This window comes from Toxorhynchites rutilus, chromosome 1 (genome assembly GCF_029784135.1).
Source record: "Toxorhynchites rutilus septentrionalis strain SRP chromosome 1, ASM2978413v1, whole genome shotgun sequence".
Classification (NCBI taxonomy): domain Eukaryota; kingdom Metazoa; phylum Arthropoda; class Insecta; order Diptera; family Culicidae; genus Toxorhynchites; species Toxorhynchites rutilus.
Window position 1 is genome coordinate 206,067,994 of NC_073744.1, and position 288,358 is coordinate 206,356,351.

Genomic DNA, 288,358 nt, shown 5'->3' on the forward strand with positions numbered 1-288,358 from the left:
AGGAACGTATATATTTGATCTTCATATTATTCAATGGATTTCTGTTTTTAGATAAAAGAAACCAACTGTGAAGTTTTAACCGATCTACGGGATAATATAATTTAATGCATTGCGGTGGTTTCCCGGAGAGCTCGTTTACGCGTCGTGAGGGTTTGCAAAACTTCGCGGAGTTTCTGGCAATAGTTTTTGCCGGTAAGGTTCCCAGTACCGACAATCGATCGTATATGTCACGAGGCGCACATTGATCTCGAGTTTGGTAATAGAAGTTGACGATATTTACGAACTAATCAAAGTGCTGAAGCTGTTCTGTTGGCGGTCGCACAGGATACCGCCGTCTCGCACAACGCCCGTGCCAAGTTCTGCATGGCTTCGAGTTTGCTCAATTTCCTTGGTTTGGATGATATTGGAGAGTTGCTGCCACTGATGAAAAGCCTGAGACGAACCAGCCCAGGAGGCTGAAAGTCTCAAAAATAAAGAAAAAAAAAAAAAAAAAAAAACTGATGAAAAGCTTCGAGGGAATCTTCGGCAGCTATTTCAAAAGAAACATTCGAGCGGTGCCAATGCCGATGCTGTTGCCCTTCACAGCAGCCCAGCCCGGAACGTACATCTGTCGGAGAACGGTTTTCTGTGGGATGTGTTGCAGCTGGTACCCGATTGGGCGACGTCCAGGGCAACGCCAAGATGACCGAGGCGGAAAAGAAGTTCATCAATGTGGCCGCCTTCAAGGTGGGCACCTAAGTGGTGCGGACTCAATCTACTTCATTTTCAAGCAAATTCATGCATGTTTTCAAGCGATTTCTTGCAATAAATTCTCAGACCACCAGAGATGCCAGATTTACAAATATGTTTGTAAATTTACAGACATTTCTGTAAAACATTTCTATTTTTCTATTTTTGTTTTAGACTTTTTGGATATAACAATATTTCACAGGTTTTTGAAAAATAAGAGGCTCTATCCATCACATCAAAGATATTTGACTCACCATATGACATTTTTCCACAGTTTTAATACAGAAAAGTTATTATATTTAGTTTATATCAATACACATGACGTTAGACCAGCGATACTCAACCAGCGGCCCGGCAGTCTTTCTGGTTGTATAAAGTTTGGAACTCATACACATAAGTACTTTTGCCCTGACATCATTGCAGACGAAAGAGAGCATACGGTTATACACAATTAATGAAAAATTGCATTCTATGCAGTTAAGGAAAAATCTTGAACGAAAATTGTCTATAATAATTATTTTCTGTTCTAGATAAGATTGTTTTGCTGAAATGCAAGGAGATTTATTGAAAATAGTTAAGTTAGGGTCAGGACTATGTCTTCTAAGTATTTGAACAACATCGAATAAAAATTTTAATTCTATTTTCAACAATTTACATTCGCTTTCGGGTCTGCTTATGACGAAATATGGGTTACTGTTCGATATTGTTACCACAGACATGGTTCATGGCCGTGTGGTGATCTAAAACTTCTATAGCCTTGCATGGCGGATGGTATACACTGCATTTTCTTATAAATTTCATCAACGACAAGACCGCAAGCCTTGGTGGATGTCCAATATATCAACGAAGAAATAATGAATTTTATAAAAATTAACAACGCGTATGTATGTGTATGTATGTATATGTAGATCGTTGAAACATTTAAACACACTTACAACACATAAGTTATTAAGTGGTCCGAAAAATCAATTTTTTCCACTTTTTCCCAAAAATGACAAACGAAAATTAATAACTTTTGAATCACTGAACCGATTTAGATGATCGACATATAAAATTGAAACTAATGACCTAGCCTTTTATTAAAAAATATTTAACTTGCGAAAAGAATAATTATATTTTAGTATTTATTGATTTTATTTTTTTTTATTAAATCGTTTATTTTTACAGGCTCAGTTACATAGGTTTAAAGGAGCCGAACTCCTTACTGTATTGTTACTAGTATGTATATAAATTTTTCCTTAATTCTAATGTTACACTCGCGGTCGACTCAAGTTTAGAAGGGTGACATATTTTCTTTCGGAAAAGGAGGGGATATGAGGATATATTGACAATGATCACACTCACACTCTCAATCACACTCAATTCTTAAACCTATCTTATATCTAACATGTATTTACATTTCACCTTATTCTATTGTTAGTAAGAAGGGATTTGATTTCTCGCGAAGGAAAATGAAAAGGAAAATATAAGGATATAAGGACAATCACACACGAAGATCGATAACTTTTAGGAAGACATATATTTGGAACATGTAATCAAGGTCTAACCGAGCCAACACATCTCTCACCGGCACCATGGGCTGCCTTCCTCGGGCCCGAAGGGTGTCTTCTAAATTAAATCTGGCGACAAGATACAGCTCGCACGACCAAATAACGTGCTCGATGTCGTGGTAACCTTGGCCACAAACACAAAGATTGTTGTCGGCAAGATTAATACGAAAGAGTAGCGCGTCTAACGAACAGTGATTGGACATGAGTCGGGAGAAGGTGCGAATAAAGTCCCGACTCAAGTCCAGACTTTTGAACCATGGTTTGAGGCTAACCTTAGGGATAATTGAGTGGATCCACCGGCCCAATTCATCTTCGTTCCATTTGCGTTGCCAGTTAACGATGGTATTTTTACGAACTAAAGAATAAAATTCATTGAAGGCGATTTGACGCTGATAAATTTCGCCTTCAATTGCACCTACCTTTGCTAATGAGTCAGCCCTCTCATTACCCGGAATTGAGCAATGTGAAGGGACCCAGACAAAGGTAATGACATAACAGCGTCTGGTTAAAGCACTCAAAATTTCTCGTATTCTCTCAAGGAAGTACGGCGAGTGCTTTTCCGGCCTCACTGAACGGATAGCTTCGACAGAGCTAAGACTATCCGTTACAATGTAATAGTGTTCAACAGGTCGTGAGGCGACGCTGTCCAGCGCCCAGTGTATTGCTGCTAATTCAGCAATATACACTGAGCAAGGATTCTGAAGACTGTGGGAGGTGCTAAAAAATTCGTTGAACACTCCAAATCCTGTGGACTCATTCATAGAGGACCCATCAGTGAAGTACATATTATCACAATTGATACGCCCATACTTTGCATTGAAGATCGTAGGAACGATCCCCGATCGATGATAATCTGGAATTCCATGGATTTTCTCCTTCATGAACAGATCAAAAAATACAGAGGAATTGATGTAGTCAGGAAAACAAACACGGTTGGGAATATACAAAGAAGGATCAACCTGCATGGAGATCAGCTGTTCAAAATTTCCGATCACCAATGGGTTCATAACCTTACACCGGATGAGGAACCGAAGAGAATTGATTTTAGTCGTTTTTTATTTTTTATGACTTTGGCGCTATATTTTTCAATATTTTTTCTTGAAAGCTGAGGATTTTTTACATAACATATCTCGATATCAGAGATGCTATTTTTTCGTTTTTTAGATATGATTTTTCAAAGTTAACCGGTGGTTCAAAAAATCATTTTCCCCATTTTGTAGTGGTACAAAAAGTCATAACTTTTGAACTATTGGACCGATTCATATCATCGGTAGTCCAAAACCATGAAAACATTAAAAAACGACTACAATCAACAATTACGAAAATAGGATCCATATTATCTGCAAGTTCAATATTTCTCAATTAAAACTTATTGGCTTCAATTTGATGTGTCGATCATCTAAATCGGTTAAGTGGTTCGAAAGTTATAAATTTTTGAAAAAGTCATTTTGGGAAAAAGTGGAAAAAATGATTGTTTGGATCACCCTAAAATGGAAATGGGCACCCTAATGAAAAATAAAAAAAATACGAGTCTAATGTTTTGCGATAAAGAACAAAATTACAACCTTTGACGAAGATCTGAGAACCACTATATTGGTTTGACGCAATGTACAAAGTATTAATGAATATGTGAAAATTCAAGTTAAAAGACATTTCTATAGATCTGCAAACTTTTACAGACTTTTCCCCATTTTTAACAGACATTCACATGTTTTTACAGACTTTTTTCAAAAATCATCTGGCATCTCTTCCTTCCACTTTTTATCGAATATTTTCAAATCGCAGGAGTAAACATTTACGTGACTCTGACTTCGTTTGTTTTTATTTCGTTCGGAACAACGTTATGTCAAAGAGAGGGGACATGAAAAATGCGTTTCTCAGTGAAAGGCTTAGATGCTCTTTCAGAGATGCAATGGTTAATTGAACAATTGACGGAAAAATGTAGTTCGTTCATTTTATAATTTTAATTATTTTTGCCCTTGACAACAATACCTCTTTTATAGTGTTGATTATCATAAGAAAAATAACACTCCTGATCGTTGGATCTCTTTTGACATTTCAATTGGATCTTTTTTGACAGCCGTTTTGATTCAGTCCGCACTACCTAGGTGGGCACAATCAAGGCGCCTCTATATATACCAGGTGAAACAATCATATGAATTACACTTTCAGCCATATTGGAATTGCTGTCGGTATTGTTTACATCAGCATCAGAATGCGGCCGGCGGCTCTCTACAAACTACTACGACGCTTATTCGAACGATGCCTACTATGTTCGGCTTTCGCGAATTTATGTGAAAAAGAAGGGATGATTTTGTAGAATTTCATTCTCATCCAGTTCATCCACTACTCTCGCATGTGGAAATGCAAAAATTGCTTATCCTAGCAATAACAAAACAAACAACCCCCGCTCCACAAACCGTAATCCCCTTCTTATTGAAGTGATGATGTTGCTTCACCTGTCATACATTTATACAAGCGCCTTGGGCACAATCACCAGCGGAAGAATCATGACAAGCGTTCGGTTGTTATCCATTAAACGGGGGTTGGTAGGTGTATGTGTAGGTGTATATATGTAAATAGGTGTGCGATAGTTTTGTTTTTTATTACAATAATCATTTCTATTTGAAAGAACATAATTTAATAAAACTTATATAAATGATTTCAAAAATCGTTTCTTTGATATACGGTTAGTACAAAGTCTACAGAAATTGGCAATATATACATTAAATATATATTTCACGGACTCATTCATGCTGTGAATACAGCATGTAGTACCTTGGGAACAATACGGGACATATTCCAGGATTCTAAAAGCTACCGTAGCGACACGAAACTGTCTCCAGTTGCCGAAAACCTTAATGCACATCGCTTTCCGCATTTGTGTATTTTCTTTTTCGATCAACGATGTAATCAAAGAAAATAATCGAAATCTTTAAGCTCGAAAGATGTTCTTTCATATTATTGCATACTCATTTCGTTGCTCTCGGGTCAGTTTCACCTAAAATCGCGTTTCGCGCTGTTCGATCCGCTCGTTCATCCACATGCTGCATTTATGGAACCGTTTCTGTTTTTTTTCTGATCTTCAAATATTATAGGTGCAACGACCAGGACAAGTGCCATTCAGTGGCAGTAGTCATTTTCATCTATATGTTTTTCCTTTGCAAAATGACAGCGAACGCACACATAGTAGTGTCCAACTCGACAAACAGTGTACTATGTGATAACAGTGCTTGTCATTCATTCCAAATAGGTGTATTTCGCCAAATAGTTTTATGCCAAATTTTTAACAAAAACAAATAGGTGTAATTATGATTGTAAAATATTTTTGTCAAACATGAAATTTGTACTAAATTTTGACCAAATTTTTTCTGTCAAAAAGTGTCAAATATTTGACTTTCGGTCAAACAGTGTACGGCCACGTTAACATAAACAAATCCAAACTTTTCGTATTGCCATTCCTCAAACGTCTTTTCTAAATAGTGTAAATTACGAGCCACCTGTTCACTCCACCATCTTGGTTTGGAGCATGTTCACAGATCTATTCCAAAGCGGACAAAGGATAACTTGTGCTGTCAGCGTCGAAAACATTGCAAATATTGTTCTCATTATTCGGATGTAAATTTTTCACTTATTCAAATTTCGATGGAGCTCAAAATGTGAATGAAAGTGAATCAATGATGTCTATTCTGTTGAAGTATAGTGCTATCAAGCAGGCGATGTCACCGAAAAGTGATTTCAATCGTTATCTGGTTGGATTCGTTACGAGTTTAGTTTTGCTTGCGCTATGGTTTAGCGGTGGCTCAGTGTCGGAAGCGGACAGCGATCAGGTGTCGTTGGATCTTGTCGATATTCCACAGATCGTGCTTGATCAGGATGCCGAGTTGGCTAGAGCAAGGAACAAAAATTGCTCCTATTGGGATTGTTTCAATGTGTATCGCTGCGGTCAGAGAGGCACTGGAAATGGCGCCTCCGGTTTATGGGCAGAAGAACAACAGGAGCGAATATCAATTTATGTTTATCCGTTAAAAGAGTATACCGACAGCGATACTGGGAAGCAAGCGTTTCAGTTAACGAAGGAATTTTACAATATTATAAAGACCATAGTCAACAGTCCGTATTATACGGCGAACCCGAACCAGGCTTGCTTGTTTGTCCCAACGCTGGATACGCTCAATCAAAACCGTATTGATGTTAATATGGTGGGAAAGGCTTTAGCATCACTGCCATAGTGAGTTATTCTTATTGTGTTCGTTAAGTCTTTTTTTTATATATTTGTTTTCTATTACAGTTGGGAAAATGGTGAGAACCACATATTGTTCAATTTTATTGCCGGCTCAGGGCCTGACTATAATACTGTGCTCGATGTGAATACTGATCGGGCTATGATTTTGGGATCCGGATTCGACAGCTGGACCTATCGACCGGGATTCGATCTCGCTATGCCGATGTACAGCTCGCTTCTGGAATATATTTTTCCAAAAACTGCCGGAGCTGAACGTAAATTCTTGCTGATATCATCTCAATTAAACATCTTTCAGCGACACTATCGGATAATGCAGGAATTGACATATGATTATGCCAATGATATTCTTCTTCTTCAACGATGTCCAACATCAACGGTTAAGATAGACGAAATCTACGAATTCCAACGAACAGCGGATGAGGCAGGCAGCCCTGAAGAATTGCTTAAAATAATCAAAGATATCCGTTGTAACTTCCCCCAAGGAATCGAATATGAGTACCCAAATGTTTTGACTAGTGGACAATTTTGTTTGGTTGCAAGAGGAGTGCGACTGTCTCAACCTACGCTAATGGACGCATTGGCAGCGGGTTGTATCCCAGTTGTTATGGCCGATAATTTAATTCTTCCGTTCAATGAAGTTTTGGATTGGGATCTGGCCTCAATTAGAATTTACGAAAACAACCTTCACTCGGTAATGACAACGCTGAAAGCGGTTTCTAATGAACGCATTCGGGAGCTTCGAACACATGGGGCTTACTTCTATGATAGATATTTCTCTAGCTTGGAGAAGATTGTACTAACGACTTTGGACCTATTGAATGATCGTGTTTTTCCTCATCTTAGCAAAACGTATCTGCACTGGAATGTAGCGAAAACGAAGCATTCAAGTCAGAACCCATTGTTCCTGCCGCTAATAGCTCCTAAATCACAAGGCTTTACTGCCGTAATTCTAACCTATGACCGGATTGAGAGTCTGTTTATTCTGATACAGAAACTAGCCACAGTTCCGTCGCTTCAAAAGATTCTAGTCATCTGGAACAACCAGAAAAAGTCTCCTCCTCATCCATCACTGTTTCCAAAAATTATCAAGCCTCTGAAGGTGATTCAAACGTCATCCAATAAACTGTCGAATAGGTTTTATCCCTACGAGGAAATTGAAACAGAGGCGATCTTGACGATCGATGACGATATCGTGATGCTTACCGCGGACGAGTTGGACTTTGGTTACGAAGTGTGGCGTGAATTTCCCGATCGCATCGTGGGATTTCCCTCGCGAACTCATGTTTGGGATAACGCTACCAATCGGTGGCGATACGAATCGGAGTGGACCAATCAAATCTCGATGGTGCTCACCGGGGCAGCGTTTCATCACAAATACTGGAGTTATATGTACACCAACGCGATGCCGGGTAATATTAAGGAATGGGTTGATGACCACATGAATTGCGAGGATATCGCTATGAACTTCTTGGTGGCTAATATCACCAATAAACCACCAATTAAGGTGGCACCGAGAAAGAAGTTCAAATGTCCCGAGTGTACCAACAACGAAATGCTTTCGGCTGATTTGAATCACATGATGGAACGATCGGCTTGCATCAATCGCTTTTCAGAAATTTACGGTACGATGCCATTGAGGACTGTGGAATTCCGAGCTGATCCCGTGCTGTTTAAGGATAACTTCCCGGAGAAGTTGAAGCGGTTCAATGATATTGGTAGCTTGTGAAGTGCTACTGTCAGTGTGGACATGAGTGCAATATAAGAAACGTTTAGAGATAAAATATGGCAAATCTAGGTGTCCAGCTTAAAATATAGTTATTATTAGGCAAACTATCACTACGATGGCAACTTTTAGAAGTATTATCAGCAAATGCATTCAGTATTTGATACTTTTAGTGTGTTGTAATAAAACAGCTTTAAAAATTAAACTATGATATGTTTAAACTATTAAAATGATATTCTGGCAATTTCATTATTTCACACTCGTAGAACTTTTGGTTTTTATCGGCAAAAAACTAATTCAAATGCGATTTCACAGCTTCATCATCGTTGAAAGTTTTACCTTCCAAGTAGTTCTTCGAAGATCGAAACAGATAGTAATTTTATATGGTGGATGCAATATCAATTCCCAACCAAATTTCTGGCGAGTGCCCAAAGATGTGTGTGGTCTGGCGTTGTCCTGGTGGAAAACACACCCTTACTAATCCTGGACGTTTCTCGATTTCGATAATCGCTGCATTCAGTTCGTCCAGTTGCCGACAGTAAACTTCCGTATCAATCGTTTGATTGCTAAGGACAGTTTGTAGGGTTCTATACTGAATAGAGTTTACCTTGAATATGAATAACCTTCACTTTTGGATTGAAGGAATTTTTAAGTGTCTAGTATGTGTGTGTGTGTGTGTGTGTTAGGGTCTGTAATGATAACTGAGTCAAATGCCTGTTACGAATTTATGTTTCTAGAGCGTGAGGACATGAAATACGACCAGTGGCTGTCATGTAACTATTACGCTGGAATAATGGTTAATACATGAAACATTTGACTGGCAAAATCAATTTGTTAAAATACTACTTCGAATCATACCAAATCACCGATCAGAAATTCGCTTCGGAGGTCAAGAGCGGTATTTAGGATATGATGCTTATAGACGTCGTTGTTGAAGGTTATATCACAAAAACTTCCTCTCCACTGGCCTGGAGCCATGGGTCGAGGACATCCTTGCCATCTGGTCCAACAAGCAAACAGCAAGTTCTTCGTTAAGTTATGTTTCGCAAAAGGATTTATATGTGTTTAATTTTTACGTCCAATTTTTATGTGATAATTTTATGTGCAATCTGTTCCCAACGAAACCTTGCGGCAATGCCGTCGATAAAGAGGCGAACCAGCCCAGGCTGAAAACCTCTCAAATAAAGAATAAAAAAAAAACTGCAACGCAAAATCCTCGAGAATGACTAGTTTGTTTCCAGGAGAAGGTTACTGAAGCAAAAGATCGCAACCAGATCGAAGTGTGTAAAGTTCAGAAAACAAGAAAAGCTGAGCGGAAGCAGGATTGCTTCATCGATGGGTCCTTCGCCAAACCAAGCGGATTCGAAAATAACGAAATGTCCTGTGTTATTTGTGGGTTTTCTATGGATGTGTCCATCACAAGCTCCAACGTGCCCTTCAAAAGCAAAAATTGCCGTAAGTGCCAAGGTATCGGACATTTTGAAGTTTGCCAGAAGCGTCCTGGTATGCATCAGACTTCAATATCAGCCAAGGGGATGCAAGTTGTGCAGGATATCGGTGAAAGTCGGTGCGGTCGCAAGCATGAGGCAGATGATCAAATGAGCAAAGTTCATTATACAATTATATTACAATTGATTCAGGATCAGACGTAAATCTTATCACGGCAAAAACCTAGAAGAACTGAAACAAAAGCAAGTGCGGGTTACGAAATGTGAAAAGAAGCAAGAAGATTCCAATAGCGTATGGGAGTGCTAAACCCTTGGAAGAAATCATTGGTACGTATGCGGAATTCATTGTTACAATGAACGGTCAGCGGAACCTAGTTGTACTTCTAGGCAACTTAGATCTTGAAGTGTTGGCTTAGAATTCAATCATATTGCTGAAGATAGAAAAGTCGAAATAAGACCCTTTTCGAAAATTTAGAACGTTCAAGTTCACATCAAGATGAATCCAAAAATGGCACCGATTTTAAAGCCGCTACGCAGAATTCCCATTGCTCTTGAAAGTGCAGTTAACGAGAAACTGGATGAATAATTGGCTAGAGATTTAACTGAGGATGAAAAGATCCGCTTTTGCGTGAATTTGAGATTTTTGGAGCGTGGAACGTTTTCAAATTTACCTTATCGGTAGCGAATTGAATCTGATGAATGACTGTAAGGCGGTCTGTTCACGTCATCATCGCTTGCATAGAGAGATGGGTACTACGATTTCAAAGCTTTCAGTACAAAGTTACCTACTGTCAAGGCCCATTTATACGTTGCTAGTAGCTGGCTTCACAATGAGCAGCTACTGACCCGGTGAACTCGCTTGACAAATGGTTGACTCGCCTTGTCCGTTCACACAATGTGAGCTGCTGGCAAGAAACTAGATACTACGGCACAGGTTTTCCAGAGATGCCAGGCGGTTTTTCAAATGTCCATCAAATCGTCAGAAACAGCAATCAGATCCGAATTTGTCAGATGATTGATCCGAAATCGACTTCTTTATTGGCAGTTTTCGTCTTAGATTTTCAGTTGAATTTATCATTACACAATTTTATCGCTAAACACACACTGGCCGTGTTTAAAAATACTTTGTGCTGAATTTCTTTGAACTGAAGGTACTATCCGGAAAAAGCAGAAAGAAAAAAGGATTCGGTCCAGGAATTGGATGCAAAAAAAAGGAGCAACAAATACAATATTGAAGTAACTCTACGATGATGATCCCCGAGAGTACAGAGCAGTGTTGAGAATAACACCTGAAAAAGTGAAAAAACTGTTGGATTTAATTGCTCCACAAATACAACGCAAGATACACTCATGAGGGATGCTATACCTACATAAGTGAAACTAGAAATGTTGTACCTTTCTTCTGGAATATCGTTCAGATTATTGTCGATATTTTTTTAGAATCTCGAAAGCATCCATAGCTAAAATAATTCCGAAAGTATGTAGTGCTACAAATGGCAGTCTAAAAGATTTTTCAAATTTTGAATTATTTCGCCTTGACAGCAGCTTCGTGTACCAATTTGTGAAATGAAAATGATAGTAGATTTGCAGGAGGAATAAATACGCCTCAAAAACTAAAATAATGAATGAAAATCTACTTTTTTAAATGGAATATGTATTCTGTTTTTTAGAACAATACTTTTTTGGAAGTTGTGAGTGAATTTCGAATGAAAATTGTGCCCGATAATGATTTTATATTTAGAATCCCAAGAAAACTATCTCAAAAAGAAAACGTGCCCCACCAGCGTGCAAAACAAAATAAAATGAGTAAAAAAACTTTTTAAGTTAAACGGTTTATTTGTGATTAAACATAATAATGTACTAAAAGCTAGAGAAAATAATTAGGCAAGTTGCAGTTAGTAGTTATCACACCTCTCCTTCATTAGTCTAGGGCATTGATAAGACTAAAATAAAATAGTGGGACATATGATGAAATCACTTATTGTGGATAATGAAAATGAATGGATTTTATAATTTAAAAAGTTTTTGTTTACTCATTTTATTTTCTAGTTTTTAGTACATTATCTGTTTCATTAGAATATTTCTCTACAATAAAGGCATTGTACTGTATTCTATCAGTCAAAAAATTTCATTTGATACCGATATTGAGTAGATTGCAGAAAATACATAGTGTGTTCTCCAAGTCAAGTTCGTTGGTTTGATACACATATCTCAATCAACCTTTTTTTTGAGATGATATGGAATCAGCGATTTTGAGCGGAGGCCAAATTGGATTTTTCAAGATAAGCAGTTTTAAAATGACAGCAGTTCCTATCCGGTCAGTTCCTATTGGTCAAATTTCTATTACTGTGGGACAATCCTACAGACATACATACATACATACGAACAGTTCAAGCTAAATAAAACCGTTTAATAAAGTATATTGCTATTTTGTGATTGCGGCCATCTTGGATTTTAATTTTTCATGATCTACTGTGATCTACTATTCAAGCCCTTTCATTTGATACCCATATTAATGGTGTTTTGACATAATATGTAGTCCGCCATTTGGTAGAATTTTGATGGATTTGCATTTTTCACAAATAACCGTGTTCTGCTAGTCAATCCCTTTCATTTGATACCCATTGTTACGGGGGTTTCGGAGGTTCTATTCAGCACGCGTTTTTATCAATGTATAGCGAGCTCAAAGCTGTATTTATTAAGAGAAACAATAATTAAACAAGAACTTTACATTATTAGGTTTTACCTACATTTGATCTCCTCGTTTTAAATTCAAAGCACGACAGGATGATTCAATTATTTAACAATTTGGGAATTCAACTTTATTTTGGGTTCTATCTCTACTCCTTTTTTGTGATTAGCAAAGAATGTGTGGTACGAGAGAAGTTTTCAGAATGACAGTGATGACAGCTAGCTGTCAATGATTGTCTGGGTGCGTCATGGAGTGGCACCGTCCGGATGCGCAGGTTCAGATCAAGTCATCAGTGGCGTAGTTTGCTTCCCCCCAACACCCATATTAATGAAGTTTTGGGAAACTATGTAGTCCGCCATTTAGTAGTGGCAGCCATCTTGGATTTGCATTTTTCTTAAATAACTGTATTCTGCTAGTCAAGCCCTTTCATTTGATACCCATATTGATGGGGTTTTGGAAAACCCACATTGATGAGGTTTTGAGGAAGAAAGGGATCCGCCATTTTGTAGCGGCCTCTATCTTGGATTTACAAGATAATGAAATACGCAGTTTTGTAATGACTACAGAGATAAAGGTGTGTTCCAAATTTCAGATCAATCGGTCAACAAGAAGGGGGTCAAATTTCTACTAATGTGGGACATGTTACAAACATACAAACAGATTACAGGGCAAGCTAAATAAAACCGTTTAATAACAACGATTCCGCTTAGAAACTATGAGGGTTTTATTTGTTTTTTCAATAATTTTCAAGTCTATAATAATCTTCGCATATTTTCAAATATCTTAAAAATAGAGACATGTAAAGACAATGTAAAGATTTGGCATCCCTGATTCGAGCGCTAAATTCTGTTTTTGACGTTTTGAGGGATGCGAGTGCGAGTAAATTCAAAAAAATTTGAAGTAGCTCGCACGCCGAATCACACATGACACTAACTGGCATGATGTGTTCACACGGTGTGAGTAGCTGTACTGCAGTAACTGACTAGACCGACTCGTATGCTTACTCGCACCGTCTGAACCCGGCTTCATTTTTATAACTGGTTCCAATGAGGTAGTGAAAGATCGCGATATGGTGGAAAAGAAAAAGGGGAAGAATTATGTCGATAACCAGCGACGAGCAAGACCCAGCAGCATCGAAGATACAGTTTCAGCAAAGCGGATGAGAAAGAAGAACAAACTTAGTTCAGAGTTTTCTCCAGAGGAGTTCATCGTTGTTAAGAAGTTACCATTCGCTCAAGTTTATCTGAAAAGTATGCAACAGAAGTGTTACGCATTTGAAAGTTTTAATGAAGCATATAGCTGATCCAAAGGAACGGCGTGAAAAATCAAGTGAGAGTTAAGTGAGGGTTGGGCGGGTTCGCCGACTTGTGTACCACATCGATATTCAGTCGCTCCATCTCCTCTAACGCTCGCTTCGAGTAGTGGGCCGACGCCAGATACGGCTATGAACGACGCAACTTCCGGCAGACACTTCGTACAATAAATTTCCCCATTCACGGCTAGTCCGGAGCTAAAGACGAGCGGCTCGCTGATTGTCTGCCACAGCAGCACTTTCTTGGGGAACTTGGTGTGTGAAATAACTTTACTTCGTAGCTCACTTCGTTCGTGGGGGATGTGCCCTGCCATTCAGAGTGCGATAGGTCCCGTGGTCCATCACCACCGCCACGTCGTGATTCGCCGGAAAAATCGGCTTGACCATCTTATCCAGCCGCTGTTACCATAAGTCCATGTTCGCCGGGTACTGTTTTACTGTTTGGTCCGACCTCCCGGCCAAGCGTACGCAGCGATATAGCTACTTTTCCCTCGATCTTCCTCTGCAGCATCCTTTGGAGCTTCTTGTCGCTCAGGATCATCGGCCGTCCAGAACTGGGCTTTCTTCCAATGCTCTGATTGTTGTTCAGTAGTGCCAAGATGATGTAGATGCCGGAACGAGCGTATCCTGCGTTCACGAAGTGCCGCACGATGTCTATTTCCGACGCTGCGGAGTACCGTTCCTTGAACGCGCACACTTCTGAACAGAGTAGCTTCACTGTTTTCGTCATAATGGTTAGAGTTCGACTGAGAGAGCTGTAATTTTTTTCTGCTGACTCATGGGTTACTATGATTGATGGGTTGTTTCGTCAGTACTTGTGAAGGTAAACCCATGAAAAATCGGCAATTTTTGTTCATTTTTTTAATGCAAACGTTATTGCGTGGAATCCTATGGGTGCCGCCTGCACCCATTAGTCCAATATTACCATCTCTATGTGCTGACGGTTCTTCTTGGCTTCGGTTTCGGCTATCACGGCTAAGTAGTTGTTGATAATACCCATACCCGGCCGGAAGGATGTGGATAGTCCATTTATTTGTTTTCGCTTAGAAAAGTGACCATCTGGAGGCGTCTGTTCGCAATTTTTTCCAGTGTTTTGGACGAACAAGAGTTTAAGGAAATTGGGTGGTAGCCTTTCACGTTTTTTGTTGTTTTGGCCGACCTTAGGTCTCCAACCCTCGGGGAATTCGTGTGTACGCTAAAAAGGCTTTCCGAGCAGGAACAGCCGTATCAGCATATTAAAGCGGATATCGTCACGGTCAGCTGACTCACCCTTGGCGGAACGTAGAGCGACGGAAAGTTCCTCGATGATGATGTTCCAGCTGAGAGGATTATTGGGACGACTCACAGGGATCACAAAGTTGCTGGCCGATGGTAGTATCCGCTCCCTGTCGACGGTTGAAATCAGGCTCATATTCGGAGTTGGAGACCATCCCGCGAAATATTCCCCGAGCCTGTAGATTCCAGAAAATCAGTACAACTGCTTTACTCCATCGTTCGGATTAACCGCCATACTCTGATGTGTTAAGTTTGATACCTGTTCATGGCAGCTTCCTTCATCGGGCCTCCGACTGGTAGTCATATAGGTTGTGCAAGTAGCTCACTGTCAGACGAATTCACAAACAAAAATAATCTTTATTGCGTACATCCTTTTATTTCGTTCTTTTATACTTGAGCGTTGTCCTTCGTCCGTACACACCTATGATTAATGCTCTGAGTCATCTGTATTTTTGTCGAACTGGCCGTGCTTACTGCTGGGTACGGCATAATATCCACACCACAGTCACGATACTACTTGATCTTGCTGTGCCGACGACGAAGGTGCGCGGTGAGGTGATTGGACTGCTTAAAAGCTCGCTCACAGTACTCGCAAACGTATGGTTTCTCGTTGGTGTGTATCCGAATGTGCACCTAAAGGGTGTGTCACATCAAATTGCATCACAGAAAAAACGCTGTAGAAATTTAATTTTTAGGAATTATATCTTCAGCTTTCGCTTATAATCAGATAAGAGTGTATAGATCACGTTGGCCATGCTTCACTGTCAATTTTTTTTGTAAATTTGGAAAAATGTCGTCGAACGAAAAAGAGCGTCGTGAATTAATTCTGCGAACTCATTTCGAGAATCCGGAGTTGTCACATCGGGACATCGGTAAGATGCTGGGAATCGTCCAATCCACGGTCAGCAGAGTACTTAAACGATACTTCGAGAACCTAACCATCGACCGGAAGGTGAAGAACGGCAAAAATGGATGCTCCGTCAGTGAAAAAGATCACAAGCGCGTAGTTAAGCAGTTTAGACGTGATCCGATAAGTTCGGTCCGGGATGTCGCCAATAAGCTGAATTTGTCAAGTTCATTCGTCCAGCGGACCAAGCAGCGGGAGGGCCTGCGTACATACAAGGTTCAGAAGGCTCCTAACCGCGACGAAAGGCAAAACATGGTGGGGAAGTCGCGAGCCCGGAAGCTGTACACCGAAATGCTGACGAAGCCGCATTGCCTGGTTATGGACGACGAAACCTACGTCAAAGCGGACTTTCGTCAGCTGCCGGGCCTGTTGTTCTTCTCCGCAGAGGACAAATTCAGCGTTCCGGAAGAGATTCGCAAGCAGAAACTATCCAAGTTTGCCAAAAAGTACATGGTGTGGCAAGCGATCTGCTCTTGCGGAAAGCGGAGCGCCCCCTTCGTGATGACCGGCACGGTAAACGGGCAGGTTTACCTTAAGGAGTGCCTACAGAAGCGCTTACTACCACTATTGAAGCAGCACGAGGGCCCGACCATCTTCTGGCCGGATCTCGCTTCGTGCCACTATTCAAAGGACGTGTTGGAGTGGTACGAAGCCAACGGGGTCACCTTCGTGCCAAAGGAAATGAACCCGCCCAACGCGCCGGAGCTTCGCCCAATAGAGAAATATTGGGCGATTATGAAGCAGGCCCTCCGGAAGAACCCAAAAGTTGTCAAATCGGAGGAGGACTTCAAGAGAAAATGGATTTCTGTTCAAAAAAAACAACAACCAGACGTTGTACAGAACCTTATGGACGGGGTAAAGAGGAAGGTGCGAGCATACGGGCTTGGGCTCGAAGTATGAATAAAAAGAAAATGCCAAAAATTGTTTAATAGTTTTTGTTTTACTGTCTAAAATTTTCAAAAGGATCGGTCTACTGGGCGAATTTCTACAGCGTTTTTTCCGTGATGCAATTTGATGTGACACACCCTTTATAGCGTTGTAGGTTTCTTAAACGCTTTTGAACAATGTGGACAAGAAAAGGGACGTTCACCTACAAAAGAATGACCCTGCTGAATGGTTCATTGTAGTAAAACAAATCCTACTAACCCGTATGAGTTCGAATGTGCGCTTGGAGCGATGTAGGTCCCCTTAATGCGTTCGGACAATGTGGACAAGAATAGGGACGTTCATCTGCAAAGAAATGGTTCTGATGAATGGTTAATTAGAGTATGACATTTTTCACCAACCCGAATGAGTTTGAATGTGCAATTGGTGCGCTGAACGTCGCTTAAACGCTTTCGGACAATGTGCACAAGAATAAGGCCGTACATCTACAGAGAAAAGGAATTGCCATGTTGAACGGTTCATTGTAATAAAACATGTTCTACCAACCCCAATGGGATCGAACGTGCGTGTAGAGCGTTGAAGAATCCCTAAATGTGCTCGGACAATGTGGACACGAAAAGGGACGTTCACCTGCAAAGAAAATACTCTGTTAAATGGTTGTTTTAATAGATCTTTCTTTAACAAACCCGTATGAAATCTAGTGTGCACTTTGAGATCGTATTTTCGCTTATATGTTTTTCGTTTTCTTTTTTGATTTGGATTCCTTCAATCTATTCGGTCGACTCAAAATCCAATTCCTATTGAGACACTCTCGAAAATGTTTCCATTATCCGGCAGCTCGTGGTCATCAATCATTAACTCTCCTTCTATCTTGATGTCAGTCAGTTCGACGCTAGGCAAAATTTGGAAGCAGCTCTCGGGAATGTTGTGAACCATTATGAATTCTTGGCGGTATTTGTCACATGTTCGATAACTACTTAACTGGGAAGTGAAATTGCTCAACTTCTGCAGGATAGTATTTAGATCCGGACCTTGACGAGAAGGGATTAGCACGTGATGGATTTTCTCATTGCATATATTGGTGCAAAAGTTGCATTGGTCACTGTTGATATGAATTGTGGTTGAACATCAGTGTCATTTAAAATACCATTGATACACAACAATATCAATTTGATTACGGATCGCAAATATTTGATCGATTAAAAACGAACTGCCTAAGATTTATCAAAGCATGCTATGCTATTTAATTGCCATTGATACGATTACGGATCGGTTTACGGATTACGGATCGCAAATATTTGATCGAATAAAAACGAATTTTTAGCTAAGAATTACCGAAGCATGCCAACACTATGGCTTTATCTAAATAAAAGGTTTCGCAAGCTTGTTGAAAATAAACGCAGCGCTGCGCTTGAGTTTAATTTTCATCAGCGCGCGCTCAAAGAACACTCGTATTCTCTCTTAAGGCCCATTTATACGTTGCTAGTAGCTGACTTGTCAATGAGCAGCTACTGACCCGGTGAACTCGCTTGACAATTGATTTATTCGCCTTGTCCGTTCACACAGTGTGAGCTGTTGGCGAGAAACTAGATATGACGGCACGGGTTTACCAGGGATGCCAGGCGATTTTTCAAAAGTCCATCAAATAGTCAGAAACAGCAATCAGGTCCGAATTTGTCAGATGATTGATCCGAAATCTATTTCTCTATTGGCAGTTTTCTTCTTAGGTTTTCAGTTGAATGTATCATTACACAATTTTATAGCGAAACAGAAGCTGATCGTGATTAAAAATACATACTTTGTGCTGAATTTCTTTGAACTGAAGGTACTATCCGAAAAAACAGAAAGAAAAAAGGGATTCGGGCCAGGAATTGGATGCAAAGAAAAGGAACAACAAATACAATATTGAAGGAACTCTGCGATGAGGATCCCCGAGATTACAAAGCAGTGTTGAGAATAACACCTGAACAGGTGGAAAAACTATTGGGTTTAATTGCTCCACAAATACAACGCCAAGATACACTCATGAGGGATGCTGTACCTGCAAGAGTGAAATTAGAAATGACATTGATGTGCCTTTTTTCTGGAATATCGTTCAGATTGTTATTGATATTTTTTTAGAATCTCGAAAGCATCCATAGCTAAGATAATTCCGGAGGTATGTGATGCTATAAATGGCAGTCTGAAAGATTTTTTTAAATTTTATTTATTTCGCCTTGCCAGCAGCTTCGTATACCAATTTGTGAAATGAAAATGATAGTAGATTTGCAGTTGGAATAAATATTCATCAAAAATTAAAATAATGAATGAAAATGTACTTTTTTAAATCGAGTAAGTATTCTGTTTCTTAGAACAATACTTTTTTTTGCAAGTTATGAGTGAATTTTGAATGAAAATTGTGCCTGATAATGATTCTATATTAGAGATTCTCAAGAAAACTATCTCAAAAAGAAAGCGTGCCCCGCCAGCGTGCAAAACGAAATAACAACGATTTCATTTAGAAACTATGAGGGTTTTATTTGTTTTTCCAATAATTCTCAAGTCTTTAAATATCTTCGCATATTTTAAAATATCTTAAAAATAGAGACATTTCTTTATATTTGGCATCCATGATTCGAACGCTAAATTCTGTTTTTGACGTTTTGAGGGATGCGAGTGCAAGTAAATTCAAAAAACTTTGAAGTAGCTCGCACGCCGGATTACACATGACACTAACTGGCATGATGTGTTCACACGGTGTGAGTAGCTCCACTGCAGTAACTGACTAGACCGACTCGTATGCTTACTCGCACCGTCTGAACCCGGCTTTAGGCAAGGCGCAAATTGAGAAGCGTATAGCGCTCGTAAACGAACACGAGACTAGCAACATGACTCATACGTGCCACAAACGTAGCGTGGTGGAGCGCATATTCAGTCGAAGTTTGGTGTAAATAACGTGCCACTCGCATACAACGTCTGATTCACACAGATTTGCGCGATATATTTATTTACTAACACAATCACCCGACCGGTACTACCAGCACGAGAAACTGTGGTTCAGCCACAGCGTCACGTGAGTCGTGTCTCACGAGCGCTCCACACTCTCGCGTCATCTGGCCAATTTGCGCCGTTCTATCTGTTTTCATTAGTCACAAAAACAGGCGCTATATCGCGGCAGGTTACTCGCGCTATACGCGTCTCAATTTGCGCCTGGCCTTAGGGCGAAGCGCACACAATTCACGACAGCACGACAGCACAAAATGTACCCGGTGCTGAACTCAGATACTAAACACTTCTTCTCACGTGTGTGATGCGCGTCTCATTGTACACACACACACACACACACACACACACATATATGTATAACGGTGTACTGAATCTGAAGCTTCCCAAAGGCGTGGAGATCGTGGGCTTCGCGGATGATATCGCTCTCACAGTGGCAGGCGAGACACTCGAAGAGGTGAAGATGCTTGCAATCGAGTCCATCGTCTCAGTAGAGAACTGGATGCAAGCAGTGAAACTGCAGGTTGCTCATAATAAAACTGAAGTATTGTTGGTGAGTAACTGCAAAGCCGTGCAGCGAGCGGAAATTACAGTCGGGGAACACGTGATACCTTCTAAGCGTAGATTGAAATATTTGGGGGTTATGATCGACGACCGGCTGAATTTCAACAACCACGTCGACTACGTCTGCGAGAAAGCAGAGAAGTCCATTAGCGCGATAGCGAGAATATTGCCGAATAACGCAGGACCTTGCAGTAGCAAAAGACGTCTTCTGGCTGCTGTATCCTCGTCCATACTGCGGTATGGAGCACCAGCCTGGTCTGCGGCTCTCGAAACCCAACGGAATCGTAGAAAACTGGACCGTACGTTTCGGCTCATGGCGATGCGAGTGGCGAGCGCGTATAGGACGATCTCGTTGGAGGCAGTCTTCGTTATCGCCGGCATGATCCCGATTGGCATCACTCTGGCGGATGACGGAGAGTGCTACAGACGGAAGGAAATCAGAGGTATCCGGAAAACAGCGAGAGTAGAATCACTCTTGAAGTGGCAGCAGGAATGGGACTCGGCGGAGAAAGGTAGGTGGACGTATGGGCTTATACCGGTACTATCGACCTGGCTGATGAGGAAGCACGGGGAGGTGAATTTTCATCTGACACAGTTCCTGTCTGGACATGGCTGCTTCAGGCAATATTTGCACCGGTTCGGGCACGCAACGTCGCCACTCTGTCCGGAGTGTGAAGACGTGGAGGAAACACCAGAACACGTGGTATTCGAGTATCCCAGGTTCACCGCAAGACGCGAGGGGCTGCCTGCTCTTCATGCCGGGAACATAGTGGAGGAAATGTGTCGCGAGGAGGGCACCTGGAACGCTGTGAACAGTGTAATCGTGCACATCATTAGCTTAATGTCGAATTAGATGTACATTACTGTACAACCAAATTAAAACAAAAGCCGAGACACAAAGCCCAGACAAAAACCAAACGAGCCGTCCGTCTCCGTCAATTATTCTTTTCTACAAATCCTGCTGGTCGTTTTCGTTGAACGTATGCTGACGGGTCGTTACGTTGCCGGTGTATGTGAATGTTTCCATAATAATTACATGGTAAAATAACTGACGTAACGTAACGTGACGGGACGTGAACGTGACGTGGATGTTGTATGTGAATCGCACTTTAAGGTCTCTATTCGCGTTGACGGCGGAATGGTGTCGACATCTGAATACGACATTAATTTGTGTGAGGCCAACTCTTCTCTATCAGATTAGTCGGCCCTAAGAGTGTTTCAAATTACTAAAATCTGCATGAATTTTTTTCTTTGGCGTTATTTACCTACTAGAATCACGTTGTACTGACCCTACCCAGCAAACATTAAATCGTATAATTTTGCACGTGCCAAGTCTTACAAGAAATCCGAATAAATCATATTCGCATATAATATCAATCAAAGTATGTATCGTGTATATTTGAAATCGCATAAAATGTTAAAACTCGATTTTATATACCATTATCAAATTAAGTCGCATATCGGTATAATAAACATCAATTTTATGATGTACATTGTCGTAAAATATATTTAATCCGCATCATATGCATATATTACGCTGATGCAGTTTGTGTGTCGTATGAGCGTATAATTTAAATCGATTCAGTACTGTAGTAAATCGTGTTGCATGCTGAAGAAAATCATGAAACAGTAAATCATATTAGATCCGAATAAAGGACATATTACATCATATTCAAATGTCAATGAAATGCTGATGCACTCGAAAGTTTTAACCGCTGTTGAATTAAATTGCAGATAGCCGCGCGAGATAGCTGGTGGATGATAATCCAGACGACCGGAGTTCGAACCCATATCGGAGCAGTTTTCACCAAACATCAATCTGTGTCATTTTAAACATTCATATTCCACTCCCAACACAAGTCAATCAAACAATTATTATTTCTACAAACATAAATACTCATATATAAAAATGGAGTTTCGTGAGGCTATATTAAACATTTCACGAAAATATTTTGCGCCATTTGTTTTTTTCCTATGTCTGTAATAAATCGTATATGAGTATGGCAAAAGTCGTATTTGGTGATTTGACAATTCATGAATATATTCATATTAGATCGCAATTCAATTTCAATATAATCGCTATTATATCCGGTCAAAGTTGCATATTCATCCAAACAAATTCGGTAAGCATTTGCCATGTATGTATATGGCCTCCACTTTTGCATGCATATGCCAGTTAGGCGCATTATATGCCAACCAAATTTTAGGGCATATGATGTTATATATACGCTTGTTATGCGATTTAATGTGTACTGTAATGTTACAGTACTGAATCGATTTAAATTATACGCTTATACGACACACAAACTGCATCAGCGTAATATATGCATATGATGCGGATTAAATATATTTTACGACAATGTACATCATAAAATTGATGTTTATTATACCGATATGCGACTTAATTTGATAATGGTATATAAAATCGAGTTTTTACATTTTATGCGATTTCAAATATACACGATACATACTTTGATTGATATTATATGCGATTATGATTTATTCGGATTTCTTGTAAGACTTGGCACGTGCAAAATTATACGATTTAATGTTTGCTGGGTCATTTTTCCTATGTCCTATTTCCTATGTTTGTGTAGTTTTGAGTTAGATCCTTTTAAATGTGAATTTGAAATTTTATTTAGATCCTTTTCGAATTGTTTTGATCAGTGAATTCAATCATTATTAACGATCAAAGTGCGTTTCGAAAACGATGTTGAGTATGTATAATTGTCGGCAATAGAAAGCCTGACCACACAAGAGATAGGGTTTTGGGAGAATGTGTTTTTCATATTGTTTGGCTTTCACGCTGATCAGTTATTACGTTACGCTGTTACAGTTTTCTCCTCATTTATCGTCGGCACAGATTTCCAAGTTATCTAGTTCTTTCGATGTCAAAATTTTTTTTCATTATTGCTAAAAATATTGCTTCTGGGAGATAATATCTCACCATCTTCTCTCTTCTGGAATTAACAACCTGGAACAAACAAATTAAATAAGAATTGAGATTTATAGGTTCAAAGCTCACTGGTCACATGTGTTACAGCGATGTGGCGGTTTAGAAACTGATTTTGGAAGGAAAACGATATCAACAAAATCATCAGGATTTGCTTTCTTACATATTTCTAGTGCTTGTAGCCACGGTGATGCTTTGAACAAGAATATGCTTGCTACAACCTTAGCTCCATTTTAGTGGTTGCATTCCAAGCCTTTTTCTTTCACATTTCTGTTTTCTATTCGTTTTTCGGAAAGCTGTTGGTTTGACAGGAAGTGAGGGGATCATCGATGGCTACATGGCAGGATGATGGACCTGCACATCAGAATATTTAATCAGTATCAGTATTAATACTTAGAAAAAAACAAGAATTAAAATTACCACCTGAATTACTGCTTCCTTTGAATGACTTCAGGTCAGCAGCACATTCTTCGACATGATCTCCAACCATAACTTGATTGTGGTAGACCTCAAAGTATTCATGTACTGAAGAATCGTTCAGAAGCACTGCTCATCTCTTAATAACGGAGCATCTTTGCATTAATCTGTCAGTTGACTTGTTTAAAGCAGCTTGATCACTTTGAACATATGTATTCCATGGACTGGATTCCAGTGAGGTATGGTGTACTGGGTTCTCAAGCCGGAATATTGCTCGATAGGACCTAGCGTTCATATCCAGCGATGTCAGATATCTTGGATAATGAGCATGTTGAATATTAGTAACAATTGTAACAAGTATGTGTAATTCAGACGATCTAAGCATACTTTTATTTACTGGAGCTAAATTGTATGGTGCACACGAGGGTACATTGACATTTACTCCAGCAGATACGATCGATACAATATGGGCACCGCGATTAACTGGTGCTTAATCCAGTGGGACGACGTGATAGCTCGCCTCGTAACTCTTGCACGATAAATCAAGCGGCGAATCCTCTATGAATGAAAATAACATATCCAAAGCTGGCAAAATAGTTGGATTCCTATGCTTCTGTTTAGTAGTGGAAGCAGCGATATCCGCGATTGATACATTCGTTCCGATATATATGTTTCGAAAATTTTCAGATGACGGTAAACTGGTGACCACTTCCGCATACTGCGCTATGGTACAAGTTTCGCCAGTTTCGCAAACAAAATCAGAAGCTCTGTGTGAGCTTCTTCAAAGATAACCTCGTTCGCTCCTGGCAACAAAGCATAGTCTTATAATTCGGTTCCATTACTTATAATTCTTTGATGAACGAAATTGCGACCGATACAACACCGGAATGTTCCGCATACCAAAAATATGTTTTCCAGCAACTTTCGGTTTCTTCGGTCCGTTCATCACCATGACATCCTCCAAAATTATAAACTTTCTCCATCGACATGTATTTTTTTTCGAACGCCAACAAATCCAACTGCATGTTCCTCAAAACGATACAATTTTTGTCTGCAACTCCTACTTCCTCAACGCGTTGTCTATGATTTTTTCCTTCAAAATCCGACTTGGAGGAAGCCGGCGATGGCCCATCTTCTGTTTGACAGCAAGCCTTTTTTTGTTGCAATTGGGCTCTGCCTTCCCCCCAGCAAATTCACACAGCTCCGTCATTACATGGGCGGTCTGTTTTTGTAGAGGCAAGCCTTTCTTATAAGTCGCGATACCGTATTGTATTTATCGTGGATGACGCTAGTACGTATGTACCCAAAAAGGGCTATCTGAAAAGGCCTTTTTAAAAAAAAACTTTCCGGTGTTTTTTAATGTATTGTTTGTTAATTATATTGATACAGTAGGTTACATTTAATGCTACATTTTGCTAATTGGACAGACCTGTAATGCGACATGTTTAATTGGACATTTTTGTAAACATCGAGTTCGGGGTAGAGATGGGCGAGCTCTCACAAGCCACTCATTTCAGCCGGTTCGTCAGAACGAGCGTACGATCCACGGTTCTTTATAAATGAACCGCGGTTAAAAAAAGAGCCGTTTTTCAAAAGAGTCTCGGCTCAAAAAAAAAAGCCGCGGTTCAAAACAGAGCCGCTTTTTGGAAGTGTCTCGGCTCATAAAAAAGTCTCGGTTAAAAAAAAGCCGCGGTTCAAAAAAGAGCCGCTTTTTGAAAGAGTCTCGGCTCAAAAAAAGCCACTTTTTGAAAGAGTCTCGGCTCAAAAAAGCCGCTTTTTGAAAGAGTCTCGGCTCAAAAAGGGCCGTTTTTTGAAAGAGTCTCGGCTCAAAAATGGCCGCTTTTTAAAAGTCTGAGTCTTGAGTCTCGGCTCAAAAAAGACCCGCGGTTCAAAAAAGAGCCGGCTCGTTTCAATGAACGAGCGGCTTCGAGCCGCTCACTGAAATGGCCCCACATTGAAAGTCGCCACCAGACATCGACACAGTACCACCTAGGCCCTTTTGACATGTTACTCTAGATTTAGTGTTTCCATTTGCAAACAGCTGTTCACTTGTTTTTGTTTTTTTTTGCTTGACAGCTGCCGGGTTGATAACAACAGTTTACCAATTCGGAAAGCTGTAGTAAAAGTAATGAAACGATTATTGTGAAAATTTGATTATTTTTTGGAACCGGAAGTAAGAATGATACATCGTGTGGCGGAACAAGCTCTGGTGGTGACCCTTCTCTGTTGCGTCTTGATCGAAAATGCAACCTGCCTACGGAAATACACAAAGGAAGATATGATACGACTACGGTAAGTTTTTATTTTTTGCTTCTGACGTGTTCGATGTTAATGCAATACCATACCATTGAATTACAGCGAGGAAGTCCGCGCTATGTTTCAGCACGCATACGACGGGTATTTGCGGTACGCAAATAAATACGATGAATTAAGACCGTTATCCTGCGATGGCGTTGATACGTGGGGCAGTTACTCGCTAACGTTGATCGATGCGTTGGATACTCTTGCGGTCATGGGGAATTATTCAGAGTTTCGACGGGTGGTTAAATTGCTGGAGAAGAAGTCGTTCGACAGTGACATTAATGTTTCGGTGTTTGAAACGAATATTCGAATAGTGGGAGGGTTGATTAGTTCCCACATGATGAGTCATAAGGCGGGAGTTGAGCTGGAACCAGGATGGCCCTGTGATGGACCGCTGCTCAGATTGGCAGAGGATGTAGCAAAAAGACTCCTGCCGGCCTTTGATACTAGGACGGGTATGCCTTATGGCACTGTTAACTTAAAGTATGGTGTTCCGTATGGGGAAACAAGTGTGACATGTACGGCTGGAATTGGAACGTTCATTGTGGAATTTGGAGCACTGAGTCGGTTGACTGGTGATCCAATCTACGAGGAAGTTGCGTTAAACGCATTGTATGCTCTATACGACCATAGATCATCGATTGGACTGTTTGGAAATCACATTGATGTTCAGACAGGCCGTTGGACAGCGCAAGATGCTGGAATCGGTGCTGGTGTGGATTCTTATTACGAGTATCTCGTGAAGGGTGCTATCATGCTTAACAAACCAGATTTAATGCACATGTTTAATGAGGGAAGAAAATCTATCGATAAATACCTTAAACGGGATGATTGGCACGTTTGGGTTAGTATGAATAAAGGACAGGTTACATTACCAGTTTTCCAGTCTCTGGAAGCCTATTGGCCTGGAGTTTTAAGTCTGTTTGGTGACACGAGCGTAGCTATGAAGACACTGCACAATTATCATACCGTTTGGAAGCAATATGGATTCCTCCCTGAGTTTTACAATATTCCCAACGCAGAAGCTGGTGCAAATCGGGAAAATTATCCGTTGCGACCGGAACTAATAGAATCAGTAATGTATTTGTACCGAGCCACGGGAGATCCGTATCTATTAGAAGTTGGTGAAGACATACTGCGAAGTATTGAATACAGTGCCAAAACTCCATGTGGTTATGCCACTATCAAAAACGTTCGTGACCATCACAAGGAAGATCGAATGGAATCCTTTTTCCTCGCTGAAACAACAAAGTATTTGTATCTGTTGTTCGATCCAGATAATTTTATTCACAACGATGGCCGGGTTGGAACTGTTATTAATACAACCCACGGCGAATGTATCATAGATGCCGGAGGATATATTTTTAACACCGAGGCCCATCCTATAGATCCGTCGATGCTACGTTGCTGTCACGAATTACCCCAACAAGATCTACTCGCGGATTATAGCAAAGAAAAGTTCGCCGGTGATCGTTTGGATCTCACAAAAGAACGAGACGCGCAGACTGAACAAAAGTCAATGGACGGAATAAAAACTGAAAATATCTCTGTTGTGGAGGCTCAGTTGGAAGATTCGATTCCTGTTGCTGTGCTAGAAGAACTTGGAGCGAAACTGGCAGAAGCTCGCCAAGCACTGACAAAGAAACGTCTGGAGGAAGCCTTCAACAAAGCACGTCAATCGCTCAAAAATCAACAGAATGATGCGGCAGAGGAAAAAGATGTCAACCATACACTGGCCAAGGATGACAGTTTGGTAGTCCCAGTGAACAAACCAGCAGAGCATATTACACCAAATCCAACAGTGTCAGCGACAGAAGACCCAGAGAGGATGACAACCATCAAATTGACTCCATCTGCTCGCGATCCTGATGACAAGAGCTCAACGGCACAGTTGAAATCGAATAATGAAAGTCAGGATGAGCGACCAAATGTGTCCAGTCACGAAGATCAGGTAGTTGAATCTCTAGCTCAGGCCGACGACGAAGAAGAAGAGGATGTTAGTTCACCCAAGAAGTTTTTCTCGGAGAACAGTTCGGTTGAAGGTGAAAACATGGCGGTAGCACCCAAACCAAGTGTCGCAACAGAACACCTACAACAGCCTCAGGGCGTTAACAATACAATTGCAGAGTTGGTTCAAAATATGTTCAAGACTAAAGTCTATCAAAAGACTAAGTTTGATCCTCAGGTGTTCCTGAATAAGATAAAGCATAAAGGTCAGTATAGGAATGCCTCGTGGGCCACTAATTATGGGCTACTCACGTGCAGAGCCCAACCGTTTCTCCAAAGGATTACACTGCTAGGAGAATTCTATTGAACGGTTGTATAATAGCAATAGCCTTGATGGTCAAATGCATATTATTTCTTCAATGTGAATTTCATCTTTCCTAATTTATCCGAACTCCAAACTGCGCTACAGGTTATTCCTACTTCGCAAACACGGGGATGGTTCTGACACTTTCACTAGCAACCATTGCGGAACAAATTTTCACCTTCAGTTTTTCGCCGAAGAACGCAGTTCTCACTGCTGAAAAGTATCCTCTTCACATCACATTTAAAAACCAATCACAAGCCGGTAAGTCTTATTAAATATATCTTTTCTGCTTCTGCCCATCAGTGCAGGATGTACACTATGCTTTATTCACTTACATACTGAGGTGAAAAATTTTGCACTTGACTAAACTCTCGGCCTTGAGAAAGGCCATTTGGAAAACTTTGCTACCGTCTGGTAGCTAGCTGAATGACTGACGAATCGTGAAATCGTGAATAACTTGTTCCTACTCAATAAATCAAAGATGGGCGGAGACTAAATTGCAATGTTTTCGCTATCCACATTGTCCGTAGAACGAACGCTGCATTTGGTATTTCTATTTGATAAAAACGTGCATTGTTCTCTGATTTGCCACTATTAGTGAAAGATGTAATTCTACATCAAAATCCGGGCAACATGCGGACCGCGGGCCGCAGGTTGGATATGGCTGAATTAGGTCGAAGGGGAGAAAGCCCAAACAGCCACTTTTTGAATTGATTTGTTTCTGCTGTTTTTTTCTCGGTTCATTGATTGTACACGGTCGTATTCACTCACACAATTCACAATTCATTATTCGTTTATTTATAAGCAATTGAATCTACATGTGAAATTCAATCTGAAATTATGGGCATGAGAAAGCTGTCGGCGCGATGGGTGTCACGGGTGACTACGAACTGCTGCCCCATCCACCGTATTCTCCAGATTTGGCACCGCGCGATTTTTTTTTGTTTCCAAACTTGAAAAAACCACTCGCCCGACAGAAATTTAAGTCGAATGAGGAGGTCATCGCCGCCACGGAGGCCTACTTTGCAGACCTCGAAAACGTATTTTACAGATGGATTAAAGAAGTTGGAGCAACGCTGGGTCAAGTGTGTCGAGCTAAAAGGCGAAAAGGAGTTGAGAAATAAATTGCCACTTTTCTAAATTTTCTGTTTTTTGTTGTAGACTAAGTACTTATCGGACTGCCCTTGTATAACTGGATCAAACGCATAATTTATAGTGAGCTGTTTCGCTTCATGTTTAGATCATTTACAAATTGGTCACTTCTTTTTAGCGATAGTGCTCGGATATGCAAGACTCTGATCCGAAGCAACGTTTATCGGTGGTACAAAATGTTCTCAGAAGGCCGAGAAGATGCGTCCGAAGAGAGTGTCGGACGCCCTAGCACTTCAACTACAGACAAAAAATTGATGATGTGAAGAAAATGGTATTGGTCAATCGTCGAATCACTGTTAGAGAAATTGTTAAGGACCTAGACATATCGATTGTCGTCTCTCGGCATTCGATTCTTATTAATGATTTGGGGTAGAGACGGGTCGCCGAAAAATTCGTCCCAAAATTGCTCGATTTCGACCAAAAACAGCGTTGTTCGTGCGCGACTTTTTGGCCAAAAACAACACACGCTGCGCTACGATTGACGAGATAAAGACGGCATCGAAGGAGGAGCTGAACAAGGTGAAAAAAATGATTTTTTGAAGTGCTTCAAAGATTGGAAAAAAAATGTTGACACAAGTGTACAATATCATGGGGATTTCTTTGAAGGGGACAAAATAGATATTCATGAATAAATATTTTTGTTGAAAACACAAAATTCGCGATACTTTTTGAGCATACCTCGTGTGAATTTATTTCAGCGTCGATTAAGTTTCAGGATGAGTTATTTTTTTTTGTCCGTCACCTCTCCTGTGGTCTTTCGAAGTTCGCGCTTCATCATGGCCCATGGGTTTCGTTCGGAATGAGTTCAGAACAGTTTGGTGGGTCCATGCCCTTCAGCAAAAAATCCACAGAATTAGCCGCATACCGGTTTGCACGGTTTTGGAGTAATGACATGAAGCTAAATCGGGCCAAAACAACGGTCACGCTGTCTCAAAAACGGCAAAAGTCGTTCTTGGCGACACTCAGTTTTGTAGGCAACGTGCTCTTGGTGCCTTTGGTCACGAATAGTTCATTGATCATCCATTTGACACAACGCATATGGTACATCGAAACGAATTTCGACAGCTTCATCCGTCTGAAACGGTCATCCACAGCAAGCCTTACTCGTGAAATATTCCTATCCCAGTAACTGCACAAAATTCGCTTTGATGTAGGTCTCATCATCAATGACGTAGCACCAGTATTTTTCGTTAACAGCTTCGTGTAGAGTTCTCGGGCGTGTGTTTTGGCGACACTCGTTCCGATTTGGAAAGTTCTGCACCTTGTACGTTTTCAATCCGGATCGTTTCTAAGCCCTCTAGACGAAGCTTTATATAAAAATCACGTTTTTTAGCCAATTCCCGCGTTTAAATGTTCGGATTCAGCTGGAAATGAGCAATCACCGCTCTCTCGGTTTTCCATGCGCGTTATTCTCGGTTTTAGTCCTGGTTTGTGGTCCACTGTCATCCGTTCCTGAAACCTTTGGAGAGGACCCTTGACACGGTCGAATGATGTAAATTAATTAGTTTTTCCCAAGGGGCGATGCGACAATCAATGATTTCGCTTGTGGGTGAAGAAAATCCTTTCGCAATCACATGAAAATCACAGTTTGGTGATTTCAGAAACTAACCAACTAACATGGCCAGATTTTTAAAACATGTCATGCACGGGAGGGATCTACATACGCAAGTATCATCAATGCTATTAGCTTGCTCCTGCGCTTCATCCAAACGTATCAAAGATAAATTCTACTAATTGATTCGAGGCCTTTCAGATTGTGCTCATAATTAAAAATTCCTCCAAGCCCAGCCTTTCTCACCAGATATGTTGGGTATTATGTCTCAAAGTAGGAGCGAAATAGGAGGGGAACAATAATCAAAACATCTACGAGAAATGAGTGTCCTTTCCCAACAATATGCACAATATTCTTCCATGTATTCACCCTGGAGATGAGCTAAAGTGGCATTCTCGAAAACCATAGGTATTATCGTATGGTCTCATCTCGGCACACATGAAAAGCCCCATTTACATTCCCAAGTAATTACTTCATTGCCCACATGCCTGCGAAACACCAACCCTACGCCCACCCTTCCATAAGTGGTGTTTGTATCTATTTTCGTCGCTTTAAATGATAAAACCCTTTACAGCGTTTTTACCTTCTGCTGGGCTATTTGACGCGAACCGTTAGGGTCGGAAGAAGAGGTTAAAATGCCAAAGAACGACACCCTTTGCACAATTTTCTTGCACGCCATGTGGTGTTCGGGTTTCTCGCCGAACAAAACAAAAGAGGATATTGTGCGTGAAAGGAAGAAAAAATAAAAAAAACAAAACCCAGATGTGCCCCACTAGGAAAAAAAAATCCTACCGAAATAACCACCCTTTTTCGCGATGTGAAACTCAATTAAAATGCAATATTTTGTTTCGCTTATCTGTGACACGCAATCACAACCGACGACGGCAGCAAGGAAAATAGGAAGAATCTCATCCCCCCATATTTTGGTTTCTCTTGAAGATTCACTGAGCATTTTGCAAAATATTTACACCATAGAAACCGCTGGAAGGAGGGCGCATAGCCTGCTTTTTTTTTGTTCGAAGGAGACTGTTTGCGCGTCGGCTCGACACTGCCAGATTGGTGTTTGCCACTAAATTATGAACTTTACGATAGTTGCAGGTTGTTTTTTGTTCGCATAGGAAGAATTCATCGTTTAGCACGAGGTTTTCAGTGTGGCACTCCAAGCGCGTTCATAACTTCCGGTTTCACGTAAGTCTCGCAGGGGACGGAAACGAATGTGGTGTGGCTTTTTTTTTGGATGTTTGGTTTCCACAACGGGAGGGTTTTATTTTGGTTGAACATTTTACTACTAGAAGCGGGTTTCCTTTCAATAACTTTAAATTTTGAATTCGCTGGGGTGAGCGCATTTATTTGACAGAATATCATGTTTACCGTCATTGGGCAACGGCTACGGTATCATGGTGGGAATTGAGATGTGAACATTTATGCGTTTTCCATCGCACATTTGTTTTGAATCACTTTCCAGGTAGATATTTACTTTATTTTCTCGCAAGCGAGTTGTAGCTGATGTTTGGCGGTATTGTTTCGAAAATATGTTCTGGTTACGTTGAATAGCCTGCAGCACCTGGGTGACCAATCCCCAAATTTGGAACACAAATATGTCAATCTGAATAGAAAACATGATTAAAACTGATGGTGGAACAAAAAAAAAAGAGTATCGTTGCAATCAAAATACCAGACTTAATCTCACATCGAGTTCATCGAACGGTGATAAATTGATTTTTGCTTATCACCCACTGCGAGATGCAAAAACTATGCTATCATAACGGCGAGAAGAAAGCGTTTTTTTTTTCGCATCAGCCTCCTATGCGTAATAATTTCATTAAATGCATGAATGTGCGGCCGACGCGAACGCAGTCAACATTTTGCCATCGCAGAGGGCCACGCTCATGAATGGTTGCCGTTTTGCAGCTGAATACACGCTGCTGCATCCATCATAAAAGTAGAGGGAGTGTTTGTTTTGATGATGATATTTTTTTCACGAGCTGCAAAGTTTATTGACGCAATGGAGAAAAGCACGGGCCATGGATGGACCAAGGGTATGTATGTATGTATGTATTTTATGTATGCACTAGTGCTTAGCTAAGCGGAAAAATAACGCAATATGTACCTTTTTAATATGTATTTCCAGAGATTAGGCTGTTTAATGAACGAATGGCCTTGCGTGCATTTTTGTGGGGTAAGCTGTATGACAGTCTCGAAGTGGAATTCGATGCAACTTTCTGCTTTTGGTCTGCGTGTGTATTAAGGGGAGAAGTGAGAGTTTTGTATTCGCTTTAATGAGAAACTTTTAAGGACCGGTTTTTCGGGTGTTTTTTCCCAAGCTGGGAAACTTATCTTCGTAAAGTTTCGCCTAATTGACGCTTCCCAAATTTTTTGTTCCATCTGAGTGATCAGACAAGTTAATTCGGTCAGTGGGGAAATATTTCGTTCGAATTGTAGCCTTAAAGTGGCACTCGAGACACGGTAAAGTCGTTTCATCCAACCGACCGAGGGGGATTGCATCTTTTTCGCATTCCGTCATCGCATTTCCGTGTTCGTAACCGAATTTCTTTCGAAGAAGCCCAAACCTAAAATGATGAAATGTTTTTTAGAGTTTGCTTTCTCCCTCTCTTTTGATTCTATCCTTACGTATGAGTAAAAGAATCATTTGAAAGATGTTGAAATTAGCGTGTCTTTGAAATTTTAAGTACATTTTCCTTTATTTGAAGGAACAGAAATGTTTTGATGGACTATATTTTTAGTGAAATTCAAAAATTGAAATTGAAAAATTTATTAGGTTGGGAAAATTCCATTGTTTTTGCTCGAGGAAATTGTACGGAAATTTGTTAACAAAATATGATTTCGTGGTTATGAACGACAACTGGAAATTTTCGACCAAATTCTTCGACAGCAATTCCATTCCTCGGTTGATTCGGAGACAGTGGCGTAGTGTACAGGAGGCGAGGGAGTGGTCTGAGGGTGACACCCACGATGATACGTTTTTGAATAAAAATCCATTAGGTTTTTGAATGAACATGAACAATAGTGATTGGTGATATTATTCAGTAAAAAAAAGTATAAGGGTCTGTGCCTAAGGCCACGAACAAAAGTTTAACGTAACGTTAACGTTTTAACGAAATTTGTAGATTGAACTAATCTAATACTCCAAATCGTGGCTCTGAAAAAAGCCGTTTGTTACATGGATTGATATTCTCCAAACGAGTTTTAAGAGTTGAAGTGGTAAAAAAATTTGGGTCCAATGGACAAGTGGATTTGAGGAAGTTAAGCGGAAATGAAGACCACAATTTCGCCATGAAAAAGTACATGCAAAAGAATCTGTCTTGATTTTGACGTAGAACTACGTCTTTCATTAAGGGTGCCAAATCAGAAAACAGGTAACGTTTTTATGAAATAAAGTTAACGTTAATAACTATTTTTGCCGCGAACGGATTTGAGCGATTTACATACTAAACGAATCGGAAATTCCCTAAGATTCGTTTAATATGCTATACATTAGAATCCCCTGGTTTGTAAATGGTTAAATCTCATGAAAACTCTAAGCGTTTCCATTTTACCATACATTTGTTCTGTCCATTTGTGTGCTTTCCCGAACGACGAGCAACTTATCGACGACTAACGAAGGGGAAATCGTAGGATTTGAAGTCTCCGTGAACAAAGGAAAAGTAGAAGAATGAAGGGGAATACTTGCCTAGAGTATAAACAGTGGATCTCGCTGAGGCAAACTTTCATTCGGCATCGGACTGTTGAACAATGCAGTTCACTTTGCTTTCGCTGCGCTTCGATCTAAGATTGGACCCCACCAGTGGTAATCCAACTTGGATATCGTCGTTTGCTTTTTCTGTTCGTTATTTGTTATTCGAATCGTGTGTTTTTCTTCCCGCGTCATAAATTGGACGCTTCGCGTAGTGTGTGATAAGAGGCGAATGAACTACAAAGTTTAAAGCCTCTTAAAAACAAAGAAAGAAAGAAAGTGTGTGATGAGCAAGAAGAGGAAGACAGGCTCGAGCCCTACAAATCCGAACCGAAGTAGGCGATTTCGGCGCGTCGGTCGAAAATGTAAACGCAGTTACCCAAGCAGCAACGGAAATCAAGCTCCCCACGCTGGGGGTGAAGGCGGTCGCTCTTGACAAACTCATCAGCGAATTCGCATCGATGGGTGTTACAGCAGAGTACAAGCTGTGTGGCATAATTCAGTCTTTTTCCAAGAAGTTAACATTGTTTCTTTTCCGTCATCATATGGGCTTCGTTGGTGCCTTTGAGAATGCATCAATGCATTAAACTGACGAATAGTGAAGCTCCGAAAAAATATTTGAGGAATACCAGGCATCTTGAATGTCTTACAGGAATGTTATAAGTTATTTAGGTTCGCGTGCCAGTCGCAAAACTACCTTCAACTAGGATTCCATTTGCGCTAATGAAACATTGCTATTATTTTCGAGGTTGTTGATATTAACAAAAAGAGTTTATTTCGCTTGATTAGTCACCAACAAAGTAAATTTCGTTCTGGAATTTTGTATGTGATTAGGTTTCGCTTGCTAGTAGCAAAACTTCATCAACTAAAGGTTACAGCTGCGCTTCTCTCGAGCATGAGAAAGTAATGCAACTTTTTTTGAGGCCAGTAATATTAACAGAAGCGTTTTTTTTTGGGAATAGCGCAAAATGATGAGAAGTGTTTATATTCCTAGTAGTTTCAAGCCACCAATGTATGGCTCTGTATGCATGCTATGGCAAACGCTTGTTTGGCGCTTATTTTACGTTGTACGAACGATGCCTAGAGGTGCGATTCCTTTGAGGCAATACTAAATAACATATAGCATGATATTTGATACTTGCAAGTGTTGTCTTGTCATTGTTGTTGTTTTCTTGCGGCGCCAAAGGTATATTGATGTAGTTATGAAATGTGGAATAATGGTGCTGGTGTAACATGTATATAATCGACTGTTGCCGAGTCTATGTCAATTGCGAAAAAGGCCACTGGAATAGCATTCGAGGTAAATTTTCAATGCATTGACATGCAATAAGTTGCGACATACGATCAGCTAGTGTATTGTTTTACGAGGGCAAGAATGAAGCATCAATCAATTATCGTCAACTGATTCTACAATGAAAAAACTATTTCAGAGATGATTCTACTAAGCAGTTATTTCGAAAATTTTACAGCATTATAGAATAATATCCGAAGATATGAACAAGCAACTTATATAAAATAACAGCGTAGTTCTACGTCAACAATGCGGTCGTATCTTGGACACAACCTCCTGTAATTTTTTTCTTTTCGTTTCGGATGGGAAAAGGCTGTAGATTTAGGCTGACCAAACGTATCGTTTTTAACGGGACAGTACCTATTTTAGACCAATTTTTATGGTCCCGTCTTTTTCTCAAGCTTTACCGTATCTCGAGTAAAGAGAGAATAATTTATGTCTTCTTGTAGTGCGCGATTTGTTCGAAAACGCGTGCCCCAAACTATGGTTGCTTTTTACTAGAGATTGGTTAGTGATCGTTAGAGATCGGCTTTCATACACTTATCGGTTTTGTTGGAAGAGACAATGTTTCTTTTTGATAATTTTATTAGAATTCTTTAACGTGAAAGGCAAGAAGTATTTTTGACTAGTAAGACGCAAACTATTCTTAAGACTGTAGTTGATTCAGGTGAAACATAGTATGCTATTTTTTAAAACTGTGAAAAAAAATTGATACTGCATTGGAATTCATTGAATAATGAAAGTCTAGGAGAAACGCAATATAATCAATGGAAGTTCATTCCTAAATGTATTAAAGTTCTGTCCTCAATGGTCAGATGTTGAAAGTAGCATTAGTAAAAAAATGCTGTTCAAATAGATGAACATATTCGTGAAGCTAACGGATTATATAGCAATTTCACGCCAAATCAGTTAACCGCTGCCCTAACACTCTTTAATTTTTTTAAAACTTTGTACATATTGTGACAGGTACCAAAACTCACTTTTTTCATTATTTAATTTTATTACCAATTTTATTTACGACTGTTTTTTTTATGAGGGCGTATATAGAATGATTGATCCTTCTTTGCCAAAAGTAATAACTCGAAATCCAGACGTCTGCTCGAAATATGATGTACGACAAAGTTGTTGAAAATAAATGGGCTACTTTGGTAAAATATATGTAGTCATGTTTTGAGCTATCAAAATTTTTGTAATTTCGTATTAGCGTCACTGGAGCCGAAATACAATAGATAGAATTTTTCGAAAGCGGCGGACTTTCGCAAACAAACCTGTGTTCCATCGATTGGCCGGTTAGTTTGAAACATAGGAGACGATCATTTAGTTAGGTCCGACCGAGCGTTAGTGAGCGTCGGACGGCATACGTTTGCCCGGTTAAGTTTTGCTTTGAAATATATCATTTATTGTGTTTCGGCTCCGGTGACGCTAATACGAAAGTACCAAAATTTTTAATATTGAACTCAATTTTTAAGTGAGATTCTATAACGTTGTATTTAAAATGTTATTTTTCCCAAATAGTTCAATGGTTTCTTTATTATTTCCTACGAGAACAAGTGTTGGGGAACAAACTTTCATCCTCAGTTTTCGCCGAAGAACACAGCTTAATTATATCCGGCTTGAAATACGCTGGACTTTGAAGCCACTTCAACCCAGAAACAATGAACAGCATTCTCTGCGTTTTTCATTTTCTATATGGCAATATCTTGTTTCGCTTGGAGCTTCTAAAATTTATTCCAACTTCGAGAAGTTAAAAGTGTTGCCTACCGTAGTTTAAACCCCTACTTCGCCTCCCTTCAGCTTAGCACAAAATACGTTTGAAGCACAAATCGCCTTCGAAAGCACTTGTACCCCTCTCAATGAGATTCCCAATAAAACACATGCGAGAACCGGTTGCCAAAAAGAACAAATTTGAAATACGCTGCTCCTTGACGCTACTTTTAACCCGAAAACAATGCTCGAATTCACCCATCGGACAAAATTGCACTGCTGTTTGCTTCTTCTTCCATTCTTCCTATGTATCGTGTAAAACCTCTCAACATAAGGAAAAAATGTGCTTCCAAGTTTCGTTAAACCTTTGCGGATTAGAGAATCGCAATGTATACATCAAACAAATCTTAGGAATTTTTCGATTCGATTCATGTACCAATAATCAAAATTCATTCATAGCGAAAGTAGTTATTAACGTTAATTCTATTTCATAAGATCGTAACCTGTTTTCTGATGAAAGACATATACATAGACTATATAAAAAATGGAAGAGTGTCACGTCAAAATCTGCTGTTCTATATTGTGTATACCTACCAGTACCGCATCTGTTAAAAAAAAATTTCTGCCATAAACAATATGTGGACCACGAAAATGTCACAACTCAATATTTAAACCATGAAAGTTTTCATAATTATAGACAAAACTTCGATCTGGAATGTGACGAATTTTATGACAAAACTCTCAGAACTCATAATATCCTTCATATCGTCCCTTCATCATCTAAATATTCTTTCGTTGTAGAGAATAAAGCAGGTTCATCAAACTATTCGCAGAACTATTCGCAAACTAGAGGATTATTTCAGGATAAAGTTGTGGACATACTCAATGCCCTGGTATTTTTACTTGCCGCTAAAAGACTGAAGGAGGCTTCGATGTTGATAGCTCAGGACTTGGATAAATCTGGTAGTTTGGTCCTGAGCAGTTTGGATACAGCTTGCACTGCAGAAATGAATCACGTTGGGAAATTAAAACACACAGGAATACCAACTGAATAACGGATGGTATATTTTCGCGATGCTTCGCATACCTATGTTGGATGTGGAATGAATTCGGATTGATTGATATACACTTGGGCGATTGACCGATCTTAAGAAAAAGATCGATCTTTACGGATAGTTTTTCTAAAAAGGGTAGGGATCGATTGACTGATTGAATCTGTACTAAAGAATCGATCTTGGAAAAATCGAATGCTTTTTTCCAATTTATTATTTGTTCTATAGAAGTGTATAACATTTCTATTCAAACATTAAAGGCATTTTCAGAATGAACATCACAAAAAAATAAAATCCTACAAAAATGATATTTTCCGTTATGCAATTATTTAATTAATTGAAAATTATTATTACAAATTCAACAACTGATATTCATCCAGAACTTCATCTGAGATTCAGTCGAAATCTTGGTAGTAGTCCCAGTTAAGAAAAAGAATGTTTCCGCTGGACCTGATGTCACCATAAATATAACTTGTGACCACTTGTTTTGTATTGACCAAATTTACAAAACTGCTTCACCTAAATTTACGACCACTGATTTGACAACCTTGAAAGGAACCCAATGTTTATGAAATTTGTTAGATGTTTTTTGGTGAGATTAAAAAAGATATTGCAAAAAAAAATTCTACAATCAAAAAGATCGGAAAGATCGATTTTCGCGATTTTTCGGAGTACAAAGAATCGATCTGAAAATCGGAAACCGGAGAGAAAAATATCGATCTTCTAAACATCGATCCAAGATCGCCCAATCCTAGTATACACATATCTGTGAGACTACCAAGAAACGCTTCCAAATCTTAAAGTTAGTTTGAAGCTGTTACTAACCGTTTGCGTTTTTGTGGCATCACCTGGAAGAGGCTCTTCAAAGTTGAAATAAACTAAAAATTATCTGCAGCCTTGAGCTCTGACTTGAATTGACTTTAGATCTGACAATGAATTTTCTGTCTGGCTCACAAAGGTCTAATAGATAAGACCGATGCAACGATAGACGACTTTTCTTAAAACCAAACCAGACGGAAAATTCAGTGTTAGTCCCCACCGACTTGTAGCCAATTGAAAATGAATGTACTAATGTCTGTTGTTTTTGTGTTCAGAAAATTTTCTGCGGCTTATGGTGACCATGCTCCAACTGAGCGAATGTGTCAGACGTGGATTGCGCGGTTCAAAAGTGGTAACTTTAACTTGGAAGACAAAGAACGTTCCGGACCGCCAAAAAAGTTTGAAGATGAAGCATTGGAGGTTTTATTCGATCAAGATCCGTCACAAACGCAACAAGAATTTACAGATACACTTGTAGTAGCTCAGCAAACCATATCCGATCGTTCAAAAGTAATGTGAATGATCCGGAAGATAGGACATTGGGAGCCGTATGAATTGAAGCCACGAGACGTTGAGCGCCGTTTTTTCGCGTGCGAACAACTGCTCCAACGGCATAAAAGAAGGGGTTTTTGCATCGAATCTGGCGATGAAAAGTGGGTTCATTACGACAATCCTAAACGTCGGGCAACGTATGGATACCCCGGTCATGCATCAACATCGACGGCCGCGCGGAATAACGGCTAGAAGGTTATGTTGTCTATTTGGTGGGACCAGCTGGATGTGGTGTACTATATGTTACTAAAACCGAAGGAAACCATTACGGGGGACCTCTACCGACGACAATTGATGTGTTTGAGCCGTGCACTGAAGGAAAAAAGAGCCACAATACTAGCAAAGACACGATAAAGTTATTTTGCACCACGATAATGCTCGGCCTCATGTCGCGAAACCGATCAAAACATACTTGGAAACGCAGAAATGGGAGGTCCTATCCCACCCGCCATATTCTCCAGACATTGCATCGTCCGATTACTACCTTTTTCGATCGCTGCAACATGGCCTGGTTGACCAGTATTTCTCCAATTTTGATGAAGTCTAAAATTGGATCGATTCGTGGTTAGCCGACAAACCGGCCGATTATTTTCACAAAGGGATCTGTGAATTGAAAGGAAGAAAGAAAAAAGTTGTGACTAGTGATGGGCAATACTTTGTATATTGAATTTGTAACCTTTTTTGCAGAATTAAGCATTAATTTTTGAAAAAAAAACGAAGAAACTTACCGGTATTTTTATTTAAAGAAAACGAAACAAAGACTGGATACCAACGTTTGATTGGAGGGGCGATACCAAAACCAACCGTCCCGGGTGTCAACCGGTCACGCTACGCCACTGATTGGAAGAGTGTCCAAGAAAAAATTTAAATCAAGAAAACAAGACGAAATTCCCCAAAAATATTCTTGATAGGCAAGCAATTTGCAGTTGTGCGATACTCTCGCAATTTCTAGAACCATGAATCATAAAATTTATGAGGACAGACTACTGCATTTTCTTAACTGTCAAATCTGGTCGGACTTGACAAGCTACCACTGTATCACCAAATAGTGATACAGTGGTTCCGAAGGAGAGGAATCCGGCCAAAACGCCGGAACTAAGACCAGGAGAGGAATACTAGTCAATTGTGACGCACATATTAAAGTAAAAGGGCGGAACTGCAGTTGAACTGAGGGATTTGAATTGGGAATAGAATTTTACAGCCAATTAATTGGAAACAGGGATAGTTCAAAAGATGATAGACCATGAAAATCGCTGCCAATTTAGAAACGGTACGTTTTTTTTCTTTGTCCAGTAAGGCGCTTTCAGTGCTTGGTTCTGGGATCATTAACAGCAGTTTGTTAACAGTCTTTCCGTAGAAACCCTGTACAAAAAATTGAAAAATTGCCCCGTGATGGAAGAAAGGAAAAGGATTACCTCTGTACAAAAGTTATCTCGACACCCAAAACTCACGTACAAGGATCAAAAAGAAATTTAATATGACTAAAACCACCGTCTGTGCTAGAACGGTTCAGCAAACGTTTAATTTAAAATATATATCAAATGGATGGAAATCTTTCGCTTTTTGTTTCCTTTCAATCGCCAAAGTTTGAATCGCTTTTCATTTTGAATAATTTGAACAAAACATATTTCAAATCAATTACACTGATTCGAATGATATTTTCGCAATCTTTTGGCAACCCGGTTAAGTTGGAGAGCAAACAAGTGATCGCCACTTTTTGACGAGAGAAGCTCAAAACTTTTCACCGCTCTCTCCCCACGAGCAACAAGTTTGCAATGAGAGCTATCGGTGTGTTTGTTTTGTTTCAGTACGATCGTTTACCTCATCGGGTTTGGTTCAGTTTAGTGTTAAGCTGTGGAACGATCGCGCGCAGTTTCGGGGTACTGTAGCGAAAGCATGCTTCGCTGTGTGCTGCTTAAACGTTGTGCGGATGGATGATGAGTTGTGTTGCATAGCGGATAGCTGAAAGTGGAGCCTTGAAGTAAGGCTCGCAGCATTACTACACAGAAGGGAGACAACGAGCCGTGACATTCCTCTTTGCGAGGAGCTCACTATACACGGATACCTGTGTGCAATAACAATCTCTACGGTCGTCATCATCTTCAGCAGCAATGACACAACAATAACTGCTGGAAAGAGTTGTAGTATGTGAATAATAGGTTAATTTTGTGTTATAGTCTTATGATCTTTCCGTGATAGATTTTATAGAGCTAGTGCGAATACTTTGTTCCAAGTGCAACTTTCTTGTGGTCCATTATTGGTGCCTGTCGTGAAAAACAAGCTCAGAAAAGCTTCGGAACAATCGCTGCTTTAAGTTGTATGCCTTTACCACCATTTGCCTCAAGATGGTAATTAGTTTTTGGCGATGCCCCAAGGCTTCAAGTGAAATGTAGAAACAAGCTGCCGATGTGAGTGAATCCATCGAGAGTTGTCGTGTGTGCTTTGCTTGTGAACAACTACAGAAGGAGAAAAAAGAAAACAAGTGAAAACGTTGATCTTTCAAGTTTGTGTTGTTTTTATTGGCATGCAATGTCCGAAAAGGAGTGAGTGAATTTGCGCTCGGCTGAGGTTTGATGGTTATGAGGAAAGACATACAGCGTATTGGGGAAGGCCTTTTGAAGCTACGACAACTCTGACGACGACGACGACCTAGGCGACGGAGAGATCGAGTTGAACGACGCGAATAGGCGCAGAGCTTTTTTTGGTAGTGAAAATTGTTGTCGTCAGCGACTGGAGTTTCGAACGTTGACGTTTGGAGATACGACGAACGGAACGATCATCGAACCCGAATCCAACGGTTAGCGCACGGTGTTGTGAATAATTAAATGATAAAAGGTTTGCATCGTTTATTTCCTTTACCTATTGGTTTATTTATTTTTTCCGTGGGACATTGATATAGCGAACATTATTTGTAGGAATATAATCCTTTAGAAACGAACAAAAAACTTCCGTTCATTTTTATGAACGAAAATACAAACACACCTGAGTTCAATTCTTCTCTTATTTTGATCATGAATTGCATTTCAGGTTTTAATCTTTTGATTCCGATCAGTTTTTTGACAACACTTTGACTCTTTTTGTTTTTGACATGATATGATTGGTGGAGTTTGGAAGAAGTAGACAAAACGGGTTCCACAAATGAGGAATCGCATAAAAACAGGTTTACCTGTATATCTGTATATATTGAATATCTACTGATTATCTATGACGATACTTGACAATTAGCTTCTTACATTTCTTTTTTTTTTGCTTTCTCTTCGACCAAGTTCGAACAACAGGGATTCCTCCTTCTTCCAACGTTGTCTGCCCGTCCCTTTTCTGTAATTCAACGGCATCTGGAATCAATTAGATCAAAGGAAAGCCTCAAATTTGTAGGACCAATTCACCCTACAGAAACGTGTGCATGTCACCCCACACAACATGCGAAAATTAAAATGCAATTAATTTCATTCATTGTTATCAAGCATACAGTTTCGCTGCATCAATTTGTAGGCGAACAGAACTTTACTGCACAATACACTAAAAAAACATATGTAAAAATGGACTTTGGACAAATCCCGGGTCAAGAATATTACCTTCTTAAACGTAAGGGGGATTCTCCGGGAAAGTTCAAATTTGTCTTCGCAGATAAATTCGCTAGCAAGTTGATGATTTGGGAAGGCATCTGTAGTTGTGGATTAAATTGTAGAAGTGTAGCAAATTGGTCAAAATACCACCTGACATGGAAAAGTGAGAAAAGATGGGAAATATAGTTGACAATGTCACTGTGCAGGAAATGATGGGATGTATTTGGCGAAAAGTTCGGAGGTTCATCAGATAGGCGAAAAAATAAACGCCAAGGCGACTTTCTGTCCGAAGTGATCGTTAGACGATGCCGACCTCACAAGGTTATAATCGTCGATTCCTCGGAATGGACACCGCCGTTCGTGGCAGTACGCAAACCAAATGGAAATGTTCGCATCTTTGCGGATTAAACAACGAGACTCAACTAAAGCTTGATCAAAATAATCAAAATAATTTGACTCTGTTAGTCAACCTCAGCGGCCATTTTATTCCACGATCTCTTCATGTTTGCAGCGTCTCGAGTAACTTTGGCACTCTTCTTCATTATCTTGCCTTGCAAACATGGTGTTCGCATCGAATCCGGTAGAAACAAGAAGGAGAGGAGCTCAGTGAGCGAGGTGGTTACCAGGTGGAGCAGGACTTGGCAAGAATCGGTGCTGCCGGGAGTCGGAAAACTGCAGCCATGGATCGGGTATATTGGCGAAAAATTGTGAAGAAGATCTAATTTCTCAATGGGACGTAGAATCATTATAAATAAAATAAATAAAAGCTGTCCAAAATCCATCTTCACGTACGTTTCGTCGTCTATCAGTATGTATCCTCACTACTTCGTCAAAACCTTGTTGTACAATTTCGAGCGCGTTTTTTGGTCACCAGGGGTGACATTGCGCATTTCGAAACGAGTGATTTTTGTTCGTTTCGACCATTTTGACATGCCTTTGACCAGCTTTGTTTACGAACTCAAAAATTTTACATTTCTCTACGAGACAAATTTTGCTCTAAATCTAGTACACCGAGAATATGAATTTGAAAAATATGCATAATACTAAAACCATTTCGATTTGAGTTCGAATTTTCTCGAAACGAGTTACTCGTTTCGAAATGCGCAATGCCACCCCAGATTTTGCTTCAGCGAACTGTTAGTTTGTTTGAAGGCACGGAAAGTACGGTAACCTTCTCGTATACTACTTCTTCTTTTTTTTTTGTTCACGGAAACTTTTAAATCTCGCATACGGATTCTCCGGTTGGTACTTTGGTTAGAGTTGTGTTTTTGGCGATGTCGTAATCCGAGAGTCCCGGGTTTGCCTTAAGGCAATTGTCAAATTTTACAATCAATTGTAAAAACCTCAGCTTCCGATCGTAAGTTACACTATGACGCGTCCTCTGATCCAACCGAACAACAGTTGTACGTTCACGAAAACATTTCAGCACATAATCAGCGATTTCGCGATTTTAGTACCTGGCCACACAGGATTTTTAACGTGGTTGTCCAAAATTTCTTTTCTCGGCTTCCATCCTGCAGAACTTTTCAAAACAAAATGGATCAAAATTTTTATCGACGAAAGATACAAATTTTCCAAACAATCTGCTGTCAAAAGTTTTCAGATACGCCTACTACGACTGCTACTGTAAAATGAACAGCGATTTCGGATTCTAACGGATTCATATTTGGGTAAACACTTTTAATTCACGAATATCACGATTCGTGACAAATTCGAATAGGATCAGTACTAGGTGTCTAACTGACTATATTCAATTATAATAATTCGAATCGAGTTAATGGCCATGAGCAATATTTGAATATTTTTGCAGCAGTTCTACCATATAATAAACTTTGAATGGGCTCTCGGTGTTTTTTCATGAAAATAAGTTATTTTAGGTCGTTGGGAAAAATGTCACTGAAAGTATTGTGTTTTTGATAGCATTTAAGTTTCACCTCGGTAAAACGCCTTTACGACTTTGCTGTTTACAGTGTGCTTCCTCTAAAGTTGTCCTTTGGGATAATTTCAGTTAGTAGCTGTCCGCTCGATTACATATTCTCGATTAGTGTACTGAATAAAATTATATATTGTTGGAGGTGTCGTGTAATGGTGATGATGCCATGTATAACTGCATTTGAGTGGCTGTCCATGCTGCTCTTGAGCGCTCCCGGGTCTGTGCAGTTTGATGCTGCTGCTGCTATGAGCTTAGTTGTTTTGTTTGCTGGGCGGCATTCATATGAGAGTTTGTGGTATATATGTTTTTGTGGTTTTGAGACTCGCAGGCTCTGTTGTGCTTTTGCGAGAGGGATCGGGGTGGGCATGGATGTTATGAAATAGTCCCATACCTAAATAAAGTAACATTCGACAATTGTCGGTCGTTGGAACGGACGCTAAGCTTCAGGCAGTAGCAGCAACCTGCTATGGGTGGCGCAACGTTCGTATGTGTGTGCGGCAAACAACCCTGGTTTGACTCATTGACTACTGCCGGAACACATATTGTTTTGCTGTATTATTCCGTTGGTTTTAATTCAGTTCAGTTCATTTATTGGAGTGTATGTACGATTGTAATTACAAGTCTCCAGACACAGCAGTGGTTGATTATCGATTAAGTGGAAACGATTTGCCCACATTTGGCCTAATAATGTTATTTTCCTTAGATTTCCATCGAAACGGTGGAACCGTTTATTGCCCCATAAATTAAGGTACATAAACTGTTAGATAGAGATGGCCAGTCAAACCGTACTTTACTATTGCCACAAATTAGTATGGCTATGATAATTGCACCATTAAACATGATTCCGAAAGTTTTTCTTTCGTTTCGCAGCTGGATTGTTTTGCCTCGAAAAATGCTTTCAGTTTAAACTATTGTGTATTTGTGAAATGCCCGCTTTGTTCGAAATTTGGGCCCTCTGTCGTCGATGAATCGCCTAAACGCCTAAATGAGCCATCGGTCGTGGGTTAAGGTGTATTGATGTCACGAACGAAAAGATGAAAACACTTAAAAGGTGAATCGCAAATAAGCGAGATGACGAAAAAAGAAACTCAGATAATAGCAGAGTGAACAAAACTCGAAGGTCTGGATCCATCCGGTTGGGGCGCAGGGAAGAAAAGGTATAAGAACGTAGACGAAGAAGACAGGAGGATGTGGTTCAATAATGGATGCGAGACCAAAGCGCTGCAACAGGAAGACGCAAATTCATGCAACAAATTTTTCCATCTCCGTCTCCACTTAGCTCCAAGACCGAGGAATTTATTGATACAGTTCTTCCCACGTCGTTGTTCATCACTGGGAACTGGTTGGAAGCAGCTGAAAAGTGTAAGTTCATTTTCCCATCTTATTCCCCCTCCCCCCCTTTGGCCGGTTCACACGAACATCGTCTATTCTTTGATTTTGTTCTTTCAGTGGGCTTTCGATTAGCTTCTAGAAACCCGTTCTCTGACGTCAAGCTAATCAGTTCCAGTCTTTGATTTAGTATTCCATTTCTTTCTGTTCGTTGTAATTATTCATTCTTTTTTATTCGCGTGTCGTTTATGCTGCGGTTGGCTTTCTTAAAAAAAAGCGTTAGGTCACCTCGGTAAGATTTTTTAGTGTACTTCAACAAACCAGGAGAAAGGACTGGGTTTGACCCCTTCAAATTAACGATGCGATTCTTTTGACCTGTTTCAAAGGAATCGCACATCGTGCCATCAGAACCAATTGGTGGGGGAATCCCCTGGAAGCAGTAATGATTTTTTCAAAAAGTGACGCACGGCATGTGGCTCAGGTTTTGTTTTCTGAGATAGAACGAGTTTTCGATCGTCAAGTTGGCTTATTTTAGGCTGTTTTCATCACAACCCATAGACGAAAAATTATTCATAACGGAAAAGGCAACTGTTCTCCTTCTGTTGGAACGAATGACGTTGTAGCTTTTACCATTCAAAAATGTACTTCGAGTGGAACAAGAACGTTCCCAGAAATGCGTTTCATTTTCCGTAGTTCAATGTAATATGTATACATTAGTAGGTATTTTATTTTTTGTAAGCCCATTTCACATTGTTTCAATATTTCTTCTTATTACAGGCCATTGCCCGATTTTTTTTCGTACACGGTCCATCATCTTTTGCACGAGCCCTATTGGTTAGCTGGCGAATTTCATTTTCGTTTGAAATCCTTCAGTTCAATTGCAGTTCCACCGTTTTTTATTCAGTGTGTGTTTCACAATTGACAATTATTACTCAATGAGCTTCAGCTACGGAATATTGGGCTGATATTGGTGAAATTAATCAAACGAACTAATGAAAAACAAACCGAAAATGTTGAAGGCGTTTTTTAATTAAATTTCCTACAAGAATCATTAGTTGAATTCGCTTGTTGAACTGTTATTAAAAAAAAGCCATATAAATTGAATCTAATTGTTGTTGGAAAAAGTAAAGGTGGCCTGAACCGATCTCCAAAAGGTAGTTCTTAACCGACCTCCAGTTTTTACTTTCGTAAATATTTAACACGTTCACTCTAGCACTTGCCATAAATGGCTCGTACAAGCCTGTCTCATTGGACGGCGCTCACTACCGAGGAAGCGCTTTTGACTTTGCTATCAGAAACTTTTGACTAACTCTATGTATTTGCATGTGTGTGTACATACGCACGTATCTGTACGTGGGCGTTTGCGGGTTGACGATGACTTTGAAGTTGACCTTTTTGTATGAAATGGTCAATAATCATCGTCAGTTGTTCTTATCAAATCGCTTATTAAATTGTATATTTTTTTCCTTTTTCTGCACAACATTTCGTTTCAATTTTTACAACGTTGAGCTCCGGATTTTTTCTGTTACGCTTTCCATGAGGTTATGCACCGAAGAACCAATTTTTAGATCAAGCTTAGGATTGTTGCATATTATCGATTAATTTAATTCATTTCAGCTTCGTTTCAAAACATACAGATGAACTTTGTTCTATGGTTTGTCAAAAACAGTTGAACGTAAATTGCAGAATATACAATATAATCTTGTCTCGACTTCCGGTGGATCAACAACAGGTAGATTGAATTTATATAGCTTATTTTGAATAACGGTTCAATAAGCGAATTCAACTATTAAATATTCTCCAATTAATACAAACCATTTTTTTAAATCCTTCCTTATTTTGTAACTGTCCCTAGGGACCGACACGAGGGTCAATGTGTTAAGTATGGTAAAGAAATATATGCGTTTTGATTTGTGGCAAGTCAAAACGATATTAATAGATGCAAAACATATTAATTAACTCAGCTGATACTGCACGATTTGAATTATTGATCAGATAATTACAGCTACTATGTATTGAAACAAGTGAGGAAAATCAATTTTACAAAAAACACCACGAAAGACAGCTTTTCATCTTAACCAGACAACCAATGTCGTGGTTCAGTTTTCTCGGAAACGGCTGAACCGAATTGGACGCCACAAATTTCATTTGAAACTCCATTCGTTTCATTAAATTCATTTTCAAACCCTTTAAAGTTTTATCGGAATCGGTCCACGGGTTTCTGAGATATTCCGGATACATGTTCAGGGGTCATAAATTCCAGAACCCAAAACAATACAAAACCCGCCCTTTGGAGTATCAAACTACATGATTTTTCAAATTTTTGTTTGTATTCAAGCCTATAAGACCCATTTTAAGGGTTTTTGGCAATACTAAAATAACCCGGACGGTCTTCGGATGACCCGCAGCTTAAATTTTCAATCGAGATATGAGGTAGGTACGTTTAGATGGATTAAATCAGATTAGGTATCCTCAAACTCATGCATTATCATTTACACTGCCACAGTTAAAGAAATCAGTGAATTTCTTTACTTTTTCGTGTATATTACGCTATATATAATGAAAAAAAAAATAGATTGATCAATGTCACGCCAGTTTGTTGTGAAAACAGCAATTTTTAATCGCTGTTTCCACAACCGATTGGCGTTCATCCATCAAAGTATGGGAGAATCTGTTTCCAAATATTTTCTACAACATGCCACCGTTGAGTGGAGCATGAGGTAGCATCAGAGAAAAGAGTTCTACACATTTTCCGTCTTTGTAGCGTGTGTCGAGCGGGCCAACGCAGTTGAGAACCCGATTGTAACAACTATGGACAGCATCTTCTATTCCAATCCAAAATGCAATTGAAAACATCCGTGTTGAATAAGATAATGCCGTCCGAAATTATCCGATGTAAAGCAAATACAGTTTACGCGAGGATGTTCGAGTTTTGTTATAAAATGCGTTTCGATGGAGATTTTAGACATTACCCTTCGATCAACTCTCAGCTTCAATTCATCCGAAAAAGACATTGAGCAAGTGAGGTAAGTGAACATCGTCAAAATGCTTTGTCTTTGATGTTGATATTTCAAAATTTGTTGTCCCTTCTCGTTCATTCTATGCCATCAGAACGGATTAAAAATCATATCGCATCAGATTCCAAATTACGTCACATTATAAGGAAAGTGGCGCTTGTGCCACATCACAGTGGAAATGGCGCTTACGCCATTCCGTTTTCAGGCTTTTACGAGGTCATTTTTCCACATTTCTATAAAACTTCGCAGTCGTTTGAAAGGATTTGGTATTCTTTATCGATTTATAACATAAAAAGTAAAATGTCAATTTTGGCGCTTGCGTCACTTTGCGATATCACGGAAGTGACAGTGACGCTACAGTAAGGTTGTAAACAAATGAACTTTTTAGGAAAATCAATGCCTACTGTGATTATGTACAATCATGGCCCCAAAATTCAATTTTTTTTTGGAATTCAAGGTTGAGCTGCCGATTCTAACAAATAAATTCCTATATGAATAAATACTTTCGTAGAAGACAAAATTTGGTGTATATTTTGTCAATCTTCAAAAGCCGTCGTTTCCTAACCAGATTCCGATAGTGGTATTCGTCATGACATCACCCCACCACTCTGTCTGCAAGTGGAACATATTTTCCACCTGGTTCATATTGCACCTGACTTATTTGTTCTAGACACTCTAGTATTTACCATCGCACGCACACCCACATACCGCACTCTCTCTCTATTTCGATGCATGCATGCTAATATGCCTTCCGGTTCTGCTCCGCTGAATTCGACGTTCAACAACAAACCAACCAAAAGGGTGCCATTGCCCTGCTGCCTGTCCAGAACAGAATGCCTCGTGGAGAGACACTATATAGCAGCCACCACTAGTTATACTTGTGCCCGTCAGTATGGGATATGGTCTGATGCTCTTGCAGCGGGGACGACCGGATATGGAAGAGATTTTTCCAAGTTAATTCATAACGAGCACACGGCGCACTGCCTCGCATTCGCAAACAAAAACATAATTCAATGTCATTTCAGAGCGAGAGGAGAATCTATTGTTTTTGTTTTGCAGCGAGATTTACATTTTAAGGCAGGAAACACGGCCAGATGGAATGGAAGGCTTCGGCGTCACTCACCACAACTGAAATGATTCATCATGAAAGTGTTGTGAAAAATTAATGAGGAAAAATATGTATCGGATGTACACCGTTGGATCAACACACGGAAAATTGATTCTTGTTTTGCATATCTCGGTGATTGCATTCGTGCAATTGCTGGAAATATTTTCCGCGCGAGAAAGAAGGGTGGAGAGCAAGGATAAAAAGCTATTCATGAAAAAATTATGACAATATTCGACAATGGCCCGAATCGAGCTTCACAGGCAAGCAAGCATCACTTGAAATCACTTGAAATTGAGTCATGATTGTTCGGTGTGTTCGTGAGGCATCAATTTCTAAACTGTAACCCTGTTATGAACGCGAACGCGTGTTTCAATCGATGGGGCAAACAAAAGCGTGCTGAAAGGTGTACTTACTCTACACTTTTCGAAACACCATGCTGTTTACTGTACGAGCGAAGAAATTCGCCCCAAAGGAGAGATGTGAAAAACAAGTTTTTACATGAGTCAAAATGCAAATAGATTGCTGTGTTTGCCCTCCGATCCGATCGAGCCGCAATAACAGGCGGAGGTTAATGGTTTTATCGGGTGCTCATGGAAATCATCGCCTATTATGATGATGCGTGAATAGTTTGCAAGATCCATAAATGGATTTGTGGCAGCATCAGCAGTAGTAGTAGGTATACCGAGGGCGTTACATCTTGCCGCCCCAGATATGTATTTGCCTTTCAGCTGAATCGAGGTGGAAAATCTTTCCCTAACGCGATGTGATTGATTGCTCATTGTTTCACCGAACAGAGACTAATCGTGATCGATTTCATTTTTGTGCGGATGCTTGCATTGTAGATCGAAGCAGGCCAGCGTCGTCGTTCGGGGGAGGTGAACCGACTGTTGGCGGCAACCAGCTGGAAAGGCTGATTAAAAATGATTTGTGTGCTCTTGTTTTTCTTTTCTTTCTACAATCTGCATGTGTGTGTGCGTGATTTTTTTTGTTCATGGGAGGACTTTCCGACGGTGTTTCAATTGAATTTTCTCTTGCTCTTAGAGGTTTATAGATTCGAAAGATGAAAAAAAAAAAATGTTTGCGGCTAATTTCCCGTCAATTGGCAAACTTATTTTTGCTGTTTGTTTTGGGAAATGAAAACCCATCCGGTGCTATTGAAGATCGGCATGTATGTGTCCTGATTTTCGTATGCTGGAGGTGTTTCAGTGCTACAGACGAATAATGAATAGTTCGGGTTTGGAAATGGTGCTAACTCCGAGCATCTCTGACCTAGTGATTTTGAATGGGTAATTTAGCTTTGTTTCGTTTCTAGTGTACAGTGTACGTGAATCATGGTCAATAAAAATTTGGGTGAAATAGTCGTTACCACAAACGAAAAATAGACTGCGCTATTTCGGCTTAGGGTCAATCTGTATTCGAACAGATGTAGACATACAAAATAGGTGGCCAAATATTTCCATAGGTCACTTTCTCTTCAACATTTGAGGTACTACTGTATGGTTATGTTTTGACATCGTTGCTTTATAGAATATCTTCTCCTAACACAAACGTCCGCACCTTTGCATTAACCCCTTTCACCAGGGGTTTGAACATTTTCTTTAATTTAAGTTCATTTTTATTACTTCTGGGATTTTACTAAGTTTTACCTTCATGTTGACCCAAACTATCTCGATAGCGCGATGTTCCGAAGTTCCGAATCACACTACCGGACTACGTTTAACAGAACGGTATTAGATGTAAATTAAAATTAAAAAACTAAACATATAATAAATAATGGAAGGTTTCGAATGCTTCTAACTTGACCATAGATGCATACAACAATCGATATGTTTCTATGAAATATTTCTACGCATCTATCACATTAAGGGGGTATTCTAGTGTAGAGACACGAATTTCGGACGTTTTTTCGAACTCCGTAAAAATAAAACAAAGAATATTTTTACTATCCATTATATCATTATTCGTTTATCTATCTTTCAACAATAAAACAAAAATAGGACGGAAAAAAAATATTCATAATTAGAATAGTTACATGCTGGTGAAGTGAGGGTGTTCAAAAAAAAGTTGTGCCATGGCGTACACGATTCCAGTCCTTCTGGTTATCTGAAACAAAAAAATCGAACAGATTCTGAATCAGTAAAGATGTCGCTATGGCATGAACCTCGGACAAGTCAAAAACATGGGTTTTAACAAAATGGCGGCCGTTTGAAAACAAAAATGCTGTTTAAAACGTTTTTTTTTTGCGTTTACCGATTTTTTAAAAGTAGTAAAATTAAAAAGTTATAATTTTTTATCGGTTCATACGATAGAGAGATGTATGCAGATTATTTTCATATAAATTTGACATAAATCGGTTCAGTAGAACTTGAGATATCGTGTACGCCAGTTAGAAAAAAACTAGTTCCGAGAGAAACGCGTTTGAAGTTCATTGTGATGGCCGTAACAGGTTAGATACCACATCACTAAGATGGCTCTAACTAGGTAAATAATAGGATTTTCGATAAGTCCTTTCTAGAGTATATTCTTGAATGCCTAAACTACTGAAATATGGTAAAAAAAAATTTCGATTTTTTCAGATTTCTAGACTAGAATACCCCCTTAAACAAAATGTTTTTTCGATTAAACTATTGAATAATTTCAAAATGTCAAGCATTGACCAAACCAAGTTGTAGCGACCACATCCACCAGTCCAGAATCTGAAGCCCTTATTCATCAAACCATGCCATGACTTTCCGATTTTTTTTAAATGATGCCAAATTATCCAAACGGGTCTTCATGGCAAATTGATCATGTAAGGGTCAGGACCAGTGTTGCTACATTTTAATCTGTACCAGAGGGGTTAAAAATCTTTCTCATCTGCAGTTTTTCTTCCAAAAATCTGTACCATCGAAAATATTCGTTGTAGAAAATATATTTTATTTGAATGGAAAAAATACTCATTTATTCACTACAAATACAATATTTACATCTGTAAGTTATTCGTGTGTTTGATGACGCTTATACATAGCCACTATGTTTTATTAAATCATTTGATCTCAACAGCTTTCATCGTATCATTGCTGAGCCGATTTCGAAGCTTATTTTTGTTCTGATTATATTCATAAAAAAATTTCCGAGGAGTGAGGCATAGTGTGAACGTTACAAACAAGGCATCGAAGCGCAAAAAATGCGAGCGAACCATCAATTCTTTTCAGACATTAAATTTTTTGTCCACCTATCCTGCACATGCTCGCCTTCAGGTACTATGACTCTTTTACGGAGTAATTTTACCTTTAGAGTACGGATTAAATTCTCCAGATCTTGTATATTCCCAATGTAGAACCCTGGAAACGTCTCTGACACAACGAATTTCGTCGCTATGGAACTGATCAATTATTGCATTAGGAGTGCTCTTATGATCAGCTGCACCAAGCGATACCGCGGCGTAAAAGTCGTCATGTACTTTAATGTTACTTTGTTCAAATATAACAAATTTCGCAAGCTTACTTTTTGACGAAAATCTGTACTCTGTACCATACAGAATCTGTACCAAGAATAACAAAAAATCTGTACCTTTCCAGATAAATCTGTATGTGTGGCAACACTGGTCGGAACCACATGTTTTAACCCTCTAAGATCCAATTTTTTTATTTGTCTGAAAACCCCATTCCATTTTTATCTCGAATTTCCAACTTTAAACATAAAATACTCCTAGCAGAAAGCTGCCAGCATAAAACCAATGTGTACGTATGATAGATGAAAATCTTCTAAAGACGTTCTAGTGGGGGTGAACATTGAAAATAATGTCTGAATAATTTGAAAAGAAAATCCGTGAAGCCCGTCTAAAGGCGGGGTTGGGTTGTAGAGGGTTAAGCATTCAAATAACATCAAGTAATCATTTTTATAACATTTCTAACGATTTGAAACTGAATTCGAGCTTGCTAATCTAATTGGTTCACATCACCGTAGACGTCGACACTGTACATTCGTCATCGCGAATTCATTGATTGATTATTTTTGACGTAGGGTTACGTTTTTCGGGAAAATATTAGGGGTGCAAATTGAAAAACGAAAATCGATCGCATTGTGAAAAATGTCCTATTTCAAATGCTTCTTACTCAGCCATTTCATAATGCTTTGATGAAATCTTTGCGTCAATCGATTTCGGCACTCCATAACAATTTTTTAATTGAATGAAATAATACATGTCATGAAACTAACTCTCGAACAATTGAAAAATCTCAACCGTTATCCAAAAGAAAATACCTTGTTCTGATTGGTCGAAACTGAAGATACAAGCTTCCTTTTGTACTCACAATAATTACTCAGTCATTTTCTGATAGATTTATGAGAGTTTTGCATCAATCATTTTGGACACTCCATAATTGTAAATACAATAGAACCCCGATTATCCGTGAAGTAGTCGGGCAAGCTCACCGCGGATAACGCAATAAAGGACTAAAAATAAGAAAAAATAGATGTTTCAACAGGAAAACAATGTTCTAGCAATACAGAAATCAGTTAACTATCCATCTACAAGGTCGTGTACACCAGTGGCTAAATAATGTAAAAGCCATTGCCAAAAAACGAGCATGAGCCTACACTCTCTGACAAGTTCCGGGAAGGTCTATAGATTTACTATGGAACTCGCTGTTGCGAAGATTCCGAATCGCGGATAATCAGGGTTCTACTGTATATGAAAGTAGGGGAAACCGAAAACACAGAAATGTGTTCTCTAACAGAGATTTCAAAACCAAGGTGTCTGAGGAAAATCGGCAATGCAAATACATGCAAGTCGAGGGAATTTTTATATTGCAAGTAAAATGAGTGATACGATTAATTATAGTATATAAAATTTAAATATGAAACTTTAATGTTGGTTGCTTCGAGAAATTTCATGACAATGACCGATCATGTATTGTGAAACATTTCGCACAAGTGTTAGTGTCAAATTGTATATGGTAGCGGTATATTACCGCACTTAATGGTTGCAGTGGTGATGTAATCAGTTGCATGCCGATTCAATTTACCAAGTCAGGAAGTTAGCAAACATTGAGCTTTACAAAGACAGAACAAGCACAAACCCCTAGTGGATGCATATAAGAACCCTATTCACAGTTTAACACCGCCAACACCGCCAGGGGTGCGTTCTCTGGTCAAGGTTGGCCCACGGACTCGGATTCGCTGCCTGTCACCCTTTCCGCACGGCATGGCTTACTGCCGTTGTTCTAAGCGCAAAGAGCGCGCGTGCACTGCTTATCCGAGACAAGCTGTCTGAAACAGTGATTACATGACATTTAGGAGAGGAACGCAACGCACGAAACCCTATTCCACATGCAATCACACACCATATGGCGGCATCGTGCGGTGGTTTTGTTTCGTCGTGTAAAACTTCAAGTCTCCATGGGTTGGTTCAAACACAGACCGATAGTTGTGTCTCGTAAGAACATGAAGGGTCGTTTGTTAAGCCTGGGAATTTTCATTTCGAATTCTACTGGTTGGTGAGCTGGGAGGAATTACTGGATTTTAGCTGAGTTCGTATAGATTATATTACATTATCTTGCTACATAATCAGCCACAGTCTGGCGCATTTGGGAGAATTGTTCCCTCCCTCCACTAGCTGAATTAATTAGTTATATTTTCATAAAAATACCACCGTTCCGTTCGTTTGGTTTTATAGAAGGCTATATGGTACTAATTCAAATGATAGGCTCAACGTATAGAATAGTAATCACATTTCCGGGTGAGTAAACATCCCCATTGCTGTGTGCGAGTTGGTGCCGTTTTTCATCTCGCTTTCGGTCGTGCTTGTGCTTTCCCCGGCTTTTTTTTATCTATACCCTCTCCTTCCTTCCACTACCTGTATTCAAATTTGCAACGGTTGTGGAGATTGGAACAAAGGCTGGCAGACTATGTACTAAACGACCATTAAATGGCATATTCCGATCCATATTTGCAATGCTATGCCTTTTTTGGTCTGGGCGTGTACAGGTATGCTTCGATTATTTCATGGCTCTTTCCAACTGCCAATGTTTCGGTATTTTCACATCTTCAAAGCAGTAATATTGTCCGGTGAAAATGATGTAACATTATTAATTTGGAACATTATAAAAACCAAACGGAAGTATCCGAAAGATAAAAGCGGAATCCAAATCATAAGTTGTTTTCAACGTTTTAAATAGAGCCGTGCGAATATGTAACATGATTTATTCAACTAATTCTGTTTTGTTGAGAAAACACGAATTATAACATTCGAAATGGATTATGGATTTGTAGTGTGCCGTAAGTCTAGCGGTAAGCCAACACGAATCAATTTCCCTAATAGATTCAATTGTTCAGTTACTCGGAACAATCGAAAAACTAAATTACGAAACAATCCCTCCTAAATGGATCATTTTCCCAGCGGATTGACATGCTTAGCCAAACGGCCGGAGGCCAGCTGTTGTTGTGTCCACTGTTTTCTGCTGCTGTTGCTGTTGTTGATCCCCTTTCGACAATGTCATCGTCCAGCGGTTAACCTCCTTTTCATACATATTTGGGCCGTTTGTTTATTGTCAACGACACTTAAAAAGTATTTGCGTAACCGCCAACTCTTGAAAGAAAAAAAACACCCCAAAACCAACCACCAGACCGACAGCAGCAGCAGCAAAAAGAGTTAACCACTTTTGTGTTATGCTTTTCTCAGCTGCTTAATTTGCTGCCGCTTATGCTCAGACTAAAGCAAGTACGAATGAGCCGAAAAAAATGAACAACAAAAAAACTACGTAATCAAAATTTTCTCACAGCTTGTTTTCTTCTTCATATTCCGCAACCCTGGTGCAAAATATGCATTTACTTGGCTCAGAGGTAAGGCTTTTTTCCCAGCCTCCCTCCGACCAAAGCAACCAACAAAAATCAACATTGGCTGGCTCCTCTACACAATACAAGCACAGACCAACTCCGTTGAACTGGTTGCACCTTAGTAGGCTAATACAGTTACTGACTTGTGGTTTTTCGCGGTCTCGTCTCGCGCCGCCCTTCGTCCCCTTTTTCCATAGTTCGGTACCTTTCGGGTGCTATGCAAAATCAGCCGCCCGGGAGATATCGGCTGCGTTGCGTTGCAGTCTATGTATACAACAGTATAGGACAAAACATTTATAACGCATTTTGAACGGAAATAAAATCGAGAAGTTTGATTATTTGTTATTGAATATTTTGTTATCGAATTGTTATTGTTATTGTTTCAGTGGAACTTTGTTTTGTTTTGACTTTCGATTATTGAAGTGTTTCTGTTTCTGCACTGCGCGAAATGGAAGTTGGGAAATCCAAAATGCACTTGAATCTTAACTCAATCGACACGGCGTTGGTTGAAGAAGCACTAAGGAATATCTCGTGGGATGATATTTTCATATCTTTAGATGATTTTGAATGTGATGAGGAAATACATAAGCAACACGCCGCATCAATGTTTGAATTCCTTAACTCACTTGATGTTTCTTACTGCGAACTCGACTTTTCTACGACTAGTATGCATCAGCACAGACTTCAATGTTATTTCGTTGCATTTCGTGTTGTTCACCATTTTCGCAAGGTTTGTCCCTTTCTACAGGGACCACTTGAGATGGTTTTCATCAGCTCTCATTGAAGTTCAAAGAGAAACGCAAAGCGCTCTCTGCTGTTCCGTAGATCTGGTTACCGTCAGCAAACATAACATTTTTTTGCAATGTACTGAGAGGATGGATTAGAAGCCCGCGTCTCTACGACAGGATTTGCTTCAACACCAGTCCCTTTTCTCATCGTTGACGGAGGGTGTTTGATCCACTTCTGACTACACTACACTACACCCAGCATGAACCGACAACCAGATTAATACGTAGGTTCAACATGCTGCAAGATGTTGTTCCTAAAAATATGACATCAGAGGAAATTGGAAGAAAATTAACATAATATTCAAGAGACCGACTAAACGTATAAGTTTAGAAATTTTTAAATAAGTGTTAAATGTGTAATGTGTATTTTCTGTTTTCATGTTTAATATTAAGAAGGGTAACGGGCTTACAGCCTATAGTCCAAATAAACAAGTAAACAACATTTGCATTACAGATGTTATAATGCTGAGGGAAAACATACCATTCCATGTTACCCAAACAATGCGTAAACTGCGACTATGAATGGTCCATTTTGAAAAATTCTTTAGATCCCTAATCGAAACAAACATAATTCAAAATGTGGCTTGAACTTATCAGAACAGAATCAATAATATAACACGTAATAACACGTATTTTTAGTTTCCTGATTGCGTTATGATATCGAAGGCTTCATGACCGAGCGTCGTCCAAGATGCAAAAGGTTTGTCTAGCACTGTATTGTAAATAGTTGATTCGGGCAAAAAAGAGCAACGAAACCACACTATCTCAGCTGACTGGATTTGCGACGTATTTGTTGTGGATTTTAATGGCGTTCAAGGGGAGCCCTTGGTGGCGGTAGATGTTTTCCGTGCGGCACAATTTTTAGTTTCTATCTGAGCATACCTTGCCGTGTGTGTAAGTGCAGAGTCACCTACACCAAGAGGGCAGAACTGTCCGCAGGGATACCATCTGTCGAGCTAGACGCCCAGTTTAAAACCGGGTGGAAGGAAAGTACTGTGAAGAAAAACACAGATAGAAGTGGCGGTTGGTGTGGAATTTTAATCAATTGCAGGGAGCTTTCAAGATAGAATATATTTTAACGTGAATAATTATGAAAACTGAACTGTGATCATTTCCCGGATCTTTCTCGTTGAGTTAATTCTAGTCGTGCCAACCAACTAATAATAAGGACTTGAAATATGAAGTATGTAATAAAGCAAGAAATTTGACATTGGGCTCAAATAATGTATACAGGGTGGCGCATAAGTCACGCGACCGATTTGCACAAAAAAAAATCGTATAAAAAATGTCTCACGATACCAAATCTTTATTCTCGAATAAAAAACGATACAAAGTCGGCAACTGAACCGCTTAGGAACCAATACGCTCGATAGTTGCATTGCGATCGTAATTTTTGGCATGTAACGTAACGAAGAAACATGTTATTTGCAAATGGTTGAAAAATCTTGAACGAGAATTGTGTCTGAAAATAATCTGATATTATAATGTCGAGTCTTGGTAGAAGTACTAGGAATTTTATAGTAAAAGGTAATTCTAAAGGGTAGATTAGAAGATCAATCAATGAATGATTCTGCGATTGGACCCATAAACAGCGCTTAGTAAGAAAACGTGGATATGATAACGAAAAATAAATTTTGGGCGGGACGAAGTTTACCGGGTCAGCTAGTATATATATAAAAATGGATATCTGTTTGTCTGTCTGTCTTTCTGATTCTTATGGACGCGAAAACTACCGTATGTATGTAGGAGATTTTGGGACCGGGGAAGGTTTCTATGATAGTTCGAGACCCCTCCGTCCTCTCTAAGGGGGGGCTGCCATACAAATGAAACACAAATTTTTTAACAACTCGAAAATTAATCGAGCAAACGAAACTATATTTAGCATGTGGAGGTTTTAGGGTGGAATAAATGTTTCTATGGTGGTTAGACACTCCTCCCTCCTCTCTAAGAGAGGGCTGCCATACAAACGAAGCACAAACTTCTGCATAACTCGAGAACTAATCAAGCAAATAGAGCCAAATTTGGGATGTGAGGGTTTTTGGGTACGAGAAATGTGTCTATGATGGTATGGCACCCCTCGTTCCTCTGGAATGGAGAGGGGGTCCCATAATAATATTACACAGAAAAGAAATCCATCATTCTCTCGGAAGATTGCTGTAGTGATCAATATCTCGGTTAAACAAGTTCCACTTTATGCTCATTTTCAAGGTTATACAAAAATAATTCTTTTGCTGTTTTTTGCTTGTTCAATTCAGTTGTGAGTTACAGGGTGTAAACGGAACCTCAACATAGAGAAAGTTCATCTTTTAAAATTTTCATTAGATTTTTATGCCTTTTTTTGACGGAGTTGTCACACTTCTTGACTAGGTGAACCTAGCCAGAATGTTCACCTGCCCCAGGGTTTCTTAATGCCAAGGGGGAACTAGGCTCTGCGGAATTCATGTATCTGCATGCTCGTGCTGTTCAGTCCTGACAGAGAAATTGTCGGACATTTGCGCAGTTGCTAAGAATAACCAACTTTTGGATGCCGGCCATTTCCTCCTCTAGATATTCAACACCTAAGACACTTGTCTCTAACAGCTGGAACAATTCTTAGAACCTTCCTTAGTCCCACATTTCTTTGACTTCCACGATCAATGGAGGGTACTTCTAAATTTTGGGACTCTGGTTCTCCTCCAGATTTGGATTCAGTACAATAGCGCCAGAGATGATGGTGATGATTGATGAAACTAGATGAAACCCAAAAGTTTCGTCATGATCTGGAAAACTTATTATGAGGGTTAACAATTATCAAGACTAATAAAATGGAAACCGAGGGAACAACCGATCAGAACTTGAAAAATAAGGAGAAGACTGGTGTCGAGAGCAAATCAGAGGAACAAACCCATTCTGTCAAGAGGAAGGACGCGGAGGAAGACTACGGCGCACTCCGTTTGCTACATGTGTAGATCGCTTGCCAAATCATCTGTTTCTTGGCAAACTTTGAATGTTTCTGCTTCCTTACCTCCTCCGGAACATCAAACTTGTGCTGGACGGTGAAGAACAGTAACTGCCGGAAGTCAAAGTTTCATAATCCATGATGAGACAATTAATTTTCGTCAGCATCTGGGTGTACAGTTCTCGGGCCCGTAACTTTCCCACCGTATTTTGCCGTTCGTCACGATTAGAAGCCTTCTGCACTTTGTACTTATGTAGTCCTTCCCGGTCCTTGGCTCTCCGAACGAAACACTTCAACAGATTCAACTTTTTGGTCACATCACTGACCGAAGCATTGGAATTGCGCTTAAACACCTTCACGACAGGCTTATGATCCTGGTCACTAATAAAACATCCATTTTGACCGCATTTCTCTCTCCGTTCCATGCTCAGAGTTTCGTAGTAGCATTTGATCACACGTCTCGCCGTTGAATGCACGATTCTGAGCTGTTTTCCGATGACTGCGGCGTTACTTCTCGGGTGACGCCATGTTTCCAATTTTCGAAAAACTAACAGCGATACAAATACAGTGTAAGCAATACACTCTACACTAGTTCTATCCAAATTTTCAAGCGAAAATACCCAATGGATAATTTTCTACAGCGTTTGTTTCCGTGAAGCAATTTGATGTGGGACACCCTTTAATTTCAACTCGTTCTATTAATGTGAACGTGTCGCGTATTTCTATCAGTCTCTCCGAAACGGTCTCCTCTAAAGGCACGAACGTAACACAAAGATAGCTGGCAATTACGAATATGCAACGGCGACTTCTCCTTCATAATTATGATCACGCAATTGCATCATTCCTGGTTTGCTATTGTAGTGTTTTCCAAACATCATCGGCTTCTTCAGGTCAGACATCGTCGTCGCCAATGTACAAGGATTGTACCTTTTGTCAATAAGAAGTCATTTTTAGCATCACACAACTCACCTCTATCCGGATAGCTATAGGTGACTACGATGATGGCAGCTTCAGTTACCTGAACGTATACAGACGCAGCCGGACGAGAGAACAAGTGATTTGCATGTTTTCTTGCACACAAAAAAAAAAGTTCACTGCAAATTGTGAAGCGCCTTCAAAACGATACCTTTTTTGGTTGGCTGTTTGGGACGGGCTTCCATTATGATTTCCGAAATTCAAAACGAAAGGAAAGCTTCGAAAGTGTCACTTCGAGAAAGGCCTACTGATCTTTTGTATGTAGGGTGAGTTAGACATACGGGATGATTTTGATCAAGGCGCCTCTATATATACCAGGTGAAACAATCATATGAAATGCACTTTCAGCCATATTGGAATTGCTGTCGATATTGTTTACAAACAGCTGCCGGCGGCTCTCTACAGACTGCTACGAGGCTTATTCGAACGATACCTACTATGTTCGGCTTTCGCAAATTTATGTGAAAAAGAAGAGATGATTTTGTAGAATTTCATTCTCATCCAGTTCATCCACTACTCTCGCATGTGAAAATGCAAAAATGGCGTATCCTAGCAATAACAAAACAAACAACCCCCGCTGCACAAACTGTAATCCATTTCTTATTGAAGTGATGATGTTGCTTCACCTGTTATACTTTTATACAAGCGCCTTGATTTTGATCACCCTTTTATCTCAAAAAGTACGACTCAACTTGGATTTTTTACAATGTCATCTTCTTTTATTGTTGAACCGTTTGCACCTAACGTAAAAATTTTTTGGTAAAATTCGACAAGTGGAATGAAACGGTAGCATGAGCACAGCAAGCACTTTTATGGTAAAAAAATGTGAGTTTTCCGATCATGGTTTAAGAATTTTCCCGCTGATTAAACAAACTTTTCGTGTAATGTGCAGTAAAGTTTTGTTCGCTTACATAAGAGGAACAATTTGATGCAGCGAAACTGTAAGTTTGATAACAATAAATGAAATTAATTGCATTTTAATTTTTGCATATTGTGTGGGGTGTCATGTCACGTTTCTGTGGGGTGAATTGGTCCTACAGGTTTGAGGCTTTTCTTTGGTCTAATTGATTCCAGATGCCGCTGAGTTACAAAAAGAGGATGGGTAGACAACGTTGGAAGAAGGAGGAGCTTGGAAGAGCAACGCAGGCCATCAAGAACGGATTTTCTTTCACCAAGCATCGAAAGTGTTTGAAAATGCTCGAACAACAGTGAAAAGATCCATATAGAATTCGAGATGGTCTCAATCCATTTTTTCTGGCCTGGAATCTGGCCAAGACACCTGGTATCGATTCCAGAACACTGTTACTGATTGTAACATTATCCCAAAATACTTTACATACACATAAGTATGTTTTTTTCGATGAAACACACACTGGATCAAATCACTCCACAGACGGTCCAAATCACCCCGCATCAAATTTTAATGTCGAAAAACATCTCTTCCATTTTATGATATATTTGGTAATTTGAAGCTTGATATAATGATAAAACATTATTGATTGAGAGAAAACAAGTGCAGCTCAGTGTACAATGTGACATTTTTTATTTAGACCGCATTGATTTGGAAATATTAGGCGATTTGCTTAGGGGTCCAAATTCCCCCCATTTTCCCTACGGATTGGTAGTTTGTGATGTAATTTCTATGAAAACAAGTGGCATATTGGAGCAACCACCAATGTTTGATGCTCTGTGAGCGATGGGAAACTCATTGACCGCAGTATTTCTTTTCGTTAGCGAAGTCAGAAGATCCGTGACGAAAGATTTGGGAAGTTGCTTTAATTGCGGAAAAGGTACGAGCAATTCGTTATTTCAGACTGCAGTCAAAAGCCTTGCTATCTTTTCCTGGTGCCTTGTGGTTCATCGCCGGGACGTGATTTCATGTTTTCCAGAAACCGGTTATTTACCAATATTACGGTTAAATATTCTTTTTCGACGGTGCTCGACAATAAAAAAAATTCTGTCGCGAAGTCACGTGCATAATCATACATACTTCGCTGAGAATTTAAGTTTATGCTCATAAACAGTTTTCGATTGTGGTTCACGGCATGTATAAATAACTTCACGTTTAAAATGATTCCACCTAAAAGAGGTGAAACGACAATTACGCAAGCTCATCGCGCTATAATTGCAAACAGTAGTTACAGTTCCTGAACGCAGTTACTTAGAACGTAGTAATACTGCTGCTGATCGGGCGATAAAAGAAACATCCGTGATCGTGAATCAATAATTCTCATGCTGCTTCATCTGTTGTGGCCGCACCTGTTTCCTCGCGAGCGGTCATAATCTTCTTAATCACGGACATACTGATGAATGGAAATGACGATGGCGGTTCGGAGAAGTAGCACCGGATGAAATTACCACCACTTCGAACTCATGAAGTCGACAATCGACTTCGATACTCGGCACCGAAGCGAAGCGAATGGTCCGTCCTTCCGACAGCCTATTATGCTTCTCACCGCAAAACAGTGCTGCGTGTGTGCATAAGCTATCGCGCATCGCGAAACATTTTTCCCCCCGGGGCATGCTATCTTGTCTAAGCTATTAACGACTGATGGAATAGCTGTACCTGTTGTAGTGTTTGGAATCGATTTCGGCGAGGTTTTGCACCTCACCATATGTCACAATTACAACGCCTCGGTTGTTATCCAATCGATTGTGACCGAACGTGTTTCTTGTTTTGCTTCCTTCCGCTTGCACTTTCCGCTTCTGTCCGAAACCTGCCGGAGAAGGCATAAATTACCATTGCTATCACTTTTTGATTTTGGGCGGCGAATGATTGGGTGTGTGTGTGTCTGTGTGAGCGCTGGTGAAAGTGAAGTGATGAATTTTGTGTTTTTTGTTCAACAGTCACGGGACTTGTAAAAGTTGCCCAATACGCAAACTCGGTTGAGCGAAGGAATCAACCTTTCTGAGTCTGGATTGGCAATTTACAAAGTTGAAGTAGAAGAAAAGCGTCACGAGAAATAACCTATTCCTGGAATAAACTGAATTGTCTGCCTTCGCACTAATTCCCTACGGAACGAGCCACGAACGGAAGCTAATCAGACTTATTCCTTTCAATAAATTGAACTGACTGCCTTCGCACTAATTCCGTACGGAACGAGCAACGAACGGGAGCTGATCAAAATATCGAACATCAACTAAGCGGGAGGATCAACGAGTACAAGATCTTCACGAACTCCGAGCGCAAATTATACAACTATTGCTGCGAACGTTGGAAGACTTGAATCTGAAGAACTCTCGTCAGTCGATTCAATGGAGGTGGTTTCGGACTACTTAATCGTAAGACACGATTCCAAAGACTACTTGCTTTATTCAGAGAACCTTGGGTTTTTATACAATTTTAGTTTATCCTAAATCTACCCTAAATTTAAGTCTAACGTGCGAAAGAAAGAGAAGACTATAAACGTCCTTGCTTCTTTTCATACAAGTCCTTTACCTATTGCTATCTGTTTTTCAAAACATACGATATCCATAACTGCATTCTAAGAGCAACGGAGCCTAACGCGATAAGAAATGTGTGCGATTGTTTTCGGTTCCTTTCCTTTCTACTAGGTTTTATTGCACCAGGTTTTATTGCACCCGCTCCCGATAGGATTGTTATTTTAGGATCTTACACACGGTTCGCTCTTATCGTATAGTGTTTTTCTTCTGTCCTTCTTTCGATCGTTTACGATATTGAAATTAAATTGCTAAATTCTTTCGATTTCTTACATTTCCCCTTCCGTAAATCTACCTGCTCGAATTTACACTTCAAAGAATTAGCAATTGTATAAGTATTCAGTTGTTTTTTTTTTTTTATAAATTTTTGTTAGCTATTATCTAATTCACTTTTAATTATTTTAATTCACTAATTCACATTATTTATACTCTTGGTAAAATTCGTCCACAAATGGGTTGTGTTGTCGTATCTTCCATAGGTATTGCCGTCTCTCTAGTCGTAGCAATATTGATGTCATCAGATGGTTCAGTCTTCCTTGAATTGATTGATGTTTCACGTAAATGTCGTACTGCATTCCGGTGAGAAAGAAACGTTGTGAGTGAATCCCAGCAAGATGCCATCAATTGCCAGCCGAATCCATATATGTCGTATAGAATTCTGCCGTGCATGATTGTATCGACGATAAACTTTATCATCCTGCCCATCATATATAGACCAATCGCCGTTGATGTGATGTTTCCGAGCCATGTAGACCAAGACATAAGCCGCATCCAATACCTTGTTATTGCATCGTCGATTACATCTCCAGATACTAAGGCTCCGAAGTTGAATCCTTGATCATTGGGTCGTTGTCCAATCAGCACCTTGTGTATTACATTCGTTGCCACTCTACGATCTCCTTGTTCATAAATCATATCCCTCATCTTTTTAAGATTGTCTGCATCATAGACACCACTTTGCATTAGATTTGGAAGAGGTGTGTAGGACCATGTTGTAACTATGTCCGACACTAATTTCTCTGGTGGAGTTGTTTCACGTAATCGTCCATCAGTTGTATACCATTTTCCTCCGAACATGAATTTTGCTGGTATTAAAGGTGTGCAATCTATTTCAATCCCGCGGTTCTGGAGTATTCTTGTCACAGGTGCCAAAAACATCGACCTGTTGTTAAATTCAACTGGAATTTCTTGGAAGCATCGCGCTTCGGATCTTGGCGTAACAAATACTGGTTTGCATTCAATAACATGAAGCACTTCCCCAGCAACAACTGCTGTATATCCTGACCTCTTCATTATGCTCGATACAAACTCCGTTGGATTGATTCTTGCTAATGTCAATTTAGTTTCCAGTAGAGCCTTATCTAGTTTGCACATCTCTGTCATAACCGAATTGTATACGTCGTCTAATTTCTGACCAATGTAGTTTTCGACGAATGTTATTTTCGAATTGAAGTAAGTAAATAGATCATTATTTGAACCTGACGTAGGTTTTCTAACAAATGGCGATCTCATGTTGGATAACTCCAAAACTAATATTCTGGGATGGTCTGTTTTAAACCCAACGTGTCCACATATATATGTCCTTGCTGTAGTTTTTATCGAAAATAAATGTCGTTCCGATATTGTGCTGTACACTACAACCTCTCCAATGGTTTTCATTTGGTTATTCGTTGTTTTGTTGACAACTCCTTCAAAAATAACTTCAAACTCGCTTTCTTCACATCTACGGTTCATGTCGATGTCCCAAGTTAGATAGCCTTCTTCAGCGTCCAAACAACGTCCATGTGTGTATGTACACGTTAAACCTCCTTTCAACATTATCTGGCTACTTTCAATGTCTACAGAGGCGACATAATCTTGAAGTGTAATCGTATATTCATAATATACTAAGGCGTTTGTCCACGTGTATAACGGCGTTTTGTACACTCCTCCACTGCAGGAACTGCCAGTTATTGATCCTACCACCAATACTTGACCTCTATTTGTGCTGTTGAGATTCAATTCCTGAATAACAGTGTTATCGGCTAGTGTAACTGCTCCACTATAGTGAGCTTTTCGACATTCCTCGGATGAAAACTCCTTCACGATGTAGGCAAAGCCGTGTTGATAATCAGAAGTGTGGGAGTGCATACCACAGTGTCGAATCGACCTCTTGATGATGACTTTACGTTGAAATACCTTTGTTTGAATTTTCGAATTTCTTTGTAACATTTGTATCCGAAGTTCCGTTGTTGTCAGGTTAGTTGTTGGCGGTAAGCAAGATGCCACATCCAACAAAGAATATGAAGTCATATTTACATCTGCATTGGCACAGTCGTATGCGATCAATCCATGAGATGTTGAGCCTAGTACACTGCATCCCACGAATAACATTGCAGCAATCAACAGTTGCATGAGCGTTAACCGGTTAACTGTATCTGATTTCCATCTTATTTTCCTTCTAGATTCGCCTTTTTGAGAGTAATCCGATTGTACCAAAACTTTTGAAGTTTCCGCTGTTAATACAGTTGTAGTACAAGGATTGATTCGTCGTTTCTTTTTCTTCGGCTCAAATTTCTCACAATTCACACTGCTGTTTCTTTCAATAACTTGATGGAGTGCGGTAAATGAGGTGTTCATTTTGTTTACTTCTTTAGACGTTATGTCTTTCAGAGCGGCATCCTTGCGTATATTCAATACTGCTAGCTTATGTGCTGCTCGTTTAAAGGTCCCTTTGGGTGTTTTAACGAACGCTGTACGTACTTGGCCGTCTTTTCCTTTTATAACTCCAGTTACTCGTCCTCTCAACCATAGGCCCCAACGTATAGTACTGTCTGTTATCAATACTATGTCGTCTATTTCAATGGGCTGAACTTTATGCGTCCATTTTTGTCGCGATATTAATGTTGGTATATATTGTTTCTTGAATCGATCCCAAAACTGTTGACTGTAGTGGTTCACTAGTTCCCATTGAACTCGAGTGAGGTTGTTGCTGTCCAAATTTTGAGGTGGAACGTATTCACCTGCCCGTCCAATTAGGAAATGGAACGGTGTTAGAGCCTCTTCCACATCATTATTGCACGGTATGTGTGTTAGTGGGCGACAGTTTAAGATAAACTCTACTTGTATTAGAGCTGCTTGTAACGTTTCAGGATAAGGTGTCCGACTACAACCTATCATATAATATAAATTGTCTTTAATAGTTCTGATGAGTCGCTCCCAAACTCCTCCAAAGTGCGGTGATGCTGGTGGGTTAAAGGTCCATTCTATCTTCAGTTTTACAGCTTCAGATTTCGACATCCTTTCGTCGATTTCGTGGATTAGTTTGTTTAGTTGTTTTTCAGCTCCAACAAAATTTGTGCCATTATCGCTGTATACATGTTTGATCTTTCCACGGCGGTTTTGAAAGTTTTTAAAACACATTAGGAAGTGATCTGTATCTAACTTCTCAGCCATTTCAATATGCACGGCTCTCGTAGTCATGCATGTAAAGAGCACGCCCCATCTTTTCTCTATTGATCGTCTTACCAATACTTCAAAAGGACCGAAGTAGTCCACTCCAGTATTCGTGAATGGATGAGCATACAAATCTACTCTAGCTGCCGGTAATGGTGCCATTTGAGGTGGCAAAGGTTTAGCTTTCATTATAATGCATTTAGAGCAGTCCGTTTTTATTTTGTTGAGAACTGTACGCATGTGTGGTATATAATACCGTAATTGTAATGCTCCAAGTACTACGTTATCCGAACGATGAAAGTATTTTTGATGATATTCAGCAACGATCAAACGTGTTCCATGGTCTTCAGCAGGTAAAATCACAGGATGTATTGTATTCATTTGCAATTTAGTTGCATTTTCGAGACGACCTCCAACTCTCATTACGTTATATTCATCTAGTATTGGAGTAACCGCTGATAACTGTTTATTTCTAATATCAACATAACCGTTTAATTCAATGTCATGAATTTCCTTAGCGAAATGTGTCATTTGTATTTTACGAAACACAACTCTTTCTGCAATTTTTCGATCCTCATATGTTATATTGCGATTAAAATTAGATTGTATATTCAATCGTTGGTTTTTCTTGTATTGCAGCCAATCAACATATTTTTTCACAACACATACATGGTGTATCAACACATTCCAACTGGAGTATCGTTTGATTCCGATGAATATAGAACTTGTTTGGTGCAATCCCACTACTTGTCTCAACTCTTCCGTTGACTCCTTAATCTTCCTGTTAGGATATTCGATCACTGGCTTCTTAAGGAATTGAGGTCCTTTTGTCCATATAGATTGCCCTTTGAAATCTTTTGTAGCTTCGTCGGCGGGATTTAATTCAGACGGTATATAACGCCATTGCTGTATATTGGTTGTATCTAAAACCTCAGCAACTCGATGAGTGACGAATATTTTATATCTTCTATTCTTCGGTTGTAACCATGACAAAACATTTTCCGAGTCTGTCCAGTAGGTAATACTATCTATTTTAATTCGTTGCTCGTTCTGAATGGTATTTGTCAATCTGGTTCCTAGTAAGGCTGCTTGTAGTTCCATTTTTGGAATAGACAACTGATGAATAGGTCCGACTTTTGCCTTTGCTGCCAATAATCGTATATAAACCGAGCCGTTTGCAATACAACGTAAGTATATAACTGCAGCGTATGCTCGTTCAGATGCATCTACGAATGTATGTAGCTCCAATTTTCCTGCTCCATCCGGTATTATACACCTGGGTATTTTTACGTTAGAGGCTTGTTGAATTTTCGCAAGCCAATTTTGCCACTGTTTGCTCAAATGTTTGGGTACTTCATCATCCCAGTCTAACTCGTCTTTGTGCAGCTCTTGAAGCAAAATCTTTCCCATTATCGTATAATTTGATATCAATCCTAATGGATCATACAAACTCATAACAAATGCTAACACCTCTCTTTTCGTGGGTAATCGTAGCGTTTGTCTTACTTCATTGCTCAGCTTCTTCAACGATAATCGATACCCGATCAAATCCAGTTTCGTGTTCCAATAGACACCAAGAACTTTTTCAGCACATGAATCCTTATCCTCTATTACCTTAATGTCGGTAGATTGGATCCGATCGCTGGATAAATTGCTCAGTAATTCCTTACTGTTCGATATAAAGTTTCGAATGAAGAATCCGCCATGTTGGTGTATATCGATGACGTCTTTGGTAATAGCGGTTGCCTCTCGAATGTTTGTAAAACTATCCAGATAGTCATCCACATAGTGTTGTTTTTCAATTGCCAGGGCTGCTTTCGGTTTCGATTCCATAAATGCTGCAGCGTTTTTATTTTTCACTGCTTGCGCGCATGATGGTGAACATGTCGATCCAAAAATCATTACCTCCATAATGTATACATCAGGTTCTCGATTGTTTTCACAATCTCGCCATAAAAATCGTTGAGCATGCTGATCCTCCGGTTTTATTTTGACTTGGTGGAACATCTCTTGAATATCTCCACAAACTGCAATACGTCCCTCTCTGAATCGCAGCAATACTCCAACGAGTGATGTAGTAGCATCAGGTCCAGACAAAAGATTAGAGTTAAACGATACGCCATTTATTTTTGAAGCTGCATCAAATACCAATCTTGGTTTTGGAGGTATTTTATTCTGGTTGTGAACTATAAAATGCGGGAGATAGTATGTTCTCGGAACCGCGTTAATTAGCTCTGAATGTGCTAGTTTTCTAGCATATCCCTTTTTCACATAATCAGCGAAGGTATTGATAGCCCAATCCTTCAATTTTTCATCTTGTTTCAATTTATTCTCCATAATCACCAATCTCCGTAAGGCTGTATGATAGCTGTCCGGAAATTGTACATCTTTGGTTTTCCATAGCAGACCGACCTCGTAACGGTTGTCTTTTAGCTTGATGGTGTTGTCGAGAATCTGTTGTGCTCTTTCTTCCTCTGGTGATCTTGGCAGTTTTTCCACTAATTTCACTCCAAAATCGTCGATTGAGAAGTATCGCTGCATCATTTTGCTCATCTCCTGTTCTTCCTGGATGACCATTGTATAATCTTGACGGTTTATGTTATACTCCTTTCCGTATATCACCCATCCGAGTCGCGTTTTTACTGCCATAGGACCATTTCCTTTTACTGTTTTGATGGCACTCAGTAATTCGCCGTTGTCCAATCCAATTAACAATGTAGGCTGAGCTTCCTTATAATCTTGAAGCGGAATGTCCTTCAAGTAGGGATAATTCTTGGCAATTTGTTCCATGTCAACTGTTTGGATAGGAAGATTTAGATCATGCATAGTCCGGGCCATCACTGGTTTTCCTATGCCCTTTATCCAGAATTTTACCCTCTTGCTTGAGCAGGATTTTAAACAATCCTGTGTCCATTTTAATGTAAGCGGGTCAACCTTTCCTTCCGACTCTAACATGTTAGCCATTCTCTCGTCCAATAGTGTTACTGATGATCCTGTGTCCAGGAAGGCGTAGGTGTCTATCATTCTTTCGCCGTTTTGGACTGTTATAGGAACTATTTGATAGTAAAGGTGTTCCTTGCGTTGTCGATGAATATTCGTGGTTTCTTCGGGACCTCGTCGTACGTCAGCAGCCGTATCCTGATTTCTTTTATACTCCGATCTTTGATGAAGTAAGCGATTGTGCTCCTTGTTGCACCCATCGATTCCACATATTCCTTTCATGCTACAATTTCTCATAATGTGGTCATTGGAGTTTAGGCACTTGAAACAAATTCCTTTTTTAGCCAAAAACTCTCTACGTTCCAATGTTTTCATTTGTTTGAAATTCTTACATTGGAATAGCCTATGACTGGCTGAACAAAGTGCACATTTCATAGTTTGATGAACATTAACTCGAGGTTTCCTTTCCGTAGTCGACACACTGTTATTAGACTTTTGCATCATACGGGCTATTCTTGAATGTGGCAATAACCACTTATTCAAATCGTTGAGTGTTGGGATCGAAGTGTTGCTTTGGATCACTTCAACCCATTTCACTTGTATCGTGTATGGCAGCTTCTCTATGATTTCCTCTATTAAACGATGATCACGTAGATATTCCTTTTGGCCCAGCGCCTCCATATTCACCACCATGTTATCTAGTGCGTCTGATATATCCGGAACTACGGTTCGGCTGTCCTTTTTGATACGTCTCAGGTCGTTCAGAAGTTCTTTATATACAAGATCCTTCCTTCCAAAGCATTCTTCCAGCTTTTCGATTATTTTCGGAACATTCTCTGAGTTAATCATCAATTGTTGGACGGTTTTATACGCGTCCCCTTTCAGAACTTGTTCCAGGCGGTTGAGGTTCTCTAAATTTGAGAAACCTCCCTCTGCCGTTGTATCATGGAATGTTTTCTTAAATTTTGGCCAATCCTTTGATGCGCCAGAAAATCTGGGTAGGGTCGTCAATGATTGCCTCTTTAAATATATAGTCCAGTCACTAGACATACTCACTGTTTGGGTAAATGATCGATCCGTGGGCTGATTTGTTACTTGGCCCGAGGATGACGTTGAGCATTGGCCTTTCATAGTCGCCATTAATTTGTCCATTGCATCCAGTTGTTGTTTTATCTGCTCATCTTTCTTCCGAGCAGATATTTCCAATGATGCTAATCTTTGTTGGATCTGCACGCATTTCGGGCAGATCCATTTTTCTTCCGCTGTCGGCGCGACCGTTAAGTTAACACAACCGATGTGGAACCATCGGTCACAATCGTCGCATTCAACCATATCCTGTTTATGGTCTGGTTCCGAGCACAAACGGCAATTTCCGTTTTGATTTTCCACGAAACGTATCATGGTGTTGCTTTCAAGATACTCAGCCGTTGAAATAATGTATAATTCTCAGGATCCGTTTCCAGTTGTTTGTAATTACACTTTGCTCACTTTTCAAGGCGTTGAGCCTTTTTAAGCTTTCTTAAGCTTGAGAGATTTATTTTCTCGCTTTCAGGTTAGCACACTTTCAGAAAGCTTTTTAAACTTTTAGTCCTGTTGGAATTCTTTATCCAACTTATTCACTTCAAGGTGATTTGCACTTTCACAAGGCCTTTTAAACTTTTAGTCCTGTTGGATTTGTTTATCCAACTTGCTCACTCTTATGGCGTTGAGCACGCGCATAAGCTTCTATTAAGCTTTTAATCCTGTTGGGTTCTCTATCCAACTGGCCCTTTGCTCATTCTTATGGCGATGAGCACGCACTTATGAGTTCGTTGGTAATGAAAGGCTCCTCCTCTCTGGAGCCACCAAATGTAAAAGTTGCCCAATACGCAAACTCGGTTGAGCGAAGGAATCAACCTTTCTGAGTCTGGATTGGCAATTTACAAAGTTGAAGTAGAAGAAAAGCGTCACGAGAAATAACCTATTCCTGGAATAAACTGAATTGTCTGCCTTCGCACTAATTCCCTACGGAACGAGCCACGAACGGAAGCTAATCAGACTTATTCCTTTCAATAAATTGAACTGACTGCCTTCGCACTAATTCCGTACGGAACGAGCAACGAACGGGAGCTGATCAAAATATCGAACATCAACTAAGCGGGAGGATCAACGAGTACAAGATCTTCACGAACTCCGAGCGCAAATTATACAACTATTGCTGCGAACGTTGGAAGACTTGAATCTGAAGAACTCTCGTCAGTCGATTCAATGGAGGTGGTTTCGGACTACTTAATCGTAAGACACGATTCCAAAGACTACTTGCTTTATTCAGAGAACCTTGGGTTTTTATACAATTTTAGTTTATCCTAAATCTACCCTAAATTTAAGTCTAACGTGCGAAAGAAAGAGAAGACTATAAACGTCCTTGCTTCTTTTCATACAAGTCCTTTACCTATCGCTATCTGTTTTTCAAAACATACGATATCCATAACTGCATTCTAAGAGCAACGGAGCCTAACGCGATAAGAAATGTGTGCGATTGTTTTCGGTTCCTTTCCTTTCTACTAGGTTTTATTGCACCAGGTTTTATTGCACCCGCTCCCGATAGGATTGTTATTTTAGGATCTTACACACGGTTCGCTCTTATCGTATAGTGTTTTTCTTCTGTCCTTCTTTCGATCGTTTACGATATTGAAATTAAATTGCTAAATTCTTTCGATTTCTTACAGGACTATTACTCAATTTGAATTCGAACTATTGAGTATGGAAAAGGAATTGGATCGGAATGTTGGTTGTCATAACATTACATTGGTATTCATCGGATAGGACAGCCCATTTGACCCAAATTAGAAATATTATAACGTACGGTTTATCTACAAAATTAATGTTTAACGATGATAATACGATTTATATTGAATTCATTTCAAAATAGTGTTGTTTCAGTAGTAAGTGAACCAGAATATTTCAGAAGGTGACTTAGAACGATTCTGTTGCGATCCCATTCGAAAAATGAGAAAATTTGGTGCCGGATACAGTTGTAAAATCTTTGAATTAATGGAATTGAGTAACATTTTAGAAAAATTTTGTGTTTGGTTAGGTGTTTTCATTAATTTTCTCCCAAAAATTTTAGGGAGTTGTGCCTGGGACACGACCGCTTGGTTGATGTAGAACTACTAAATTATTTCAATCAATTCCAATCGAGGCTACTTTTCATTGTAACCGGAGTATCCAAACGGCATATCGATGAACTATCTCTCACAACAAGAAATATTTTATGCAAAAACTAAATATTTTAAGCTTTCTTTAATTTTCTTACTAAGCGATCGTTCGTGGGTTTAACCTTTGAACTTGTAACGGAAGGTATCGAACGGAAAATATCGGAAACGTTTTTAAAACACGCGTTTACTTTTTGGGAATATATATTTTGCAACGTTTACTCGTTGGTAGTCGGCTTACAATTGGTTCGGGTTTTCCTTTTCCTCTCTCTGCAGAATCTAACTCATACTGTTCTCTCACACACAGAATCAGTCACTCTACAAAATGGTCACTCATGCATACAAGCACTCATTCAATTTAGACCAGAACAGTGTGGCCAATTCATCAATCATTACAACTCGGCCGTCCTGACATCTGATCATCCCGATCATAAAATCTTACAATTTTAATGTATTTTAATCGTGTTAGTAAGTGAGGCCAATATCCCGTGGCCTACTCGGGGTTAGTAGGTCACAACATATGTAAAACACACACAACATATATAAAGCAAAGCAAGTGCAACATTCCGTTCAGTGTTTGTATTCGTGTAACTCAATCACCATAATTATTGTAAGAATCACGCCAATCGGCCCAACGTTTCAATCTTGAAGCTTCAATTATACCATCGTATGGAATTTGAGAAATTTGTGCGTTTTCTATATCCCTAATTACATACCGATCATTGGGGAGAACTTTGTAGACTCGATAAGGTCCCTTGTATTTAGGAACAAACTTTTTGTTTGTACCAACGGTTGTATCGACGTTCCGAATCACTACAAATTCACCTACCGAATATGTTACCGCTTGCTTATGTTTCTTCTGAAAGAGTGCTGAGCTTTTCTCCTGTGAATCACAAATATTTGTTGCTGCCGTATTTCTCAATGACTCTAAGTCTCTACCAACATCGTTATCTTGCTTTTCTTCAAGAAACTCCGTAAGCCTGTCAACCTCGCGGCCTCGCTGATTTATCCCAAAGAGGAGCATACAAGGTGTTTGACGAGTTGTTGAATGGACAGAGTTATTAAGGGCATACTCAGCTTTCACGAGCATCTTTGACCAATCGGAGTGCTGAATTGGTTCAGATACCTTAGCCAGCATGGACTTGATAATTCTATTCACCCTTTCGACTTGCCCATTCGCTTGTGCTGACGCAGTGCCTACTTTAACGTGCTCAATATTGTGGTCCAGCAGGAAAGAACTGAATTCTAAAGACGTGAAACACGTCCCTCTATCACTGACAATACGTCTGGGTCGACTGTAATGTTCAAAATACTTTTCAAGACATGCACAAACTTCTTTAGTGCTGGTAGAATTGACCGCGTACAGCTTAACATGCTTCGTGAACGCGTCCACTACAGCAAGTATGTACTTCCTCTTTGAAATGACGGATGGTAACGGTCCAAAATGGTCAATATGCAGGGTATCGAAAGGGATAGGTTTTTTCGGAATACTGTGGAGGGTTTTGTGGTTACTAGTTGGTGAAACGGAGTACATGATGCACCGAATACAGTTTTGAATAAACTTTTCTACCTTCTCTCTCATGTTTGGAAACCAATAATGCATCTTAATCTGTTCAATGCATTTAGTAATGCCCATATGACCAATCTTCTCATGAGCATGGCGTATGACATTGGTCTCCATTTCCTTAGGGACGTAAAGCAGAATTTTGTCATCACCACTAGAACGATATACTAAACCATCTTCTAAGGCGAAACCGTTCACTGAACCATTTTCCAACTTTTCCCTGAGAGTAGTCACGTCGCTATCACGATTTTGTGTTATTTGCAACTGGAATGTTATATCTTCTGGATCGATGACGGAAACGACCTGTTCTGAATCCTCAGTAGACCGAATAGAGACGGAGGGAAGACGGCTCAACGCATCAACGTGGCTCATCAATTTACCACTTCTGTGTTGAATGGTATAATGAAAATTTTCCAGCTCCATTACCCAGCGAGCGATTCTTCTGATCATGTTTGCTCGATTTACAGTCATCGTAACAGAATTACAATCCGTTACGATTCGGAACGGTATCCCTTCTAAGTAAATCCGAAATTTGCGAAGAGAATAGATGATGGCCAACGTCTCTAATTCGAAGCTATGATAACGAGACTCGGCTGGACTCGTTCGCTGTGAAAAGTATGCAACAGGATGATATCTACCATCTCCCTGCTTCTGCAACAGTATCCCTCCAAACCCATCTGCACTAGCGTCACAATGCAATTCGGTCTCTTTATCAGGGCTGTACAAAGCCAACACAGGAGCAGCTATCAAACTGTTCCGCAATGTGTTGAAAGACTGAACGCATTCTTCGTCAAAATTAAAATTTGCCTCAGGTTTTGTCAAAATTCTCAGTGGTTTTGATATAGACGAAAAGAAAGGAACAAACCGACGGAAGTACGAAAACAATCCAAGAACCTTCGACAGCTGTTTAGCATCCGTCGGTATAGGCATTGACTTAATAGCTTCTAAATGTGATCCATTTGGACGAATGCCCTTTTTGTTAACAGTGAACCCCAACAAATCAATTTCAGAGTAGCCAAACAAACATTTCTTGAATTTTACCTCCAATCTAAACACAGCAAGTTGTCTCATAACACGCTTCAGCAAATCAAGATGTTCCTCAATCGTATGCGTCGCTAGTGTTACATCATCTAGATACACTACTAATGAACCTTCTTTAATGAACGGTTCCAGCACTCTGTTTATGAAGCGCTGAAACACGGCAGGGGCGTTCCGCAATCCAAAGGGCATCTTCTGGTACTCGTATTGACCACCCGGAGTAACAAACGAAGTGTACGCAATGGAATCAGCAGCCATGTTGACCTGATGAAACCCGTTTTTCAGATCCAACACAGTGAAATACTGTTTACCCTCAAGGCGCTCCAAACAATCATCAATCAAGGGGATTGGATAACTATCGCGTACAGTAATTTTATTTAAAGCTCGATAGTCGACACACAACCGTTTCTCTCCTGACTTTTTTGGTCGCAATACAATGGGAAACGAATAGGGAGAATTACTAGGTCGAATAATACCTTCTGCAAGCAAGTTTTCCACAATGTTATCCACGTCTTTTCTATCGGAATATGATAATCGCCGGGGAGCAAAACTTATCGGAACGTCTGAAGTCAGTTTTAATCTCATCTCATAGTCATGTTCTCGAGCCGGAATACTAGAGTGGTCTAAATAATCATGTTGAATAACTTGCCTGAATTTTTCACGGATGTCGGGACTCAACTCGTGGTTGATGTTGTATGGTTCAGGTTGTTCGTTACTCATGTTGATGGAAAAAATGTCAGGGACGGGATAATCGCATGAATCATAATCACACGAATAAATGTGGGGACGACAATTCGAACACAATCTCAAGCTGACTGAATCGGGTCGAAAACCGGAATCATTTTTATAAAGATTATATACGCAATGTAGTAGTTCACCGGAAATTTTTATTTTGTTTCTTTCATGGAGTTCAACTTTTGGTTTAGTAAGATCGTTAACAGAACAATGATCATATAAAGTAATTCCAAAATTCTTCAGAAAGTCTCGTCCCAACAGTAAAGGATGGCAAATGAAATGATCTGGGACAGTGTACACCTTTATCGTTTTGGTTCGACTGCGGAATGTTACTCTAATAGGAATGATGCCGTATGTACACAAGGGGAATCCTCCTACACCTTTGTAACCAGAATTCCTCTTCTCTGTAGGGATTAAAGGACCTGGGACTACCGATCTTTGTATCAAATTAATCGGACTTCCCGTGTCAAAAAGAGATGTGAATGTCTTACTTAGTTGCACTTTAGAATTAATTCGGAATATTGCACTTACTTTGTTAACCTCTGGTACAGCTCCACCGTTCGTCTCAAACGTAACTTCATCAACCGCAACTGGTTCACGGCGAGCTTCATGTACCAAAGCAACTTGTCGAAGCGCTGGAGCCGGCTTGGGACACTCCTTCAGTTTGTGTTGGTTCGAACCACACCGGAAACAGGATCCAATCTCCCGTTTTGGCTCCGGACAAACAGCAGAAAAATGTCCAACACCAGAGCAGTTGAAACATCGCACGTCGGAAGTTAAAGTTTTCGCTGTTGGTTTGATGATAGATTTTCCTTTCCCTTGTGTAGACGGAGAAACGAAATACATGTCCCGCAACTGTGAGTACCGATGGGCCAATTGTTTCAACTGTGCAATTGTCGTCGCTGGATAGAGCACCGCAATGTTAGTGGATCGATCGCGGAACCCATCCACAATCATCTCCACTGTCTGCCTTTCGTCGATGTTTGCTCGTGATGCGATTTCCTGCATTTTCAAAATGTAGCCCATAACCGTGGTTTTTGCAGCGCTGAAAGTCGTCTTCTTCATGATGTCGATAATCTCCGAGATTGAATGCACATGACTAAAGTTCTCCAGAAAACCAGCCCTGAATTCCTGGTAGGTTCCTGATCGGTCCACTCTAAGAAAAAGTTCACCTTCGGATCCAGGTTCCATCAGCCGACGAACACACATAAGCCGGAAGTCATCGTCACCGTGAACGGTATCACACGCTTGCTCGAAATCACGGATCCATTTATTTGCGTCGTACAATTCGCCACCACGGAAAGGCGGAATGCAATACTTAATGTCACGAAAATCTGGTGGCTTGCCCGGAGCAAAATTCGCCACGTTCATCCCCGCTTCAATCGCTGCGATTTCACGGCGCAGATCCGCCATTAGTCTTCGTTTTTGTAATATACGTATTTCAACATTCAACTGCCGTTCTTCCTCGTTCTCTTCACCATTACCATCATTTTGTTCTGGATGAGGTAGTACGGCAGCAGCCCCGCTATTTTCGTCAGCATTATTTCTTTCTCTCAACATCACTGTATCATAAAGGCACCGCAGGTGCCGAACCGTAGCTGAAAGCGGAAATTCAATATGGCGATCCTGCAACCACGCCATCAGCTCAGTTTTGGACATACGATCTGGAGACGCCATTTCTCTTCTGAAACCGGAACGCTTGTTTTCTTCCCGAAAACCGGGTCTTCGAAACGATATCCCACTTCTGAGGATGTAACGGAAGGTATCGAACGGAAAATATCGGAAACGTTTTTAAAACACGCGTTTACTTTTTGGGAATATATATTTTGCAACGTTTACTCGTTGGTAGTCGGCTTACAATTGGTTCGGGTTTTCCTTTTCCTCTCTCTGCAGAATCTAACTCATACTGTTCTCTCACACACAGAATCAGTCACTCTACAAAATGGTCACTCATGCATACAAGCACTCACTCAATTTAGACCAGAACAGTGTGGCCAATTCATCAATCATTACAAACTATTATTAATTGATCTTTTTATTGGCCGTTTTACAATTTTCTCTTTTTATAAATTTTCTAATATTCCTAGCAAAGTCATTGTAATATAAAATTATTACAGGTCGGATTATCCGGAATGATGATTTTATTTTCACTCCGGATAATCGAATCATAAAAAAATTAAAAGAATCTCTCGGTAAACGTAAAATAAGTATGATTTGCACTGATTTCTTTGTATATTGCAGTATCGTATCTAGAAATTGAAAAAAAATATTCATCGCCAAATCGCCTCATGAACCAAAATATTATTCAAATGGTCAAGTCAATGCATCAGACAAAATTCTCGTTCTAGATCCTTTAATCATTTACAGAAAAACATGTTTCTTCAATATTTGGAATACATATTTGAATCGTTAATATTTATTTTCAAAGTTCTTTATCCCAGGTGGACCCATTCCACCTGAAATCCATTTTCACTTTCGAACAAAGATCAATTTCGTTGGCGAAAATGTCGAATGGACCAACAACGCTCATTAAGATGGAATTGTGAAACATATGGGAATTCATCCATTTTCCTTCAGAGTTTTCTGAAATTTTTCCGATTTTTTTCTCCATAACATTCATTTACGGATAGACAAATTGGACAATTGCTTCCACGGATTTCACACATAGCAACACATTTGGCGATTCATTTTTATTTATATAGATGGATTAAAAGCACCAGGTCCTTAAGGATTAGCAGCTGTATTCCTGAAGATCTTGATATTGCATCTTCAACATGAAGCTACAAACTGGAATATTCCCAGAAAAATGGAAACAATCTTTTTTGTTTCCTATCGTCAAATCGGGCATTAACCCTTTAAATAAGGGGAAGCACGATAGCGCTCTTCTTGTTTTATGTTAATATTTTTGGTTGGCACCTTTTAACGTAGGATTTCGTCTTTCGAAGATATTTGTAAAAGAGGACTTCACGCGCTTCGTGCAGCAAACCATAATTGTGAATGAAATTGTGTAAATATAATGTTCCCATTATTTAAAAAAAATGTATATATAAATAAGGAATTTGATGTTAATACGTTTTTTAAATCACACTTTTTGTGTGTTTTCTTCCATCAATACAACATTTGTGACCTAATAAGTCATCTACGTTTTTTAGTATTTTTTTAAATATACCCAACCTCATCCGCATTTTTTGCATATGCTCACAAAATTTGCTCCACACTCAAAATAGAATAACATGTGACAACATTGCTTCTTCAAAGGTCATTCAACTAACCAATTTATAGACATTTTTGACTTTTATTCTGAATGCAATAGAAAACGACAAACACGTAGCAGCTCTTTACGCGGATTTTAGTAAAGCGTTTGACCGCATTGACATTCCATTAGGGGGAGACGGGGTAAGACCGTCCGGCGGGGTAAGACGGACCACTTCTAGTTCTATAAGAAATCCTCAGTATTTTGGCAAATATGCTACGCAAGAAGCATTAATAGCATATTTTTTGTTATTCCGAAACACCTTGCAACACATGAGCGCACGAAATATCAAAATTGTAAGCAAAACAAAGTTTTCGTCTATTACGGTTGCAAGCGATTTAATTTTCAAGGTAAACGAAATAAGGATTTCTCCAGCAAAAACTGTATATTCCGTTAGTTGCCAGTATCCCAGCCCTTCATTAGATTGTTCCGGTTCTGCTTGCATCAAAAGGTATGTGAAATACAGTATAAAATGCGTGTAAAGTTCAAAATAATGCAAAAGGTGCTCTGGGGGGAAGACGGACCATTTTCGACAGGGTAAAAGCGCCACACGTTGTGATATCAACATATCGAATCGGAACCAGAAATATCTATTTCGGGGTCATTAAGACTTCACGTGAAATCTTTTGAGAGATTTTAGACCCACGTAGATAATCGTCCGATAATTTGGTAAATTTTTCACGATTTTTTTGAAAACTCTCCACATGGAATATAGATAGCCTTTTCAGAAGTTTGTGTGTAGTTTATGAACAAACCCTAAACATATAGTTCCTTAGACAACACTGTCCCTGTTATTTTTACTAGACTAAACTGTTTGAAAATAGTATCGCTCCGTCTACCCCGCGGGTGGCTCTTCTTACCCCGCCAGCAAAATAAGAAGTGTTTTTTTATCATTTCAAAAATTAACAACAGTCAACACACAACAGTTACACATTTTTTAGTAGTAGATTATTGTATACTCAATGATATGTATCACAACAAATAGGGGAAATCCTAAAGGACGTTTAACTGAAAATTGGTTTTCTTAGGGGGGCGGTCTTACCCCGTCTTTCCCTACTACTCTTTAAATTGCAGTAGAGTGGAATGGAACAAGGACTTGTAAACTGGCTCAACTCCTATCTAACAAATCATGACCAAATTGTTCATTCTCAAAGCATTCATTCCATTCTGTTCTTTAATGACATTTCCTTCGTTCTCAAGCCTATTAATGTACTTGTGTATGCCGACGACATGAAGCTTTCCGCGGAAATTGTAAGTGATAACGACCTTGGAGCATTCCAAAACGAAATACATGTGTTGTATACTTTATGTAATAAAAATCTACTACAACTCAATGTAACAAAATGGAATTCTATACCATTTAGCAGAAAAAAAATCATATACCAAATATTGTAATACGTCTTCAAAACGTGAAATATGTAAAATAGTTAGAGATCTAGGCGTCGTCCTTGACTGCAAAGTTACATTCATAGAACACTACAACCCTGTAATAAATATGGCAAATAGTGTGTTGAGCTTTGTCAAACGCTTCTCAAATAACATCCAGAAAACATCTACGAGTATATATATATAAAATGGATTTCTGTCTTTCTGATTGTTATGGACTCGGAAATTACCGAACCGATCGACATGAAAATTGGTATGTAGGTGTTTTTTGGGGCCGGGGAAGGTTTTCATGATAGTTCGAGACTCCTCTCCACTCTATAGGGGCCAAAACCAATAAAGCAAACGGAACCAAATTTGGCATGTGCAGGTTTTAGATGGGAGATGTAGAAGTGGGGTGTGCATAACTCGATAACTAATCAAGCAAATTGAGCCAAATTTGGGATGTGAGAGTTTTTAGGTACGAGAAACATTTCTATGAGGGTATGACACCCCTCCCTCCTCTGGAACGGAGAGGGAGTCCCATAAAAATAATACACATATACCAAACATGACAATAAGAAAATTTCGGTAAACTCTGAAGTAAAATAGGAATGTTCGGAAAATTGAATTCCCAAATGTTCTACAATTACTTCGTAATAAGCCTTTTACTCCATTTAATGTTTGCGCTAACGAAATTAATCTTTGTTCGAAAGTGGAAATGAATTTTAGGTGAAAAAACGCACTGCTCTATCGTCTAACTATATAAACAAAAATGAATCGCCAAATGTGATGGTAAGCGCAAAACTCGAGAAAGGAAAAGTCCAATTAGAGCTGTCTTCATTTTATTATACTTTTGGTATCAAACATGTATTCCATGTAACGGAGAAACATGTTATTAGAAAGTGGTTTAGAACATCATGAACGAGAATTGTGTCTGAAAATAATCTGATATTATAATGACGATTTTTGGTAGAAGTACTAGGAATTTTATAGTAAAAAGGTAATTTCAAAGGGTCGATTAGAAGGGTGACCGGAATAAATCGCCACAGTAAACAACTGCAACAGAAACAACCGCTTAGAAAAAGTGTAGTAGGCTAGAAATATTTGGCGCGGGAAAAACATCATGTGCCTCACATTTCTATTATAAATTTATTCTCTTGTTCTCGTTTTTCGAAATTTATTCTGAGGACAATGTAATGGGGACGAAGTCCCCATTTGGCGAGGATAAGGAATCGAGGCGGTCCATGCCGCCAAGATGACGCAATCCGAGTCCACCGCCGACCCGCCGTCGGAAGCGGCGGTGTCTCGCACGCAAACCTGGGATCCACTGATTGCCCGGTTAGTTTGAAACATAGGATACGATCCTTTAGCAATGTCCGACCGAGCTCTAGCGAGCGTCGGACGGTATACGTCTGCCCGGGGCGTTACGTTTGCCTGGGGCGATACGTTTGCCCGGTTAATTCTTGTTTTGAAATACAATACCGCGCCACAATATTTATAGCCTACTACACATTTTATAAGCGGTGGTTTCTGTTGCAGTCGTTTTCTGTGGCGATTTATTCCGGGAACCGATTAGAAGATCAATCAATGAACAGTTCTGCGATTGGACCCATTGACGTGTGCTTAGTAAGAAAACGTGATTGTTTGAAGGTATTGATAACTAAAAATAAATTTTGGGCGGCACGAAGTTTGCCGGGTCAGCTACTTATAATATAGATTTATTTTCAGACACAATTCTCGTTCATGATGTTCATGATGGTATGTTTTGAATTCATGCACTGTTTACGGTGATTGAAAAAATTCAAACAGACAATGGTAAAAAAGCATTAAGAGTTTTGACATAGAACTATGTTTTTGATTTTAATATAGGGGGGTCACTCTACGAGAAATGCAACGATTCATTAAGAGTTTTCAAACGCATATTACTCAAAATCGTTATTGCGACATATTATGTGTTATATACCATTAGACAGGAAATTTATCCAACAATTGTTTGCTTGAAACATGAACATTAAATATAGTAAAAAAGTTAAACTATTTGACGAGTAAAATGGGTATGTTTTGACGTAGGACTACGTCTTTCATTTCTATACCGGGGTGTAAAATCAAAGTTTCGAAAACGAAAGCGTTAAGCCGAAGACCGAGATTTTGAGTGTTAATAGCTCCTAAACAACTGAACGAAACGGTATGATAAACACTTCATTCGAAAGATAAAATGTCTACGCGTTCTATACTTGTTACTTTCTGATCCAAAAACTTGTTTCAATAGTCTTAAATTTGCTTTCAAAATAGGCTATTGAAATCACCAATCGGTATATAAGCGAGGGCCGCTCGGAAATCCACTCAGTTCTAATTGAACAGCGATTGGAGCATGTTGTCGCTGTTGTGGTGAAGCTCTTCATTTATCATGAAAGCGCGGATGAACGGTGTCACCAAGAGCCTGTTTGTGCACCTTAGGCCAGAAGGGAATCCATCAGGAGGAGAGTGATGCTACAAACGATTCCCCGGGAAGATCTCGAAGCAGCCGCTACACACACACACATACACGCACGGAATTCTTCCCGTTTGGATCGAGAAAGATCCGGAAAATAATCTGCCAGTTCCTCTAGGAATTTAGAAATACATTCATGTGAAAGAGTTTATTTGAATGTTTTCTATCCATGTAACACTGTGACCAAATATGTTTCAATCAAGTGCTATTAACAGATGGTTATCGAGTTAGCATTAACCACTGGTGGGCTTCCAATATCGAGGAAAATGTGGAAATATCTAATCGTTACTGAAAATAATCTGCCAGTTCCTCTGGGAATTTAAAATTACATTCATATGAAAGAATTTATTTTAATGTTTTCTATCCATGTAACACTGTGACCAAATACATTAGGTTTTGTGATTTTTCAATCAATCGCAATCAACAGGATAGCTTCTGAAGATTATTCTTCCCCATCAGTAGGATATTTCCGTATCCAATATTGGATGCATAAAACCTTGTGCCTCCAACGTAACGCTCTCGTTTTCGAAGTTCTCCAAATATTCATTCATTCAGAATGAATTCAGATTCAACTTCATACAAATGATCTCTAAATCAACGATAGTCCTACGTCACCCTTGCGGTTATACCATAGATATAACCCATTTCCTGTTTTTTGATTGCACTAACCTTTTGCTTTCCTCCCCGACGTAACTAGCAATCTTATTGCCTACATTCGGGCGTTAGTTCACAATGTCAATCGGTGCGTATTATGAATTATTCTCCATTTGCCGGTAACAACAGGCACTTATCAGCTGTTGTCCAATCAATTCGTACTCAGTTCACATTTTTCTCTACTAACAATATATATAATGTTGGTCCAGGTTATCATGATATCGAGCATGTTATTTGGTAATGTGAAAAATTCAAATAAAGTATTTAACTGGATGCTGATTTAGAGGTTAGAAAGGGTATATTCACGTGTATCAGATTATGATAGTTTGAGTAGTCGCGATCTTAATATATGTATGTTTTTCTTAGAAGCCCACTTCACTTCCTGGAATGCACTTGCCCATTCTCCTTTCCCTTTCCTATATATAAGCAGAACTTAGCACCCAATAAGATCAGTTCACTACAGGAACTACACGAACTTCCTAAGAGAGCACTAATGGGCATAGGATACTCAATATACATCACCTGACAATAAAGTTACTACAAATCCCTACAAACATTGTTCCGGACAACGTGGCAACGAAAGAAAAAAAGCTGTTTATATCTATGATATATTTTTGTAGTCATAGATTTATTTGACTTAAGCTTATATTTATGTAGATCTTGACTATTTAGACTTGTGCTTGAAAATGATAAGTGATGACTTCTTGTCTTCTTCTGCATAATTGAATAAACAGAAGAAAAGGGTTGTAATGGCTTTAATGGCATTTTTGTGTTCATTCGAACAGAATGTGGTTCTGGATTTTACCACGTTATCTCATCTAACCCGTTTAAAGGATACAAGTTCATACAGGAAACAATTTTTATCAGGGCTTCCATTTGATGTATCAGGATAGAAAAAAAAACAGATTTTGAACATTGAAAAAACTCAATTCAAATGCAATTAGATCTCGTCCGTGCTCCTAGGCCCAGACCTATCAACTTTTATACAATGATTTATTACGAATTTCAACCAATTAAATTTCAACGTGAATTCATTTTATTTTGGGACGTCATTCTGTTTCCGTGATTTTTATTTTAATTATCATGACAGTATTTTTTTTACGCACATGCATGTTTATTTAATTTTGTTTTCTTTTAATTTCAGAAACAAACATCGACTTTGATTCTAAGCGTGAATCGACACTGGAGTTCCAGTAGCGCACCAACAGCGTATGTTAGTATGGCCGACTATTGCAACATTAGAAGTACCAGCAGCAGCGCCAGCAGTGGTGCTGTCAGCTGTTTGGGCACATTCAGACCATCACCAGGCTACCAACATCACACGCCACTGATCAGGGCTCCGCGTGCTGGCAGCGGCCGTGGGGGTGGCCTGATGATGGCAGTCGACACTGAGGGACGCGTGGGAACGATCGATAGCAGTAGTAGCGGCAGCACTACCGGCCAAAGGGTGCGAATCGTTCGGTTGACTCGACCACAGAGCCTAGGTCATCATCAATTCGGTAGTGCGTGCAGCAACTTTGGTTTCTCCGTCCGCGGTGGACTCGAGTACGGCACGGGATTCTTCGTGTCGGCGGTCGAAAAGGACAGCGAAGCAGACCGGCAGGGACTGAGGGTAAGGTCTGGTTTGTAACAATTTCTTCTGTAAACGTTAAACGGGTTAAGCTGTTTGTTTGCAAATAAGTGTGTGATTGGATTAAATTTAGTGGGAGAAAATGCAAAAAAGCAATAATCAATAATCATGTTAGATGTTGTCTCACATTTCATTAATAGCTGTGTCTTTTAGGTTGGTGATCAAGTCATCCGGGTTAACGGCTACCATGTGGATGATGCGGTTCACCGTGAGTTGGCTCAATTTGTATCCAATCAGGAACGTCTGGTGCTGAAAGTGCGCAGTGTTGGGATATTGCCAGTGAAGGAGTAAGTACACGATTTTCGATTATATAATAGCATTAATAATATAATATAATAGCATTAATAAATAAGCGTTACTAAAGCTTACTTAAGGCTAATTGAAAACGTCACTTGTGATGGTATCCTTTACTAAGCAGTATTAATGCTTATATAAGGCTCCATAGAAACGTCAAGTTATTTAGATTCAAACCTGCAACATGTGTGAATCACTGTTGATGGAGATAAATGAATTGAAATTAGCCCTTTCTCAATAACTGATCAGATTCCTGCCCAAAAAGATCATGTATAAGATTCTGAAAATAAACAAAGCAATCCTATATGGTAGCACTAAATGCGTAAATAGGGCTTTCATTGATGCTTATTTTCTTTCAATGTTTATATGCATTAATAATGTTGATATAAAGCCTATAAGCGTTATAAAAGCCGATATACACTGAATCCTTTTTTTACGTAACTGATGCGTGCGCGCAAAAAAAAATCGTAGTAAGTGTCAAATCGCGTTATTTCAAGAGAATTGCGTAAAAAATCACGTAAAAAAATCGCGTAAAAAAGAATTCTGTATACTGCGATTTGGCAGAGATGCAGAATTAGTGCTATAATAGAGCTATGGGTTAATAATTCTAAATTGTTAACATTTGAATGAAAATTATTACTCGATGTTATTTGCATACTTAGAAGACATAGTCCTAACCCTAATTATACCATGTTTCGTTATTTTTTACTTGCATTTTCGCCAAAACTTTATCCATAAATAAAAACATTATCAGACACAATTTTCGTTCAAAATTTTTACTCACTTGCATGAAATGTGTTACTCTGTTATATAGAATACATATTTGAAACGGTATAGCATTTTCCATTTATATTCTTCGTCTTTAAAGTTTTATTCCACCCGAAACCCGTTATCATTATTACAGAAATGGAACAGAAAGCTCGATGTCGTCTATATCGAACTGTGTGGCAAGATATTGTCACAACTCGATTGGACTTGAGCCGAATGAAAAAAAATCGAACCCGAAAAAAATACAGAATGAAAAAAATTCGACCCGTCCGGGTTATTCTGACTCTGAATCGTATTTCAGAAAACGGATGAGAAGTTGATCAGTAGACGGATCTTGAATTTCCGAGCCAAATATACTATCGATTTCCATGACAATGCAATGCGTTTTAGCCTGGTAGTAGCAAAGGCTGTGTCGGCGTTGCTAATGCGTCTTGCAAATGAATTTATTCTTCCTCACGTCGCTTCTGTAGATGTCGTAGGAATCACAGTCGTTCGCTATCTACCTTCGCGTACGTGTCGACTATGAATTATTGACACAGCTCACCATATCGTAGGAAGACGTTGCCTTGACTGCGTCGAATTGTCGTACGATACACATGAAAATCCATTGAAAGCACTCTGTTGTTCGTTTTGCCTCTTGTAACCACATATTCATAAATATTATGAATTAAATAATAGCGTGATAGCGTGATCTAAAGGATTTCAATGATTCATTGTGCTCTTTCGTTGAGGTGCCTGGCTTTATGCGAATTGAGATTACTTGCGCTTGTGTGGATGAAGGTTCGACGAAGCGCCATTTGTCATTCAGCAACGTAAATAAATTGGTTCTGTTTGAAAAATGAGCCCTAATTTTTTTATTTGTATATTGTGTATACTAAAATCGTGGAATAAAAAAAATGGGTGGGTTATATCTATGATATAACCGCAAGGTTGACGTGGGACTACCTTTACTTAGCAATTATTTGTTTGCATTGATTTAATTTTTGATTGAATAATACAATTTCCGAATTCAATTGAATTCAATATATTTGCTTTGTGCGTAAAAAAAATTGTATAATGCCATGTGAGGTGAATTCATGCATTTGGATAGATTATGTTCTTCGTTACAGGTAAATTTAATGACAGTCCTTTTACGTTTGGTATGATAACATCTTGGTTTTGAAGTCGGTGTTAGACAAACACATTTCAGCCGGAATAAAAATGCCCCCGAATTGCCAATTTCCCCACGCTCCGTGGATTAGAAGTCTGTGTTAGAGAAACACATTTCAGTCGGAAGAAAAATGCACCCGACCTGCATGAATTTGCAATGCCAATTTCCCCAGACACGCTCGGTTGGAACAAAAGTACCCCCTAATTGCTGGTTTATTTGCTAAGCGGATTCCCACAAGTACATTGAATTTGAAGTCTGTGTTCGGGAAATCGTAAATCGGGCCAATCAAAACTAGGCAGTTAGGGCGTTTATATAACGCTTGACATTTCACAGTTATTCAATTGTTTATCTAATGAAAAATAACATTTTATTAATTGCGATAGAAGCGTAGAAACATTCCGTATCAATTGATGCAAACATCTTTCCGATCCAGTAAGAAATGTTCGAGTTATAAGCATTTGGAATCTTTCATTTTTTCCTGCGTGTTCTGTGTTTAGGTTTTCATTTTACCCCCCATATACTCCGGTTAGACGTAGTCCCACGTCAAAGGGAGATGTGGATGATAATTTGGAACTTTATGTATTTTTTGAGGCCAAGTTTTAAAAAACACGCAAAAAAGTTATTCAGAAAATTGATGTTTTTTTCTGCACGGGGGCTAATCGATACTCAATATTCGATAATCGGTATGTAATTAATTTTACGACCTATTCTCATGCTTGACTTTTTTTTTGTGTATAATTTCATTAAAATCGGTCGAGCTGTTTCGGGGGAATCAGACCACGAACATCTGGACACGAGATTTTTATATATATATATTTTTCCCCCCGGTAAACGATTAAGTGATAATTTGCCACAATTTTAGACTAGACCGTTAATGCGGCAATTAAAGTACACAATGCAGCGTTATAGTTCTCTATTCCGTTACTTTTTTTGTGGAAACGAACTGTGAAAGAACGAACAATTGAGACATAAAAGCAAGTCACGGTCAAAGGTGTGTGCCTAGTCCATCTGCTTTAAGCACGGTTTAAACTATTTAAGTTACAGCTCAAAGCAAAGAATCGGCATAATTTAGTTGTTTTAATCCTATTATTAGACATATTCGAATGAAGGTGTTTTTTGTCTCTCTTTTATAGGCGCGCGGTGGACCCTCTTACATGGCATGTGGTTTCATTCAACTCCGGTAGCTCATCTGAGCCGGCATCAAGCGCATCGAGTGACCGTGATGATCGCGATGAGCGCAGTAGGTGCGGCAGTAGCAGTACTAGCAGCAGCTCGGGCACTTTGGAGGAACTCGCTGGACGTGATCTGAAGATAATCCTGTCGGTTGCACCGCGTCAGAAGCTCGGCTGTGGTATCTGTAAGGGACCCGAATGGAAGCCGGGAATTTTTGTGCAGTTCACGAAGGATGGTGGGGTGGCTCGGGAAGCTGGTCTCCGACCGGGCGATCAAATTCTTTCCTGCAATGGGAAAGGATTTTTGGACATCACGTTCGCAGAGGCGGTCAGTGTTATGAAGGGTTCGCATGTGTTGGAACTGGTGGTAAGACCGGGGGCGGGTATCGATATGTTCCCGGGTGAATCCAGCGGATATAATAGCAGCGCAAGTAGTGTTAACGGTGATCAGAGTCCTTGCTGGGGAGATTCGAACGCCAAACGGCTCAGTATTGTGCGTGAGGAATCAATTTCAACCGATCGAAGAGGAAAAGAACGAGAAAGGCTGGGGCCAAAAGCGTCAATGAATAGACGGAACAACACTACCATTATAGAATTCTCTGAAAATGGTACCGTGGTTAATAATTCCACTGTTTCGGACAAGAAACAACCAGAAGAGACTGAGGATGCACATGGCAAAGAGAACAGAAAATTGGCGGACATTTGTTTCGTTTCGAAGCAGAGTGAAACCAAAACCATCATTGTTGAGGTTCACCGGAGCGCGTCTGCCAATTCGATCAACACTGGAATTGTGGCGTCGTCTAGCAATGGTGCTGTCTCTTCAGGGTCACACATTCCGCCACCGCCGCCATTGTTTGCGGATAAAATTCCACCACCCCCACCTCCGAGCAGTGGCCTCAGTAGTGGTTACTCAACCACAAAGAGCGCCAAATCATACAGCACTCATCAGCAACAGCGGAGCCCTTCGGTGGGAAGTTCAATCGATTCTGGTGCCAGCAGTGGAATAGATTGCGGCCCGGGCCGTTTCAACAGCAGTGGATTGGGTAACGCAATTTCGGAGGAACTGAAGCGAAGAGCTCAGAAGAAAGGAACCGCAACGACCATTGAGCCGGCCGCCGCGTTAACTGAGCTGGAAAATAGGTTGAAAGAAAAACGATTTAGGCCACCTACTGGAGCAAGCGGCGATGCGGCAAGACATTCCGCGCTGATGGACGAGTTCAAAGCGGTGCACAAGCGCATGTTCAAAAATGGCTTTGACAATGCGCAGTTAAAGGTCTTTTGTGGTTTTGTAAGCTCGATTGTTTACCATATTTCTAAAGTGTTTCGTTCTTTATTCCAGAGATCCAATTCCAAAGATAATTTACAAACAGACCAATCAGTGAGTGTAACGCGTCCGACCTCCAATGACGGTGTCGGTATCGATGAGAGTGGCGATAAGAACAAAGGAACCATGAGCCGCGTAGCGGCCACTGAGATGGCCAAAGCAAATGGCGACACAGCCGAACTGGAATCGATCGAATCCTTCAAACTGACCAACCCGACGCCGTCTTCGATCCGACCCCCGTCGTATTATTTTAGCCCTCAGAACACGGGTCCGGCAACAATGAAGAAATCGCAGAAACCGATTGCCGTCGCTATTAGCGAGTACAGTAACAACACGCAACGGGATCAACCGATGAAAACGACGAACCTAAATGGCACATCCGCCGGTGTCACAGTTGGGAATTTAAAGCACGAACTGGAGAAAACACTGTCGCTGTCTAATTCGCACCAGAAAAGTTTATCACGGGAAAATCTTGTTGAACGAATACATATCGGTGCAGGTGGCAATGGGAATTCCTGCTCGCAGGAACAAACCAAATTGTGTAGAAGTTCTTCGCTGGCCACCGTTGGTAAGATCGGTGCCGTTTCCAACGGCAATCGGATCACGATAGCTATTTCCAATTTCGCCGATGCGAAAAAGTAGGATTGAAGGAAAACTGCGCAGTATAGATTCGCAGAAACTTTTTTGTTCAATTCAATTGTTCGTATTCGTAGACGACTAATGATTTTTGTTTGTTATTCTTTTTCGCATGAGATTATCGGAACGAATAAGATTGTCAGAGATAAATTTTTGTTTTCAATGTAAAATACGAATCGCTAAGCTTTTTTTTCTTTCCGTTTATTTTTAAATTTACTTAATAATCTTTCTGTACGTGTAACTTACATGAAAATATGCTCAAAAACAATAATGAAAGATGTATTTATGTTTATAAACGTTCGAGCTGTCATTACCATCCGAAATTCATGTTACGAATATCTCTTCATCAAAATGATTGTGTTTCTTTTCGACGTGTGATTTCTTTTTCACGCTATAGTTTCATATTAGGTAATTTGTAGATAAAGTAACATATTCTATAGGGAAGAGTGGTCCTTAAAGGATCTCCTTGAATTTCAGCTATGGCGATACCTTCAAAATGTTCAGTAATGCCAACCGAAAGCTGTCAACGTGTTTGATATCACCATCTTTGAACATGGTTCCGAAGATAGTGTTGAAACTCAAGAATAAAGGGTGACATTGCCGAAAAATCGTTAGCTAGGACTATTCCTGAGATTCGGTTTAGGATTTCGAACATTTCAAAAAAGGTGCTTCTGATTCGCCCTCTGTATTTCTCTTTTATTACACTCATGAACCCCGTCAACTAATAGAAATCATTGTAAAAGACTTTCTCTACACAATTCAATCCATTACCGCAGTGAATTCTGATTTTCGCTCTTTCCACTAGCAATTTTCTGTTCCATGATAGTCGCAGGGGAACCACGCTATAGAGAAACACCTCTGACCGCGAATATTGTATTTACTAACAAATACTAACATTTCTTTTCTTCCCCAGAGTGTAAATACGTGGCCGGCATCGTTATTGACTATTTAAAGTTCGAATAACCGAAACTTACACAATGATTGCATCTCCTAAGCGCCATTCAGTGTGTTCAGTGGGAATTTGCTAGTTCGGGTCAATCGCGGATAGCAACTACGAAGTGTACATTCGAGTATCGTTTGCGGCCACGAACACAAAATAAGGTCAATTCAAAATCAGTAAATCGCAAAAGGACACTTCCGCACATCTTGCATGAAAAATGTTTTCTTAATTCCAATGGATGAAAAAGTTCGAGAGGATGTATCCGAGACACGATCGCTTAGAACGTAGAACTACCCAATATATATATTTTTTGGTTTATCATTTCGGATATTATTTGCGAATGCGTAAAAATTTCATAAATAACTCTTTAGTAAAACGTTCCGGGGACTCTGAAAAGGTTTAATGGGTTTGGTCATGGCTCTGATGGTTGTGTTAATTTCAATGCCAGAAGCACTTCAAGTGAAATATTCGCTCTTTTCGCTATTCCCCTTCGTTGTTTCTATTCTAGCGGCTGCATGAGTTGCCCGTTATTGACAGCTCTGTTCTGGAAAGCACACCATTAATTTAAATCATATACAGTCTATGGGATTTGACACCCTTAATGTAAGACGAAGTCCTGCGTCAAAAAATGTATTGATTGGATCGTACTTATTTATTGTAAACAACGTCGCATAGAATGTTGGTCGCAAACTTCACACAATAATGTTTGAATACGGTCAATCTGTTTTACTAGTATTTGGCTCGATCTTGTATGCTAGTCGCGTTTGATCACATATGCATCTGGTGCAAATCTGTGGCAGGTTTAGATATCGAATCCTTCATCCTTCGAATGAAGTTAACGCTTGTTCTCATGGATTCCTCCTCGGAATTACAGAGCAAAAAAAAGACCCCCTTGCAACAATTCCAACTTCCCTATAGCGATGATCGATTGCAGCATTCGTAAACAAATAATTGTATAACGCTGTTTTCATAAATGTGATTTCTTCGATATGTAATATAATATCCACTTCAATAATATCTGCTACACCATTTCATCTCGTATCATTCACTATCAAATCCATATCTGCTACACTATTTAGTCTCGTATTATTCACTATCAAATCCATAGTCAATCGGCAACGGAATCGATGTATCATCGACACCACGATTTTCGCTAAATGCTCCGAACTGATTCGGTCTGCAGAAACTTTTTTTTAGTGACTCTAATCCTTAAAAAGGGTCTTAGATTATATACTAAGGTACTCAGGTGATAATGGGTCTGATCACGAACGTCACTTCACGGTGAAAACGAAGTGAATTGTATACAACGTTAGAATCCGGAAGAGTTCATCCGTCGTGACAACTTTAATGAACTCGGTGTTATTATGAATACCACGATACTGTCACGTCACGGGGGAAAACAAGTATATTTGTCACTTGTGTTTTAGATGGTGAAAGCTAGTCACGCGGAATAGAGTAAGTTTAATTTCTGATTTATTTAGCATTTTTGCTAACATTTTAAATCTTGTCTTGCTTTTTAAGAAAGAAAAGATAAACAAACAGCAATTTACCCGCTTGGTGGCATTTTTAGAACGAAATCTTGACGTATCCAGAGGACGTAAATTTGTTTATTTGGATTCGATAAATGCGCTATGAGATGCAATTGAGGACTAAAAATGTAACTCTCGTATACCGATTGAAACATGGCGAAAGGTATAATTTCGATTGTCCTAAATGAATAGAAAATTTTTGTTTCTATTTTAAGGATTAGACTAACAGAGATTTGCAACCCCATAAAATGGCAATAGAGGCCACTGGCCCAAAACGATCATTATGATTAATGAAGTATAATATTGATTTGTTGATATTTTGAATATAAAATAATAACTGTAATGTTTTTCCAACATTGCAGAGTTTGTAATTCAAACATTCTCAATTGGTGGACAAGACCCGAATAAGGAAGATAGTTACATCGAATAAGGCCATTGATCTTTTGTTTTACAAACATATTTTCAACGATATTGTTTTGAAGACATACTTTAAATGAAAAAATATTTAAGTTTCAAGTAAGAAAAAAATGAATCTATCATTGCAAAGCTTAAAAATAATAATTTTTAAATTATTCTTTAGTTCTCATTCCATAATTTTGATATACGTCTAAAAAAAATCTGAATCATTTTCTGCTCTTGGCAAATTCCTTGGAACTCATCAGATGTTTCATATGAAAATTATGCTTCTGACCGACGCTACTGACCAGTTTCTGTTTAAATAATTTTATCAAACCCCATGTTCCGTATATCAAATTACACGAGAATGGGAAGGATAAGTGGATTAAACTTCAGAATCTCATATATGGGAGTAGCTCAGATTATACTGATCATGAGATGGATAAATTCGAGTTTATTCTGAGATATAGAAGATATTATTATTCATCAAAATTGTAGAAATGATTCTTAAAAAATGATTCTAACGTTGACCTATACTAAATACTTCTCACTATTCAAACGAGTAAGACAGAGCTGAGTACAAGAGTATGCGAGAAATCGATTATTAAACTCATGATAGTCGTGCTTTATCTCTAGAGTAATTTATAGAAAGAGGAAATAAAATTACATTCCCATATGTTCAACAACTACATTATTCAAGAGCAACCAAGTATTCCTCCTCATCTTGGAACCAGCGATTGATTCAGCAAATTGACGCACCAAGCAAATGATTCACGGAATGAGTCCGAATAGTTGCAAATGACATGGCTCTTATAAACGGGAATGAACTCTTTCACTTCACGGAGTTTATTTTTACACGCAACTGTCCGTGACAATGATGATAGACACAAAAAGAGACGCGTTTTGTGTGGATAGCACACAAATTGGTATCTTCGATAGCGACTAATTTCACGCAAAGCTACGGTTCCCGGTCGGTAGCGATATGGTTTCTTCACCCCTTCTGTGGCTGGTTCTAAGTTTTTTCAATGAAGCGAGTTCTCACGGTACGAGAATAGAGGTAACAATGGATTAAAGCAAATGAGGTAGACAGGGTGGAATGAATAGATTTCCAGAACATGTGCGAGTTTATATACGGTTTCAATAACCTGATTTCAAAGCAATTTTAAAGCTTTTGAAACCAGTTTTCGGATCAATAATTAACAATTATTTAACTCTTGGACATTTTGTCTTTCGAATGAAATGATTATCATACCACTCCGTTCAGTCGGCAAAGAGGTTTTAACGTCCAAAACCTTGCAGTCCAGCGTCACTCTCTCGTTTTCGAAACTTTGGACTTACACCCCGATACAGAAATGAAAGACGTAGTCCTACGTCAAAACCTTCAATTCAGATGCAGCAAAATTGAGTATACAGTTCAATTTTTTTAAATTTTAATCAATTCAGAAATGTCAACAAACAACAAAAATCAACCCCCTAGTATTTGGTATGTCTCCCTTTGGCGTCCAGCACTTCCTGCAAGCGCCGTGGCATCAATTCGGTGAGATTTCTGGTCACTGTAGACGGAATGTTCTTTAATCGCCGTTTCGGGTTTCACTTTGTTTACTGGATTTTTATTCTTCAGGCGGTTCTTGATTTTCGACCATGGATATTCAATAGTACTCAAGTTCGGTGATTGCGGATGTGTTTTGAGTTGATTGGGACATTATACAGCAGACACTCCCGTACGATGAGATCAGTGTGCTTCAGGTCATAATCCTGTTGAAAGTAGTAATCACAAGGAAGACCCAATTTCTGCACGGAAAACTGCAGGTTACCTTTTAGGACGTTCAATTAAGTCATCTCGTCCATCGCCAAATTGATAAACTCCATGGTTCCAGTTCCAGAAACTGCCATTTTACCATACATCAGCCGACTGTCGCCGTCGTGTTTCACTTTGGTAACCAAATGCCGAATCTGGAGCACCGATCCTGGTTTCCTCCACACCATCTGTCTTCCATCCGATTCGAAGAGATGGGTTTCCGGTTCATACGTATACAGCCATGGTTCTCAGATTTCCGTTAAAAGTGTTAATCTTGTTCTTTATCGCGAAGCATTAAACCCGTATTTTTTTTTATTAGTGTGACCATTTCCATTTTAGACGGTCCCAAAAAACAATTTTTTCTCCTTTTTTCCAAAAATGACTTTTTAAAAAAAAATCATAACTTTTGAACTACTAGACCGATTCAGATGGTTGACATATCATATCAAAGGTAATAAACCAATCTGTTTTTGAAAAAAAAATATTACACTTTGGTTTTTGTTCTCATAATTTTTGATTGCATTTGATTTTCATAGATTTCATGGGCTTGGGACCAAGCGCGCTGTATTTTTTTTAAATATTTTCTCTGGAAAGCTGAGGATTTTTCACATGGCATCCAAAAATCAGAGAGGTGTTTTCCTTCTTATGAAGTTATGATTTTTCAAAGTTAACCGATGGTTCAAAAATTATATTTTCCCATTTTTTTAATAATGTTTTTATTCGAAAATTCATAACTTTTGAACTACTGGACCGATTCATATGATCGACATATCAAATTGTCTGCTATACAAATAAAAAACAAGCTTCTGCTCAACTCGAGAATTAATCAAGTAAACGGAGGTTTTAAGGGGCAATAAATGTTTTTGAGGTCTTTCGACACGAGGGTGTGGTTTGCATAACTTGAGAACTAATCAAGCAAATGGAACCAAATTTGGCATGTGAGGGGTTTTGGGAACGAAATTTTTTTTTGGTAGTTTGACACTCCTCTGGAAGGGGGACGGGGACAAACATGAAAATTGAAAAGTTTCGGAAAACTCTGAATGAAAATGGGAAATTTAGAAAATTCAATTCCTATATGTTCTTTAGCGTTGTTAGTCCATTTGATATTTGCGCTAACGAAATTTATCTTTGTTCGAAAGTGGAAAATTTAAACCCTTTCCGTATTATTTAATACGTCATACATCGAGTGATTTCACTACACTGCTGAGCGTTCTAGCGACCTATATTATGCAAGTACACCACGAGTGAGACTCGATGTTGCACGGGAAAGGGTTAATGTTATAAAACGCACTCCTATATCTTCTTCTATTTATATAAATGAAAATTAATTGCCGTATGTGTTGATAAGCGCAAAACTCGAGGAAGGAAAGGTCTGATTTGAGCTGTCTTTATTTTATCATATTTTCTGTATCCAAAAGCCATTCCATGTAGCGGAGAAACATGTTATTTGCAACTGATTGAAAAATCCTGAACGAGAATTGTGTCTGAAAATAATTCAATATTATAATGACGAGTTTTGGTCACTATGGAAGTACTAGGAAATCTATTGTAAAAGGAAATTTATATATTTATTTATTTATTTAAATCTGATTCATCTGACATCTGTGGTCTTAATGAATAAATATATAATAATATAGTACAATTATTTATACAATCGACGAACTAGTTAATCTGTTTTTAAAGCGGCTGGATGTCTCGCCGAAATCAAATAGATCCTCCACCAATGTGAAAGTTCGAATCATCGACGACAGCGGTTCGTTGTATCCGAATAAAGCACGATGAAATCTGTTCTGTAGCAAAGATCGCTGTCGGAGAGGTCGTTGAGCAGCACGAAGGTCCAGTAATGAAAGTAGCCGAGGAGAATCAACTTCCCCATTGGACAGCTTTGATACGAAAATTGCCTGTTGTATTCTGCGTCTTCTCTCAAGAGTGTCCAGGCTTAAAAGTCTGCATCGATCCGGGTAAGCAGGAAGATTCAATGGATCGCGCCAAGGTAGATGACGCAAGGCCAACCGGATGAATCTTCGCTGTACACGCTCAATCCTCAAATTCCAGAAAATCACATTTGGAGTCCAAACAACGGCTGCAGTTTCGAGAATTGGTCGTACTAAAGCGCAATATAAGGACTTCAAGCAGTATGGGTCAGTGAAATCCTTCGCAATCTTCGAAATAAATCCGAGCTGTCGGTTTGCCTTAGCAATGATTGAGGTGTAATGAGCGTTGAAGTTCAATTTCTGATCCAGCACTACTCCGAGATCAGTAACTTTTTCAACTCTTTCAAGCAAAGCACCGTCGATGCAGTAATCAAACTGTAACGGACTTTTGGAACGATGGAACGTCATGACGGAGCACTTCGGTACGCTGATAATCAGTTTGTTTAGATGGCACCAGTCAACAAACACATTCAGCAAATGTTGCAAGCGTTGGCAGTCTTCAGCTGAACGGATCATGCAGAATATTTTCAAATCATCAGCATAAATTAATTTGCAGTTTAACCCTAATTTCGCAGCAATGTCATTAAAAAATAATATGAACAACAAAGGGCCTAAGTTGCTTCCTTGAGGGACTCCAGAAGAATTGCAGAAGCACGAGGAAACGCAGCCATGAATTTCAACGCGCAGTTGTCTTTCCGTCAGGTATGATCTCATCCACGACACGAGTTTTGCAGATGATCCGAGACGTGATAGTTTAGCCAATAGTATGTTGTGGTCGATCCTATCGAAAGCCGCCTTCAGATCGGTATAGATGACATCGACTTGAGCCTTGCCCTCCATAGCAGTAATGCAGGTGTTGGTGAAGTTCAACAGATTCGTGGTGACCGACCTGCCGGGCATGAAGCCGTGCTGATCGGTAGAGATGTTACGCTTGGATTGAGTAAGAATAACTTCACTGACGATGATCTCAAATAGCTTGGACGCAGCCGACAAACTTGTTATTCCACGATAGTTCCTGACGTTTCGTTTATCACCGTTTTTGAAGACAGGAAACATGAAAGACTCCTTCCAAATTTCAGGAAATACTCCATCATTGAGTGATCGGGTAAAGATGACAGAAAGTGGCTCGGCTAGATCAGCAAAAAAAGATCAATTAGAAGATCAGTCAATGCCCAGTTCTGCGATTGGGCTCATGAAGGTGCGCTTAGTAAGAAAACGTGAATGTTTAAAGGTATTTATAACAAAAAATCAATTTTGGGCGAGACGAAGTTTGCCAGGTCAGTTAGTCCTAAATAAAATTGTTTTTTTTTTTCAAAAGTCGAGCCGTTGGCATTGTTTTTATATCATATTTTTATTGTTTATTATCATTTAAGTGCACACATTTTGTACAGATCTGATTTTTGTAGTGTACGCGTGTGCTGATTATAAAAGCAATTTTAAGAAATACTTCCTACTGCAAATTATTCCCCCTGGCGCTCAGGTCAAATGTAGTAGCCTGATATGCTAATCTATGCGAAAATGAAGCAAAGTATTTGTTTGTTTGCATAAGATGTCGTATGCATTTCCTAAACTAAATAAACAAAATAAACCACAAAACTTCATCGGACTCCTATTAACATTTAGCTGGACGAATTAATTTGAAGCAATTGTTAAAAGAAGTATATGGTACCATGGGCTGTTATAGAGAAAACAATCTGATTTTTCAATTTACATCTGTTTAATTATGAAGTTAACATAAACACAGCGTACAATATTCTCAAAGGAGGCGCACTGTTGCTTACTCAAATTAAATCTATTTTGATGGAGACACTTTGGTTGGTGGCTTGCTATTGTCGCTGTTGGAATGTAGAAACATCTCCGTGTACATCTTCATACATAAACTGTTTCCGCTACGAACTTCAAAATCGTTATCGTGAGACCAATTACTTTACTCTCACTTTTGTCCGTCCGCTGGTGCTCGGGTCAGAACTGCCTTTCTTGGAATCGGTGTGATAGACGATAGACGCTTTACGCTACATATAGGCCCAAACCCATCATAGTAGGCATCTCCTGCGCTCATCTCCGGGGAGGGCTTTCCACTTCCTTTCTGTGTGTTCATAATTTTCATCCCTCCCACCGGACAGGCAAGGCCAAGAAGAGCACAGAATACAGGGCTTTCGGTACGGTGTGTAAATTCAATCATTTTCCCTTTATAAATGTTCTGTATTCATTTTCACTTGTTCCGTTCGTTACTGCTGTTCGCAGCATCCATTCAAACGGAAGCGGTCGTTCGCTCGGCGTTCGAAATGAGCAGAGTGATTTTCCGCTAGTGTCACGCTCTCACAGCGTGTAATTTTTCTCAATAGGAGAGATGCTCCCGTAGAAACTCGTCATCTCCGTTTCGGTGGGATTCTGTGAGAATGTGTCTTGGCAGAAGTATTTGAGTGCTGGTCATGAGCAGCCACCGTCGTTGTTTGCGTTGTCGTCGTCGTTCCCGTGACCGTCGTCAGCAAGGATATCCCGTTTGACTCCTGTAGGCTTGGAGCTATCGCAGACTCGGGTTAGGTGTGGGTGTACTAGTGTTACCCGGTCCGGTCGTACTCTAATTGGATAACCATCGGAAAGGAAAAGATCGAAAAGTATCCTTAAAAATATTCTTCTGCAGCTCGTAGTGAGTAGTTGGTGCGGACGTGTGCGTGGTCATTCCCATCGGTTTGGGCAGTCACAGGGTATTTGTGCTGACGCGTCTGTATGTGTGAGCTGGTGAATACGGGACTACACATTGCCGCACACAGAGAGGAATGTCGTCTGTCTAAGAAAAGAACATTTCTGTCAAGTGTTTTTTTTTGTGTTTGCCAAAACTGACGCGAGGCCCGTTATCGCTTTGGCGACGAGGAAGGAATGCGTGAAATCAAGTTCAAGTGAGGTATGACGATCAAGTGTTGATTGGGGAAAAATTTTCAAAAAGGTAAAGACCAACCTTTTGCGTGAGTGAATGTTTTGAGAGGGGTGCATGTACGAAGAAGAAGAAGAAGCATCGTTGCGAACGCAGAGAAGGATGCAGAAAAAAATCCAAATCAGTGAGCACAAAAGTGCATCTAACGGGAGCTGTGGGCAGCTAAGCTAGTCTTAGAGAGTGGGAGTGCGTTTTTTGTTATTATTGCTGATAGTGAGAAGAGGTGGTTGCAACCAGTTTAGTTGCAGGGGCACTTACGAGACCAAGAAAACGATAGCTTCTGACGTCTGTATTGTTCATGTCCCTTCATTGGATGCAGAAAGGAGAAGGGGCTATGTTTGATAGGATTCCAGATTCCAGGATGTTCATCCAATTTCCGTCATATGAATGGTATTAGTTTTGTTGCGGAAAACCATGCTGAGGAACAGAGATCGATTGTAAAAGTATCAAAATGTTTGATTATATTCGGTCAGTGACATAAAGTTACAATCGACAGATTGCCACTGATGCATGTGTTTCGTTGCATCGAAATGAGCGTGAAGTGGACGTGAAAAGAATTCCGTTCGATATTTGATAAATGCCACAACAACGAAAACAACGACAATAATATTAACAAAAATAAATTATTGAACAAAAGTGCGTGCAGTGAAATGTTACAAAACTGAATCGTTACTTGCGATTCATGCATGTCGATGGATTTCGGTGTATGACCACAAACGGTATGAGAGGATATATTTTGGATAATAAAAAAATATATCGATTTATATAACATACCATGTAATGGCCGTGAAAAAATATTGAGGGATAAATTTAAATGTCGTGTAAAATAAAAAAGTGGTGGCTAGAAATAACTGAAGAAACTCCAGTAAGTCTCATACGCTGAAGAACCATTTTGAAAAACCAAGCAATGCAAAGAAAATAGTTGTACATTTTGGAGTCCATTGCCTTGCTTTTAACGAGAACCTTGGTTTTCTGTCCACAGCTGCAAATCCCTTGCCAAATCATGAATTTCTTTGCAAATTTATCAGCGAAAACAGACTCAAATTTGATGGGGACATCTTTTCTGACAGTCGTCTCATAGAATTTCAGGTCTGGGAACTGTCCAAAACCCACCTTCACGTACGTTTCGTCAACCATCAGCATGCATCCTTCGTACTTTGTCAAAATCTTGTTGTACAACTTTCGAGCGCATCTTTTGGTCACCAGATTTTCCTTCAGCGTCCTATTTGGTTACTTACAGGGACGGAAATTACGATAACCTTCTCGCATACGGATTCTCCGGATGGTACTTTGGTTAGAGTTGTGTTTTCTTGGCGATATCGTAGTCTGAGAGTCCCGTGTTTGCCTTAATTGTTCTCAATAACTTCAACCTCAGCTTCCGATCGTAAGTTCCACTACGACGCGTCCTCTAATCCGTCCGAATAACAGTTGTATGGAAACGGAAACGTCACGGAAACGTTTCAGCACATCATACACGGTCGATTTACCACTTTCAGAGATTTCGCAATTTTAGGACCTGACCATGTCGGAATTTTCATGTGGATGTCCAAAATCAAATTTCTTCTCTCAGCTTCCATCCTGGACAACTTTTTCAAAACAAAACCGATCAGATTTTTAGTGTCGAAAAAGCATAAAGCATGAAAATTGCTGTCAAAAGATTTCAGATACGCCTGCTACGATCGCGGCTATAAAATGAACAATGATTCCGGATTCTGAATGTTCCAAGCTTCATGTGCATTGGAATGGATGTGAATACGTTATTTTGAATGAATATGCTAGCAAACCTGAACGTTCTATTATTGAAGTCATTGATATTATTGAAAAGGTAGTTGAATATAATGGAACACTTCAGCGAAATTTGAATGGTGGCTAAATGTCAGGGTGCCAAAGAACGATCCACACTTTTTTTACAACATTGTGGCTGGTGATGCGCAGCGCTTTCAGGGACTACTATAATCAAAAACCAAAGATGGAAGTGTAAACTGATAGCTTCCGAGTCAATCTGAACTAGAAAAGAGGTTACAGAAATCAGAAAATGATACGATACAGATTTCATTATTACAATTCGAAGAAATCGTGTCCGTATGGATTCAGTTCCGTCTCGTCAGACGGTTTTCACATTAGTGTTCTAAAGGATTTACTGCAGAGTATCATCGTATTCGATTAGAATGTCGTACAGATGGGACCTGCATTTTAGATCCTTCGCCCTTCCATTATTCTGGCTAGCTTTTGCTCCAGTTATGTCAATCACTGTCATTATTTAGTCCCCAGACATACTCAATGTGAATAACATCTGTCTGATATCCTCGCAATATGTTCCATTTTTTGCACTCTCCAGCTCGAAAGACCTTATGTATTGTATGTTTGTCGTATATTTTATCGTCTTGAATTATTGTGAAAAAAAACCACGCCTCATGCCTGTGAAGAACTACCCGTGTAATTTGCATTTGCAATTGGTCAATGTGCATTTCATACCTGGACCTCATAAAATTGTGGAAGCTTTACATGACTTTCGCCGGCAGTTTGCCTTCGAATATCAAGTTTATCTTTACTGCCAATATTGAAACATTTGGCAATTTTCTCTTGAGATTTCAATTCATTGTCTTCAACCGTTGAAGACCTTCAAACTGTTTGTCGCTTGTGTATTTGAAATTAATAAAACACGATCCCCGTAGGCATCACACATCATTCGATGAATTTCTGCAGCTCTTTTCTTCAAATGAAAATTAAACAGCGAAGCTTCCGGTGAGTGCATTTCTGTTGGCAAAACGATGACATGTTCGGAACAGGAATAGAAACATTGTTCACACTTCTGAACAATAATACGCACTGGAAACAACAGAACAACATTGGCGCATGAACAAAGAAAAAAAGTTTAAGCAGTGCCCGATACGTTTAAGTGCCACTAACGTCAACTGTTCAAATTCATTACAACTTATACTCAATGGAATAAAATCGAAACAGATTGTGTGCCTGATCTCGAACTCCACTTCGCGGTGAAAACGAAATGAAGTGTATGCAAGGTTATATACACTCCATTTCGTTTTCACCGTGAAGTGGTGTTCGTGGTCAGGCCCTGTTTTTTCTTCGTCAACGTTGACATTTCTCTTTACCATTTTAAACGCAACCAACTTCACTCCGTTAGAATCAGTTCTTCCCAGCCGGGTGCTGTGATTGGTGCTAAGATTGTTATCAAAATCTCAAGCAGAACTGTCAGTGGGGACCCTGATTCAAGGATAAACAAAGGGAAAATGTCAGTGGGGAACTCGATATGTTGGCTTCTGTCAGTTCAGTAGGGGTTCTATTTGTACGTCACCTACGTGGTTTTTCCATAATAGGTCTTCGTATCCTAGTAGGTTTGGCATCGCTTAAGTGGCATACGTAAAGGTTCCCGGAATAAATCGCTGCAGAAAACAACTTGAACAGAAACAACCGCTCAGAAAAAATGCAGTCGGGTAGAAATATAGTGGCGTGGGAAAAACATCATGAGATGGTCTGTTATACCGCGCGTGAGCATACGAGTTATGGTTCTGCGCGCTAAATGTCCAAACCAAAATACCTATAACTGTGGAAATTTCTTCAGATTGAGGTGCAATAGTTTTGAATTCCAATGATATATTTCAAAACAAAAAATAACCGGGCGTCAGTCGTCCGACGTCCGATAAAGCTCGGTCGGATCTTGCTAAGGGATCGTATCCTATGTTTCAAACTAACCGGGCAATTAGTGAAACACAGGCTTGTGTGCGAGAGACCGCCGCTTCTGACGACGGGGCGGCGGTCGACTCGGATCGCGTCCTCTTGGCGGCTTGGGCCGCCTCGATTCCTCATCCTCGTTAAATGGGGACTCCGCCCCCATTACATTGACCTCAGAATAAATTTGGAAAATTTAAAAATTAATTTAGAATTGAAATTACGCTTTTTTCTGTGAGGTATTTGTACCCATGACGGTTTTCCCGCGCCACAACATTACTACACTTTTCCTGAGCGGTTGCTGTTGCAGATGTTTTCTGCGGCGATTTATTCCGGTCACGATACGCAACAACATTCATTTGCCTATGAAAGCAAAATATCATACTGAGGGATAGGAAATCCAATCCAAAATCGTTTCGATATTCTCAAGAACAGAGATGACCCGTTGTGACGCACCTCATACGAACGAAATTCGATTTTTCTATCATTTATCGATTTTGGATATGGAGAAAATGTCGAATGATTTACATAACGAGACCCAAAAAAGCGAAACAATTCATAGCATCACTCGTGTAAAGTGAAATTCGAAGAAAAGGTTTCCGTTGAAAGCTTGGAAAGGAAATATTTGCAAAATATGCTCTTCGTTAACGGATCTCACTTCAATCTTCGTGCCGTTGTAGGATTTCCCCATCGATAATCAAATGTTGAACGGATTTCAGCTTGTTTTCCGCTGACAGAATCGATTTCAATGCGCAAACAAAAAAGCACACATAATAAGAGAAAACACTCAGCTCAGACTAGCAGGAAGGAGTTTGATGCTCGCATCACAACAGAAAGCATTTTCTGAAATGTGGACTTCTCATTTGATAGTCAAATTAATAAAGCGAAGAATGAAAAAGGGAATAAACATTCCCTTCCTTCCCTTCATTCCCTTCCAAAAAACGTTTATCATCAGATTCAATTACTTATTATCTAACGTTTATAAAAAATAAACAAGATGTTAATGGTCGTGTTTTCAGGAAATTGATCTAACGTAATAAATCATGTTTCAATATATCAATGAGCAGTGTTCTAATCACTATGTTGACTAGCGTGAATGAAAGGAATCAATCGGTACGGAATCGGTTCGGTGTCATTCGGAACCGTGGAAAAACAGGTTACATTTCAGAACTTTTCGGAAACCTCAAATTCGAGGCCGAAGCTAGTCATAAATATCGCGAAAGCTAAGAGAAGTGTGTCATTATGAGACCACAGATCCCATTGTGATTTTACATTTCGGAATTCACAATATTGCTCGATTCCGCTGGTTCTATTTTCACGGTCTTAGATATGTGATACTAAACTAAACTAAACTAAAAAAATCGTCGATAACGGGAAAAATACCGCTAACCACTTCTCTCCCAGCGATAAGCAATGGACCATCCATATACATAGCAACTCCATCGTTCTTGTTTGCAATCTTTGTATGACATCGCTCCCTCTCTCAGTTACTGATGTTTCTTAGCTTATCTCAGGGCTATATTCCCACACGAATACCAATAGTTGCAAGTTATGAGAGTCAACGGACTGCAGCAGTACATGAAGCTTTCCAGTCACAAATATGCTTTCCCTTTCGCAAACTTATGGAATAGCAACGGATTTTCGGGCCTGAAACAAATTACATAATTGTTTTTGTGGATTCTCACCTCGAAAGCTACCCTTTCCATCCATCATCCACACTCAGTCGGGCGTCAAAATTTAATCTTTCCAGAGAGACGGTTTCCTTTGATCCGGTGGTTGAGCCGAGAAGCTGTTGACTAAACACAACGATCCTGTTGAACAGCTCTTGAGGGAAATGACCCCCTCCCCATGTCATGTCTCCCTGATGGAGAGCTCTCGAGCAGTTCTGGCATGAAGAGGGGGTCACAAGGCATCGTAGTGGAAGGATGTGCGAAATACCACGATAAAGGACACTACTCCATCTGGAGGGTTCCCCCGACTATTGGCGTTCGGGAGAGGGCGCAACAGCGCACCGGGGAATTCGCAGGATGCCGATAAATTAAAAGATTATTATTTTAAGTGTGAAATTTCTGCTGAAGCAAACGCTAAAGAAACGCTGACGGAGGCAGAGAAGAAAAAAAAACAATAAGAAAACAAAAAGCACCCGCGTCAAAACCAGAAGTTCACGTTCCGACGAGAATGACAGAGAAAGGTGCGAAAAAGTCGGTTTGAAAAGAAAAACAGTATTAAGTGAGTATTAAAAAATTAAAATATCTATTAAAGTTTCGCCTCGCTGTTTGGGTGAAGAGGGAATGCAGAGGATGTGTTCGCTAATGCCGAAGAACGCGAAGGAGAAAACGAACAGAACCAGAATGAGATTTTAGCATACAGAGCGAGCAATGTACCGCAGCAAGTCGAGCGCAACATGAAGAAAAATGTTTAAATCACGTTATATAACTAAAATAGAATTCGTCAGCGTTGCCATTCGCACGTAAAGAGTGTCGCTCAGTTTACGGTGGATGTGTGTTTGTGTATACGTAGTTGAGGCGTCGCGTCGTGCTTTGCAATCGCAGCAGTCCGGGGCAAACAAGTAGTAGTAGGCTAAAAGCATATGGAATGATAAATATCAACACGACGGCGTGAACGCCATGAAGCAAACGTTTGAGACGATAGGAGAGGATACTATTGAAGTGAACACAAAACAAAACGTGGCGTTATTAAGCTGGAGAGACACAATCCGAGTGATTGAGTTGTCCTGTTGATTTATTGGTGGGGGTGTTGAAACGGATTAGATGTAAGGTAAGCATATATCTAATACCATGACTCATATAACATTTTAATGTTTGTAACGAGATTTATTACCGAGAAAATTTCAATGGAGACGCAGCATTGTTTATCTGGTTTTTTACGGAGCAGCTTGGTGTTTCAGAAAAAAATGAAAATTGCGGTACGGATTGCCATCTGTCTGCTGTCAGAATGAATTGGGTGGGATGGACATGTTATACCATAATTCCAGATGTTTTTCTCATTTGTGAACACCCAAAAACCGATGCTACACTTAGCAGCAAATTTAACTTGCTACATACTTCGCTAGAAATGTACCGCAAACTTTCCATGCTAATGATTTGAACAATCGATTTTATGAGGAATGATGACCCTGCCCGTAGTTAGCCGCAGTTTTTGCCCCCGCTCCTTGTTCGCTTGATTGGATTTGAATGACATGCCGGGCATTTCCAGCGACGTGCGTTTCGCAAGAAAGATTATGTTTTCAGTTTCCGCTCAACGGCGGCAAGATGCCGGTAAACTTTGTCGTTGAATTGGGTGACTTAATCCTAATTGACAAGCAACTTTTGTCATTACTTTCAATAATGACATATTTTCGTGGACTTCTTATTCGATTACGGCAAATGATGAAACTTATGAAAACCAAAATAGAGCCTTGACAGTTCATGGATATTCTTTTATTGCTGTTGAAATAGAGGTCTTAGCATTAGGCCGTTTGTGGCTACATAACGGAGTCAAAAATTTTACCCGTACTCAAATTCAAGTTTTCAAATCAAAGATCGTCATGACATAAAACGCATATTCCAATGAACAAGGTTCATATAATATTCATCATGACATTCCAACAATATTTTTTCGATGTTACTTTATGGCATAATGGTGGATCTATGTCCTGGACTTCTTTGAAACGAGTAAAACGATTCTCAAAATTTGCTTCTGAATTCGCTTCTTCTATTATACGATGCAATTTGGGATAATGTAGACCATTACTGCCCATGTTTGCATAGGAGACGTAATCACCAACACCATTAGTGTTGGGAAAACTCATTTTTGTTGTTTTTTTTATCTACAAGCAGAACCATGCAAATTTCCAATGAAAGGATCTGTCCAGTTGGTGGATTTTATCGGCAAAAAGAGAGCCTAGGAGATTTTGCGGATTAAAACATATTTTTTCTATTTTGAAAACGTTTGCGTCTATTTATGCGGAAAATTAATCGTTTCAATGACCATTTGTTCGTATAGCTAGACGCAACCACCACATGCTTTGTCTGTAGTATTAATAGTCAAAACGTCTCCGTCGATAGTTTCAGTTGTTGTCGGATAAAACAAAAAGGGGTTGGAAGAAATTCCAATGAACTAACCATCACATGAAGATATTGATAGAAAAAAAAACAACTGAAAGGTATTTTAAAGCCTTCATTTAATTTCATTGACCAGCTTCAGCTTCAAAAATCATAAGTTTTATAATTTAAATAGTTTTGGCTCTAATACCGATAGATAAACATGACTATTGACTATTGACATGACTAAACTAATTTCCTAAAAACTCAAATATATTAAAATTTAAAGATTAATAAATAATTAAATATGGAATAAGTTTAGAAAAAAAATCGATGTGTTTTATTGAGCTTGGGTTAAGTATTCAAAATAGATGTTCGCAATATAAATTAAACAGCTAAATATGCAGTAAAATTTCTGTACAACAGCTGCATCTAAATCGTAAATCATCGACTGGATACCATTTAGACTGAAGAAGTATTGTTTATATTGATAACGCATGATAAAATGTGCTGTTCATTTATGTAACTGATTATTATAAAGATAAGTAAATGAAACTGACCGGTTACTCAATGTCGGTATTTTTTTACTTATTCAATGTCCGATTTTTTTTTACTTACACCAACGTTATGAGAAACTGTTATATTAAGTTTTATTTGTTTCAATCCTTTTTTTAACTTACAACTGATTTATTAGAAAACAAGATAAAATAAAAATAAAACGATTACAATACCTTGTTCAAACGACCATCATGCTCCTCCACAGTGCTTCCTTCTACCACTACATTTTCCAGATATCAATTGAAGGCAAGAATTTCGTCCATAGCCCTTTGGAAAATCTCTGGCGCGGTAGCCAAACCGTAAGGCAGGCGTTTAAAGCTGTATAAACCACGATGAGTAATAAAATTCATGATGTCTCGCGTATCATCATCCAGCTCTAGCAGAAAAAGTGCATTTTTTATGACCAAAACGGTCCAAAATTCCCCTTTCCCAATTCTTATCAAAATTTCCTCGATGATGGGCATCGGATGTCGATCTCGTATCACAGCTTGGTTGACGCGCCGCAAATCCACTCATAAACGTACATCTCCATTCATTTTCTTGGCTGCCACAAGTGGCGTTTAGAGGCGAATGAACTGCAAAGTTTAAAGCCTCTTAAAAACAAAGAAAGAAAGAAAGTGGCGTTACCCACGTAGCAGGTCCCATCTTCGCTTCAATTATATCCCTTCTTAGCAGTTCGTCTAGCTTCATATTTACGGCCACTTCCAGAGGAATAGGAATGCGATGCAACGGTTGGAAACATGGAGTAATTTCTGGAACCATCTTGACATGCACACGTACATCAACTATTTTCGAAAACGGCATATTTGTATCGTCACTATTCATCACCCGATTCACTTCATGACCAACTTTCAAAACACCAGGTTGCTTCGAAGTAGTGTCGCCCAACAAGTTACGCTGACTGGTACTACGAAAACTCTGCTTCCACTGAACGAGATCCTATTTTCACGATGGCCTTGGAAAATCCCAAGATTTCCAACGGAGTATCACTGCCGTACGACTTCAAGATTCTGTTGCTTCCTCTTACGCATTCTTGAACGTTGATTTCGTTTGCCTTTGAGAACATCCCAGGTTTTAACTGTGATTAAATTCGCTTCAATTTTTCAATAAGAATAATCGAAAACTCTTCGGTGCATTCAAGGCTTCGAAAAACCTTCTGGAGCTGAATTCCTCCCAAGCGCAGCATTTTAGCACGCATAATTTTCTGGTCGGTGATGTTATACGAATCAAAATAGGATTGTAGAGACCCTTTCCAGTCTCGCCACTCTCCAGCTTTGCAGTCTCGATCTGCCTCGCACCTGAACATTGGCAATATATATATGATATAGATATATTCGAAGCTCTCCAGCTCTAAATATAATTATTTTCTAGGCACTCTAACTCTAGATTTTACATGATTGTTTCTAGGCACTCCAGCACTAGACATTACATAATCGATTTCTAGGCACTCTAGCTCTAGTTTTTTTTAGAATATACAGGCACTCTAGTGCTGGATATTACTATAACATGGCTCTCCAGCACTAGACATTGCATGATTTCTAGGCACACTAGCTCTAGTTGATAGAAAAAAATTATCCATGCACTCTAGCACTGAATACTGTAACTAGCACTATATATCAAGTTTAGCTCCATAGCTGCCATTAGGCTCTTGAATGCAGAATTTCATGCATATTCTGCACTAGCACTATGTCCCTGATCAATTCCACCCATACTCAAAAACAATAATAATACATCATATTTACCTTCAACGGATCCGCTTTCCTTCTCCTCGTCGCCAAATATAGTGTATATTACGAGGGTCGTTCAAAAAATAAAAAGTTTCAGTGCCTCAGAAATCGCGGAAAAATAAAGTTAGGACAAAAAACAAGGTGATTTTCGTAATTTACGTTTCATTTTCTATTTTTCTACATAATCGTCGTAACGTTCGAGGCATTTTTCACAGCGTGGCACGATTTTTTCTATTCCGAGCGTGAAGTGCGTAGCGTACAACTTTTTGAAGTACGATGTAACTGCGTCACGAATTTCTTCAATGTTATCGAATCGTTGACCGCCGAACGCCTGTTTCATCACCGTACTATTGTGAAATTTATGCACGCTCATCTGAAAATATACAAGACTTGCATATAATATGACCAAATTATTAAATGGAATATTGCGCGATACCCTACAGATGTCAGAAGATATTGAATTAATAATTTAACCAGGTCTGAACCATGTCATAATTGAAATCAATTAAGAGTATGTTTCGAGCGAAATATTGGTGCGCATATTTATATGGTTCTAAATGTGTGCTGGTTTTGATAATTTTAAGAGAAACTGAATCGTCATTCGGTTATGGTGGTAAGCACATACAAATAAGAATTTAGTAATCGTTTAGTATTTTTTAGTAAAAATTCTGAAATTGTCAGTAAAACAGGTTCAATTTTGATAACAGTTCATACTATAAAGCTTGATTTTTTAGAATCCACTTGTATCGCGGGATTGGTTCAAGGTACAAAAAAGTTTTATATATCTTAATACAGATAATTTATTAAATTTTTTACAGAAAAAAATATTCTGGTACAGTTTTCATGAATTTTTGTACTTTTCCTCGGATGCCCTCCATCAAAGTTTGGACTTTCTGTTGGTCAACCTCAACGGCCATTTTACTCTATAATCGCTTAATGTATGCATCATCCCGAGTCACTTTGGCACCCTTCTTCTATTTCCGCATGAGAATTGTCCAACACGACAGCGCCAGTGGTTGTGTGGTTAGCGTAACAGCCTCACAACCCGAGCGGCCTGGGTTCAATCACAGCTGGCGTCGTTAGGATGTTCTGAGGCGGAAAATCTCTGGTTACGTCTTCCTTTGGGAGGGAAGTAAAGCTGTTGCCCCGGCTCATAAGTTGTTGAGTCTGATAGGTAGGAAACAGGTGGGTGTGGTCGCAATGTAATTCAATGTAATCGTCTCCATTGTCAGTGTACCTCTCGACTGTAGTGCCAGCTTGCCAAATCTGGCCAAAACTTCACCGGACCTTTGTGGGCTTTAATAAACGGAAGAAGACGTTTCTGCAGGCACTCTTTCTCATAGAATATCGAGTCCATTGTCTTGTTTGTGGCGAGAATTGTGGTTTTCTGTCCGCGGATGCAAACCCTTGCCGAATCAAGAACTTTCAAACAAATTGATCGGTGAAAACGAACTCAAAATTGCTGAAAACATCTCCTCGGGCAGTGGCGTCATAGAATGTAAGGCCTGGGAACTGTTCAAAATCCATCTTCACGTACGTTTCGTCTTCCATCAGCATGCATCCTTCGTGCTTCATCAAAACCTTGTTGTACAACTTTCAAGCGTATCTTTTGGTCACCAGATTTTGCTTCAGCGTACTGTTCGATTGCTTTCAGGCAGATATATGATGATAACCATCTCCCATACGGATTCTCCGGATGGTAGTTCGGTTAGAGTTGTGTTTTTTGGCGATGTCGTAGTCCGAGAGTCCCGTATTTGCCCTAATTGTTCTCAATACTTTCAACCTCAGCTTTCAATCATAAGTTTCACTACGATGCTTCCTATGATCCATCCGAATAACAGAAACGTTTCAGCGCATTATACACGGGCGATTTTTAACACCTTGATTGCCCCGTCACCCAGATCTGGGTAACGGGTGTATTTCCTGGGAGAGCAACTACGAATTGTACAGTCTACCCAAGCTCAAACTCTATACTTTTAAATGGTTTTATTTAGAACTAGCTAACCCGGCAAACTTCGTCCCGCCCATTTACTTGATTAATTCTCGAGTAATGCAGAAATTTGTGTTTTATTTGTATGGCAGCCACCCCTAAGAGAGGGGGGAGGGGTATCTAACCACCATAGAAACATTCATTGCACCCTAAAGTTTCCATATGCCTAATTTGGTTTAATTTGCTTGATTAATTCTCGGGTAATGCAAAAATTTGTGTTTCATTTGTACGGCAACCCCCTCTAAGAGATGGGGAAGGAGTATCTTAACACCATAGAAACATTTATTGCATCCTAAAACCTCCACATGCCAAATTTGGTTTCATTTGCTTGATTAATTCTCGAGTAATGCAGAAATTTGTGTTTCATTTGTATGGCAGCCCCCCCTTTGAGTGGGGGAAGGACTGTCAAACCATCATAGAAACATTTATTGCACCCTAAAACTTTCACATGCCAACTTTGGTTTCGTTTGATTGATTAATTTCCGAGTAATGCAGAAATTTGTGTTTCATTTGTATGGCAGCCCACCCTTAGAGAGGGGGGAGGGGTCTCAAAATATCACGAAAACCTTCCCCGGCCCCAAAAACCCCTACATACCCATTTTCATGTCGATCGGTTCAGTAGTTTCCGAGTCTATAAGAATCAGACAGACAGACAGACATCACTCCATTTTTATATATATATATATATATATATATAGATTACGTGCTGTAAATATGTTTGTATATTTATCTGCAGGTTGTCCCACATAAATAGAAATTGGCTCTTCTTCCTGTTGACCGATTGATCTGAAATTTGGAGCACGCCTTTATCTCTCCTGTCGTTATAAAGCTGCGTATTCTATGATCTTGAAAATCCAAGATAACGGCCGCTACAAAATGGCGGATTACATATTTTATCAAAACCCCACCAATATGGGTATCAAATGAAAGGGCTTGGCTAGTAGAACACAGTTATGTATGAAAAACGAAAATCCAAAATGACCGCCTTCACAAAATGGGACATTCTTTTCAATTCATCAATATGGGTATCAAACGAAATGGCTTGACTAGTAGAACATACTTATTTGTGAAAAATTACATTTTAAATGTATCGTTGAAAAATCAATATCTTTATGTCGTCTATAGTAAGTTCTTCTAACATATCGTCCAGGTCTTCTCTTGCGTATAGTTCCTCAATATCCAAATCGGAACTGGATGAGATAATACTCGAAACTTTTCTTCTAACGCTTCGCACTTTTTCGTCGTTACTACTTTCCTCACTTTCAGATTTACTATTACGCCGTCCGGTGAACATTTTAAGGATGAGAAAACACATGTGTGCCTGAAGAAATATACATAATAGACATATTGTTGTCTGGAATTCGCCTTAAAACGGTGCTTATTCTGTTTTTCCCAGAAAACTATGAAATTTTCTGGACTACATGTTTACAAAGGGCATCGAAAAAAAACATAAAAAAACGATAAAAAAACAAAAAGTCACCACGAAAACCCGTGCTGGAAGCTCTACGCGTACTTGTTCACCAAATCGTGTTTCCTCGTGATGGATGACGAAATCTACGTCATTGCAGAATTCCATCAACTCCATGGAGAGGAATATTACATCGCCAAGTCCTAATTATACTTTCTGGAGCATTTTCGAATGAGGAAAATATCGAAATTGGCGAGAAGTACAGAAGATAATACTTTTCCGTCGGCTATGCATTTTTCACATCTCTCTGGCAGTCTGTGGCTTTCGCTCAAAACTGAACTGCTCCTCTTCAGAAGCAAATAATTTATCAACCCATTTTCCGTAATTTTCGCAAGAACTGAAGGGCGCTGCTCAACAAGTACGTTTCCCATCGATGTAAATAGGTGGTAGTCGGAAGGAGCCAAATCTGATGAGTGAGCAAAAAAAAAAAACGAAAGATCTTCCCAGTCAAATGACTAAATCGTTTCCTTGACCGGTTTTGCAGTGGAGCATTATTATACAACAAAATGACTTTGTGTTCATTTTTATTGTACTCTGGTCGTCTCTCACCCAAAAATCGATTCAAATTAATTATATGTTGTTGGTAGCATTCGCGGCATTCAGTATCAACGGTTTTAAAATTATAGAGAGGTTAATTGTAGATCAAACCGTTTCGATCTCATCAAACATGCAGCATTATCTTTCAATTATACCGATTTTACCTTGCAACCGGTTTTGATGATTTCCCAGGATTTACCCGAGATTTTCGACGCTTAGGATTCTCAAAATAAATCCCTTTTTCATAGCCAGTCACATTTTTTTTCTTCAAAAAACAGCACTTTTGAAGCATTCCTAAATTATTGAAAACGAGTTGAAGTTAAAGGAAGTTCTGATGAATATTATCAAAAACCGAGTACGATTTGTTGTATGAAATTTGATGGGTGGAGTGGAAAGAAAGATGCTGATTCAATTGCAATATTCGGCTTAAACGTGTTTATTTTGGAACAAATCAACCCAAAAATGATGAATTTGAATGTTTTAAACAAATCACACAAACACTGCATTATCACATCTTGGTACTTCAGCTGCGGATTAGTTTGAATTTATGTACAGCGCGAGAAAAATGGCAACATATTTCTCAATAATATTTCGTATCCGTCCTTCGTAAATGTTCGCGGGTGTCTGGCAATGAGCAACTGTGTGATGGCACATTTTCATTTTAGTGATAATTAATGGCGAATCTTTATACCAGTGGCAGCAAATATATCATATTTTCAGTTGATTTCGCAGCCCCCTTCTTGCCAACGTACGGCCCTGTAGACCCTGTCGGCAGCAGCGATCGGTGGTAATGATATAAAGCGAAAACATGTAGAAATATAAAATTACCACCGCGAGGGAAATAGAACCGAGCAGAGGCCAAGACCCGGAATAAGAAACCATAGCTACAGGCGTTGAAAGGTCCTGAATAATAATAAAACTTTTAGAATATCCAGCCGACGACGAGTTCGCGGCACAAGTAAATGACTAGAGGGTCCCCCCAAACAAAGCCAGCTTGGTACAGTTTTACTGCTTCGGTTTGTTTGGCCCACCAAGGGGCACGGGATCGCAAAAAAAGAAAGACACCATCCAAGTAAGCCGCTGGCAAGCAACCGAAAATGTGGCACACGTTGTTCGACAGTATGTTCTCTCCAAGCAGGCTTTGGGTGGATATACGTCGATGTTTGTTATTGAGCCACCTTCCTAAATGAAATATTTACGATAGGCGGCGGTGGCGTCTACGGGGAGAAAACATGGTCGTTTGTCATCGTGTAAGTGGAACTAATCGAGAAAAATGAACGCTGAGATGGGGTCGTGCCTGGATTGTGGCAGGTGATGAGAAAACAGCAGCAGAGTGACGCACTTGTCGAGAATTTAATATGCGCGGCAAGGGCCGTATCTTGAACGAGCATTTAGAGAGATTTTTTCACCAGGCCCTCGGTGTTATTCCTAATATTGTTATGTATGTATGATCGCACGGCTCGGTTGTCAGACTGACGTCGTGTCTCATTTTTACCGTCCGTCAACATCAGCGAATGCCAGAACGGCAGCATGCTCTGTGGTGCGAAAACGCGATAAATATCGCAGCTTGCGGGCCAACGATTCACGAAAGGAAAACTTTTAGGTCAACTCATTTGATGGCTTCTACATTTGTTTGCTTCGATTTCATCTCTAAATTTTCATTGGTTGCTTCTTCCAGCAGATGGATGAAAATAAGTTACAACTTTGGGGAGTAAAATATTAGCCGTCGTTTAGCCAGCTGTTGGTAGAAAACAAAAACAGGAAAGTTTCGTTTACCATTTTTATTCGTTTTGAGTAATACCGCACTGACTTTACTGATTATTTTTGGTATTGGTTAGACATTTATCTAGAGCCCTTCAACGTTATGGTAAATGTTTACTTTCTAACATGCCTAATAATTTTTATAGATGTGTAAAACTTTAAGTTGGCAACACTGTCACTTGTTTTGTGTTCAGTTGATGTGCCTTTTCATCATGAATAGACTGGCACCTGAAAAAAATCACGGACAGAAACTTGACGTGGACTTTGAAGACAATTGCTTTTGAATTGAGTTTTTGTAACCGTTCAGAAATCCGAAATGGTGACTCTCGAAAAATCACTATTCAGAAAACTGTTCCTACAGAAATACTAATCGATCGGTTTCCTTTTTTTATTTCATTTATTTGGTTTGGCTGAATACGATAAGAACCAATCAAAGTATTCAATATATTATCAGCCATTCCATGCCAAACCGATATAGGATAACTTCGATATAACGTACATTTTACTTTCAAAATTGTACGTTGTATCGAATTGTACGTTATATCGAAGCATAATAAAGGACTCAGAAACGTAGCTTATATTACTTTATTGTGTTGCTTTTTGAGTAAGGTTAATGAGAAAATTCAACTAGAAGACGAAGCTAATCTTTCTCATGATGTTTCCCTTCGTACTGAAAATTAAAATTTGATTCATTTAGAAGCTTTAGAATCCCAAAACAGTTGTACTTCGGAATTGATTAAGAGTACAAATCACGCTTTAGTATCAAAATACAGATAGTTTATTGTTCTTTCAGAAAAACTATAATTAAAAAAATATTCCTTTGGACTTTGAAAATGTGTACGTTATATCGAGGTAAAATGTACGTTATATAGAGTGACGTTATATTGAGGGTACGCTATAACGAGGGTACGTTATATCGAAGTTTCCCTGTATAGTAGTTCTCATATTTTTGTGAAAATTGGTGGTTTTGTTCTTTTTCGCAAAACGTTTGGCCCGTTTTTATTTATTTTTTTATTAGGGTGACCATTTCCATTTTAAAGTTGTCCGAAAAATAAACTTTTTCCTCTTTTTTTTTCCAAAAATGACTTTTCTCAAAAATTCATAACTTTTTATTCACTGGAGCGATTCAGATGATCGACATTTCAAATTAAATCCAATCGCCTGGTCTTTTTTGAAAGAAATACTATACCGCAGAAAATTCCACACACCATTATATCGGTTTGGCATGGAATGGCTGTTATACAACATGATAGACGATATGATTAGACAACAACCATTCTAATAAAACTTTTATCAACGTTAACCTTTTAAACCATGTTTTCGTCGAAACTTTGGGGATAATAGAGTGTCGTCATCGCCATCCCAAATGTAGAATAATTCTTAATACGCATCGACTCACCTTGTCTGTCAAAGAAAAATGAATGTAAGAATGAATAAGAAAACCAGACCATGGATTGTAGATGAACAAAACAGTTCACTTTGATGAACGGTTTAGTTGCTAACCATAGTTGTTCACCTAAGTGAATCAGTTTTCGCTATTTTATTCAGCGGTATCAATATCGGTATCCAGAACAACATTGAATGATAGCTGTAACCCAACAAATATGGTGCCTCCGTGGTCGAGTGGTTAGCGTCACACCTAATATGCCGGGGGTTCGGGTTCGATTCCCTTTCTGGTCGGGGGAATTTTTCGTTAAAGAAGTTTCCTCCGACTTGCACTGTGGTCACGCGTATTCTAGAACTTGCCACTCAGAATGCATTTAAGGCGTGTTATTTGGCATAGAAATCTCAACTAAGTACTATAAAAATGACGCAAGTAATACTACGTTGAGACGTTCCTCTAGGAACGTTAGTGCCATTCAACACTAGAAAGACCGAAACTTAGTGTATACCTATATCGCCCAAAAGCAGTCAAAATGACTGCTTTGTGAAAGAATATCTGATGTGTAAAGAAATTTATTTTAAATCAATTTTCAATATTTTTATATCATTTACAGTAACATAACAAGTTATTAGTGAATATGAACAATAAATAAATTATTTCACTTAAAAAAATCATTTTTGGACTATTTATGTATTTTTTTTCGATAATGAAGGTGCAAATCTTTTCATGTGTTTTTCATTACACATATTCATGCTTAGAATCTAGAGCAGCTACTCTTTAACAAAGTCCGCTTTTATATACTATAAGAACACAATTCTCTGTTTTACATAACAGAGTTGAAAAACGAGGCATGTTATCTTCCGTTTGATAAGCTTATTTGGATAGTTTCCTTTTGTTTCCTCTAATGGTTCCAACCAGAATTGTTTTTTTTGTCGATAATTTTGTCGCGAGTGTTATGCTAGGGAAAATTGGTCGTAATATTGCTTGAACATCTTGTAAATGGCTTGACAAGTTTCAGAACAACGTGTTCACATTTGGTTTTTGTCGAAAATAATTGCTTGTCAACTGTAATATGTTGCCCTGGTTGATAGCAAGCTGGACTATTCTCAATATTCTCAAAGCTCCACAAGCATATAAAATCCCGATCAATGCACATATTTCAGATAATTATGTTGTTCAATCATTCCTCAAAATTCAGCAGTCTACATTTGTGCGTTTTTTTTTATATGCTTGATAATATTGTTATCTATTATCAACGAGATAAGACCATCTCCCATAATCAATGGTGATCGACTCCTCATCGTTATCTACAGTGTCAAATGCTTCACTTTAAATACAATCTGCCTCATCTCCACACGATAGTTCAGAATTTATTACTTCTGATTCTACAGTACATGAAAGCACTCTTCACTTATGTATGTAAATGACTGCTTTTGGGCTACATAGGTATAACACATATATATTTCCGGAAATGAAGGAGGGGGGAGATAACTACAATTATCAATAAACACTGTTATATTTTGTGTAAAAAGTCACATTATTCTAAGAAACTCTGCCATTATATACATAACTTAATTGTAATAGAAATTGAAAAGCAGTCCAAATGACTTGCTTGGGCAATCTAGTGTTAAGAAGAAGAAGAAGAAGAAGAACCCAACAAACATAGGTAGCTCCATAGCTATTCACAACCTGGCAATGATGAGCCCTATCATATAAATCGAATCGAGAAGTCGATACAATCACTATCACTATCACACCGAGCAAAATTTCGTATTTTGTAATTCGAGATATTTTTTTACAGAGCTCAAATTTCATGTGTTGCAATTGCATATATTTGAGCATTTTTGAATTGTTTCCCAACGGAAAATATCAGGGACGCACACCAGAACAAAATAATTCTCTGAAGATATACCACAATGGTTTGCAACTCGAAAAAGTTTGACAGTTGCACCGATAGCTATCACTCGGTCGATGCTATCGATTTACTCGGTATCTAATATAGTAAAATAAGGCAAACGAGCAAAATACTTATCGACTCGATTTCTGTAATATTCTATTCCAGAAGACGAGACGAGCATATGAGCACTCGTCTCGTTTGTTTTCATATTTCAGAAGCCGAGCTCGACTAAAAACAGACGAGTTGCAACCATCAAAATCAATACAGTAATTGCAAAATTTTACAGATTTTCGAATGGGATTTTTCCAAACAACACAATCAAATGTAAACATTGAACTCATATCCAGGGATGCCAGATGACTGATTTGAATATATTAACACGGAACAAAAAGTCTGTTCACATAATATTGAACGAAAATGAATAATTCAAAATTCAATTCGGCGCATTTTTGATAATGTTTTTTCTACTGATTTACATTTTATATTAATGCGTTTCATTCGTCGTACCTAAATGTTTCGAAGTTGATTGCTATGAATGCAAAAAAACTAGACTACTTTATTGTATAACTGTAAATGGAAATACATGCATATAGATTTAAAACTTTTATTTGATGAATCATTGATTAGGCGAACAAACATTGTACCCACTAAATTCATAATAACAAAACGTCTGAGTGATGGAACCATATCCTGGTAGAAAAAATATCAATGAAACCAAAAAATATATGAAACTTATCTCTTTTTGTTATGATTTTAGTATTTGGCAGTGAGAAAGAGTATCATTTGATTAATTTAAAAAAATGTTTGATGTTCTTCTTCTCAACAAACTCTCAAAATAAAAACATGTCTTCACATTTGACATTGCTGATCATACCAAGAAAAAGTGACAGAAGTCTCTCCAGTCTACCAAATAAAATATTTCAATGAAACTCGTGTACTGCAATAGGATATTTTGCTCGTCTCGACCGTGACAGAAGCCGAGACGAGACAAGTTTTCTGAAAAAGGCCCATAGCTAGATTAGATAGGACATTTTCCGCTTTATATGGATTTTTTTAATAACTACTGGGGATAGAAAAGGTGCTTTCTAACTAAAAGTCGTAAGCTGTATGTATAAAAATGTTTCTCACCCGACAATGTTATATTCAAAAATTAGATTCGCGCAATTTTGAATATTTTCTGTTGGGACATAATCTAAGTTCTATCAAAGATCATGTTTAGAAGTTAAATAGTTCTGTCAAAGATCATGTAATAATAGTTCAATCAGAAAAAAATCCCGCAACGATATTTTTCAATCCAGTAATGGATATTACGACAACACGTTCATGAAATAGGCCAAACAATGAATTAAAAGCAACAAAAAACATTTTTCGAATTTGCCTTCCCACTAAAAGATTGATTGTTTTATTCAATTCATGAATTGTCTCAGCTTCCTCCGGATTTCTTTTTTCTGATAAACAGAAAGTATGTAAATATTACACATGAATTAAAAAATTTTTATTAAAGGTGGAAACAGAATGCCGCGTTGTGCGTTGCTTCTCATCAGCTGTCATTGCTTGCGTTTTGTACTAAAACATTCGCGCGACGCAGTCTGTTGATTTGCACAAGACGGGTCTATGGTACTAGGTGAGGCCGTTTCGTCACTAAGTTGGTTAGGGGAGCGGTATATAAAAAAGTACGGAAGAAAGCAGAAGGGGATTTTTTTTCCTTGAAGCGTGAAAGAGACAGACTGATCACGAACGAGCTTGGGCACAAGCGTATTGTGTTTTGTTTACAAACAAAACACAGTAGACTTCCAAGATGGCTGAAGAGTGGTTTTAGCAAGTTGGCCCACCTTAGGATATACTTCTACGCGCCTTGGATTTGCAGTCACAATCTAGCATTCGCGTCACCACTTTTCATGTAAACAAAAACAAAATAAAATTCGTATGAAAATCTTTTTTCTAGTTTTGTCCACGGATCAGTTGAATGTTTTTGAAAACAACACATTGATATATCCGCGTTGGCGGCATTGAGCTTCGTTTACTAGTTTAGGAAAGCGTGAAAGAATAGCCGGTTTTCAGTCGGAATGAATACGTTTTCAAAATTAAAATTATGAATGAAAATTAGCTTTTCCATATCAAACTAGTATTCTATTTAAATGAAAAACATTTTTGTTTGCAGGTGGTGAAAAAGTTTCATACGAAAATTGTTTATGAAGACAACTCTATATTACGATGAAAAAATTCAGCAACAATGTTGGAATTGTTTACCCATTTGGTTGAATTAAAGTCACAAACACGTGTTTCAAATAATCAAATTACATGATGTGAATATTTTCATTCAAATTTTAAAAACCGGCTTCGTGTCTTCTAATTTGATGGAGATTACACTAACGAGTTTGGGACCCAAATTATGGCCCTAGTTTGAAGTTGCCACCAGACGTCGACACCATGCCACTCGGCGCAAGCAGTTTAGAACAAATGTTAGCGTTTAGTACAACGATGCTAATGACGCAACGCATTATTGTGTTCAACTAAATGGAAATACACATATTTAAAATGAAGTGTCAAAGCACAATTGTCGCAACGCGACGCATAGCGCGGCATTCTGGTTTCACCTTAACCCTTTCTCTACGAGCGTCGTCTATAGACGACATCCGCGCGATGAGCTGTGTGTACGAGCGTCGTCTTTAGACGACATGGAAATGATACTGCACATCGATCACACCAGCGCGATTTGCATACTTTTCGGAGCGAGGAAGTTGAGCATCATGATACACTTCGTGTCCGCCGCATATGAACGTAGGATTGAAGGCAAATTCGTTTCATTGAATTGGCTTTTGTAGTTTGCAGCGAGACTAGAATAGAAATTTTGATTGATTTGATCTATTGAAGAGACTTTACACTGTAGAGTTCATTTGACCCTAATAAAATAGAAATCGCAAATGACATGTCTTTGTAATCTTGCCAAGCATTCCTCTGGACTTCGCGAACGGTAGCAGAGCAGCAATTGAATTGTGCCTCGCCGCTACATTAGTATGCCTGACTACACTTTTTGGGGAACATTTATTGCTCGTGTCAATAAACCAATCAAAACGCGTGTTTTCATTAGATGATGCTTGACATTTTTCAATTGCTCAATATAATAATGTTGAGCATTTCTGCAATCTACCAAGACATGACCGAGCTTTCGTAATTTTTCAATTTCTCGATACTTGTTCAATTTCTAGATTTTCATTTTGTTCCTCATATCTTCCTGTTAAACGTAGTTCAACGTTAGACGGCTAATGCTTTCCTACATAATCGTCTATCGTATAACGTTTAGAAAAAGAGTTCTCAGAGTTCTCTCCTTCTATATCTACCAACATGCCTATTTCCTCGGCGAATTGCTTCCATTCATCGCGCCATTTGTTACATTCACTTCACAATAAAACGCAAGCGATACTGGAATGGTCTCGTTTAGGGTGTGGTACGATGGGGGGCATAAAATTTTATGAATCATAGATTCAATTGATATCAAAAATCCCATCTCATCAACATTCGGAAAGAATTTCGCCGGCTGTGAGCTTTTATCCAATCACCTTGCCCGCCGGTCCCAAGATAGACAAACGAGATCATCTATTCAACTTTCCAATCCCGGAACGTTCGTTTGTCTTCCGTCCCACATCCAAAAGCCGGGGTTGTGTGGGTAAGCCATCTTGGCTACATGTCCAGAGCGGAGCAGGGCGATTACTTCGATTTTCCTTGACTGAGCTCATCAAAAGCATCCCTGAACACGATCCATTCCGAATATTAATATTCGGGGCGACACCGCTTTTCATGGTAGTGTAAGACTACTACTATTGAACATACACAAAATCCCATCTCAGCCACAGCCACACAGCGGGCGGAGACAAACTGTCCTTGGATTTATATCAGCGTCGCCACATCACAGCAGGCAACAGTGGCGGTAGGTGGGAGGCAGACGTGAGTTTCGGTCATTTTATTAATGAATTGAGATTATGTGCAAAAGGAAAATTTTGTTGGTTTGTCCCCAAGTCAGTGGAAGAAATTGAAAAAAAAAACAAGAAATGCGGTCACATCGTTCCATTATTTTTCATTAGGTTAGTCATATATTTACGGGTATTAAAAAGTTCGACTGGTATTGTGGTCGGATTTTTATATAAAACGTGGTAAAAACCTGTTTCGAGTGGTAAATTTGATGTTGAGTTTTTTCTGAGTATTCCATTATTATTGTTTATGATCGTTATAAATCGCATTTCTCCCTTTCTAAAGTCAATTCTAGGAGTACGATTCACTGTGTCACAGCCCCATCGATAAAATGAAGGCATGCCATAATTTTTCCTTCACCGAAGTCCTAGTCGATTCGTATGTTTACCCAACCAAATCGTTGTTTGGTTTGGGTTTGGTTTGGCTCAATGTTCGAACAACTGTCACCGCTCGCCGGAAAATTGATTGCTACCTCCCGTCCTTTTTCCCGGTGACTATAATAAACAATACATTATTAGAGTTGGAAGTAGTCATATTTCAAACGAACGGATCATCAAATGACAGCAATCTATTTTCAGCTGCTTCCCGATGCGTTGTCTAATGGGTAAAAAGACCGTCCAATAGTCTATAAATTATGCCTGTGTTTCCATCTACCACGGGCTTGATGACAATGTCGACTCTGGCAGACAAATCACAATAACTTATCAAAACATTGAGGGTTATCAAAGTGACAAATTTCACACCGAGCAACGGGTTTTGCTGACTTGATGAATTCAAAATGTCCACAAAGCGGTTCGGTTGGTGTTTGCAAAGCGTCTTTTGATGGAGCTTACGCTGTATCGTAAATTAACGATGGAAGTGGTTTCCAGCACAAACAGTCTTCAGGCACTTGATGTTCGTGGAATCGAACTGATTTTAGATGGATGAAGCCATTCAGATTGTTTGGGATATCAATCATCAAATGTGAAGATTCAGCTAACTTCTGACAGTCGAGGGACCATGACTATATTTATTCAATTTACTAATTTTACTAAATTCAATTTAGCTGATTCACGATGAAATAAAATCCATTTTAGGGGAGTGTAACACTCAATATTTGTTGGGTCGTCGATGGAATTTGTCCTGTACGAATTCGACACATGCTCCCGGAACTACTCAGCAAACATTAAATCGTATAACGAGCGTCTATACAGCATCATTTACCACATATTTTAGGTGGTATATGATGTACCAAACTGGCATATACATGCAAAAGTGGTGGCGATATACATACATGACAATTGTTTGCGAATTAGTTTGGATGAACACACGATTTATACATGCATCTAGTACGACTATTGTCATACGTACATACGATTTACTACAGGCATAGAAAAAAACGAATGGTGGAAAATGTTCGTGAAGTAATAATTATTTTTATAGCCCACGAGCCGCTGTTTGTATATATGAGAACATTTATGTTTGTAGAAATAGCAATTATTCAATTGGCTTCAAGTGGGAGGGTGATATAAATACTTAAAATGAATGGGGGTGATGATTGAGAAAATTGCTACGATGGGATTCGAATTCCGGTTCTTTGGATGATAAGCAGCAGCTATCTCGCACGACTATCTGGAATACAATTCTAGAACAATTGAAACTCGTACATTAAATACGAAAAGAATCAATCGGATACGTTATTCCTGGTCGTCGATTGTATTTTAGCGGAAATGTCATAAAATTTAAATAGAAATGGTCAAGTAAGGTTTAGTACTACGTGTTTTAGGTAATCAAATAACATTAAAAATTATAAAAAATATAATGTAATATGTCCTCAATTGCGATCTAAGATGATTTACTTGTGAACGATTTTCCACAGCATGTAATACAAGCTTTCGCAGCACTATAATGGTTCAATTTAAACGTACATACGACTCACGAACTGCTTCAGTCCGATATGCTGATATTGTTTAGATCTACTTTACGATAGTGTGTGTCATGAATCCGATGATTGTTAAACCGAATTACGACTTAACCTGTCGTGATAAATAAAATCAAATATTTTGCATTTTAAAGGGTGTGTCACATCAAATTGCATCACGGAAAAAACGCTGTAGAAATTCGCCCAGTAGACCGATCCTTTTGAAAATTTTAGACAGTAAAATAAAAACTATTAAACAACTTTTGGCATTTTCTTTTTATTCATACTTCGAGCCCAATGAGGTACATATTGAGGTGGAGCAGTAGGCGAAGTATATCTGTATTGGTCAGCAAAATATCGTGTCGTAATTATTTGCATTCAATATGGAATGTATATAGAAAAAACAAAACAATGTTCAAAGTACTCACGGTTGCATGATAATTTGAGCCGAAATGCTCATGAAATCATTCAACTGTTTGTTTTTAACAGATGCCAATTATATTGTGGCTTATTTCGATTATTTATGTAGTAAAAACGTCCAGAGAGCACTCGTATACTTAGATCTCGAAAGCAGTAACATTTTCGGTGAAATTTTTATTAATTGCCCATTATTTTCTCACAACATACACACCGACACTGAAAGCCTTCAAAACAACAACTTCGTAACGTTAAAATAATGAAAGTTCATTTGTTTCTATGAACGTGGGGGAGTGAATATGGCACATGGAAATATCACTTTTATCCGTCTTTTTCGACGTGATTTCACAAATATTCACTGCACGCTATCACATTAGCTTCATATTCAGCGGGAACTCTTATAAAATGTACGTTTTTAATTGATAAAACACTTCCTGAAAATTGCATTTTCACATGGATGTGGTAGGTAATCAAATATAAACACAACGACTGACGTCACTATTTGAGAAATAGTTATGGCAGCGCATGCTATGTCGCTTGAAAAACCACCATCTTCATTACCTTTTTTCCAGGACATTGCTTCGAGCCCAAGCCCGTATGCTCGCACCATCCTCTTTACCCCGTCCATAAGGTTCTGTACAACGTCAGGTTGTAGTTTTTTTTTAACAGAAATCCATTTTCTCTTGAAGTCCGCCTCCGATTTGACAACTTTTGGGTTCTTCCGGAGGGCCTGCTTCATAATCGCCCAATATTTCTCTATTGGGCGAAGCTCCGGCGTGTTGGGCGGGTTCATTTCCTTTGGCACGAAGGTGACCCCGTTGGCTTCGTACCACTCCAACACGTCCTTTGAATAGTGGCACGAAGCGAGATCCGGCCAGAAGATGGTCGGGCCCTCGTGCTGCTTCAATAGTGGTAGTAAGCGCTTCTGTAGGCACTCCTTAAGGTAAACCTGCCCGTTTACCGTGCCGGTCATCACGAAGGGGGCGCTCCGCTTTCCGCAAGAGCAGATCGCTTGCCACACCATGTACTTTTTGGCAAACTTGGATAGTTTCTGCTTGCGAATCTCCTCCGGAACGCTGAATTTGTCCTCTGCGGAGAAGAACAAAAGGCCCGGCAGCTGACGAAAGTCCGCTTTGACGTAGGTTTTGTCGTCCATTACCAGGCAATGCGGCTTCGTCAGCATTTCGGTGTACAGCTTCCGGGCTCGCGTCTTCCCCACCATGTTTTGCCTTTCGTCGCGGTTAGTAGCCTTCTGAACCTTGTATGTACGCAGGCCCTCCCGCTGCTTGGTCCGCTGGACGAATGAACTTGACAAATTCAGCTTATTGGTGACATCCCGGACCGAACTTCTCGGATCACGGCTAAACTGCTTAACTACGCGCTTGTGATCTTTTTCACTGAAGGAGCATCCATTTTTGCCGTTCTTCACCTTCCGGTCGATGGTTAGGTTCTCGAAGTATCGTTTTAGTACTCTGCTGACCGTGGATTGGACGATTCCCAGCATCTTACCGATGTCCCGATGTGACAACTCCGGATTCTCGAAATGAGTGCACAGGATTAATTCACGACGCTCTTTTTCGTTCGACGACATTTTTCCAAATTTACGAAAAATTGACAGTGAAGCATGGCCAACGTGATCTATACACTCTTATCTGATTATAAGCGAAAGCTGAAGATATAATTCCTAAAAATTAAATTTCTACAGCGTTTTTCCCGTGATGCAATTTAATGTGACACACCCTTTATACGATTTTAGATATACACAATGTATGCTGCGATCAACATCATACAGGGTCTTTCAGATAAATACCCACGCAACGCATTTTAATGACTTCTACAAAAGTGAACCGTTTTTTATTTAAAAAAAAACCAAAATTAAGCTTATTTTAGGACATTTTCGATGTGACCACCCCTTTTTTCGATAACGCATTTTAAACGGTGAACAAAATTCTTCATGCACAATTCTAACATTACGACTTCGATGCTGTTGAAAATCCGAGTTATTTTTTCTTCAAGTTCCTCCAAATGGCTTATTAACATAGCAACGGTCCTTCACGTACCCCCAGAGGAAGTAATCGACGACGAGAAATGTTGAAATTCTTACCATAAGAGGGCCAAGTTTCATTAAGGCTTCTGTTGCTCGAGTAATACGATTTCACTAAAAATACACTTTCTTGTAAATTGTACATCTTGACACTAAAAACCATCCGATAAGCCTGAACGAGTAACCGAATATTATCGTCCCGAAGTGGGGATGTACCGAATGTACCGAATTTTCTCTTTGTTGACCTCCATTGTTAACACCCTGTCACTCACAACTGAATGGATCAAACAAAAACCAACAAAAGATTTTTTGCAGTGCATTACACTAACTGACTCTACTGTCCACAAAGGTAACGCTAGCGATTGACCCGAAACGTTCAGAATTGGCCAACAGAAGAGGTGTTGTGTTCCATCATGACATCGCAAGGCCACACAGTTCCGAGAGCTTGATTGGGATGTTTTAATGCATCCACCATATAGTTCGGACCTGGCACCAAGCGATTATCACCTTTTTCTCGCAGTGTGATAAGAAATTGGGATCAAGAGAAGATTGTAAAAATCTATCGGTTTTACGTTAATAAGGAGACCTCTATGATAGAGACATTCTGAAGCTACCTTTAGAATGACAACAAATTTCCATTTTGTTCGGTGTATATTTGACCCAAGTCGGATAATCCAAAGCATATTAAAAATAGTTTTGAATTTCACCCAAAAATGATGGATTACTTTTTCCTCAACCTAATATATTATTATTTTCATTGTAATGGATTGGTAATGGCTTAGATTATCAATTGTTCGATAGTTAGTTTCATGATAGATATTATTTTCTTGTGAGTAATAAATTGTTATAGACTTCCGAAATCGATTGACTTAAAAATCTAATAAATCCATCATGAAATTATTGTGTAATAAATAAACGTTTAAATATGGACAATTTTCACGATGCGATCGATTTTCGTTTTTCAATTTGTACTCCGGATATGTTCTAGAAAGACGCAATTCTATATCAAAAACTCTTAAGTGAGAAATGTTATCGCACCCGCCGTATTCTCCAGGTCTGAGAATCAGGTCATATTATTACATTTTTGATCCAATGGGATATACACTTTCAGAACAGCACTTCGTCGAATATAAAGGTGTCGAAAAATGGGTCGGCGAATGGTTTTCGCCGAAACATGGGTTTTATTGGAAAGGTATCCACTATTTGTCTGATAGATGGGCGAAATGTGAAGAATTAAACAAGAATAATATTGAATAACAATAATTTGGGGTTCTCCTGAAAATTATGTGTTTTCTTCATCGATAGAAGCGGGCAATTTCAACTCACACATATAGTATTTTTGTCACCAGAAGGAGCAGAATCGACAATGCTGGTGTTCTCATGCTTTCTGATGAAATTTACTTCACATAGTAATTGTTCCACTTATATAACGGCTTCAAATCAAAATGTGCAGATTCTACAAGTAAATCGATTCAGAGCCACACGACAAAAGTTCCATACAATATGTCACAACTTGAGAGTCTTCTGCGTCGTTTCTCAGTAAATGCCGAGAGATGCATTTTGTCATAAAAACAATGCGATGATTACAAGAAAACACGTGCCGCTAGAGTCTGTTTTCAGTCCCGCTAAAACAGCAATGAATACGTAATTTATTTCTCTCCCGAATTAGGGAAACGGAAAAGGCAAAGAAAACTTTCACTCCGACATCCGTTATTCCGAGCTCTCCCTCTTTCCCTTTCTGAGGGAACAGCTGCATTTTACCATTAGCCTGCGGCAGCAGATCTCAGCGACTGTTTCCTCGTCCACCATCGTCCCTGACCTTTGCTGGCCAAGTGTGTCGTCCATGGTCACATACCACGGAGACCAACATCGTCATCGTCTACGACGAGACTCTTTATGCCTTGATGTGGAATGATCATTGCAAGCCAAGCAAATAATACCTGAGCGGAATTATGGTGGGAAATCATGGCTGAATAATAATAAAAATAACAATAATAGTATTATGTAATGTTAATAAACGAAAGGTGGATACCTGGTTTCACTGCTGTGTGTTCCGAATGGTACAAGCTGTCGTCAGTTTGGGTGGCGCTGTCGAGTGAAGGTGGTGGAAAATGAAAAAAATTACAATCAAAAATGAGGTCGCATTTGGGATGTTAGTTGAGCATTGCGCACTCTGGTGTGCTTCAACGCGATCCGATGGTGCGTCCCGTGTGTGTTCGTTTACACATTGTGGTAGTTTGTTTGTGTATTTTAACGCCCTCAGGCGAAGATTATTTCTGGGATTTGCACTCTAATGAGTGTTATTCACGTACCTACGCACGCACAAATCGGCAGCAACCAACGGGAAACCATGTTGACCTGGAACGCGACGTAATATGAATTTTCAAGCGACGGAGAAAAGTCATGCAATTACATTCAATTACTTTTTTTGTTCGTTAATCGAAGGGGAAAGAGTGTGTGTTTATCGCTGTTTTTAATGAGGTTTAGCTTCTCTTATATATAATTGAAAATAATGTTGGCGATAATAACACAAAAATCGTGGAGAGGAAAAACCGGAGATTTTCTGAATTTTCGGGATATGTCACAAGCTTAATTTTTACATCTCTTGTATTTTTTTTGTTCCTTGAAACATGTATTATTATGAAATATTATGACCATTTGGCCCGGATAATCATTAAGATAATGTTTGAGTAAGTACAAATTACGAAAGCGTCCCCCTTAGATTCGCAACTACAGTTTACTTGATAAACAAGGAACTTTTTCAGGGACTCCGACTCCATTCTTATTTTACAATTCTCCGGGGCAGTCTACTGATCGAAAGAGGTATGAAATTCTTATCAAAAAATTTGTTCGAAAACGGAATTGCAGTATGTTTTATCATGCGTAACGATGCTACCGCAAATTCTTGTAGAACTTCCTTGAGCGTTTCTTCGCCTCTACTTATCGCTTACGGTTGGGTACAACTTGTGCTCTTCTCTGATTTATGGACGAAGTATTGCGAAACTTTTCCTCTATTTTCGCCACTTCTCTCGATGACTACTTCGGGTTCCATTTGAACACAACCAACACTTTTGAATTTGTTGTAAAAAGCAGATGCCTTCGTTCTCCGGTCACTTCCGGATTTCCTATTGATGGCCAGACGTTCTTTAAATAGTTTATGTACCATGTTATGCTGTGTTAAAGTTTCCTACATTGGGATGATTACACATCTAAATAAATGGCAGCATTGTGTGTGTTTGTCGGAGAGTACATTTTTTCATTTGACTCTCAACATCCTCAAGAATTTCCGATCTTTGAGAATTGCATTAAATAAATAGTAAGTGAAAGTAGTATGCGCTTTTATAGAGTTTTCAAAACATTAAGATGGCAACACTTTTTGTTATGAGCACCATTTTGGCAGCTGTAACTTGTTTTATGATTAGTTTGATTCGCCATTTCATCATAAATAGGCTGACAACTGACCAACGCCTGAAAATTATCCTGATTCTTTTCATGAAAATCATGGTTCGTGTTTAGAATCTCATCGTGATTTTTGCTCTTTCTTTCTTTAGACATACTCGTCCACCAGCACAATTAATTCGAACGACTATGGGTTGTATGCGCACCCTTTTCATTCTAGAGGACAACACACAACGTCACAGATGTCGTGCATGACGACGCTTGGTGCGCTTATGGCCCGGTGGAATCATTGGTCTGTTTTTCTTCAAAAATGTTGCGAGCCAAAACATAACAGTTGATAGTGATCGCTGCAGGACCATGTTCATTGATTTTGTGTAACACAATTGAGCTCCCCTAGTGTGAAGAAAAAACTGTGATTTCAACATGACGGTACAACATGCCACAACACGCGTGCCACAAATGATTCATTGGTTGAAATTTTCGACGAACGGTCAATTTCGCGTAAGGCCTACAAGAACGTGCGATTTAACGAAGTCTGACTATTTTTTGTAGAGCTTTGTGAAGCCTTTTGTCTCTAACGGTTCGGGAGCCAACATGTGCCATCTCATCCCTGATATACAGAGTTCATTTCTGCAAAAAGTTATCAAAAATAGTACATTCATCTTGCCAGCCAAGGAATTGTTTCCCGAATAAAGGCAAATTTATGGCAAATAAAGCATGTTACAATCGAAGTTTGACCGACCTAAACTCGACGTTTTTTCAATCTTACATTCAAAAAAACACCACTAATTTTTTAGATGTGTGCGTGGAAAATGATGCATTCATTTGGATTTCGATATTTGCTCTTCGGTTACCAAAATTGGGTTTTCTTCCTATCCTGAATGGCCTTTTGCAGTGGTGGCCATCTTGCAGCATCAGCCCTCCAACATTGTTCATGCGGCCCGCAGTCTGATTTTGAAAAAAATATTTCTTATGGGTGGGAATGAGAATATAGTTTAAAAATCTTCCCTACAATAGCTTTGTAAGCAATTTATTTGTCGACCGTGTTTATACAAACTTATCATTTTCATTTATCAACCTGTTTTCTTCTCCGTCATTCAATCTTCTGACATTTTTTTTGATAGTACTCAAAAGCTTTTTTCATATTTTCGGTGATGCACTGCTCGCACGCGCAAAAAATCATGCAAGTAACGGCAGTACCTGCTGGCAATGTTTTCAAATGTTTTATGAGAAAGCACGAAATGCCTGAAAGCGTGGGCACATAAAAGAGAAACATTTTGGGAGAGAATTCATGTAATTTTTGCAGCCCTCTCGCCATTGGAGGACAGTCGAGTTATTTCACCATTCCAGTGTCTATTGACAATCGCTTCTTTCTTTCTCACTCCCGACCAGTGATTTATAATCTCACTTCAATCACTCAATAATAAATCGCCTTTAAATTTCATGCAAACTCATGCAGGCTTAAAGTAGTGCTATTCTCTCTTCGCACTCAATAAAGAGAACATCACTTCACTGTCATATAGCTTCACGTTCATTTCTTACATTCTTCACACTGGAACGAAGTTGTCAAATCGTCAAATGAAAATGGAATATTCTTATATTGAATGAAAGTGTCTTATTTCAAATGAAAATTTAATTGGAGCTTGAACCATATTCTCTGAGATTAGTGAACATGACTATGTGAAAGGATGTGGAGTATGCCTCTTTTAATTCCACTTTTTTTTTAATACAGTCCAGGAAAATCCAGTTTGGAGAAATGAAATCGAATGAAACTTTCACTTGAAAGCAGCTATCGCCCTTTCACATGTGAAAATGAAACTGACATATCGCCAATCAAATGAAAATTAATATAGCCCATTCGAGCAGTTTAAATCGTCAAGTGAAAGCGTTTGCTTTCATATTCAAAGGAAAAGACAGCAGAAAAGAACGAAATTGAAGAATCGATGTTTCGGTATGCTGAAGAGAAATGAAGAACTAAAAAAGTCATTATCATCTTTTAGTTTATGAAATTGTGAAGCACTGCTCCCGAAATTCTTCCTTCGGAATGGAAGCAAAGCCGTGATTCCAGCCAAAAGTGTTAGAAGTCACTATAATACAGAGAAAAAATCGTTACCTTCTGTTCGCTGTGGCGTGTGTTTCGAAAATTGGAACAAATGGAAGCCAGCACTAGCAAAAAAAAAGGAAAGTGACTAACGAAGAACGTGTTTTCCTAGCGAAATTGTCCGAAATGTACTTTTTTAAGTGCATAAATCAGAAGCCGGTTTGTTTGATTGATAGTCAAATGAAGGCAAATGCTGTCATGAAGGTTCAATCTGAAATGAAAATATGAGTCGAAATATGCATCCAACATGAACATGCTTGTTGCCACATCCTATGTTGGAGAATGTTCTCAGTTAGGAGGAAAAATTGTTTGTTTGAACGAAGGGCTATTGCTCATTTTCAAAAACCACCAGATGTTTCAGAATAATTCATGCCGTATAATAACATCATACATCAGGAGAATCCTCACGACGCCGAAAATGTAGAATTCGAGGATATCGTCCAAATCGTCAATTAACTCTCGAGCATTGTATTATCGTGAGTTCTAAGCTTTGCTTGAGGTAAATTGAATCACAACATTGGCAACGAGATCAAATTTCGGTACATCAAAGCACATGAAAGATTTTTAAATTATTTTTTTCCCCATTCAGTTTCGATGATGTACATGGCACTGAAAACGTGCAGATGGAACTCATTGAAACGCAGTGTGATCTAGAGCTGCCTGACAAAATTTAAAACCATGCTCTTTTGGATTTCTACTCCAGATTTGTTTTCTACTTCCAGAAGCGCGATTCGCAAAACTAATAAAACATACTTATTTATTGTTTCTTTATTTGAATCCACATTTATTTTTGAGCAATTGTTTTCGTTATGAAACAAGGGAAATCAAAGTTAAGGAACAAAATCACTGATGGTCATTTGTAAAACTCGCTTCGCATCGCAATTTCGCAATATATTTGAAGCGTAGAAAATTGGTGACAGTGCAGTCGTAAAGTTAGATGTCCCCGCTTAACTCTCACCATGTTTCGTGGCCCCATCAGTATTTGTTCGGGTTCCTAGTAACGATAAAGTTTGGTCTGTACGAGAAGCGTTTGGCAACTGACGCGAAATTTAGGTGTGATAATACAGCAAAACAGATCTATGAGCGGCTCAAACCGTTTTCTATCAATGAACGATTCATGTCCCGTACTCTACAATAGTACAAAGAAACAGCTGATGTGGGAGATAGATCCAGAGAGGGGCGTCCGAGATACGGATAATATGTACGGCTGCACAATGTTATCTATGTTGTTCATGAACGCGTTCGACGCAATCCTCTTCGCAAACAAAAGCATCTATCAGTCGAAATGAATTGGATATATTAACTGGTACATGCAGTGGTGTGTGAGTCATTTATTGAAGCCCAGATTGAAGCAAATATGATTGGAACGATGCAAAAAAAACTCCTAGAACGGTTCAACAACGCGACTTGCAACAAACCTACCAGACTTCATCTCCGCCAATTATTGGCCAATTCCAATGAGATAGCCCAGGCCTCAATCCACCGGATTATTCACTTTGGGCTAAGTTGGACGTTCTCATTGGTTCTCAGTTTTGTCGAAAATGTTAACTATGGGTATTTTTATACCTTCAATAAAAGTTTTAAGGTTTTTATCTCATTTTGTTGTCGATTTTTGAGTTGTTGGGTATACAATTGAATGCTTTCTAATTGAAATTAGAAAGTGAGTCAAACAGAGCCACAGTTAAATACGTATATTTAACATTTCATTATGAATGAATTGTTAAGTGGGAAAAAAATTATTTTGACCTGCGGCTATGATGAAAAATATAATTTAGCCCGTACCATGCCTATACCTGGCCACCACTGGCCTAATGAAACATGTGAAAATATACAAAAGTGTGCTTCCCAAGAGCTATGGGTTAACATTTTCTTGGAAGTATATTTCTAATCTATTTACTTCACGTATCCCATAATAGACGTCTCGTTTAATGAAATTATCTTCTTACAATAGAAGCTTCCCGGGCTTATTCTTCCGTAAGGGAACGAAAATAATTATTTCAGCTTAGAACCAACGAAAACGCTGTGGTGCGTGTACACTTGGCTCATGGAAACAAAATCAGAATTAAGAATTGCCCCTCATTGCGATCGTTCCGCGAACGCAGGCGAAGATTAAAAAAAAACATCTTCTCCGTACACATCCCTATTCCACCGCCTTTGAAGTCAGTCTGCAGCCCCACTTTTCGATAAACCACTTTTATTTATGCCCTCCTCCTTCGCTGGTTTGGATTCCATCGTCCCCAAGGGAGTGATTCGCCATTGAAATAAACCACGAATTTTTCTTCGGAGACTTCTTCGTAGCTAAAAGGCACTATGCCATGAGTATTGGTGATTTGAAATACGCACTCCGATACGATTTCGTCGACAAGGTCGTACGTGCGTAAGGGAGGGGGAGCTATTCGTTTCGTTATACCGTGCTGAATAATGCATCCGTGCCGAGGAAATGGTTTTTATTCTTTTACGACCCAGGAAACAGAGGCTGTACATCATAGCGACGGTTACAATGCGTGCCTGAAACTTTACCCTGCTCGGCTCGATGTGTTTGTGACTTCAGCTCAGTTTGTTTGCCATTTGCCTCCGGATAAATTCACTGAATCCCAGCAAATCACATCTCGGGGAGCTGAGCAAATTTGCCAAGGAGATGGTGTCAATATTTCCCAAAGTTGGGAAGCGTTCCGCGTACGTTTGTATATCTTGTTAAGTATAAGCGTGCAAATATTCTAGAATTACGGCGAACTGTTTGTATAGTCGGGAATGCTATCGTCCATAATTTAGTATTGTTTAATCTGATCCGGTTCGCATTTCGTTTCAGTTTTCCACCTGGTTAACTGCTCACCGCACAGATCCGTGGAGCAGGCAAAAGTATTTTACATGTTTAAAATAAAATCGGTCACAATTACCACTAGCGGGAGCGGACGAAATTAAGTGTTTTGAGTCGTAAATAAGAACAAATTTTATATCAACAAAGTAACTGAACAGTTACGCATTCATTCCTCGCTGTGGGCCCCTTGGCCGCCCCAGACTATAGATATATGTCCGAGCAGTTTCTGAGAGTTGAATTGGCACACGTGGAATCGAAATCAATAGAGCGGCAGATAGACAGAAATGTACATTCGTGTCATGCTGTGTCAGCATGACGTTATGGAAGAATTGAGCAAAATGTGATTTCCATCAGCTCCGTGAGCTTTATTGAAATTGCGACTCAAGGCTTACATTTTGAACAAAAAAAAAAAGAACTGAATTTCGGTATTGATTCTTCAAGGTATTGAACGTGTGCGGGTGTGAACATTCTTCACAATCCAGAACACGTATTAAGGCCCATTTATACGTTGCTAGTGGCTGACTTTTCAATGAGCAGCTACTGGGTCGGTGAACTTGCTTGACAATTGGTTGACTCGCCCTGTCCGTTCACACAGTGTGAGCTGCTGACGAGAAACTAGATACTACGGCATTGTCTTACCAGGGATGCCAGATGATTTTTCAAATGTTCATCAAATAGTTAGAAACAGCAATCAGGTCCGAATTTGACATTGATGTGCCTTTCTTCTGGAATATCGTTCAGATTGCTGTCGTAATTTTTTAGAATCTCGAAAGCATTCATAGCTAAGATAATTCCGGAAGTATGTGATGCTATAAATGTCAGTCCAAAAAATTTTTTTAAATTTTATTTATTTCACCTTGCCAGCAGGTTCATGTACCAACTTGTGAAATGAAAATGATAATAGATTTACAGATGGAATAAATACGCGTCAAAAATTGAAATAATGAATGAACTTTTTGTACTTTTTTAAATTGAATATGTATTCTGTTTCTTAGAATAATTCTTTTTTTTGCAAATTTTGAATGAATTTTGAATGAAAATTGTGCATGATAATGGTTCTATATTAGAGATTCTCAAGAAAACATTCTCAAAAAGAAAGCGTGCCCCACCAGCGTGCAAATTAAAATAACAACGATTTCGTTTAGAAACTATGAGGGTTTTATTTGTTTTTCCAATAATTTTCAAGTCTATAAATATCTTCTATCTATATTTTCAAATATCTTAAAAATAGAGACATTTCTTTGCATTTGGTATCCCTGATTCGAACGCTAAATTCTGTTTTGACGTTTTGAGGGATGCGAGTGCGAGTAAATTCAAAAAAAACTTTGAAGTAGCTCGCTCGCCGGATCACACATGACGCTAACTGGCATGATGTGTACACACGGTGTGAGTAGCTGCACTGCAGTAACTGACTAGACCGACTCGTATGCTCACTCGCCCCGTTTGAACCCGGCTTTACTTTCGTCTTGCTGGAAGAAATGTACACTTTTGCGGTTTCCATGTTATGGTGTTTCATCTCGAGTGAAACCACGAAATGCCAGCTGAGGCTGCCTTCATCAAACCCGTTGGATTCGGTGGGGGGATACGGAGCTATGTGTGAGGGACATAAACCACTTCATCGTAGTTGGTACCAGTAACGGTAGCAGCGGTTGAGTGACACGTACTAGGGGATGATGATATCGAATCGAGGGATAGGGTTGTCAATGCCATTAATATGAGGCGAGGTTGTGAGAAGGAAAGGTTCATGTATATAAGATCTATTTCCTGTGGTTTCTTCACCAGTATATAACCATGGGACACAGTTTATTAATGTCAATCCAGGAACATATTTCTCAACCCAATTGAAGCTTAAATATCTTATCTCTGGCTTCATCTCAAACCTCTTTTTTTGTTCCACTCCTGTCCTCACCATTCATAAAGTTATGCATCGTTTTGTGAATTCCACCCGACGACACACCGTTAGTCAGTAAATACAGATTTGAACCATCGTACGCGGCAGTAAAACGACACATGTCAACAAACCAGCCGAAGCGTTGCGATTGTCAGTCGCCTGCGTAAACACAACTTGCCGATAACGGAAGCACGCACGAGGTTTCCAACCTCCTACAAGCGTATCGTAAAAATTCTCGCGTGCGTTCGTGCGTTTACGTAAATGAAAGTATTCCGTAATATCTACAAACCGCCCTCGCATCATCCGACCACCAATAGAATGGTGGCCATCGTGGATTGTAAGCCATTCGAATGGTTTGCGTTTTTTTCTCTCGTTTGACTTCACTCATTCCGATCAGGACCACATGGTTTTACGCTTCGCGCTGAATTCCTGGAACGAGAGACAGATTCGTTTGCTGATGTATATGTTGTTAACCTGATGCTGGGTGAGATCCGCTGTTTTCATTCCATTGTCATACGGGCGCCGAGCTAACGTGTTTAGTTACAATTTAGCTGGTTGACTTTTCTAGCGAAATCTGTCGAGGCTTCTGACAGCGGGCTCACTCACTGATGTAGACGTGTTGGATGTATACGTTTCGCATTATTCCCCATTCTCAGTTGGGTTAATCAATTTATGGATTGAAGAAATCACCTGGCATGTTTGCAGATGCCAAATGAATTGAGTTCAACTGCATGTTCTTAGAACAGAATAGTCAAACGAACCTGTCTATCAGAAAATCAACGATGTTTTCATAATAAGTCAAACGGATGCTGGATATGCCTAAACTTTTATACATTTCAATTTTTCGCTCTTCTGAAGATAGTGGTTTGAGGGGCAGAGAACGAGAAATAAATACCAAAACGCCAGAAATAGCGTTGCGATTCAAAATGTTAATATACATACAAACATTGTCCAAAGGATCATAATGTAATCTCAACTATCGATAGATCTAGACACAAGATTGCATATGTTTGCTTTTCAGGCTTTTTTTTAATATAATGGGAATTATATCACAATATTTGGCCAGACATTGGAGGCAAACGAATGTACGGGATATGATTCGTCGTACTGGTTAATTCATGAAATCCCATTACAACAACCGTTCATGCTTATTTGTGACATCTCGGACGGAGAGGTCAAGGTGCACAGTCTATATTGCCATCGCTGCGGCTCTTGCTTTCGATTTTCCTCTGATCCAGGCTTCCTGGCTGTCGAAAATGTTCCCCAAACCCTTTTCATATATTGATGTTGATTGATTTGGCCACTTTTAATGATTTCGCCAACGCGTGTTGTTTTGATTTTCGCGATGCACAGGCTAAATTTACCTTAGACGCCATTTGGATAACTTATAGAAAAACTAACTTTTGACGATGGAACTTACTGTGTCAATAACACGAGAAAAATAAACAGCTGTCAAAACAAGCAGTAGTCTCTGAACACAGACAATCTATGTGACCCATAATTAATGATACGGTCCTTAGGTGCGATAATTCGTATATTCGTATATACTAATACTTTTAATAAACATTAAGGTGGCCGTACACTGTTTGATCGGAGGTCAAATATTTGACACTTTTTGACAGGAAAAATTTGGTCAAAATTTAGTACAAATTTCATGTTTGACAAAAATATTTTACAACCATAATTACATCTATTTGTTTTTGTCAAACATTTGACATAAATCTATTTGGCTAAATACAGCTATTCGGAATGAATGACAAACACTGTTAACACATAGTACACTGTTTGTCGAGCCGGATACTATTTTGTGTTCGTCCGCTGTCATTTTTTCAAAGAAGAAAATATTTATAAATGAAAATGGCTTCAACAGTAGCATCATATGGCGCTATAGCTGTAGCTCTGGCCACTGCAGCTATGATAATTGAGGAGGATAGACCAAGAGAACAAACACCGTTCCGTTATAGTTATATTTATTAGAACATATATAAGTTATATAAGAACTTCTGTAGCGTCTGTAAATTTTGATTATCTTATCCGGTTGGTTACTCCGTTGATTAAAAAACAGGATACACAAATGCGGAAAGCAATTCCTGCCGGCGAGCGACTTGCATTGACGTTGAGACAGTTTCGTGTCGCTACAGTTCCTTTTTAGAATCACGGAAACAACTATATTACTAGACTATATAACTAGAATTTCTGCTACAAGCGAATGGAGAATTCCAGTCGCATTCTTCTAGCGCGCAGCAACTTCAGCAAGTAGTTCCAAAGTCGCAACACATTTTCTTTGAGAAATGCAATTCGCTCCATATCGTGGTAACGTTCAACTTCCAGCTCGTTCCAGATAGTCACCACAGCCTGAAAATGTTGGTCTCGATAGCCTTAAGTGCGATTCACATACAACATCCACGTCACGTTCACGTTCCGTCCCGTCACGTTGCGTCAATTATTCTTCCAAGCTGTTCTTATGCAAACATTCACATATACCGGCAACGGCAACTTCGACTTGCTGTTGCTGGTGTATGTGAATGCTTCAATAGGAATTGCATGGAAGAATAATTGACGCAACGTGACGTGACGGAACGTGACGTGACGGAACGTGAACGTGACGTGGATGTTGTATTTGAATCGCGCTTTATGCTTTCTGGCGGTTGCTTCCACTGCAGCCAGATCGAATTCGAAATTATCGATACTGACCAAACGTTGATGTTCTGAAAGCCAGATTTCTCTCATGGTTGCCCTGCGGGAAAAACTTCGAGCTTCTTCTGTTGGATCAGCTCCTTTCGAAAGGTTAGCTTACGTTCGTGTTCAGATTTCTCCAAACGCTTCCATGCTCTGTTGATGTCGGGAATCATTTTTCCCCTCTTTATGTATGTACGGCTTTTGATTGTTTGCCATCATTTTGGATTGCAGCGTGAAAAGCAGCACTTCCAGATTGCTTTTTTACACAAATTTGGGTAGTTGGAAAACTGTGCCAACTGCTGCTGCACACCGACGAGCGAGTTGGCAATTTGCCGATCACCAAGCTGGACGATTATATCCATTTCAGAAGTTCACTCGATAGTGATTCATACTCACTGATCATAGGGCATTATCCATTGCGATACCGACTACCTTTCCAATACGTTTACCTTGCACATCTTGCTTCAGTTTACTGAAGTAGTGGTAGTATGTGATGATGGATTTCTCATCTGGATGCTTGCCAAAAACATCCTCCGCGTCTAGCAGTTGGTCAGGCCTAGCTTCCCCTCGGCCACATTGAATGCATTGTTCAGGTGTTGAATCGGATTGTTTTTGTCAGCTTATCAAACTGAGCCAGATACGGTCGGTGTTTGTGTATGATTGCATTAGGTACCAGACTAACTCGCAGATGGTGAAATTGCGAACGTTCACATTGTGGTAACCGACAGTTCTTATCTGATCACAAAGTACCAGCGCATCCTTATTGGATTTTGTCTCTTCATTGTCGATTTCTTCCTTTTGTATCTCCTTTTGTTTTGTACCTGAAACGATACAAAAATTTATTCACCTGGAATCGTAGAATGGTCCATATTAATCCCAGATTTAAGCTGGCATTACCGTCCACGATGTCGTGTGAACAAATGTTCTCAAGGTGGACACGCTGATCACGTAGGAACTGCAGCGCAGGATATAATTTCGATGCAGTGAATACGCATTTTATGGCAGGCAGTAGCAGACGCTCTACGGATAATACTTCCTACAGCTTTATTAGATTTTTGCCATCCTGCATATCAATATACTGATCACCGATTCGACTGTGACTGTTGACCCATTCTTTTTCTGAACACTCTCACGCTTCTTTGAAGAAGCTAAGATGTTATGTGATTATCGAAACTAAAAATATTTTAATGTTTACCCGCTGAAGCATTCATTAATGTTTACTTTCGGGCATGAATGCCAGGTGCACAGATTGATCTGTGTTGCTCAAAATGTTTTATGCATCTCAGGTCCAAAATTCATCGATTAAATTTGTTGGGGTTGGTGAAATAAAAAGAATGAAAAACTCAGCTAAACAATTTAACTAGAAAACACATATTACACATATTTTCACTTATTTGAAAATGAATGAATAAAAATTATAATAAAAAAGATCTAGCATCTCTTCTGGCAGTTTTATTTGCCACTTGCACTTTGTTTGCCACTCTTCAATTATCAACAGTTGCAAACAATGCCAAACATTAAAAATACAAAGAATTTGATTGAAATATTTAACGTACGTCAGTACATTGTTTGACAAAATGGTCTAAAAAAGTTTAAGCAAACAAGTACTAAATATTTGCTCGCCGTGTTTTGTGTCGAATATATTTGACCAGTACACGTTGATCAAATTTTATCTGTCAAAAATAGTCAAATATTTGGCATCGGTCAAACAGTGTATGAGTACCCTTACTAGTGCGTGTGTATGGCGTCAAATTATTTTGCTTATTTTTATTTGGAAAAACAACTCATCGAAAGCGTCTATTTTTGACAGAAAACCAAAAAGATATGATATTTTCCTAAACTATGAAACGTTTAGGAAAATATTATATCTTTTTGGCTCACAAGCCATTTATGGATGACAAGGTTCCAACAAGCTCGTTTATTGTTTGGATTTACATTGTTCGGAATGAAAAGTAAATATAACATGAAGATAACCTAATGAGACAAGCCAGGGTACTCCACAAGATCTGTTTGTCACGTTCCTTTGCTGTCTGAACCTCTGTTTATACAGATAAATGCGTCGAGAATAGTCATGTTTCAATCACCGTTTGGAGTGAAAATTGTCCAATTTTCAAACGCTTATTGCTCAGTCATTTTATGATGGATTGGTGAAATTTTTGCGTCAATCGATTTCGGCATTTCGGTCAAAAATAGTCATGTTTCAATCACCGTTTGGAGTCAGATTTTTTTTTTATCTGTATTATAGTGATTTTCAACTCATTTTTGGCTGGTTCGTCACTTTTAGTTCCATTTTTGGAAGAATGTCGGGAGTGAGAATTGAACTCGTGACCTTTAGCGTGAGAGGCATGGATGTTACCCCTACGCCAGATCGCCTCCACATGTGGAGTCAGAATTCCATTGCTTAGTAAAAGCCCTACAGAAAACGCGTTTGTCGCAATGCTTGTGATCATTATATGATAGAATGACTTTGACTTTTCACTTTTTAAAAAAAATTGATAGCTTTTGAATTACCGGACCGATTCAGATGATCGACATATCAAATTGAAGCCAATAAATCTTTTCTAAAAAAAGAGGGTATTTCCGTTAGGATAGGGGTTGAGATTTTTCAATTGTTCGATAGTTAGTTTCATGACATATATTATTTTCTTCAATATAAAAAATTGTTATGGAGTGCCGAAATCGATTGACGCAAAAATTTCACCAATCCATCATAAAATGACTGAGCAATAAGCGTTTGAAATTGGACAATTTTCACGATGTGCTCGATTTTCGATTTTCAATTTGTATCCGTGTATGTTCCCGAAAAACGTAATCCTGCGTCAAAAAAGTATCCCACACTTGCACACTTGGGGCGTTTAGATAACGCTTGACATTTAAAGATTACTCAATTGTTTATCCCATGCTAAATAACATTTTATTCATTGTGATTGATGCGTGGAAATATTTCCTATCAGTTGATGCTAACATCCTTCCGATCTATTAAAAAATGTTCAAGTTATAAGCATTCGTAATCTTTCATTTTTTCTGCATGTTCTATGTTTAGGTTTTCATTTCATCCCTCATATATTCCGGTTAGACATCAAAATATATATACTTGTGGAAAAAAATGGATTTTGTTTTCGTAATTATTGATTGTATTTGCTTTTTTATAGTTTACAGGGAGGCGGTTATATTTTTTTATATTTTTTCTTGAAAAGCTGTTTACATAATAAATCCAAAAATCAAGAGGTGTTTTTTTCATTTTTGAGTTATGATTTTTCAAAGTTAACACGTTTTCAGTCTTCGTTTAATATTCCTATCAACTAGACTATCACGTGCCTACAGTGATTTATAGCGATTGTAAATGGTTAGATTATCAATGCTCATTATAGTTTCTAATCCTAGACAATCATGTTATACGTAAATACTTAAATCAATTCCGATTATGCTTTTGTATCTCATAAAGTAATTAGATTGAGCATTGCATTCTCCTTATTTACAAATCAATCGAGGGATAACCGACGAGAGCCTGATAAATTTGTTTAGATGTGATTATCAGATATACATAAACAAAGTTTGTTCTACCGACCCAATCAACAAATCAATTAAATTACGCCCGTTTCCAGGCAGGTAATTTCAAATCCGGAAATAAAGGTCACCCTTGAAAATTGTGTACAGGAATCATTCCTTTATAATCATTCCGGTCGTCGGAACTAGCTCGCTATTGTAAACCCCAACATGAGAGAATCCATAATGGGTCCTGATTTAGCATGCTGTCGGCAATAATTTTACGTTCACAACCCACCTTCAGCAGTGAAGCCCATTTTCATCCCAAGTTGAAACATTAGATGAGCCATTCCCCGATGGCAAAGGTGTGCTCCGTTCGTTAATGAGCTTTTATTTCATCGTCATTCCACGAAGGACACGTAGCTCAAAATGTTGTATATTGTAGAAAAATATGTAACCACGTTTCGCACGGCGAACGTAAAACATTGCGGGAGGGAAAACGATCAATATTTTGTAACCGTAACTATGAAATGCGTGGTTACTTTTGCAGATATTTCGTTTTTAATAGAGATTCAACAATAATAAACGATTACTGAATGGCGCATGGAAGCCTAAACAAATCATAGTCTAAACAAATCACTGTTCACTTCTCTCCAAATGAAATTTATTCATATTTAATTCATACACATATTTAAAATTCTCATAAGAGATCACTCTGATATCGCTAAAGGTACAATTTCTCAGAAAAAAAATGTATCCGACCCAACATTTGACTAATGCGTCATCATGTAATGTGGATTTATGAATACGACACGCAATTCATACTTCAGGCGAAAAAAATAGGCAAGATAAAATAAAAATAATCGATTAGTTCAGTTTAAATTTTAAATCTAAAATCGAAAGCAATAAACGTTAATTTTAATTGTTTGATAGAATATTCAATTTTTTTTCATTGTTTGATACAATATTCAAACGATTGCTTATTCAGACAACCCGATCGGGCTAAATTGAAACCGTCCAATCAGCATCAGCTTTGATGGGATAATCTCTTCGACATAATTTTAAGACCCCACTCAGGTTATATAGCGATTTTTGCCGTTGAAAAGTAATTAATCTAACAGACCGATCTAAATCTGAGTTCTTTGTTTGATATTATCATTCGAAATAACTGAATCAACGGTAGTCAATTTCGAAATCCTCAGATAATTTCTAGCTTTCATAGCTATGTGTCTGTTGATTGATTGGAGCTCAAATGTTTCGGATAACTACAGTCTATTGTAAAAAGTTTTCATAACTCATCACCATCATTGAAGAGCGAAAGTAAAGAGCGGACCGAGGATAAAAAAGTATACGTGATAGTTGGTGCAAAAACTCACTTCCAATCCAGTGTTTACTTTGTTCAATGGCTCAACCCTTAAGCGGGAGTATTTTCGCCATTGAACCAGTCCTTTTCGGCCTAGCCGACAGCGTGAAGATTCATCGATTAACATTTCTGCCTCATTAGCCCACCTTCCCAAAAGGTCGTCACATCCCTTATTATTATTTTCATTTTGTTTTGATCCCATCGTGTGTAGTGCTCTGCCTTCACATCGACACCATGTGTGGATTCGTTTTTCATGCACAGGAAAACTTCCATATAACGTAACCTCGATATAACGTCACTCGATATCATGTACATTTTACCTCGATACACATTTCCAAAGTGTGAAGGAATTTTTTTTTGAATATTTTTTTTCTGACAGGACAATGAATTATCTGTATTTTGATGCTAAACATGTTTTGTACCTTTGAGCATTCCCAAAATACAGCTGGTTTTGTGATTCCGGATTCTAAATGAATCATGCTTTAATCAACAGTACGAAGGGAAACATTATGAGAAAGGCTGGCTTCGTCTTCCAATTTAATTTATTCATTAACTTTACTAAAACAGCAACACAATAATGTATTATAGGCTACATTTGTACGTTCTTTATTATGCTTCGATATAACGTACAATTCGATAGAACGTACAATTTTGAAAGCGAAATGTACGTTATATTGAAGTTACCCTGTACTCATGGGACGCTGGAAAGCAATACGTTGTACCGTGACATTTGCCGTCTGCCTGCAGGAATAACAAGCTGCGGTTGAGTTGACGTACTAATTGGTGTATACAATCGCATTTGCGAGAAAACGGATCTTTTGGGTTCAGAGAAAAGGAAATCATTTTGATGTGTTTCAATATTAATGTTGTTTTTCAACACATTCGGATCCCATGAATGTGAATACGCTTGTGGAGAAAAAATTAAACGCAGGTGGAAATTTTTATCTCCCGGAAGGTTTTATGCGGATCAGTTCGTTTCCATATCACGTTGTAAGAGCAACATGTAAAATAGCATAATTGGGCTAATGTTCGAACGATGGAAATGAATGAATAATTAATTAGTGAAATGCCTGCGAGAAAGACTAATTGCTATTCAACTCCTTAAACCGAGGAACGGAACGTAATCCTTCGAAAAAGCGTTTCATTCTGATGATGGAGATTTCGACTTTGGGTGAGATGAAAATCATCAAATCATCAGACCTACAGCAAAATGACGGACGCTATTGTACTGTAAATGATTAATAAGACAAAAACAAAATAATCGAGATAATCATACTAGAAGCCAAAATACTAAATTAATCCAACCTCCGCGACTCGATTCTGTACAAAGCCAGTCTCCAGACAATCAACCATCCTTTCACCCTAATTTGTTGTGACTTCATTCGCGTGATTTCGTAGTTCTTCTGCCTCTGACACTGATATCGCGCGATAACAAGCTCCATGATATCACCACACTTCCCAAACGACTCCCCGCTTTTTCCAGAACAAATCGATTAATACTGAATGAGTTTGCTAATTACTGTTCCGCCAGACTCTACGCTTTCGGCTTGCCTGGTTCGTGACCAATACAGAACATGTCAAAACAAACCTTGTTATCATCCGATCTACGCTGAATCAGCGACCAATATTGCTACCTTGGAAACCATCCCGCTATCGTCTTGCTGCTTTGCGTGTCACGAATACACGTGTTTGCGTATAGTGCGCTTCCGCTAGCAACCACCAAAGATCAAACAGTGTTCCGCCCATCCCTGCATCGCATCGTTCGGCTGAAAACACATCATCAGAATTGCAAAGGCAAAACGCTGGAAATTTGGGAAGAGCGGGTTGGATCATGGCGCGAGAAAGTTCGCGCATTTGCTCTGTCATTCGCCCGTTAATTGTGTAATTAAATTTTCAACAAGGAGTTTCATGTTCACGTTCTCTTTTGCTACTGCTCTTATCTCAGCCCAAGCGGGCGCCTCGTATTTTGTGTGCTTTCGATTCGCTTTCGGCGACAGGCCAAGCATCAGGCGGGGATTGTTTTTTATCTTAAACAAAGGCAAGGTGAGTCATGAAAATTCCCGAAAAGTAAACATTATAAAATGTTGTTTTGAGCATTTTAGCGGCAACACCGGTAGTAATAATGGAAATATTGACTCTCCGCATTTTTTTTATCCTCTCCAGGATATACAGCCAACGCATCTAACAAGCACAACAATTGATGGACTTTTTATTGTTCCGTTCGCGTTGTCTGACGGTCGTGGAGAGATATTTGTTATCAGGTTTGAAGTGGACTTGGGAGTGTTCTTCCGAGTTTTTAATGGTTCAATCAGCGGAATAAAATTTACAGACCCAGGTAAAACTTCGCTATTCTATGTTAATTTAGCTAATAAAATATTCAGGGAAGGAAGGTTCTACTTTCCATCCGTCGAACCTTTTACTTACTTTCTTTACATAAGGGTCTAGCACAGAAGCATACTTGAAAGCCAGAAAAGTTGAGGAACCAAACAATATCGATGAAAAATGCATCGAACATTCACATTTTCTCACTGAGCACGATCTTGGGTTCAATCCCAGAACTATTCATAAATTCATCATTCAATTGACCGTTCTTACCGTTGGTCGTTTTACAATTTTCTCTTTTCATAAATTTTCTAATACTTCTAACATAACTCGTTATCTATAAACTCGTAATTAAATTATTATCAGACACAATTATTGTTCAATATTCGTAAATCATTTTCAAAACACATGTTTCTTCATTACACGGAATTCTTATTTGATAAAAAAAGTGAATTTTATATTGAACTATGGCAGAAAGAAATTCAACAATGGAAGGCACATTTGGCCTTCCATTTTTATTAATATAGATAAAAAATATTCTTCTTGAATGGCGTTAACGTACCCTGTGGAACTTTTGCCGTCTCAACGTGTGCATTAACTAGCGTCATTTATCAATACTTAGTTGAGATTTCTTAAGCCAAATAACACGCCTTGAATGTATTCCGAGGGGCAAGCTCTAGAATACGCGTGACCACAGTGCAAGTCGAAGGAAATTTGTTTGACGAAAAATCCCCCGTCCAGAACGCGAATCGAACCCTAACATCCGGCATGATAATGCGAGACGCCAACCACTCGGCCACGGGTGCAGATAAAAAAATATAGGAGTGTGTTATTTTACCTAAAAATCCATTTCCCCCTTGAAAAAAGGTCAATTTCGTTAGCGCAATTATCGAATGAACTGACAAAGCTTATCACGATGTAATTGTAAAACACATAGGAATTCAATTTTGCGGATTTCCTAATTTCTTTCAGAGATTTCCGAAAATTTTCCGATTTTTCTCTCCATAACATTGAACTACAGTCAGAAACAATTATAAAAAATAGAACCGGATCAAATCGGACGATTCCTTCCTCGGGTTTCGCGCTTAGCAACATATTTTGCGATCCATTTTTATTTATATATACTGTATTCTTTAGTCAAATCATTTCATGATACCGATATTGAAGGGGTTGCCAGAATACATGGTCGACAATTTTGTGGCGGCGATTGTTTTAAGATTTATATTGCTAAAAATGTTGTGTGTTCAAGTCAAGACCACTCATATGAAATCAGCCATTTTGTAGCGGCTGCCAAACCAAATTTATGATAGTATGGAATACTCATAATTATAATGACCATATAAATAATACATACCTTTATTCATATAAAACAAAAAAAAAGTTCAATAGAAAGAGGTCTTTTTTTTTTGGTCGGTGTTAAGTCAGAGGAAACCAAGTCGTAAAATTGAAAATTTCAAGACTTTCATTTGCATTAGGTTGAGAATTTTGTAAGCTACATACCACATTTATCAGATTTGGAAAATCACGCGTACAACAGTAATAACGGATTGAAATTGTTTTGAGTGATCAACAAAAACCCCTCATAATATGCATTCAGAGTGAACCATGTGTCAATTAGTTGTATATTGAATTTAATCGGTTTTCACGTACCAAGTTTAAACCAACAAAATATTTTCTTGAAGCTACGTTATTGAAATGGAATTAAACCCGTTTGCGTAGAAGATACACATTGTGATTATATGAAAAATGGACTTCACTCTGACTGAACTGATCAGTGAGAAATGCTGGTCTTCAGTGTGAAAGATCGCAAAATATACTATTTCAGAGACTGCAGCGCTTACAATGAATTTTAATTGATGATTCTATTGAGAAATATTGCCAAAGCTGGTAAAAATGGTAAATATTTGCTTTAATAGTAAGCCGTACAACCATATTCATGCCTGCAGTAGATGGTAGAAACTATTATGGTTTGGGTGCATACGCGGGAGTTTTATGAAAATAAGTAATTGGCCATTTTGTGACTGCGGCCATCTTGTATTTGAAATTGTCATGATTAAGTGTATTCTACTACTCAAACCCTTTCATTTGACACCCATATTGATGAAGTTTTCAAACAATATGTAGTCCATCATTTTGTAGCGGCCGCCATCTTGGTTTCTCAAGATTCATGGAATATGCAGTTTTATAAAGACAGCAGATATGAAGATGTGTTCTAAATTCCAGATCAATCGGTCAGCATGAAAGGGATCGAATTTCTTTTAATTTGTGACAACGCTACATACAAACAGGGCAAGCTAATAAAATAGTTTAAAAATACGAAAAGTGCACCTATAATGTGGACTCAGTTGGTCAGTCCACAAAAGCTTGGGAAAAACACTTGACATTTTACAATTACTCTAAAAAAATCTAAGCAAAATCTAAAAAAATATAATTTGTTTATCTATAAAAATATAAACATCTTTGCGATCTATTAAGAAATGATCGTGTTATAAGCGTTCAAAATGTTTCATTATTTCCTATTTAGTATTTAGATTTTCATTTTACCTTGAATATAGTCCTGTTAGACGTAGTCCTACGTCAAAATTTTGCCACGAAACTTTGCAAGCCAATAATTTCGATTGTAATTTTCTTTGCGATATAGTATCTTGCAAAATTATTCAATTTTAAAAATTTTCTTTTGCGAAAAAAAAATATGTATACAACGGAAATAAACACCCAATAAACACATCCAATATCGTTGTATATTTTATATTGTACAACCCCGATTATCCGCGAAATAGTCTGGAAAGGTCACTGCGGATAACGCAAAAAAGAACTAAAAATGATGTGCAATGGCAAATCAAAATATATTTCAGTATGGAACTATGTTTTATCAATGCAGAAATCATTAAACTATACATTTGTAAGGTCGTGCATACCAGTGGTCGGATAATAGGGCTTATACCCGTATCCACTTCCACTTATGTTCCCACTACGCTTACATCTCACCTATTTTTTGCACTTATTCCCGTTTCCACCGATCGTGAAGCGTCAAAAGGAACTATGTGTAGAAAGCGGAGTGGAAACCAAACAAGTGGAAAGACCCTGTGATCATTTCCAATGTTGTTTCTAGGAGAAACGGCAGTTGTATTTTTTTTTTTTATTTTATCCTCGAGTAGCGGACGAGTTATGTCGAAAAAGGAACATGATAGGTCATTACGATGAGCCCGAGGAATCGCTCCAAATGTTTGCAGATGCGTGTAATCCGGAATATGGTTGTACTCCACATTTGCACCTATTCCCGTTTCCACCGATCGTGAAGCGTAAAAATGAACTCCGTGAAGAAAGTGGAGTGGAAACCAGAATAACCCTGTGTTCATTTCCAATGTCGTTTCTAAGAGAAACGGCAGTATTTATCATCCTCGAGTAGTGGACGAGTTATGCCGAAAAAGGAACATGATAGGCGATTACGATGAACACGAGGAATTGCTCCAAATGTCTACAGATGCGTGTAATCCGGAATATGGTTGTACTCACTCCACACTTGCACCTATTCCCGTTTCCACCGATCGTGAAGCATAAAAATGAACTCCGTGAAGAAAGTGGAGTGGAAACCAGAATGACCCTGTGTTCATTTCCAATGTCGTTTCTAAGAGACACGTCAGTTGTATTTTGTTTTGTTCATCCTCGAATAGTGGACGAGTTGTGTGCACGTGCACGAGTAATCGCTTTGTTTACACAAACGAGAGCGTGAAGTGTAAACCAGAGTAACATCGATGGATGAACTCAGTGTATTCATAATGAATTCTGCCAGATGTTCACAGTTGGGTGTAATTCGGAATAAGGTTGTACTCACTTCACATTGTTTTCACGTATAGTGTATTCGGGAATAAGGCCCTATATTTTATATAATAATCAAGACTTCCTATCTGTCGTGAAAAACTAGTTTTTAAAATTATCCTTCAACCGAGGCAATCGAGTAAAAGTGAAATACTGAGACATGAATGGATATACACAGGTTAGTAGACAGGATATATCTACTAACATTGCTGTCAATATCACACATAAAATGATTCTAAACCGATAAGTCTGCGAATCGACAACAACAAAGCTAGAAAATGATTGTTAGAAAAATCCACTAGTTCTCAAAAAGTTTATTGTCTGTCCTCATTTCGGTTGGAGCTTAACATGTTCATTAGGATGAATCGCTTCAAATAAGTTAGTAGAGTTTCAAATGAAAAAAAAACCCTACTAATTAAATTATAACAGCCACAGTTACAATTCAATTTAAAACTATTTAAATTATGAAAATAGCCATAGTCATCTCAAACAGAATTGGACGGCGGAGGAGAATGTTTTCGTAACGACATTACTAACCGCCTTTAAGGCTCTACGACATTGAGTTGTCCCGCAAGTTCAGTAGATGCATTCTATAATGACCCACAATGAAAGAGAGCACCCTGTAACTTTGGTGGGAACTTTTCCAAAAATGTTCCTGCTACATGTTTTTACACCGGCACAAGCCTTTGAAACGCGGTTCATATTGATTTTCATCCGAGTCAATATGCCACGATGTGTTGTTCTCACATACACAAAGTCTACTCATACATTCTTCAGTTTGAGTGCGCCCAGGTGAGGTGGAAATGGGATTGGCGCTTCAGTGCCATACCGCCGGACCGCTTATGAAATTCTCACAACGGCGATAAACACTACAGCATAACCAGTCAGACAGATAAACCGTTTTATTTATACATTTCGCAATGGGTGCTCTCTTCTTGTTCTGCTGATCGAGGAGCCGAACAATGGGCCATTGTCGAATTGTGAGTCTTTCAGGGAAAATGAGAGGGGACTACCGGCAGGATATAGTATGTAGTATTCTCCACTGATGTCACTTAGAACGGATTTGTTTGTGGTGTGAGCTCGTAAGAGTGAATCAAATTCAGAAATAGCACACACACGCTACTGGTCACTTTTATCTACCGCAGCATCTGTTTCCCTTCTCATTCTCCGAAAGTGTTGTAGTTTGACCAGACCTAGAAAAGGCGAAAAACAGCTGCAGAGCATAAACGATGATGCCAAGGCGAAGTGTTGATCTTTAACAGAACGATTTTTTTTTTGTTTTTGCATACATTCTTACTGTCCCCGGATGAGTGCGAAATCTAATTCTCTAAGCAGACCAACATCATGATCGTAAAATGCTATTCTGTATGTCATGTGCTATAGTTTCGTTGTGTCTAGTCTGTTCTCTTAAATTTACATTGAACGATGAAAAAAAAGGACCGGGGAAATTACGCACCTAATCAGAAGAGCTGAAAAGTGACATACAAACATAAAAATGAGAGAAAAAAGGGGCACGGGCAATATATTCATAATCTATTTCCTGCAACCGGTGATGGCTTTGGGCGGTAAAAGATAGCATTTTTCATTTTTGTTGTTATCATCATTTGGAACGGACGTGTATGTGGTTGTCCGTCCCGACATTGTCCAGTGGGAATACCTTGCCCGGTGGGCTAAAGGTATTTTCTGAAAGCATAATAACGTTAATTCGTGTATGTTTGCAGAGACGCGAGACTGCCTCATCCACCGTACCGTTGATGCGGTTTATTTGATTATAAAGGGTGAAAACTGGTGCTCTCCAAATGAGGGTCTGGTAATCATCAGAGTTTGAGATGATTTAATTATCTACGATTTCATGAATATTTTCTGGTTGCTATGCACTCATCGTGCACCACCGGAATGTGAGAACCAAGGTCCAAACGAAATAAAATGAATCTGCTTTTTATAGCTCACATCATCAGTTTTATGCTACTATTACGACTTGATTTGCCTATCTATTTGATCACATCTTTTCTCGGTTTCTTTTTATGTTTTCATGTTAACACGGGAAAATGGGAATTATTGGGTGTTATTATTGGGTGTGTTTCGTTCGGAAAATCTTATCATCACAACCGCAGTAGGGGGCTGTATATTGACTTTGACACCGAATAATCACAATTTTCGTCGCTGGATTTCGGTAAAATTCGACAACGGTTTCAGGGCGCAATGTCGTAATGGCGCATAATTTAGTTCTCGCGTTGTAACTTTTTGCATTAAGGTTGTACGTTAAGTATTGTATTCAACACAATTACTTTTGACTGAATAGCTTTTGAACCCTTTTTATGACAACTTTGATTTTTTTATAATAATAAAATCGAAAAATAATAATTTGTTATTGGTTCATGTGATGGAGATATGTAAATAATTCACATCAAATTTGGAATAAATCGGTTCATTAGAACTTGAGAGTGTACGCCAGTTTGAAAAATTTTTTCTCGAGAAATAATGGAATTTTCAGAATAGATTCTTGAATGTCTAAACATCAGAAATATAAAGAGAAAAAAATGAAAAAATATGAAAAAAGAAAAAAAAAGTTGAAACAAGGTATAACGCCATTAAACGAGTGAATCTGTAATTTCAATTTCCACCGTACGCTTTGTTTACACGACTCTTAAAACCAATACGTCTTATACAACGTTATATACTTTTCTTTTAATTTAAAAATTTGAAAACCTTTAAGGCAAAATTGACGCAACTCAAGCAACGCGGAGGTAAATCAAAAACTAGGTCAAGGAAATTAAAACATTATATATTCCAAACTCCGTGAAGTCGATAAGCTCTCATTAAAAACACAGCCAACCACCGGCTCCAAAAAAATGTAAGTTAACAACCCGTGAAATTTCGGATCAAATTCATACAACAATGGGAGCCCATTCCAAGGTGGATGATAATGGTAAAAAACGTCTCGTGATTGGAACCGTAGCAGCAGATAAATACACTTATTGCGGGTGCTTTGAAAACTCCGCACTGTTGTGTCTCGTTTTTTTCACTGTCATTGGAACAGTCATTCCGGCTATTAAATATGCGTCTAGCTTTGGTAAGTTTAGGAAGAGGAAATGGAGCCACGTTCTGTGCCGCACCGGACGCTTTCCCGTTCCGGTCGGTGGAATGACGGCGGCAGAAAAGAAATTGTACGGAGTCAATACCATTTCTGGTGTCGAACTTTTACTCATTTACAAGTTTAATGGGAAAAGTTAACTTTCTGACAGCTAAGCAAGACGAGGCTGAAAAATACACAGAATCACAAAGACACCAAGCAGAATGAAAGAAAGTGATTGTCTTGCCATTCGCTCGATGACGACAAATGGAGGCAAACTGATAGCTTGTTATTCAGACTCGGGTGTATTGCAGAAAATAAACTTTCTTCCTTTTCGACTATTGGCGATTGTTGTCATCTCAGCCAAAATAATGCTCCCTTTCATGAGGAGAAAGATGTCCAGCAGTACGAGACTGCTGGAATTGCCACTGCTTATGCGGATAAAGAGGATTTTCACCATCCAAACAAACAAAGCGCTTAACTGCCTCCAAACGCCTTTCGATACAAACGAAACCGAGAAATGTAGCAAATAATGAGGCAAGGCTGATCCTTCTTGATTTCGCGCCTATTTTGTTATGAGGGCTCGAGCCGGGCCTGGATAGAGTTCTACGATAGATAGTCAGATAGTTATGAATGGCAGTTTCTTGTTCGCATTGTAATTTTTAAGATTTAAGAAGTCCAGAGAAATGGTATCGCCTAATTTGCAAACATTTCTCGTTTCGGAAACAGAACCTGAAAAGTTGAAAAGAACTACTAATGGGTGGATTCGAACTGCTTCCCATTTTCTATTCTCGTGGACATTTGAAGTAACCAATCATCATTGCAGTTATGTTGTCATATAAACGAACATTATTTGCAAATTTGTTTTACGACTTCTCCTCGGTTACCCAAGACCGTACTAAAAAAATGATCACCAAAAATTATTTTAGGTCAGATATTTTTGAAACTCTTAGGGAATAAATAAACATATATAAGCTATGTTTTTGCAAAGTTGGTTTCAACCTCCTCTCCTAGACTAAATGCCCGCACCTTGGACTTAACACAACTCATCAAACCCTGCGTACAACTTGCTTTACTTTCACACACTTTCTTTACTTTCTTACATGCTTTCATTCACTCTGTCACGGCCCGAACAAGATCAAAAGAAAACATAATTTAATTTCAGTTTATCTAAAGCTAAACAAAAAATACAAAACACTTAACACTAAAAACGATTCACAAAAGTACACTATACACATATCACTACAAAAAATCCTGGCCGCACCGAAAAAAGACGGTATTCGCATTCTAAACACAAATATTTATGCGCACTTACCTTACCTGCAATGATCATGAATCATACATAATTGAACTATACAGAATAATTACCTTTGAGGACACAATCATGACTATTACAAATAATAACAAACGAATGTCAAATGCTACGAATGTATGGAAACGGATTGCTATACAAAGAGAAATTGTTTATGGCGAATATTCCAGGCGCAACCCAAACAATAATAACGCTATTGAATAGTGGAGCCGATCTGGCGTGGAGGTAACATCCATATTTCTCACGCTCAAGATCACGAGTTCAATTCTCACTCCCGACATTCTTCCAAACTGGAAGGTAAAAAGTGACGAACCAGCCAGAAGCGTTGAAAGTCACTATAATACAGAAAAAAAAATAACGCTATTGAAATGACTATGGGAACAATCTTATACATAGGATACCAAATGTTCAGAACAGTTCAGTTGCGAATAAACCTTACATCAGTATAGATCAGCTTTGTCTGCATTCGATCACTTCTTCTCATTATCATAGGGTAGCCAGCCTACTCTCAACTCTACTACTCTGCTCAGAAATTATCTGGGCGGAGACGCACTCTTTCTTCAAATCCTGCTCGTTTTTGAAGGCCTTCCATGTTTTTCGGAGCTTGACCTTCATAATCGCTCAGATTTTTTCTGTTGGACGAAGTTCTGGCTAGTTTGGCGGATTTGCCTCCTTCGGCACAAAAACAACCACTTCGGCTTCGTACCGCTCCATTACCGGTTTCGCTCAATGGAACGATGCCAAATCCGGCCAAAACAGAATATCACTTTCGTGGGACCGGAAGAAGGGCAACATGCGCTTCTGGGGCCATTCTTCTTTATATATTTGGCCGTTGATGGTGCCAGTCGTTATGTACGGCTTGCTGAATTTGCCGCACCCACAGATTGCCTGCCACACCAAATACTTCTTGGCAAATTTGTTGATCTTCTTCTTCCGGAACATCCAGGCGGGTCAATCGAAAAATTCCAGGCCGAAAACCTGCTTGGCATCCGCTTTAATGTACGTCTCGTCGTCCATTACGATGAATTTCGACTGCATTAGCCACTCGCGGTACAGCTTCCTGGCGCGCGATTTTGGCACCTTATACTGTTTATCGGTTCTGTTAGGCACCTTCCTTACCTGAAAAACATGAAGTCCAGCCTGCTTCATTGTCTGCTGGACGAACCAGCTGAAAGAATTGACCTTCTTAGCCAATCGAAAGCCAATGTATCGAAAAGTTTGGATTACGCTTGATCCTCCTTGCCTTCACGAGGTCGATCGTCTTCGTTTTTCTGCAGCTGGTTCTCCTTGCAGGTGCAGTCTCCTTGAACGATTTTACAATACGGGATACGGTCGATTACCCAACTGTTTCGCGATCCACCTGTGGGACTGGCCTTTATTTTTAACGACTGCGCTCATGGTTTTTTGTCGAAGCACTTCTTGCTTGGAATCCATCTCGGTAACCACTTGACAGATTGGGACGAAATGTTGCACATGTAAACAATACACTTTAAACTAGTTTTACCCAAAATTTCATCAATTTTTGCCCATGCAATAAATTTAGTATAAAAAGTTATACACAAATGAAAGTTTTGCAATTCGAGTACAATCTTCAGAAGTAAATATTATTTTATTTTTATTATGATAATGACATAGCCTGCTGCAATGTTTTTCGAGCGCGAACAGAGGTCAAGAGGAATAAATAAGAAACAGACGATTCTATTTAGCGTATCTCCAAACATTTTGTTGAAACATAGGAGTTTCGTCTAATCGTAAAAAAAGGTGAACATCGATGATGCTACGCTGGATTCGATTCCTCTGGTCTGTTCTACTACTTGTTCTCGGAAATTATTGCATTTCGCAGAATGGCCTCTCTATCCGGCTGGTGTTACATTTCCATTACTGAAGTATCACGTAACGTTTCAGAGAGGCAGTGAATGAAGAAAAATAATACCACAGATAAATGAGAATTTGCTCTCCTTCCCCATCACACAATATTCCTGTTCACTTCCATCTTAACTTCGCGTAACGTAGCAGTATCCCATACTAGCAGATCTTTCATTCGATGTAAGACCAATGCAAGTGCTGCCACTCGAAAGATGCGTGACTAAACTTTGGAAGTGAACCGACTTTTCTACTTCAGACCACTCGCCTCATTCCTCATTTTCATCTCTACCCTAGATGACCGCGTTCCAACGTGTGCGCTCATCCTCGATAAAGTATGTGCGTGTGTCATCGCTATTCAATAAATAAGCGTTTTCATTAAATTGCCTTTTTATTGAGTCGTTTCTCACATTTTTCTGTTACAAACTTCACGGAATGGCAGCCGAAGTCGAATGTGCAACTTCTGGAATTTTATGTCTCTAACATACGCACCATATGTGTAAGTGAGAGCGGTCATGCTCGTACTAGATAAGTGCGATAATATTATCCGACTAGGTGGTGTGAATTTTGCACAGCTTCACTCGCCGTCATCAGCGTCGCATTCCATTGCAGCTTTGTGATTGTTTTCCATGGGACGTCACTCACCTACTCCACGACGGAGAGAGAGGGGGATCCTTGTTATTGTTATCGTAGCAGTGTCATTTCCAGCTTCGAGAAGACGAAGCTTTAGCGGTGAAATAGCTGTAATCAGAGAGCGTGTTGATTGCCTGCACCGCACCACTCACTCCCTCCCCCCTCCCACGCTTCACTCAAATGCGGGGATTGAGGAAATGACACCAGATTAAGGTAGAGCAAGAAAAGCTTTTTAGATTTTCTTCTACGCTGCAAAATGAGCAATAGAAACGTTTATCATTTCGGATTTGGTAATGTATATGGGACGGGACAGGATTATGAGACAGCACGATTGTGAGGGAACGAACGTCGGCCAATCACAGAGCCTACTTGACGACGGTAAAATTATTTTTATGAGCTAACGTGATTTCGCATGCTTGCTACGATGAGAGGGAAAGTGAGCACACGTTTGTCAGGGGGAATATTCTCACAAGAAATGTCCATTTTGCGACAATGAATGGAACAAAAAATTGAGACATGTTTCTTTCGAATAAGTGTGTGGCGTATCACAAACATCATATTAAATGAATTCCATGGGCAGTATTGAAAATATTTTACTATCCGGCGAGTGAATGATTAACGATGTAGCACATTTATTGGCACGAATTATCGAATCGTCCTACTGATTCAAACCCTTTTCAGCATTAATGGTGTTGGTGAAACTCGCCCACAGAAGAATATTTCACCTTTCACCAATTTTTCCACATCTCACTTTTATCCTGCTAAAGATCGACACCGACGAAAAGCACGCCTACTGATTTACAATATAGATCAAAAGGGTTTCGGATGCCGGGAAATCGGAAAGCTTATGTAAGTCCATATACTGTTATTGGATTATTTTCTTCGTATCTCCTAACGACGCAACAACGCTGGCAACAGTGACAGGTGCAGCATCATGACCTTCTGTCTGGTCGTACGATGTCAAAGCTTCTCATTCGAGATAGTCCACTGTGGTGGGCGGAAGCAGACAAAAATAATTCATGACATTTTATTACATAATGAGGACACATCCAACATGTTTGTCATGAAAAATCGCCGACCTCCGTTACCTTGCTTCCCCTCCCGGCCCGATGTCTAGTAGTCATCATGCTTCTGTTACCGGGGAACATAGAGAGGAAGATTACAAACGATATGGATCCTTTATACAATTTCCGAAAAAAAACAAGGTTTCTCTACGATCTCATGCTGGTGTTATGATGCTCTGATATCACGAATTGAAAAAATAAGACTCCACATACAGTCAAAACAATGGCCTCAAACACAAACGCGCACAAAAAGGAGGCCTTTTGTTTCTATTTGGTGATGCTGTCTCCTTTTCCACGTTCAGCTCAATATTATGTGTTAAAAATAACTCATACAGAATGATGCTAGGCGAGAACAATAACAATGCTCAATGGGCTTGTCAATTCTTTGGGATCTGGAGGATACTGCGAATTCCAAAACTCAATGGTTCGAGTGGTTACGCCCACAGGATGTCTCTAAGGAAGATACGGAGCGAAGCGTGCGTGATTTCGTGTCAAACCCAAAACAACCAGATATTCCTCCGAAAAATGGAAGCAATGTGACGTACCATCCATAAGTGTTGAAAGTCACTAATAATACAGAAAGAAATGATTCACGAAAAAAAAAAGTTTTGAAGTAATGATGTCCAATAGAAGCAAGACATGTGTGTTTTAACCCAAATGATTTTCAACGTAACTCGTAAATATATATTTTTATCATAATGATGTACAGGTCGGACTCGATTATATACAGTTTGTAAAAAAATGTTTTTTTTATATTTCAAATATGACTTATTACAAGAAGAAATGTAACCTTTCAGCGTTAAGATGAAAAAAAAAAATAGTGATTTTTGAAGTTGTTGCTTTATTTTTCACCATGAATTGTTTATATCGGTATTTCAGCCAAACTAAGAAAAATAGAAGTTGGGTGTCAACGAACAAATTTTAGAGCAGTTAGAGCGCTTCAATATAATTAATAGAAACAATCTAGTTTAATGCAATTTTTGGGGACAAAGTTCATAATAACACATTAAAAATTATCAACTTTAAAGTTTTCATTTAATTGATAGAAACAATCTAGTTTAATACAATAACATTTCAAGGACTAAATTAATAATAACACATTAAAAATTATCAACTTTTAAGTTTTTCACTTCCAAAATGTTATTAAAATCCACTAATTTCGATGTTTCACTGTACTAAAATGTTTTATCTTTTAAATGAAAGCAACAGAATCGTCTTCCGTAACGTACTTTTTAATGTAGAGCAAGTTTGAGGCAACAGAGTCCGAAACAGAAAAAAAAGTTCTGTAACTCGTTGAAATTCGAACATATGCGTAGCAGAATTTTTTCATCAAATATGATCGTCTATCACCTTCTGAGAGAATCTGGATAAATTTTTTTTTTCATATGAGAAAGGTGTTTTCTGACTTCAAGGGGATGCATCAAAAATCAAATTCCTATTTTATATTCAAAAAATTAAAAATACAACAAAAAATTATAGGAGGTTGTGTCCAAGATACGACCGCATTGTTGACGTAGAACTACACTGTTTTTTTCTATAAGTCGCCATATATTGGTGGGTTGAAACTACTAGGAATATAAACACTTCTCACCATTTTGCGCTATTCTCAAAAGAAACGCTTATGTTAATATTACTGGCCTCGAAAAAAGTTGCATTACTTTCTCATGCTCGAGGGAAGCGCAGCTGTCACTCTTAGTAGAGGAGGTTTTGCTACTGGCAAGCGAAACCTAATCACATACAAAATTCCAGAACGACATTTACTTTCTTGGTGACTTAAACAAGCGAAATAAACTCTTTTTTATTGATAACAACCTCGAAAACATTATCACTGATTCATTATGATCAATATTAGCGCAAATGCAATCCTAGTTGAAGGCAGTTTTGCAATTGGCACGCGAACCCAAATAACTTATAACATTGCAGTGAGACATTCAAGATGCTTGGTATTCCCCAAATAATTTTTTGGCGCTCAACCTTACCGCCTGCTTCGCCATAACGTCAGTTTAATGCATTGATGCATTCTCAAAGGCACCAACGAAGCCCTTATGATGACGGAAAACAAACAATGTTAACAGCTTGGAAAAAGACTGAGTTATACCACACAGCTTGTTCTCTGCTGTAACACCCATCGATGCGAATTCGCTGATCAGTTTGTCAAGAGCGACCGCCTTCACCACCAGCGGGGGAAGCTTGATTTTGGTTGCTGCCTGGGTAACGGTGTTTACATTTTCGACCGATGCGCCGAAGTCGCCTACTTCGTTGCTGTTCGATGCGGTGTCACACTCGCGAAGGCTCGGTTCAGTGCGAGCGTTTTTCACTGTACCAACATCGCGTGCATCATTAGATGACGCTTGCCTCGAAATTTTATTGCCCCTGGCAATGCGTTCGTGTTTTGCAGGGCTCGAGCCTGCCTTCCTCTTCTTCTTGCTCATCACACACTACGTGAAGCGTCCAATTTATGACGCGGAAAGAAAAACACACGATACGCATAACGCGAAAAACGAACAGAAAAACCAAACGACGATATCCAAGTGGATTACCACTGGTGGGGTCCAATCTTAGATCGAAGCGCAGTGAAAGCAAAGTGAACTGGATTGCTCAACAGTCCGATGCCGAATGAAAGTTTGCCTCAGCGAGATCCACTGTTTATACTCTAGGCAAGTGTTCCCCTTCATCGTTCTTCTTTTTCTTCGTTCACAGAGACTTTAAATCCTACGATTTCCCCTTCGCTGCTCGTCGATAAGTTGCTCGTTATTGACAGATCTGTTCGGGAAAGCACACAAATGGACAGAACAAATGTATGGGAAAATGGAAACGCTTAAAGTTTTCATGAATTTCAACCATCTACAAAGCAGGGGAATCTAATGTATAGCATATTAAACAAATCTTACGGAATTTCCGATTCGTTTAGTATATAAATCGCCAAAATCCGTTCGCGAAAAAAATAGTTATTAACGTTAACTTTATTTCATAAAAACGTGACCTGTTTTCTGATTTGGCACCCTTAATGAAAGACGTAGTTCTACGTCAAAAACGAATAAAACAAGACAAACATATTAACCCTATCAGGACCATAAGATGTCCAAGAGTAAATATGCCAATACAACACAATACTTTAGCTATTGTGGGTGTAAGAGAATATCACCAGAAAAACATAGCAAGGTGTATAGGTTTCCTAATGCGCTCCCGTGGTCGAGTGGTTAGCGTCCCACACTATCCTGTCTGGGGTTCGGTTTTGATTCCCGTTTTGGCCGGGGATTTTTCGTCAAAAGTTTTTTTCCGACTTGCACTGTGGTCACGCGTATTCTAGAGCTTGCCACTCCAGAGTACATTCAAGGCGTGTTATTCAGCATAGAAATCTCAACCATGTACTACTAATAAAAATGACGCAAGTAATGCTACCTTAAGAAGGCAAAAGATCCAGTGGAACGTGAGTGCCATCCAAGAAGAAGATAGGTTTCCTATAATTTCATGGGAAATAATTCTCCTATGAAAGTAAATAAATGACGAGTTTGGTTTATTATATCGGTATTTTATTTATTGTTTTGTAATACAAAAACATAATAAAAATTATCAGAAAAGTAAAATAAATAGATAGTTATGGTATTCTACAAAAAAATCGTTTACTTGTGAAGCACAAGTGGACATTGCACATAATATTAATTATGTCGTCATTTGTTAAGTCAGACCGGATCATGTTGGACAGTTCTTTTTTTTTTGTTCAGAAACACATTTGCTGCCATACGTTTTATTTTGACATTCAGTAAAAAATATCGATAATTAAACAATCGATAACAAAACATACAATTCATCACTTAGCACAAGCACATCACATACATTTCATCACTTAGCGTTTACTTAACTCTACAGCTAGCTGACTGTGGGAACTGCTTACAACAACATTATTCCTCGCCGGTCGGGTGTAGCATTCTATCGCCTGTGTTGCAGCGCATTTTGGGGTGTTGGGTAACGTGGCCTAGAAGTGCAAGTCGTCAATTGGTGGCGACTGCACGTCAGCTGACTCAATAACTTAATTTAAAAAAAATTAAAAAATATTGTTTTCAAATATTTCGAGAATGGTTGCATTTAGAAGAAGATTGATCAAGAACTTTTTTCTTTTAAATCACATCAGGATTCATAATTTGTGACTAAAAATGATTGTTAACATACAAAAATTCGAAGTTTCGAAAATCCATAAAAACTCGAAACCACAAAGTTCGTCGAAAATAGTTTTACCATCTAGGACTCATTTTATAAATGTTCTACATAACTTCTCTTTTATATGAAAAAAATTAAAAAATAAAATAATGCGTATTTTAGATATTGCAAATTCACTCTTTGACGGCCATGAGTGCCGTACTGCACTCAACAATTATTCCGCTGGGGCCATAAGTGCAGCACTGCACACGCGTAATCTTCCAAAGTGTCAAACGTGTGCGCTACAGGACACGTTTTGAGTTAAAACTAATGCGTTTTTCGTTTTCTGGCATCAATACATAGAAAGACAGTTAGATCTCATAGTTTGGCCTCACTGCTTGTATTATTCTACCAATAACAATTTATCACTGCCCGAAATGCTCCGAAAAGTTTTTATGTCTGGACGTTTTCAATAGAAGACATTTTACAAGTTTTAAACAATGTTATAAATAATGTAATTTCGAAAAAATTAATTGTTTTATACTGATTTTTATCGATTTTTTACTCATTTACCTTGAGTTGGGGCCGCGTGTGCAGTACTACACACGAGTTGTTTTTACCATTATATGGCAGGTGAGGATGAAATGTTATGCTAGATGGGTTCCTGGCACCATCTAGTATAAGAATCAATCTTTGGACCCTCCAGGTTTTTACGAACTTTTGGACCAAAACACCATGGCCGTCAAAGTGTTAAAGTTTTTTTTCGTAAATTAAAAAACATTTTTTTTTCTCAGAGTATATTTTTTTCACATTTTAACATCAATACTCTATAAGTGTTTCTAATACACTATTCCGGAAAGACTGATAGTTTTTGAGATGTAAATTATCAAATATTTCTCTTACTAAAATCTGTACTCCCTTTTCAAAAGTTACACTTGAGTAAAAAATTTCCCAATAACTGTGGAAAACTCTTATTTCCTCTAACCCAAACGGAATACAAACCTTCATTCAAATCAAAAATACTCATGTTTGTCATACGTCGATTTCATTTGGAATTGCTCTATGGTAACGTAATTATTTGCATTCAATATGGAGCGTTTATGGAAGAAACAAAACAATGTCGAAAATACTCACGATTTCATGATGTTTCGAGCCAAAATGATCAATGTTTGTTCATTAATATATGAAATAGTATTGTAACTTATTCCCTTTATTTAGGTGGTATAAAGGTCTAAAGAGCAGTCGTATTATTAAATCCCGAAAGCAGTAGTATTTTTGCACGCTGCCAAACTCATAATCAGTTTTTATTTGATACTAGCTGACCCTGCGATCTTCGTCCCGCCCGAAATTATCTGTTCGATATGAATACTTTCGAACATTCACTTTTTTTACCGAGCGAACGATCGTGGGTTCTGTCGCAGAACTCTCCATTGATTAATCTTTACAATTTCCATTTGGCTCTTCACAATTTCTATTCATATAGATAATTTTTCTATTTATATAGAGAAACCTTAGTTTTTCACATGGATGTGGTAGACAATTGAATATAAACACAAATATCGACGCCACGATGTGAAAAGTAGTTATGGCAGCGCATGCTATGTTGCTGGTACAGTCCACCGTTACTCTTACCTGTATTTGTAGGACATTGGGCGCATATGTTCCGAACTTAAATTTTGAGTCACATTGGAGCACTGTTAGTAAAAATCGTGCAAAATTTTCCTAATCTATAATCATGTTAAACTTTTCATATGGCCTTTTAGGTCACAACAAACTAATTTTTAAAGGGGAAGGTGCAGGAAGTTTTCGGAAAGCATAGAAAGGAAACGATTTGAATTTTGAAGAAACACACATTGTACATTTACGGTGATTTGTTCACATGTGACTCAGGTGATTTGTTCACATGCTTAAAGTATCTCAACCACAAATATTTGAACAAGATGCATTCCGATGTTTACAAACATAATGTCACTTACAAAGCAATATATCGACATAAATTGACTGTTCGTAAACATTTGACAAACCATCAGCGAAATAATAACTTTTCCAATCCAGTTACCAATCCACACGAGGCGCCATTAGAATGAACTACAAAAAAAGTCCTTTTCGCTGAACGCACATTGAATCGTCTACGTCATTATCTCAAACAATCGATACTGCTAGAATTCCAATCAATTGATCATGTTTAACGTTTCGATTCCATTTTACTTTTTCGGTTTCAATCAATTCTCTTTCCATCCGCAAAGGACCAGGGATACGAAATAAGAGCCCACTTTCTATTATGTCAGCTATCCATTTCTGGACATCGACCCGCCGCCAGCAGCGCCCGAGAATGGCATAATCAAAGCCACCTTGTTGTTCGACGGTGTCCTTTTTCCAGATGCTATCAGATTTCTCTTTTACCTCCCAATTATCCGTCCCATGTTACGTCCCATCGCAACCGGCCGCCAACATATGTTCGCTCTAAATGGTCCCCGAAGGCAGACGACTCCAATGTTCATGAACTACGAACCAACCAACCGAACCTTCTACCTATCTCTTGTGATACTTTTAGAAGGCGATGGGCTCCCACTTTGAATAGAATATCAATTCTCAAGTGCTCTCCTCTCGTTGTGCCGTCTTATTCCACGCTTTCCACCCCTCTGCTCGGGCTTCTTTTCTTTCTTTTATTTTTGCTAACTAATTTGATAGCGTTTTATCCTCCTCTGCCGGCCCTTGAACGGTTCTGGAAGCGGATCGAAGCAGCGTCGAGATTTAAACATCTTCGTTAAGAGCCACCATCCCCATCCCCGTATGCGCCACAAGCGATATAATTCTTCTTTATTCCTTAAGTTATTACGCGCGCTTGGTAGACAATAGCAAATTCATGTTGGCAATGGCATAAGCTATTCGATTCCAAAGAAAAACGACAGGAGTTCTCGACAACTGGGGGCAAATAATTGCTTATAGGTAGGTGTCCTTCCTTTCAATGTTTGGATTCTCCGCTCTGTAAAACTGCGTTCCTGTATTTACCGATATTTCACTTGAGGTTACTAACAATCTCAACGAAACTTGTCACGTTCTTTCCAGCACTGTGATGATTGAAGACGAAGTCAAATTGATTTATATCTAATTTCGTTGGCTTTCCGCTTTCGCAACTCAACGTCTCAATGCTGTTGTCACAGAGATGAAGTCTATAGCTAGACAGAAAATAGCAAGAAATACGGCCGTAGAACATCCTCCCTCTGATCCATGTTTTTTGTCTCTTTATTGCAGTCGTCATCTGCTGACATTGGTGTAACAGAAAAAGAGAGAGTAGGAACGAACCGACCACCCCCAGACGGGTGGGCCGCTTGGATAAGGACGAATTTCAATCTAATCAAGCCGCAAGGTAACTGAGGAACGCACGGATGCGGTGGTTCTGGCAAGGAGCGAAACGTGCCAGAAAGAAACAATTTTTCCAATTTCTCTTGTTGGCAACTAGATGGAATTTGGTTAAGTAAAGGGAGGAAAATTCCTATTTATACTCGTCAAACCAACAGCGTCGAAGTAGAAGAGACTTAAGCACTGCCACACTGCGATAACAGATAACACCGAAGTGGAACGCCCAAACGGAGTCACGCGGGCGAACCGGTGAGGCCCAAAAGACATGAGTCTCCAAGGATTGCTGTTAGGAATCAACGTTATCGCAGGTAGGTACTTGCCGATTCTTCCCTAACAACGTTTATTTTCCATTGCCTATATTTCGCTTCATAAGCTCGTTATAAATCGTAATTCAATTAGATCATTTCCCTTCCAATTTCATTTTCACAGCTGGAGCATCGTTACTATTCGGATTACTATTGACAATCTATGCACCTGTCGGAGCGTTGAGCAGTGGAGAACATCAGCTCATAACTAATCCACAGCCAGATGGGGAGAACCTTCCGCCATTCCAGTCCGTGACGGAAGCCACACCAAACCTAGCCGCGAACATCATTAATCTCGAACGGGATGGGGGAGTTAGTTTCATCCCCCGGAAGGATTTCCGTCTTCAGCGAGCGGTTCCTCCTGAATATGCTGGACCATCGGCAATGCCCCATTGCGAATCGTTTACGATGGGCAACCCCGATCAAAAAATGTTGTACAGCCCGGGAGCTCCGGGAAACTATCCAAACAATAGTGATTGCGTCGTGGTTCTCGAGGCCCCGCTGGGATCTCTAGTGAGACTTGACTTTCGAGATCATTTCCATGTTGAATCGTCAGACGACTGCAAATACGACTATCTCGAGGTGAGTAGCCTTCCCCCAATCGACAGATCGCATTCTCAGCGGCCAAAATTTCATGTTCACAAACAAATTTTATTCACCCTGGCCTTGATCTTTCGCAACAACTGTATCGCTCGCGATGTTGACGGACATGTGTGCGCGTGGGTTTTTTATGTGACGAGTACAGTTGTACCACAGTCAGAAAATGTGAAAATCATCATCATTCTGTATCTGTCACTTCGTTCTCTTCGTTGTCAGATCCGAGATGGTGCCCATGGTTTCTCGACGCTGATCGGCAAGTACTGCGGCACGACGTACCCGCCGATGATCACCTCAAAGGAGCGCTTCCTCTGGCTACACTTCCACTCAGACGAGAACATCGAATACAGCGGTTTTGTTGGCGTCTACGAATACGTGCCAAGGCCGACGTCATGTAAGTGTTCTGCTCTGTGGAGAAAACGTTCTAGGGTAAACTGGTATACTTTGGTTATTTCATGTTACCGTTCATGCTGAACCTCGATAACAATCTACAGCAAAATTAATTTATAATCCACTTTCATTTTAAAAAATCCTTTCCAAACCATGTCAAGTGACGACAATTAGTGCGATTACGACCAATTTGTCCAAACGATCCTGCTGAATAATGAATTGGAATTCCAAGACTAGGCAGCATATTCTATCTTCTTCCCCGAACCTATTCCAACCAATGCTGCTATGTGGCAGACGCGCGCGACAAAAAAAGTGTCTGTTTTATTTTCGTCTTAACGACACCGTTCCCACACCGGTAGCGGTCCAATAACGACGGGATACGGTAGGAGAAGCATTAATGATGGTTCTTTCCCAACCATTGCGAAAGCGCGCCGCTTGTTGATGATAATATTCAGTGAGGTGGTGGTCTGCGTTCATTCGCGGTAATTCATAATACCGCTCTGGCGGGGGGAGGAAGTGATGAATGGTGGAGAAAGGATTACTCACTTGAAACGGTCTGCTTGTGCACCGCGACACCTAGTCAAAAATGCATGCGAAGCCTTGCCGCTGAGCTTTATTTTATTTATGATTGGTAAAATGTTTTCAGTAATTTAATTGTAAATTTGGACAAAAAAAATTAACCTTGTTGTAAATAATGACAGTTGTTTGTGTTCGATTCGGCGTATTCATTAGCTGATTGCAAATTCAAATCCAATTCTCGAAATGGCACTCATCGAAAATTAAAAATCCTATACTCATTCACCATCAGTGAGAACGGAACATTCTCTCATTTTTAAACACTAAACTGAGTCGGAGTAATGAAATCATTTAAAAATGTAGTAATAAACTTTTCATGTGTTATAAGTTATAACTTACAACCGTGACCGGAATAAATCGTCGCAGAGAACAAACGCAACGCAACCCCTTAGAAAAAGTGTAGTAGGCTAGAAATATTGTGGCGCGGGAAAAACATCAATGGTATAAATGCCTTACATTTATATTATAATTTCATTTTCTCGTTTCGTTTTTCGAAATGTATTCTGAGGCCAGTGTGATTGGGACGAAGTCCCTATTTAATGAGGATAGGGAATTTAGGCGGTCCAAGCCGCCAAGATGACGCGCTCCGAGTCGACCGCCGATCCGCCGTCGGGAGCGGCGGTCCTCCGCACGCAAACCTGTGTTCCACTGATTGTCCGGTTAGTTTGAAACTGAGAGAGAGGAGCCAGCTCGCGTTTGTTGTGATGGCCCTTATGTCAGCGCGAACCAGTCTCGGTGAACCAAGGGGAAGTATTGAAATATGTAGAAAATTTTAACATAACATTTTATTGCAAGAAATTTTATGTGAAAATGATTTTGACGTCGGACTACATCTTTCATTTCTATACTGGGGTGTAAGTTCAAAGCTTTAAGAACGAGAGCGTTACATTAGAGAAACAGGATTTCGAGCATTGTTAGTTGATAGAAATGGTATGTTAACCGCTTCATTCGAAAGATAGCATGTCTAATGTTTGTTAGTTATTGATCCAAAAACTAGTTTCAATAGCTCAAAAATTGCTTTGAAAGCAAGCTATTGAAATCACAAAAATCTGTATAAGCAGGTGCCAGCTTGGAAATCCACTCAATTATGATTGTATAGCGAATGGATCATGTTATCGCTGATCAAGATTGATATGGTGAAGCTAATTATATCACACCTTTTAGTTTTGTGGACGAGACTGATTGGTTCACCTTCACTATCTGTTCGGGCGGTTCGAGATAAAAAAATATAAATATTGGTTTATTTTCATTTGTTCGAATTTAGGTCAAGTTATTTCATTTCAGAAAAACAAGCTCAAAATACGTAATTCATTGTTTCATATTTATATACAGTGCAGATGTAATGTAGACAAACTAAATGCGCAAACCATTATCAAAGCAGTGAAGCAATAAAACATCCGAGTAAACCTTCACCTTCAACATTAGCATGTTGATTGTTTGGTGCCAAGAGCAAAACTTCATCTCAAATGCTGTGAAAAACATCGTTTCCAAATTAATAATCCACAAATTTGTGTCTGCACCACCTTTCGCTGAACAGCTACAGTAATCCGAACCGAACCGGTAATGTTTTGACAGCGTAGTGATAGCAACCGCCGCAAAACGAAACATTCGAAACACCTTTTGTTTTCAATCGAAGAAAACGGCTCTCGCCGCTGGAAAATGCCTTCTTCACGCCCAGCTTGACTTTTAATCCGGGAACCATGAATGAATTCGCGAAAACTAAATGAACGATCGGAAAAAGTCACAAATGAGCCGAAAACACCCATAAATTCACGCAAGATCTCATCCGGCAAAGGAATCATAAAAATTTGTTTGCTTATTATTTCGGATATTGTTTTAGAAATCATCGAAATAATTCTTCAGGACAACTATATCGAAATAGTCAGAAGTAAAAGAAACTTGTTTGAGTGGGCCGATGCTGCTGGAAGCCATGATGTGGGCTGGCCTAGTACATCTTTCATTGTATCCCACATGATCAGTGTTCAAATTTTCGTTATCCCCCCATATATTCCTGTTAGACGTAGTCCTACGTCAAAAACCAAATCGAGGATAAAAACGCACAAATGTACTCACAAACAAAGATTCACGTCAAGTTTGAACACTTTTCTCATAGATGAATGACAACAACTTGCTTGATTGAAATTGTCCGATTTGAATTTTCTTGATAAGAAAGCGCAAAAAGAATAAGAAGAAAACAAACTATCTGTCATTCAGCTGGCTCCTCTCTCTCAGGTTTGAAACATAGGATACGATCCTTTAACAGTGGCGGCATACGTTTGTCCGTTTAATTTTTGTTTTGAAACACAATACCGCGCAACTATATTTCTAGCCTACTACACTTTTCCTGAGTGGTTGCTTCTGTTGCAGTTGTTTTCTGGGGCGATTTATTCCGAGAACCGTCAAATCAGGTATTCAAATGTTTCCAAACGTATAAATAAAATAGTCTTCTTCAAGATTCACAGTAGTTTTATATGATATTTTTAGTGATTCACAAGTTTTATAAAATCCACTTTCTATTGATGCCAATCGCCCCTCTTTTGAACTAACTTTAAATCAACCACCAGAGCTCTAAACGGTTAAAATTCATGAAAACTGGAAGAATTTCCTTTTTCCCATACATTTGTTCTGCCGATTTGTGTGCTAACCCTACCCGCATTTCGAATACTTATGAGTCGAACATTTCTGTACAGATCGGAAAGATGTTTGCATCAATTGATAGGATATAATCTACGCGTCTATCACAATTAATAAAATGTTATTTTTCATGAGATGAACAATTGAGTAACTGTAAAATCAAGCGTTATCTAAACGTCCTAACTGCTAAGTTTTGATTGGCCCGATTTACGGTTTCCCCAACACAGACTTCAAAATCGATGTACCTGTGGAAATCCGTTTTACAAATATACATGCAAGTCGGGGGTATTTTTGTTCCCACCAAGCTGCGATCCCTAACACGAACTTCAAAATCAATGTGCCTGGGGGAATCCGCTTTGCAAATACATGCAAGTCGGGGATTTTTTTTTTTTGGTGTTGAGTACTTTTGAATTCGCGTGTCGTTGTGCAGACCGGAATATGTTACCCAAAACGTACTTTTAAACTGCGAAAATCTTCATTTCGCTGGTGGTGCTTGAAAAATTTATCATGCTCTCTGATGAAAATCATCCCGGAGAGTAAACCATTGCACGCAAAAAATGTTGATATTTGATCGTTCCTGTTCCTTTCTTTCAAGCTATTAAGCAGGAAGTTTGAGATATACACTGGCCAATATGCTGCAAGGATCTCGAACGGATCACTCATCGCACTATGATCGACCGGGAACAGGTCATTCTCCGTGTAATTTCTAAACGCCACCGAAACTGTGAACGACAATGGCAGCGAGGAGCAACAGCACGAATGCCGAAAATAACTTTAAAAATTCATAATTCTAAAATGAACATTTCAGATCGTTATTACCTGCCGAAGGAGAACGATAATCACTCATATTGAATGCGCTTTACGGTTTCCGTTCTATGTTTCTGAGAAATAAACAATTTCCCCCTTCAAAACCTAAAACTTCAAAACACTGCACAGAAAGACATCAAGGTGAATAAATAAGGAGATTTACTTTATAACGCAAGGTGGCTGAAACAAGGTAGGCAAATAGGAGGAAGAAGCTATCCTGCCAATGTTTGTATAGGAGACGTAAGCGACAAAATGAACAAAATCGACCTTTTCGCCGTTTTGCATTGTACGCAGTGTAATACGTTTGCTCAACATGCAAACAAACATTTTTTGTTCGAAAACATTCGAGCAATTTTGGAAAAACGTTTGCGAAAAATCACTTTCCGCATAACAGACGTAGTTCCATACAGCTTTCATACATCGTTCGAAAATCAACAATTATCAGTATTATGTGCTATAAGCTAAATATACATTTGAATCACATTCTTTGTAGAGTGCAAACATGCCAGTCACGATAGTGTCTTATTACTTAGTGTTTCCTAGTTGATGAATATAAGAAGCCATTGAAACACTGCTCATATAATTACTGTTTTCTGTACACTGCACTGCGATGAACAAAGAGAAGCAATTGTGTTTTTAATGTAATAATTTACCTAAATTTCTGCATTAGAATCTAAAATAATGAAACGATCAGATCAATAGTAAAATTAAAATAATATTTGATCTTAGCATTATAACTCATCGGATTCGATATCGAACTATTCCACATACTCAGCATTTACTCATACCGTTGGTGTAAGTCACTCCACCATCTTTATGCAATTGATCGTGATATCGATAAATGTTGCTAAAATTACCAACATTGCAGATTGCCTTTACAAATTCAATTAATTGGAGAAAAAACACGAACCTGCTGTTCATATCATATCCCAGAGTATCCAGGGAAAAAAGTACTATCATAGACTCACAACAATTCCAGAGCACCTTTTCCAGACTAGATTTCTTCCAAACCATTTCGATTTTATCCAATAACAACTGAAACTACCGACGGAGACGTTTTGACTATTATCGGAAATGTAAATACTAACGCTATAGACAGAGTAGCCTGGTGATCACGTCTGATTGTCCGATATAAAATATAACTTATAAAACTTCAGCAAGGTTTGTTTACACAGTCCTGTCATTTTGGTTGAACAACTGTCAGTTTATGTTCAATTGGAGTTGATTATAACGATTAAAATGTTCTCCAGCTAACTAACTGGAAAGGATGGCATAACGCGCGAATCATTGATCCTAAGTGGAAGAGTTCCAATATAATGTTACTGAAAGTATGTTATGTGTTTCCACTTATCTAATTATGGGAATTCTTTCACTACAACGCAACTAACTGTCAGGGTTGCCAACCATATTTTTTAAAAATCGATAAAAATGTCGATTTTTGGGAAAACAAAAACATAATTTTCAATCAAAGCATTATAATTTAATTTTGTATTCATAATTCTGTTCCAAAATCTTTCGCCATCTTTCACATAGCTTAGATATTCTATCCTTCCAGAAATTGGTTGTTTCCTCGTCGAAAACTGCTGCGAACCATACATGTGAGAAACAGGTTGCTTGGTAGTAGCTCATAATACAGAATCCATTCCAAATTCCACCAGAATCAGGGAGCGTACTAAAAAGTCTTGGAAATCCTGAAAAATCTGGAAGGTTGGCATCTCTGCTGATAGTACATATATAGCAAACAAGAGTGTTCCACAATTAGAGATGTCTAAATTTTTCGTTTATTCGATTATCGATAAATCGTTGGGCCATTTTTAAATATTAGATTCATTCGAATAATTGTCTTTAAGTATTCGATTAATCGAGCGAATATATATTTCTTGTAATCAAAATGAACAGACATTTATGATAAAAAGGATTATGATGTCATAATTTTAAAAGTTATATTTTTTATATATAATTTCAAAATAAACATGGTGCAGAATAATGGGTTTTGGATGAAATAATATTTCAGTATATTGATAAATTTACCATTTCATGATTTCTTGCGGATGTTGAAAAAAGAGCACATCACGAAAATAATGCAGAATAGTTTTATTGCACCAACATGGATTTGTTTGAAAATTTCTGCTTGGTCCCTATACCTACTAGTTCAAAGGAAGTATATTTATTGAATCATTGACCACTAGTATGGTATATTTTCCTTGGCACTTTGAATTTGAATACTACCACTTTAGTACGGGAGCTTAGACCACCTCCTTCAATTCCGCCTTCTACTTCTGCAGACGCAGAACTCTTCTTCCCAGTCTCTTCCACCACCAGGGAATTATTCTTATGCTTCAACCGTAAATGGTTTAGCATATTCGATAAATTTCGACAAAACACCATAACGGTTAAACAAATTTTGCACTGTATTTTTTGAAAAAATGGGTACCTTTTTATTAATCACGATTACTGTGATAATTATTCGATGTATTCATATTTAGATTTTTCATTATTCGATACAAAATTACTCGATTAAAATGATAAATATTCGATTATTTGTATTAATCGAACGATTAAACGACGTCTCTATCCACAATAAACAAACCAATGGACACTGGCGGCTCAAAGCAAAAGAGGGATCCTACGCTATTGATATAATATTGAATAATGGGAAAAAAAAGCGAGATCGGAACGCGAACCAAATTTTTGCATGAACTCTAAGGTGAGAATTCTATCAGCAGCAATACATGCTAGTAAACATGTACAAATATTTGTTTGTCTAGGAAATGTAACGTATTTTAATATGAATATTCCGATGGGTATTTTTCTGAGATAGTCAATCAGTTCTATAAAACATTGAAAACATCTAGTTTAGGAATGTATCCTGAGCTCTTGAAATAACTAGCCGCAACTAACGATGATCATCTATACTGAGTGTGCATATCCAAGTGGATCACTGCGGCGTAGAAGATCCATCCGTCCCTCTGCCGATTTCTTAGCAAGATTTGTTTGCCTTTATACTACACTAAATCGGAACTCAACACATAGTAAATATTGATGATTGCAACCAAGGAGCTGGAATTGACAGGTGATTCGTTTTCGACAGTATGAGGATAAGGTATGGAAGATGTGAGAGGGAATGAAAAATGACAGCGACTATTTTTGTTTACAAACATTGATTACGGAATACTTCAGCGTGGAAAACATTGTTGTGTTAAACAAAGTATGTAAACAACAGTAAGCCTTTTGAAACTAATACTCAATATCTACATACGGAAACATCATTAATGCAACGAACGCACATTATTTTATTTATTTTTAGACGCCGCGATATAAATTCCAAACCAATCAGATAACACCGATCAACCAGGGGTGACATTGCGAATTTCGAAACGAGTGTTTTTTGTTCGTTTCGACCACTTTGACTTAGCTTTGTTTACGAACCCAAAAATGTTACATTTCTCTACGAGACAAATTTTGTTCTAAATCTAGTTCACTGAAAATATTAACTTGGAAAAGATACATAATACTAACACCAATTCGATTTGAGTTTGAATTTTCTCGAACGAGTTACTCGTTTCGAAATGCGCAATGGGTCTAATTTTTATGCTACGGAGCTTTTTCTTCGCACCAATACTTATATACGCTGGGCCGGATTCAACCGAACCAGCTGTAGTGTATCACAACCTGCATTATCAGTTTATTCTCCAGCTGAAGCAACAGTCGCCGGGAAATGACATGCCCGAATATCCACGGATGAATAGCGTAACGCTGCGTTCACTCAATTGTAATGGATATTCAGGTCTCTTTTGTTGTCCTCTTCCTCGGAAAACTCTAGTTTCACGATTGGCCGCTGTCAATTTGAACTCGAGTAATGGCTAGTGATCCCCGATAATAGTTCTATTGATCGATTAATCGAATACTTCTTACAGAAATCGATTATTAATCGAACGAATACTATACAACCAATAATCGAAGCGAACAAATAATTTATGTTGATTAATCGATCCAAACCCAGAGAGAAAAAAACCTACGGCCGCTGCAGATTTATCCTGAAAATCAATCATTTTCCTTGAATCTCCCCTAAGTTCGTAAACGATACTCAAAGGCGTCAACGCGAATTAAGCTTCGTTTACGACTTTAGGGGAGCGTAAAAGATAATAATTAATTTTCAGGCGGAATGAACACTTTTTTAAATCCTTATGGCTTTCTAGCAAATGAGAAATATTAGTCTAACTAATTATTTCTCTGAGTGTGACGATTAATCGATTAATCGATTATTCGGGGCGATTAATCGTATCGAATAACAAACTGCTGGAAACTATTCGATTAGCTGATGAACGATTAATTTCAAAAATCGGAGATCACTAGTAATGGCTGAAAATCAATTCCGCCTTGATTGCAACCAATATGAGGGCTCTACCAACACCAAGAAAATCACAATTATTCATTACACCATTACACCTACACCAGCCTACTCAGCTTGAATGAACCAGTTCTGGGTGATTTGACCGGTTTATTGACACTGTCCAAGCAGGCATCACCTCGAAAAATAGGAAAATTGGTAGATGATTGTATGTTAATATTGTTTCTGTAAGTTTGAAGACGAATCTTCGGAATATTTAATGTGTCAATGCAGTGTATTGATTCGGTGAGAGCTGTGGATTCTTGGAAAGAGTGTTTTTACGCCAAGCGAGATATGGTCTGCTGAACCATGAGGAACTTCATACAGGAAGTCATACCTCCATTAGAGGATACAAAGTCCTAGTGCGATTATCACCTATTCTCTTAGTAATCCAACAAACTGACTGACTGAACACTGTACCGATTAACGATCTCACATTTTTTTTACAATTACCATAGAAAGTGTGTGAAAGTTTGTGTATCGTTTCAAGTCATTTTGATCTTCAATGCCAACCGTTACCATATTTTATAGCCCATATATTCGGCCCCATTTTGTGGACTACTTCTTTACATTTTCTGCACAAGTCAATAATCTTAACAACGAATAAGACTCCATCAAATATCCCCACCTCCTTCTTCTGTCCTTTCGTCAATTTCTCAAGCAGTGAAAAAGCAGATTATGCTAGCACAATCAATAATAGGTGAAAATGGCTTCTCCACAGTGACATTCATATTACGGCTTTGGTTCTTATTCTCAAATCTCTGTCTTGCAGCCATCTACGATGACGAGGGTTGCCGGATCGAGGTGTCCGGGATGGAGGGTTATGTCAACCGAAGCGACGTGCCTCGAGAAAAGCTGCAGACCGTCGTCGAGCACGGGCTGTCCCTTGATTGCATGTGGGTGATCACGGTTTCAGACGGATGGAAGGTCAGTATTGAAAAATCCACAACCACCTCTGAACTCTGCTCTGGATGTTTTCCTTTATTTATTTCTTTTTCTTATCCGCATGAAAACACAGATTCAGCTTTCGTTCCTTCTGTTCAAACTGGAGAGGCCAAACGACTGTGAGAGCAATTTTGTGGACGTGTTTACCGAACGGACCGATCTGCCGTCGAGGTGAGTTTTGTTGCTGCTCCATCTTGTAGGGTCAATCGAAGAATAACGAAATGTTATCCAATGTTTACGACTATGCGCCATATCCATGAATCCCATGGAGGCGCACGATGACGCGAGATAAAAGTCATGCAATCGTAAAAAGACATTCGTTCTTATGGAGGCGTGCGGACGAATAAAACATAACATGATTCCATCGAGACAACGCTGCATTTCGCTTCTCGTGGAGACGAGTGGTGATTTAGCGCTCCATGGAGAATTTTATCATCGGTTGTTTATTCGACAGAAATTAATGCGCCTCCAAGGAACGAATTTATCGTGGTGATGCGTTTTAATGGTTAACCTAACCTTTTTTTCTTTTTTTTCTTACTCCGCAGACTGAAAAACTTTTGCGGTTCCATTGCCGATTCGGTAGTGTCCAAATCAAACGTGCTGCACATTCGATTCTACGCCGAAGCAGCTGCCATCAATTCCACCTTCTCGATACTGTTCACTGCATTTAGGGAAAAAGCTGCCGGCGAAGGTACGTGTTTGTGGTATCGATTTTTAGTTTCGTTGGATAATGCTTAACACAAACTCGGATGGAAACTTGTTCATTGGCTTGGGAGCTAACCACACAGGGGGAAAGATTTGAGGAGGGACAGGGATCGCTATCGATGCTGCAGGCTATTTGAAATATGAATTAGCTTGCAAAAATTGTTTTGAATTTCGTTTCTGATCAATATCATCTTAACAGTCTATCTCTTCATTGAAAATGAAAGTATTATTTTACAGATTTTATATGTTCTAGCCCAATGAGGTACATATAGAGGTGAAGCAGTAGGCGAAGTTTATCTGTATTGGCAAGCCAAATATCGTGTCGTAATTATTTGCGTTCAATATGGAATGTATATGGAAGAAACAAAACAATGTTGAAAATACTCACGGTTGCATGATAATTTGAGCCAAAATTATCATGAAATCATTCAACTGGTTGTTTTTTTAACAGATGACAATTATATCGTGGCTTATTTCGATTATTCATGAGGTAAAAAGATCCAGAGAGCAGTCGTATGCTTAGTTCTCGAAAGCAGTAACATTTTCAGTGAAATTTTGATTAATTGGCGATTATGACACTGAGAGCCTTCGAAACATCAACATCATAACGGTAAAATAATGAAACTTCGTTTGTTTCTATGAAAGTGGGGAGTGAAAATGGCACATGGAAATATCACTTTTATCCGTCTTTTTCGACGTCATTTCACAAATATTCACTTCACGCTATCACATAAGCCTCATATTCAGCGGGAGCTCTACAAAAATTTACGTTTTTAATTGATAAATTATTTCCTGAAAATAACATTTTTACACGGATGTGGTGGGCAATCAAAGATAAACACAATGACTGAAGTCACTATTTGTGAAATAGTTATGGCAGCGCATGCTATGTCGTTCGAAACTCGACCATCTTCATTACCTTTTTTCCAGGACATTTTAGAAATCCATTGATCAGTATTTGGCCTATTTTTTTATCTAATCTGTTTGTTTTATTAAGCTTATTTAGAAATTCATCTGTGACAGCCAAATTTATTCGTGTACATTTTTATCTTAAGATAATTTTTGCTGTATATTACACTGTTGCTATTTTTAGGCGTAAAAGTATTCCTATCTATCGGTAAACAATTGTTTTATCTATTACACAATAGCCATTCAGGCGTAATAGTATTCCTATTCTATCGATACACATGTCACCTTTTTTGCGTCTGAATGTACCTATTATTCGATTGTTCACAGTTGGACTGTTCACAGAAGTGGAGCGAAATCTAGTTTTGAAATCATTGCACCTCCATTTTCAAAACGTCACTTAACGAGTGTAGTATCCCAGGCAGCGTTGATTTAAAATATCTCTTCAAAGTTGGATGACCTGCGGCGGCCATGTCTTCTAGCCAGCTCACGGCTATTTGCTCTTCCAGTGGATAACAGTGCAGTGCGTTTTGCAGCAGCATCTCGGCGATTTCCAGAGTTTTTTTTTTATTATTGTACAACGTAGTTACAGGAAATATATGCATCTTTGCTGCAGTTCGGAGACCTTTCGTCATTCAGACCCATCTTTATAGATTTACTTCAGGAATCCGGTTTTTGTTTTTTTTCTATCCCATTTGTTTATTTTACTTAGGCTCATTTAGCAATTCAGCTGTAACAGAGCTGAATTTATTCGTTTCAATTTTTGTCTTATCGATAAAATGTAGTGAATTACATACAATATCGCTTTTTCGGGGTTAGAGTATTACTCTCTTATCGCTAACATGTTGTAATTTTTTTCGCCGTAAGAATATTCCTATTGTTAGAATGTTCGCAGTTGTACCGTACACAGCGGGCCAGTTGACATGATGCTTCCAATGTTGTGTTATTAATAGCAGCAGAGCGTGTGTGAAAGGTGAGAGACTAGGATCACCGTCACATGATGATTGTTGCATTGACGTAGTAGCTAGAATGACACACAAAGATGGTCAATTGAGCACCCTGAGTTTTGACCTCATGGTCGTTCGCTTAGCAGTGGATACGTGAATAATTGGACTAAAAAGACCCCCTGGGAATCCGGTTTTTTATTGTCGTTTATGTTGAAAACATAATAAAAAAACAATTTTACTCTCGTTGGTTTGCGTTTGTGGCCTACGATTTGCGAGGAAAGGGCTCACAAATATTTGTTTACAGAAGAACCTAACTTTTCTATTGTCACTCTAGAGCTGGAATGTCATTTTAGTCAAATTATTGAACTATTTCTGTATTTCTGTATTCCTGAAAATGATGTGTTTTAACATCTACTGTTCGGAATTTGACATGCGTTGAAACCTGAATCATATTACGAATACTACTTTGATACTAATCATAATGAAGATTTCTTAATTTAAAAAAGGTCAATTTTTCACCCATTTATAGTTCACAGTGGAACTTTTGCTTTCCAACATACATACATCATTATTATTAGTAGCAAAAAGCAAAAACTAGCACTAGCAAAAAAAAAAAAGTCCAAACGATGCCAAACAAAGATGGAACCAAGGCCGGCTGAAATGTAAGGCTGTTTACACGACCACGCACTTTCATATAGAAACTGGTTTTGTTGCATAAACGCGTGAGAATTATTAAATGTATACATGGAAAGTGTTTTCTAAGAGTAAAAAGTAGAGCATAAACGTGAACCTGTAATCTTTTCACGACGGGGGCCGTATAATAAAAACACGGCCCCCGTCGAGAAAAGGTTACAGGTTCACGTTTATGCTCTACTTTTAACTCCTAGAAAACACTTTCCATGTATACATTTAATAATTCTCACGCGCTTATGCAACAAAACCAGTTTCTATGTGAATGTGTGTAATATGTGGCAAAGTATGCGAAAAGGGTTAATGCGTGCTTATTTGCAACTCTTATATTGCTATGGCATACATATTAGTGATGAAACGGATGGTAGTTCGGCCAGATACCGAATACCGAATATCCGGCGGCCGGATATTCGGCTCTTTAGGAGATGATTCAAATTATGCATTAATTAGCGTCATTTATTAATACACTTATCCCCGTTTTTACACGGTACTTGTTTTACACGATTTCGCTTTTGCACGGTTTGTGAAATAACAAATTTTGAAAAACTTGAAGAATGTATATATGTAGTTCATATGAAAACAAGTAAAATAGGATCATAGTTTTGACTACGAGTGCGATTTTATATTCCAAAATTGGCAGGATATCAATTTACTAGCATTTTTGGAGTCTTGATGTGTGATTCGTGTCAATTTTTCAAGCTCTTAGAATCCCAGGAATATGTACAAAAATTAAAAGTAAAGGAAAGTGATGTCTTCGGCTTTCGGCTGAAAATCTTTTTAATAAATTTAATGATAAATAAAGCAAAACAAATCTACGCAGCTATTAATTGAATCTTTCATCACTAAGTCTAAAATCGAATCTGAGATCTTCCCGAATTCGTCGACTGTTGAACCAGAATCGCATCAGGAATGCTCAAGTGATAAGGATGACTTTATACTAATCAGAATAAAAAGACTGGTGATTTCTAAAATTGGTGATAGCGAATAAACTTATTACAATTTAGTTTCTTGAAGAATTCTTTGTTTTATTTGTAGCTAGAATTTATAATAAATTCCATAAGTAGATTTTTATAATTGTTTTACTTGAATAAATGATTAAATTGAGCATATATCGAGAGTTTATTTCGTTTTACACGGTTTTACATAGCAAAATTGGAGATTTCATTCTACACGGTTTTATCGGGAACCTATCTTCAGTGTAAACCGAAGGATAGGCGTACTTAGTTGAGATTTCTCAAGCCAAATAACACGCCTTGAATGTATTTCGTGGCAAGCTCTAGAATACGCGTGACTACAGCGCAAGTCGAAGGAAATTTCTTTGGCGAAAAATCCCCCGGCCAGAACGGAAATCGAACCCGAACACCCGGCATGATAATGTGAGACACTAACCACTCGGCCATGGGTGCACACCATCATCGTATTTTACCACTGGTTAATTTTAAATACTATTAATAAATTAATGTTACGAGTTAATATTAATTCGATTTTGAAAAAAAAAAAGTGCATTTCTGTAATCAAACCTTATTTTTAATTATGTATGATTTATATCAATGAGTTTTTCTGTTGTGATTTATCCTGTGAAATTTTGAAAATCGTTTTTTTTCGATTCCAAATGACTTAAAAATGCTAAACCATCGAGATCTGGTATCAAAAAAAAATGGCCGAAATCGACTTTCTGGGACTTATTATAGGAGGTTATGTCCAAGATACGACCGCATTGATGACGTAGAACTACGCTGTTATTTTTTATAAGTCGCTTGTTTATACCTTCGGATATTATTCTACAATGCTGTGAAGTTTTAGAAACAACTGCTTAGTAGAATAATCTCTGAAATGGTTTGAAATGGTTGACGATAATTGATTGATGATTCATTCTTGCCCTCGCAAAACAATACACTAGCTGATCGCATGTCGCAATTTATTTCATGTCAATGCATTGAAAATTTACCTCGAACGCTATTCCGGTGGCCTTTTTCGCAATTGTCATAAACTCGGCTACAGTCGATTATATACATGTTGCACCAGCACCATTATTCCACATCTCATAACTACATCAATATATCTTTGGCACCGCATGGAAACAACAACAATGACAACACTTGCAAGTATCAAATATCATGTTATAGAATTAATGGAAAATGTTTATATATACTTGTAACAATACAGATAGGAGTTTTGCTCCTTTAAACTTATGTAACTGAGCCTGTAAAAATAAACGATTTATTAAAAAAAAAATCATGTTACATGTTATTTAGTATCGCCTCAAAGCAATCGCACCTCTAGGCATCGTTCGTACAACGTAAACCAAGCGCCAAACAAGCGTTCGCCATAGCATGCATACAGAGCCATACATTGGTGGCTTGAAACTACTAGGAATATAAACACTTTGCATCATTTTGCGCTATTCTCAAAAGATAAGCTCCTTATAATATTACTGGCCTCTAAAAAAAGCATTACTTTCTCATGCTCGAGAGAAGCACAGCTGTCACCCTTAGTGGAGGAAGTTTTGCTACTGGCAAGCGAAACCTAATCACATACAAAATTCAAGAACGACATTTGCTTTCTTGGTGACTAAACAAGCGAAATAAACTCTTTTTGTTAATAACAACCTCGAAAACAGTAGCAATACTTCATTATGATCAATATTAGTGCAAATGCAATCCTAGTTGAAGGCAGTTTTGCGACTGGCACGCGAACCCAAATAACTTAGAACATTCCAGTAAGACATTCAAGATACTTGGTATTCCCCAAATTATTTTTGGCGCACAATATTAACGCCTGCTTCGCCATAACGTCAGTTTAATGAATTGATGCATTCTCAAAGGCACCAACGAACCCTTATGATGACGGAAAACAGACAATGTTAACTGCTTGGAAAAAAACTGAATTATGCCACACAGCTTGTACTCTGCTGTAGCACCCATCGATGCGAATTCGCTGATGAGCGACCGCTTTTCAAGAGCGACCGCCTTCACCACCTGCGGGGGGAGCTTGATTTTGGTTGCTGTCTGGGTAACAGCGTTTACATTTTCGACCGACGCGCCGAAATCGCCTACTTCGCTGTTGTTCGATGCGGTGTCACTCACGAAGGCTCGGTTCAGTGCGAGCGCCTTTCACTGCATCAACATCGCGTGCATCATTGGATGACGCTTGCCTCGAAATTTTATTCCCCTTGGCAATGCGTTCGTTTTTTGCAGGGCTCGAGCCTGCCTTCCTCTTCCTTGCCGAATGAAAGTTTGCCTCAGCGAGATCCACTGTTTATACTCTAGGGCAAGTATTCCCCTTCATTCTTCTACTTTTCCTTTGTTCACGGAGACTTTAAATCCTACGATTTCCCCTCCGTTGGTCGTCGATAGGTTGCTCGTTATTGGCATCTCTGTTCGGGAAAGCACACAAATGAACAGAACAAATGTATGGGAAAATGGAAACGCTTAAAGTTTTCATGAATTTTAACCATTTAAAAACCAGGGGATTCTAATGTATAGCATATTAAACAAATCTTACGGAATTTCCGATTCGTTTAGTATGTAAATCGCCAAAATCCGTTCGCGGCAAAAATAGTTATTAACGTTAACTTTATTTCATAAAAACGTGACCTGTTTTCTGATTTGGCACCCTTAATGAAAGACGTAGTTCTACGTCAAAAATACTGTTTAGTGTGGTTTTCATCCCAGAGCAGTGATTGAGCCATATATCCTCGATGAGAACGACCGTCATGTTACCGTCAATGGAGAGCGCTATCGCGATATGTTGAGAGACTATTTTTGGCCAGATTTGGAAGATATTCACATCAATGATATTTTAGTTTATTTTGATAATCATATAGGTTTCAACAAGACGTTATAATGCATCTATTGAGTAGTAAGTTTGGTGAATGGGTTATTTCGAAAAATTGACCTGTCGATTGGCCACCTCGTTCATGCGATTTGACGCCATTGGAGTTCTTTTTATGGGGCTACGTCACGTCACTGGTCTATGCTAACAAGCCAGCAACTTTAGAAGAGCTCAGAGACAACATCCAACGCGAAATTCGCAACATTTCGGCTGAAATTTGTGGCCGAGTAGTCGAAAATTGGTTCCAACGGATCGATCGCTGTAGACGGGCTTCCTTCTTCAAAATTTATTCATCAAGGCGACCCAAATCACTGCAATGAATGGTATATTTCAAAACAAAAATTAACCGGGCAAACGGGATTCTCAAAGATCCCCTGGGGATCGATATCGAAAATAGTTTGAGAGTCCCTGCACTTGGCAAACGTATGCCGTCCGACGCTCGCTAAAGCTTGGTCGAACCTTGCTAAAAGATTGTATCCTATGTTTCAAACTAACCCGGTAATCAGTGGAACGCAGGTTTGTGTGCGAGGGACCGCCGCTTCTGACGGCGGGTCGGCGGTCGACTCGGATCCCTTGCCTACTTGTCTTTCTTTACAATGATCAACAACATTTATTGTTGTCTCATTCTCTAGAGGCCGCACAGACTGCTTCTGTTGATGATAACAAACTCATTTTCTTATAGTTTGCGATGATGACGAATACGATTGTGAGGATGCCACTTGTATTTCCTCCGATTTACGGTGCAACGGGCGTATCAATTGTCGCTTTCGCTGGGACGAAGACGAATGCCAGGTACGTAAACTTTTTCTCACGTATGAATTGGTTATACATCGTCTGTTCATTAACTGTTCGATTTACACAGAAAGCTAACCCCACTCAGTCGGAACACGTGACGATCATTATGGTTGTGTTCGTTATCATCTTCGGCTGCATGGTGATTGCGTTTGTCATTAAAATTGTGCGCAAGATTATGCGAGATCACAAGATCATCCGGGAGCATATCCGCCAATCGAGGGAGAGCAAACTGAACGAGCTGGGCAGACACTCGACGAAGAAACCGGTTGATTTGGATATCACAAAGTTTCCACCGCCAGCATTTGATAAGGAACCAATCAACGTGTTGGAGAATACTGCCAATAGCTATTACCGAGAAATGATGTCACCCTCGCTTGTGGGTGATGGAAGCGGCGGTAGTGGTGGCGGTGGTAGTGGGAGTGCCGTAAGTGGTGGACGCGGAACTGATGGAAGTGCGGGAGGAATTGGTAGCCATATGTTTAGTAGTAGTAGTAGAATAGATTTAAAAAATGATCCCAGTCGGAATCACGAAATTCAAGCCATTCTGAGAAGCAGCTATCACGAAGACCCTATGAGGGGAGCAATGGCTTTGAAGGACGCCGGGATGTGCGATATGGCTTGTCAAACTAGGTAAGATTCCCTGATTCAGCATTTTTTTCACAATTTTCTAATTATTAATTTCCATTTTAGGGAATCTTTGTTCCAACCAGTGTTCAAAAACAAGGTGACACAATCTCCCAATCCAAGCAATATACGTTTCTCTACGTTCGGATACGAAACACCTTCCCAACAGGGGCAACCTTCACCCACTCAACTTCCCTCGGTGGTACCACCTCCTCCAAAAATTAAACACCACCACCATCACCATCATCATCACCATGGTGGAGGGGGAGGAGGTACGCTTGATCGTAGTAAAGGGAACAAATTTGAAATGCAAGAGCTTGGCATAGCCGACGTGGCCGTCGGACCCGGTGAAAACGAAGAGCTGGAGAGGGATCTTCATGGGGGCATCCATTCCCATCACCATCATCACCATCATCCCCAGCATCAACAGCAAAAGGTAGTGCTGGAACGGGATCTCGATCCGCCAACGGTGACCGGTATTCGAAAGTCGGCGCCAGACGTAATTATTATGACGTCGTCACACTGATTTTAAGCAAACCGCTTTTGGGCGGAAACTTTGGAAAAAGGAAATTTTGTATTGTTCACTGTAAAATGAAGGAATTTATGTCCTCATTCTTATTTCGTAGAGAGCTTGTCGACGGTGGCAAACGCAAATTAGGGAATCGAAAAGAAGAGAAAAAAAAATTGTACATAAATGCTTACCGTTGAATTTTAGTTTGTTGATTCCTTTCAAACGGCTGATATACCGATTGAATTCGTATATCAGTAACATTGAAATAAATCGTTTTAATGTTTAAAAACAAAAGACATCCTTACTTCACGTATCAGTGCCAAAAGGTCAAACAATCAAAAACTGACGGTTTTCGCGCCAACTCGACCAGATGTTGGCATGACCCTCTTAGAAGTTAATCAAACTTTCTGGACGTGAAGACCAGTGTTGTAAACGGTCGACATTTCTCTCAACCATCACATACCGCCCTTGCTCAAGAGTTACGGCTCAATATGTATTGCGAATGTAACCAAGAATGCATTGCTCGGTTCTAACAGTCACATCAGAAATAAACACACAGCCGCAAACACGACTATCAATTGAACGTTTATATGTTTTCTCTTTCTGTCGACCGTACCCAGAAGAGCGATGAAAATATGCTGTTTCCATTCTACCATTCGTGCTCATAACCATCCCTCAATTCCGGCTAATATGACTGTAGTTTTAATGTCATTTGACATCAAAACTGCAGTGGTGTGCATTCTTTTTCTCCCTTTATTCTGCATTCAAGCGTAGCTGCACATATACATCCACCTGCTCACTCACACATCCATACACGATGTATGGTATTCAGACGGATTGCTATATCAAAGCAACCGTCGAACTCTCCCTTATCAAGTGCGAATGTGTTCAATGAACGTTTTCAGTGGTGAGCGTTCCCCGTGAACACTGTTGTTTAATTACGGGGCGATGGATATCTAATGTATAGGACGAAAAAAAGCCGAAATGTCATATGACATTTTTAGTTCGACGGTTGTTTGACTGTTCATTTTATGATGTTCATTAATGACACAGCACATACGTCTCCATGAACAGTCATACGATGGTGACCATTAGCAACACTGGTGAAGACCTCACCTCATTAAGTAACTTGGCATACTTAGTTTTCCGAAAATTTCTCTAGACTAACATATGAAAAGGGCCAAATATTTCCGATCATTTCTATATAAACCTTTTTTACTCGAAAATGGTAAGTCCTACAAAAAAGTGATCTATGAAAGAGTTTTAGGAAAATGATTAAATTTTTAGAAAAAAAAAATACTGAAAAAATATTTTTTGAAATCCTACACTGAAAAAAATAGTTTTTAAAAACTAAAAGTCGATTCTCAAAATGGTCATCTCAGATTTTGATGAAATCGTAAATAAATATTTGCTCTACAACTCTTCTATACATTGCAACTTGTGCATATTTAAGACAAAAAAGTTTTTCTATATTTTATTGAAATTAAGTTTATTTCTTTTTTCAGTCCAGAAAGTCAACCCAGAATAAAAAAATAATAATAATGATAAAAATGTTTGATGAGTGTTTTAGAGGTCTTTATTTCAAATCAAATGTAATAAAACTTATGACATTTTTTGACCTTAAATTCATTTCTAATTCATCTGATCTTATACCATGTATATGATAACTTATATTCTAAGAGATACAATCATCATATATTTCCTATTTTTTCTTTTTATCTAACATTCTGAAGATTGTGGGATCATCTACTGAATTTGAAAACCTTTTAGCTGCGATTTTATTTTCATCTACAGGAATAAAGCAATTAAATTTTTGGGTTCCCGATATTGTTTTCGCGTGATTGAATAGTTCCTCAAGTTCACTTGTCTTTTTTGTATGCTGTTCTTTGGATACGTAACGAAAATTCAATTTCTAGATACATTTGTCATTTTGTTTAACTGCCCAATCATAAAACTCTAGTGCTGTATGGATTGTGTTTCCAAATAATCAATTCATCAATGTTAAAACCAAGGTGCCTCCATATATACCAGGTGAAACAATCATATGAAATGCACTTTCAGCCATATTGGAATTGCTGTCGGTATTGTTTACAAAAAGCATCAGAACGCTGCCGGCGGCTCTCTACAAACTGCTACGACGCTCTTTCGAACGATGCCTACTATGTTCGACTTTCGCGAATTTATGTGAAAAAGAAGGGATGATTTTGTAGAATTTCATTCTCATTTCCACTACTCTCGCATGTGAATATGCAATAATGGCGTATCCTAGCAATAACAAAACAAACAACCCCCGCTCCACAAACCGTAATCCCCTTCTGTTTGAAATGATGATGTTGCTTCACCTGTTCTACATTGATATAAGCGCCTTGGTTAAACCCAAACGATTAATTTGTGCCGTATTTTGTTGACAAAGTAGACAAACTCATAGAGCATGACTTTATTTACAAACAGTAGTCTGCTTTTTTGCGAAATTAAAAAAAAATCGTTGACGTAAGGAGAAATAATAGTAATTTCTGATTTTTCAGAGAATTATTCATTCATAATTCAAAATGCGGCACAGGGTCACAGCTGGAATAGCTCGCAAGCAACTATTCACGCATTTGAAATAAACTACAAAAAAGATGGTAAACAAGAAAACGTATGCTTTATAGTTATTTCAGAAGTTTTAATACACTGCACTGTGACTGTGCAGTTGTTTATAGAAAAATTGATAGAAATTGTCGGAAAAATACTCGATTATACTAAAATGACTTTCATGTCCGCTCCATCGGCAGCACACTACAAAAACAAACACAAATTCGCCAGTCTATGTAATTTCAAAAAAGTTTACGGACTAGAATCAGAATGGAATTTCTTTGCCACCTCCCACGAGAGGGACTCTGAAACGAATGGCAAAGAGAGCAAGTCTTGCCCAAAATTACGGAAACACAATCCAAACAGCACTTTGTGCTTTATGATTGGGCAGTTAAACAAAATGACAAATGTATCACGAAATTGAATTTCTGTAACGTATCCAAAGAACAGCATACAAAAAAGGCAAGTGAACTTGAGGAACTATTCAATCACGCGAAAACAATATCGGGAACCCAAAAATTTAATTGTTTTATTCCTGTAGATGAAAATAAAATGCAGCTACAAGGTTTTCAAATTCAGTAGTTGATCCCAAAACCTTCAGAATGTTAGATAAAATGAAAAAAAAAATAGGAAAGATATGATGATTGTATATCTTAGAATATAAGTTATCATGTACGTGGTATAAGATCAGATGAATCAAAAATGAATTTATTGTCAAAAAATGTCGTTAGTTTTATTACATTCGATTTGAAATAAAGACCTCTAAAAACTCATTAAACATTTTTATTATTTTTTTTTTTTTCATTTTGGTTGGCTTTCTGCACTGAAAAAAGAAATAAACTTAATTTCAATAAAATATAGAAAAAGTTATTGTTAGAAAAAAATTTTTGCCTGAAATATGCACAGGTTGCAATGTATGGAAGAGTTGTAGAGCACATATTTATCTACCATTCATCTACCATTTCACCAAAATCTGAGATGACCATCTTGAGAAAATCTACCTCTAGTTTTTAAGTTTCTAGTTTTTTTTTTCAGTGTAGGATTTCAAAAAATATGTTTCCAGTATTTTTTATTGAAAATTCAATTATTTTCCTAAAACTCTTCCATAGATCACTTTTTTGTAGGACTTACCATTTTCGGGTAAAAAAGATTTATAAAAAATGGTCAAACATATTTGGCTCTTTCCATATGTTAGTCTAGATAGATTTTTGGGAAAACTAAGTATGCCAAGTTACTTAATGAGGTAAGGTCTTCACGCCCAGGAAGTTTCATTGTGTTCTGAGAGGGTCATGCCAACATCTGGTCGAGTTGGCGCGAAATCCGTCAACTGTGTAATTTCTCCGAGCGGGCAAACCAACATCATTTCGTTTCATAGTTTATATAAATCAACATTCTTGTTGTCGAAATAATAGTAACTATTTAGGTAATTTGTATAAAATCGTTTTCTTCTCTTTGTTCATAAGATTGCTTTAGCAAAAATGTACTATATTTTTTGGAAAAAAAAACTAGAAAATTTCGGGTATTTATCACATTTAAAAAAACTGCAACTGCAAAATTATTTCAATCATAAAAGTCGACTAAAGTTGTGAAAAGGTTTTGTTCGGATGAAAAAAAGCAGAAAAAATTGAAGGGTAGATAGTTTTTTCGAAAGAGAAAAAAAAGGAGAATCCTGGTCAAATGTGTAGAGTTAGACAGAAGAATGGACGCCTTCACTTTGCTGTTACCGCCATTGCGAAGCGAAAAGCCTACTTGTAAGAAATGAAAATGTTGAAATGTAATGAAGGATATATAGGGGACCAAACCCACACATACTAAAAACAATATGAAGCTTGGCGGTGTTCAACGTTTATGGAAAGAGACAGTGAAAATGAACTTCAGTAGAAGTTGGAATGAGAACAATGCCAAGAAAACCGCAGTCACATCAGTTGATTGTTGTTGAAATTCTGGGCGTCTCCCACACAAAAACCCAAACACACACACATACGCAAGGAACACATACCGGTCTGAAGATTTATTTAGTCTAAGGAAAAGTGTAAACAGTTGTAAACAGCACAAAATAAGTGGACTGAGCAACAACAAAAAAGTTGATGTGGTAGTCGACCTATGCGTTTATACATAGAGAAAACAATGAAATGCAAGTTTTGTTGGAAGAGTGAGATGGGAGGCATCTCTGGTATAAAAAAAGTCCTTCATTTGTGAAAAGGATGAGAAGGGGCAGTGAAAACCAGTTTAAAAACATAAATGGTTGATTTAGATGAAATAGTAAATCCAAGCGAAAAAGGGAAAATCTGTACATTTTTATCAATGGATATTTATTAATAAAATAAGTGCACTGAAAATTAATACTTTCGTTTTCCATTTCTTCGCATATAATTAGTGTTTAAGTAGTGGGCTGAGTGGGCTTTTCGACCATTTCCATTGTCCCATTTTTTTATCAATTTGTACCGTATTTTGAGTATATAGTATAACTTTAGTGGTAAACCTACATCATCTAATGATGCCAATAAATGTTCGAAAGATCACTAATAGTAATTTATAGTAGTTTATTGACATCATTAGATGATGTATGTTTGCCACTAAAGTTGCTGTTAATTTTGATGATCTTATTAGAATCATCCAACACCAAAAGGAAGCAGTATTTTTGACTAGTGTGGTGCAAAGTGTTTTAAAAAAATATAGAGGCTTATTTCCAGGACAAGGCCGCATTGTCGACGCAGGACTGCGGAATTATTTCGCTTGTTTACCATTTCGGCTGGATGATCGAGGACATGCCACTTTGTTTGTCCCAATTGCAATCACCATAATAGTTTGGTCGGGTGAATATCGGAAATTCTATGCCCATTTATTTTATGAGAACAAGGGAAGGTCCGTGATTTCGAAACAAAAACCCATGTGGCTGCCGCAAGGAAACATAATTCTAAGGGACAAAATTGGAAGATATAGTTGGAAAGTTGGAAATTTCTGAAAATGTAAGAATAAGAACGGTCTGTGCACAAATATATCGTTGCTTCGCTTTGATTTAAAATTCCATCTCTACAAAATCATACCGTTTTGTCTCAAATTCCGAACACTTCGTTTTTGAATATATATATATATATATATATATATATATATATATATATATATATATATATATATATATATATATATATATATATATATATATATATATATATATATAAATGGATTTCTGTCTGTCTGTCTGTCTGTCTGATTCTTATGGACTTGGAAACTACTGAACCGATCAACATGAAAATTGGTATGTAGAGGTTTTTGAGGCCGGGGGAGCTTTTCGTGATAGTTTGAGACTCCTCCCCCTCTCTAAGGGGGGGCTGCCATACAAATGAAACACAAATTTCTGCATTACTCAAGAATTAATCAAGAAAACAAAACCAAATTTGGCATATGAAGGTTTTAGGGTGCAATAAATGTTTCTATGGTGGTTAGATACTCCTCCCCCCTCTCTTAGGGAGGGCTGCCATACAAATGAAACACAAATTTCTGCATTACTCGAGAATTAATCAAGCAAATGAAACAAAATTTGGCATGTGGAGGTTTTAGGGTGCAATAAATATTTCTCTGGTGGTTAGACACTCCACCCCTCTCTCTAAGGGGGAGCTGCCATAGAAAAGAAAGACAAATTTCTGCATAATTCGAAAACTAATCAAGGAAATGAAGCCGAATTTGGCATGTAAAGATTTTACCGGACACGAAACGTTTCTGTGGTGAATAGACACTCCGCCCCCCTCTCTAAGGGAGGGGTCTGCCTTTATTCTATCATATTTTTTGTATCAAACATTCATTCCATGTAACGGAGAAACATGTTATTTGCAAGTGGTTCAAAAATTGTGAACGAGAATTGTGGCTGAAAATAATCTGATATTATAATGATGAGTTTTGGTAGAAATACTAGGAATTTTATAGTGAAAGGTAAATTCAACGGGATCGATTAAAAGATCAATCAATGAACCGTTCTGCAATTGGACTCATGAACGTGCGCTTAGCAAGAAAACGTGAATGTTTGAAGGTATTGATAACAAAAAACAAATTTTGGTCGGGACGAAGTTTACCGGGTCAGCTAGTATATATTCAAAAATGGATTTCTGTCTGTCTGTCTGTCTGATTTTTATGGACATGGAAACTACTGAACCAATCGACGTACTAATTTGAATGTTGGATTTTTCGGGGCCGGGGAAGGTTTTTACGGTAAATCGAGACCCCTCCCCCTTCTCTAAGGGAGAGCTGCCATACAAATGAAACGCAAATTTCAGTATAACTCGAGAGATAATCAAGCGAACGAACCCAAATTTGGCATGTGGAGGTTCTAGGGTGCAATAAGTGTTTCTATGTTGGACAGACACACCTCCCCCCTCTCTAAGGGGAGGCTACCATACAAATGAAATACAAATTTCAGCATAACTCTAGAATTAATCAAGCAAACGAACCCAAATTCGGCGTCTGGACGTTTTAGGGTGCAATAATTGTATCTATGGTGGATAGATACACCTCCCTCTTCTCTAAGAAGGGACTGCCATACAAATGAAACACAAATTTCAGTATAACTCGAGAACTAATTAGGCAACCGAACCCAAATTTGGCATGTGGAGGTTTTAGGGTGCAATAAATGTTTCTATGTTGGATAGACACAACTCCCTTCTCTCTAAGGGGTGAGGGGCTACCATACAAAGGAATACAAATTTCAGCATAACCCGATAATTAATTAAACAAACGAATTTTTGGCATGTTGAAGTTTTCTAGGGCACGAAACGTTTCTATGGCGTATAGACACTCCTCCTCCCTCTCTAAGGGGTGAATGTTCTATAATTACATAGTGACAAGCGTTGTTAGTCCATTTGATGTTTGCGTCAACGAAATTGAATGGGAATGGATTTTAATGTGATAATGTGAATGTGTGGAGCAAAACTCGAAGAAGGAATTATCCGATTTAGGGCTATCTTCATTCTATCATATTTTCTGTACCAAACATTTATTTGCAAGTGATTGAAAGATCTTGAACGAGAACGAGAAAATAATCTGATATTATAATGACGAGTTTTTGTAGAAGTCCTAGAAAATTTATATTAAAAGTAAAGGGTCAATTAGAAGATGAATCAATGAACAGTTCTGCGATTGGAACCATGATCATAGATAAGAAAACGTGAATTTTCGAAGGTATTGATAACAAAAAAATAATTTTGGGCGGAACGAGGTTTGCCGGGTCAGCTATTGAATGAACCGTTCTGCGATTGGACCCATGATCGCAGATAAGAAAACGTGAATTTTCGAAGGTATTGATAACAAAAAAATAATTTTGGGCGGGAGGAAGTTTGCCGGGTCAGCTATTGAATAATAAAAACCGAGACATTCTTTGCGGTATAGGCTTCATTTTAACATAATTTACAGGTATCGATACAGCCCATAATATATGATAATAATCATTTGCAAAAAAGTGACTGTTAAAACCAGCGATAAAATGTTTGGGTTAGCAAATTTGGAATTTGAATCATGTTTCGAAGCACAAAATTCAAATTTTTGGGAGTATAGCATTTTTCCAAAGAAGAATTGCCAACAAAGCTTAAGTGTTCGGAATTTGAGACAAAACGGTATTAACTTAGGGTGGGTTTAGACTAGTGATATATTCATGTGAAGAAATATGATGAGATTTATAGAAATCGCATCAACCGTTTACACTAGCGTGAACTTCTATAATGAATATAGTCATATTTTCGGTGAATTTATTCACCTAAAGTAGAACTGCTTTCAACTTTAGTGATTTCTCACCAGTGAGAAATTCACAAGCGTTTACATATGCTGAATTTATTCATGTTATATATACCTCGAATAAGTGTATCATATTTATTCTCACCGGTTACACCTATTTTCACGTGAATAAATCCATCTATAGCTATAGATCTCCCTAATGTAAACCCGCCATTAGGAATTGAATGTGCGTAAGGGTGCTCATACACTGTTTGACCGAAGCCAAATATTTGACTCTTTTTGACAGATAAAATTTGGTCAACGTGTACTGATCAAATATATTCTGCACAAAACACGACAAGCAAATATTCAATTATTGGATGCCTAAAATATTTTTTTCAGACTGTTCTTCGAACCTGTCGGTACATGGTTAGGTTACCTTGAATATTTCAGTTGATTTTTTCCATGTTCGGTGTTTGATATTGTTTACTACTGTTGAAAATTGAAGAGTGGCAAACAAAATAGTGTTTGTACAAATATCAAAACAAAACTTATCTGTCAAAAAATAACAAATATTTGACCTTCGGGCAAACAGTGTACGGCCACCTTAAGGATATTCGTCGCAAAAGACATTGTGTTGAAATGCTTCAGACAATCCCTCTACATTGGAGTTTTGCGAGTAATAAAGGGGATCGTTTCCACAGGAGTGGGATTGCAAACAAGTAGAACTATTGGTATTTTTTTGATGATGGTCCCGCCTCCTTCCCCTACAGAGGTTTGAGCAAGACGAGTTATCTAGATGATAACTCGTGGCTGCCAATCCAAGGGAACCCAATGTACAATGTTTACACTCTCCAAAGGTTACAGTATATAGATTTTTAACCGCAACTGAGTCTAATTCATCGCATGGAATGTTAAAATGACGACAAAAATATCTCTGCGCATCACTGATTGTTTTTTCGATCCTCTGAAGTGTTTTGCTCCTGAATTTTGTATGTAACAAACCGTTGTGTGTGACATCAGCATTATGAGAAACTACAAACGGCTTGCTAGTTGGAGCAAGACTAGAAATCCAGTATTATAAATCGTGAATTGTTTATTAATACCCAATAAGTTATAAAAGGGCTATAAATCCAGTTTTTTGGGTATAAGTATCCCGTTTTTATTCCTGAACTATTTCGTCAGCCTAATAATAAGCAAACGAGAATGGTTTCGACAATAAAACGAACCGAACTACCGCACAGATGGTGACAACCAGTTCTCTACTAATATTATAAGCTAGGGATACATGAACTGCAGTAGAACTATATAAATATTTATTAAACTCGTCCCGTCTGTTTATCATTTCGAATATTATTTCAAAAGGGAACAAAATTTGATAGTAAACCCTTTGGTACAAATTTTGCTTCATTGTTAAGATTCTCTACCACCGGAAGTGCTGTAATTTGTCACCGATCCACGAGGAAGCAGAGCACCACAGCTTTTCGCTACAGCTTTTAGTTACTCTTTAACAAGATCGTGAAATTTTATTATTACAAAAACTCAATCAAGAGCATTCGGTTCACTCTGATTGCATACTATTATCAGTTTTTGTTGAATATTCAAAATGAATTCATGCCATGAAGATGCTTAAAAGCGAGATTCGGTCGTAATCATGTTTATCAATTTCCATTTAAATTCGGGTTAACCATTAAATGTCGTCAGTGAATGGTAAGAAAGTTAGATTTTTGTATATTTACAATGGTTTCAAAACGCGATTTAACCAAAGTCATAGATAATCTTCGAAAGTATCAAGATTGATAATGCATATAGGTTATGATATTCTGTACATAATGGCAATGCAAACGGTATCATATTAAGTTGGTTGATATCATTGATAATGTAGGGGATTCCGTTTGGCCGATACGAGAAGGATCTGCAGTATTTGAAGCACAGCACATGCTATCCATGTAAATTACAACACTCATTCCAAGCCATCTTTCATGAATAAAACAATGTACCTTCTCAGCATAGAAATAATACTTAAAACAGAGAAATTTCAAAAAATACTCTGATTTTTCTAAAACACTCAAACGAATTTCAAACTAAATCATCATTTTACTCGCTGCGCCATCTGGTTGTAAATCTAACGTAAATTCGTCAATAGATTTAATTAATTGACGAATTTACGCAAAGCTGAATCAGATCATGCGACACCTACATTAGAGCTCAGAGCTACAAAAGTGAGGGTGTCTGTTTATTTTACGCACTGAAAAGCGCGATTCGGTCGTAATTATTAATTTTATTTTTATTTAGATTCATTTCAGCCACTAAATATCGTCAGTATATGGTTAGAAAATTATTTTTTTGTATATTGCCGATGGTTTCAACAAGCGATTTTACCAAAGTCATAGATACTCTTCGGAAATTTTAGGTTTGATGATGCATACCGGTTATTGATACTATGGATAATTGCGATGAAATCGATATCATATCAAATTGGCTGATATCATTGATTATGTAGGGGCCGATACGAGAAGGATTTGCAGTATTTTTAGCGCAAAACACCCTATTCGTCGTTTACTTAGTTGAAAAAAATTAAAGTTACAATACTTATAATAAGCCATTCCTTGTAATATACATACCACATTGTAAAATGATGATTTTCTAACCTTTTCAGCGTGGAAAGTATACATGAAACCGCAAAATTTGAAGATAAATTCTGATTTTTCTAAAAAAATTGAACGAAGCTCATACCAAAAAAACAAAACATCCTCATTTTACTCTCTGCGCCATCTGGTTGTAAACCCAACGTAAATTCGTCAGTTGACGAACCATCGTGAATATACAAAACTCCAACTTTCTTACCATATACTGACGACAATCAATGGCTGAAATGAATCTAAATTGAAATAAAATGTATAATCACCATCGAAACTTGCTTTTCAGTGCGTAAAATAAACAAACACCCTCACTTTTGTGGTTCTGAGCTCTAATGTAGGTGTCGCATGAGCTGATTCAGCTTTGCGTAAATTCGTCAATTAATCTCCGATCAAGTTTGAATCAAACATATCTGTTGTAAACAATATTGTACACAATAGCTCATATTAAAAGTGATAAGATATTTGACATTCAGGTAGCGTTGGCATCAGCTTCTGTTTTGACATTTCTTATCATTATGCTTTGTTGTGTTTGGAATAACATATGTCCATATCTCTATGTAAATAAGAGACAAATGTATCGAAAGATTAAAAGTCTCCGAAAACAAATAAACAAGTACGTAAGTACACATAAACCATTACTCAAACAAAACTCCAACTTTTACTCAATGTCAGATAAAAACGCAATGAATTGGAATCATGGCCTGATAGTGGGAACGGTGAAACCAGTAGCGTCAGTTGAAAATGTACAACAGCAACTTTGTAAGGAACCACAATCCTTACGGAGGAATACAGACACTTTATCCGCTGAGTGTTTTGTAACTCCAAGCTCAACCAACCAAAATGTCAGTGATAAACTTCAGGGAACCGTATCATGCTCGATATCTGCTGGCACTAAAATACAGGGGACGGTGAAAGTGGCTGAAAGCGATGTACCAATCGAACCAATGGACCTACTAACACAGTAAGTAACGTGACAAACCTCCACCTGTATATTGGTTGAATATAAAATTGAATTCTGTGGTCATTTAAAACTGAATAAAATTATTTTATTCTATGGGTTATGTTCTTATGTTACCTTTTATTGTCTATTGTTCACCGTGGAAAAAATCTTTGCTTTATCATTCCAACATGCCTACATGCTTTTAGGATCTGAATCAACAAATCATTGAATTTGTTTATAAATGAACTAATCGCATTCCACCATATCAATTAAATGCTTCATATAACTTTTTATCTTCTTCATCAGACGAGCAATCAAGGAAATTTATCGGGACACCAAAATGGGCAGCGTCCGGGCCGCTCAAGTGGGTGCTCTGGGTTGGCAGTCGTGCCCCCTGAAAAAAACCAACAAACGTTTTCTAAACCGTACCATGACATCGGTAATTCAACACAACAACCGACAGACGATTCGAGCCTTCCACTCATCCACGCGGAAGCTGATTGAGTTGGATCAGCGGGGTGATATTCGACGTCGCCATCGGACAAGAGCACGAAGCAGGAAGGACGATACCGAAGTCTTTGTCATTGAGGATGACAACGAATCGAATGACAGCAAGGTGAGAATTATCGACGACTCGCATGAAGATAATTATGTCTAAGTAAATATGGTAATTGATTAATATGGTAACTAACTACTAGCAGAACGAATACGAAAAAATAAGTGTGATATGTGTACACCGCGTTATTCCAAGCCTTTATTTACCCTACTGTGATCAGCAAAATCATGAAAATACCAATCCACTTCTTGGAACTTTTGGACTTTGTTGTTTGCCTGTTTACCTGAATTGAATCACTAATCTACATTTCATTGAATTTAAAGTTAGGACTGGACAAACCATGTGCGGCATTTGTATTTATTTTGGAAGCATTCACCCTGGAAACGTACGTTTTAGTATACCTCGAAGACATCGTGCTGAGCAATATTTCCTGCGAAGATTTTACGAGGAGAAAAATGAACGCAAAACTTGGACTGAGTGTATGTATGGATGGATCTGGAAAGAAGGCACTTTTATTCCAACACATGGACAAAATCATTTTCGACAAATCATTGTTCGTTTTAAAATGTTTTTGATGATAATAAAACTTATGATATAACTTTTACAAACTATCAAAATGAGCGTTTTTATCCACCGTGAATTGCGATTCTATTTTCGTTAAACAATAACAGTGTTGTTTGACAGATTCGATTGGATGTGATCGCGCTCTATTGTGAATAAAATTTAAAAATACCGCTAGAATATCACATTAGATCGAATTTGATTATTCCAAATCAGTTATTATCAACCCCTCTTGAGAAACGCCTTATTCTCGATTGCTTATAATGGTCCATTTTAAATAATAATATACATAAAATATATTTTTGTCAAATGATAGCAATCGGTTTCTTTTTTAAGTGAAACATTCAAACGAATGGAAAATCACCGCGATGTCTTACCACAGTGTTTTTTTTTCGTATTATAGTGACCTTCAACACATTTGGCTGGTTCGTCACTTTCACCTTCCACATTTCGGAAGAATGTTGGGAGTTGAGAATTGTCTACATATGAAATTTTTCTGAAAAATTACTGGAAAACCGGGTTTTCGGGTTTTGAGTCGACACCTTGATAAACTCGCACTCGATTGGCAAATATATTTCATTTGAATTTAGATATAAACAAGTTAGAAAAAGGGCCTTCAGCACTTACATGATGTCAACAGGCGGTGTCTGCATCTTTGAACATTTTGCACTCCCCAGCCAAAATAAATGTGCTCTGCATCAAAGGTAAACGATCCTGGCCAAATGTTAGATTTTTTGAAGATAAATTGCGAGGTTGGATGCCTCCTATTCAACTTTTTCTCACTCCAATCACAAGGAAAACCCGTGGCCTTGTAGTATACTTTAACATCTTTTTCGGAAATTAGTGATGGTATTTCTGATTCACGGTCTTCAGCATTTTTTGGACGAGCGAATTGGTCCATCGAAATTCTCGCTAACACGGCTCTCAAATAATCTTTTTCGCTGACAATTTTTTTCTTCCCCTCAACTACGGGACTATCCAATTTTCCTCTGAAGTAGCTTGTCACATCGGACGACGCAATTATCTTTTCCAAATCTGTTTCTGGTAGATCCACCCAGTCCCCTCCTAACGGATCTAAACTGACCAAGTATCGAAAAACGTTCAATTTCACCTCCACAAGTTTTTTGAACGAAGCAAATTTCACTTGATTCAAACTTAAATCAGATGATTCTACCGTTGCATTGCAAGAAACCACATCCAAACTACCCATCACACTGAGCTCTACCTCCGGCTCTTGCGCGACATCTATCGCTTCCTCAATGACATTTTCTAACACTGGAATGGTAACAGACATGGCAAGATCTATATCCGTGTCAGCGGGAATGGCATATTCCAAAATCTCCTCAAGAATATCGGCCACCATCGACTCGGCTCCGCACCAATCAGTTACAATCGAGTCCTCGGATACAACAGCCCGAATCAAGTCGTCAATAACATCCTTTGCAATATGAGACTGCTCCTTCGCCATTTCGTACTCCAACTGGACCGCCTCGATATTGTCCCTTTCGAGTTCTATTACATAATAATTTGAATCGAGTGTATGGATGATGCCCCAGAACCGGACCTGCTTGAACTTCCCTTCTTGGCGAAACTGATGCAACTGGTGATCCACGAAGTAATCAACGAAGGGTGGTAGTGCAAATCCGAAATGTGACCAAGTGAGTGCTAGTTTTGCAATGGTCGGATGAGCCGAGGAACTTTTAATTGTTGCCGAACAGTCATCCATAGTCTGTCATAAAGAATTGCTACAATGTGATTGTGTGATTATAGATATCATTGAAAGTTACTTTTATATTATTAAGGAAGCTTCTGGCGAAATCAATGTGTCTGATCTGCTCGGCCCCTGTTACGATCCTTAATTTGTAATCCGGGTGAAGGTAGATATCTTGCTTCACAAGTCGACAATATTCTTCGAACAAATTCACCGCGTTCTCGGACTTCTCGTTGATGATTCGGGAAATTAGATGCATCAGCAAGGTAAACCTGATAAAAAATAATTTTATGAAAAAAGGGAATTCGTCTGAAGAATAGTTAGTACATATTATCTCCGTTGTAACCGATCTGTGACAGTAGCAGATTGCGCGCGTTGAAGAAAGAGTTTTCGATGGTCGATCGATGTAGGTTACGCTCTACACTCCTTTGAATTATATCACTTTCCAGAACGATTTCGGCAGTTACTTCTTCGCCTTCCATTCTGAAGGAAGACAATTTCTGACTTCGTTTTCGTTCTTTATTCGTCTGAATAATATCATTCTCCAAAGCGATTCCAGAAGTTTTCTTCCCATTTTCCGTCCTAACAGAGGGAATTTCTTGGCTTCGGTTCTGCTCTTCATTCGATTGAATCACATCATTTTTCAAAACGATTTCAGATGTTATTTCTTCACCTTCCATTTTGACGAAATGAGAAACTGCGTGCGTCGCCTCCTATGGTATGGAGCTTGATATTTTAAGTTTTTGCAGATGGATTAATAGAATTCAGATTTGAGCAGTTATCAAATGCTTTTACACTTTGTGTGTAACTAATCACCCTTATTCTGGAATTCGATCAGATTTGAAGTTTGTTCGAATTTTATTATTGAATCCGAGTAGTATCAATGTGGGATCCATGTGTTTACGCAAAACGAACATCAAAACTTTGAATTGACGAGCTAATTGCGGAATACGTTTGATTTCGTATCAAGTCGATCGGATTGCAGGAAATTTCGTTCCGTACGGATTGTTCTGATACGGTCGTATTCCAGAATAAGAGTAAATGTGAAATGTAATCAGACGCTCGGAGTGAGCGTGAACAAAACATTCAATTTATACAATTCAATATTGGTTGGTCAGTTCTGATTTAAAGCAGTATTCTTGTAGATTACATTTTTGATAATATAATGTATTCTTCGCTGTGAAAGAAGAAGATTGAACATGGATAGAATAATGAGTATTCCCATCTGATTCAGTGGCTTGCATGATTGTTTAGGCAACCTCAATGTGGTTGAGATTGTGTCAAAACGGAGAAATTTACTATTAGTAATATCTTGTCAAATATTTCAAATATTTTTCAAAGCTGTGAACCGTTTAGTAGGAGACATATTTTCACTACTTTCAATGTATAATACGTAACTGTTGTACAAATATTTATTGTTTAATAATTCATCAAAGTTTGATGTGTTTACACATGTATTTACACATCAAACTTTGATAAATTATTAAACTATAACTATTTGTACTACAGTAAAGTATTATGCATTGAAAGCATTGAAAATATGTCTCCTACTAAACGGTACACAGCTTTCAAAAATATTCGCAATATTTGTCAAGATATTACTAATAGTAACTTTCTCCGTTTTTGACCCAATCTCACCCACATCGACGGTACGTTATGTTGTAATGTGCCAGCTTGTATCACCTGTGGACGATTTTCAATAGCTTTATAGAGTCTGTAAAAATCGTGATGCTCTTTACAATCCACTCATCATATTTTTATCTTTTATTTGTGAGTGCTTGCAAAACGCACGACTGCTCAGTTTAGGATATATTTAATTGGGGAACACGGAATCATCTTAGGATACATATCGAAAGCAGTCAGCAAAGATCAGCTTTTTTTTTAAAAGCTGTTATTAGAAATGAGTTCGACTACGTGACATAATCGCATGAAAAATAACTAAGAGTAAGAACAAACATCAATCATGAGATGCACCAGAATAAATTTAAGTGACGAGGTAAGATATCATTTTTAAGCGCATACGAACATCACGCACGCAACACTTGGTTTATTCTTATTCATTTTTTATCTCTTATTACAAAAAAAAGCTCATATCTCAAACCAACTGTTGAAAGTATTGCATTTTCATTGTTTACAGCCACATAAACATGGTCAGCTGCTCACGTGAGGGTAGCAAACCGAATGCAAATTTCCGCGAATAAAATATCATGAATAGCAAATATTTCCCTTGTTTTTTTTTGGTTCGAAGAATTGTGAGCGAAACAATCAAACTTGTTCTGGAATGCTATGAAAATGCTATGTCCGTTGAAAACATCGTCCATCATTCATTATTATTTATTCACAGCGTATACCTCATCTTCACTTTCTAGATAACAGAAAAACGACAGCTAACGAAGAAAACAAAATAATAACCGACTTGAAAAGACACTTAACACGTGCTCTGTTGTGTTGAGCCTCCAGTTTCACCTTCTCGCCATAAAAGCCGCATATTTATAGGATCGTGTCTTATTTAAGCTCGCTTATGATATACAATTTTCATGCTTACCACTTTGCATTTTTCCCGAATCGTCTTTTTCTCTTCGATAGCTTTCCATGTGTGACCAAATCACCACGTTCTGATGGATGTGTGGATGTGAGTGGGTGGTTTATCATCTTCTTTTGGCTTCAACTGCACGAGGAACGTAATAAAATATTCATACATGTAAACAAAAAGAAGTGCTTCCACATCCATACTTACGCGGGTTTTAAATTCCTGCGTCGCCGGTTTTTTGTTCGAACTTTCATTTGTGATTAGTGCATGAAACTTTTAAACTACGAATTCCAGTAGTCATTCTTAACTAACTTTTCACTGATGTAATGGAAGAAGGATTATGAAAAGGAATGAGAATGAGTTATTTCCCTATCTTCATAAATTGTTTGTAATTATTGTTTATAAATTTAACACTTTTTTCTAAACCTCGTTTAAATCGTAAAAATCGTTCAGATGTCGAATAAATATCCTAGCCCGAAGATCCTAATTATCTTCGGATTGTCACATATCCCCCTCCACACATTCAGTTTCACTTTCTTTCAAAAGCAATGAAAACCGGATTAAAACCTCAAAGGGCATTGTAATGTAAAACATTTTCTCAACCATCACATTCGGCGTATACAATTCAGTCATTTGATACTATCTGCTCGATAATTCTCTTTTCATCCATTTATATATTTCTCCGGCTGTTGTGATGGTGGCAATTTCTCATCGGTTTCCCTCTCGTCCCGTCTTCGCATACCACCACAGATGAATACGCCAACCAGTAGGTGAACGAACGAAACATACTTCCACCGGCGAAAGGATACGTTTGTGCGCCGTAAAAACAAGTAGAACTGATAAGAAACGCTCTGCGTGGCGCATCCTGGTGGCCAGTTTCGGAACTACCCCGAATTCAAAACAACCCCATATAGGATGAACAAGGCATCAGTCTTCCGGTGACTTTCGTTGCAGAATGTTGTGGATAAGTGCTACACTAGCTCTCGCAAAAATGAGCGCCTTCTTACTATAACCATATCGTTAAGAAAAAAAAACCTCATTTCTGACTAGACTTCATCAAGTTTAAACAGCTCAGAAAATATAGTGGAAAATGATAACATATTGGATAACTTATTATGTTAATGTGAGAAGCATGTTATAAGAATGAAGAAATAAGCGATTCGTTGTGCTACTCAAAATTATGGATAGAGCCAGTGTCAATAATAAGTTTCCCACCGAGCATTTGTGGATTTTAACTGATTTGAATATGGTGAATGGCAGTGCTCTCTCTCATAGGAATTTTGATAATAGAACGTGCTTGGATAGCACAGTAGTTCAACCACCAGTAACTACCGTGGATAATACATCGAAGCTCGCCTACCTCTTGGAGTCCGGTCGTATTCAAATTCCTCTGTACAGCATTATTTTCCTCCTGGCTGTGATAGGTAATTCGCTTGTGATTTTAACACTAGTGCTGAACAGACGGATGCGGACGATCACCAATCTGTTTCTACTCAATCTTGCTGTGTCCGACTTGTTCCTCGGGGTTTTCTGTATGCCATTCACACTAGTTGGAACGCTGCTACGTGATTTCATCTTTGGGAAGGTCATGTGTAAGCTGCTGCCATATCTACAAGGTAAGTTCTATTTTTTCCGTTTGAATTCGTTTTTCACTACCAGCTTAGTTAGCTACGTGAAATTGACAAACTCTAGCCAATACAAGTGAAGTTATCACTGCACTTTGTATAATGTTTTCACAAAACCATGTTACAGAACTATGTATTTATGTAATATTTTCACTATACACAGCCCACTCCATCAGATGCTCGCAGTGGCCAATTTCGTTTGTTGGAAAACATTTTCCTAACAGCTATCTGGAAGATGAAACTGTTTTTTTCTCGACGGGGACAGCTGTTTTCTTCTATTATTACGCACACATGATTTGACGCTGCTTATCTGTTTCTGTGTATTGCTTACTTTTTCAGTGAATTTGCTGCTTTAGCTTTTCTCAAAACTTAATAGAAATTAATGATTTTCTAGCTCAATAGCCATGCTTTCATCAAATGCATTTCATCTTCTACACAGTATACAATCATTCATCGAATCTTATTTTCAATGGCTCTCAATAGATTTCATCTTTTCTTGTTGAAATAAAAAAACGAGATCATATACCTCCCATTTTCAATTACTTAATGGGGGAACTACAAACTAAGTTGATGTTGATGTTGTCTGTATACTTTTTCTGAGTGCACTCTTTCCGATAAATTTCCTGGTTCATGGTTCTAGAAGTAACATGAGCATCACTTTTCGATCCGAAAGTCTAGATTTATTGCCTTATGAGGAGCTACAATTTCTTTTTTTTTTTTTTTGTTTTACATACTTACGGGCCTCTCTATAGATGAAAACAGCCATGAAATGCTTGTCTAGAATTTTGTCCGGATACAGCCTTGCAGTACGTTTGATTGTCCAACACGATCGTATTGCGTCATCGAGCTATCTTAGATTTTCATGATGGTTTCTCGCACCAGATTTCCCATCGATGGTCGACGTTCTCCAAACCGCTTTAGGACATAACACATCATGAATGTGAGATAACAGCAGTTCAGCCAGCTCACAAGCGAATATTTCACTATTTCGTTCCATGCAAATATAAAAAAAATTCTTGTTTGATATGAATATGTTCACAACACGAAATGACCATCGTGTTATGAGTAAAAATTTTGTATTGTTCTGACTAATCAACCAGAACTTCTTTTAATGTTGTTTTTTTGGGAACAGCAAAGCCATTCGCACGAAAACACCTATTAATGTACATAATAAAAGAGGGAGGGATTTTTTTCTGGGATTTTCTCAGAATTTTGTTTGTCAATATCTACAGCTCTTTTTGGTGAACCATATTGATGTAGGTCTCTATTTGCATTTTCAATCAACTCTCGAAAAAGTCTCACTTTTTCGTAACATTGACTGACGGCGTAAATATTCTCAGGAGGATCCCGCACGTGACTCCTTTGACTTGGTGCCATAGAATCACTTAAATATGTTTTGTTGTAGATGTGCACCAAAGCGTATGTAAAAAATTGGAGATACTATACTATGCAACTATGTGAAAAAATGTGCCTTATAGCAACGCAACACTCACACAATTCAATTCGTTCCTCACAATTACCGAAAACGTGCTGGAGCCTACATTTTTATTTCAATCGAACCGGTAAATCGCTAAGATGCCAAAAAACAATTCACTTGAAAGTGTTTCGCCTAGAATAGATAGGAGCACAATGCATTATGAATGATTTGCGATAAACATAGACTTAAAAGATGACTCTCGCGACCGAGTGCTTTTACGACAGTGCCACATTTTGTGATTGAAAAGTTTCAAATTCATCTCCTGTTATCGCCCGGGTTTTTTCCACATGCGTATTTTTTTGTATATTTATTGTACTCGGGAGAAGCTGCGTTTGTTGCTTGAAATATCAGATAAATTATGTGAAAAGAATAAAGTGGAACCCCATATTATCCGCAGGATAGTCTGGCTAGCTCACCACTAATAACGAAAATCGTGGATAACACAATAAAGGACTAAAAATGAGCTCCAAAAGAGAAAAAGTATATATTTCAACATAAATACTATGTTTTATAAATACAGAAACCATTAAACTATCCATCTACAAGGTCATGTACACCACTTGTTAGATAATGTGAAAGCCATGACAAAACTTAGTATGTTGATGTGAGAAGCATGTTATAAAAATGAAGAAATGAGCGATTCGTTGTGCTACTCAATATTATGGATAGTGTAATCGATTCTGCCAGTGTCAAAAATAAGTTCCCCACCGAGCATTTGTGAAAATTCCAGGAAGGCTATCGCGAATAATCATCCGCTCGCGGATAATTGGGGTTCCAATGTACATTCATTCTTGAAAAGGTTAACAAAAGCGTCTCAATATATTAAATACTAATTTTATACTTCGAAACACAACAATTTGTAATAAAATATGATAATATGATTTTTTAACTTCTAAATCCGCATTTCATAGTTGTTTTTAGTTGAAGAACTCTCAATGGCGCAATCGTAAATTGAAATACAAAAGCAAAAACCAGTTCGAAAAAATAAATAATAGTTTTCTTCAAATTCTGTTTGTGTAGTACAAAACCGAACATCTTCAAATTTTTTTTATGCAGGGGATAGAAAAAAAATAGTTAGTCAAATTGTTTCTCAGTGTATATTAATAATTTAAAATTCATTTGTAATGTTTAGTCAGATGCAACTAGTTGTGTTCGACGGTGAAAGCTAGAAAACTCTTTTAAATGGTGTCTAGCGGACAACAAAGATGTTCTCAATAGTCAGCGAGTCTTTTCACGTATTTCCCGTATCGTATCGTTAATAAATGCATTCCTCCATCGCATATATTTTTCTTAGTATGATAATTATTGAACACTCTTACTGTTTCCAGAAACTATAATCAATTACGAGTTGAACAGTATTGGGAGAGTTAAGATTCCTAAAAATACAAGCGACAAATATCTGTTTCCAGTATAGCCAGTGTACACCCAGGTTTTTTTTTACGCGGGGGATACGTACCTCGTAAAAAAACCGCGTTAATTGGAAAATCTGCATAAAAAAATCGCGTTAATTGGAAAATCCGCCTAAAAAAAACATGTCACCTAATGATAGATATGAAATGGGACTATCTTTACGTAGAACGGAAGTAAAAAGTTGAGTGTTGCTCGCTTCCGAAAACCCGTAGTTTTTTCTTGCAATTTCGTTGGTTACTGGTAGCTATAGTTCGGTTTTCCTCACGAATGAGGTCATCTGCTGTTGCTAGAAGATTCCCTAGTAATTTGTACACTCTTTTGCCGATGCACGTGCAATACCACTGTTGCACCGTCCAGAGCTAAGTAGACAGGGAAAGACATTTACGAATAGCTGCTCGTATAAACCCCGTCCCATTGCACCGCCCGGCGAGCTCCCCGTTACCCAACACCTAAAATCCACATGATAAGGTGCGGCACTAAGCGCTAAACTCCGTTACAAGCACTAATTACCGTAATTTGCTCTGAGGGAACATGAGAGAAAAATGTGAGCTGAGGGGGAGATGTGATATTGCACCGGTAATTTTTTACGCGGACACCGCGTAAAAAAAACCGCGTTGATTAGAAAATCCGCGTAAAAAAACCGGGTTAATTGGAAAATCCGCATAAAAAAACCGCGTTAATTGGAAAATCCGCGTAAAAAAAACCGCGTTAATTGGAAAATATTCGGGCCTTTCCCGGCGACTGTTGCTTCAGCTGGAGAATAAACTGATAATGCAGGTTGTGAGATACTACAGCTGGTTCGGTTGAATCCGGCCCAGCGTAGGTAAGTGTTGGTGCGAAGGAAAAGCTCCGTAGCATAAAAATTAGACCTGGTTGATTGGTTTGGAATTCATATCGCGGCGTCTCAAATTAAATAAAAAAATGTGCGTTGGTTGCATTAATGATGGTTCCGTATGTAGACATCGAGTATTAGTTTTAAAAGGCTTACTGTTGTTTACATACTCTGTTTAACACAAAAATGTTTTCCACCCTGAAGTATCCTATAATCAATGTTTGTAAACAAAAAAAGTCGCTTATCCTCATACTGTCGAAAACGAATCACCTGTCAATTCCATCTCCTTGATATGGATACGAAACGTGTTCGAAGGAAACCCAAAAAAACACTTATTCAGAAAATTATTTGATGTTTTGGCAGCAGACAAACACGTGGAGACGCTTGTTAGAGCCAGCCGGGTGCTATGATTGGTGCTAGGATTGTTAGCAAAATCTCAAGCAGAACTGTGAGTGGGATACCCGATTCATGTAAAAACAAAAGGAAAATGTTAGTGGGATACTCGATATGTTGGCTACTGTTAGTTCAATATGGGTTCTCTAAAGACGTCACCCAGGTGGTTAGAGCTTAAAGACAGTGTTAATGCCACTGGTTTCTTCGATTTATTTCGTGAAACAACATACTCGATGAATAACAACCGTATACGTATGTTATTTAAATCATATAATTATATCATATACATCTTTTTTTGGGTTATATCGGCTCCGTTCTCGAGCATTCTCACATTCCCGAGCTTTAATTTTTTTTATATTATTCGTTTCCATCCATCCGGGAGCTTCACTGTGTCACATATGGTTGAAAAAAAAATAAAATGACATTGAGACGGACACACATCAACTGAAAATTATATTCGTATTATATATTATTATAAATGTTTCTTCATTTCTCATTTTCAATTATGTTTAAATTGATGTTTTACAACAAATTCCACTTCCATTAATTCTCAAACGATGTATACTGACTCTTTTTAAATGTAATTGATTACTTTCTTGAATCCATTAACGATTTACAAAGACAAATTTTCCATATTTGTCTTCACCCACATCATCCCAATTATGGCATTGCGTATCGCATCTCGAAGGTAGATTTTTCGTTCGCTTGCCTCACCTTCAAACTCTGTCTCGAATTCCGCCTTGTATGTTTATACATACATCAGACACATCGACTGAAAACAAACAATTCGAGTAAATATTACTGAAGGAACCCACCTCATGAATTGTGATTCCATTTTCACGATGAAAAGAATTTATAGAACCCATATGATTGCTGATTGACGATAAAACAAGAATGTCATTTCATTTGTACAATCTCAGCATATCAACCCTTATACTGCCGTTCTACGCATAGTTATCCCATGTTACTTTTTGACAATTTTCATATCTCTTCATAAAACGATGTTTTTATGCCTAACATTCCTAACATTTATGCCTAACATTCCTAACAATATGTTTAACAGAACACGTGTACACGTGTTAGCGAACGCCTAATAATAATCAGATTTATATTCCACAAAGTATTGCAAATCCACTTACTTCTTCATAAAACGATTTTTTTATGCATAATGTTTCGGAAAACACAAAAAAAAACTTTGTATTTCTTTAGTATAACTTTTAGTATTTTAAAAACAACATCAAGTTCAATTGTCCCAAGTTGATATTCTAGGCATAACTGTCCCACCATGAATTTTTAAGCCCGTATCCAAGATTGATTGATTCAAATGAGAGGATATTGTCACATTTCATTAAACAATAGTTTTCTGCTCATAAAAAAACCTTGCATCGTTTAGGTGGTTAGTTCAAGATAAATATTTTTAGAGTAATATAAATTTTCTCGCATATCATTTTACACCATTCCGCCATCCGCTGAGATCGGACTTTCAAGCACAGCACTTGTATCGTTTTGCAGAAAAATAACACAAAAAGTCACAATACTTGTTTTTCATGGAAGGAACACATTCCGCAAGGGAATTCTTTATCTACGTTTGAATATTTTTCATACCCTTTTTATTTCGACAAAAGCAACCAAAGGCATCCAAGTAAACTGAATGTGAAAACTCTAGAAGAAGGTGCGTTTCTTTCATCATCCTTGTGTACGTTGGTGTCAATAACAGACGTATGTAAGCTATTCTTCTACCACACACGATTGAACATAATCTGTCTCCCCATTTCATTGGAACATAGAATGGCAGTTCATGAAAAATTGGGAATGTAGTTCTTCTATGTACTGATTTGTTTTTATACATACAAGAGAAGCCTGATGAGTCGAAACAGGGAATAATAAAATGCATCATCGATTAGTAGGCGGATAATGCATGTTGTATTAGACATTCACTGAGAGAAATAATTAGTAAATATAACGAATTTTTTGGTAAATACTACCAATCTATAGTCATTTTCGACCGTACTAATAAACACATATGTCAAGCAGAACAATGATTCGGAAGCCCAATATCGGCTACATTTTCTCGCCGAAAATGCACGTATCAGAATTATATCCTTATTATACCTCCGTATTTGCCTTATAGGAACAATGAAAATGGTTAATACGCGCTTTTCTCACCAATTTTCAGATATGACAATATCCAAGCTTACTAATGTTATCGAGTAAAATATACTAATCTCTGGTAGGGATGCGGGTTTGTTGACAATATGTACAAAAAATTTGTACATTCTACTAATTTTGCATTACCAAATGTATTTAGTAGTTTTCGACCGAGGATTTTTCTAAGGGTTGAGACGGACACACATCAACTGAAAATCATATTCGTATTATATATTAGGTTGGGGAAAAAGGTATCCCTTTTTTCCGTTGGCAGGCTTTAGGGATCAATATCTCGCGTAATATCGATCATACAATTTGGGCTCGTTGTAAAGGTGACATTTCACTCTAAAAAAAATATATTTTGCTGTTTTTTGTTTGTTCCATTCAGTTGTGAGTTACCGAATGTTAACTATAGAGGTCAACAAAGAAAAAATTCGGTACATTTAACATTTTTATTCTTTTATAAATGCGAATATGCAAGTCAGGCAGCTGAAATTGTGAAAGGGGCTCGGTGCAAATACTGCAACAGTCAAATATATATATTTTTTATTTTTATTCAAATTTTTTAATTTTTTTTTAGTGCATATACATTAGATTAAGATCTCTACTGTCAACCAATGGATTGTTTGAAGCTAGCAATTGACCAGAAACGTCCACAATTGGCCAACATAAGATGTGTTGTGCTCCATCAGGACAACGCAAGGCCACCCAATTTGGAGAGCTTGCTTGGGGTGTTTTAATGTATCCACCATATAGTTCGGACCTAACACCAAGTGATTACCATTTTTTTCTCGCATTACAAATTGGGATCAAGAGTAGATTGTTAAAATCTATCTTTGGAATGGCAACAAATTTTACAACAAAACGGTGCATATTTGATCCAAATCGGACAATATATTTTTTATTTTTCTTCAAATTTTTTAATTTTTGTTTCTAAATTTATTTTTAGTGCATATACATTAGATTAAGATCTCTACTGTCAACCAATGGATTGTTTGAAGCTAGCAATTGACCAGAAACGTCCACAATTGGCCAACATAAGATGTGTTGTGTTCCATCAGGACAACGCAAGGCCACCCAATTTGGAGAGCTTGCTTGGGATGTTTTAATGTATCCACCATATAGTTCGGACCTAACACCAAGTGATTACCATTTTTTTCTCGCATTACAAATTGGGATCAAGAGAAGATTGTTAAAATCTATTGCTAGAGTTTTCGCCAATAAGGGCCAAGACCTCTATTATAGGAACATTATGAAACTATCTTTGGAATGGCAACAAATTTTACAACAAAACGGTGCATATTTGATCCAAATCGGACAATACATAGCATATTGAAAATAGTTTTGAATTTCACTCGAAAATAATGGATAACTTTTTTCCCGACCTAATGTTATTATCAATTATACATACATCAGACACATCGACTAAAAACAAACAATTCGAGTAAAAGTTACTGAAAGTACCCACCTCCTGAAATGTGATGGAATAAGAAAATGGAATGTGGGTTGGAACAGGGAATAATAAAATTCATCATCGATTAATAGACGGATAATGCATGTTGTATTAGATACCAAAGCAATACGGTTTGATTTATGTTTGGATACATAAGAACAGCAAAGTGATGGCGTATGGAACGGTGTGTGAGGAGCCAAGGGGAGTATATTGAAAGGGAGCATATCGTTGTACCGTAATTTTTATGATATAACACTTTTTCGTAACCAGCCTCGTTATTTAATAGCCATACCTCGTACTGTTTTCTTCAAATTGTTCGGTCGAATGTCTGAAAAAAATCCAATGATGAATTTTTACTGGAATAAAAACACATCGACAAGTTAAATAATTTTTCATGATGCGAATAGTTAATGTAGTACGCAAAAAGTGAAAAACGGAGAGAGAATCGAACCATGCCTATTCAATGGACCCAGGGAAAACGAGGGAAAACGTCCAAACAATTGAACTAATTTCTTAACTACAATCATTTCCCTTCTTTTTTGCTTCAATTGTAGCTTCTTCAGTGGCGGTGTCAGCTTGGACATTAGTTATTATCTCTGTGGAGCGTTACTACGCGATCTGTCATCCGCTTCGTTCCCGGCGAAGGCAAACACTTAGCCATGCCTACCGTTTGATCGCACTCATCTGGTGCGGAAGTCTGTTTTTCATGCTGCCCATCGTCATCCTCAGCAAACTGATACCCACCAATCAAGGTTAGATTAGGAATAACAATAACTAACATCATTATGCAAACTTCATTCAATCATTTTTTGTAAACTTTTGTTACCAGGGCATAATAAATGTCGTGAGCTGTGGACGAATCGAGGTTACGAACGTGCATACAATCTGTTTCTGGACATGATTTTACTCGTATTGCCGCTTTTTATTTTAGCCGTTGCGTACTCACTGATGACACGCACTCTGTGTCGAAGAATGCGCGACTTCAAACACCACGTGAAATCGAGTGCCACAGCAGCTGCCGATGATGATAAAATCGATATTGCGAAAGATACGAAAGAACCAAACACAACAGATCGTGAGCACTCATCTGAAGGAATAAAAAATAACCATGGTAAGCTTCGTTCTATTACATTCTCAGGTTAGCGACGTGATATCTTAGACTACTCGCGAGAAACGCTTTATCCTTGTCTTCGAACACACAGTGCTTTAATACTGTGCAGGAGAAAAAAATTCTCAAGTTTACACATCCTGAGATGCTGGGCAGAGCAGGTGTCAGAAAGTGTACTTTTTCATCCGCTTCTTCCAGAAAAAAATGAATGAGAAACATTATTTTAACAATGCATTATTCCTAATAATTATCCCATCTTTAGAATTAACATTTCACAAACTAACGAAAATTTTCGTCAGCAGCGGATGAATACATCGGGGTGTATTCCCGCCCAAACGGCCGTATCAATACACAATTTCCATCTTCTAAGAATCACCGAACTACAATACCACCGAGTTTTCTAACGACGACAGAGGCAGGCATTGGCGGCAGCAGTAACAACAATTCCATCTGGAGCGAACATACGCATCAATGGACGCAAAGAGTATGCTATTATCGCAATAATATCCACTCGTCAAGTCTTGGCACCAAACCGATCACGGGCATATGTCGGGAACCAATACGAATGAAGAATCCTGCCCTAAGAAAGTAAGTTTTGTTATTCCCGTATTCAAAGGGGAAGAAAACACCAATCTTGAATCCTATTCAATGCGCTACTATTGTCGGATAACATAACGGAAGAGTGGTAATCTGTAATCCTCGAGATATGGGACGGAAAGGGAAAGTCTAATTCCTCCATTTGGGGAAAGTTGTACGTCTAAAACACAAAAAGGATGCGCTCCAACAATATTGAGCTAATTGAATGTTATTTTAGACGGAAACATTGATATTGACGTATTGAATAATGCCGTATTCAATAGCCATACTTACGATAAAACATTACTTTGTGTTGAATTTTCAACTTTTCTATACTTTATTTTGTAAAGTTACGTGAAGTCCTGCGTCTAAAGCAGAATTGTCAACAAAAAATTTCTAAAATCTGGAAGAGTGAAAATAAAAATCAGAATAGCTCATATTGAGTTGTCCGGAAAGTTCGTGACTTTTAATATTCTGTTCTATTAATCTTCGTTTTATTAAGATTGAATTGAAAAAAATGCGTTCAGCCGATGTTGAAGAATGTGGATGAATTGATAAGCATCGTATAAATTCTCCCAGAAGTGGAAAAACCAGCGTGTCTCCGGATATTTTGATCATTAATATTTTTTTCCAAGCACCTGCAGCTCTACAGTCAATTACAGAAAAATCTATATTCAGAATTCATCTGTATTCATAGTCCATGTTTTGGACTAAATATTTACTCACCAAAAAACGAAAAGCATATCTGCAGAGGAAGAATTGAAGATTGTTTTCAAATTTTTCTGTTATTTGGTTCGATTATGGAAATCTTATTATATTGACTTTAAAACAAAATATTTCTCTTGAGTAATTTTAAACTCTGAAGCCGCAAAGTTATTGATGAAGGAATCAATAACTTTGCGACTTCTCCTACACTGCCCATGATTGCATAGGAGACGTATTCGACAACACCATTAGTGTTGGGAAAACGCATTTTTGTTGTTGTTTTATACAAGCATAACCATGCAAATTTCCGATTAAATGATCTGTCCAGTTGAAGAATATTATCGGCAAAAAGAGGGCCTAGGTGATTTTGCGGATGTTAACATATTTTGTCCAATTGGAAAACGCTTGCGTCTATTTATGCGGACAATCAATCGTTTCAATGAACATTTTTCCGCATAGCTAGACGTAATCACCAGGTTGCTCTGTTTGTAGCGTTAGTATTTACAATTCCGATAATAGTCAAAACGTCTCCGTCGGTAGTTTCAGTTGTTATCGGATAAAATCAAACTGGTTTGAAAGAAATTTAGTGAAATGTCTGGAAAAGGTGCTTGATTTGTTGCGAGTCTATGATAGTACTTTTTTCCTGAAGAATACTCTGGGATATGATTAGAACAGCAGGTTCGTGTTTTTTCAATTAATTGAATTTGTAAAGGCAATCTGAAATGTTGGGATTACAGCAACATGATTTACCGATATCACGATCAATCGCCTAAAGATAGTGAAATGACATACTCCAACAATATGAGTAAATGGTGAGTATGTGGAATAATTCAATATTGAATCCGAGGAGTTATAATGCTAAGAACCAATATTATTTTTATTTTACTACTGATCAGATTGTTTCATTATCTACTTGAAGATTCAAATGCATAAATTTAGGTAATTATAACATTGCTACATTGCACACAATTGCTTCAATCGCAGTGCAGTGTACAGAAAACAATAATTATATGAGCAGTGTTTCAATGGTGTCTTATATTCATCTATTAGGAAACACTGAGTCATAAGACAATATCGTGACAGACATGTTTGGACTCTACAAAGAATGTGATTCAAATGTAGATTTAGATTATAGCACATAATACTGACAATTGTTGATTTTCGAACGATGTATGAAAGCTGTATGGAATGTTTTCGAACAAAAAATGTTTGTTTGCATGTTGAGCAAACGTATTACATTGTGTAGAATGCGAAACATCGAAAAAGTCGATTTTGTTCAATTTGTCGTTTACGTCTCCTATACAAACATGGGCAGTACATACACATCATTCTCACTAAGGTAATGTTGTGTCTCAATCTTAATGTCGTTATAATTCCTGATATTTGTCAAATATTCTGGTTTCATGAAATTATCCAGCACTGTTTTGAAAAATCTTAGGACAATTTGAGTGCAGTGAATATAATAATTTTTCCCTAACAATTACTTTTTTCGATATCTTTTGAACTACTGAGCCGATTCAGATGATCTATATATCAAATTAAAGCCAATCACTTAGTCGTTTTTGGAGAAATATTACGCTTACTAAAAATTTGGATTTTGTTTTATTTATTATTGATTGTATTTGTTTTTTTATTTCTGTTTTCATGGCTTCGAACTAGAGGGCGCTATAGTTTTTTAGATTTTTTATTGTAAGCTGAGGATTGTTTACATAACATATCCAAATATTAGAGATGTAATTTTTTTTTCGTTTTTATGTTATGAATTTTCTAATTGAACCGATGGTTCAAGTTCAAATTTTCCCCCTTTTTCCAAAAAGACTTTTTTTTTCAAATCATAACATTTGAACAACTCGACCGATTCAGATGATCGATATATCAAATTAAAGCCAATGATCCATTCTTCTTTGAAAAAAATATTATATTTTCGAAAACTTTGGATTTTCCTTTCAGTAATATTGATTGTGTTTGTTTTGCATAGTTTTCTCGGTTAAATATATAGGGAGCAATATATTTTTTTATTTTTTTTATTTTTTCTTGAAAGCTGAAGTTTTTTACATAATCCAGAAATCAAAGATGTGCCCTTTTTCGTTTTTGTGTTATGATTTTTCAAATTCAACAATTTTTTGGTCTTCGTACAATATTCCTATGCAACTAGACTAGATCTGTACGACTAGAATCCATTTTTTTCGCAGGTGTAATATTTTCTCAAAAAAAGACTAGCTCATTGGCTTCAATTTAATATATATATATATATATATATATATATATATATATATATATATATATATATTATCTGAATCGGTCCAGTAGTTCAATCGTTATGAATTTTCGAAAAAAGTCATTTTTGGAAAAATGGATTTTTCGGGCCACCCTAATGAAAAAAATAAAAAAGCGGGTCGAATATTTTGCAAAAAAGAACAAATATACCACTTTTCACGAAAATATAAGAACCACTATATCGGTTTGACAGGGAATGGCTGAATATGCATGATAAAAAAATTAAGCACATATTTGTACCAGAAGAATTTTGGTAAGGATTCTAGTGTGTTTATTATGGATATTTTTTTTTGATACCATGAAAAGTAAAAAAATCAGGAAAAATCAGGATTATTTTATAAAAAGCAGGCAAAATTTAGTGTTGGTCAGGGTATCAGCAAAAGTGACAAAAAGTCTAAGAAATCCTGAAAAATCAGGAGGGTTGGCATCTCTGGTCTAAACTGATAAACCAGCAGCGATTGAGGTATTGGAAGTTTATATTGCACGAACCTTCCGCATGAGCCACTTTAAGCCTCATATACTCGCACACGGTGTCACAGACTGTGCGTGTCTCTGTAATATCGCTATTGTGCATTTTTAGACGTTATTGGTATTTTTTTGAAGATAAATATATAATCGAATGGAAAAAATGTGCCTCCTAAAAATGTTTTTTCTTCAACTTCATTCAGTTTTTATAGCAATTTAATTCAGCCTCCTCAAAACGAAATTATTGACTCTCGGTCTGTGAGACCGTATGCGCGAGTATAGGAGGGTTAAGCGTGTTGAGGCGAGCATTTGCATGAAATTATCTTCAGAAAATGAAGGGCGAACGTTCAAGTAAAAATTTCCTCTTCCAATTCAAATGGTTTCATCACTGATATATTCACGATACTTTTTGAAGCCATCATAATCACATAATCGCTTGTAGTGGTGAAATTATTTTCTCAACCAACCATTGAACCTTTTTTTTGTAGAACAAATAATTGTAAATCTATCCTATTGTGAAACAAACTATCAATTGAATTCTGATTCTCATGCAACGTAATTAATGTTAGCGTATATGAACGTAACATCAAATAACATTGTCAAAGTTGTTTGGTGGAGTTTCGCCATCTCCACATAATAATGATTCAACTGTATTAAGTTATGATTTCGAAACCAAGTACGGTTTTATTTACTTTGATGGCAATTTGAAAATCATTAATTAATTGCGGGAAGCGAAAAGACTCAAGCTACAAATATGCCGAACGATTAGTGTTTAACCGGGATTCCACTGAGGTAACACTGAACAACAAGCCGAATCGTTGGTTGTCAGATAGAAGACGACACTTTCCAAAACGTCGACTATGTTGAATTTTTAGACGGTAACGTACGTAACAGCCACCGACTACATGTTGCCTAAAAGTTGGCTCAGTGGAATACCGGCTTTGGTCTCCTTTTAGGAAGCCGTATTATGCTGCCTGAGGGTGTAAGAATTCCTCCCAAGCCAAAGTTCCGTCACAATTTTTTTTTGTTCTGTGATGAATGAGCATAATTTTTCTGAATGGGATTGGAGGCGCAATGGGCTGTTTATTATTCATAAATTTCAAAGATAAAAATAAATCATTGACAAATTAGCTTCAGTATATGACGATACACACCAAGGGTTTATCGGGAAAAGGTTTACCCAAGCGTAGGTAGAAACAATGGAAATATTTGCGAGCCTGCGTCACCGGTGGCTCGCGAAATAAAAAGCAGTGTTTTACCTTAATTTAAGGTGAACAATTTTTGAACAATAGTAATATCCGGCTTATACGGCATTTCATTTCCCAAAAACTGTACTGATATTTGTATTGCAAAGGACGTTTATATCTCTACAGCAGTTTCAAACGAAACTGTTTCATGAATTAATGTTTATTCGTATATGCAGCCATTTCATGCCAAACCGTTATAGTGGTTCTCAGATTTCTATGAAAAGTGGTAGTTTTGTTCTTTATCGCAAAATATTAGACTCGCATTTTTTTTACTAGGGTGCCCATTTCCATTTTAGGGTGGTCCGAAAAATCAACTTTTTCCATTTTTTCCCTAAAATGACTTTCTTTAGAAATTCATAACTTTTGAACAATTGAACCGATTTAGATGATCGACATATCAAATTAAAGCCATCGGTTAACTTTGGAAAATTATATCTCGAAAACGAAAAAGATAGCATCTCTGATATCGAGATATGTTATGTAAAAAATTCTCAGCTTTTAAGAAAAAATATAAAAAATATAGTGCCCTCTAGTTTGGACTATGAAAACAGTAAAAACGACTACAATCAACAATTTCGAAAATAAAATCATTTTCTTTGCAAGTTCAATATTTGTTATGAAAGGCTAGCTTATAGATATATCGATCATCTAAATCGGTTCAGTAGTTCAAATGTTATGATTTTTAAAAAAAAGTTATTTTCGGGAAAAAGTTGAAAAAAATGATTTTTCGGACCACCCTGGGATGAAAGTGGGCACCCTAATTAAAAAATAAACAGATACGGGTCTAATATTTTGCGATAAAGAACGAATTTTACCACTTTTGACGAAAATCTGAGAACCACTATATCGGTTTGGCATGGAATGGCTGTATGTATGTTAGGGTGCCAATGAACATGGTCATCTCTAATTTCAAAAAGTTACCTCATAAAAAATGTTCACCACCTCGAAAAAACACCCTGTGCCAAATATTAGCTCAATCGGACTCAAGGGAGAGTGGCGCCAAGCGGTCAAATTTTTGTCAAAAATCGACACTCTTGGACTTACTTTTTTTCGGAATACGAAACGAAACGTATGGTTTTGGGTACCAATAAAAATAGTTATCTCGATTATTCATTCAGAACTTGCTGCGAAATGTTGATTTGCACGATAATATACCCTTCACTAAATATTTGCTCATTCGAACTTCATTTATTATTGTCACAGACGTAAAAATTTTAGTTTTTTTGAAAAACGAACGATCACCGAAAATCGGGGTTTTCAAATAAAATTTTTTGATGCCAAATGATATAAAATTGCATTACTCGTCAAGATTTACTGTTATCTCGAAAAAAAAATTGTAAAAAAAATTTGTTTTTGTCACTTTAAGACATTTGGCATCAAAAAAACTGGAAGTGGGTTATATCTATGGTATAACCGCAAGGGTGACGTAGGACTCTCGTTGATATAGAGATCATTTGTATGAAGTTGAATCTGAATTCATTCTGAATGAATGAATATTTGGAGAACATCGAAAACGAGAGCGTTACGTTGGAGGCACAAGGTTTTATGTATCCAATATTGGATACGGAAATATCCTACTGATGGGGAAGAATAATCTTCAGAAGCTATCCTGTTGATTGCGATTGATTGAAAAACCACAAAACCAAATGTATTTGGTCACAGTGTTACACGGATAGAAAACATTCAATTAAACTCTTTCACATGAATATATTTTGAAAATTCCCAGAGGAACTGGCAGATTATTTTCAGTAACGATTAGTTATTTCCACATTTTCCTCGATACTGGAAGCCCACCAGTGGTTAATACCAACTCGATAACCACCTGTTAATAGCACTTGATTGAAACATATTTGGTCACAGTGTTACATGGATAGAAAACATTCAATTAAACTCTTTCACATGAATATATTTTGAAAATTCCCAAAGGAACTGGCAGATTATTTTCCAGCAATGATTAGATCTTTCCGGAACTTTCTCGATGCTGAATGGCATCCTAACGGAAAGAGTTCTGCGCGTGTATGTGTCGATCCTTCGCCGTCCACCTCCTCCAGCACGTTAGGCAACGATGTTGTCTTGTCGATGTCCTCACGAAAAATGAATGTGTCTCACCACCAGAATATCGCTTAAGTATGCTTTTTGTGTGTGATTGAATCGAGAGAAGGTGTGGTTTACGATGGCAATTTGGAAGGCAAACTAGAGGGGAATGAACTCTCTGAGCTCGGAACTTTCGGCGACTGAGCAATAATCGATTGCGGGCGCATACAATATTGGATACGGAAATATCCTACTGATGGGGAAGAATAATCTTCTGAAGCTATCCTGTTAATTGCGATTGATTGAAAAACCACAAAACCAAATGTATTTGGTAACAGTGTTACATGGATAGAAAACATTCAATTAAACTCTTTCACATGAATATATTTTGAAAATTCCCAAAGGAACTGGCAGATTATTTTCAGTAACGATTAGATATTTCCACATTTTCCTCGATACTGGAAGCCCACCAGTGGTTAATGCCAACTCGATAACCACCTGTTAATAGCCGCGCGTGTATATGTGTGTAGCGATGTCTTCCCAGGGAACCGTTTGTGGCATCACTCTCCTCCTGATAGATTCCCTTCTGGCCTAGGGTGCACAAACAGGCTCTTGGTGACACCGTTCATCCGCGCTTTCATGATAAATAAAGAGCTTCACCGCAACAGCGACAACATGCTCCAATCGCTGTTCATTTAGAACTGAGTGGATTTCCGAGCGCCGCTCGCTTATATACCGATTGGTGATTTCAATAGCCTGTTTTGAAAGCAATTTTAAGACTATTGAAACAAGTTTTTGGATCAAAAAGTAACAAGTATATAACGCGTAGACATTTTATCTTTCGAATGAAGTGTTTATCATACCATTTCGTTCAGTTGTTTAGGAGCTATTAACGCTCAAAATCTCGGTCTCCGGCGTAACGCTTTCGTTTTCGAAACTTTGATTTTACACCCCGGTATAGAAATGAAAGACGTAGTCCTACGTCAAAAATTTGAAAACCCCGATTTCCGGTGATTTTTCGGTTTTCAAAAAACTCAAATTTCAACGTCTGCAACATTTATAAATAAACCTCAAATGAGCTAATATTTTGCATAGGGTATATTATCGTGCAAATCAACATTTCGAAACTAGTTCTGAATGAAAAAATGAGATAATTATTTTTATTGGCACTTAAAACCATACGTTTCGTCTCGCACTCCGAAAAAACTAAGTTCCAGAGTGTCGATTTTTGACCAAAAAAAAATCGAGATGACACTAGATCTCGACGCTTCATGCAATTTTGAGACATTTGGCATCAAAAATGTTTTTCGGAAACCCCGATTTCCTTTACTCTCCCCTCTCTCCCTTAAGTCCGATTGAGCTGATATTCGGCATAGGGTGTTTTTTCGAGGTGGTAAACATTTTGTATAGGGTAACTTTTTGAAATTTTAGGGTCGATTTTTCCCCATATTCTGACTAAATTGCTACCTCATACTGGTTATACTGACTATACTAGAAGGAAGTTGTTTGAAAAGGAATGAAATGACAATAAGGAGATATTAAACATTTTGCGAATTTTTACGAAACAAGTTTAGTTCAATAGAATATATAGTTACTAGAATCTAGATTATACATAATATTATTATATTCTGTGAGCTTCGCCACAGTAAATATAAAAATAGTGCAACATAATTTAAATACAACATAACATGCTGGATATGATACGAATGTTACATTCGTAAACGTAGTCGTTGCTACTAGTTGAAAAAGATTCCACATAACGCATCATAATCGTAATGAAGCAGTACGATTAAACGAGTAGATGTGCTTATGAACTTCGTAATATCACACCGGGGGATAACAAATAATTGTTGACAATCTGCTCAACAATCGTTAATTAAGCTAACAAACTAATAACAAATTTACCTACAATCTCGAGCATATGGCATGGTTTTTGAATGAAGTGTATTAGTACCGTTCTGAATCATATTTCGGACGCTTAAGGCATGTGATGCAGAAAACTTTATGCATAGCTATTATTTGATTGATATTTTTAATAAATTAGTTAAATATGCTTTTTAGCTTTTTACTTTGGTACCTATTTGATTGAAAGCATAAAAAAATCATCGAATAAAATGCTTTTCAAATGAAGCGAATAAAATTAAACTTCGGACACTAAATCAAATTTCTGACAGATTGAATTCAAATTTCGGGCACTTTTTTCGAAATTTTTTGAACAAAAATTACATTACACTTGATTATATTTTATAGTCAACTGCGAAACACTTACCAAGCAATCACAGTAAACTGTTAACGATGATGAGAGCTGATGAAACACGGGAGAAATTTCAATGTTGATGAACGGGTAAATTCCACGTGCTCACGCTAAGCAAACGTCAAACACAAACGATAGTGAGTAGTGTTGATAGATTTTTGCCGATTATGTTATAATTCAAATGTAGTTCTCATATGAAATGATAGTGAAACCAAGGAATTACTCTAAAGAAGCAATTGTGATATTAATTTTATAGTTATATCATCAGTGCATTAAGCATTTCAAGATATTAGAACAAAGTGTCCGAAATATGATGTTGTCCGAAATATGATTCAGAACGGTACTTACACGGTTGCTATTAATAACGGAATTCCAACAGAAAATACTACTCACGGCACGTGCTGGATACCTACATTTCAGTAAAAGGAGAACAATTTAATTATAGCTTTTTGTAACTAGAAGAATTCCTTCGCGTGGCTCTGGACGGAAAGAAAACTCCCGGTGAAGCTAACTCGGCTATCAAGCCAGAAAAACAGACTAAGACGCCATGAAATTCAAGCTGCTACAAAGTCATTACAGAAGCGACATAATCAATGCTTCAACAAATTAATAACAGATACACGATCTATTTTGTGTAATACATCGAAGTCTTCCGAGTTTAAGAATCAGAAAAAATGAACTCAATGTATTTTTCATGGCTCGTTTTTGTCGTTTAAAACAGATAAATGAGTGACAACATTCATGATAGCAATAGCAAAAACTGTCACTATTCCATGAAATATATGTTTTGCTTGTTCACAGGTACAAAACATGCGAAAAATTACTATACGAATTCTGAAAGGGATTTTGGAAAAGATATTTTGGGATTTTACAGCTTGCTCAACTTTTAAGGGTTGTTCTAACAGTGAATCCCATGCGTCATTGAACACACAAGCCTTTTATTTAAATTCAAACACGACTTTTCTCCGACTTAATGAACAATGCTGATTCCAATGTGCCCACTGGCTGGAAAGCAATCAGAATTTGAGCAGCTTTTGCTGAGAAACTTTCAATACACTCAGGGAACGTGTTACACTGTTTATAGTTTTTTCTTCGTTCATTTTTAATAATTCGCTCTCATTGAAAAGCTTGGCCACAGTTGGATTGGAATGTTTCGAAGGCGAATTTATAATTTGTTTGCTCTCCAGATGACGATTTTCATTTCACCAGCTCAAACCCAAATGAAAATGCGTAAAATTATCGGAGATGAAAACGAAAAATATATAAAAAGTCGTAAACAATAACAAACATTATCTGTATTATCATCGGTGGACAGGCATGAATTGTTTTTTAGGTTTGCCACCACACTCATGCTGGTATCACTTGCAAACTTTTCGCAGTGAAACAACGATACATTCTGATGTATGAAAAGTAGGATTGTGTAATTTAAAAAATGCTGTTTCGGCAGAAGTTTTACACCCTGGAGAACAGCCGAGTGATGATATCCATGAACACACTCTCCCTAAAAAAACTCAATGCGTATGCCAATTTCGTTATCGAGCATAACATAGCTGATAACAGAACAGTAGCTGAGAATTACTGTAATCCAGAGTTAGGAAGTTTTAATTTAATTTAAAGAATACAATGCAGCTCCATCACGGCATCTGACGTACTGTAGTTAATTTCATTTTTTTTTTATTTTCAGGTCGAATATGGAAAAAACTTTGATGAACAAAAAACGTATAATTAAAATGTTGTTCGTGGTGGTGTTGGAATTTTTCCTCTGTTGGACACCACTCTACGTGATTAACACGATGACACTTTTTTGGCCGAACACCATCTATCACAATCTGGGCTACACGGCCATCAGTTTTTTCCAACTATTGGCCTATTCGTCCTCCTGTTGCAACCCGATCACATACTGCTTCATGAGCCGCGGGTTTCGAAAAGCTTTTCTGAACTTATTTCGTTATTGTCGACCGGGGTCAGATAGTGTAAGAAACCGTCGAAACAATGTGCAGAGCGGTATGTACGTAGATGGTAGTGTTAGCTGTGGGAGTATGAGAACCATTTCCATCAGTAAGATCTTTAAGAGCACGAACCGGTTGCAGTACAAGAAGACAATGGACACAGTTCTGAGCTGTGATGGCGTTGTGAGCTTAAAATAATTCAATGTTTGAGCCTGAGTAGACAATATACTTAATTGTTGCTCTCCGTGATAGACCTGAACCAGCGAAATTCCACAAAGAACACACTGAATGACCTTTGAGAGTAGTTATTCATTCTCATTAGGCAAGTTTCGGTGATACGAACTTCAATAAAGACGCCGGCCACCTCCTTACAATATACTTAATTGTTGCTCTGAAAAAACACATGAAAAATGGAAAAAAAATAATGTATTTTAAAACACGGCACGAACCGGCAATGTATTTCGTGATGCATCCTTTGTCGAACTTTTGAATTATTTGAACATCGGACGTTATATTTTGTGACTCATCGCAACGCGAACATTCCATATATTTAAACACCCGACATCCATCAATTCAACATTTCAATAAGCAAATTGCAGGATTCGAGTCTATGGAATTAAAAAAGACATATTTTTCTTGGGAATATTTGAAACGAGAAAATCTCAAATTGCATCGATCACGAACAACACCTGGAACGAATAAAGTGCATTCTAGATAATAGCGAAAATGTAAGTAGATTAGGTTCAGAATCATTTAACTAAATTTACCCGTCGAAAAGCATAAGAGAGGCCATAGCGGAAGAGACAAATTCTGTTTTAAATATATAATTAAAAAAGGGGTTCCACAGGTTGCGTCTGGTTTTACTTATACAAGTCGCCGTAAGCTTCTAACAACATTGCTCATTGAACAAATCAGAAATGTACAAGCAATGAAATGTGAACAGTACAAATAAAACTAAATTTAAAAAATCAAAAAGTCACATTTATTTGTAATCGAAAGAAAAATCCTGGAATATGTCACAAGAGAATTCATTGGCGATCAAAGTGATAGCGGTTTAAATTTCAATAAATCCAACCTCCTCTCCCTCCCATTCGACAACATCAAAAAATCGTTACTGTTCGTCACAAATACTAGAAGATGAATGATACTGAGCTAACGATTTGACATATATGTCAAATCAATCATCGACACAAGTCAATCATCAATGAGTGATTGATGAAAGAAGGGTTTGGGTAAATGCTGCGCTCAAATTATCGAAAAATTAAATAGTGTTGGGTAGCTCATTGAAATTCGCTTAGAAAAATGGTGATATGTTCTTCTATATTGAATGAAAAAAAATTCTACGCTTATGATCAACTCTCAACCATTACAGGCTTAATGCTCTGACAAAAAATTCTTATATCGGGTATATGCACATAAAACCGGTTTTTTCCATTAAAATATACCTTTATTGTTCTTGAGCAATTTCAAATATTTTATTCAGGGCGACAGTGTTTGCCAAATGATCCACTCATTGAAAAAATCGCTTTCGTTCGTTTAAATATGATCTTTCAGGAAACATTTCCCCCAGCGGTATTCTATTATTGTTATGTGCTGCAAATCACGACACAAAAGAGAACGAGACAACTCTGCATCGGCTCGCATGCCAGCATGCAAGCAAAGCTATCATATACGCTTTCAGTGCAGAAAGCTTATTTTCTTCTTTGCCTCTAACATATGCATACCGACCTCTCCATGCATCACTTTTTTTTTTCACTTAAATTCTTTTTATTTCTTAATTTGGTTTACATTATAATAAAGTACTACATATCAAGTGATCAACCTAGGGTTCTACATCTTTAAGTTACTCCATGCATCATGAAACAGCAGGATCATACGGACAACGCAAAGCGAAAGATTCATATTCAGCTAATGTAGCAGATCCTGATTTTTAAGTCTCAGAGAGTGCAAACTATATGATTATTTAGCTCGATAGAGGCTAAGGGAAGGGTAGTCAGATTATATTTTCCATTTTTAACGCCGCTATCCCTTGAAATGTGTATATTCATATAGACCGCATAGTTTTACTAGCAACACCGCTCCAGTGAGAAGCAAAAACTCTCGCGTTTTATCTCTTTCCCATTCGCTGCTCTCCGCAAATGGTGACGTAATTTTTCTTGTATCATTTATTGCTTTACACTTGTCTGTGCAGTGGGTTTCGCTATAGTAAAATGAGACGATATATGCGGTTCAAACTTGTATGCAGGCTTCGAAAATAGTGTGCCATGTTTGATACAACTCGAATATGCAAACAACAGTCTTCGTTCCTCTCTTAGTTTAATCACTAAATGTTACAAAAGTGATTGCTGACATTCATACAAGTATCCGAATGATCCTCTCATATTTGGTTATATGTTCGTGAGAGTTTACTTGCATGACACATTGTGTATCATTTGATTTTGATCGAAATCCAAACACTGCAGGGCGATGGCCATTGGAAGCTGTCTTTTGTCTCATGTTTCAGGCATATTTATGAATGTCTTCTGAAATAAAACAGATTTTGAACCAAACCAATCATTGAGTCATTTTCGAACAATTTTAAAAGAAATAAAGTGCCGCTCAACTCGATGCATTGATGAGAACAACTGGTAATCTCCCCCGCATACGATAGTTGGTCCCAATTGAGTAGCACGACCGTTTCTCTGACCGGTCTTGCTCGGTGTAACGGGGCATTGTCATCAAGAAAAATGAATTCATGTTGCCTTTTCTAATATTCTGGTCGTACAGTGTTAGGAAGCACAGTGATAACGGTTCAATTCCATCAATTGTCCACAATTTTCAACACAAAAAAAAACAAAATTGTACCATTTGATATTTTGAATTGGATATTGTTGACAGATGCCAAAAACATCGAAAATGACGATGGGAATGCCTTAAAACTTTTAAGGTGAAGGTGGAAGCTAGCCATTGTAGTAGTATAGGTAAACCCTCGTGTAAAAATGGGGTAATAGTGTTTGTGAGAGAAGAGCAAAGCACACGTAAATAGATCAATTCACTTATCAGACTGTGTGGCGCTTCATTGACACGAGTCTTTGAATACATTTGAAAAAAAAAACAAATAACAATTCAATACTAAAGTAAAATATATGAACGATATGTTCCGATGAACAATTGCAAATATAAATATATATAGAAGGTGTATTTGCATATGATTCTGATTATACGCGAGCGTAACATGAGCAAATTTATAACACATGCGAATTGGGGCACTTTTGGTATTAACAAGTTCTTCCGCATAGTAACTCGATGTTGATAATTCCTTAATATTTTCCTTCGTTGATCGTATTGTTTTCACATATTCACGTTGGAAAGCCTTAACCCTTCTCTTCGTTGGCCGAGGCATTTAGATTGAATTTAATACTTTTCCGTTTACTGTTTTTGAAAGCATAGGCAGCCGTGGCAGTGTTCCGAGCTCTGCAATACAATTTTCTTACCCAATGTTAAAGTTGCTAAAACTTACATTATAGACCCATTAAACGTAAAAATAATAATTGTATTGATATCAACACAATTTTATTCTATTGATTTTCATGACATGGGACGCTATGACTCCGGAATAACATTTTATTGAGTGGTTTTTATAGCTGTTTCGATGATGTTGTTTGGCATCAGTGTCGAAAAAATAACGATGCTTCCACCAATACAAACAAAACCATTGCAGAAGATTGAAAAACGAAAATTTAACTTTCAGAGCACTTGCTCGAGTTTTCCGACGTTCTTCACTATACGGTGCGAAAGCAGATGAAAATTTAATATCTTGTGAGTAATCGATTAGAGTTTGGTTGATATTACTTGATGGGAAGTGTGCGAAAACGATCATTTTCTTCACACTGTTTCGCAAAATTATTGATTTTCGGGCGAGAGGTGAGGGAGGGAGATGAAAGAAATGAGCGCCATTGTGGCAACCATTTATGGCTAGCTTCCACCTTCACCTTAAGCTTAGAATTTCCATTTGAAAGTATTTGGAGGATATTCCCCCAGTAAGATTAAATTGCATTTCAGAAGTGAAATAGATGAAACTAGTTGTTTTGGGAGTTTTCATCACTTTACTTTCGATGATTCATAATTTTCTTATTTGTTCTGATAAACCAACAGATGGCGTTACTTGATTATTGTTTTTTTATATTTAATTTGTTTATTTTAGGCTCATTAGCATGTTAGCGGTAACAGAGCCGAATTTTAATCGTGTACATGTCACATGTTTATCATATCTATAATTAGCACATTACACAGTAGCCATTTAGGCGTAAGAATATTCATTCTGTTCTTCCATTGTCCAGTTAGACCGGACAGCGGAGACAGTTGATATGATCATTGTTGAGTTATTATTAGAATAGCAGCCCGATGTTTTTTGCAGAGCAGAGCAGTTGTATGGATAAATCGATCTTATTTCGACCGTGGATCGATCTCCATCGCTGATGATGGTTGCGTGGACATAGTTATTCTGTAACAACACAAAGATGGTCATTGAGGGTACTTAGTTTTGAACTTTAAGTAAGTTAGCTTACTAAGCGAACGCGTAACCAAAGCTACTGTCATTGCGTGTCTTTTTCAGTGTATGTCGAAAAGTTGAAGCGTAAACAACATAGTTTTTTGCCACTTCGAATATGTTGAATTTCGTACCAACGAGAGTGTTTTTGCGTGGAGTGTTACTTCATTACTTCAATATGAAGAAAAAAGCTGCGGAAAGTCTTCGCATTTTAGTGGAAGTTTATGGTGACTATGCTTTAACGTAGCGAACGTGTCAGACGTGGTTTACACGGTTTAAAAGTGGTAATTTTGACTTGGAAGACGGAGAACGTTCCGAACCGCCAAAAAAGTTTGTAGATAAAGAATTGGAGGCTTCGATTGATCAAGATCCGTCACAAACGCAAAAAGAACTTGCACATACACTTGGAGTAGCTCAGCAAACCATATCCGATCGTTTAAAAGCAATTTGAATGATCCGAAAGATAGGGCATTGGGTGTCGTATAAATTGAAGCCACGAGACGTCGAACGCCGTTTTTTCACAACATAAAAGAAAGGGTTTTTTTTGCATTGAATCATTACTGGCGATGAAAGGTGGGTCCAATACGACATTCCTAAACGTCGGGCAACGTATGGATACCCCGGCTATGCATCAACAGCGACGGCCGCTCGGAATATTCACGGCCAGAAGGTTATGCAGTCTATATGGTGGGACCGTGTTTGGTGGGTGTCGTGTACTATGAACTGCTAAAACCGAATGAAACCATTACGGAGGGCCTCTACCGACGACAATTGATGCGTTTGAGCCGTGCACTGAAGGAAAAACGGTCACAATACGAGCAAAGACACGATAAAGTTATTTTGCAGCACGACAATGCTCGGTCGCATGTCGCGAAACCTGTCAAGACATACCTGGAAACGCTGATATGGGAGGTTCTATCCCACTCGCCATATTCTCCAGACATTGCTCCGTCCGATTACTATCTTTTTCAATCGATGCAACATGGCCTGGTTGACCAGCACTTCTCCAATTTTGATAAAGTCAAAAATTGGATCGATTCGTGGTTAGCCGACAATCCGGCCGATTATTCTCGCAAAGGGATCCGTGAATTGCCAGAAAGAAGGGAAAAGTTGTGACTAGCGATGGGCAAAACTTTGAATATTAAATTTGTAACCATTTTTGCAGAATAAAGCTATAATTTTTGAAAAAAACAGGAAGTGGGTTATATCTATGGTATAACCGCAAGGGTGACGTAGGACTATCGTTGATTTAGAGATCATTTGTATGAAGTTGAATCTGAATTCATTCTGAATGAATGAATATTTGGAGAACTTCGAAAACGAGAGCGTTACGTTGGAGGCACAAGGTTTTATGCATCCAATATTGGATACGGAAATATCCTACTGATGGGGAAGAATAATCTTCAGAAGCTATCCTGTTGATTGCAATTGATTGAAAAACCACAAAACCAAATGTATTTGGTCACAGTGTTACATGGATAGAAAACATTCATTTAAACTCTTTCACATGAATATATTTTGAAAATTCCCAAAGGAACTGGCAGATTATTTTCAGTAACGATTAGATATTTCCACATTTTCCTCGATACTGGAAGCCCACCAGTGGTTAATGCCAACTCGATAACCATCTGTTAATAGCACTTGATTGAAACATATTTGGTCACAGTGTAACATGGATAGAAAACATTCAATTAAACTCTTTCACATGAATATATTTTGAAAATTCCCAGAGGAACTGGCAGATTATTTTCAGTAACGATTAGATATTTCCACATTTTCCTCGATACTGGAAGCCCACCAGTGGTTAATGCCAACTCGATAACCACCTGTTAATAGCACTTGATTGAAACATATTTGGTCACAGTGTTACATGGATAGAAAACATTCAATTAAACTCTTTCACATGAATATATTTTGAAAATTCCCAAAGGAACTGGCAGATTATTTTCCAGCAATGATTAGATCTTTCCGGAACTTTCTCGATGCTGAATGGCATCCTCACGGAAAGAGTTCTGCGCGTGTATGTGTCGATCCTTCGCCGTCCACCTCCTCCAGCACGTTAGGCAACGATGTTGTCTTGTCGATGTCCTCACGAAAAATGAATGTGTCTCACCACCAGAATATCGCTTAAGTATGCTTTTTGTGTGTGATTGAATCGAGAGAAGGTGTGGTTTACGATGGCAATTTGGAAGGCAAACTAGAGGGGAATGAACTCTCTGAGCTCGGAACTTTCGGCGACTGAGCAACAATCGATTGCGGGCGCATACAATATTGGATACGGAAATATCCTACTGATGGGGAAGAATAATCTTCTGAAGCTATCCTGTTAATTGCGATTGATTGAAAAACCACAAAACCAAATGTATTTGGTCACAGTGTTACATGGATAGAAAACATTCAATTAAACTTTTTCACATGAAAATTCCCAAAGGAACTGGCAGATTATTTTCAGTAACGATTAGATATTTCCACATTTTCCTCGATACTGGAAGCCCACCAGTGGTTAATGCCAACTCGATAACCATCTGTTAATAGCACTTGATTGAAACATATTTGGTCACAGTGTTACATGGATAGAAAACATTAAATTAAACTCTTTCACATGAATATATTTTGAAAATTCCCAGAGGAACTGGCAGATTATTTTCAGTAACGATTAGTTATTTCCACATTTTCCTCGATACTGGAAGCCCACCAGTGGTTAATGCCAACTCGATAACCACCTGTTAATAGCACTTGATTGAAACATATTTGGTCACAGTGTTACATGGATAGAAAACATTAAATTAAACTCTTTCACATGAATATATTTTGAAAATTCCCAAAGGAACTGGCAGATTATTTTCAGTAACGATTAGATATTTCCACATTTTCCTCGATACTGGAAGCCCACCAGTGGTTAATGCCAACTCGATAACCACCTGTTAATAGCACTTGATTGAAACATATTTGGTCACAGTGTTACATGGATAGAAAACATTCAATTAAACTCTTTCACATGAATATATTTTGAAAATTCCCAAAGGAACTGGCAGATTATTTTCAGTAACGATTAGATATTTCCACATTTTCCTCGATACTGGAAGCCCACCAGTGGTTAATGCCAACTCGATAACCACCTGTTAATAGCACTTGATTGAAACATATTTGGTCACAGTGTTACATGGATAGAAAACATTAAATTAAACTCTTTCACATGAATATATTTTGAAAATTCCCAAAGGAACTGGCAGATTATTTTCAGTAACGATTAGATATTTCCACATTTTCCTCGATACTGGAAGCCCACCAGTGGTTAATGCCAACTCGATAACCACCTGTTAATAGCACTTGATTGAAACATATTTGGTCACAGTGTTACATGGATAGAAAACATTCAATTAAACTCTTTCACATGAATATATTTTGAAAATTCCCAAAGGAACTGGCAGATTATTTTCAGTAACGATTAGATATTTCCACATTTTCCTCGATACTGGAAGCCCACCAGTGGTTAATGCCAACTCGATAACCACCTGTTAATAGCACTTGATTGAAACATATTTGGTCACAGTGTTACATGGATAGAAAACATTAAATTAAACTCTTTCACATGAATATATTTTGAAAATTCCCAAAGGAACTGGCAGATTATTTTCAGTAACGATTAGATATTTCCACATTTTCCTCGATACTGGAAGCCCACCAGTGGTTAATGCCAACTCGATAACCACCTGTTAATAGCACTTGATTGAAACATATTTGGTCACAGTGTTACATGGATAGAAAACATTCAATTAAACTCTTTCACATGAATATATTTTGAAAATTCCCAAAGGAACTGGCAGATTATTTTCAGTAACGATTAGATATTTTCACATTTTCCTCGATACTGGAAGCCCACCAGTGGTTAATGCCAACTCGAAAACCACCTGTTAATAGCCGCGCGTGTATGTGTGTGTAGCGATGTCTTCCCAGGGAACCGTTTGTGGCATCACTCTACTCCTGATAGATTCCCTTCTGGCCTAGGGTGTAATGGTGGGACAGGCTCTTGGTGACACCGTTCATCCGCGCTTTCATGATAAATAAAGAGCTTCACCGCAACAGCGACAACATGCTCCAATCGCTGTTCAATTAGAACTGAGTGGATTTCTGAGCGCCGCTCGCTTATATACCGATTGGTGATTTCAATAGCCTGTTTTGAAAGCAATTTTAAGACTATTGAAACAAGTTTTTGGATCAAAAAGTAACAAGTATGTAACGCGTAGACATTTTATCTTTCGAATGAAGTGTTTATCATACCATTTCGTTCAGTTGTTTAGGAGCTATTAACGCTCAAAATCTCGGTCTCCGGCGTAACGCTTTCGTTTTCGAAACTTTGATTTTACACCCCGGTATAGAAATGAAAGACGTAGTCCTACGTCAAAAATTAAGAAACCTACCGGTACTCCTATTAATATACTCTCTATTGCACTTTCAAAGGAAAAATACCAACAAATATATTCCGATGTATTGGGTTGGGGAATAAGTTCGTAGCGTAGCTGTAATCTAACAATAATTATATCAATAAGTTAATCAATTATATTTCGCCGCAGTTTTTTGACGTAGGACTGCGTCCAACCGGAAGATACAGGGGGTGAAATGGAAATCTAGGCACTGAACAAGTAGGAAAAAATGCAAGATTTGGAACGCTTATAACTCGAGCATTTCTCGATAGATCGCAAAGGTTTTTGCATCAATTGATAGGAAATATATCTACGCATCTACCATAACGAATAATATTTCATTTTTCTTGAGATAAATAATTGAATAATTGTGAAATATCAAGCATTGTCCAAATGCACTATGTGCCCATTTTTGATTGGTCCATTTTGTGCTCCTCAAATCGTACCGACCAAAACGGGCAACCAGAGCAGCAGCGAAATAGAATGAAGCCCGATTGGAAAGGAAAAAGAAAAAAAATGAACGAAACATTGGTCGCAGTCTCACACATGCGTAATTCTCGAGCCAGCCAGTCAGCTTAAAAATCCCCGCTCCGCTGCCGTAACGATCATTCTCATTCAAACCGTACACCACATCGGTTCGTATCACAACACATCAACAAACCAACCCAAGCAGCCATGTCTGGACATGGTAAAGGAGGAAAAGTGAAGGCAAAGGCAAAATCCCGCTCGAACCGTGTTGGTCTGCAATTTCCCGTAGGTGTATTCGCCAATTGCTCCGCAAGGGTAGCTAGACCGAGCGCGTTAGTACCAGTGCACCAGTCCACCTAGCCGGCGTTATATAGTTTCGGCCGCCGAAGTGATCGAGTTAGCTGGCAAAGCTGCTCGCGACGATAAGAAAACCCGCATTCAGAACAGAACACATTCGGTTCGGTGGACATCAAGACAACAGGCAGTTGCAGCGAATGGCGAGTGGCAAACACAATCGTAAAACGGCAGCTGGTAGCAGAAGAAAAAAGTTTGTTCTTTATACAATCTGCTTTGGTGGCAAATCCAGAACAAGGCGGCATCGAGGGCGTTCGAAATGGTTTTTTTTCAAAACCACGAGTACAAAGTTTTCTAAATTGGAACCATTCCATAAAACAAGGCGCTTATCAGGGCCATTAAACCTTTCAAAAAAGAGTTTACGAAATACAGTTCAATGCTTTTTAAAATAATATCCAAAATAATAATAAAACACAGATTGATTTTTTCATAATTTGTTTGCCAGGATCTGATGAGTATGTGAATTTGGCAGTTGTTCTGAGCTTATTGATAGTTGGGGACTTTCCTGATTATTAAATTTTCACCAATTCTTAAATTGTTTCCAGATTGAAAGTACAGTAATTTACAATTAGTTCGACATTTAGTTAATTGGACGGACATGTAATGCGACATATTTAGTTGGACATTTTTGTAAACATAGAGATCCAAATTATGACCCCACATTGAAAGTCGACACTGTACCACTGTCATCGCAAATGTTCAATTACAGGTTAAAATCGCCTCCAATGCGACACTGAGTGGTGCTTCGGCACGTCCCATTGAATGTAATTTACTGTACAACATGTCACAAAGCTGGATGGGAAGAAATTTTCCAACTGTGAAAGCTGTGGCGAGTGGCAACAAATCGCTAAACAGGAAGGTTTAGCCGAACAAGATGGGGATATCGAGTGATAACAAAACAATAAACTCTTTAGATTGAAGATAATTTTGTGATCCTGAAAAGGACCCTTTTTAGCCTGCATGTGAATCCAACGATACGGAAATATCCTACTGATGGGGAAGAATAATCTTCAGAAGCTATCCTGTTGATTGCGATTGATTGAAAAACCACAAAACCAAATGTATTTGGTCACAGTGTTACACGGATAGAAAACATTCAATTAAACTCTTTCACATGAATATATTTTGAAAATTCCCAGAGGAACTGGCAGATTATTTTCAGTAACGATTAGTTATTTCCACATTTTCCTCGATACTGGAAGCCCACCAGTGGTTAATACCAACTCGATAACCACCTGTTAATAGCACTTGATTGAAACATATTTGGTCACAGTGTTACATGGATAGAAAACATTCAATTAAACTCTTTCACATGAATATATTTTGAAAATTCCCAAAGGAACTGGCAGATTATTTTCCAGCAATGATTAGATCTTTCCGGAACTTTCTCGATGCTGAATGGCATCCTAACGGAAAGAGTTCTGCGCGTGTATGTGTCGATCCTTCGCCGTCCACCTCCTCCAGCACGTTAGGCAACGATGTTGTCTTGTCGATGTCCTCACGAAAAATGAATGTGTCTCACCACCAGAATATCGCTTAAGTATGCTTTTTGTGTGTGATTGAATCGAGAGAAGGTGTGGTTTACGATGGCAATTTGGAAGGCAAACTAGAGGGGAATGAACTCTCTGAGCTCGGAACTTTCGGCGACTGAGCAATAATCGATTGCGGGCGCATACAATATTGGATACGGAAATATCCTACTGATGGGGAAGAATAATCTTCTGAAGCTATCCTGTTAATTGCGATTGATTGAAAAACCACAAAACCAAATGTATTTGGTAACAGTGTTACATGGATAGAAAACATTCAATTAAACTCTTTCACATGAATATATTTTGAAAATTCCCAAAGGAACTGGCAGATTATTTTCAGTAACGATTAGATATTTCCACATTTTCCTCGATACTGGAAGCCCACCAGTGGTTAATGCCAACTCGATAACCACCTGTTAATAGCCGCGCGTGTATGTGTGTGTAGCGATGTCTTCCCAGGGAACCGTTTGTGGCATCACTCTCCTCCTGATAGATTCCCTTCTGGCCTAGGGTGCACAAACAGGCTCTTGGTGACACCGTTCATCCGCGCTTTCATGATAAATAAAGAGCTTCACCGCAACAGCGACAACATGCTCCAATCGCTGTTCAATTAGAACTGAGTGGATTTCCGAGCGCCGCTCGCTTATATACCGATTGGTGATTTCAATAGCCTGTTTTGAAAGCAATTTTAAGACTATTGAAACAAGTTTTTGGATCAAAAAGTAACAAGTATATAACGCGTAGACATTTTATCTTTCGAATGAAGTGTTTATCATACCATTTCGTTCAGTTGTTTAGGAGCTATTAACGCTCAAAATCTCGGTCTCCGGCGTAACGCTTTCGTTTTCGAAACTTTGATTTTACACCCCGGTATAGAAATGAAAGACGTAGTCCTACGTCAAAAATTTGAAAACCCCGATTTCCGGTGATTTTTCGGTTTTCAAAAAACTCAAATTTCAACGTCTGCAACATTTATAAATAAACCTCAAATGAGCTAATATTTTGCATAGGGTATATTATCGTGCAAATCAACATTTCGAAACTAGTTCTGAATGAAAAAATGAGATAATTATTTTTATTGGCACTTAAAACCATACGTTTCGTCTCGCACTCCGAAAAAACTAAGTTCCAGAGTGTCGATTTTTGACCAAAAAAAATCGAGATGACACTAGATCTCGACGCTTCATGCAATTTTGAGACATTTGGCATCAAAAATGTTTTTCGGAAACCCCGATTTCCTTTACTCTCCCCTCTCTCCCTTAAGTCCGATTGAGCTGATATTCGGCATAGGGTGTTTTTTCGAGGTGGTAAACATTTTGTATAGGGTAACTTTTTGAAATTTTAGGGTCGATTTTTCCCCATATTCTGACTAAATTGCTACCTCATACTGGTTATACTGACTATACTAGAAGGAAGTTGTTTGAAAAGGAATGAAATGACAATAAGGAGATATTAAACATTTTGCGAATTTTTACGAAACAAGTTTAGTTCAATAGAATATATAGTTACTAGAATCTAGATTATACATAATATTATTATATTCTGTGAGCTTCGCCACAGTAAATATAAAAATAGTGCAACATAATTTAAATACAACATAACATGCTGGATATGATACGAATGTTACATTCGTAAACGTAGTCGTTGCTACTAGTTGAAAAAGATTCCACATAACGCATCATAATCGTAATGAAGCAGTACGATTAAACGAGTAGATGTGCTTATGAACTTCGTAATATCACACCGGGGGATAACAAATAATTGTTGACAATCTGCTCAACAATCGTTAATTAAGCTAACAAACTAATAACAAATTTACCTACAATCTCGAGCATATGGCATGGTTTTTGAATGAAGTGTATTAGTACCGTTCTGAATCATATTTCGGACGCTTAAGGCATGTGATGCAGAAAACTTTATGCATAGCTATTATTTGATTGATATTTTTAATAAATTAGTTAAATATGCTTTTTAGCTTTTTACTTTGGTACCTATTTGATTGAAAGCATAAAAAAATCATCGAATAAAATGCTTTTCAAATGAAGCGAATAAAATTAAACTTCGGACACTAAATCAAATTTCTGACAGATTGAATTCAAATTTCGGGCACTTTTTTCGAAATTTTTTGAACAAAAATTACATTACACTTGATTATATTTTATAGTCAACTGCGAAACACTTACCAAGCAATCACAGTAAACTGTTAACGATGATGAGAGCTGATGAAACACGGGAGAAATTTCAATGTTGATGAACGGGTAAATTCCACGTGCTCACGCTAAGCAAACGTCAAACACAAACGATAGTGAGTAGTGTTGATAGATTTTTGCCGATTATGTTATAATTCAAATGTAGTTCTCATATGAAATGATAGTGAAACCAAGGAATTACTCTAAAGAAGCAATTGTGATATTAATTTTATAGTTATATCATCAGTGCATTAAGCATTTCAAGATATTAGAACAAAGTGTCCGAAATATGATGTTGTCCGAAATATGATTCAGAACGGTACTTACACGGTTGCTATTAATAACGGAATTCCAACAGAAAATACTACTCACGGCACGTGCTGGATACCTACATTTCAGTAAAAGGAGAACAATTTAATTATAGCTTTTTGTAACTAGAAGAATTCCTTCGCGTGGCTCTGGACGGAAAGAAAACTCCCGGTGAAGCTAACTCGGCTATCAAGCCAGAAAAACAGACTAAGACGCCATGAAATTCAAGCTGCTACAAAGTCATTACAGAAGCGACATAATCAATGCTTCAACAAATTAATAACAGATACACGATCTATTTTGTGTAATACATCGAAGTCTTCCGAGTTTAAGAATCAGAAAAAATGAACTCAATGTATTTTTCATGGCTCGTTTTTGTCGTTTAAAACAGATAAATGAGTGACAACATTCATGATAGCAATAGCAAAAACTGTCACTATTCCATGAAATATATGTTTTGCTTGTTCACAGGTACAAAACATGCGAAAAATTACTATACGAATTCTGAAAGGGATTTTGGAAAAGATATTTTGGGATTTTACAGCTTGCTCAACTTTTAAGGGTTGTTCTAACAGTGAATCCCATGCGTCATTGAACACACAAGCCTTTTATTTAAATTCAAACACGACTTTTCTCCGACTTAATGAACAATGCTGATTCCAATGTGCCCACTGGCTGGAAAGCAATCAGAATTTGAGCAGCTTTTGCTGAGAAACTTTCAATACACTCAGGGAACGTGTTACACTGTTTATAGTTTTTTCTTCGTTCATTTTTAATAATTCGCTCTCATTGAAAAGCTTGGCCACAGTTGGATTGGAATGTTTCGAAGGCGAATTTATAATTTGTTTGCTCTCCAGATGACGATTTTCATTTCACCAGCTCAAACCCAAATGAAAATGCGTAAAATTATCGGAGATGAAAACGAAAAATATATAAAAAGTCGTAAACAATAACAAACATTATCTGTATTATCATCGGTGGACAGGCATGAATTGTTTTTTAGGTTTGCCACCACACTCATGCTGGTATCACTTGCAAACTTTTCGCAGTGAAACAACGATACATTCTGATGTATGAAAAGTAGGATTGTGTAATTTAAAAAATGCTGTTTCGGCAGAAGTTTTACACCCTGGAGAACAGCCGAGTGATGATATCCATGAACACACTCTCCCTAAAAAAACTCAATGCGTATGCCAATTTCGTTATCGAGCATAACATAGCTGATAACAGAACAGTAGCTGAGAATTACTGTAATCCAGAGTTAGGAAGTTTTAATTTAATTTAAAGAATACAATGCAGCTCCATCACGGCATCTGACGTACTGTAGTTAATTTCATTTTTTTTTTATTTTCAGGTCGAATATGGAAAAAACTTTGATGAACAAAAAACGTATAATTAAAATGTTGTTCGTGGTGGTGTTGGAATTTTTCCTCTGTTGGACACCACTCTACGTGATTAACACGATGACACTTTTTTGGCCGAACACCATCTATCACAATCTGGGCTACACGGCCATCAGTTTTTTCCAACTATTGGCCTATTCGTCCTCCTGTTGCAACCCGATCACATACTGCTTCATGAGCCGCGGGTTTCGAAAAGCTTTTCTGAACTTATTTCGTTATTGTCGACCGGGGTCAGATAGTGTAAGAAACCGTCGAAACAATGTGCAGAGCGGTATGTACGTAGATGGTAGTGTTAGCTGTGGGAGTATGAGAACCATTTCCATCAGTAAGATCTTTAAGAGCACGAACCGGTTGCAGTACAAGAAGACAATGGACACAGTTCTGAGCTGTGATGGCGTTGTGAGCTTAAAATAATTCAATGTTTGAGCCTGAGTAGACAATATACTTAATTGTTGCTCTCCGTGATAGACCTGAACCAGCGAAATTCCACAAAGAACACACTGAATGACCTTTGAGAGTAGTTATTCATTCTCATTAGGCAAGTTTCGGTGATACGAACTTCAATAAAGACGCCGGCCACCTCCTTACAATATACTTAATTGTTGCTCTGAAAAAACACATGAAAAATGGAAAAAAAATAATGTATTTTAAAACACGGCACGAACCGGCAATGTATTTCGTGATGCATCCTTTGTCGAACTTTTGAATTATTTGAACATCGGACGTTATATTTTGTGACTCATCGCAACGCGAACATTCCATATATTTAAACACCCGACATCCATCAATTCAACATTTCAATAAGCAAATTGCAGGATTCGAGTCTATGGAATTAAAAAAGACATATTTTTCTTGGGAATATTTGAAACGAGAAAATCTCAAATTGCATCGATCACGAACAACACCTGGAACGAATAAAGTGCATTCTAGATAATAGCGAAAATGTAAGTAGATTAGGTTCAGAATCATTTAACTAAATTTACCCGTCGAAAAGCATAAGAGAGGCCATAGCGGAAGAGACAAATTCTGTTTTAAATATATAATTAAAAAAGGGGTTCCACAGGTTGCGTCTGGTTTTACTTATACAAGTCGCCGTAAGCTTCTAACAACATTGCTCATTGAACAAATCAGAAATGTACAAGCAATGAAATGTGAACAGTACAAATAAAACTAAATTTAAAAAATCAAAAAGTCACATTTATTTGTAATCGAAAGAAAAATCCTGGAATATGTCACAAGAGAATTCATTGGCGATCAAAGTGATAGCGGTTTAAATTTCAATAAATCCAACCTCCTCTCCCTCCCATTCGACAACATCAAAAAATCGTTACTGTTCGTCACAAATACTAGAAGATGAATGATACTGAGCTAACGATTTGACATATATGTCAAATCAATCATCGACACAAGTCAATCATCAATGAGTGATTGATGAAAGAAGGGTTTGGGTAAATGCTGCGCTCAAATTATCGAAAAATTAAATAGTGTTGGGTAGCTCATTGAAATTCGCTTAGAAAAATGGTGATATGTTCTTCTATATTGAATGAAAAAAAATTCTACGCTTATGATCAACTCTCAACCATTACAGGCTTAATGCTCTGACAAAAAATTCTTATATCGGGTATATGCACATAAAACCGGTTTTTTCCATTAAAATATACCTTTATTGTTCTTGAGCAATTTCAAATATTTTATTCAGGGCGACAGTGTTTGCCAAATGATCCACTCATTGAAAAAATCGCTTTCGTTCGTTTAAATATGATCTTTCAGGAAACATTTCCCCCAGCGGTATTCTATTATTGTTATGTGCTGCAAATCACGACACAAAAGAGAACGAGACAACTCTGCATCGGCTCGCATGCCAGCATGCAAGCAAAGCTATCATATACGCTTTCAGTGCAGAAAGCTTATTTTCTTCTTTGCCTCTAACATATGCATACCGACCTCTCCATGCATCACTTTTTTTTTTCACTTAAATTCTTTTTATTTCTTAATTTGGTTTACATTATAATAAAGTACTACATATCAAGTGATCAACCTAGGGTTCTACATCTTTAAGTTACTCCATGCATCATGAAACAGCAGGATCATACGGACAACGCAAAGCGAAAGATTCATATTCAGCTAATGTAGCAGATCCTGATTTTTAAGTCTCAGAGAGTTCAAACTATATGATTATTTAGCTCGATAGAGGCTAAGGGAAGGGTAGTCAGATTATATTTTCCATTTTTAACGCCGCTATCCCTTGAAATGTGTATATTCATATAGACCGCATAGTTTTACTAGCAACACCGCTCCAGTGAGAAGCAAAAACTCTCGCGTTTTATCTCTTTCCCATTCGCTGCTCTCCGCAAATGGTGACGTAATGATGACGTAATTTTTCTTGTATCATTTATTGCTTTACACTTGTCTGTGCAGTGGGTTTCGCTATAGTAAAATGAGACGATATATGCGGTTCAAACTTGTATGCAGGCTTCGAAAATAGTGTGCCATGTTTGATACAACTCGAATATGCAAACAACAGTCTTCGTTCCTCTCTTAGTTTAATCACTAAATGTTACAAAAGTGATTGCTGACATTCATACAAGTATCCGAATGATCCTCTCATATTTGGTTATATGTTCGTGAGAGTTTACTTGCATGACACATTGTGTATCATTTGATTTTGATCGAAATCCAAACACTGCAGGGCGATGGCCATTGGAAGCTGTCTTTTGTCTCATGTTTCAGGCATATTTATGAATGTCTTCTGAAATAAAACAGATTTTGAACCAAACCAATCATTGAGTCATTTTCGAACAATTTTAAAAGAAATAAAGTGCCGCTCAACTCGATGCATTGATGAGAACAACTGGTAATCTCCCCCGCATACGATAGTTGGTCCCAATTGAGTAGCACGACCGTTTCTCTGACCGGTCTTGCTCGGTGTAACGGGGCATTGTCATCAAGAAAAATGAATTCATGTTGCCTTTTCTAATATTCTGGTCGTACAGTGTTAGGAAGCACAGTGATAACGGTTCAATTCCATCAATTGTCCACAATTTTCAACACAAAAAAAAACAAAATTGTACCATTTGATATTTTGAATTGGATATTGTTGACAGATGCCAAAAACATCGAAAATGACGATGGGAATGCCTTAAAACTTTTAAGGTGAAGGTGGAAGCTAGCCATTGTAGTAGTATAGGTAAACCCTCGTGTAAAAATGGGGTAATAGTGTTTGTGAGAGAAGAGCAAAGCACACGTAAATAGATCAATTCACTTATCAGACTGTGTGGCGCTTCATTGACACGAGTCTTTGAATACATTTGAAAAAAAAAAAAATAACAATTCAATACTAAAGTAAAATATATGAACGATATGTTCCGATGAACAATTGCAAATATAAATATATATAGAAGGTGTATTTGCATATGATTCTGATTATACGCGAGCGTAACATGAGCAAATTTATAACACATGCGAATTGGGGCACTTTTGGTATTAACAAGTTCTTCCGCATAGTAACTCGATGTTGATAATTCCTTAATATTTTCCTTCGTTGATCGTATTGTTTTCACATATTCACGTTGGAAAGCCTTAACCCTTCTCTTCGTTGGCCGAGGCATTTAGATTGAATTTAATACTTTTCCGTTTACTGTTTTTGAAAGCATAGGCAGCCGTGGCAGTGTTCCGAGCTCTGCAATACAATTTTCTTACCCAATGTTAAAGTTGCTAAAACTTACATTATAGACCCATTAAACGTAAAAATAATAATTGTATTGATATCAACACAATTTTATTCTATTGATTTTCATGACATGGGACGCTATGACTCCGGAATAACATTTTATTGAGTGGTTTTTATAGCTGTTTCGATGATGTTGTTTGGCATCAGTGTCGAAAAAATAACGATGCTTCCACCAATACAAACAAAACCATTGCAGAAGATTGAAAAACGAAAATTTAACTTTCAGAGCACTTGCTCGAGTTTTCCGACGTTCTTCACTATACGGTGCGAAAGCAGATGAAAATTTAATATCTTGTGAGTAATCGATTAGAGTTTGGTTGATATTACTTGATGGGAAGTGTGCGAAAACGATCATTTTCTTCACACTGTTTCGCAAAATTATTGATTTTCGGGCGAGAGGTGAGGGAGGGAGATGAAAGAAATGAGCGCCATTGTGGCAACCATTTATGGCTAGCTTCCACCTTCACCTTAAGCTTAGAATTTCCATTTGAAAGTATTTGGAGGATATTCCCCCAGTAAGATTAAATTGCATTTCAGAAGTGAAATAGATGAAACTAGTTGTTTTGGGAGTTTTCATCACTTTACTTTCGATGATTCATAATTTTCTTATTTGCTCTGATAAACCAACAGATGGCGTTACTTGATTATTGTTTTTTTATATTTAATTTGTTTATTTTAGGCTCATTAGCATGTTAGCGGTAACAGAGCCGAATTTTAATCGTGTACATGTCACATGTTTATCATATCTATAATTAGCACATTACACAGTAGCCATTTAGGCGTAAGAATATTCATTCTGTTCTTCCATTGTCCAGTTAGACCGGACAGCGGAGACAGTTGATATGATCATTGTTGAGTTATTATTAGAATAGCAGCCCGATGTTTTTTGCAGAGCAGAGCAGTTGTATGGATAAATCGATCTTATTTCGACCGTGGATCGATCTCCATCGCTGATGATGGTTGCGTGGACATAGTTATTCTGTAACAACACAAAGATGGTCATTGAGGGTACTTAGTTTTGAACTTTAAGTAAGTTAGCTTACTAAGCGAACGCGTAACCAAAGCTACTGTCATTGCGTGTCTTTTTCAGTGTATGTCGAAAAGTTGAAGCGTAAACAACATAGTTTTTTGCCACTTCGAATATGTTGAATTTCGTACCAACGAGAGTGTTTTTGCGTGGAGTGTTACTTCATTACTTCAATATGAAGAAAAAAGCTGCGGAAAGTCTTCGCATTTTGGTGGAAGTTTATGGTGACTATGCTTTAACGTAGCGAGCGTGTCAGACGTGGTTTACACGGTTTAAAAGTGGTAATTTTGACTTGGAAGACGGAGAACGTTCCGAACCGCCAAAAAAGTTTGTAGATAAAGAATTGGAGGCTTCGATTGATCAAGATCCGTCACAAACGCAAAAAGAACTTGCACATACACTTGGAGTAGCTCAGCAAACCATATCCGATCCGAAAAGCAATTTGAATGATCCGAAAGATAGGGCATTGGGTGTCGTATAAATTGAAGCCACGAGACGTCGAACGCCGTTTTTTCACAACATAAAAGAAAGGGTTTTTTTTGCATTGAATCATTACTGGCGATGAAAGGTGGGTCCAATACGACATTCCTAAACGTCGGGCAACGTATGGATACCCCGGCTATGCATCAACAGCGACGGCCGCTCGGAATATTCACGGCCAGAAGGTTATGCAGTCTATATGGTGGGACCGTGTTTGGTGGGTGTCGTGTACTATGAACTGCTAAAACCGAATGAAACCATTACGGAGGGCCTCTACCGACGACAATTGATGCGTTTGAGCCGTGCACTGAAGGAAAAACGGTCACAATACGAGCAAAGACACGATAAAGTTATTTTGCAGCACGACAATGCTCGGTCGCATGTCGCGAAACCTGTCAAGACATACCTGGAAACGCTGATATGGGAGGTTCTATCCCACTCGCCATATTCTCCAGACATTGCTCCGTCCGATTACTATCTTTTTCAATCGATGCAACATGGCCTGGTTGACCAGCACTTCTCCAATTTTGATAAAGTCAAAAATTGGATCGATTCGTGGTTAGCCGACAATCCGGCCGATTATTCTCGCAAAGGGATCCGTGAATTGCCAGAAAGAGGGGAAAAGTTGTGACTAGCGATGGGCAAAACTTTGAATATTAAATTTGTAACCATTTTTGCAGAATAAAGCTATAATTTTTGAAAAAAAATTAAGAAACCTACCGGTACTCCTATTAATATACTCTCTATTGCACTTTCAAAGGAAAAATACCAACAAATATATTCCGATGTATTGGGTTGGGGAATAAGTTCGTAGCGTAGCTGTAATCTAACAATAATTATATCAATAAGTTAATCAATTATATTTCGCCGCAGTTTTTTTTAAAGTAGGTACTACTGTCAGTGGTATTAATGTAAATTTTGAGCGCGATCTGTCATTTTGTCAAGTTTGTTTACAGCGTCATTAGGAACAATTTAACTTTTTTTTGCTCAGTCGTATTTGATTTTGATCAAAAATTCTTCTTCTTCATTTTAAATGGCACTAACGTTCCTAGAGGAACTTCGCCGTCTCAACGTAGTATTACTTGCGTCATTATTGTTAGTAATTAGTTGAGATTTCTATGCCAAATAACATCCCTTGAATGCATTCGAAGTGGCAAGTTTTAAAATACGCGTGACCACGGTGCAAGTCAGATGAAATTTCTTTGACGAAAAATTCTCCCGACCAGAACAGGAATCGAACCCGTTATCTGTCTCTCACGAGACCGTTCGTCATATTTTGAGCATGAGAAAAGTCGCACCACTACTAATGCCAAAAGTTTAATTTTCTTCAAAAATTTAACACTAGATCTATCGATAGTTATTATATACCTATCTCTACCAAACCGGTCAATTTATATTTAGTTGTAAAAAATTAAAATTTTTAAAAATTTCTATTGAAATAAAATATATTTAGAAAAAGTCAACATTATTAACAAGTTCACCCCGTCGCATTAATTCATGTTCCTCGCCATCTGGCGGCTGCTCTTAATGCTTTTCGCTCTATCGAACGGAACCTATTCCAGTGTTTGCTGATTGAACGTTTTTCTGAACAATTCACTTTCGTTTGTTCAAATATGATCTTACAGAAAGTATTTCCCAATGACACAATAACACAATAACCATGAGGCAGCCTAGTGCGAGCCACCGGTGGCACGCGCCGCCCGATAAAATAGTCAAGTGCTGGCCACCGGTGATACGCGCCGGCGGGAACGTGTTCAAAAAAAATCTATGAATGTATTGTTCGTTGGGAAAAGTGAACTGCTTCTGAACGGGCCTATTTCAATGGCGGTGATATAAATTTAGATGATAAAGCATTTAATTAAAAAAGACAGAATGTAGTTTAACTATGAGGTTAACTTTACCAACGCATACCAGTTAAAGATGTCGTAAATAAAAAAATCGAAAGTCCTACCGATTGCAAACAATCAGTCACACACAAAGTATTCTGAAAAATCTAAAATGATAAAAGTTTAAATAAGTTTGAGATGTTTTTTCATTTATTTATTCAGAAATCTTTTAATCGCATGGGTATGACAATTTTGTTGGACTGTTTCCGATTTATAAACTAGCACACAACTGCATTATCTTGTATGGATTTTTCCCACTAAGAAACTCTAACTCCTTATCGAAACCGTCCGTCGTGGTCTGGATCCATTTCCGATTCAGATAGTACTGCACACAACTATGAAACTCTTCCTCCGAGTAATTGTCTACCCTGATCGGGACAAAGGGGTCTAAATGTTCAAAACCTTTTCTCCGGAGTAAATACATCGGTAGCTCCGACTCCATATGATCATCGGTAAGGGCCATTTTATCGACCGCTATTATACAAACTCCATTAGACCAGTCGTGATTTGTTATATCCAGGAACGGTTGCGTGATCGTTAACTTATCAGGTGTCACACGAACTTTATTCTCGGTGAAAATTCGTGTATGCGGATGAAAAAATGCATTATAACCATCAATTATGACCATGGTTTTCACCTTTCCTTGGGTCGACTGTTGTTTCAATTCCTGCAGCAGTGCAGCAATTGCATCGCAGGAAAATTTGGCTCGATTAATTCCATGATCAACCAAATCCATAAGATTGGCACCAGCGAGTGTTGTTTCTCGTTTACTCCAGAAATAATCCTTGCTCACAGTTAAATTCAGTTTCGATAATAGTTGTGCATTTTGATGTTTGAAATGTGCCAACCATGCGGCTCCATCTAGCGGAAGATCCAAACAACCCTCATGTGTAGTGGAATTAGCAACTTCCTTTACGCGCTTCATCCAATTCGGAACCCAAGGGACATGGACAAGTACAAACTGCTGTGTGAACCCGTAATGGAGAAGATGTGCAAGAATCATTGACTTACCGGTACCATCATTCCCGTATAACACATATCGATTGGCAGGTTGCTTGAAATCAGTGCAATTCAAATAATTTATAATCTCTACCGCGGGTTTGCGCACCATTATGCTTGCTTCATTGAAAGTTTTAATCTGTTTCTGGAAGGTTTTTGGAAATCCGCCATAAGTGAAAATCCGCTTCTGGTGCTCGATTGGAATAGAATAATATCGCGACAGGTGTGACTTGTTGTGCTTCGTTGAGTTGGATTCTGACGTTCGAAAATCTTCCAGTATGAATGCTGGCCTTGCTGTTGCTGTGGACAGCATTGAAACTGAACCTACGCTGGAGGTACGGAACAACGAACAACTTGTACGCCGCAGAAACATCGTCGCAGCGGATATGCGTCCCATAAACACTGTGAAAACACAAATAAGTTTTTTCAAGTCAAGACAATTATGGAACTTTAGTAGAGTCTGATTTGGAACCAATGTATGGATTTCAAAAATGAGATCAACTTCATATTGCTTTCATGACCATCTCAATAACGCTTCAACATACGTACAAAACATATCTTGAAATAGAATGCAGAACAAAATATTTTCTATAATTTAACGATTAGTGGATTGCCATCCCAAACTAGACCATCAACTGATATTACTTTGAATACGTACACGTGAACTAATCTATTGAAAAGTTAAGAAAGAGAACCGATTCAATAATATTTACATTGATTTATCATGAAATGGCAACATTCAGCAGAGAAAAAACTCACACTTTCCTGCTTCCAATAGTTTGACAGTTATACCACTGCGAACTTCGGCTTTTTTTTTTGTTTACATTATCAGGGCTGCACCAATTTATGTTAACCCTCCTGTACTCGCGTGCAAAATCGTAATACGTATACTCGCGCACGGTGTCACAGACCGAAAATTGAACTTCTCTGTAATGTTGCCATTGTGTATTTTTCAGGCTTTATTGGCATTTATTTGAAGAAGATGGTATGATTGAATGCAAAAACTCCAAAAAGTATGTTTTCTTCGTCTTTATTATATTTTAATAGTAATCCAATTCAGCCTCCTTAAAACAGAGTAATTTTTGATACTCCAACACAAATATCGAAATTTGAATTTTTCACTGTTATTAATTAAAAGTAAGCAACTGAATATAATTCATGGAAGTAAAAAGAGTTATAAAAAAAAACAAAAACGTATTAATCGATTGTGGTTTCATTGGAGTAAGAATCAGAACATAGCATAACTATATGCCCAAAACACACATATTTTTACATTTCATGCAGTAGTTGCATGTTTTTCGGGTCTTTTATCTAAGAGAAGAATGTATAACGACCTTCTAGATAATTACCTGATGATAAAGGTTCTGGAATATAAAGTTTACATATTTCTAATATTGTTTGTCTCTGTATTCTTGATAAACCAAGAATTAATACCTTTTTTTAGATGGGGCATAAAAAGATGATATAAAAGGATTTCTAGTAACTTCCTTTTCTTTTTCTTGTTTTCTTGTCGATATTGTTCATTATAAAAAAAATTCCCTGAAACTGTAATTGTTAAAAATTACCATAAGCCACCGAGTAGTTTATAGTTTATTCTTCCACAAGTGAAATTCTTTCACAAGTGTGTATACGTATGTCCATTATATTTAGCGAATAACTATACGAAAGTCAAACATTTATATTTTGTTTTTGAACGTATGAATCTAGCGACGAATATATCGAGGAATAGTTAATATATGGATCCGTTCAATCCATTCACGAAAGGGACTGAAATAAAAAAAAATAGTCCGGTAATGATCTTATGCATTATATTCTATAAATATTCCACGCCACTAACATTAATTTATACATTTCATTCAAAAATATTCTAGAATATGAAAAAAGGCATTTGTCCAAAAAAGTTACTCCTATACTCGCGTCGGTGTGTCAGACCGAAAGTGTTAAAAAAGTAGCACACGTCCCCTTTGCACCAACACATGCGACACTCTAAACGATGACGAACGACGAATAACGAAGCTAGAGAGAATCGCAAAGTCGTAGTGTTGATATTTTCTGAGAAATGAACGAATTATTGATTTGTCGGTCTGACAGACCAATGCGCGAGTATAGGAGTGTTAAATATTGAACAATCCAAACGCATCGGTAACAGATATCAGCGCATACAAACGGCAGATAGATTCACTAGCACAATATAGCCAAATATTATGGAATCTAATTAAGCACATTTATCGATCCGTTCGACTTCGAATAAATTCGAAATTTGTTTTTCATCATTGCTAGGATGCCAAATTTGCAGACATGTTCTCAATTTCACTGATATTTAATGTTTGTCGCAGACTCTATCCAGTTGCCGACTTATATTTCCAAATGCTATTGGTATTTGGATATGGTATTTCTTTTCTTTATTTTATGTTTACCTAATTCATGAATCGCCCCAGCTTCCCCCAGATTTTTTTTTTCTGATAATCAGGAAATATATGAATGTTACGCGGAATTGAAAGAATACATGTAATTGAAAATATATAGTTTTGCTTTTAAAACTACGAAAATCTAATTTAATTTTAAACTTAAACAAAAACTCACGGAGGGAGGGTTGTGTCCGAGACACGACCGCATAGTTGACGTAGGATTCCGTTAGGCTTTCGGCTGATTTTGGATATGTTTGAAAGATTACATTGTTAAACTCTTTGATAATGATTTGGTGGCCCTGAAAAGGGCCGTTTTGTTTGCTTGTTGGGTATTGTTTGTTCATACCACCAGTGTTTACCGAGCGATGATAACAGAAGGATAGTAAACAGTCGTTGGATGGTGCGTATCAGATAAAAGATGCCGAAGTGGAACGGGATATGATAAAAATCACCCTCTGTGATCCTAGACGAGATGCCTGCTGTGTTATGTATGGATGAAATAAAGGAAGAAAAACTCACCAATATAATATAAGGTAACTACCAATACCGAACACAATTATCAATTTTTCTCATCAGTGTTAACATATTACTTTAACATAGAGAAAACATATTTGAAATGGAAAAAGTAATTTTCTTTTAAAATGTTCACTTTCTGAGTGTTTGTTCAACCCAATGCGAATTTTTACTGGACTAACAGCACCTAATACAATATGTAGATAATATGGGAAATCACTTTTTCTAATATTTCTTCACTTTTCCAATTTTTCTCGCCGTATAAACTTTCCTTGGGTGAAAATGAACACAACAAAACAGACAGCTTGAACCAAACGACCCATTCTCGAGCAGGAACACACCTTGGTTCTTATTTATGAAAATTGAAATAAATCGAGTCATTTCAACACAACTGCTACCAAATACAATTTTACACTTACACTTGTGTCCAATTTTTCACAATACACGATTGATATGAAATTTCATGAAGCAACCAACATTAAAGTTCCAAATTTAAATTTCATTCGCTAGAATTAATCGTATCACCCAACTTACATGCAATACAAAAATGCCCCCGACTTGCATATATTTGCAATGCCGTTTTTTCCCAGGCAGCTTGGTTTTGATGTCTGTGTTAGGGACCCGCCGCATGTTTCGTCAATTTCGACCAATCAGAAATGGGTATTTCCGTTAGGATGGGGGTTCAGATTTTTCAATTGTTCGATAGTTAATTTCATGACATATATTATTTTCTTCAATATAAAATATTGTTATGGAGTGCCGGAATCGGTTGACACAAAAATTTCATCAATCCATCATGAAATGACTGAGCAATAAGCGTTTGAAATTGGACAATTTTCACGATGTACTCGATTTTAGATTTTCAATTTGTACCCCAATATGTTCCCGAAAGACGTAATCCTACGTCAAAACTGGACAAAACAGAACCTGATTTGGTTCAGCGTTATCGGTTCAGTCACCGTGTCCAACAGGTTGATGAGTCTGCGGAAGATTTTGTTCAAGCAGTTAAACTGCAAGCGGAATTCTGTGGTTTTGGTGAATTAAAAAAAGTGGCTATACAAGACAGAGTACTGGCGGGACTTAACGATGAAAATTTGAAACAATTATTGCTTAAAGAAGAAAATTTGTCAGTGGAGAAGATGAACAAATTAATTTCTACTTGGAATATAGCTAGAAATAATGCACGTACATTAAATAATGATACAAATGAACAGTTTTCGTCGGGGTCACGATGGAACCAGTATGATCGCCAAGGTTATTATCCTTCACATGAAACAATAAATTTTGTGAAAAGACCTATTCATCAGAGGTTAGGTTTTCAGCCAAACAATTGGTACAATAATAATTCATACGCACAAAGGAAAAACTTTGGACACAATGCGAACAGTTTTCAACAACACAATGGTTATTCACAGAGAACAAAGGGATACAATGACAATAAAAACTTTTATGGTACTATGAATGGAAACAATTTTAACAGGTTTAAGCGTAATAATGCTGAAATTATATGCGATCATTGTGGGGTCAAAGGACACATAAAGAAGAAATGCTTTAAATTAAAAAACTTGAAGAGAGATGCGGTGAAATTTATTGAAACGACCAAAGCTGGGACTAGCGCGGAGAAGCAGTTAACATCATTATTAGGGAGGATGACAACAACCGACAGTGAGGACGAAATGGAGGAGTGGAATCCAGGTGAATTAAAATGCATGTCTGTGGAGTCCGCTGATAAAATAAGTGAACCATGTTTAATACATGTAATAATTGATAAAATATTGATAAATATGGAGATTGATTGTGGGTCGACGGTAACTATTATGGGTAAAAACTAGATTGGGGAATGAAGTTTTATTATATTTAGACAAATTAGAAAAAGAAAAAGTTATAACTCCGATAAAGACTAGTGAGTGGGCATCACCTGTGATAGTAGTTATGAAGAAAGATGAACAAATAAGACTCGTAATTGATTGCAAGGTGTCAATAAACAAGGTGTTAATACCGAATACTTACCCTTTACCGTTAGATAGTGATTTGTTTGCTAAATTGGCGAACTACAAGGTTTTTTGTTCCTTGGACCTTGAGGGTGCTTACACTCAGCTTGCGTTAACTGAACGCTCCACGAAATTTATGGTCATAAACACAATCAAGGGTATGTTCACGTACAATTGGTTACCACCGGGCGCATCTTCTAGTGCTTCAATATTTCAACAAGTTATGGATCAGGTGTTGGTTGGAATTGATCATGTTTATTGTTATCTTGATGATGTTTTAATAGCAGGTAAAGATCTGAAGGATTGTCATAGTAAATTGTTGTTGGTGTTGGAACGACTTGCAAATGCAAAAATCAAAATAAATTTTGAAAAATGCAAATTTTTCGTTTCGGAATTGAAATATTTGGGACATATTATTGGAGAAAATGGAATATTACCTAGTCCAGATAAAATTTTAACAATACAAAAAGCAAAAGGGCCGACAAATGTTAATGAGTTAAAGTCATATTTGGGTTTAATCAATTATTATAACAGATTTGTATTTCATATGTCTTCCAAAATGTATTATTTATACAATTTGTTGAAATATAATATAAAATATAAAATTTGTTTGGGACAGTAATTGTGAAAGAGCGTTCCAAGATAGTAAGCAATCTTTGATTTCACCCAACATTTTGGAATTTTATGATCCCATGAAGCAGATTGTCGTTGTAACAGATGCTTCAGGCAATGGTCTGGGTGGTGTGATTGCACATGTGATAGATGGCATAGAAAAGCCAATTAGCTTCACATCTTTTACTTAAATGACGCGCAAAAAAGATATCCAATTCTACAGTTAGAAGCTTTGTCTTCCAAAATGTATTATTTATACAATTTGTTGAAAAAGAATATAAAATTTGTTTGGGACAGTAATTGTGAAAGAGCGTTCCAAGATAGTAAGCAATCTTTGATTTCACCCAACATTTTGGAATTTTATGATCCCATGAAGCAGATTGTCGTTGTAACAGATGCTTCAGGCAATGGTCTGGGTGGTGTGATTGCACATGTGATAGATGGCATAGAAAAGCCAATTAGCTTCACATCTTTTACTTAAATGACGCGCAAAAAAGATATCCAATTCTACACTTAGAAGCTTTGGCTTCTTTTATGAAACTTTTTTTTGCACAATTAAAAAGTTTCATAAATATTTATATGGACAAAGGTTCATTGCTAATACTGATCACAAGCCATTGATAGAAATTTTTGGTAAAGAAGACAAGAATTCAATATTTGTAACCAGACTTCAAAGATACATACTTGAACCTTTAATTTATGATTTTGATATCCAGTACAGGCCTTCTGCTAAAATGGGAAATGCGGATTTCTGTTCGCGGTTTCCTTTACAGCAGTCGGTTCCTAATGAACCTGACCAAGAGTTAGTAAAAAGCATAAATTTCAGTAATGATATCCCAATGGATAGTGTTTCGATTGCCAAATGGACTAATAAAGATTAATATTTACAACAAATTATGGCATATTTGCGTAATGGTTGGCCGAAAAAGTTGGACAGACGTTTTATGGACGTTTTTGCCAATCATAATGATTTGGAAATTATCGAAGGATGCGTATTGTATCAAAACAGGATGGTAATACCACAACGAATGCAAAGCGGTATGCTTAAACTATTGCACGTCAATCATGCGGGAATAGTTAAAATGAAATAATTGGCTAGAAAACAAGTGTACTGGTTCGGAATAAATAAGGATATTGAGAATTATGTAACAGCGTGCGAAGTGTGCGGTAGTATGGCAGTATTGCCAAAAGTAAAAGCTATGTCTAACTAACAAATTGTAGTAGGCGTCCCTACAAAGCCTTTCAGCCGAATTCATATTGATTTCTTTCATTCTTCACACCATACTTTTCTATTAATCGTTGACTCTTACTCAAAATGGCTTGAGATAGAATGGATGAAAAAAGGCACGGATTATGTAAAGGTGTTAAAGAAATTGGTTGTCTTTTTCGCTAGAAATGGTTTACCAGATGTCCTGGTATCAGACGGTGGTCCTCCATTCAATGTTAATGCATTCATCTTATTTCTTGAGAGGCAAGGAATAATGGTGTTGAAAAGTCCTCCTTATCATACTTCGAGTAATGGACAAGCAGAAAGGCTAGTGAGAACGACAAAAGAAGTTTTGAAAAAGTTTCTATTGAAACCCGAAATGGATGATTTGAATTTGGAAGACCAGATTAATTTATTTTTAATAAACTATAGACATAATATTGTGACAAGTAATGGGCAATTTCCCTAAGAAAAAGTTTTTATTTATAAACCTAAAACGATTATTGACCTGATAAATCCAAAGAAAAATTATAAATATAATTCAGATGTACCACAAACCCAAAATGATGATAATAAGGAAAATGTTCCAAAATTAATTGATAAAAAGTTGAATGACAACTTGATTGGTTTGATGGAGGGTGATACGGTGTGGTACAAAAATCAAAACAATAATGTGCCTAATAGATGGTTGAAAGCTATTTTCTTAAAACAATATTCTAAAAATACATTTCAGGTGTTGCTTGGAAACGTGACAATAATGGCCCATCGCAATCAAATTAGACTTTTCCATGAGCAGCACCCGACGACTAGACCGAACATTATTATGCAGCCGAGTAGACAGGAGAGGATCGTGGAGGTTTTGGAACCAATTCAGTTGGAACACGAAGCTGGAAGCGGCTTGAAAGATAACATCCTAGGGCAAATTCCCGAAGATGATCTGGCTATGGTCAGATATTCGAGAAAAAAGAAAGTTCTACGGCTAAACTGCCGGGAATCTGAAACGTACGCGACGCCCAATTGAACATCACGGAGAAAATGCCGAGGGAAAACCAACGGCGTTCGAAATTAGCAAAACGTATCGGAAATGAAAATTCCATGAAATAGTTAATTAGTTTCCAATAATTAATCTTGAATTGTATAATTTGTTAGGTTATGTTTTACTTGAATTATTGTAAACTTTCAAAAGGGGAACGGTTGTTATGTCCAGCCCTACATAAATTGATGTACACACCTTATTGTATAAAGCTTGATGAAAATAGTAACGCAAGTAACGCCTGCGTAAGTGACCTGTCAAATAGATAGAAATAAATCTAAAGGCTGATTTAGACGATGCCAGTCAGCGCTCTAGTTGAAGTATCCAGTGAACAGAGAACAGACACTCTGTTCAAGTTACTTGTACCAGTATCGAACAAGTAATTGGCCTCTAACTTGAACAGAGTGTCTGTTCTCTATTCACTGGATACTTTAACTAGAGCGCTGACTGGCATCGTCTAAATCAGCCTTAACTCTCTTATATCTCCACCACTGAACAGAACATACGTGTTTTGAACACACTCCCGTATCCGAAGATACAATAGAATGTACATATTTTCTGTAAATATTACCGACCGTTAGTAAAATAAATGTCAGATGCAATACACATCCCTACCAACGATTGGTACATTTTACTGTGCGTTATCGATAACTCAGACATCCCTGGTACCGCGAAAAACTATCAGTCATTATTTCAATTTTCGCCATGCTGATAACAACAATGAAGGTGATTTATTTTAAATCATTTTTAAACTTGCATTTTAACGTTCGTTTTATGGCTTATTATTTCATTTCGTTGCTGTATTATAGGTTTTTACTTATGGTCCACCTGATCGCGCGGAGGGCAGAAAAACCAATCCACAGTGGTGGTACTTTGCGAAGGTGGAGGTATCGTGCTGGGAAAACCGGCGAAGATGGTGATAGCTCGGTCGATAAACATTTATTTGTGGACCATTCTTTTTCTAAGTTGGTTCAAATGTAATAAGTGTCAGCAATCCTTGCGGGGGCTGATACATCAGGGATCTCTATGCAAGCAGTGTAATCTCATAGTGCATAGGCAGTGCTCGACCACGGGACTTGAACCGTGCGCAGCGGAAACTGGCAGTAGGATGATAACGTTGACCAGCCGTAGTCAACAGGTCTTTGGACTTTGGACTGACAAATGACCCCGTATTGAACAAATTACATACATGTTTAGGGTATATGTCAAACCAACGTTGAACCAACCGCTTATAGTGGGTCATACTGGCCGGTTTGACATTTGTTTACCATTTCTATTGTGTAATATGTACGAATAATTCGTATTGCAAACATTTACTAATCATTGGTAATATTTACCAAAAAAATCGTTATATATACCAATTTTTTGGGTCAGTGTATCCATAGTGTTGGCTCACCTGACAGTATACTTTAATTTGCCTTGTACATGTCATCTACAAACATTCATACACAAACAATCAAGTGTATGTTGCCATGGTAACAATTTATTCCCAAACATTTAGTGATAACCCGAAAAATCGTAAAATATAAGTGCAATGGACGAGCAAGATTACAAAAATATCATCATCTATTATGGGCGAGAAAAACTATATCGTACAATGCATCGCATTGTCCTTGAGGCTATGGCAAAGTTCACTTCAGATAACAGTTTCAGATACTATAACGGAGTTGCGTTGATATTAGAAGGAGTGAGATTGCAGGAAGGTATTCGCGAATTGGACCATTTGCAAGGAGATAAAGAATTTGGTATGGCTGTAATTTTGACCCTTTTGTTTGCACACAAGCGGTGCAGCGTTGTTGATAAAGAGGAATTACTAAGTCTAGATAGCAGACTGAAAGAAGAAAGGAAGAAATTATCTGCCTCTTCAGCATACTACTCGTCTTTATTCCTATTCTTGACTGGAAAATACGAAAAAGCCCGCGAGTATGTGGATAAATCACAACGTATGAATCCCAACAATCCAGAAGTAATGACCCTAAAGGCATGGTGTGAATTAAATCTGAATAAAAACAGATCCACATTTGTACTCGGATTGTTTAGTAAGGCACTTGAACATGGTAAGCAGTTAGATGCTGATATTGGGCGAGTAAGGTACCACCAACTAAATAACGATTATGAAACAGCGATAACAATATTAAACCAATTATCCGTGCGATATCCTGACCTAAACATACCTTTAGTAGAAAAGATGAAATGTCATCTTTCCAATTGGAATTGGGATAGCTCCATAGAAATCGCAATGAGAATTCTTAATCTAGAGCCGATGAATTTGGAAGCACTTCTAATCAAAATATTGATACTCGTAGTGAAGGACGGAAATTACACGAACAGCGTAAGTGCGTTGCAGTATCTTTTTAGAGCGATGGAAAAAATTGAACCAACCAATGGTGAGCTATTCATGCGAACAGGCCAGGTTTTTTCTAGGATCTGTGGCAGACATAATTCAATATTGACGGAGACGTATCAGTTCGTGGAGAAAGCATACAAATTGAATCCAAATAATGCAGAGTTCATTACAGAATTAGGATATCAAACAGCTATGCAGCAGAAATTTAAAGAAGCCTCTAAATTGTTCAAAACGGCATCAAAAATAGATGATAGTTCTGTACATGCTCTATGCGGATTAACTTTATGTCAAATGAGTGAATCAGGGATAACAGAACAAGTCTCTCAACAAATTGAGTTTCTCACCGAAATTCAAGGTGACGAAAAAATAGCAATATTACTGATGATGTCTGCTAAACTACATCACGCGGATCATGACAAGGCCATGAAACTATTAATTGAAGCAAGTGAGATCCAATTCAAGAACTTGAGTACTCTCTCATATGGCGTTGAATATTTAAGACAACTCAATCCTGATTTTTTGTTAGAGCTAGTTAAAGGGTTGATTAAACTTTCTCCAACAGAACACAGTTCTGATTTTACGTCAATTAGTTCGCTGCATCCATCACTTACACATAGTTTGAACTTACTTGATTCTATTGTTAAAGCATGCCCAGGTTTAGTAGAAGCTTTTTATTTACAAGCAAAAGTTCAGTTTCGAAGTTCTGACGTTGGAAATGCAGCAATAACTCTTCAGAAAATTTTACATGAAATCGATCCAACTTATGCTGACGCTCACCTTTTAATTGCTCAAATTCATATTCAACAGAAATTGTATCAAAGAGCGGCACAGAGTTTGGAAATATGTCTGAGTCATGACTTTAAGGTGAGAGAGTATCCAATGTATCACTTGTTGCAAGGAATTGTGTATAAGAATCAACAACGTCATGAGGATGCATTGAAATGTTTTTTCACTGCCATGAATATATGTGGTATAAATTCAAATGGAAGTATCAGCAAGAAAATATATGAGAATACTCTCAGTATATCTGATTTATTGACGCTTTATTTAGAAGTTATCAATACACATGTTTTGATGAACCAAAATACTGAAGCCATAAAGCTCATGCAGCTAGTATCATCTGAATTTAGCTCAACGTCAGAAGAAGGAAGATTAACTATAGCAACTGCTGACTTTTACATACAACAAGGCAATTTTAGTAAAGCAATCGAACTTTTCAAAAACATTCAACCAAACCAACCGTACTTTGTACAGGCAAAAACAAGGATGGCTCATTTTTATCTAACTCATAAGAAGGACCGCCTAGCCTATGCGCAGTGTTTCAAAGAACTCGTGTCTAAATGTCCTAGTTCATCGAGTTATTTGCTACTCGGAGATGCATACATGTCCATACAGGAACCAGAAGATGCAATTGATGCATACAAACAAGCACATCGTCAAAATCCAAAAGATGCTCTGTTAGCCAGTAAGCTGGGAAGAGCGTATGTTAAAACACATCAATACAAAAAAGCAATTTCTTTTTATCAAGAAGCAATAACAAATCCCGAAAACAGTTTGCTCAAGCTAGATTTAGGCGAACTTTTTCTGAAATTGAAACAATATTCTAATGCCGAGCAAGCTTTAGTTGATGAGATCGAATTATCAAAAAGGTATGTAATAGTGAAAAACAATGTAAAACAGCTATCACATTTCTATACTCCAAAACCTTCACAGTGAAAATGAAGATATAGTCGGACTTCAAACGAGGACAAAGCAGCTATTACTTCTGGCAAGAATACGAGAGAAAGCAGGACAATTGAATTCATCTTTAAACACACTTAAAGAAGCTAGAGATAACCAGTACAAAATACAAAAACGTCTATTGATAGAACAGAATGCTGTACACCATGAACAAAATAAAGTATTAGCAAAGTATGTATTTTCAAAAAACTGTTTCATGATTTTCAGTTTCCATGTAATATGTTTAGTATTATCTCTCTAGAATTACCTCATCCCTCAAATAATTCATGTCGCGTTCATTTCAGAATTTGTATTCTTATGGCGAAACAATCCATTGCAATCAGAGATAATGAGCAGGCAATCCACCATTATAAAGAAGCTATTAAAATAACCCCCAAGGAGACGAGTTTGCTTGCTGCTCTGGCACGCACTTATATGCAGGTGAACAATATGGATCAGTGTCAGGCAACATGTGCTTTAATTCTCCAAATCGACCAGAATAATGAAGCAGCTTCTGTGATGATGGCAGATTTATCATTTCGAAGAGTAAGTGGATGTATGTTAGTTAGTTTTCCCAATGTATTTAACTTTATTATATGTTCCAGATGGACTTCGAAAATGCAGCTTATCATTTCTCTCAACTTCTAATATCACAACCAATTTATTGGACAGCATTGGCTAGGTTGATCGAAGTTATGCGGCGCTCTGGTACTTTACATGATGTCGGACCATTCATCATTCGAGCTGAAGAAGACTGTCTTCGTCCAGAAAATGAAGCAGGTCTAAATTATTGCAAAGGTCTCAAGGAATGGTATAACGGCAATCCGAACAGCGCTCTGAGATATTTCAACAATTGCCGCAGGGATCGTGAATGGGGTCAACAGGCAATTTATAACATGATAGAGATATGTTTGAATCCCGATGGTGATTTACCAAACGAAGGTGTGATTGATATTGGTGCAGATGATTTGGAAATAAAAGATTCACGGACAATGGCCCTTCGAACGGCTGAGCGATTACTCAAAGAGCTGAAACCACGACCCGGTGTTATCGATAATGAAGCATTGAATCATCGACTTCTGGAAGATTTTCATTTACTTGCATCTAGACAAAAACATAGCATTGATCGTGCATTGCAAGATTTTACCTCTATTGCTTCTCAGGAAGAATATAAGGAACATGTAGGAGCTGTATATGGCATGGCGTCAGCATATGTTATTCTGAAGCAAACCCAACGCGCAAAGAATCAATTGAAAAGAGTTGCGAAAAATAATTGGACTTTTGAAGAAGCTGACTATTTGGAAAAATGCTGGCTTTTATTAGCAGATTTATACTTGCAAGCAAATAAATTCGAAATGTCAGCTGATCTACTGAAACGAGTATTAGAACATAACAAATCATGTACAAAAGCATATGAGTTACTAGGATTGCTTGCAGAAAAGGAACAAAATTATCGTACTGCAGCGATGTATTATGATTCTGCATGGAAGTGTAGTGCTAAGTCAAAGCCTAGTGTAGGTTACAAGTTAGCATTCAATTTTATGAAAGTTAAACGATACGCTGATGCTATTGATATTTGTCAACAAGTTTTGAAACTACATCCAGATTACCCAGCTATTAAGAAAGATATTCTTGATAAATGCAGAAATAACTTAAAAAGTTAAACAGACAATAAATAAACCAATTACCTATTTATGTTTATATTTTATTCATTGATGGTATTGTAGCCCGATCAGGTTGCAGCCGAGGGAACCTGATAAATGTTTTATACATTTTATTTGTTATTTTTATTGTGGCTTAGACATATATTAACGCATTTAGGACGTTAAAGTATTTTGTTTTAAATTTTACTACATTTTTTCTAAACTTGACAACTATAGGTCCAGATACATTACTCTACTAGCTGAGATCGCTCCAAAGAAACTGAGGAAAGCTGCTACTCCAACAACTGCAGTCGTTGTACCACTCCATGAAACAATGGAACCCATGCATATGGAAAGGATGAATTGCGCCAGGAATACCATGCTGCTGACTATGGCAACATCAGTACCTAACCCGCGAATATTTTTCTTTTGTTTCGTGTCACCCACATCATCTATTTCGAACTGTGAATTATGAAACACACGCAAATCAAAAAAAAAAAAGTTGTAAATACAGAACAAGTTTTTTACTTACGATTCCCTCTGAATGATAATGAGCAATTAGTAAATAGGGCATTGTGAATAGCGTTGAGTACATAACACCAGCTGTCCAACTGAATATGATAACTCCAACGCGATGCTTTGTTAAAGCCATAAGAGTCATACCGGAACAATAAAACAGCAATCCTCCTACATATACTTTTCGAGCCTTAAAGCGTTCAATAAGCTTTTCAATTATTAGAGAATAACAAGCGCATGATAGAGAGTACATCGCCATACCCCAACAACCAAAACGTACTCCTTCTTCGTAACGTTTATACTCCTCTGAACCTTCCATTGCCTGGAATTGAGTAAATCTCTCAACATCTGGAGATTAATGATTATATATTTACTGATATTTACCTTTGGGTTTCCTCCGAAAACAGCTTCTCCAACAAAATCGGTAAAATATAACGAGTAGCAAACATGTGCCATCCAACAGAAGAGATTGGTAAGGCAAACTATTCGAAGGGATTGTGGCATGAATACAATTGATTTCAAATAGGTTTCCAGTGTAATTGTGTCAGATTCAATCGCATTCGCATTTTTGGTAGCAATTGGGTTTTCGTTCATGAATGATGTTTCAGCGCAGTTATCGCCAGGTAACACATCATAATGGTTTGTTACAGGAATCGTATACCTCCGTACATTATCATGCACATGTAGCGGATCATTTTCTTCTACTGCGCCATATGAAGCCATTTCAATTTTATCAAACGAATTTCGCTCTGAACTTAATTTTTCATGTTCGTTTAAAAGAGGCGGATCCTGTTTTTCGATTTCTTGTTCTAATATCCAAAGAGGTATTTCATTGAAACTAGTGATAGTACAAAGTACACATATTATAAATATTATGGTTATCAAAGAGAACACAGCTCTAACATGGCCACCGAATGCTTTCCCAATAGCCGTTTCATCCCAGTCGATTCCTCCCAATGAATAGCCCATGAATCCGCCTAAACCAGCCATTATTGTGAAAGTAGACAATCCTCTTGCATGGTCTTCAGGTAAAGTCACATCCAATAGATACGCTCTAGAAGGACTTTGACAGGCATCGGCATCAAAATCCAGAAGAACTGTTCCTAATATTGTAAAAAATATTCCCCATGGATGGCCTGGTGGCGGTGTTGTATTCGAAGCCTCATCTCGCTCATAAATTTCTACTTGAGCAGTTGATCTGTGCGGAAGAGCGACATATGTTCCGTTCATATAAGGATCTGGATCACCAAACATATAGCCTAGATCTTCACCGTTCGGTACAAGTAATAAGCCCAGCAACACACCCAGAGATAGAAAAATAATGAAAGGTCTCCGTCGTCCAAAGTTGCTTCTACAGCGGTCACTAATGGAACCAAGAACGGGAGTAAGGAAAAATCCGACCAATGGAGATAAACACCAAACTAGTGTCATGTGTTGATGTTGAACGCCTATTTTCAATAAAGTTGGTGATACGAATGCAGTCTCTGCCGCATATGAAAATTCTATACCCATGACAGCTGTTGACACTCGGATAAGCTCAAGGCGTGATTTTTTACTGAAATTTGAAGAAAATAGACCATTATTAGTAAAGTAAAATACACACTATTATTTCTATATAATTGTTCGAAAATAATGTTTCATCGCATTCAAGACATCGCTGATAACATTTAATATTACTACTAGTGGTTCCGTGGTTTAAACGTTACTCATACAAATTATGGTGGAAACATCGAAACATCCTGTCCAGATCAGGGATATTTCACCTAAGAAAGTTCTTCGCCTTCACACTGATACGTATTTCTTTAACCCTTTCATTACGGTAGTGTGCTCCGTCGAAGTGCTACCCCTGTACGGAGCACTGCGCCGAAAAGTATGCACATCGCGCTGGTGTGATCGAAGAGCAGTATGAATTTCATGTCGTCTAAAGACGACGCTCGTACACACAGCTCGTCGCGCGGATGTCGTCTCTATAGATGGGTAACAAAAGGGTTGAACTTGTCACCCATAAATACCCATAAATACTATCAACGCATCGGAGTTTCAACAAAAATGTTAAAATTGTGTTAGTTTATCACAACAGAAAACATGATTTTTTTTGTTAAATTTGTGGAGAATCTAAAACCCAAATTCCATTCACCCTCATATTTGGAAAAAATATTTATTGTCATGCTTAGTCTGTTTCTATCGAAATTCATTTTGGCGGGATTAGATGCACAGCTATATATTGTGAAAAACGAATTCATTGGTCCCTTTTATAAAACCTTTCATTGATCCCTTCACCGGCTGTTTAGAATATCAAAATCACCATTCTTCACTTTAACAAATTTGCTTTTTTCCTTGAAATGCTTCCTTTACCCAAATAAAATCTAAATCCTCCTAAATACATTGAGCTCAGCATTACGTACCGATAAATGTGAGAGAAATCCACATTCTCCTCACTCCAGGGTGCACCCGTTTCTGCATGATCCTGTTGTTCATTTGTTGGTCGTATGCTATCTTTTATATACTGAGCAAATCCACCAGGCCGTGCTTCCCTCCAAGCGGCGCGTTTCGCACGTAACTCTTCTTTGAATTCATGAAGCCTTCCCGTACATCCTTGATAATCATGCAATTTATCCATTATTTCTTCCTGAAACATTTCACTCATAGAATATAATGATGTAACATGAATATTCATTCAAACTACTTAGAATGTGGCTTCAACATTGAAAAGTTCCATTCGATCTTTTTTTCAGCATAGTGAACTAATCCTCTGATATTGTAAACTGATGTGATGACTTCACAATTTTTTATTCAATAATTAAATTGGGAGGAACACAACAAAAAACTGCACATTATCAAACAACGACTCCGACATTCATTACCACATTGATAATTTATAATTAACAGGAAAAATGCAAATAAGATGTGTTCCCGCGTTGCTTCAATAAATTTTTCTACAAAAGTGTGACATACACTCTCACTAATTAAATTAATGACATCTTCACTTTCTGAAAACTGTGTTGAAAAGGAAATTATAGTAACGTTAATACTAATGAATATCGTAGAAATGCGGTTTCAATTTCGGGTGAAACATATTCTCTATAATCAGTTTCGGAGATTTCAAATTTAACAGATTTCTTATATTACTCCACAGAACGCTCTGCGTCCGGTCGAGATGCGAGTACAACTTCGAATGTTGGATGAGAAAAACAGCAACATCATTCATAGACAAGGGAATCGTTCTCTCCTCTCTCACGATATGGTCTCTTTTGTATGTGGAGTATAGGGATGCACGACCATAACAAAACAGAAGCAGTTTTGACGTAGGACTACGTCTAACCGGAAGATATAGGGGGTGAAATAAAAATCTAGGCACTGAACAAGTAGGAAAAAATGCAAGATTTGGAACGCTTATAACTCGAGCATTTCTCGATAGATCGCAAAGGTTTTTGCATCAATTGATAGGAAATATATCTACGCATCTATCATAACGAATAACATTTCATTTTTCTTGAGATAAATAATTGAATAATTGTGAAATATCAAGCATTGTCCAAATGCAATATGTGCCCATTTTTGATTGGTCCATTTTATGCTCCGCAAATCGTACCGACCAAAACGGGTAACCAGAGCAGCAGCGAAATAGAATGGAAAGAAATGATTGGAAAGGAAAAAGAAAAAAATGAACAAAACATTGGTCGAAGTCTCACACATGCGTAATTCTCGAGCCAGCCAGTCAGCTTAAAATTCCCGCTCCGCTGCCGTAACGATCATTCTCATCCAATCCGTGCACCACATCGTTTCGCATCACATCACATCAACAAACCAACACAAGCAGCCATGGTTGGATATGGCAAAGAAGGAAAGTGAAGGGAAAGGCAAAATCCCGCTCGAACCGTGTTGGTCTGGAGTTCCCTGCAAGGGTAGTTAGGCCGAGCGCGTTAGTACCAGTACACCAATCCACCTAGCCGCCGTTATATAGTTTTGGCCGCCGAAGTGATCGAGTTGGCTGGCAAAGCTGCTCGCGACAATAAGAAAACCCGCATTCAAAACAGAACACATTCGGTTCGGTGGACATCAAGACAACAACAGGCAGTTGCAGCGAGTGGCGAGTGGCAATCGCAAAACGGCAGCAGGTAGCGGAAGAAAAAAGGTTGTCCTTTATACAATCTGCTTTGGTGGCAAATCCAGAACAAGGCGACAATCGAGGGCGTTCGAAATGGTTTTTTTCAAAACCACGAGTACTAAGTTTTCTAAATTGGAACCATTTCATAAAACACGGTGCTTTTCAGGGCCATTAAACCTTCCAAAAAAGAGTTTACGAAATACAGTTCAATGCTTTCTAAAACAATATCCCAAATAATAATCAAACAAAAATTGATTTTTTCATAATTTGTATGCCAGGATATGATGAGTATGAGAATTTGGCAGTTGTTCTGAGCTTATTGATGGTTGGGGACTTTCTCGATTATTCAATTTTCAGATTGAAAGTACAGTCGACATTTAGCTAATTGGACGGACCTGTAATGCGACATATTTATTTGGACTTTTTTGTAAACAGAGTGCGGGGTCCAAATTATGACCCCACATTGAAAGTCGACACTGTACCACTGTCATCGCAAATGTTCAATTACAGGTTAAAATGGCCTCCAATGCGACACTGAGTGGTGCTTCGGCACGTCGCATTAAATATAATTCACTGTACAACATGTCACAAGCTGGATGGGAAGAAATCCTCCAACTGTGAAAGCTGTGGCGAGTGGCAAACGCATTCGCTAAACAGGAAGGTTTAGCCGAACAAGATGGGGATATCGAGTGATAACAAAACAATAAACTCTTCAGATTAAAGGTAATTTTGTGATCCTGAAAAGGACCCTTTTTAGCCTGCATGTGAATCCAACGAGCGAACAAATCGTAATGAAAGTATTTGTTTTGCCATCGCTGCCTTTTAACGCTCATTCGTTCGTCTCGTTGGACTCGCCCCTTTGGCTGAGTCTGCCGATTTGTCTCTATACTGTGAGCGTGTACCGCTAAAGTACAAAACGCGGATCCGCTGAAAAATATATCATTCTCTTTCAAACCGTAAATCAGTGTGGTTGTATGGCATCGTTTCACATCACATCGCATCAACGGATTGGTGCCGGAGCATCAGTATACTTAATAACGGTTATAGAATTTCGGCCGCCGGACATTCTTTGTGTGGACACCGACTGGACAACATTGTTGCTGGACGAGCTGGACGGCTAGGGATCGAGTGCCTTTCTCAAGGCAAGAGGGTGGAGGTGGTAGCGCTGGAGTAGAGTAGAGTTTTCAAAGGGCCTTTCTCAAGGCTAGAGACGAATGAACTGCAAAAGTTTAAAGTCTCTATAATACAATACCTTACCTTACCTTCGGCCGCCGGAGTGCTCGAGTTGGCTTGCAAAGCTGCTCACGACAATAAGAAAACCCGCCTACAGAACAGAGTACATTCGGTTCGGTGGCAACAACTAGTTTCAGCGAGTGGCAAACGCAATCGCAAAACAGCAGCAGGTAGAAGAAGGAAAAAGTTTGTTTATACAGACTGCTTTGGTGGCAAAACCAGCAACCGTAAAACACGGCGCTTTTCAGGGCCATTAAACCTTTCAAAGAAGAGTTATTAAAAGTTTTTCACAATACCAATGCATTCTAAAGTGACATAATATGACATATAATATAAACTGATTTATTTTGTTTATGCTTGTTCTTGAACTTATTGGTGGTTGGGGTCTTTTAAATTGATCATTCAGTTTTCACAAACCCATGCTCTTACAATTCATTCGTCTCCGAAACCACAGTTTAAGGTACGGTAATATGTTAAATAGTGAAATATATGATAGTGAATGAGCTGATGACCACCTATGCATTCCATATCACCGCCATCATTTTGAATGTACGATATATGCACACGCCGAAAGATGCCCGGCGTTGAACATTTAATAAGTACAAAGCCTTCAGAAAAAAATCAAGAATCAACTATAAGATAGTGAGGAAAAATTGAGAAAGTTTGTAAAAAAACGCAGAAACACAACACCAAAGGTTCTTTTCAGAACCCCCAACATGTTCATAAAGAGTAAACAGTAAACTAATCCATTTTTCAGGTAGATAGGTAGGTATTCACATAGGAGAAGAAAATAAAACAATATATTTAAAATATATATTTAGCAAAAGCTGTCCCCTTTGTATAGTCCTACGTCACTCCGGTTATGTCCCTGACATTACCCACCCGTCTTTTTTTTTATGGTTGCATGAAATAAAATATATCAATCATATCGATTTCAAGTATTCTTTATATATTCTCAATTGAATCACATTGAAATTATCTTCTTAAACAACAACTGAACAAGCTTTAACAATATACACATTACTTTTTCGGGTGATTGGGCTCTCTAATTTAACTACACATGACGGTATGAATTATGCTGTTTCATGGTACACGAATGCATGATTGCAAAGAAAATACACCATAAAACATGTGTTTTATCATACAGACAGACATACCGCTAACAAGTAACGCCACTTCCAACAAATCTTCTTTAATAAGACTGGCTCCATAAACTATAATATACTTTTTCGGGTGATAGAGAGCCCAATTTAACTACTCATGGCGGTATGAATTATGCTGTTTCATGGTACACGAATGCATGATTGCAAAGAAAATACACCTTAAAACACATGTTTTATCATACAGACAGACATACCGCTAATAAGTAACGCTACTTCCAACAAATCTTCTTTAATAAGACTGGTTCCATAAACTATAATATTTTGGTCGGGTACGACGCAATCAATAAACAAAAACGCCGGTGTTTCACAACTATACAACAAGATGAAAAATGTATTGATCTTTACAAGAATAAAATCAATGTCAAATGAATTACAACAAATTTATAATGTGTTTGGTCCACTTTTGTTCTTAATCGGTTCGCACAGCCTATTCGGCGTGTTTTCACGAAACCTTCACACAGTTCACACAACCTACGAGGGCAGTCCGATAAGTACTTAGCCTACAGAAAAAAAAACAAAAGTTTTTTTACAATGGCGATTTATTTCTCAACATAGTCTCCTTATAGCTCGATACACTTGACCCAGCGATGCTCCAACTTCTTTAATCCATCTGAAAAATACGTTTTCTCGAGGTCCGCAAAGAAGGCCTCCGTTGCGGGGATGACCTCCTCATTCGACTCAAATTTCTACCCGACAAGTGACTTTTTCAAGTTTGGAAACAAAAAAAGTCGCACGGGGACAAATCTGGAGAATACGATGGATGGGGCAGCAGTTCGTAGCGCAATTCGACCAATTTGGCCGTGGCGACGGTGGAATTTCTATTTTTTACATTATTCTAAAATACGCGGACACTCCCGCTTCCACACACAATCAAAACAAACTACGAGTCCGATTCGGCTAGAATTTTGACAGTAACCGTTTACGAATGTACTACACTACAGACTGTAATCTATCTTGCGATACTGACACCATCGGGCGATGCGGCTAAGTACTAATCGGATCACCCTCGTATACCGTCCATCTGCGACCTGTTGAATTTGTATTTTGTTCTACGCAGATGGTATCTGGTCCTTGAGACTGTTCAACAATTCCATACTGCTTGTTACCTGCACGTACTCTACATACGATCACTCCCACAAGCTCTCGAATGGGTTTTAATCTAGTGGAAGTTCTGACCAGTCCAGATTTGGAATGTTCAATGAACCATGCCTTGTACCTTCAGATTATCATTCATGTTGGTCCCTGAAAGATTCACTCAACATATAGACAATTCTAAAATACGCGGACACTCCCGCTTCCACACACAATCAAAACAAACTACGAGTCCGATTCGGCTAGAATTTTGACAGTAACCGTTTACGAATGTACTACACTACAGACTGTAATCTATCTTGCGATACTGACACCATCGGGCGATGCGGCTAAGTACTAATCGGATCACCCTCGTATACCGTCCATCTGCGACCTGTTGAATTTGTATTTTGTTCTACGCAGATGGTATCTGGTCCTTGAGACTCTTCAACACTTCCATACTGCTTGTTACCTGCACGTACTCTACATACGATCACTCCCACAAGCTCTCGAATGGGTTTTAATCTAGTGGAAGTTCTGACCAGTCCAGATTTGGAATGTTCAATGAACCATGCCTTGTACCTTCAGATTATCATTCATGTTGGTCCCTGAAAGATTCACTCAACATATAGACAACCACAACTTTGACAGCATGCTTGCACTTTCCGCCGACCTTTTTCAGTTATGAAATAATGTTTTTATTATTCAAGAAGTTGAATAAACGTAACTGACAACCGCCAGCAAATTGAAATTACATAAATGGTATTCCGGCCCAAACAACAAAACAAGTTCTGGGAGGGTGGATTTTTTAAGTCGCGTGGAACATGGAGAAAAATTGTTGTTGCAAATATAATTGGAAAAATGTATGTCCACGTATAAAAATGATGCTTTTGATTTTTCCTAACAATCAGCTCGAACCTATTTTGTTCTAAAAAATATGAATTAAAACTTTTTACAGCTAGAAGTAACTACAATATTCAAATTTCGGACTTATATGCAACGGTAAAAAGAACGACAGCTTTGCAGAATTGAATTTTGGTGGATTTAAAAAAAATACCACAGTTTCGAAAATTATTTTTTTCAATAAATTCCCAACTTTACCTCAAATGACGGTATCTATTGTTCTGTTGTTTGTTATCAATTTTATAATAGATGAAAGCCTCATCACCCCGAAAATGTATTACTATCTGCTTCTGGATCTTGTGAGGATTATTTTCGTTAGTGTACTATGGTACTTTGACTATCGTTTTGTTCACAGAAAAATATGAATTATAGTAAGCTGGAAGTGACAATCAAATGAAAAGAAACCAAAACAGATTTTTGTTCGTCTTACTCTGATGTGCAAGGTAATGTATTTCTTTCTTTTCCGTTGACATAATACGACACAGGCAGAAGATGTTCTCGTATTTTTTGTGCGTGAAGCGATCTGGTCCCTGTGGAATTAATTAACTTGAAATGACTAAAAAAGCGGATCCTTACTGTCCGTCACACAAAAGCAATTACTTCTATCATTTCAGTCTTCTTAGCCAGCTTGACTTTCTCTGCGAACATGGAAGCATTAACATAGAGAGAAAAAACATTTTGAAAACACTGTTCACAGGTAAATAACGAACTAATTCGAATGTTTTTTTTTCGGAACATGAACTTGGAGCATGAAGATGCATGTCTTAGTTGTACTAAACCGATATTAAAAACACTTTCGAGCGTTCATTATTTGTATAAATGTTATTTTCAAAAATTGAATGAATATAATCTAGATTTGTTTACATTTCAATTAACACACTAATTCTACTCTTTTCGAAATCCGATATGAAAAAATCCTAAAAGCACTGAACGCTAACTATACACCGACGCAACGTTAACCTATAAGCACGTTACGCGTTCTGTGTTCAAGTGCAAGTTTAAGGATCGACATTGTGAGCAACTGTCGTAAACTAACCATGCACTTGAAGCGACAAACGAAATCACTGGTAGTGACGACATTCTTGGCTGTAGTGCAATGAATGAAAGAAGAAGAAAAACAACTATGATATCTGCATTCTTTCGCATGTGGTGGATGTTCAAACCACATCTCACATAGCGACTGTTCAATTTGCATCAATTGATGCTTCCAAATTGCTTTGAAATAAATATCAAATATCGAAAGACCTAGTGTATCACAACCATCATTTCAATACCTGGCAACAATACAAATTTGCACAAATTTACACAAAGTATAAATTCTAATTATAAAAAGATTCTATAAGTCCGTTCAGTTCAAAAAGCGCGCTTGGGGAAAGTGGATGCATTTCTTAAAAAAAACAATGGCTTGAGGGATGCATGGTGAAAGCTAAGTGAATCGCTCATTCAGCTACGAGTGGCCAACCCCAGAAGATTTTATTTTTATAATACGTGAAATTCAGATGCGCAATTCACATCCGTTGGCCATCAATAAACTATTCATGATAGCGTGAAAAATCAATATGATTATGATACGAATCATGTTTATATAACACATTTTTTTTTCAAAAGTGCTCGTAACATGATCAGTGATAAGTGAAACAAATAGTTAAAAATAGATTAGAAATTGACATTTGAACAGTTGAAACTCTAATTTAGACGGGATTACATGTATCCCTTACATAATCATTTATCAAACATAGAAACGATTATTTGTTCAAGTTTTATGTATTGTGCAAAGATGTTCAAGAAAAAATAAATAATTGGAGGTGAGGTGGAATTCAACAGTTATTAATAGGAAATTATTTTTTCATCTCCAACATAGAATAAAAAAACAAATGATGAAAAAAGCATCCTTCAAGTGGTGAACATGATTATCGATATCAATTTATCATACGAGCCTTTGATTCATTTTTTGTTTCATAACAATATTCTATTAGCAGTTTTGTGTTATTGAGGAATTATGGTTATAAATACGATTCCAGTAAAATAGCAATGCATTATTGAAACAATCTTGATGAAACCGCATTCTTTCTAGCGTACAGTAAACTACAAGCAAGCAAATTAGCGTATGATCAACATTGTGGATAGATAGTTGAAGACAGTTCTAGCGACAAGCTTATCTTGAGTTTTACGGGCAACAAAGACTGTGAAGGTGTGCCGTGATAGTGCAAATTTCTCAAGAACAGAATAATAATTTCTTCAATTTATCTCAGCTATGGGTAAGCAAATTATTAGTTGTCATACTTTTAAAGTTGATATTATTTTCAAATTCCAGGGCTAGACTTCATACAAGGTGGCAGTGCCGATTACGAGAATGCTCTCATTCTCGCTGGTTTCGGAAAATTTCATTACCATTTATTAACCATATGCGGATTAATCTACGCAAATACTGCAGTCGGCATCACAATTATTTCCTTTGTCCTACCATCAGCAACGTGTGATTTTCAAATGACATCAGAAGATAAAGGATGGCTCACTGCTGCTCCCATGCTAGGTATGCACTTATCACTGTAATCGTTGTGCGGTTTTAGTAACTTATTCTCCGATGTTGTTCTATCTGCTCAGGCATGGTGATAGGCTCTTACTTTTGGGGTTGTCTGGCCGACACTAAAGGAAGACGAATTGTTCTCATTGCGGCATTGTTACTGGATGGCTTTATTGGATTGCTGTCATCGATAACCCGAATTTTTGGGCTCTTTATGCTTCTCCGATTCATTAATGGTTTTGCGTATGTATTGTGATTGAAATGTCAATAATAGAACGATCGTCTTGTTATATGCCAATTATATACATTTAATATTCAAATTTAGAATTACAGGTGCAATGGGAATTTGCTTCCCGTATTTGGGAGAATTCCAACCAACTAAATATCGCGAAAAGGCAAGTGAAATATTCATTTTGAAAATTATTATCATTCACTTTTTTTGAAACAACATACCTGTAAATCAATGCCAATTATTATGAAACATAACAATAAGTGTTATTTTTATTAACATATAGGTACTGTGCTGGATGGAAATGTTTTGGACTGTGGGTATGTCGTGATGAGATAATTTTAGATGTAATTATGACGACTATTATTTATTTGAAGGAATTATTTTGCTACCTCTCATTGCTTGGCTACTCATCCCTATGAACTTCCGTATAAAGTATGAATGGACAATGGCAGGAGTTGGTTTAACATGGGCTTTCAGTAGCTGGAATTTGTTTGTGGCAGTATGTGCTCTACCAAGGTGAGCTATTCATAAAACCCAAACAAAATATTCTGCAAATATAAATTAACTCGAAGTTTACATTCTATTTAATTTAAAAAATACAGTCTCATCTTAGGAGCGAGTTTATACATTTTTCCAGAAAGTCCAAAATTTCTTATCGAATGCGGGGAAACTGAATTAGCATTAGAAATTGTAAAAGACATATATGTTAAGAATTCGGGACGCGATCGATCCGAATACCCGGTACATAAAATATATTTCTATGCGAACCGTCGTTTAATTGTTCTAATTTTGTTTTACAGATAAAAAGTCTAAGGGAAAGCGAAAAAACAAATAGCGTCATGGGAACACATAATAGATCGATACGCACACTCAGTATGAGAAAGCCAAATCATCTCAAAATATTATTCAACGAGATTTGGGATCAGACCAAGGCTTTATGTAAAACTCCACATCTTAAAAACACCATCCTGACATGTTTTATTCAGTTTGGAATTACAAGCAGTTATTACACATTGATGATTTGGTTCCCGGAACTGTTTGATAGATTTGAACAGTATGAAACTCGTTTCCCAGACACATCTGCTTCTGTCTGTGATGTGTCTTCGATCGTATTAGATGATGTCAATGGAACACTTGTCGATGATTTCTGTGGGGGAACCATCGATACCAGCGTTTTTCTGCATACTGTCATCATTGGTCTGGCATGTATACCAACAAGTTTCTGGCTACCACTTTGTGTTCATCGACTTGGAGCAAAATTTTTCTTAGGTATTTATCGTGTTGGCGCTTGATCAATATAATATTCCTTATTATTTCTAGTATTCAGCCTTTTATTGGCTGGCGCCGTCACTGTAGGACTCTATTTTGTTATAAATTCAAAACAGAATTTGATCTTATCATGCGTGTTCGAAGCCTTAACATCTATGGCCATAAGTACTGTGTATTGTGTCATGGTAGATCTATTCCCAACCAATCTAAGGTAAACTGAATCTAAATCTTCTTCGCTTTATTCTTTATTATATCTTTTACAGGGTTATGGCTGCTGCATTATCTCTAACATTTGGACGAGGTGGAGCTTTGGTTGGCAATCTACTCTTCGGTTATCTGATCGATTTAAATTGTGTAGTACCTATCGTATTATTCTCGGTTATGTTGTTCGGTAAAATTGAGTTTTATTATCAGCATTAATATATCCTATAATTTTGATTTTTATTTACAGTGAGTGGTGCCCTTTGTTTTTTCTTGCCTGACACAGGAAGTGAAGCACTGGATTAAAAAAATCATTCGGGAAATAAGGTCTATAGTCGTTATACTTCGCTAGTAAACGGTTCTTACAGAGAGAGATTTAATAAACAAAAGAATCACATGTAGACAATCTATTATTCGGTTTTATTCTCCACTTTCACTTTCCTGTTTTTTTTAAATTTACGGTTCCACCTTAAAAATAGGAAATAGTAATATACTATATGAGAGGTGTTTATTGTAAGCTTAATATAGACTTGTGTTTTTCAGATATGGCTGATAAACTTACATTTATAATAGGCGTTTGTACATAACTTTGAGCAACAGGCATAAAAGGAATGTTAGGGTTGGGAAAGTGATTTGTGTAAAGACTTTGGCGGTGAGCTATTTTCAACCTTGAAGTAAGCTGCTTTTTCCACTTTGTTCGTCTATTCTGGAACCACGTTTTTATTTGAACTTCCGTCAAACTTAAACATTTTGATAACTCGAGTCGTTTACTAACCGATAAGTATTTATCTTGCTTAAACTCGCCTTCTAACCTATTTGGAAATGTATATACAGTTATTGTTATGTTTGAGAACAAAAAAATAGTTCTACCTTTCCAATTGTTTAGCACTATAAGCTTGACGAGGCTTGCGATCCGTTCCTTGCTTCCGGCGTTTGATGTTTAGTTTTGGATCTAAAAAAAACGTATGAAATGATTGAAGATGAAAATCTGCTCACGTTTTGTGCTACATAAAAATAAAATATCGAGGAAAGACGTGAGTATAACGCATACTACAGCATACAAATTATTATTCTAGTTTGTGTTCTGTTTTATACTGGAAAAACTGTTGTGTAATTGTGCAAAATTTAAAATCTACAATATGGTATGTAAATCCGGAATAAAAGCGCCAAGTTGATGAAATCCTTGTCGCTTTTATCTCGTAGAATTGCTAATGACAAGCGCTGAGAATTGTAAGTAAATGTGTAATTTATCAATTTCCAAGTTTACAGTTTACCCAGCAAACATTTTCATATGCATAAATCGATTGCAACCGGAATACACAGCATCATATACGTATATTCAAACTGGTTTATACATACAAAAGTAGACGGTGACCCCATAATTTTCTGCGCTTTTAAATTATAAATGATTTAAATCTCTCTCTACCAGTGCTCTATACTTTGAATTTGTATGAAGATTTTGGCTAAAATATATAGAGAAACTATTGACCTTCAATATTCATTGAAAAAAAATTCTTATGTGCTATATAGCACAGCACAATTTCATTTTCAGAATTTTCATGGTTGAAATACCGTTGAAAAAATTTACAATCGTATAGTGATACAGCATTTCATTATCTGAATATGAATTACGTGAAGTAGGAGTAGAGTTGGTGAACTATGACCATGGATCGGGTTTATTGGCAAATATTGTGAGGAAGATCTAAAACCTTAATGAGTTGTATAATCATTGTAAATACGTACATATGTGAACGTGAAGCATTTCGTGCGTTAACAATATTGTTGAGAACACCAGCCTCCTATATACTTGATCCAATGTGCGGTGATGTGATAAACTTAACACCAACGATTAATTAAGCTTTCAGAAATTCATAGTATAATTTGGACACGAAAAAATTCGGGCATGCGAAAATGTTGTCATTTAGTTTTCTTATAAACAAAAAATTACAAATATCGCTGAAATTTTTCGTTCGTGAATATCTGCTCTTGAGTTCACTGAACATTTGAATTATTCCAAATCCATGGTATATGATGATTTGGAGAATGTTTGACCATCGACAGAAAACTCGGAAGCAGCAGAAAAGCTCCCATAACTCATTCGAAAATAGCTTCTTTTTTTTAATGGAACCCAAAGTTGTTTTTGGAAGATAATGGAAAAATAAAACGTAAAACAAAATCTGGAGGCAAAAACGCGCAGGGATTTCCTGATGAAATATGATTGCGTCGAAATGCATTGCAAGGTCGTTTTTATAATTTCTGGAATTATGAACCATAAAATTCATCAAAGAGGGGAAAAATAGTGCCCTGTGTTGAAGTACATTTCATCCCATCCCGAAGTGGGAAAATTTGTTGTACGCTACCTAATATTCGTTTCGGTCACCATTTATGGAAATGGACGAGTTGTGAACTCAATAGTAAAAAAAATCATCTTCGTTTTTAGATTTAATTAGAATTCGATTTGAATTGGCTATTAAGTTGATTAATTATGCGTCCTGATAAGTAATATAATCAAAATCAAATAATTCGATGACATTTCAATCAAACTAAAAAATTGAACTAATTAATCTGTCGTGAAATTGAAGAATATATTAACGCTTTGTTCGTATTAATATGATTTTCTGATTACTCCAACCTCACAGTTACATTCTAGTGTAACGATCAAATAGAACAATTTCTAGACGTCTCAACCAATCTCACGACTAGGTGCTAAATAATGCTGTCCACACACTCTTCGCAATTTGTTTACTCAATCTCAAATACTTCGCTGCTCAAATAAGCATAAAATGAAGATATTCGTGACTTAATCTTTTTATGAATTTATCATTATTTACTCAAGAGCTTCAACAAACAGAGGTATAGCAGAAAATCAAACATATTAAGCTACATTTATTCATTTTAGCACCTTGTTTTTATGGAGAAATGTGATCGACAACTATGTGTGTTAAATAAACATTGTGTTAATAGAGTCACTGATACTTACATAAATCCTTTGAAAAATCAATGTTACAACCGTTTCGAACTGTTCCCATCTTTTTTTGTATCCATTCAGGATAGGAGAAATCTGATGTGATGATTGTGCTGAAGTCACAGTTTGTCACACTAGATGGATAAAGCTCCATCGTTGTTCTATTATCAGTCACATGTTGTGAAATGCTGCACAATTCAAAATTTTCAGTGTCACTGGCCCGAACATCCGTGGACAGTCCCAATATATCATCAATCGAAAATGTTTTCCTTCTATGGATATTTTTATTTGAAAATATTTTATACATATCTGAACTATAAAAATTTAACGTTTCCACATCACAATTACTATTTCGTTCATAGTTAGTATCGTACATATTCGCTTCTTTTTTTCATTCGTGCTAGAAGTTGAATTTTCACTGATATCACTTATAGATTGTGTTTTCATAACCCATTCTATTATCATAACTACTTATCATATCAGTCCTTCTATCGTTAACGTCTGGTTGAAACTCTATCTAATATCAAACTGGTTGAAGTCGATTCGCCGTGCGTGCACTCGTCTTTAAGCGTCTCTGCTCACATCAACACCTCTCATAATTGTGCATCATATATTTGTTTCCTTCTCTTTCCATGATCCACCCAACCATAATCGTTGTAATGCGATAAAAGGTTAACGCCTATTTCTGGTTTCCATCACTCTTTGCGAACGTATATGTGAGAGAGTGAGACAAGTATAATTATGCCACGCCAATATTCACAGCATCTTTTCCAAAGCATAATTCAAAGTATTGTTGTTCGCAATAAGTTAATAATAACATGACAACGTCGTACGATTATTCTCGCAGTATACAATATTTCATCGATGATATCCCCGTATTGTATATTAGAACTATGTATCGTTTATGAGTTTCCAATAAAATTTGATGATGGGTTTATACAGATTGATAAAAAGTAACATAAATTGTATATAAGTGACCGATAAACCATTCATGATATTGTTCAATTCGTCTACAAGTCATCAAAAACGACCTTTGCATCATTACTCGCAGTCAGTGAGGTTAAAGGTGATTTGATTAATCGGTAGTTTTGTACATAAAAACGTCTTCAAAATTGAAAAAAAACGCAGCGTCATATTCAAAATGTGGCTGTTGAATTCTATGAGTCAACTATCAAAGCATTCATTTCAAAAGGAACAAACACGATTGTTCATGTCTGAATTATTTCTTACGTTTATAATAATTTAGATAGTTACGACCCACAACCCACAATTCTGATACGGAACGTGTCTTTCTCATCTGCATTCAAACTAGAAATAGGAATCAGATATCGAAATTCATTGAGTTACTACGGTATTTTGTCGAATAGATAAACGTGTTCATCTCGCTTCTTTAAAAACAACTTTCTCCATTTTACTCACAAAGAATTCGATGTAAATTCTTTTTTATCTTTTTATTTTTCTCAAATGGCACTCAAGTTCCAAGAGGAGCTCTTCTATCTCATCAAAATGTCGCTCATGTCGTTTTTATAAAACTTTGGGGAGATTCCGATATCGTATATCAAACATTCAGTGCATGTTTAGAGTCATGCTCGAAGATATATGTGTAGCAGTGTAATTCAGAAAAATATTATTTGATGAAGAATGGGAATTGAACACGATATGTGGGATTAGCATTGGAAATCTTACATTGGTCTTTGCAGTTTGTCAGAGAAAAGATCCCCAATCATCACTCCGTCATCAGCAAGTAGTAAAATCAAAAAACAATTTTTTTGCGAGGACTTCAGAAAAAATGAAAAGGGCCAACTTCCAATGATCGTTACTTTGAATAAAATGTTTTAATTTATTCGAGAACAATAAACGTGTAGCGTAAATGATGTTGATTTGTCCGATTTTGGGTGTGTACACGCAACTAGTGAATGTAAATCGACTTTTCTTCATGATTACATGTAATCAAGACGAGTTTGGATTTGTTGGAAAGCCCCAAGCTTTAGTAGCTAATAATACCATATGCCGTTCAAATTGTTCATTTTTTCATGTTTTTTCAACGAGTTTCTTCAAAGAGATATATCATTATAATCATGGTTTGTCCATCTCTAATCATGGTTTGTCCGAAAAATGATCAAGGTTTGTCCGGTTTTAATAACCACCATTTTTAAATGAAGAAATTCGAATTTTCGAGTAGATGTCACATTTCTCAGTGCTTCAGTTTACTGTCATCATATTGATCCATTCATAATTTAGACTTTTTAAGGGGGTCTCCGTAGCCACATTGGTTGCGCGTTCGCTTAGTAAGCGATCGATCGTGAGTTCAAAACTCAGGACCCTCATTGACCATCTTTGTGTTGTTACAGAATAGCTACGTCCACACAACAATCATCAGCGATGGAGAATCGATCCACGGTCGAAATAAGATCGATTCATCCATACAACTGCTCTGCTCTGCAAGACACATCGGGCTGCTGTTCTATAAATAACTCAACAATGATCAATCAACTGTCTCCGCTGTCCGGTGGTCCAACTGGATAATGGAAGAACAGAAAGAATACTCTTACGCCTAAATGGCTACTGTGTGAATGTACCATATGTGTAATGGTATAGAAGGAATACTGGCGAACGGCAACTGTGTAATGTGCTAATTATAGATATGATAACCATGTGACATGTACTCGATTAAAATTCGGCTCTGTTACAGCTAAAATGCTAATGAGCCTTAAATAAATAAATGGGATGAAAAAAAATAATTTAGACTTTTTCCAAAACTTTGCCTTTTCTTGGTAATTTTAGAGGAGAACTACACTCAACAGAGAGAAACTTTATTTCTGCTGCGCGCAAAGTGCATCATAAACAAACTGCAGCGCGCCAAGCGGTTTGGGAACATTTGAATACCTGATTTGACACAGGTCAACTGAACTAGAGCTTTCAAAAAAATAGGCAAACCCAGATCAGATTTTCGACTGGTCAAACCAACATCATTCATCCTATTTTAATGGAATCAGCTGTATATGTAAACTATATTAGGTTTACGGGAAGGTCGTATGTCAAAATATGAATAAAAGCAGAAATAGCTCTCTCGGTTGCCATTCGAATGTAGTTTTATGCTCACCATATTGAGGGATTTCTCTATGAATTTAGTTAAAATGAGAGGTAAATATGTCAACCACTACGCCAGATTGTCTTCAGAGAGGGGATGTGAACTGAACAGTTATTGCTTTCTTAATTTGGGGCAAAATATTCAGCCAGGAATGTTTGAGTCTGGAAAAATATACATTCCATATTTTTTTTTTATATTACTTTTCCTAAATTGTTACGGTTTATCAAAGTAATGGAATTTTATAATTTTGTGAAAATTCATATCCCCTTTTTAAGAGACTGCGACATCGCACCACTAGATATATATCAAATTTTTTTGAATTCAAATGTTTTCTAATAAAAATATATTCAACAATATCGAAAGCGTGGGTCTTTTGAAATACAAAATTTTTAACACTATGACTTCTTTGACACTTTAATGTATTTAATTTTTTTTTTTTTCTAAATAGTCCAATAATTTTCCAACAACTTTGCCGTATGTCATATTTTGATCAGACATCTTGATTTCGAGTTTAGATGTTTGAAAAACGATTCCATTTTTTCACATATGCCCTCATGGAGAATCAATGGTAATTAAAATTGGTCATATGATAATAAAAACTGTGATTTTGTGTGACTGCATCCATATGTATAATATTTCAAGAAAAATCAGAGTGGGTCGGATCAACAGCTGGAAGATTTGGCGTGGAATTGGTCTATGAAAAAATATGACTCTATGTGAATGGGCCCAGCTTATTTCATACATACATCTTTTATTTCAATAATGATTTTAAAAAAAATCGCATTAATCTTGTCCATTTAGCATGATATGTGCAAGTGTTCATTTTACTCATATTTCACTTCAGACCCACGCTGAACAAATGTTCGATTCTACAGCAATATACTGTTCAATTTTTATAACATGCCCATTTCCTGGAATAGATCCTCCGTTTTGAGTTCGCCGAACAATTTTCTATCGGTCGCAGTTGGGGGGCGTTGGACTTAGACATTTCCTTCTTGCTGATAGTCAACCACAGAAAAACATTGTTCGGAAACTTCATGGGGGAGATATATTTGACTTCATCGCTTACCTTCTCGGTGAGAGCGTTGAGTACCCGGTCTCTTTTCACTCGTTGCCGTCCAGCGTCAAGTAGGTTTCGTTATCCATTATGAGCATGAGGTCGTATTTAGCCGGAAAGGTGTTTTTCAGCAATGCCATTCTGGACAATTCACTTCTGGTCAGACACGGTCAGCCTCGACTGTCGCTTTCGCATAAAATGTACATTTTGGCCAGGTACTTCATTCCAATTGGCTGGTTGCTCCGATGATGAGGCCACATTGCTCTCGGTCTTCCTCTTCAGCATCAGCAACGCGCAACCGGAAGCAGGCTTTCGTTCGACGCTCTCGCTTTTTTCAGAAGAGATAGTGTTCGGATGAACTATTTATTTTGCAGCAAACTTTTGGAGCAGCTCAAAAACTCGTTGATTTTTACAGGTTCCGTTACAGATTTCTATACTCACTCAAATAGTTTCCTCCTTCCTAACGATATTAATCTTCCCTGGTCCTTTCCTAATTTCTCCGAATCCTCTCCTACTGTATTTCCTGCATCCAATCATTTTTTTTATTAATTATTTTAATGATTTATTTTCTTTTTTTTTAGGTACTTACAGCTTAATATCGAAATTGCAATTGAAATATATATTTAATTGTTTCGATTGTATAATTGTGTCGAATTTGAATAAATTGTATCGATTTGAATAAACTTCAATAACATTCTCATGAAATGAATTACTCAATAGCTTACTTTTTCTCTTTATTCTACTGCATCTTCTGTCACTGTAATTGGTTCTCGCCCATTACACCGACATTGAGAAATTAATGCCCAGCGGTGTGAACACGCCCCTGCCCGTAACATCCGGTCAATCTTCCTGGAGTTCCGGATTTACCTTACTGGACTTCTAACACCGCTAGATTTGCCGCAGCACGCCTGTATACTTTACCGTCTGCTGTTCCTATTTCCGCTTGACGAATCCTTCCATCCGCTCCCTTGATTACTTTCTGTACAAGTCCTCGTTTCCAATTTTTTCGATCCTTTCCCTCAACAACAAACACTAGATCTCCGACTTCCAGTGGTTTTTTTTCTTCGAACCATTTGGAACGACGATTCAGTGTGGGTAGGTGTGGGTGGGTAGGCTCCTTTGACCAGCGTTCCCAAAACTTATTGGCCAAATACCTTGATCGTTTATAGACGTTGCGAAGAGTTTCAGAAAATTCAACCGAGTTATCCAGGTGTACATCTTCACTTGTCGTTGTTCCACGGATGAAGTGGTTCGGAGTTATCTTGTGGAATATACGTCAACGGGCGGGAGTTTATCAAGTCTTCAGCTTCTGCTAACGACGTTACGAGAATCTCATCCGTCATTCTTTGTCCGTCGTCCAATGTGCGTAGAGCCTCTTTGACGGACCGTACCATCCGTTCCCAAACACCGCCCATGTGCGGTGTTCCGGGAGGGTTGAAATGCCACGATGTAACAGGTGATATGATTTTCTCTGCACACTCGTGGTTGATTTTGTTTATTTCGCCTCTCATGACGGTATTTGCTCCATGGAAACACGTAGCATTGTCCGAAAATATTTGTTCTGGGACTCCTCGTTTGCTCGTGAATCTTTTGATCGCCATCAGACAAGATTGTGTGCTCAGACTATAGACCACATCCAAGTGTACGGCTCTAACAGCCATACACGTAAACACCGCTACCCATCGTTTCTCATTTCTGCGGCCAACCGTTACGTCAACCGGTCCCAGATAATCTATTCCTACTGCGCTGAAAGGTCGTAGGTGAGGTGTAGTGCGCTGAATGGGTAATGGGGCCATCATCGGTATAGAAGGTTCACATCGATTTACCTTGCACCACACGCATTCCTTGGACACCTGTCGGATAGCTGCACGCGCGTTCGGTATCCAGAATTTCTGACGCAACTCGTTGAACACAGTCTCTCTGTTTGCATGGCCAAACTTTTCGTGTAAGTGCATAATTAATTTTCTTGTTATTTCTTGTTTCCCCGATAGTATAATCGGGAATCTTTTATCGAATGGAATTGCTTCATTTATTTCCATTTTACCACGAACTCTCAGAACACCTTCTGCATCTAGTGTCGGAGAAAGTTTATACAGGCTGCTAGACTTCTCGATCTTCCTCGGCGAGCGTCCCGTTTCATGTTGAAGATTTTCTGTGAGTGCGCTCATTTCGTCTGGAAAACTATCAAATTGTGATTGCTTCCATAAAATGTTTTCTGCATGTTGAAGTTCATTTTGCTGAAGCGGCTGTTGAACAGTTGGAAATTTTGCCTTCAACACTGAACGTTGATACTCCGTAGCCTGAGAAGTAATGGTTGGCAACCCGGCTTTCCTGAGCCTACAATTGGTGACAAATCGAACAACGGTAGCGGTAACCCGCAGTAACTTTGTCCAACAAGAAATTTTGCCCACGGCAACCACCTCATGGAACGACAATAATCCTCTAGCCTCCTCATTAGTCTCATCGATTGGGTCGGCAGAAGGCCACTGACA

At 38.1% G+C, this 288,358-nt stretch overlaps 14 protein-coding genes across 40 annotated transcripts in view; 8 read left to right on the forward strand and 6 right to left on the reverse strand.

The window, feature by feature from the left end:
• Positions 1-5,828: 5,828 nt before the first annotated feature.
• LOC129770531 (exostosin-2) lies at positions 5,829-8,454 on the forward strand. The gene is made up of 2 exons (XM_055773430.1): positions 5,829-6,510; positions 6,571-8,454. Exons 1-2 carry the CDS (start codon positions 5,957-5,959, stop codon positions 8,249-8,251), a joined length of 2,235 nt encoding a protein of 744 aa, XP_055629405.1. The 5' UTR covers positions 5,829-5,956; the 3' UTR covers positions 8,252-8,454.
• Positions 8,455-25,745: 17,291 nt separating this feature from the next.
• Positions 25,746-28,357, forward strand: LOC129771038 (ER degradation-enhancing alpha-mannosidase-like protein 2). Its single transcript, XM_055774301.1, has 2 exons — positions 25,746-25,975; positions 26,042-28,357. Exons 1-2 carry the CDS (start codon positions 25,863-25,865, stop codon positions 28,296-28,298), a joined length of 2,370 nt encoding a protein of 789 aa, XP_055630276.1. The 5' UTR covers positions 25,746-25,862; the 3' UTR covers positions 28,299-28,357.
• Positions 28,358-41,932: 13,575 nt separating this feature from the next.
• LOC129774909 (uncharacterized) lies at positions 41,933-93,939 on the forward strand. The gene is made up of 5 exons (XM_055778979.1): positions 41,933-42,946; positions 87,839-88,306; positions 88,478-88,611; positions 91,670-92,981; positions 93,048-93,939. Exons 2-5 carry the CDS (start codon positions 87,914-87,916, stop codon positions 93,672-93,674), a joined length of 2,466 nt encoding a protein of 821 aa, XP_055634954.1. The 5' UTR covers positions 41,933-42,946; positions 87,839-87,913; the 3' UTR covers positions 93,675-93,939.
• LOC129761709 (uncharacterized) lies at positions 64,815-73,801 on the reverse strand. Its single transcript, XM_055759448.1, has 3 exons — positions 70,735-73,801; positions 65,151-65,301; positions 64,815-64,887 (listed from the first exon to the last, which is right to left on the reverse strand). Exons 1-3 carry the CDS (start codon positions 73,799-73,801, stop codon positions 64,815-64,817), a joined length of 3,291 nt encoding a protein of 1,096 aa, XP_055615423.1.
• An 8,733-nt stretch (positions 93,940-102,672) lies between the features above and the next one.
• Positions 102,673-194,481, forward strand: LOC129769360 (uncharacterized). 13 transcript variants are annotated; one of them, XM_055771586.1, is made up of 11 exons: positions 102,673-103,919; positions 108,950-109,668; positions 169,801-170,216; positions 170,338-170,795; positions 171,030-171,204; positions 180,380-180,534; positions 180,626-180,723; positions 181,098-181,243; positions 188,317-188,426; positions 188,497-189,059; positions 189,120-194,481. In XM_055771586.1, exons 3-11 carry the CDS (start codon positions 170,174-170,176, stop codon positions 189,577-189,579), a joined length of 2,208 nt encoding a protein of 735 aa, XP_055627561.1. In that variant the 5' UTR covers positions 102,673-103,919; positions 108,950-109,668; positions 169,801-170,173; the 3' UTR covers positions 189,580-194,481. The 13 variants fall into 13 exon arrangements, with proteins under 13 accessions (XP_055627561.1, XP_055627569.1, XP_055627588.1 ...); XM_055771594.1 differs by having other exon boundaries at positions 102,673-103,212; XM_055771613.1 differs by having other exon boundaries at positions 102,673-103,212; positions 108,969-109,668.
• Positions 194,482-200,977: 6,496 nt separating this feature from the next.
• LOC129762719 (uncharacterized) lies at positions 200,978-207,567 on the forward strand. 5 transcript variants are annotated; one of them, XM_055761233.1, is made up of 4 exons: positions 200,978-201,093; positions 201,153-201,441; positions 201,727-202,036; positions 207,529-207,567. In XM_055761233.1, the coding sequence occupies exons 2-4, from the start codon at positions 201,164-201,166 to the stop codon at positions 207,550-207,552; spliced, it is 612 nt and encodes a 203-aa protein (XP_055617208.1). In that variant the 5' UTR covers positions 200,978-201,093; positions 201,153-201,163; the 3' UTR covers positions 207,553-207,567. The 5 variants fall into 5 exon arrangements, with proteins under 5 accessions (XP_055617208.1, XP_055617204.1, XP_055617207.1 ...); XM_055761229.1 differs by lacking the exon at positions 207,529-207,567 and adding an exon at positions 202,300-202,574; XM_055761232.1 differs by lacking the exon at positions 207,529-207,567 and adding an exon at positions 202,373-202,518.
• On the reverse strand, positions 203,101-207,401 carry LOC129762718 (uncharacterized). 2 transcript variants are annotated; one of them, XM_055761228.1, is made up of 4 exons: positions 206,986-207,401; positions 206,794-206,916; positions 204,325-204,520; positions 203,101-204,266 (listed from the first exon to the last, which is right to left on the reverse strand). In XM_055761228.1, the coding sequence occupies exons 2-4, from the start codon at positions 206,898-206,900 to the stop codon at positions 203,154-203,156; spliced, it is 1,416 nt and encodes a 471-aa protein (XP_055617203.1). In that variant the 5' UTR covers positions 206,901-206,916; positions 206,986-207,401; the 3' UTR covers positions 203,101-203,153. The 2 variants fall into 2 exon arrangements, with proteins under 2 accessions (XP_055617203.1, XP_055617202.1); XM_055761227.1 differs by lacking the exon at positions 206,986-207,401 and adding an exon at positions 204,576-204,974 and having other exon boundaries at positions 206,794-206,861.
• An 81-nt stretch (positions 207,568-207,648) lies between the features above and the next one.
• LOC129762717 (cholecystokinin receptor type A-like) lies at positions 207,649-229,666 on the forward strand. 2 transcript variants are annotated; one of them, XM_055761226.1, is made up of 6 exons: positions 207,649-208,394; positions 216,671-216,868; positions 216,946-216,981; positions 217,048-217,227; positions 217,527-217,812; positions 228,467-229,666. In XM_055761226.1, exons 1-6 carry the CDS (start codon positions 207,959-207,961, stop codon positions 228,927-228,929), a joined length of 1,599 nt encoding a protein of 532 aa, XP_055617201.1. In that variant the 5' UTR covers positions 207,649-207,958; the 3' UTR covers positions 228,930-229,666. The 2 variants fall into 2 exon arrangements, with proteins under 2 accessions (XP_055617201.1, XP_055617200.1); XM_055761225.1 differs by having other exon boundaries at positions 207,650-208,394; positions 216,946-217,227.
• A 21,523-nt stretch (positions 229,667-251,189) lies between these two features.
• On the reverse strand, positions 251,190-252,861 carry LOC129777699 (28S ribosomal protein S29, mitochondrial). Of its 4 annotated transcripts, none has more exons than XM_055784162.1 (2): positions 252,820-252,861; positions 251,190-252,462 (listed from the first exon to the last, which is right to left on the reverse strand). In XM_055784162.1, the coding sequence occupies exon 2, from the start codon at positions 252,455-252,457 to the stop codon at positions 251,273-251,275; it is 1,185 nt and encodes a 394-aa protein (XP_055640137.1). In that variant the 5' UTR covers positions 252,458-252,462; positions 252,820-252,861; the 3' UTR covers positions 251,190-251,272. The 4 variants fall into 4 exon arrangements, with proteins under 4 accessions (XP_055640137.1, XP_055640113.1, XP_055640128.1 ...); XM_055784138.1 differs by having other exon boundaries at positions 252,774-252,832; XM_055784153.1 differs by having other exon boundaries at positions 252,719-252,826.
• Positions 252,862-261,236: 8,375 nt separating this feature from the next.
• LOC129761873 (tetratricopeptide repeat protein 21B-like) lies at positions 261,237-265,857 on the forward strand. 3 transcript variants are annotated; one of them, XM_055759699.1, is made up of 5 exons: positions 263,227-263,360; positions 263,426-263,820; positions 263,885-264,082; positions 264,196-264,436; positions 264,496-265,857. In XM_055759699.1, the coding sequence occupies exons 2-5, from the start codon at positions 263,438-263,440 to the stop codon at positions 265,552-265,554; spliced, it is 1,881 nt and encodes a 626-aa protein (XP_055615674.1). In that variant the 5' UTR covers positions 263,227-263,360; positions 263,426-263,437; the 3' UTR covers positions 265,555-265,857. The 3 variants fall into 3 exon arrangements, with proteins under 3 accessions (XP_055615673.1, XP_055615672.1, XP_055615674.1); XM_055759697.1 differs by having other exon boundaries at positions 261,241-263,820; XM_055759698.1 differs by lacking the exons at positions 263,885-264,082; positions 264,196-264,436; positions 264,496-265,857 and having other exon boundaries at positions 261,237-263,360; positions 263,426-263,604.
• LOC129761874 (proton-associated sugar transporter A) lies at positions 265,582-269,233 on the reverse strand. The gene is made up of 5 exons (XM_055759700.1): positions 268,736-269,233; positions 268,455-268,678; positions 266,434-267,604; positions 266,066-266,371; positions 265,582-265,995 (listed from the first exon to the last, which is right to left on the reverse strand). Exons 2-5 carry the CDS (start codon positions 268,667-268,669, stop codon positions 265,765-265,767), a joined length of 1,923 nt encoding a protein of 640 aa, XP_055615675.1. The 5' UTR covers positions 268,670-268,678; positions 268,736-269,233; the 3' UTR covers positions 265,582-265,764.
• A 5,583-nt stretch (positions 269,234-274,816) lies between these two features.
• LOC129763083 (synaptic vesicle glycoprotein 2C-like) lies at positions 274,817-279,166 on the forward strand. 4 transcript variants are annotated; one of them, XM_055761845.1, is made up of 13 exons: positions 274,817-274,970; positions 275,142-275,224; positions 276,602-276,785; positions 276,842-277,060; positions 277,132-277,294; positions 277,377-277,446; positions 277,567-277,600; positions 277,658-277,799; positions 277,886-278,024; positions 278,084-278,552; positions 278,604-278,763; positions 278,816-278,943; positions 279,004-279,166. In XM_055761845.1, exons 3-13 carry the CDS (start codon positions 276,782-276,784, stop codon positions 279,057-279,059), a joined length of 1,584 nt encoding a protein of 527 aa, XP_055617820.1. In that variant the 5' UTR covers positions 274,817-274,970; positions 275,142-275,224; positions 276,602-276,781; the 3' UTR covers positions 279,060-279,166. The 4 variants fall into 4 exon arrangements, with proteins under 4 accessions (XP_055617820.1, XP_055617822.1, XP_055617819.1 ...); XM_055761847.1 differs by having other exon boundaries at positions 274,838-274,970; positions 275,121-275,224; XM_055761844.1 differs by lacking the exons at positions 274,817-274,970; positions 275,142-275,224 and adding an exon at positions 275,827-276,332.
• On the reverse strand, positions 278,601-282,225 carry LOC129763084 (homeobox protein DLX-2). Its single transcript, XM_055761849.1, has 4 exons — positions 281,734-282,225; positions 279,624-279,705; positions 279,316-279,565; positions 278,601-279,221 (listed from the first exon to the last, which is right to left on the reverse strand). Exons 1-4 carry the CDS (start codon positions 282,092-282,094, stop codon positions 279,210-279,212), a joined length of 705 nt encoding a protein of 234 aa, XP_055617824.1. The 5' UTR covers positions 282,095-282,225; the 3' UTR covers positions 278,601-279,209.
• A 4,861-nt stretch (positions 282,226-287,086) lies between these two features.
• The window catches only part of LOC129761710 (uncharacterized), a 1,401-nt gene continuing 129 nt past the window's right edge, over positions 287,087-288,358 (reverse strand). Inside the window, exon 1 of the mRNA XM_055759449.1 lies at positions 287,087-288,358. This exon is cut by the window's right edge and continues 129 nt beyond it. Coding sequence (XP_055615424.1) covers positions 287,087-288,358 — 1,272 coding nt within the window.

Bases quoted from the DNA above. Each gene is read 5' to 3' on its own strand.
- LOC129763084 (XM_055761849.1), bottom strand. From the start codon at position 282,094: ATGTACGATACTAACTATGAACGAAATAGTAATTGTGATGTGGAAACG. The intron at 279,706-281,733 runs GTAAGTATCAGT...CGTTTTTTTTAG, and splicing joins TGATTTTTCAAAGGATTTAT to ATCCAAAACTAAACATCAAA. The intron at 279,566-279,623 runs GTAGAACTATTT...ATTTCCAAATAG, and splicing joins AGTGCTAAACAATTGGAAAG to GTTAGAAGGCGAGTTTAAGC.
- LOC129771038 (XM_055774301.1), top strand. From the start codon at position 25,863: ATGATACATCGTGTGGCGGAACAAGCTCTGGTGGTGACCCTTCTCTGT. The intron at 25,976-26,041 runs GTAAGTTTTTAT...ATTGAATTACAG, and splicing joins GAAGATATGATACGACTACG to CGAGGAAGTCCGCGCTATGT.
- LOC129761873 (XM_055759697.1), top strand. From the start codon at position 261,359: ATGGACGAGCAAGATTACAAAAATATCATCATCTATTATGGGCGAGAA. The intron at 264,083-264,195 runs GTATGTATTTTC...CGTTCATTTCAG, and splicing joins CAAAATAAAGTATTAGCAAA to AATTTGTATTCTTATGGCGA. The intron at 264,437-264,495 runs GTAAGTGGATGT...TATATGTTCCAG, and splicing joins CAGATTTATCATTTCGAAGA to ATGGACTTCGAAAATGCAGC.
- LOC129762718 (XM_055761227.1), bottom strand. From the start codon at position 204,928: ATGGAAGGTGAAGAAATAACATCTGAAATCGTTTTGAAAAATGATGTG. The intron at 204,521-204,575 runs GTACTAACTATT...ATTTTTTATCAG, and splicing joins GGTTACAACGGAGATAATAT to GTTTACCTTGCTGATGCATC. The intron at 204,267-204,324 runs GTAACTTTCAAT...TCTTTATGACAG, and splicing joins GCTTCCTTAATAATATAAAA to ACTATGGATGACTGTTCGGC.
- LOC129763083 (XM_055761845.1), top strand. The intron at 277,601-277,657 runs GTATGTCGTGAT...ATTTATTTGAAG, and splicing joins GGAAATGTTTTGGACTGTGG to GAATTATTTTGCTACCTCTC. The intron at 278,553-278,603 runs GTATTTATCGTG...TATTATTTCTAG, and splicing joins TGGAGCAAAATTTTTCTTAG to TATTCAGCCTTTTATTGGCT.
- LOC129774909 (XM_055778979.1), top strand. From the start codon at position 87,914: ATGGCCGACTATTGCAACATTAGAAGTACCAGCAGCAGCGCCAGCAGT. The intron at 88,612-91,669 runs GTAAGTACACGA...TCTCTTTTATAG, and splicing joins GGGATATTGCCAGTGAAGGA to GCGCGCGGTGGACCCTCTTA. The intron at 92,982-93,047 runs GTCTTTTGTGGT...TCTTTATTCCAG, and splicing joins TTGACAATGCGCAGTTAAAG to AGATCCAATTCCAAAGATAA.
- LOC129761709 (XM_055759448.1), bottom strand. From the start codon at position 73,801: ATGATACGTTTCGTGGAAAATCAAAACGGAAATTGCCGTTTGTGCTCG. The intron at 65,302-70,734 runs GTATAATACCGG...CTTCTCCGGCAG, and splicing joins TAACGTAAAAATACCCAGGT to GTTTCGGACAGAAGCGGAAA. The intron at 64,888-65,150 runs GTACAGCTATTC...TCCATTCATCAG, and splicing joins GATTCCAAACACTACAACAG to TATGTCCGTGATTAAGAAGA.
- LOC129761874 (XM_055759700.1), bottom strand. From the start codon at position 268,669: ATGGATAAATTGCATGATTATCAAGGATGTACGGGAAGGCTTCATGAA. The intron at 267,605-268,454 runs GTACGTAATGCT...TTCAAATTTCAG, and splicing joins GATTTCTCTCACATTTATCG to TAAAAAATCACGCCTTGAGC. The intron at 266,372-266,433 runs GTAAATATCAGT...ACTCAATTCCAG, and splicing joins TTTTCGGAGGAAACCCAAAG to GCAATGGAAGGTTCAGAGGA.
- LOC129770531 (XM_055773430.1), top strand. From the start codon at position 5,957: ATGATGTCTATTCTGTTGAAGTATAGTGCTATCAAGCAGGCGATGTCA. The intron at 6,511-6,570 runs GTGAGTTATTCT...TTTCTATTACAG, and splicing joins GCTTTAGCATCACTGCCATA to TTGGGAAAATGGTGAGAACC.
- LOC129769360 (XM_055771586.1), top strand. From the start codon at position 170,174: ATGAGTCTCCAAGGATTGCTGTTAGGAATCAACGTTATCGCAG. The intron at 170,796-171,029 runs GTGAGTAGCCTT...CTTCGTTGTCAG, and splicing joins GCAAATACGACTATCTCGAG to ATCCGAGATGGTGCCCATGG. The intron at 181,244-188,316 runs GTACGTGTTTGT...ATTTTCTTATAG, and splicing joins GGAAAAAGCTGCCGGCGAAG to TTTGCGATGATGACGAATAC.
- LOC129762719 (XM_055761229.1), top strand. From the start codon at position 201,164: ATGAATTGGAATCATGGCCTGATAGTGGGAACGGTGAAACCAGTAGCG. The intron at 201,442-201,726 runs GTAAGTAACGTG...CTTCTTCATCAG, and splicing joins CCAATGGACCTACTAACACA to ACGAGCAATCAAGGAAATTT. The intron at 202,037-202,299 runs GTGAGAATTATC...TTGAATTTAAAG, and splicing joins ACGAATCGAATGACAGCAAG to TTAGGACTGGACAAACCATG.
- LOC129762717 (XM_055761225.1), top strand. From the start codon at position 207,959: ATGGATAGAGCCAGTGTCAATAATAAGTTTCCCACCGAGCATTTGTGG. The intron at 216,869-216,945 runs GTTAGATTAGGA...TTTTGTTACCAG, and splicing joins ACTGATACCCACCAATCAAG to GGCATAATAAATGTCGTGAG. The intron at 217,228-217,526 runs GTAAGCTTCGTT...TTTCGTCAGCAG, and splicing joins AGGAATAAAAAATAACCATG to CGGATGAATACATCGGGGTG.